Source organism: Pelodiscus sinensis, chromosome 9, assembly GCF_052426305.1.
Source record: "Pelodiscus sinensis isolate ZL-2025 chromosome 9, ASM5242630v1, whole genome shotgun sequence".
Lineage (NCBI taxonomy): Eukaryota > Metazoa > Chordata > Testudines > Trionychidae > Pelodiscus > Pelodiscus sinensis.
Genome location: NC_143060.1, coordinates 67,196,339 through 67,423,257, shown reverse-complemented (window position 1 = coordinate 67,423,257; position 226,919 = coordinate 67,196,339). Strand labels below are relative to the sequence as shown.

Genomic DNA, 226,919 nt, shown 5'->3' with positions numbered 1-226,919 from the left:
CAGCTGGCGTGACAGACGCCCTTTCTGCTGTAGGGTCTCAAAGGAGCCCTACAGCCCAGGAAGGGTCGATAACACTCTGCCCGACATGGCCTGGAAACAGCTCCTGTACCAGAAAGCAGTAGCAGTGATTTTGTGGAGTGGGGGGGGGGGGGGGGGGGAAGAACTGCAGGCACCAGGCCAACTTTTCCTGAGTCTCCAACTGTGCACAGGCACAAGTCTACCAGTGTGAATACAAGCTGGGTAATTGTGCATGCAGACAGCTAATTGCATATGCAAACGTACGTTGCGAGAGCAGATTTTTAAGCACAGACACACCCATGAAGACCCTTTTGAGAGGCTTGTGCACAGGCAGGCCAAAGTGCCAAACCCACTGGCTTGTGCAGCTACTCTGAAATCGGTCCCTCCAGAGACTCGGGAGCAGCCTCGCAACGCCCCTTGGGTTCTCTCCCAACCAGAGTTCGCTAGAAACACCGAGGGGCGCTCTTCACACTCTGTCAGCCGGCACGAAGGGGAGACCAAGGGCGTGTCCACAAAGCAAAAAACCCGGCGGCAGCACGCCTCAGGGCCCCAGGGAAGAGCCAGGTCTGGGCTGCAGAGATAACCCAGCAGGGTAGAACTAGTCCGGCTCCGAGCCCCACCACACGCCCCAGTTGTTTTCAGTGCAGTCCCCCGTGGGTCTTCTTCTCGCCCCACTCGGCCAACTCTGAGCCCTTTGGCCTGGCCGTGACTCCCTGCCGCAGGCCTTTGCTTGTGGTGCCGACATCCCCTTGTTGACGTGTTCGTCTTCCCAGCAGTGTCAGCAGGGCAAATGTCCAGAGCAGTTCATGTGCCCCCCAGGGATACACGTACCTCTGGCTGACTTAGAGGGGCCACGATCGGAGAGGATGTGATCTCTCTACGTGGTAGAGTAACCGGATCCTGAGCGGTAACGGAAGAGCCACGTTAGAACTTGGCCCAGGAACTCAGGGAGGCATCCGGACCGGAGTAGGGATGTGGCCAGGGTCCAGCAGCTGATCAGGGTAGGGAGCCCACAGGACTCCAGCAATGAATCACTCCTCTGCTGACAGGGTCCTGGCAGGATCCGCCGCCCCGCACAACTCCTTCTGGGGGAGAATGGCTCCCAAAGCCCCTGGAGGAGGCAGGAAGTTGGCCAGGACGAGAGAGGAGCTGGCAGGGTTCTGCTCCGGGCAGCCAGGCTGCTGAGGCCCACGGCAGCGGAGGACGCAGGCTGTGAGATCTGCAGCAGCATTCACTTCCTGGGACAGGCACAAGCCAGCAGCTGCCAAGCACAAATCTGGATCTGCCCTCTCCCGAGGCCAGGCCATGTGCCCTCTGCTCCAGGAAGCCCTGGGAGCAGTGGCCAGGTGACCCCTAGGGGCCAGTGCTCTGGGGGGCCCCTGGGGAGTTTAATAAAAGGCCTAACATGCTAGTGTTCCCATGTGCCAGTCGAGGAAACTGCAGGCTTGGCGCCCTCCAGTGGTCACATGAAGCTACTTCATGTAGTGAGGGCTCACACCACCCCTGGAATTTCTCAATGAAAAACGACACATCGTTCCAGCCCGAGATCCCGCTGCGCGGTGGGCACGACCTGGCCCGGTGCCACACAAACATCAGCCACGACCCTCGCTGCCGAAGAGCATCTGAACGCCCACCCTGCGTCCATCCAGCCCGGGCCGGTCTTCTGACAGCGGCCAATGCCAGCGCCCCAAGCCGAACCCACACCACAGCTGAGGCTTGGGAATTCCCTCACCATGACGACCGACGCAGAGTTCATCGAGTTTCTCCGCAGGGCCCTTCTCACCCTCGATGGCACCTTCAGCATCTCGATCGTCCAGCGGCCCCACTGGCTGTTCAGCAAACTTCCTGCTTCTGGTGCACTTCAAAAAGTCTGCTGCTACTTTAAGTTTCTGGCTCGCTGATCTTCTCTCTCAGCCTTCCCAAGGACCCGATTTTACCCTTCGCCTGCCAGCGCTTATGCTCCTTTCTGATTTCCTCACTCAGGCGGCTCTCCTCCTCGCAGAGGAACGTCACACGTGACTGGACTTGAGGCCTTCCTGGGGCTCAGAGCCGGAAGCAGCCTGCCCCGTCAGATCTGACGTGCAGAGGGCAGAGTCAGGCCACACGTGCAGGAGACACGAAGGAGCTGTCTCTGCAGGATGCGGAACGGGGGGCACCGCTCCCAACACTGCCTCAGGGCCCGGGACACCCTGTGCCAATGGGTCTGGCTGCCTTGCAGGGCTGACTGCTTTCAGCCCTGGCTGTCCTCTTGGTTTGAAGGGGGCAGTGAATGCGGAGGGGAAATATTTAAATACCAACATATTAGCTCACTGAGATTCCATCCTGCCACGGCGCACACTTGCCCCGGCTCGGTGGGACGGCCTGGCCTGCCTCACCCGTACAACAGGCTCCTTCAGAAGCATCCGTGTCAAAACTCCTGCTGGCACGTAATGCCGTTTCCAGAGTCCTGCCGCCCTCCTCCCTAGGGGAGCCACGGCGCGGAAGAGAAATAGAACGTGTCTTTTCACTCTAAAAGGTTAGTGGTAGCTAAGACTCTGCCCACGCTGCCTTTTAAACCCCCGGCAGCGAGGCCATGGGGACAAAGACAGCCGCGAAGCTGTCCGATCTCAGACAGGCGGGTGAGTTTCAGAATCCACGCCCGAAGGTCTGTGTTCAGCGCCGCAGTGCGAGCTCAACTCTGCACAACCGAACTCGGGAGTTTTGCCGCAAGTTTTAAAGTGTAGCTGGACATAACCAAGCGCGCAGGGGTATCCAGCTAGGATTTAGGCTTGCCCGAAACACCCAACTGGCCGGCCGAGCACACGCGAAGACGTCACAGCAGCACGGTTATCCAAGCACTCGTCAGCGCCGTTTCTAGGAAGCAGGTGCAGCTCCACGTTCGGCAGGCAGATGGCGCCTTGGCAACGGCCAAGTGTGAGTTAACGGTTCAGAACAGAGAAAAAACCAGCAGCGCCACAAGAGCTCAGGTTCAGGTTTATTAAGTCAAGTTAACTGAACTGTCTGTGTCTGGGAGGGCTCCTTTCGGCCGCCCCGGAGGGCAGCCGTGTTGCAGAGTCACAGCCAGACTGCGATAACCCAAATACAACTTTGGCTCATCTCACTGTGGACACACATGGACCGGCGTGGGGAGGGGGAGACGCTGCGTCTGTTGAGGCAGGGACGCACACAGAGCAGCGCAAGTTGCAAATGGGCGTTTACAACTCTTCTAAACAAAGCAGGGCATTCGGCAAACGCACTGCCCCGAGAAGACAAGAAAAGAAATGATACAGGTTTCCCAATACATAGTAAATTCGGGAGATGCAAAAAAGCCTCCCCAAAACAAGCCTCAAACACAAAAATGTCAAGGGGGAAGTAATTTCAGACAGTTCCATTCTAATTAAAACCCGGTTGTAATTTAACTTTCAATTCCCTTCCAAATGGGAAACGTCCAGTCACGTCATTTAACAGGAACCAGGCTCCCGCGTCTAAAAACACTGATGCACAAAGGTTCAGCATTCAAAGCAGATGTCCCTGGGCATGGATGGACTTGATTCTGGGAGCCCGAGCAAAGCAATTCGTTACACGAGGGGCGCACTGAAGGTCCCTGTTGTTAAAAAAGCCCCTCGGCGTCCAGAAGCAAATCGAAGGCAGCACACAAAATTCTGGTTACTATGAAAAACGCCACAAGGCAGATCTCCCCGGGACTGACGGGAATAAAAAAGCCAGTTCCAGTAACAGGGCTCCAAGTTGCTTAGTGTTAGTGTAACATTGTGCACAGCTCTCCAGTTCTTAGCTTGCTCCTTTCTCAGCCTGAGTTGTTTCTGCGTTGGGCTGGAGCACAAGCACACTAGCTGTGCCAAATTACCCCAAAAACACCAGGGACAGGACCAAGGAAATTAGCTGAACCTGTAGCTGGCTTTCAAACCCTCTATTTCCAAATAGCTGACGTACAGACCAGAACTTTATCTACAAAAGAAATAACAAAAAGGAAATAAAATGGCACCGTCCACAAAATAATAATAATAATAATAAAAAAAAATCTTACAGCACAGCCTTGTAAAAATGGTTAGCAACGAGAGCTCAGTCACAAAAACAAAGGATTCTAGCTCTTCAAAGGTCAGAGGAGCAAACAGAAAGCTAAAAATTACTATTCCACATTCTCTTAATAAGTTAAACTTCCCTTCCCTCCCACCTGTCTACAAAAAGGCAGAGTAATCTACAAGCAAGACGGGGAAAACAGGCTCCCAAAAAGAAAAGGCAGATTAGAGGAGAGCGCGCACACGCAGGGGAGAGAGCGCAGTCTGTGGTCAGCAGGGCTCAGATAGGGCTGAGTTCCTTCTAGGGGTTTAAAGGATGCAAAACGGTTCCTTAAGGTTTCCCAATCTTCAGCAGCGAGCTCAACACCGTCGCCATGAGAACTCAAGTATGCCTCGGAGGAGAGGTTCTTCAGGCAGACCCATGGCCATTGGGAGGGCTGCTCCGTCGGTTTTAATCCTCAATGATTATGGGTTCGTCGTTCATGGGCTGCCGTAACTGGACTGCCTGGACCGGCCGGAGGAGAATGGGCTTGTAAGGGCGCCTGGCGGCTCGCTTCGCTTCGCAAGAAGAAAGCAGCTTGCGAATTTTCCTGCAAAGAGAGAAAACGAAAAGGGGTTTGTCACAAGGGCAGACCAGCCTGGCATTCGGTTCCTAGGCTGCAGCATGACCTCGCGAGACGATGCATGTGAATGGGCTGGGCTGGGCCTGGCTCCACACAAATCCTGTTTCTCCTTTTATTACCCACCCAAAGAGCCGTGGCTAGAACCTCTCTCCGCCGAGCCCCACGCTCTCTGCTCAGAGGCCACGTGCACAGGGAAGCGTTCGCAGCATCAGAGCAGATGTCAGGAACGTCTGCAGCAGTTCCAGCAACCCAACAGTTCCATTACAAACTTACGTGTGCCCCCTGCGCCCGGCTACAACATCCACGGACCAATTTCAGAGCCACCTTACAAGTGATCGACCACCGGCCTAGGACGCCACCTCCCTCAGACTTATTCTAACGTTTCAAAACTTGGGAACAGGTTCAGCCAGCTGCCAGTTGACAACAATGCCAGAGCGAGTCTCTTTTCCCTTCCAGCCTGGAACTTCTCTGCCAAAGTTACACCCAAGGCCCAACTCAGTCCTGTGTTTGCAACGGCTTCCCTCGGCATAAAAACGTCACAGAGAGGGGAAAGCCTGGTCCATTCCAACAGGAGATTTGCCTCTGACCGCAGCAGAGCCAAGAACCGTATCCCAGTGGAAAAGGGACAGTCCCACATGGTTCTGCGCAGGAGCGTTTTGTGACGTTGGTCACAAACACTCATTTTCTTCCTAAAAATAGTTTCTAAATGAAAGACGTTTCCATTCAAAGGTCACCGAGGGAAAAGGATTTGGACTGACGCCTTCGCGCAAACCAGGAACTCGGATTGCGGATACCAAGCCGGTGTTGCTGAAGTGCCAGCGTTTGTTTTGCCCCGTGTGCTGGCTGGCAGCAGGCGCGTCACAAGGAGCGATGCCCCTGCAGTGCACCCGCACCTCCTTGGGAGGGCAGCCGAGGCAGCGGATGGGATGCCAAACCTGACAGAACCAGCCAAGGATATTTTCATCTCCTCCTCTGGGAACCCCCCATGTTTCCAGGGAGCTGGGACTGTGATGACCTGGGACCTCTGGGTCCTGATGAGTATCAAGAGCCAGCCATCGATTCAGCTCCAACCCCGCCAGACCCTTCCTCCTCCTCTCCGGGACCCTTCTCGCAAGCAAGACACCAGAGAGGTGCAGGAGGTGCCCAGAGAGCTCAGCAGCTCAGATGCAGCCATTGCTTCCAGTGGAGAGTGGCTCCCCCACGTCTGCTTTGTGGCTTTCTACAAGCGTCCATCTGAGCAGCCCACAAGAGGCACCTCAAATTCCTGGTGGGAACCGGTCACGACCAGCACAGGCTCCTGCCCTTTGCTCTTTCCGCAGTACCCAGGAGCTTCCCCAAAAGCTAGGCCAGCGTGGCATTTCCTGCAAGGGGGCAGAGAACCCAGCTCTACCCTGGCCTCAGCCACCGGCCGACTCAGGGACGATCGCCTCAGCAGGTGACCGGCTTGACCCAAGTAGCCGTAACGTCAGAGAGAAGGCCCCACGCGCTCCGGCAGCATTCCCAGTGCCAGGGAGAAGGGTTCCGGCCGCCAGAGCAGCGAGCCTCTGGAGAAGCTTCCCAACAGGAGATGGAGAAGGCTGCCCAGCCAGCTATGAGATCGCGTGATGCATTTCTGACGGGGATTAGACAAGGAGTTTCTGCAACAGCAAGGGGCCGGACTCGATGACAGAGGAGGTCTCTTCCAGTCCTATGGCCCTGTGAATCCGCTTTCCATCAGGTGCCACAGTGGTGCACAGCTGGGTAGGGACCCGATCTACTCAAACCTGGCAGCTGCGTGCAGCAGCTGGCCCGGTGATGACCTTTCCTAGCCGTCAGACAAGTGCTATTTGCATGCTGGGTGACCCGTGGAAAGCAGAAACTAAAGGGAGTTACACACAGGCGGCCTTCCCAGTGCCAAGGCAATGGGCTGCCATATGTCCCCTACCTGGTTTCCTCAGTGGCCATGTAGAACACGTCGTCCGGAGCATCAATCCAATTCATCCTCCTCCTTTTCACTGGAGGCATGGATCCACCACGAATTAACCGGACTTTTGTTGGGTATGATTTCCCATTGAGCAGCAAGTTTCGGCTTGGTCCCTAACAATACATAAAGAAATCAAATTACGGACTGCAGCCAATCCACGGCAGCATGTGACAAGCGCGTGCGCGCGCGCGCACACACACACACACACACACACACGCACGCACACACACGGAGAGAAGGACTGAAAGCTGCCAAATCAGATGTTAAAGTTCCTTGCGAGTTCTCCCCCTCCTGCCCATGACTGGATGTAAATTTCATGAAAAAGCAACTGGCCACTAGAACTAGAGGCTGAAAACAACAACAGGGCAGGACTGTACTCAAAACGGAACACACCTTGCATGGCCAGGAAACCTACATTTGTACCCGGAAGGGTGACATGAAGTTTAGAACCCCGAGTGCAGAATGCAGCTCCCCCTCGCACTACTGGAAAGGGAAATCTAGATTTACACCTACTAAAGTCTGGCTCCAAGACAATACCGAGCTCTCGCATTCAGCCGCACCCCTTTTGCCTTGAGGATGTTCGGTTTTGTATCTAGCTAAAGATGCTTTTGGAAAACCTTACGGCGATCATCACAGTCTCAGTGTGGCATTTGTCTCCATCAGATGCCACCAAGTATCCTGAACGTGCTTTATGAACTTCGCCCCTGCGACCCCATGGAAAGTTACAGTTCTTTTGAAAGATGCAGGTGTGGGCATGCAAGGAATTCAACCACTGAAGTACAGTTGTCCTGAATCACTTGGGGCTATGCCCCGCCACCAGTACTCTCAATAAATACTATGTAGAGTAATCCCACTGAAATTAACAGCGCTCATCGCCAGTGTGCCCTCTAAGGTGCCCGGCAGCACAGCTTCCCAGGTGATTAGTCAGCTCTGTGCACAGAGCCCTGAGCCGCTGACTAGGCAGGGTGGATCAGTCACCTGTGAAGTTGTGCTGCCGCTCAGCGAGGGGACACGTCGTCACAGATGGAAGTTGCAGAATCAGGCACTGAAAGTCTGAGACGAGCCAATGTGAGCTGCTCAGAAATGCCCTATAGCGGTAGAGACATTTTTAATGAAAGTGAAAATACCTTTGTGAAAACTAAGCTGTCCACGGAAAATTGGGGGGAAATTGTAATCCTGAAAAATTCTAGCCAAAACCCAAAAATTTGGATTAGGAAATTCAACCCGAGTGCTTCGTGGGGGACAACATCTGCCACGAGGCACAACGATCGCCCCTCTTGGAGAAGGGAAGTGGTTGGCCATGGACCAGTGCACCATGGGAGATGTAGGGTGATTGGGGAGCCCACCCTATACAGGAGAAGTGAACACCCCAACTACAACTGGCAAGAGTGTCGCCAGCATACTCAAGTTGAAATACCGGGGAAGCGATTTTTGGTGTTTTTTTTAAAAAAGACAATTAACATTTTCTGCAGGAAGCAGACACGTTGTGAAAATCTGATTTAGTCACAAACCCAATTTTTTCCTCAAAAATGGTATGCCAGAACATTTCCTAGCAGCCTTGGGGTAAATATCACTGGCGGCTTTGCATTTGTCTAGTCTTCTCTCACAGCCAACAAGCCTACAAAAGAGCTAGACACTTTTCTTTCTTAACTCCTTGGAAATTGGAGGCAGTTCCCATAGTTACGTTTGGTACATGGCAGAGACTAATTTAGTTTTTCACTCGACATCCTTCTGCCTCCTTTGTGTTTCAGACGTTTCAGCCCCCAAACACGCTATCAAGGTTCTTTCAGAAATTCAGCTTTTACTTCTGTGCGTGGAGACAGTGCTGCTAGATTTGTGAGGGTCCTTTTCAATGCGGCGTGAAGACTATTCTCCATCGTGTGATGTGTCAGGTAAAGGGCTGCAGTGAACGTTCTCGGAAAAGAGTGGGAAAGGCGCTTGGAGTCTCTCCCCAAGCAGAGCCAGCATGTCAACTGTTACATCCTGAAACGTGGACCTTTCAGTTTCAGCAGAACATTTTATCCAGCAAACAGGGCAATGAGATTTCAGGTTTTTAGGCCTGCAGGCGATAGGGGTTTGGCTATTTCTTAGATTTCGCCCACTACACTGAGTTTTGTTACATAGCAAACACAAACAAGTAGCCAGTCTCCTCTTCAGGAAAAAATGAAACCGAATTTAATTTAAAACACAATTACGACTTCTTATCTGCTGCTAACGTGCCAAAGTAACCGGCTTCATTGCTACAACTAAACCAGCAAGACGACAAAGTTATATCCTGGTCATCAGACCTGACACTACCCAGCACAGAAGCATGAGGGTTTGAGAATACTTGCTCATTATTCAACAGCTGTCATTCAGACCTGCGGAGCGCTTCCATTCACACTAGTATATGGTGGCATGACCCCAAACGTGGCTCACTCCTCTACAGCAGTATCACGAGAGGTCGCTTTGTGGCAGGGTGCAAAACACTTCCTCTGAAGAGGCCTAGAACAAGAGCGCTGCGCCTTTCCGGCCCATTGTGATGGCGTAAAGCGGCGCTGCACCTTGTGCCGGCCTCCCGAAGAGGGACTTGCACCCTGCGTGCACTCCATGAAAAGCACTGGGCCAGAATCCCATTGGCCAGACTGGCTATTTGCTTCTGTTGCCTGATCAAGCTCTCAGCATAGTGGGGGAAAGGCTACGAGGGTTTTTTACTTTTAAAAAACACACGGACACTCTCAGCAGACAACTTGCACACCAACTGTCTAAAAAATAAACCATTTGCCAAACACAACCCCTTTCATCGGGTCATCCCTTCCTCCTTCAATGAAACAACATTTCCTCTAGCACATACTTCAGAGCTTTGCTGTAAACAGCCTCCCTCCTGATTTCTGTATGAGTGGACACACAATGTTCCATTCAAAACAGAATGTCACCGATACCGATTGCACTGTGTCTTTGCCATTTAAACACCTAGATCTGTTTTCATATTCAAAACCATCATGGCTAATCAACAAAAGATAAAGCATTAATAGCTAAGAACCACAAGAGGAGAAAGAAACTCGGTTGCCCCTTTAAACCCTATCTAGGGAGAGTTATGGTTTGGGTTTTTCTTTCCCCTCCCCCCATTTTTGGTTTAAATGAACATTCTCTTACCATTTGTCTGGTTTGTCCGTGGTTAGGCAGACCTAACAAACAGGAAAGAGAATAGAGCTCGTAAGACAGCAGTGATTTCCAAGACAGAAAAAATACAGAATCAAACAAACACAGCTATGTTTGCATGTGGGTTGATGTTCTGTGTAGCACGTTTCTACCACCCTAATCTCTCCCCTCCTTGAGGGATAACTAACAGCTTCCCTAACAACAGGATCTAAAAACAAGACCAAAAAGTGTACATACGCTACCTTCTTTATTCTCCATTCACTCATGCCTTACTGGACAATACCTGGGAAATCACCACCAAAATCAAATCCCCTCTTTTAGATCTAGAAATTACTTCTCATTTGCTTGGAAACATCCCCAAGTTTTCAGATGGACTTAAAGGAAAGGAGGGTATTGAACTATCAAGAGAGCAAAGAGTAATAATGTTACAGTACTAACACCCGGGAAAATCCAAGGAACTACTTTATGTCCTGGATGTACAATCAGTTGGCATTTACTCAACTGGTCAGTCCATAAGAACCTGCCCCAAGTGAAGACAGCTGCTATCTTAGCTCTGACAGTCACAGAGCTCAGCAAACCTCTCCACCACACAAGGCGGTACTCCAGTAGCACAGATATTATAGGCACAATGAGCTGATACAGTCCATGGTAGCCTCGTGGCATCATTCGATAGCCCATGGCATTGAGAAAGGTCCATGTTTTAGGTGCAGAGCAAGTGTGTAAACGGAACCAGGGCTCTAAATACACAGGAGTATCGCAGGACATGGACGAGTATGGAAGAAAATCAAGTCCCGCTACAGCGCTGCGGCAGAGATAGGCAGGGGATGGCCTCGGTGACCCAATACAACTTTGCCATCGCCAGCGTTGACTGTTTTATGGTCCGTTCCAATGATTTTTTAATGTTTCCTAGGTCAGTTCATTTGTACCAGCAGGCACATTCCCAGAACTTGCCCCACATGTCATCAAGTACAATGCACAGGAGCACCACTGGACCATGTGTTGGCCCAAAATGAAATCGTTCCTAACAGAAAGTGAGTGTGTGTTACAACAAGCATCTTCCAGTGCCTGCCTGTTGTGGCCAGGTGGTTTCCACTGTAACCTTGCTTTCACACTTGTACCAGCTTTCCTAAATGTGATCCTTTTGGTCTGATCGTTTCCGTGTTTCACCTTTGACCAAAGATGAACTTTTATTTAAAAATGTGTTTGAGCAAAGCTCCTGCTCATATTTGAGAATTCAGCAACAAGTCTCTCTCAAACACACACACACACACACACACACACACACACACACACGGTTCCTATTTGAAAAGATTCTAACCACCTAGCTATGCCTGACAATTCCCGAGTACACGTAAAAACTAACCTACTTAGCAAGTACACCGGTAAAACATGTCCGATGGAGGTCAAGTTAGCATTTCAAGGAAAAAGATAGAAAGGTTGGACTTTCCGATTTCTGAGTGCTTGCATGGTCTCAACTGTAAAACTGCAGTAAAACCCTAATCTACGGTAACAGTGCACCTCTTTGTGGAGGTGCTAGAACACCTCGCACAGCGGGGATGCTGAGAGCCACTGAACCAAGTGCTAAACCTGTACAGACTGGAAACCACGTGACACCAGGGGTGTGGAAGTACCGATCAATCCTAGTTCCCGTACCTACTCTCCCATGATTCCATTCTCCAGTACTTCCAGTGCGCAAACACCCATCTCCACAGTCAGACAGCACCTAAAACGCCAATTGTGTTCTGACAGAAAATGTCATCAGAAGTAACGACCGGCCCTTTAGAATATACCGTTTCTGAAGAGTTATCACTTCCCAGCAGCAGAGACCGTGCCACAGCTAGACCAGATTCCAGATGTACTTTGAGCTGCGCCAAGCCCTCACAACAGTGAGGGGGAAAAACCACACACAACACTTAGAGCCAAGTATGTATTAGGGACCAAAAGGGCTTTGGCACCCCTTTCTATAGCCCTCTATATAAAAGGAGACTCTTCTTACAGGAAAGGGGGCCTGGGAAAACCCAGCTGGCTGATGGGACAGACTTCCATTCCAGAACACACGGGCTGCTGGTCCCCAAGGCAGAGAAGCCTGGGAAAACACAGTATTTATTTCAAGTTCCTCTGGCAGCCCTGCAGGCCACATGCTAAGTGTCAGATTCAACACTAAGGAGGAAGGCTCCTCGTGGCCACAGGTTTTTCCTGACTAACCGGCGATTCCCTCCTCTGGTGGGTGAAAGCTACAAGGCAGATGGCCACGGAAACGCGGATGCCTTCAGAAATCTCAAAGATTAGGATTGATTTCCACAGAACAGGAAGAAAAAGCCACACTGCCCTGAGGCGTGCTCGGCTGCCTTTCAGTTTGCCAAAGGCCTCACAGGGAGAGGAGCATGACCCCCACAGGAACGTCAAGTGGTCAGTCGAGAACTTGCCTGCACGTCCAGGTACCCAGGGATCCTTAGCCATCAGTGTCTCTGGGAGGTTACTGAAACGTCTATCCAACAAGCAGCCATATGCATGGCGCCCTCCCGGTACATCTCAGCTCTTGACTAGTGGACAAGGCCTCAACCCTTTGCTCTCAGGCTCAAGACCTACTCTGCAGGGCAGCTTGCTTCACAGGGAGGAGTTGCAGTCGGTTATAATGATCTCACGACTGGCCTTTCTTGGAGCGTCAATGCTGCAAGGAGATCCATTTCCTCTCTAGCGGATCCAGAAGCCAGGAAATTTCTACGTCACTGCAGCTAAATTCCATTTCTGTTCCTCCAATTAGAGAAAGGCCAGTTTAAAGCCTCCACACAAAACCGCTGGCCCCCACCCTTCCCGCTTTTCCAAAACGAGCCCACGAGGGGGTGCACGACTCCTCGGAGCACTCAAGTCTGACTCTCCTGCTATGCTGCCCCCCGGGGCCAAGCAGCAGCCGGCGTGTCCCCTGCACCCATCTGAGTGCACGGCATCGGAGGGGCACGTCTGGCTCCTGTCACGCCAGAGGAAGCCTGCTTGCATGGTGGTTTTCCTGAGGAAACCTGCCAGAGCACACGTGTGCCTCTTTCCTTGGACGGAGTCCAGCGAGCCTGCCCTGTGCCACAGTGCCAGCATCACAACTCCCCACACTGCAGCCTCCTTTCAGGGCGAAGGCAGGACAGAACGTGAGCACTGCTCCTGCTAGTTACCTTTACATGCCACTAGAAAGCTCCCCAAGCCCCTTTGTTCCTCTCTTCTTAGCCTCATTTTAGATCCACTTTGCCTCAGCACCACAAAACCCTCAGCCCGACTCCCTCTGCGCCATCTGCAGATAGCACATGCCACCTCAGAAGCACTGACCTGGTCTCCAGCAAAACCAGTCCAACACTGAGCCTGTTAGGGAATGCCTGGGGATGGCCTGGTTTGTAGCACAGAACTTTTCCTCCCTCCCCTACCTTGCAGGGTGGCCAGCCATACAGTGCGCTGAAGTTTACTCCCCCAAAACGCACAGCTACTTTGCATAGGCCCAAGTCCTCTTTTTGTCAATCAGCACAGCAAGAAGTTAATCTTCATACTTCTCTCTCTTGGCTGAAGAGCGCTATCATGCAATGCATGCAGCGTTATAGGTCATTCAGAAACGCAGCTGTGATAAACTGCAATGCACATAGAACATTAAAAGGTCTGTTGTCAAGGCCAGTTTACAATCTAAGCTGCCTTTTAAAATATCTAGATTTGTTTTCAACGTCCAAGTAATATTTTTATGCACATTCCACCCCCTTCCTAAATGACCTTTCACACCCCCAAAAACAGAACCTAAAAAAAAAAAAAAAACACAAATGCCTTTTCCAGAATCCAAAAAACCCCAAAACAAACCAACAAAAAACCACCCCCACAGCAAACCAGCAGCCCTGCCTTCATAAGCAAACCATAATCAAACTCCTGCGTGCACACAAGAGAGTAAGTATTTTCTGATAAGTAGAGAGACTTCAGTTTCAGATGCCACATGACTTTCTAGCTTAGCCTGAAATAACGAAAGGGAGTGAGAGCGTATACAAGCGAGAGATGGAAATACTGCCTCCTCCTCCAACTGCTTGGGACACAGTGCCAGGCTGGTACGTCCTTGGGGCTGTGTGCAGGTGGCCAGATGTCCATGCCCTTATAAGTGCATGGGGTGGACTTGCAGGAGTGCAAGCATGGAAGTGCAACCAGCAGAACACAATGCAGATGACAGTGAACAGCGCCCAGCTAGACGAGTCGTTTCTTATAAAAGTCGGTCGTGCACACAACAACATTAACAGTTCAAACCACTTACCTAAATACGTTCCTACCAAGTTTGGCAAAGGAGAAGAGAAAAAAGAGTGAAAGTTAAGAAAGGGAAGACTATGAACCCAATGCAGAAAAGCAGTCATTGTCTGGATTGTACCAAGAGCACGAGCGACGGGCTCCCTGGCAAATGTGATATTACACTACATGATGCAAGATCAAGCCAATTCATTTTCTCCAAATAAGAAAGAAAGCAAAGGCCAGGCTGGATTCTCTACAGAAGAGCTGTTCTTTGCCCGCTTCCCTCCACTCTGCTTGCATGTTCTGTATTTATTGGCCTCGGACTGCAGATGCTGGAACGCTCAGCTCGGCAGTGCTTATACTGCAGCCACCGGCTACCACCAGACCGCCTAGTCATGCTCCCACGTGCTCTCCTCCTGGGCAGCTCCCTGCCCCTCCGCTCTTGCCACGGTCTCTGACGGGACTCCTATTCCATTGGTGATTAATGGGCCAGAGCAGCCAGCTCCATCCCTGAGTCGGGATTCCCACTCGGTCCTGGAGGGAGAGAGGGTCACTTGGAAATCGTGTTGCTTTAGGAGCAGTCAAAGCGGGATGACAACCTGAAAGCAGTTGGGTTACTCATGCAGGTTTGAGATCCTCTGTAGCTCTTCACAGTCTGCTTTGGACTTCACTGCCGCGAGCAGCTGGGCACCATCTGCAAGTCCTGCCACCGCACCGCAGCTCTCCCATTAGCACATATGTGGTTGTTGTGGCCGGACCCTTACTTTGTCCCAGGCCCCTGCATGGCTATAGAAGGGCACAGGCTAAGCTAGAGCCGGGGGGGATGGGAGAGAGAGAAGGAGTTTTCCACCTCTCATGGGAGTTCTGCCTTGGGCTTAATAGTTTTTAGGGCTCATTCAAAAACCAGATCCAGAATGAATACATGAGATCTCCCCACATCCTTAAGAGCGGTCGCCCCTCTATTGCTCTCACAAATGCTGGGTAACTGGAGGATTTTAAATGGCTGGCTCAGTCTAGTTACCATAGCCACAGACACGTCAGTGTGGCTACCCCTTGGTAATGCTGCCGTCACACTTGGAAAGAGTTCCTACGGCTCACAAGCGCTTTTCAGGAAGAGAATGCCAGTGGAACACCTGCACCCCGCTGGGACCGACACCCCAAGACTTGCCCAAGGCTGGGGAAATCCACCCCGAACAATGTTCTGCTCTCGTCAGTAGCTACTTTCTCTCTGCTTGGGGAAACAGAACGAGCGCTTCCGGAGGACAAACGCCTCCTGCTACATCCCTTGCACAGACTCAGCCCTGCTGTGCAAACGCAGCTCACTAATCTCCTCTGAGCAGAACATGATGTGGGGGAGGGGAACCCAGCATGCGGACTGCCTTGATGGCTTCAATCTGCATGACCATCATTTCAAGCTGTGCTCTGTGCAGCTGAACAGTTTTTACCAAGCCTGGCGCGGTATCCAGTATTCTCTGCCATCCAAATCATCCCTTCCCCCCACTGCGTTCCCATCCTCATTAAACAAACCTTGCCTTTCAATCTCCCTCCCGCATGCATCTTCGCAGGGTCTCCAAGATCGTCAATTTATCTACACAATCAGAGAGCTGCGTAATCACTGCCCAAGGCTGCTCATCACTAGCTCTCAGCAAGCCCCGTGCAGACCGACCCCCACTCCCCTCCACACGTCAGGCCAAGCACCTCCGTCTCAAAGAGACCTGGGGCTCTCCCCCGTTGTCTCTTCATGGCCCCCCGCGCAAAGGGGATTCCCCCCATTTCTCCGCCCGGTGCCTGGATGCCTTTCCCCACTTTCTGCGGATTCCCTCCCAGCTGCGGCAGTCTCATGAGCCACAGACCTCCTTTGTCAGGGAAAGACCTCTTCATTCAGTCGCCCACCTACGCTTTCCATTCCCTGACGTGGCTTGCTGCCAGTCGCATTCACCGCTACGCACACTGCAGAGATTGCAGGGTCCGTGGCCGGAGGCCATGCTGCAGGGATTTTTGAATCCAGATTTTGACCAGAGTCCGATCTTTTTCATAATGAATTCTTGACAGATAGCTACACCTTCAAGACTGGCCACTCCTTCCTTTTGTGCAGGGCCTGAATCTTTTCTATTTCTCTGTGTGGCCTGGCATCCCTGACGGCTCCAACGAAGGGTTCTCTTGTGTAGGCATCCCGCTGCGTACCACAAACTCGGTTATGGTCAGCAGGGCCGACGTGCACTAAGGTATCTGCTAGCTCCGGAGGGTCCCTGCAGGAAGGCTAAAGTGGACGACAGACAGACTCTGGCTAGTTCATCTTGAATGACTATCGCTGGCAGTCTGGTGGTGGCTGACTGCCCTTCCAAACTTCCCTCTGACCCAGATAACTACATGGACACAGACATACTTTCGGTAAGATATGTGGCACACATGCCAACTCAAAGGCAATACATGGAGTTCAGATTTTTTTAGGGCCACAAAGGACCATTAAGATCATCTAGACTGACCTGCATAAGAGGAGCGCAGTCTGGTGGTTTAAGTAATTCCTACTTCAAATCCCACAGCTGAGGCTGCACTATGGTAAATCCATTAGAAAAACATCCAATCTTGACAGACTTCCTGTGATAGAGAATCCCCATAACGCATGGTAAATTGCTCCAATAATTCAAATTACTATCGCTGTGAAAAGCTTATTTCGAGCCTAGATTTGTTTAGCTCCATCTTCCAGCTGTTGGATCTAGTTAGACTTTTGCTTGACAGATCAAACACCCCTCTAGGATCAGATTTCTGTTCCCCATGTAGGTATTTCTAGACTGAGCAAGTCCTCCTCCCCTTAGCCATCTCTTTAGCTTAACAGATTACGTTTCTTGGGCCTTTCACTTCCAGACAGGGTTTGGGATTTTTAAATAGTTATCAACTTTCTTCTGAATTCTCTCTGATTTTTCAACATTCTTCTTGAATTGTGGACACCAGAAATGGACACGGTATTCCAATACGAGTCACACCTGTTCCAAATACAGAGGCAATATTGCTTCTCTGGCACTGGGTACTTCCATTTCTCTCTCTCGGATTACATTAGCCCTTTTGGCCATAGTGCTGCACTGGGAGCTCAGCTTCAGCTGCTTATCCTTGGAAGAAGTAACTCAACAAAAAAAATTGTCAGAGATCATGGGAAGAATGTGTCCCCATGCAGGGAACTGTCACTATTTGGCCGTTACTAGAAATCTGCAAAGCAAGCATCTGCAAGGTAGAGTACCCAAGTCAGCTTTTTTTCATGTAAGGGAGGTAGGATTCCTCCCCCCCAAAATACTCAAGTCTCAGAGATCCAGGCTGGACATAAAGCCTCCATCATGTTGGGCATCTGTACTTCTTTCCCACGCACGTCTGGATTGGGCGACTGACAGGAAAAGCTGAGCTCCCTGGGGTTCTTCCCTGGTACTGCCTGTCGCAAATGCATTATAAAGAAGGGCAATTGAAAGGAATTTCTTTAGCGTGAATTCTGTGTAGAGTCACTGGATAATGATCAAGCCATTCATCTAAGGTACCTAAACAGCCTGTGACTAAGAGGCCCTCGTCTCTCTCAGTGGGGAGTTTCACTTGCAGGAGACATTGGCAGGCTATTCAGCCCAGCACATGACAACAAGCTACTAAGAGCAAAAGGCAGGTGACAGGTTTGTAAATACCGGAGTGACCTGTAGGGTTGCCAGATGGTTTCAACAAAAATACCGGACACGCTTGACATGACACGACAATCGACATCGCATCTGATTTAGAAAATACCGGACACCTCCACTGTCTCATTTCTAGTGTCTCCATTTGTTTCCCGAACAGAAAGCTCCAATACTGGACTGTCCGGTTCAAAACCGGACACCTGGCAGCCCTAGTGACCTGGGGCATCTCAGGCTCAGAGCACTTTAAAATGCTGGCAACAGCGGAATCTGCAGAGCGATTCCAAGCCCTACACTGCTGAACAGGGAGTCTCCCATGCTCAGATGTTGCCTCCAGAAGGACAGTGGGAGAACAGGCTTCCTAGCTACCGCCCCTGGAATCAGAGCTACTGAGGTTTTCCAGCAGCTGAGCGTACTGAAGGCGGCCATGGAACAGGTTGACCAAGGCCCGTGGGTGAGGAGTAGAGTATAAGGGCGTGTGTTGGGGAGAGAACTGCATTAGAGCGCTTCTAGGTTTGCTAGCACTTGAGTGACAACTAGTTTTGACGCTAAAGCAGATGGACTCACATTGCCAATTTTACAAAGTCTGGCAGGAGCTAAGACAGATGCTCTCTGGATTGCCAGACTGCAGCAGTGGAGAGAAAAGTGCCATTTCCCCCCCTCCTTTAAAGACTTAGATGAAGTTTCAGTATCTTAAGGTTGAATCTCTAATTCTTAAATGTCTGGAGTTAAATTTTCCCATCAGGTCTGAGGGGCAGAGCTGAGACAAGTGAAAACATCAGTTGAATTCAATTGCAAGTAAACCCAGTGTTGGAGCTGCTGAGAGGAAATAATATTTCTGCCATCAACTCTATTATTAAATGTAGCCCTCAACTATCAATAAATGTATTGAAAGGGTTCTGGTCCTGAAAAATCCCAAGTGCGATTCACCACCTCTTGCTAGAAGGGATTTAGTACTTAAGGCTAATGTAGATTTACACAGACACACAAACGAGCTACTTCATGTTGCTTTTTCCATATGTCTGGAATTATTTTGGTTCAGCTATTTTATTGCTACAAGTTACAACGAGACAGTAGCACTTTTGTATACAATCACAATATACAAATATCACAGGAGAGAGAAGTGAGCACATCGACTATACATTTTAGAGAGTGTATCCTGTTTCATTAAGAACTCCTAACTGGTAAGAGCTAGGTAGACCAAATTCAGCATGCAGCATCCTCTTCTCATAACTTAAAAAATGTCAAGGTTTGGTTGTGCCAGGAAAATGGGCTATGCCTGGAATGGGATTGCTTCTCATAAAGCCAAACAGAAAAGAAATACAAACAAAGCAAGAACAGTCCTCATGGCGTCTCAATAAAATTTACAGGAAAGAGATAAAAAAAATGGAGAAATCTAGAGTAGTGCTCTCTTTTGGCACAGCTAAATCAATGCTACAGGTTTGAAAACTAGAGGAAAATGTTATTGGAAACCAAACTGACTACAGCCGTTTTTTGTTAAAATGCAGCAAATGAGAAGAGTTTATAGGGATGAAGAAAAACACTTGATGGAATTCCCATTTTAAAAATTTACTAAAAAATGTAAAAGGAAAAGTTTACACAATCCCTTTAAGAAATCTGAAATAAAAATTAGCTTGATAAAAATAATACTATTTTTGATAAATATATTTAAATAAAGCATGCATCGTGTCCTTTTATTTCCCTCCCCCTCCAATGGAGTTAAGGATCTGAGCAACACCGGGTAAATCAGCTAGTCATTTACAATTATAAAGACCTAAAATCCACACCACCCGGAACAGACCTCTATTTTTCCTAGAGAGATGTTACCTGGTGTGGAAGCATCAGACTACATCCAGGATTTTCCATTTCCGCATTACAAATTACAGTCCTGCCAGGAAGTCCTATATTTCTGACCACCCACATTAAAGGCTGGAAATCTAAGGCCATCATCTTTTAATCAGAGTGTCTAATGTAAAGCATTTAAATCTGTATTTTACTCTTCAAAATATGTGGCCTGATTTCCAGAGGTGCTGACAGCCTCAATTCCAAATGAAACACCAGGGACCGAAAGGCGTTAGAACCTCTGAGAAGCAGGTCACCGATGGACGTGCCTTAAAATCATTCTAAAGGGCCCAACTTGGTTTGAAAACCCAGGCCTCTATCCCAACAAGATGCCCCCTCTCTCATCCTCACTGGATTAAAGGCTCTCTGTGGCACTGTGTCCTGGCCACGTCGGTGCAGCTGAGGGAACTACCCCCGCCCCCGAAGCTGGAAGCAGAGATCCGCTACCAAAGAGCCTTCGCAGAGAATCTCAACACAGGCCGTCCAAGGTGAGAGTCATAGATGGCAAGGCAAGAAGGATCATTGTGATCCACGATAGTCTGACCTCCTCCTCAGAGCAGAGCTTCCAGGAAAACATTCCGTCTTCATTCAGAAGTGGGCAGTGATGGGGAACTCACTGCGCCCCTCTGGAACTGGTCCCAGTGATTGATGTCTCACTGTTACGCCATGTTTCCAGTCTTCCAGCCACTGGCGTTACACTTTTCTCTGTCAAATACTTGTTCCCCTCCTACGGGCTAATCAAGTGGCCCCAAACCTCCTCTCTGTTAAACAACAAATCAGCTCCAGGGCTGAATCCAAAAGTGGCACGGAATCCATAGCTGGCGTGACCTCTGGGACAACGTTAGGCTTAGGCATGTGGCACCAAGTCAAGGCCTTACAGAAATCTAAGTACATCCCCTCTATCCCCTTGCCTTTAACCACCAACCTGTCATCTCATAACCTCAAGTGAGCTTGGCAGGGTCAAGTCTCCCTAGGCCAACGCTGATTGGCATTTGTTGGAGCCTCTGGAAAGGAGGGGGATACAAGCAGCTGTGCCTGCCAACTAGTGATTGGAAATGTCTCACAAATGGTCCCTTAATAAAGAATTAGCTAGATGGAGAAAAAGGGGGGGGATTTCACCAGAGTCAACCTGGGTGTCTATGAACGTCTCTCATTGAAAAGCACTAACCCAGAGACAAGCATACCATAAGCATTAGTTATTTTAGCCTCAGGACTCCTGTAGGACTGCTGAAATGGCCTCTGAAAAGATCATCTATTTCCTTCCGTGCTGCTTTCATGTTTGTTGCTCTTCTCTGGACTTTTGCCAATTTACCCACATCATTCCTGAAAAGTTGCACCCAGAACTGGACGCAATGCTCCGGTTAAGGCCTAATCAGCGCAGAGTAGAGCAGAAGAATGACTTCATATGTCCTTCTTACAACACTCCTGCTATTACAGCCCAGACGGAGGGGTGTTTTTAAACAAAAAAACAAACAACAAACTAGTGTCACACTGTTGACACATATTTAGCTTGTAGTCCACCATGACCCCTAGATTCCTTTCTGCCGTGCTCCTTCCGAGACAGCCGCTTCCCATTCTGCGTGCGCCCAAAGGATTATTCCTCCCTAAGCGGAGCACTTTGCATTTGTCCTTATTAAACTTCATCCTATTTACCTCAGACCATTTCTCCAGTCTGTCCAGACCATTCTGAATTATGACTCTATCCTCCAAAGCATTTGCAACCCCTCCCAGCTTGGGATCATCATCAAACATTATAAATGTATTCTCTATGCCAATATCTAAATAAGTAACAAAGATACTGAACAAAACCAGTCCCAAAATATATCCCTGCCGAACCCCATCTGTTATGCCCTTCCAGCATGACTGTGAACCATTAACTATTCCTCTCTGGAAACGGTTACCCAGACAGTTATGCACCCACTGGTATAGTAGCTCCATCTTGGTTGTAATTCTCTAATTAATTAATGAGAAGATCACATGAGACTGTATCAAATGTTTTACTGAAGTTTAGATATATCACATCTACCACTTTCCCCCTTATCCGCAAGGCTTGTGATCCTATAAGATTGGTTTGACATGATTTGTTCTTGACAAATCCATGCTGACTTATGTTATTATCTTCTAGATGTCTACAAATGGATTCCTGAATTATTTGCTCCATTATCTTTCCTGGCACAGAAGTTAAGCTGACTGGTCTGTCATACCCTGGTCTGTCCTTATTCTCCTTTTCATAATTGGGCACTATATTTGCACTTTTCCAGTCTTCTGGAACCTCTCCCATCTCCCATGACTTTTCAAAGATAATAGCGAAGGATGTAGCAATTTAGCAGTCATATATACCCCCGAAGGGTATCTGGGGATCGGACGGAGGTAGTTTCATAACGGTTTACAGCTATCTGATGCCTCATAGTTGGCACACAGAAATGTGACTTCTGTATCCTTTGCCTTATGAGGAGGATCATAAAGTCATTGGTGATGACACTGTCAAGTTGCCAGCCTAGGTTTGTAAGTCTGCTTGTGATATTGCTTTTCAGGGCAGGTGTATATATCATCAAGGAGCGAGGGTGACCCTGGAGCCCTTTAAAGTATAGAAGGAATCATCAGTCTTTCCAGTGAAAAGGTGAGCCGCATTAAAGGGCAAGTCCTCCACAGTGGCTTGGACCTCCTTGGGAAACCCCAAAGCAAGCAGCCAGCACTCTCACCACATCAGAGTGATTGTTCCAGCCGTCTAGAAGATGCACCTGTTGCATCAACTGCTGGCTAAAGCGCAGTTCTGCAGAGTTCTGCCAATTTGCGGATAGCCACAGACCCCTTTTTTGGACTGGATGCGGATACACATTCCACATCTCTGCCGTGAGCTACAGTTCCGGCTCCCAGCTTACCCTGTTCAATCAGAACCTGGAATCAAGTGGCCTTGTTGAGGAAGCTGGTCTATGAAGTCTACGAGTAGCTAGCTCACTGGACCGGTGGCTTGTAAGATATCCAGGTATGTGCGGAGAATCCTGGCTCATCTAGGGAGCTCTGTAGTTTCTCAGTCGCAGTGCGCAATAGATGTTGAAATTATTTATGGCCATCCAGAAGGCATGGAGATGCCGGGGTGACCGCTTCCTCAGGAAGGCAAGCATATTGGTGATGGCAAAACTGATTCCTTGCCCTCCTTTGAGGGACAAGGAGGAAGCTCTCGCGGTCTCCTTGGGAGGCAATGGTGAAGCGACTCCCTGGCAGAACGCACGGGCTCTCTGTATCTGGCAAACAGGTCCCATGCTCCCCAGCATGGGCAATATGCGGAGTCAGGAGGAGGTTGTGGAGGTCCCCGAGGCACTGGGTACCAACACACCCAAGGTAAACACTGAGATGGAGGTTGGAACCAGGACGCTCTCAGTCTCCTGCCTGTCCCAGTGCATGGAGCACATGAATATTTACAGCAGAAAATGCACAGGACCAGCACTGGAAGAAGAATTCTTAAAGCACTTTGAGATCTATGAATTCAAAGCGCTGTGCATGAGCCAAGTATGATAATTGCCGGTGCTTACCTGTGAGGGAGATACGCACAGCAGCCCTGGCTTTTCTGATCTCCATGCATTTGGTATTTAAATTCATATTGAACATTTGAAGCCCACATGTCTTAGAGAGTGAAACCAAAAACACACTCAAGTTGTCTTCACATTCCAAACTTCCAACATCTTCTACAAGCTGCTAGAAAAAGGCCTGATAATTCTACTGAAACCCCCAAACGAAGTGAATATTCCCATTTCATTACCACTTCCATGCAGCAACTCTGGTAGTAGGATTCCTAGCCCCACACGTGAAAAAGGCTGGAGAGTAGCAGTGCACAGACCATGGATACAGAGGCGATGCACAGAACATTTAGACACCAACACAGAATTCACACAAAGGATTAGTAGCCACAAAGCACAGACAAGCAAACTAGAGAAGCCAACAGATGACACTAAAAAAACCACACTCTCCTAGCGTAAGCTGAGCGCAGCTTTGAGGTCTTACCCCTGCTAGGCATCAACAGGCGCTTCTTCACGTTGCCTGACAGAGCACAAGTGAAGAGAAAAGAGAAAAAAGACGGTATCAGCAATCTGAGCAGTAGCATGGCTTACAGGCTAACTACTGGACACACAGTACCACGCCCTTGCCCTGCGATAGAGGTACGAATTCTCCCCAAGAAGCAGCGCGGGGAAGTGGCGTGGCTGTGCTGAATGGCAATGCAGCTTTCCCAGAGGACAGCGAGTGCGGAGAGGGCCCAGGACTGAGGGCCACCTGCTCTCGCTCAGGAAGGAGGTCTTGCAAGGTACGGCAGCTTTGCTCACTTCCGGGAACGACTCCCTTTTTCTCCTCAGCCTCCCTCAATCGTGGCCAAGTCCCATGCTGTCAATGCCCCTCCTACACGAGCCATCCCCACCTTCCTATCCTGGGGAAGGCCGTCTGAACAGGCCCTCTCGACCGAGGAGCTGGGGCATGATCCTGCTTTGCCGGTCTCGGCTGATGACTAGGTCAGCACAGAGCCCTGGACTCTGTACCGGGGACCACACCTCCATCATACCACACTGACCGGGCGCATGGGCTGACGGAGGGGGCGAGACCCCAACAGTGAGAAAAGGCTCTCAGGGACTAGGCCAACCAGGGAAGAAGGGCTGGCTCCAGGCAGGCAGCACAGGGCTCCTCACTGAACTCTGCCCCAGTTCGGCTAACTACCGGCTTGCTTTCCTCCCTGCTACACAGCCCTGAAGGCTTTCTTCAGACCCTGTCAATCCCCCGGGTGACAACCACCTAAGAACTGGCCAACTTCCTAAGGTTTAAGAGCAGTAAATGCTTAACGAAGGCGGAGAAACCACTGGGGGACCGGTCTGTAGCAATTCCCATGGTGGTCGTGTTAGCTGGAGCAGTAATAAATAAATGAGGTTTGCTGTTGTCTTCTCCATGTGCGCCAGGCTGAGATCATGAAGACATGGTCACATAGGCAGAGCTCCTCTAGCCAGCTCTGCGTACGTGCACTGCTCAGCCCGGACAGAGCCATGCCTGCACGAGCAAAACCAAATCCAATTAGCTTTTGCAAAAAGGGGGGGGGGGAAGAGTAACACTTTCAAAACGAGTAAGGCCACTGGCTTTTTTAAAGCACACTTTTGTAGAATAAGGGTCAAAGGTGTCCACCAGGCAATTCTCCTGACCACAGACTGACATGGGGATTGTGAACAAGAGCACTTTGCTAGAAGACACAAGAAACACTCGACAGACGATTTACAGGTACAGGTGGCCCCTGACTTGTGACGCGATCGGCTCCTGGGGAAGCGTCACAAGTGAGGGGGAGGTGACCTTAACTCGAACCCGCATTTATGATAGGCGCCGTCCGCCTTCGTAAACGCGGGCCAAGGATGTAAGTCGGGGGGGTTCGGCCCCTTCCGCACTTACAACCATTTTTGTAAGTGCAGGGAGGGTCGCAACTCGGACCGTCATAACGCGGGGGTTTCCTGTACTAGAGACATTTACCATCCATCCCGTTGTGTTGCTCATAGCTTCTTTTTCCCAGGATTGTTGGGGATCCATTGTTTATGACAGGTGTGAACTTGGCAGGAGTCAGACTGTTAAGAGAACTGGACAAACTCTTCACAGGGTCTGGTTTCGGTGGACATGGATGAGACTCTGTTGGGAAACAGCAGTGTGTTATTTCATTAGTAGATACATGGAGAGTGTCAACCAACATACAAAGGGCAAATTCAGAGGTAGCGTAAGGTGCCCCCTCTCACAACAGAAACCCTTACAGTCAAGCTGCCTTAAACTGACTTAAGCCTACTCTACTGACGTGCGAAGGAGTCTAAATGAGCAAAAAGAGGTCTGAACACAGATTGCCACCAATATCACTTCTGAATTTGGCCCCGAGTCTAACAGGAGACTGCTACTTACATCACGCATTGTAAATACACTGCTGAATGCAGCACCCTTACAGATGTTTAGCATGTGCCATAATGTTCACCGTAATGCTGCTTTGTATCCTTTTCCAAAGCTGTTTCCACTTGTTCTGGATAATTTCTAGGCTGCTCTATATTAAAAGCCATTGGCAAGAAGTCCTGCAGCACTCCCAGGCTACCCTGAAGTTACAACTTTACCAATTCCACCAGTGGGATCTAAAAGCAATTCCTAAACTGGCCAAGCCACTAAGGCCCTATCACAACTCTCAAGAACATGCACACAATTTAAATCTGCCCTTCTGGCGGAGGCAGAGCTCAGGAATGGCACGCCAAAGGAAGAGACGTTACAAGCACCCGAAAGCAGGGGTTTAAACACAAGCTGCCCTCTCACAGCCCTAACTATGGATTCAGAGCCTTGATTCCGTAGTAGCAAGTAGCCAAAGGAGGATAGTTCCAGCCAAAGGAGAAAAAGACAAGTCACCAGGGCCACCCCGAAACCTGGCACATCACGGTTCCATCTGCTTTCAGATGAGACATGAGAAATCAAGTTCCTACTTGGCATGCGCATTACACAGCCCGAGATGCTCTTCAGAGACGCGGGGGGAGGAGGGGGCGCCTCGGGTTCCACAACACAATACCCCTACCAGCCATGGCCGTACTTTGGCTGCACTGAAGTGCACGCAGCTTGGGGACCTGTACGGGGCAGATATCACAGAAGGGTTGAATTGTGAAATACAGCATCGAGAGCCAGGGCAGACGAGCCGCACGTAATGAACACACATCCCCAAGCTTATTTCCCTTTACAAATAAAAACGCTCAAGGAAAAAAACGGATGTCTCAGTTTCCTATCAAAGCTAAGAGATAATCAGCTGAATTACTGGAATTGGAGCTGAAAGAAACTCCCAAATCAACTCTGGGATTCCAAAGCAGCTGGACAGCCCTCTTGATACCCAAGCCAATCTCTACAGGGAAAATGCCACCCCTCCCCCCCAACCACCACTCAGCAAGAACGGCGTGAGCTTCTGACACTGTTCTGGCTACTTGGTTCCAGGCTCCCAAATTCAGAATTTAAACTACTTAGGCCAGTCTGTGGGAAGCAATGTGGTGTCGGCTGGAGGAGGAGGAGACCAGGAAGAAACGAGTGTTTTACAACTGCCCCAATCCACCTGCATAACCAGACGTGGCCTCTACTCTTCTTAAACTCGATGGCTATATAATTAAAACATTGGGCATCTTAAATTTTGACCATCAGAAAGTGAGTTGCCAGAGGCTGTCTGGCTACAGACTGTAGCGGAGAGCTACAGGCTAGGTCATGGGACACTAACGGGTAGAGGTGCCAAGGAGTTCAGGTTACCTACAAAAGCAAATGTTAAGTAATAAGAGAACAGGAGGAGATTAACACAACTGATTTCAAACTATCGACATACAAGATATTCCAAGAGGGGCTTCTGCTGCCTTGTCCCTTTGCATCACACACAATGGCAGGGCTCACTGCGGCGCTCGTAAGACGGCCTCTCAGGCCACGCACGGTTTGCATGCGATTATGTAACTAGTGCATGGCACTATGGTCACAGGGAGCAGCAAGAGATCACATGAAGCACCATTTCACATCCATTCGCCAGGCGGTAATGAAACATCAGCTGTTTGTTTCAAGGATCCCAAAGCGCTATTCCCATTGCCAACTATACCGACACGAAGCCATGCCATCCGCTCTTAGGAAGAGGGGCAGATGTCTAATAGCATACAGCCATGCCAACCAACGCAGGGCACGAGACGAACAATGCTGCAGCCAAACAACACTGCAGAGGGAATTTTTGGACAGGACAAGAATTAATTCCTACTTTGTAAGAAGGAAGCAGTCTGGGGTGTTGTCTGGCTGCTTCAAAGGGGTCACTACGTCGCTGAGACCTGCCTGTTGTGAGCAATCTGAGAGACTCTCCAGCAGCCCAATTCGTACTAACTTGACCCTGGGAGCACGAGTCCAATCCACGCAGCAGGCAGAGGGCTGCCTACCGAACCACCTCTGGGACCTACACGCTTGGCTGAGCTCTTGCATCCAAGTCCTGATCTAACAACATCGGATTATTCTGAGGCCGTTCTCTGGCCCGTGTTCTGCCTGATGACGACAACGTTGCCCGCCGGCCTTGAAATCTCTCACTGACCATCATTTCTTCCACAACAGACACGTTCCCCTCAAGCGGGTAGAACCCTGTGCAGCCCTGGGAGCCCCTTTCAGACGTTTGCCTTCCCTGCAGCGATGGAGAGGCCCACAGCAGCGTTTCTACAAATCCTGCACAGCGCTTACTACAGCACTTCCGGAACAAGCCTCTACGCCTGGAGATGGGGCTGCACAGCTGACCCCACTGTCAGAGTGACATTAAGACTGCGCCAGAGTGCGACTGTGGACCAGCCAACTGCATGGGTTGTAAGCAGAAGGCCTCTCCTCCACACACCCCGGGCTGCCTCGGGACTGCTAACGAGGACTCTCATATGGGGTGCAGGGTGGGCAGTAGGAGGCTGCTGGCCAGCAGGCCTATACGCAGCGTGAAGAGGAGACAGGCTACAGGGGTGACAGTGAACTTTGTCTCGTTCAAGACGGAAACAAGAGTCTATACGCTGAACGCGGCACCTTACCGAAGGTTACTGACTTATTTCTAGAGACGGACAGAACTTTGCGGGAAGAGGATGTTATTTTCCAGATCCATTTACACAGGCTTGGTTTCTAGACTCAGAATAATGAACATATTTACACAGTTAGGAGAATTAGCGGTAGCATATTTACCTAAATACCGGAGTACTGCTTCTAAAGGCTTTCGAACAACTTGCTTTAGCAACAAAGGATTTTCTGATGCTTCCGGTAAGCGCACTGTGCCTGTGAAGACAATATCGGAGTGGGGAAAACATTGATTTTCGTATTAAAAGCTAACAGGAGCCTCGGACATTAAAACGACTCTTTGGAGAGCTCTCTCCTAGGAAAGGGTGTTTCCAAAGTAGCTGCATGTCTTGGCCAGAGCACACAAGCAAAGGAACGTGCTGCATGCTGGCAAACAAGTGACACTTAAACCAGAGCAATTCAAATGTGTGGTGTGACAACAGTGATGCATTAGGCCATTTCTGAACATGAAACAAATAGCAGCAGGTCATCTGTGCTTGGCCACAGTGCCCTGGCGGGATCCTTCCCAAAGGAAAGACGCGCGATTTTATAGGTAGAGGAGGGCTGGCTGGGTACATGCTCACATTCTGCTTTGATCGCTGCACTGTTGATGGGCAGGTAGGGATGTCTTGCTGCATGCCAAGGACGCAAGATCTCTCGACACAAGCGTCTGGCAATCCTGGTCAGCTTTGTTGTATGAAGATAGAACGCTTGGCGCGTCTTCATGGCGAACTTGGGGCTCCCGCTGTTTCGGACTGGCACGCCATGAGGACTCTGGGGAAAAAGCATTAGCACTTCCATTATTCAGAACGCCAGCATGAGTAAACACCAGTCCCCACGTCACTCCCACCCAGTCCCGTCTCTCCTAAATATTTTGAAGGGTGGGAGGAGGGAGAGCGATACTTGCTCTCCGTAAATATTGGCTTCTACTCAGTTTCTGAAAGGTGCCCAGGGACTGAGACGCTTGATGCTGATGCAGGCTGAGGGACGGAAGGTGAGGAGAAGAGCAGGAGCAGAGACTCAAGAAGCTAAGAACACAACTCAACCCTCCATCACCCTTAGAATCACAGAACCCTAGGCCTGGAGGAGGAGATCTCAGAAATCATTGAGTCCAGCCCTCTGCCCAAGGCCGGACCAACCCCAACAGAATCCTCCCAGCCAGGGCTTTGTCAAGCAGGGAGATACCACTCGTAACCCATCCCAGAGCTTCACCACCCTCCTAGGGAAACAGTTTTTCCAACCTAGACCTCCACCACTGTATCTGGAGACCACTGCTCCTTGTTCTGCCATCTGTCACTACTGAGAGAACAGCCTCTCGCCATCCTCTTTGGAACCTCCCTTCAGGGAGTTGCAGGCTGCTCTCAAATCCCCCCTCACTCTTCTCTTCTGCAGACTGAACAAACCCAAATCCCTCAGTCTCTCCTCATAGGTCATGTGCTCCAGCCCCCTCATCATTTTGGTCGCCCTCCACTGGACCCTCTCCAGTGCGTCCACATCCTTTCTGTAGTGGGGGGCCCAGAACTGGATGCAATACTCCACATGTGGCCTCGCCAGTGCTGAATAAAGGGGAATAATCACTTCTCCCATCTGCAAAGCTACTGTTCTTTCCTGGCCACCATTCCTTCTGGAAAACTTTGGTTCACATGAAAGTACAGGGCCAATTTAAACTTTCAACATCTCGGGCGTCTGTCCGATATGTGGAAAAAGAGGACGTGCCAATTATTGCATGGGCCAGACCCTTATATCCCAAAAAGCCAAGATCTGACTAATAATTCTGTTGGTTTAGGCATTACAAAGTTGTAGAGTAGAACTTTGTAACTCCCAACACCTCAAAAATGGAGGTTGTAACTCTGAACAAAACATTATGGTTGTTTCCAAAAGTTTGCATCTGACTATACAACTCTGAAGCTCTACATAAAAGCAGAACATAAAACCCTGCTTTTAACCATCTGAATTTCAATGAAACAAGCACAGAAAGTTTCCTTGCCTTGTCTTTTCTTTTAAAAACAAGGACATTTCTGTGTAACAGCACTGCACTGCACTCGCTTTTTTGGGGTCTCAGCTGCAGTCTGATTGGGAATTTCTGGTTTCAAACGAGGCCTGTGGCTGACCAGTCCGTTTGTGACTCTGAGGTTCTACTGTATAGTTGATATGGTTGTGTGTGGTAGGAATAAGGGATTTCCCCCGCATTATTGTTAACTGGACTGAACCTTTGGCTCTCCAGCCAGCAGGACTGAGCTGCCTGCAAACAGATGTACATACTGCACAATTTTACACTGGACGCACGTACCATATTATTGCGGTTTGGTCCCGGTCTCTCTCCATCTAATCGTGTTGGCATTTTCAAGCCACCATATTTCTTCCAGTATGTCCAACAGGATGCACAGAGGCGACACTGCATGTTAGGGGGACCCCAAGAATACCACTGGTAAGACTGTGTGGCTAGGGATAATAAAGGTGGAAATATACATATTCTTAAACAGAATTGATTTTCGACATTTATAGCCTTTACAACCATCTTTACCATCTCAAAAGAAGGAAGCCCTTTCAGCTTCGCAAGGTAATAAAATAGATTGTAAGACCATTGCACTGGAAAGGAGGCGAATTCCATCGTCTGTCAATATCTTCTAATGAAGTTATGCAGCGTGCTAGCAGCCAGCGTGGTCCCAGGATATTAGAAAGACACGGTAGCGAGGCAATTTCATTGATTGGACCAAATTCTGCTGGTGAGAGAGCAGTTGAGCTTATGCAGAAGAAGAGCTCTTTACAAATTCAGGATTTTGTCTCTCACCGATGGAAGTTGGTCCAATAGAAGATATTACGTCACCCACTTGGTGTCTCTTTCAATGACGACATTAGCTCAAATAGTTACTCTTCAGTAGATCATTCCAAACAACAGAATAAGAGTCATTAGACTGGGGAAACTTCCTGGCAATGCCTTTGAGAGATCTTCTGTTGCAACTCCAAAACCAAACCAACACTTTGCATAGGCCAGGGGAGGGGGCACTAGCTTTTCTTCTCTATTTTCGAAATCCCCTCCCCAACTTCCCACTAGGGAAGAGAAAGAGTCAGTCATTTTGACCCTCCATACAACCCTACGGTTTAGTACATGTAAAAGGCCCTCCATAAAGAGGAGGGTTGCCAATGACAAGTTAGCCAATGAGAACACAGCGGCTATACCCATGTTCTTTCAACTTCACTGCTTTTAGAATAGTCGTGGGAACTCACCACCCAGGCCTCTGCACCGAACTGAAACCTTGCCTTTCACTCAGATGCTCACTCTTCTTCTGCAGGAAACATCAGCTCTCACAGGTATTTACAAAAGACTCACCCACTCGAAAAGCTTAAATACTTGTGAGAAGAAAAACCTGCCTATTCCACTCCCCTCCCCCGCAAGTAGCTTTGCTTTAGTCCTAGTGCTAGAGAACTTCGGCTGTGCTCGCACAATGGCTACATTTGCAAATCACTTACTATAGCAGCTTTCGCAGGCCCGTCCTGCTCCCGTGTTCTGCGCCTGTCCTCCCGTCCCATTTACCACTCCCGGCTTGACATTATTTACATTGATCTGGTTGGGGTTTGGCTTGTTACTTAAAACACAAAACAAAAAAGGGGAGAAAATTAATTGACACATTTAACTTTGCAGTATGTGACTTAACATGAGACGGCCCAGAAGACTAAAACCAACGATTTGGGTTTCCTTACATGTCTACGAATTTGAAAACAAGAACGATTACTTACCGTAAACAGAGTTCTCTGAACACATTTCCCCTCAGGATCATACCGTGGAAGTCACATGCCATTCCTCACGCGTCCCAGAGCTACTTAAAAGCAGTTAACCATTCAGGTCACGAGTACACCTTGCTTACTGATCCAAAACCGATCTAAGCTAGGCAACCAAGGGGCGATGTTGATAGACATGCCTCTGCTCTTCTCTGAATGAATAACATGCTGCTTAAGCCTCTAAAGAAACGAGGAAGGAAGGAAGGAAGGAAAGAGAAGATGGATTTGCACAGGCAATATACTTCGAGAATTCCGGGAAAAGTAGCTTCCTTCCTCCTTCAGAAAATAGTCTCTTCAAAGCTCACGTCTCTGGCGGAGACTGGCTAGACTGCTCAGGTACGAGCTGAGAAGTTATTCAGAGTTTGCCCTCCGGAAACAAGTACAAAGCACTGCAGAGTAAAGAGGAGTAAAATGGGACCACCTTGTACAGAAATAGCCTTCCCCATCTGACCTCAGAAGAGTTTCCTGTGCAGTTTCCTAAGAGATGTGAAAGGAACCATCTGAACAGATCAAGAGCTCCATGCCATCCCTGTATGTAGCAGAGAGTGTGGCACGAGGTGGCATCTGGCGGTCTGTGTCGCACTGAACATGTCTCGCTTGGAGGTGTGTAATGCACAAGGAACGTAGGGTAGCCCCCGAGCCCTGCAACATGTGCAGTCGTCTGTGTCCAAGGAAAGCTTTGAACCATCAAAAGGAGGCCTTCTTGTATGCGCTAAGCCTCTCTAAAACCTCCGCATGTAGGAGTCATCTTACCCTGCGCAGACCTACCCCAGGCAGCACTGTCTGCAGCACCTGGAGATGCCTGGGAGCCGTTCTGGCCCACAGACTGGAACTGCTCCCTGCAGTTGTGGAGCAGCTGGTCAGTAAAGGCCCCGGGCTTTCCTAATTAGTCACAGTTGTGCATTTGCCCTGCTCGGCATGGCATCGTGCGATCCGGAGCCTGTGCAACGCGCCCACTAAGACTTTTGTTCAGAGAGATCCACACACATTTGGTCCTTGTCCTAAGGGCGAGGTCTTGAAAAACACTCCCTCCCCTGTTTTCACCACATCCCCGCTAGGAAGCTAGGTGGGGACAGCCTAATAAAAAAAAACAACCAACCACCCAGAATCCTTAAAGGGCACCTAGTACTTCTCAAGTCTTCTGCACCCTGGTGGAGCAGCGGCAGGCATTCAACGGAGCACCTTAGGCAAATACAGAAGAGCCTCGTGACTAGGTAGCCTCACTCTGGAGGATGGGGAAGACTGCAAAGTGTCTAGCAGCTCATGGTGCAGACGGGAGGTTTCCTCCTGTCTGCTTCCATTCAAAGGAGGCCCTGAAACCACATGAAGCTGTCAACCACAGACTGGGGCAGCCGCACAACTTCCTCGAAGAACATGCAAAAGGCCACGCAGGGTCAAACCAGATGAAATGAACAGAACAGGTAAACATCAAGTGATTCATCATGGTCACCCATTCCCAGCTTTCCGCAGACACCATCCCTGCTCATCCTGGCTAATAACCACTGACCGGCCTATCCTCCATCAACTTACCTAGTTCTTTTTTTAACCTTGTTATAGTCTTGGCCTTCCCAGCATCTTCTGGCAAGGAGTTCCATGGGTTATCTGTATGTTGCGTGGAAAAAAATACTTCCTTTTGGTTGTTTTAAACGTGTTGCCTATTAAATGCACTGGGTGCCCCCCTGGTTCTTGTGTTATGAGGTGCAAACAACACTTCCTATCCATGAGTTCCACAAGTCATGATTTTATAGATTGTCCTCATATCCCCTGTAGTCATTTATTTTCCAAGCTGCTCCATGCATCCCTTGGCTCTTAGCAGCCAGCCTACACAACTCAGACACTGAAAAGGCCAGAGATCTCATTTAAATGGGATTCACTCCCCTGGCCAGTAGGCTGGAAAAATAGCTGCAGGTGGTCATCTTCTGGTCAGTCTATTTTACAAGGTCTTTTCTTGGACGCAGACAGCAGAGTTATTGGATACAGGCTCCACATGAATATACATCCAAGTTAGACCAATAGCTAATTTATTCTTCTAAACCAGAGCTCCTCCTTACGCACTTATTTAATAATCCAGATTGTTAATTCTTCTGGCCTGGGCGTTTTATGGCTGCTTTCTCAGTATTACAAATAAAATTGGTGCATCATACTGACGGAGAAAGAGAAAGCTACTACATAACCCATCCCTCCTGCAACGGGAAGTTCATCAGCAAGAGACGATACTTACTAGTTGGGTATGTACACTTGTTTTAGTTTGCTTTCTGCTTCTGCTGCTTTCAATCGTTTCTTTAAAAAAAACACGAGAGAGAGAGAGAGAGAGAGAGAGAGAGAGAGAAAGTGAAAAACAAAAACCCAGAAGACGAATGTTCGTACCATGGTAGCTGGGATTCTGGCAATTCAACCCCTGGCACCTACACATCGATTAATGAACAGGAATAAAGTTCACTTCTTGGCATTATTAGCAGTCATGTGTTGCCTTTCTGACACAGGGATACCACTGGAAACCCACTGTAGTTTTACACAGTATTCTCCGCTCCCCCAGAAATTCCTGGCTAATGCCCTGCTCAAGTTACCGCTGACAGCAATGCTCACGTTTTACTTTTGCTCCCTTCCTGCACTTCTGAGACAAACTGCAAAGCAGTCACCTGAGAGCTCCTCCAACGCGGACAGGAAAGGAAGGGGTCGATGTGAAAAGGTCGTACGCAGAAGGCCCACATTTTACATGATGGAAGCTAGGTGGGGAAGAGCTCTGTGGCAAGGGGGTTGTTTCTAGGGCTCTGGAGCACTGAAATCCACCTGCTGGACTGATTGTGGACGATCACAGACAGCAGCAATACCCGCCCCCCGAAAGGCAACGGAGGCAGAGGCTCTCAAAACCCAACAGGCTGAGCCGATTCTCCTCTCACCTGCTGCACGTATCGATCTGTAGTTTTCCACATGTAGTAGTATTCTATGATGCTGGTTAAGGACTTCCAGGGAAGCTAGGGACACACAAAAAAAAGTGCATCACCACAAGCAGCTGGCACCTCACTGAAATTCACAAGACTCTTTGGAATGCAGGCGTTCAGCAAAGGCTTTAGAGAGGGCAACTGCTCCTGACAGGGCCTGCTGGGGCCCCAGCCATTCGTGGTGGCCATAGATAATCAGTGCCTGTCAAGTCCAGGGCTTGCACTTCCCAAGCCAGGCAGAGGGTCAGTGAAATCGTGCTGTCCTGGCTCCGGCTGAGATTCTGTGCGTGAGACCAGCCCCAGCGCAGAGCCGCAACGGAACTGCTCTGCCTCCTCATATACTTACAAAGTCCTGCTGAATGTCAGTGAAGTCCTTGCCGTATTTTTCCAGGGCTTCCTCAAAGAGATTAGCCTCAGAAGCAGACCACTCCTCCATCTCGTCCCGACATAGCACTGGCCCGCCCTGCGGCACTAGGGCGGAGATCGCCTTGGAGATGTCGTAGACATTTCGGTGCAAAGTGTCCATGGCATGGAACTAAACAGAAACATTAAAAAAAAATCAAATGAACAGAAGCTGGGCCTATCGAAAGTAAAATGCTTAGACATGAAGCCAGCAACAGATGCGTTACACTGGGGGGAGGGGGGAGGAGGCTCAAACTCGGGGTTGCACCAAGGTTGCTGGGGCTTAGGGCCATCACCAAGTCTGAAGCCCAAGCCCCAGTGCTCAGGGCTAAAGTTACAAGCCTGCTGCCCACGACAGAAACCCTCAGGCCTCATCCTCCCTCTACCCCCACGCATGGGGCAGCAGAGCTCAGGCAGGCTCAACCTTTGGTCCCCTTCCCTGGGGTCATGGTATAATGAAGTTTGAGAACCGCTGTGCTCTACGCATCCCGCGTGCTGTAATGAAAGGGGAAATATGCTCCCACCATGCATTAGTAACAGCTTCCCCTGGCGCAGACTGAGCATTTACTACTAGTGACTGGGTACAATCCTCCTCTAGCAAATGGCTTTGGGGTTTCCACTCACTGATTCAGTCACAAGATGCAAAAACCTAAATGAAATGGGATAACTGCAGAAAATGCAAACGACCCCCCCCCCCCGCTCAGATTGCATCCATGCATGCGTGAGCAGGGGCGAGGGGCCTTTGAGTGCAAGCCACACTCAGTTTCTTGTGCATTTACTCAGATCGACAGCAACACGTAATATTAAAAACAGGTCGCTGCTCCAGACTAACCGCAACACTCCTAACAACCAAAAATCCATCAAAACCAGAGGAAGTTCCAAAGGCGCAAACCCCACCCCACTCAAAACCACAGCAGCAAGGACAGAGCTCAGCTTTTCCGGGGTAAGAGACAGATGATTGGTGTGCGAGAGGGGCCACCCATGGCCATTCCACGTGAGATGCGTGTGGCTCGCCACATGCGCCACTGCCAGAAGTGCATGCATCGGCAGGGGGAGCACTTGTTTTACCCCATTTCCAGTCTGGGTGGCTTTGAGTGACCGGTCAGTTGCCCTGACGAATCCGGACTGTTCTGACAAGCATGAACACCTCCAACAGCGTTCAGCTGCAATGCAGAGTATCACACCCCCTGCCCTCCCCCATGCTCCAGCTGCCATAGCAGAGATGTGAATTGTCTATTTTTCTCAAAATCCTCTTAAAGATCTTACCAGTGTGATATCCCTGGAGGCTGCAGCAGCGCTCATGTGCAAGCTTGGCTGTCTGACAGAACTACTGCAGTCTAGGGCCCGGGCAAACGTGCCAACGGAGCTGGAAAGGGTTAAGAGAACATTAGCCTTGCATGCAAAGCGAGCACAGCAAAATGCACACAGTCTTCCTGGGATGGACTGACCCTGTGGTGACTGACCTACCGGGTTTGAATGCCACTCACTTTCCTAGCCACCTTCGGACTCCACCAGAATGAGAGGAGCAGTGGGAGCCGACCTAGTGCCGCGTGGGTCCCGTGGCAAGTAAATCGAAGCGACGCGCATTTGAGTTGCGCTACTAATGTAACTCCAATTGCAAAGCTTAGAGTCGCCTGTCCCCATGGCGTAGGGGAACACAAGGAGACACGCACACACACACACGGACCCCACTGGGATGTATCTTTGCCATCCCACCCCTCAAGAGATGCTGCAGAATCAGCCTTGAAGTGGAAACCTGATTAGGACCCAGCTGCAAGTGCATCAAAACCCTTTCCAGAAAGAGGAGAACATTTTAATGAACTGACGGCACAAAGGAGGAGAGAACTGACAAGGTAGCAGGTGGAAGTAGGAACAGCAGTCACCCCATTATCTTTCCTCTAGGACAGTTTATTCACAGCTGAACAGTTGTGCATTCTGCAGCGTACACCCCACATTCACACTTGGAGTGGGAGGGAGGGGATAGTGATCCAAGTCACCAAGCCTGGCTCTCTGACGCACCTTACAGATTTTACCCAAAAGTTGCATCTACATAATCTAGCAAATGCTATTTGAAAACCCTCACCACACTCCTGTCAAAATGTTAAAGCGGGTATTACAGTAAACTCTCAGGATATGGTTCTCCATCATTCCTTCATTTTAGCTGCATTTTCTGTCTCAGACGAACAACGATCCTGCCTCACATCTTACACTTCAAGTCTCAACCCATTTAGGCAAGCGAAACACACATTTTTAAAAGGAGCAAGTGAACCAGCAATCAAAAAAGTTCATGCCCGGAAAAAGAGAGAACATGAACTTTGTGATTGGGACAGGAGAAGGCAAAACAAAAAAAATCACTGCTAAAATTAAAAAGAAAGTTAAAGTTATTTAGTTTTTCCTAAGCAAAGACCAAATTTTCTTACCGTGCTACCACCAAGAACTGGTCTATCTGTTTGTCTATTAGTGGATTAAATGCTTCCCAAACTTTTGTTTCAAGTTTTGATTGATCTCTTCCATCTTCTTCACCTGGTTGAAATGCAAATTAAACACGTTTTAGTAGAACAGCTTTCAGAAAAATTAAAAAGTATTTTTCTTCTGCATTTCATCCCCCCAAAATTCACACCTCTAGCCAGAAGAATGGTACAGAGAATTTAATGGAGACCCCTGTACTCTTATGCCTCTGCTCCTTCAGAGCCCGGGAGCATTGGAAAGCAAAACCCTCCAGACCCCTAAGCTGCTGCCCGGCTCCCTTTCCCTGGGCCTGCCGGGAAAGGAACGACTCCTACAGTCCCTCCCCTTCCTTACGTGCATCAGGAGAGGGCAGTAAACCTTCCCCCGCCCCCCCAATTTCCCCTGTCCTGGACTGGTCTATCTACGACAGCAAACCTTATTGCCCCTGCTCTACAGGGAAGAGTTCCAGCACAGCAGCCAAAAGCGACGGGTGATTAGATGGCTGCAGGAGTGGGCATCCAGGAGTAACGGCCAGACAGTATTTAACGGGGGAGGCGGTGGGAGGAACCCAGGTGTGAGAAGAGGGTTGATTCAAAACAAAAGTTCTCACGTGTCTGGTAAAAACGTGGGTTCCGTCACTAGGCGATTCTCAGACACCCTCTTAAAAAAAGAATCGGCTCAAAAGGAACCAATTAATCCAACGCGTTTCAACAGCCTTTATGACCTGGACAACTGCCCACTTGAGCTTGGACTGAAACCCAACTAACTGCCTTCAGCTGATAACACCGCAGTCCCCTCTCACCAGCCAGGACAGTCCCCCCATGTGACCTCGAGGGGAAAGATTCCATATCCCATGAGCCAACAGTCCACTTCAAACAAAACAAAACAGGACCATTTTCTCCATGGCATCTTGACAAGTCTAATAGAATCATGGAAATTACCCTCTTTTAATAAGTCTGTTATATCTGCCTGGTATCTGTTTCCAACACGAATCTCTCCTTTATCAGCCAGGAGAGTCTTTTGCTGTGGATCATACACTAGTGAATAAAAGAAGAAATCCTGAAAAGAAAACAGAGACAAAAGGCAAGCAACGTTATTAACGTTATTGGCAGCCAAGTGACCTGTTGTCAATCACACTTGTGGTTTTTTCTATCGATATTTTTTCATTGGTTGGACAAACGATGAATCAAAACACCAGCCTCAAAAACCAACATGAAATGCTAGGACTTGGACAGCGAAAGGGCCTCATGGCCTTAGGAACACGAATGCAGTTGTTGCAGCCAACATGAGCACAGCTTCCTGCAAACAAGGCTCTGGCACCACCGTGACCAACACCCTGGAACACAAGTGACACGTGCAGAGCAGAGGGACCTAAAGGAAAGCCGAGGGCCGGCTGTGCATTCTCCTCCCCTCACAGGAGGTCCCACCATGCGGCACTGCGGAAGCAATGAAAAAGGCTACTGCGCCTTGCAACATTCCCCAGGCCTCTGGCTGCTCTGTGCTGCGGGTACGGGGTCTCCCCGCTCCAACAGACACTTCCCGCTGCCCATGTGTGGGGCGGCAGAGGGCGGGCAAAAGAAAGCACCGTGGATGAGTGGCGGCACGGTGCCCTCCAGCTCACTTTGAGCCTCCGTGGGGACGATCGGTCGTGAGAGCCCCAGGAATGGAAGCAGCCACAGTGGCACGGTTAGTACTGATGACATCAGGCTCATCAGCTTGTCAGTTACAAAGCAGCAGAGTCAGTGCTGTCTCAAAAAAACAGCAGCGAGTTTGTTGTCCACGTCCCAGCATTACAAGCCTAGGGCCTCATTTGTGCTTCGGTCCTCTTGGGACGCCATGTATCTAGCACATCAGGCAGGTGGGGGCAGACTGCCCAGCAAACACACAGCAAGGTAGGCTGCCGTGCTGTAGGCTCAGAAGGCTAGATAACCCAGTCCACTCCTTAAAGCAGCGAGGTGGAGTGAAGAACAGTGCTTGTGCCGATGAACTCTAGGCTCTCAGCCAGCTTCTCTCCAGACTGCCATAAGAGGGACAGAGGAGACACGTCAGAGTAGGAGCGGAGGCAGAACACGTGTGCAGCACGCTAGAGCAGACTCCCATTCAGATGCAAAGTTTCTTCACTTCAGAATCTCAAAAATTAGAGTCCAAAGGCTCTTAGCTGCATATTGCAATGCCTTGTAAGCACCGCCTCTCGGGACCTTGGGAAGAGCCAGGATTCAGTTGCAAGCACCTAGGGTGTGTCTAGACTACATGCCTCCTTCGACGGAGGCATGTAGATTAGCCAGATCGGAAGAGGGAAATGAAGCCGCGATTAAAATAATCGCGGCTTCATTTAAATTTAAATGGCTGCCCCGATCTGCCGATCAGCTGTTTGTCGGCAGATCGGGGCAGTCTGGACGCGACGCGCCGACAAAGAAGCCTTTCTTCATCGGCACAGGTAAGCCTCGTGAAACCAGGTTTACCTGTGCCGATGAAGAAAGGCTTCTTTGTCGGCGCATCGCGGCCAGACTGCCCCGATCTGCCGACAAACAGCTGATCGGCAGATCGGGGCAGCCATTTAAATTTAAATGAAGCCGCGATTATTTTAATCGCGGCTTCATTTCCCTCTTCCGATCTGGCTAATCTACATGCCTCCGTCGAAGGAGGCATGTAGTCTAGACACACCCCTATTGTTTTAAAGCTTGAGCTTTGGAAAAAATGGTTTGTCATATGGGATTTGCATATTTAGCATTCGACATTTCTGCCCTCTGCCAGTAAGTTGGCTGCTGTATGTCTGGTGACTAGATACATGTTGAAAAAAAAAATCAAATAAATCCTATCTACAAAACAACTGTGTTCCATTTCTGTCTAATGGGAGTCCAGCCCTCTCTGCTGCTCTCATTCTTGTTCCCAAAAGAAGTGCACCAAGTCCTGTTTCTCTTCGGTGTGGTAGCAGAGTCATAGCAACACTCAAAACGGCCTTGACGCACAGTCCTCCTCTCACCCTTTAGAAGGAAGATGACTCCTGGGATCTCTGAGCAAGGTGCAAAGGAAGGCGTTGCCCCGCGTTCTGGTGCACAGCCCCTGCCACCTTCCTGAACCCCACTCCCAGAAGAACACGTGTATGAGCGCATGCTGCTCTGCCACAGGCTTTTCTAAAACCAAGTTTGTAGCAACATCGTCTCGCTCTCGCGGGACTCCAATGCAAAGAGAAGCCGATCCTTCCGCAGGCCAGTTGGGCTCTCCTGCACCACCTGGTGGCAGAAGTCACATCAGAATTTCCAGCAGTCAACATGCTGGAAAAAGTGACATTCAAACCCCCATGTGAAAGGACTGTGCCATTTCTGATAGTCTGTGCTCATTTTCGCTGTAACAACTGTACGCACCTCCCTCCTAGCGCTGCTTGAAAGGAAGGGAAGAGAAAATTAAACACACACAAAATAGCATTATGCTCAACATGTTTAGAAAAAAAAATCAAAATGGATTGCTGAAATGGGAACTGAATGATGAAGTCCTACTTCTCCAGAGGAGATGAGGTGTGGCAGACATGTCCTGAATGCCCCTTTCTAACCCTGACTGTAGCCCAGTTTGTCAGTGAGGTTAGCCAAATACCAAAGCCACAAGGAAACTGCAGAAAGTTAGGGAAAAGGAAAGGGCCAGAAAATATGTGGGTGACGTGGACAGGAAAATTCCTGGTTTTGCAGTGATATTGTGGCTGTGTTGGTCTGCGAATGTTACAGAGAGAAGGTGGGTGAGGCAATCTCTTTAGCTGGACTGACTTCAATTGGTGAAAGACAAGCTTTCACGTTGGCACAGAGCCTGAAGGCATGCCTCTTTCAGTAACCAATGTTGAACCAATAAGAGATATTGCCGCTCCATTTTATCTGAGGAAAATACAGCCCTCAAGAGAGGTTGGTCAGTCGGCAACGTGTACACAATTAACCTACGGTCAGAAATACTGAGCAGCTAACAGCCTTGGAATGCAACCAAATTCGATTTCACCAGCTCAATTAAAAATGCATTTGAAACATAGTGCAGTTTATTTGTCCTTTTCAGGCCCACTCACAGACTAGAGACCAGCCCGGGCAGTCGCCCTGGGGCACTGTTCTCCAGGCTGCTGGATACCTGCTTGCAAGGCAAAGAACATTTGAGGCTATAAAACAATGCCCAGAGTGGAGGAGGAAAGACGAGATTAAGTGCTTCTGCCCCCTTTGTGATTCGTTGTTCCCATCCCTACCCCACTGGAGGTCAAGAACCAGGGTAAATTCAGATTCTCCCATGGCTTCTCCTCCTCCTTATTCCACTCTTCCAAACTCGAGCTAAAGCAGCAGCGCCAATGGTGACAATGCAAGTCAGCCCCCAAGGAGTTTAGTCCATTGGAAGGGCTATCTAAGCAAACCTCCACTATCCTTCTGAAGGAGACTTTTGTTTTGCCCACGACCTCCCCCAGAAGTTTAGCCTGCATGTCTCACTCTCTACCAGGCACGCAGTCCCAGGTCTAACTGCCCCCTCTTCTGGGAGTGGTCACAGCATCAGGGGGCCAGATTCCAGATCTCTAGGACACTGGTTTCGTTTTCAGTGGGAGCCAGGTTTGAAATGGAAAGTGTAGGTTTCAGGTAGTGGGAGAAAAGGTTGAAAGGAGAGGCAGGTGTTACGTCTCCTTCAATGAATTTATGGCAGGGCAATTGTCTCTTTCTCCACATTCTCTTCAGCCTCTCTTGCTACTGCTTCTCTACACTCAGAAGTTTTCTAGAAAACTCTGTTTCTCTAAATTGTCCATGTCTAGTAAAAACAAGCAGCGATGTAGCATCTTGGGGTACGTCTACGCGGCAGTGTTATCTCGGAATAACAAAATGCGCGTCTACACAGCAAACCGTTATTTCGAAATAACATCAAGCTGGTGGACATCTTCTTCCGACTCTGGTAACCCTCATTTCATGAGTGAAGGCAGTCGAAGGGAGAGTGCTCTTCCTTCAACCTCCTGTTGTGTCGCCAGCTCCAAAAGCGGAGTTAAGCTATTTCAATTTCAGCTACACTACTGACGCAGCTGAAGTTGCATAGCTTAATTCGACTTTTGCCTGCTGTGTAGATGTGCCCTTAGAGGCTAACAAAAATATTTTTTGTTTTGTTCATCTCTAAGGTGCCACAGGATTACTCATAGTTTTTAAAGTTACAGACGAACACAGCTTCCCCATGAGACTTTTTAGAAGGCTTACTAGTTTGTTACCACTAAAACAGTTCCCTCCTCTGGTACCACTACCATGAAACCTCTCGCATTGTGCGGAGTTTCTTCCCAAAACGCTTGCTCAGTTGTAAAAATAGCCAACACCACTCAGCCCAGAACTCTGGCAGTTAAAAGGGAAAGTTAGCAGGGTACTAATTCTAGAGCTGCATCTAAATTGACCTTAGGAAAGCTAGTTCTCCCCTGCCTGAGGTAACCCAGCTCTACAATGGGGAGAAGTATACCTCTTTTCTTTGAAAAGCGCCTTAAACTGCAGATGAGCACAAACAACTAAGTACTGTCAAACCGAGAAACTAACTAGGCCAGTGGTCACCAACCAGTAGATCGGGAGCGACTGGTGGATCTTGGAGCCTTTGACGGGTGATTCTGACTGGTTTGGCCGGGAGGCTGTCAAGTGGTGGCACTTCAGCTGCCCCTCCCAGCTCCTGCCTCCCACCCCCTGGGAGCCTCCTTCTTGCTATGCAGGGCTTGGGGAAGGGGGGGGGGGTGCTGATATCTGGGTGCCCTTCTCCCCCTCCCCCATCTCCACAGAGCAGAATGGGGATGGGATGAAGAGAGTTTGCTGGCTGCTTTTGGGAATGGTGCAGGGCCAGGGCAGGGGTGAGCCTGCCTTAGCCCACTGCACCATCACCCAGAAGTCACCTGTGGTAAGTGTGCCCAGCTGGAGCCCGCATTCCGAATCCCAGCACCAGTCCTGAACCCCTCCTGCGCTCCCAATCCCTGTCCTAGCCCTGAGTCCCCTGCACTAACTCTCCCAGAGTCTGCACCCTGAACCCCCTTCCGGAACCTCTACTCCCTGCCCCAGGCTGAGCTCCAAATCCTTTAGCCCAAGCTCAGAGCCTGCACCCCCCTCCCCTCACCCAGCCCTCTGCCCCCAGCCTAACAGAAGAGAATGAGGATGGGGGCAGGAGGAAGGCTGGGGTGAGGGGTGGGAAGGAGGTGGGGCAGGGGTGTTTGGGTTTGAGGTAGATCTTACATCGCACTTAAATTCAAAAAGTGATCTTGTGCTTAAAAAGGCTGGAGACCCCTGAACTAGGCTTTCTAAACTTGTGCTTTCAATTGGCATTTTCTCAGCTGCCTGCTGGTGGTTACCATTTTCTGAATACAGTGGGCCTTGTTTGACACCCTGCCCCCTTGGCAGCCTTATGTGTGAGACTCGCCATGTTTCTAGGTTAACATTCTGAAGAGAAAATTGAATATTCAGCAATTAAATCACTTTAAAAAAAAAACTTGAACACAAATGTCGGATTCAATATATTTTTTGACCACTACAATAGGTTAGAGGCGTGTTTAGAAAGAAAGCCTGATTGTGGAACGGACTACAGATTACAGTTTGCAAGACCCTGTTTTGGTTTTTTAAACAAGTTTACAGCTGTTGCCATCATGTTTTCAATCAACAGATTTGCCCTGTATCTCATACTTCTGTAACATTGGTCTGGTCAAACAACAAACCCCCTTGCAAATGTTTGCAACGCTACTTTCATACTAAAATTCACGTCTATTTCTCCATAGAAATAAGATTGAAGAAAAACTTGCTAATAATCTCTGAAACGAAGCTCCCAGAGTGTCAGGTCAAATTCCAACATGATTGTTGACACCAGCAGGCAGCTCAGATATGTCAATTGTAACTAAAATTAAACACACAAACGTGTTAATACAAGATTAAAGCAGCACAGTTTAAATCTACAAAAAGACCAGAAAGCAAGGTCCAAGGCCTACATTTTAAACAGATGCTAGTGGTTTGGGATGCCCCAATTTTTAGGTGCTCAGCTGAAGGCACCTTTAATGGGCCAGATATCCAGAGAATGGCGACTTAGCATTTCCTGCAAATCAATCTGGACAACCAAAAATTGAGTCACTATCAAAAATGTAGGCTTAGGGTTCCAATATAATGCTAATTCAGGCAATTTAAATAGTTTCTAACACACATACACACTATATATATATATATATAAAATAATTCAACAACAGTAAGCTGTGCGTTTAGCCAGAAAAATCAGAATATCAAATGTTCTATGTGCACAGTATGATACAGTAATTCCTCATTTAACACGTGCCCACTTAACACATTTTTGTGATAAGGTTTTTTTTTTTTTTTTTTTTTTTTAAAGGGAACGTTTTTTGAATTACATGACCATCGTCAGAATAACATGATTTCCCCAGACGGCCCGTTGCCGGCGGCTGCACGGGGCTACCCCTGCCTCACTGAAAAGCAGTGGAGGGTTCGCCGCTCGCCGCGCCTTTCCCCACTGACTCCCCCTCGCCGGATGCCCCCTTCTCCTCCACCCCTGCTTGCAGGCCGGCAGCTGGGTTTCCCCAGCCAGCCTGTCGCCGGAGGTTGCGCGGGCCTTCCCCTGCCTCCCTGCAAAGTGGCGGAGGGTTCGCCGTGCCGTTCCCCGGTGACCCCCCTCGCTGGACGCAGTGCGGGTCCCGGCAGACCCGTCACAGGGACATACTCCCAACCCAATTCCCCCCCCGCGCTGTAACCCAGTCCCCTTTCTTCCCCAACCTTGTGTCCCGGTCCCAACAGAAGCCACCGGTTGAAACGCAACCCCCACCTTTTCTATTATTTTCAATGGGAAAATTGACCCCACATAACACATTTTCACTTAACATGATCATTTTCTGAAACATATCTCTAGTGTAAATGAGGAATTACTGTACACTATCTTTGCACCCATCAGGCTAGACAGCGCCAGTCTACGCACTGCCACAGAAGAGAGGCAGCTCCAATGACCTCAGAACTTTATCAGGTGTTCACTGGGTGTGTTCACAAATCATTTTCCAATGCTCTAAAACTTCTGTTTCCCAACATGTGTGCCTCAGTAAGGAGGACAGGGAAAAATTCTGACAGTCTCTCACTACCACTAACAGGCTATTCCCAAACTCGGAGTTGTAAGCTTTCGCGGTTATGCTGTTTCATTGAAAATAGACTGGTTAGAATTTATATTTATGAATGGATACAAAAAAAGAGAGGATTATCCCCCCCCACACACACACTTTCCTATCATTCAAGCATAAGTTTGACTCTTCCAGATAGAATTTAACTATGAAGAGATACCAACCAAAACGTTAGCCTCAGTGGGCAATTTCAGAAAATGACCTTGAAAAATTGGGTGCACTGTTCTGCAATCTCAACTGTAATGGTCGCCAACAGCAACTTCTATTATTTATTTCAAATTTATTCCTGTCAACAGGTGAGTCAATCTTTGAACACTCAGACTGCTGGGCTGACAAAATAAGTGGTGTTTTCTTTATAGGAGGAGGGATGGTTTAGTGTTCTCACAAATATATAATAGGCTTACTTGCTAGAGCAACAAAAATATTTACAGCAGAATGCAAATTGCAGAACAGGAAAATTGTATCAACCTTGAAATTTTCTAGTAGCCCTTTCAGCACCCCGTAAACCTCAGAAATGAGAAAAAAATGAAACCTCAGAATTGGGCTACTTGCAGAAAGCCTCCACTACTAAACTGTGGCAAAATAACCTGGTGAAGCTTTTCAATTTGCAAAATGGATTCATACCTCCCGTTCCAGATATGATTTAAGGGATTCTGTCTCATTTAATAGAGTAACGCTGCATTTGCCTCTAAAAAAGAAAGAAATCACATTTTATGAAAAAAATAAGATAATAACTCTTACGACATACACAATGCTATTATTGTAACATTTGCACAAAATGTAATCTTACACAGGGGGAATACTAGACTAACATTAGGCTGTTTGCTAGAAGAATTAAGTCATTACCTTATGTGCGTGGCAGGTAACGATTCCAGCTGCCGCGAGAGAAAGAGTTCTCGATGCCTTAGCTGATGTTTCTGTTTCTCTGGTAGGTCAACCATTTCTGGGTTCTCCATCTCTTCTTCCATTTCCCCTAGTTACACAAGGAGGAAAAAGCTTAATGTCACAAACAGTAACTCTTGACCAATCAGAATGCATTGCCAGAAGATCATGATTAAACCGTAAGTAACCACTGCACATGGGACCTAAGCCATCTTCCTCTGTCTCCAACTGCTGCAGCCCTTTGAAGTAGGCAGCTCACACCAGCCGCAGCATTAAGCGGAATCACAGAACAAGTGTGGTGATGCCAACTAAATGCCTACCAGCCTAGCCAGCTACTCTAAGGACATGGCAAATGTCCCACAGCACTGCGACCCCATTTCATTTCCTCTGACCCATACAATATGGTCCTGACCCATTTTACTTTTTGATCCACATTTCTTTGGAACCACAGTATAGCATCCCAATGTCGGAAATGAATCGTCACGCCTACATGCAGCTGAGACAACTGGATCCAGGCACCGTCCCAATGGGAAATGGGTGCAAAAGGGCATGCTTGTTAGGGACAGCTTCTTTCCATTACGTTAGATCCGGCATTTGGAGCCAGATGCCTGTAGGAAAGGGCACAGCATCCAGTCATGGGGGGGGGGGTGCAAAAGGGGGATATTGTCCTTCTACGGAATTCAGACCAGCTCCTGCATTTGCCAGGGACCACGGGGAAGTTATGCCAAACTAAATGACAGCAAATAAAGGGAATCTCTTAATTTTGCAAAATACTAAGTTGTACATATGGTTTTGAAGTGGCCATTCAGCTGAAGAGACTAGCAAAAAATTAACATGCGCTGCTCAGATTTTGCGCTATTTTACCTTGTTTTACCACGCTCCTCCTCACAGTAGTAGCATAATTAGACCAGGTGCGCAATAGTTATTACACCACAGAAGCTGTTAAACATACAGCAGTGTACATTTGCACTGTAGTACTTGCCTAGGACATGGAACACACGGTTTACGTTTGTGTCACAGTTGTATGGTTTCCCAACTTATTCCCTTAAGTAAATTCTGTTTTAGCAGAAAATTAATATCATGGTGGATGACCCCACGCTATCAATGCGCCAGCAGTAATCCACAAACAAGTCAACAAGTCATAGGCCAAGCTGTTTGAAAACTAGTGAATACAAAACACAGAAATGCCCCCCAGCATACTTACCCGTGAGCGCTCGTCTAGAGAACAAGAAGTCTGAGCTATTGAAAACTCTCCAATTCTAATTCTCAGAAGTCATGTACCCTCATACTAAAAAGGCACCTTTTAAAGAGTGAAGACAGAGACGTGCTAGGCTGAGGAGCTCAAAATAATTCTCAATGCCTCTAATATATTTGAAAGCCAAGCATTTTTAACCAAAAAAAGCATATCACCACTATTTGCCAAACACAAAGAGTTGAAAGCACCCACGCTAGGAAAACAAATTCAATCTCAAAAGCTACAATTTTCTTCACCTTAAACCAAGTCGTGTTTTATTTGCTTGGCTCATTTTTGTAATGTAACATGGATGCTAGGAAACGTGTGCTTTGCTTCTCACACGCCCTGCTGTGCCCAGCTTTTCAAAATAAAAAGGCACAGTAGAGTACGCTGGAAAGGAAGCCTTTCCTAAGGTAACAATGAAGAAAAGCCCAATGCAGAATTGCTAACGCTTGTGAGGAGAAAAGTGGGTAGGGACTCCTAAGAACAAAAAAAACCCTGTATGCAAATATCTGTGACCCTTTTAATAGTGAAATGCATGAACCTGATGTTCAACATAGAAGTCAAGAGAATCTGGGTGAATTCAGTGCTAGTACAAGCAAAACTGGCAACACAAAGCCCTCAGCACAAAACTGAAGTTGCGCCGTGCTGGCCACGTGTGCGGTGACCTAAAGGTACCACTGCAAATCCTGCACATGTGGAAAGACTCCGCATCTGCGCCCGGGGCTGACCCTGGCCACACACCGGGAAGCAGGTTTCACCTTCAAAACCCACGTGTGCTTCACCCTCACACAGTTCAATCACTCAGATTTTACATCAACCAAGTGGAATGCCACCCTACAGAATGACCAGTGAGAAACAGGCACTATTAGAGCCTTGGAAAGCATATGCCTTCTCAGACAAATCTGACTGCTTTCATGGCAGTTCTAGAGCGAGTGACTACGGAACACAGCAGATGCAATAGAGTTGGAGTTTAACTAGCATTTGGTACAGATTCACATCACACCTTACATGAAAATGAATTGCTTATCTAGCACTGGCACGCAGTCTGAAAACTAAGAACAAACACTTTCTGCAAACAAGAACATGCAATATATTGAGTTTAGGGAAACACCAGAGGGGTTTGGCAGAGATCTGCGTGAGGCCCACTTTTATTTAACAGCTGTATTAAAGATTTGGGGAAAGGATCACCAGTAGCACAGTAACTGAGTCGGTAGTTAGGTTACCGCACTGGAGAAGACAGAAATGAGCACCGGAGAAGACAGAAATAAGGTGAGAGCCCGGCACAGTGATTTACTTCTTCTGCCCAAGCGCTCACTTTGGGGGAGTGAAAGCTAATACAATTAGGGAAAATTAATTAGAAAATGCAGATATACAACTGGCAGGAGAAAGTCGAGAACCGCCACTATAATTATGAGATCCCTAGAAGTAGCGGGTGGTAAATGAAACATGTAGTGTCACTGTAAGAATCACTCTAAAGCAGAGTGAGTCAAGCTTGCAGTGCTCTATGATCTATGCATGTTGGACTTTATTTAAAAAAAAAAATCGAAGAGGGAGGAAGGGCTAGGCATCTTGATATTCTTGGTGTCACATTCCCAGAAAAATATCAGCAATTGGGAAAAAGCTCAAATACAAAATCAAGCACAAGATGGGCTCAAAAATTAAAAGAGCTAATATGTACCTCTTGACTAAGCAATGAGAAAAAGGGAGACAGGGCATCACACTGACTGAAGAGGAGGAATTTAGCATAATATGTTTAGTTTAAAACAGACTATAGGACGAGAAAATAATGAAATGTAAGAAATTATGTAGGCTGAATATCTGGTAAAAGCTATTTAATCCATGCTACTGACTTACAAAAACAGTCTATGTGGCCGTGGAAGCCCCATCATAGTTACGACTGGACAACAACTGAGAAAAGAAACCTACTGAAGAATGTGGCTTTTGCTGAGATTAACTAGGTAATTTAATAGGCTTTTCCCCCATCTAATAAGCCTATTCTAAAAATCACACCGGTGTGTAAGCAGCTGGCTGTATTGTTTTTCAATCTCTAGGGAGACAATGAACACAGCCACAGAGTTACATAACATAGGGAGGTTTGGGGCTTTGGGGGGTTTTTGTTTGGTTGGTTGGTTTAAAAGAAGGCATAGTCCTACGGGTGGACTTCAACATGCATGTAGGGAACGATGAAGATACCGGAGGGGAGTAATGGAAGGAATGGCTTCCCTGGGCCTGAGAGATGAATTGTTATTGGACTTCTGTGCTAGTTGTGGATCATCTATAACAAATATGATATCTGAACACATGGTTGCCCATAAAAAGTACTTGGTACCAGAGCATCCCAGACCAAAGAATGATGGTAAGTTCATAACAGTCTCGCTAGACCCAAGGCCATACATTCTGGACACTTCAATGAACAGAGGGGCGGAGCTGGTGACCTATCACCAACTGAAGGTAAGCTGGATCCAACACATGGGATACTGGCAGAATAGACATAGGAGGCCCAAGCAATCAGCGCAAGTCTCATGGGAATGCCTGGTGGAGGACCCTGGGAGGAAGGTAAGTCAAAAACATGGAGATCTGGGAGAAGGGTCAGGATCTGGAGGGGAGCATGGGCTATAGGCAGAGATAAAGAAGAAACAAGACAGAAGAGTGGGGCAAAATCAAATCAGTACCTTAACTGCCTGCACGCTAATGTGAGAAGTATGGAGAATAAAGAGCAAGAACTCAAAATGCTAGTAAATAAACAACTGTGAAGTATCTGGTTTTACCTTATAGATACACAAATTGTATACACTTGGACTGAGATTGAGATGGAAATAGGAGACAGACTTGTTGAAAGTCTCTAGGTAAGGATAAAAAAGGATAAAAAACAAGGGTGATGTTATGGTAGGGTCTACCACAGATCACCTAACAGGCAAAAGGCAGAAGAGGAGAAAAATCATCCAAAGCACAGGACTTTGCAATGATGGGGGACATCAACTAGGCATCTGCTGGGAAAATACCACAGCAGGGTACAGATTATTCAACAACAGAAAATAAGGAATTGGCACAGATGCTCAATGCCTTCTTTGGTTTGGTTTTCCCCCAAGAAGGTGGATTGGGCACTTGCAAATGCCAGTGAAAATGGGGTATGTTCCAAAGATAAAATAAGAACAAAAACCAGGTTAAAATTTACATAGACAAGTCAGATGTCTTCAGGTCACCAAGGCCTGATGAAATGCATCCTGGAATATTCAAGGAGTTGACTGAGAAGATATCTGAGCCATTAGCTATTATCTTTGAAAAGTCATGGAACATGGAAGAGATTCTAGAAGACTGGAAAAGAGCAAATATAGTGCCCACCTATTTCCCTTTTTATAAGGACAACCCAGGAAGCTATAGACCAGTCAGCTTAGTTTCTGTGCCAGGAAAGAAAATGGGACAAATAATTAAGGAACTTATTTGCAAACATCTAAACGATAATAAAGGTGGTAAGTAACAGACAGCATGAATTTCTCAAGAACAAGTCACGTCAAACCAACCAGATAGGTTCCTTTGACGACAGAGTAAAAAGCCTTGCGAATGGCGGGGGGGGGGGGGGGGGGGGAAAGAGTGGTAGATGTGATATAACTAGACTTCAGTAAGTTCTTTTATACAGTCTCACATGACCTTCTCATTAGTAAACTAGGGAAATCTCGTCTAGAGGGGGGAGTGCATAATTGGTTGCATAACCATTCCCAAAGAGTAGTTATCAGTGGTTCTCAGTCATGCTGGAAGGGCATAGCTAGAAGGAATCTGCAGCGATCATTTCTGGGATTAGTTCTGTTCAATATCTCCATCAATGATTTAGATAATGGCATAGAGAATATGCTCAAAGTCTGGGGATGGTACCACATGGAGAGGGCTTGCAAGCGCTTTGGAGGACAGGATTATAATTCAAAAGCATCTGGACAGACTGAAGAAATGGCCAGAGGCAAACAGGATGCAAGTCAACAAGGACAACTGCAAAGTACTCTACTTAGGAAGGCACAACCAGTTGCGCACATTCAAAATAGGAAATGACTATGTAGGAAGGAGTGCGACAGAAAGGGACCTAGGAGTGATAGGGGACCACAAGCTACGTATGAGTCAACAGTGTGACACTGTTGCAAAAACAACAAAACATTCTGGGATGCACTAACATGAGTGTTGTAAGCAAGACAGGTCGTAGTACTTTTGCTCTTGCACCTCTTCTTAAGCAGCTGACATTGGCCACTGTCCCAGACTGGACACTGGAGTAGATGGACTACATTTGATATGGTATGGCCACTTCCACGTTAGATTAGTGTTTCTCTCTCTCTCCCTGAACTCACCCAGTATTCTGGGACTCTCCCCAGAGGCCGTTCCGATATTTCCTAGGAATGATGAAATCACAAATCTCATTTTAGACTGTGTCAGATGAATTTTGACTAGATTATCCAGGCAGAGTCAACTAAGACCTCATTCATGAGTCTATACTCAAACTGTATTCACACTCACTGCTGGTATAGAAACTACATAGACTTAGTGACTTCCCAAGGCACCCAACAAATTGGTTTGATAATGACATCTTAAAGAAATTTATTTTTAGAAGCTTTGAAACTTAAGAATGTCACCTTGTAGGCCTGATATCAGAACAGTATCTGCTATAAGCAGATAGCAAAACTGACAATAACTACTCAAATTATTCAACTGGTACTAACAACAACTGTTCATTTATTTTTATGAACCAGGACAAACTAAGAAAAACATTGGTTCTTGACCACTGTTGCCAATTTGCAAAGCAGCGAAGCCAGTTGGGGGAGAGGGTCTTTGATAACTGTTGGAAAATGTTCCACTATACGCTCAGTGCATACATGCCACCTGCCGCTTTATTGCTTGAAGTGTTTTCCTCCTACCGTTTTAGTTGCAGCATACAATCTTTGCTGAGGAGACTAGCAGAGTAAATGACATCAAACAGACGTGTGTTCTGACTTGGAGTGCCAATAGGCTACAGTAGTAGTTCTTTGTTTCCTGTCCCAAAATGTTGTGCAGTTTTGCTATAGACTGGTTAAATAGGAATAGGGTTCTACCCTGGAGGCAGCTGCATTTAAAACAATTCCTTTAAATAATTCAACGTGATTATGGAATCTAAAGAGTGGGAAAAGTGCAAAAGGGTGCAAGCGTCATTGTTCAACCATAACCCCCGACAAGCTTCCTATCAAGTGGTAAAAATCAAAGTCTGCAGTTCAGACATAAGAATCATGTTACATACGTTAGGTACAAACGTCACTGCAGAAAGCACGTCAGCTCCCGCCTTGGAAAATGGCTCCAAAATAAAAAAAAACCTGCATCTTTAAGTTTCTGCAGTCCCAGGTAGCTGACCGAGTATACTGAAAAATTTATTTTAGGCCCATTTACTTTAATCAGTCATTTTTCTCTCCACCTCTTTATTTTAAGTAATAGATAAAAGTACTGCTAAATTGCACATTTGTATACTATTTGTCCATTAGTTTCTTTTTCATTGGTAGGTCTAAAATTATGAAGGTGTCAATAGCAGGTTTACTCTTAGAAATTACAAGACTAATTGAATCCAGAAGGATCCGCAGCCACACGGCTTCATTAATCAGCTGAACAAAGGCAGTTAGAAGATCAGTGATGCAGACACATACATCTACTGCAAATGCATCAAAATGAGGTAGCAGGACACTTTATGAAAAGGGATCATTATGCAATCAACTGAAAGCAGTGACAATGTTGATTCTCTCGGATCAAGTATTTGTAGTTGAATATTGTAGGAAATGAGGCGTAATTTCATTCCAACATGCAGGCTATTTATAGTCTTTTCATAATATTTTGATTCTAAAGTTACATTTGGAAAGTATTAATTGCCAGCCACAAACATATTTTTAATTTTTAAAAAGGAGCAATTGGAGCCCCACAAAAGGGGACTTAAAAAAAAAGTCTATTTGGGGGAATGAATGGTGCCTGTACCAAAACAATACAGAAAAACCTCTAAAAAAGGAAATCTAAAGTTGACATACATTGTCTCTTAGTAATAGAGAGGTTTAATGTTTAATTAAAGTTTCCATTAATATCACTGCTCAATAGCTGGATTTTCCCAACAGTCTTCCAAAAAGCTATGAAAGTGAAGCAATGATCTAGTTTTCCTTCTTATCAAAATTATTCATTTAATATAAAAATATCTGTACTAAGAGCAGGATTTCTCATCTTTATCCTTCAAGTTTCAACAATTCCTTCTCACTTCAGTTACTAGCTTATTAAAGCAAGTTGGCTCATTCACGGGTACCTCAATGACTCTGTGTGCAGGGAGGTTTCTATTAAACTTCAGCACTCCTAAGCAATGGAACAGCTAGGGTACGAAAAAGAATCAGTGAAACTAGGCCTTGTGATCAATTATCACCTAAGCCATGTCCAAATCTCTTAACAGTACCATGTGAATACATGTACTTGTATAGGAGTACAGCACACAGATTTAATTACATTCAAACAGATAAGATGAAAAAAAGCTATTCTGAAGGCAGAGAGCATGCACAAGTCTAATTTTTACTGGGTCCTTCCAATGGCCTGATGCCAGTCTCAGATTTTTAGGTTCACTGTTCTGAGGAAGAAGCTGGATCTGTAAGGGATGTATGTTAATAATTTGGTCAGTAGGCATGTCATCTAACAGGTTATTTTGCCTCTGTTAGAGATAGCGGCAACATATTGCGTCACAGTCCTAAGATGTAAATTGGCCTAAAAAGCACCCATCCATTGTAGAGCTGCTTTGTCGGATTTTTATTATTAGCAAACATTTTTATTTGGTTGATTGAGGATTTCTGAAAATGACAGATTAGCTAGCCATTTCCTATCTATACTTACGCTATCTTAGGGAAACATCAAATGCTTTCCAGTTATATGTTAAAATACTGTCAAATTGTTCCTCTAACATACATAACTATCTCGAATTTGTACACTAGACAGTAGTGTAGATAGTGAGATGTACACTAGATTTTTACTGATCTGATCGTTCATATACACAACTGAAATAAATTTCTCACTAAGATGACATTGAAATCTACATACATTTCAAATGCTAAGTATCTGACAGCATAAAACAATCGGCAGAAATACTGGAAGATTTTTATTTTGGTCATTTTAAGTAAAACCATTGTGAAGCTTCTCCCGATTTCTCAGTAAATGTCAGTGGCAGTTCAACTTCTTATTTTTATTAAAAGAAGTGACTCAAGAAGCATCTCTTTGGAATATGCTTAGTAACAGGATCTTGGAAGAAGCTACACATGTAACTAAGCTCCACTGTTGCCCCGCAAATCTTATTTCCTTTTTAAGTAAAAATCTCCCCCTCCGTAAGTTGGTAGGCCACACATTCTTCCTATGAAAACGTTAAACAGCAGCGCATACAGAACCACAAGAAGATACATGTGTATACAGAAGGTTGAAGGGAAAAACTATGGCATACCACACTGAGGAATAGTTTGTGATCATGAAAGTTAAGATTATATGGCACACGCAATGAAGGCCAAGCGAAGGCTGCATGAACAAAAATCTATGGCACTTTCACATTTCAAATGCTTAATCATGAAACTTTAAAAAAAATAAACACTACTTAGCGTTCAAACTACTAAGCAGCACTAGCTCTTTTCAGACTTCTGTCTGCCTGGAAAATGAACAACTTCCTTACAGAGACCATCAATTCAAGACATCCCATACTAGTTGGCTAGCCCGAGATCACTAGCTTTTAGAAGTTTCTAAACATGACCACAGGCAAATCAGATATTCACATTTTTAAACGGATTTTTTAAATGTGTCAAAGATACAATTCCTGATAGTAAACCAACAGGCCACATTTTAATGTTCTCCAGATTTGAGTTACTGGCAAGTGAAGTGACCAGTTTCTCTTGTTTAAAAGCAAGGAGTATATTTCTCTTTCCCAAGCAACTTAATAATTGGTGTCACTTAAATTTTATATCACATGTACAATATACGCACACCTGTGACAACCAAATGACACATTGGGCAACTGACTTTTCAGCACACCTTTGTTTCTTAAATGAAAAAGTCAACTCACCCAACCAAGGGATGCAACTAATTGTTGGGGATGCTACCTGGTTGCTGAGGATGGGGACCATACATGTAAAATAACTTAGCAGCTCCACGATCCATGCATCTTTAGCATTGCCACTTCATCCATAGGTAAAAATTAAAAGTCAATTTGTTTAAATTAACAAGCTTACTTGCATGTTTGTCAGCCAGTACGATCAGCGTACTTGATATGTCCCTTCTTCTGTAGAAACATACCACCTTAGCTTCCACATTGCCATTGGCCGTCTGTAACAGTGAGTAGAAAAGTTATTCTTGGTCGTCAATAAAAAAAACTGGGCCTCAAACTACTGAGCTAGAAATCCATTACAGTAGTTAGAAGTGTAACCGTAAGCACTCCAGCCAAATGCATGAACCTTGCTAGGACAGAACGCATTCTGGAGGAAAAGCAACACTAGCAAGTGTTTTGCAGACCTACAATAGAGAAAAACAGGAGTTATCATACCAGAGCACTGTTCTAAATACTATTTCTTTTTCTCAATCATGTTCTGTACTGGAGAGTACAGAGGCAGGGAAAACAAAACCTCACAAGGCTTCTGAGAAATTAGACTGGGTGTGCAAAGGATGCCAGCAGGAAACACCTTCTTGACCTCACACTCATTTATCTCGATTGCCTGAGGCAGGAGAGTTAAACCTACCTTACTCGCAAACTAACCAAGGATTTGGCCAAATGGGCTGGATGATCTCATGCAGTAATGAAGAGAATACCTACACAGAACCAGCTTCTGACCTCAGTTCACATGTAGCATACCACTGTGTTCCTCAGTTGTCCCATGTACGCCAAAAGTGACCCAAATGGTATCAGGGACAATTTAGTAGGAGTAAGGAGATCAGAATCCCATCCTGTCTCTGTAATTCTGCCTCTCCTGCAGAATTGTCCCCCACAGGTGTCAGGGCAGCTGTTTCAGCAGGAGAGCTGGCCAGCCTCATACTGGGGACTGCACGCTGCCTGAGAAAATAAAATTTACCACGTCTACAACTTTCCAATCTAGTGCAAGCCAAAAGCTTCCCTAAAAAAGGTTAGCCAAAGTAATCAAGAAGTTAATGCCTAAAAAGATAGTACAATAAAAAAAATTCAGTTGGCAGATATATTTCCAAGTCCAAAAGGTTCCCCCTCCTCTAACCTTCACAGTTTGAAGGGTTAGAAAGAATCAACCAAAAGGTACCATACGTGTAAGATTGGCTCAAACAACCAGTAAGGAGATCAAGGGAAGTTCCAAAAAGAGTAATAATAAAAATGCAACAGGCAGCCAGATTCTTGTCAATGACAGCCAGATGAAAAAGGGAGAGGTTTTTTAAATTTGTTTGTCTCTCTTAAAACAGATCATTTTAAAACTATTTCTGCTCATCACATGCAGTCTTGTTTGCAGAATTTTATCTTTTTGCATGAACACAGCACAGATCTCAATTCTCTTGTAGCCTTCTCCCCACAATGCCTGAGCGATTAACACAAAATGTAAGTCATGCCATCTCACAGCACTGAGGAGTTCTCCAAGAACTAGATTTAAATCTTAAGGTTTAGTAGACTGGAAGCTTGGGGAACAGATGGAAAAGCCCACCCAGAAAAATCCAAGGAAAACAAGGAAATCAAAGGCCAATACAAGGTAGCTATCAAAACCTTAATGGTGGAGGGACAACAATCAAGATAATCAATTTTAGCAAATGATCTTGAATGAGAAACATCAGGCAACACGTGTACAAATGTTTCTAATCGCAGGCACAGTTTTCTGGGGCAGGGCTTGAAGACTCTGAAAACAGGAGGACCCATAATCCAAACCACAAGAGGCCTGATGTCTAGATCTGGGTTGAGAATTTGACCATCTCTGTAAGACTGAGAGAAAGGAGAAAAGTTCCCCAGGAAACTGCCAGTAGATCCAAAAACCACACTTGATGTCTGGGGCCATTAAGATCAAGTATCCTGACTCACTCACTCCTCAGGATTAGAAGCGTTCCTAGGCGTGGAGACAATGCATCTCTTCTGGATTACTACTTGCTATAGACATCTCCCAGAAATGTAGTTTCTTGACCATTCTAGACAAAAGACTTCAGACAAACAAGCCTGCCTTTGATGAAGGAAAGACAGGCTTCCTCCGCAGGAGACCTTGTACCAATCGAGAGCGATTACAAACATGACCTGGACTTCACATCCGCTTCTCCAGATGGCAACTTTACACTTTTGATGAAGGTTCCAACAACAAAGCAGCTTTAAAAAAGGACAAGTCTTCCCACAGCCATAGCATTTCCTTAGGAATTAGCTCCAATAGGAGACTGTAATAGGGAGAGCAGCTGAAGGCTTCATATCATCCTCTGTACCAAAGGGTTTAGATTCCTTTGCCCTGGCCCTCTTAGAACCTCCATCTATTCGACTGGAATGGCAGTTTGTGTCACGCTGCTTTTTCATCTCCAAGCAAGAAGATATTCTGAGGACTAAGATCATTAAAGCAATAGATCAGCCCCAGAGACCATGAGAAGACAGATCTCAGGAGGTTGACTTGAGGATCTGGTCATCGTCTTCCTCATCAGAGAGGCCCCTAGGGTGTACTCAAGCCATAAAGCTCCTTCATCCTTTCTCCAGGCCAATTAATATTTTGTCTTTGGATCAAGCACAGCAACAAGAGTTTAAGGACTGCAGAATAAACCTTGCCTGACCGGCCAAAGCATGAATGCAAGGTCACCACTCGGATAACTTTCAGCTGGTGTTCTCTGACTTTGGCAGGCAGCATGTGACAAGCACCTCTTGAATGAGTGACAGCCTCCAGATACTCCAGGCAATGATCAGGTGTCAGAATATTCTGTAGCTGCAAGCACCTTAAAGATGCTGCAAATGATTTCAAACTGATACCAAGGCAAGTAGAGCAGATGAAGTTCTTTTCAGTTCAAACAACATGTCAGCCAACTGTTTGGGGAAAACATGAGCTCTGCATTACCTTATTGAGTTCTTCTATTCTTCGTATTAAGTAAGGGTTACTTGAAGAATTTTCAAAGTAGACATAATCTGTAAAGACACAGAAGGAAACCAAAGCTGAGTATGTTTTGCTTCAAAGACTAAACACTTGAAATGATATTGCATGAAGACCCCAATACAAAGCAACATGCACGATATCCAGTTCAGCAGCCAGCAAATCACAATTCCAGCAGCCCATCTAAAGCCAGTAACTGAAGAGATCATAATCCAGTCTAACATTTAACACAAGAAACCAAAATTAATGACACTCAAAGGTTGTGAAATCCCATCCTCAAAACTGGGTGAATTTACCCAAGGAGGCTTGCTTGCCACCTGTGCATTGAGAAAGCAATGCTTCGGGCATCTCCCAGTCATCAAGCCTTCTCCCCACCTACGAATCCCTTTACTTGCCTTCTCTCTCGAGTTCCTTCCAGCTCCTCGTCCTTGCCTCCATCCCATCATCCCCCAGACTGTCTCATCCCATCTCCTGTTTGCGCCGTCTATGAGCAATGACCCACTTCTCTTGTTATCTGTATTGGAGACTTATTGTTTGCCCTTATTACTGTGCCTGAATCTGCCTGTGTATCCAGGCACCCTCTTCTTCCCTCTCTCTCGCCAACATCTGTTTCTTCTGTAAGCTCTATAAGTGTAAGCCATGTCAGGTGAAGAGCTGTCATCGATGCATATGACCCAGCTCCTAGAGCGCGGTCCATCAGTAGATCCCCAGGCACTGAATAAAGGAAGTTAGGAAACCGAGGCATGGAAGGAGACTGGGACCTGCGTAAGGTCCCACAGCCGGCCCGTGGCAGAGCTGGAAACACAGCACTGATCTCCTCTCACAGCCCTGTGCTCTGCCCCTACTCACCGTGCGTTCAGAGATCAGGACAGAGACCGGCTCAAAGATCTTGTAATTTTAAGACAACAAAAGAGCGGGAAGAGGGAGGAATGGGAAAGGACCACATGCACTTAACGGGTGTGCGCCCCTACTTTGCGTTTAGCAATTACATCAATATTCTTGAACTGCCTGTAAGCCGGCCAGCTCTCCCCAGCCACACGCCGAAGGACACTCGCCAGCTACAGGACTCTAGCCCCCTTTTTTTCCAGGGTGTCAATTTTATTTCTTCAAAGTGAAGTCACCTAAGCAAGTACTCCTCTCGGCCAGGCTCTTCTCCTGCGGGGACCAGTCCCCAGGCTACGGCCCCGCACTCTGTCTGCGAGGACTCAAGGTGAGCCTCTCTGCTCCCCACAGGAGTTTGTTGCTCAGGCTCTCCCGGAGAGTCTCCTAGAAACAGGGTTCCTTACCCCACCGGGGGCCTCCCGCGGGTGCCAAACTGCCTCCTGCATTTTCCGTAACCACCGAGCTCTAGCGCATTTGTGCGAGGGCAGGGTGATCTCCCGGGCCTCGTGGCCTCTGTGGGAGGCAGTAGTCAATCAGAGGTGGGGTTGGGCCAGAGGTCCGTCAGGGCTGCCATCCTGTGTCACTGGCCTGCTGTCTAGCCATTAAGCATTAGTGGATTTCTTGTCCAACTAGAGTAGCTCTTGGCACTATAGCCTACTAAACCAAAGAACCAACCAACCCCCCGGGTCAACTTTTCCCCAAGTCTTCGCAGCCCTGCCTTTTTGGGGGGGGGGGCAGGAATTTGGGGATGTGAGCGGCTCAGGACAAGGGGTTCCAGTGTACGACAGGCTCAGGTTTGGAGTCTGGGGGGAGCAGAAATGTTATGAGGCAGTGACCAGACGGGGGCTTGGCCCCAGTTTGGGTCTTGTTGGCCAGCTTTCATTTTTAAATAAACTATTATGTCAAACACAAAATGTTTCAGCATTGTCTTTATTTAGGAGGGGGTGGGGAACCTGTTTTGAGTCAAAGGCCACTGACCCACAGAAAAGTCAGCTGGGGCCACACAAGTGAGATGCAAAAAAAAAAAAAAAAAAAAAAAAAAAAAAAACACACCCACAACCCTCCAACCCCCCCCCCCAGCCTCACTAATGTGGCCCCAATTGTGCTGGTGGGGGCAACGGACAGGGTGCTGGAGCAGGGTGCTAGGGCACGGTACTCGTGGGGGGAGGGAGGGGCTTGGCCGGAGGAAGGGACAGAGACAGCTAGGGCCAGTACTTGGGGATCCCAGGTCTTAGGAAGCGCACGGGCTGCTCTTCCCCTCCCCTAAACAGCTGGTGCGCTTCCTGAAATGCCCAGTCTGTCGCTCCGCCAGGGACTTCCTTCACCCCGGCTGCCTGCCTGCGCAGGGTGTGTGGAGGAGTCCCAGGACTGCAGGCCAGCTCCAACTTCTCAGGAAATGCACGCTCTCCCTTTGCTCCCCACGACGGCCATGTGCTTCCTGAGAAGTTGGAGCTGGCATGCAGTCCCAGGATTCCTATTGCCTCCCTCCTCCCCCGGCAGGCAGCAGGGGGAAATCCCCGGCGGTGCGACAGACCCAGCATTTCAGGAACGTGCCAGCTGTTTAGGGGAGGGGAAGAGCAGCCTGCTCCAACCCAGTCCCCCTCCCCTTCCCCAAAGCCAGGCACCCCCCCAACCAAATCCCCCTCTCCTCCCCTTCCCCAAAGCCAGGCACGCCCCCCCACCCCTCCCAACTTAATTCTCAGGTCTCAGAGCCACTGCCACTACAGCAGCGTGTCTCCCTCCAGGCGCTGGGGCACGTGCGCTGAGCGGCCGGCTTTGAGCATGAGCTGACCGGGATGCCATGAGCAACCCAATGCCCCCCCTCCCCTTCCCCAGAGCCAGACACCTCCCCTCCCTGCTGTAACCCAATCCCCCTCCCCCACAACTTTATGCTTGGGTCCCGGAGCCAGAGCTGCTGCACCGCTTCCGGGACGCCATGCGCATCACACCGCTCCCCACTCGATCTCCCTCCCCTTCTCCAGAGCCAGGCATCTCCCCCCGCAACCATATGCCCGGGTCCTGGAGCTGCTGCCAACACCGCTGCCAGTGCTCAGCGGCCAGCTGCTAGCACGTGAAGGCTGGGATGCTGTGTGCGACCTGGCCTGCACGTGCAGGATATGACGCAGTGCACGGGGGCTGTGAGCAGAACGGTGCGAGCCACAAGCACACATGCAGCTCACAGCAGCCCAGCTGTGAGAGCGGCTGACCTGAGCGGTTCCAGGTTCTGTGCCGGTTCCTTCAGGAGCTGCAATTTTTTTCTTTGCACACGGTTCGCGAGCCTCGGGTTGGCCACCCCGATCTAGTCCAGTCGTTCCCAACCTGTGTCCCATGGAAAGTTTAAAAATAAGGATCGGGCCCACCAGGGTGGGCCTGATCCTTAATTTTTTTATCTTTTCTTCCATTTCTTTTATTTCTCCCCCAGCAAGGGGGTGTGAGTGTGTCTGAGATTTTAATAGCTTGAAAAGGGGCTTGCATGCTTGAAAAGACTGCGAGCCGCTGGTCTAGTCTGACGTTTTGCACTAGTCTGACGACCTGCAGGCCACAGAATCTTACCCACCTCAGAAATAAACGGCTACTCTCCGGCTGAGTTACTGAAACCCTCAAATCACGGAGTAAAGGGTTCACATTGCAGAGATACCATTATTTACTCCAGTTTAAACACACAACTGACTGTGCCCCATGCTACAGAGGAAGGCCAAAAACAAAGGGACTCAGTCATTCTAACCTGGTCGGAAATTCCTCCCTGACCCCAAATATGGCCATCAGTTAGACCCTGAGCTGGTGGGCAAGACCGCAGGTAGGTACATGGGACAGAATTCTGTCGTAACCCAGCGCGCCCTCCCCAGCTAGCGCCTCGTCTCCAGCCACTGGGGATTTTTGGTGCTGGCATTCACTGATAAGACTGCCTACCGTGGCACGTGGCCCCTCGAACCATCTCCTCCATAAGCTTAGCAAGGTCAATCTTGAAGCCAGTGAGGTTAGCTGCCCCCACTCTTCCCTTGGGAGGCTGTCCCAGAACTTCACTTCTCTGATGGTTAGAAACCTTCATCTCATTTCAAGCCTACGCTTCCCGATGGCCAGTTGTTAGCCACTGTTCTTTGTCCCCACTGGCGCTTAACTCCTCTCCTTCCGTGGTACTTAGCCCTCTGATATATTCAGAGAGTGCAGTCATACTCCCTCCCCTTTCTTTTGGTCAGGCTAAACAAGCCAATCTCTCCGAGCCGCCTTTCACAAGACAAGTTCTCCACTTCTCAGATCCTCCTGGTAGCCCTTCTCTGCACTGCTCCTGGTTAGAATTCATCGCTCACTCATGCCTTGTAGAAACGCTTTTCTGTCTTTACTGGAAATACCTGTCCTGACGCATCCTAGGACTGCCTTCGCCTTGGTCACCGATGCATCACACTGACTGCTCACGTATCAGAGGGGTTGCTGTGTTAGTCTGGATCTGCAAAAGCAACAGGGAGTCCTGTGGCACCTTAGAGACTAACAATACATGCTCCAATACATCTGTTAGTCCAGAAGGTGCCACAGGATCCTTGTCTCTGACTGCTCACAGTCACCCTATGATCAACAAATACATGCGGGTCTTTCTGCTCTGTCACTCCCACCTGACAAGTCCCCAGCTTATAGCAAAAATTCTTGTTAGCCCCTGAAGTGCACACTGCACTATTTAGTCATGCCAGACCAGAGAGGCTCAACCTGTAATAGCATTCCTCCAGACTGACAGTTCACCTTTCGGACCAACCCAGTTCACCCCTTTAACCAATTCCTTCTCCACCTCTCAGTTCTCATATGACTCTCCATCTCCTCCAGTTGAACTACATTTTCCACGTCGAACTAGATCAAATGGCTCATTGAAATCCAGGCACTTCCTTTGGCCTCCCCCCTCCGCACAATATTCTCAAAGGAGATCAGGTGGTCTGGCACTGCCTACCTTTAGCATTTTATCCCAATTCCTGTGCATCTCCATGTCCTTAACTACTTTCTCTTTCAAAAACTATGCAATGATAGGGTTGCCAGGTGTCCGGTTTTGAACCGGACAGTCCGCTATTTGAGGGTTCTGTCCAGGAAACAAATTCAGAAAATACCGGACATATAAAATGTCCAGTATTTTCTAATTAGGTAAGTTTTATTATTATTAGGAGTATCAGTACCTAGTTGCGTATTGCGTGTCTGGTAGACACTTTCATGCAGTGTGAGCGTGTCTACCAGACAGGCAATACGCAACTACGCAAGGGTGGGGGGCATGGCTGGGGCGGGATGGAATCCCCATGGCCGGACTCGCTCGTGCTTCGCTGGGATCGTGCGCAGGATGGGCGGCACCCCGGGATCTGCTTGCACCCCGGTCAGTCCCGCTCCCCGCCAGCCAGTCTCCCCGCCCCCAATTTCCCCCAGCCAACCCCGCTGCCCCCGACTCTCCTCGCCAGCCCTGCTTCCCGTCAGCTGGCCGGCCCTCCCCCACCTTCTCCCAGCCGGTCTCCCGCCCCCATCTGAGATCATGGAGTTTTTTTTAAGCCACCTGGTAACCTTATTCAATGATCTTGCCTACAACTGAGTCAAACTAACAGGCCTGTAGTTTCCTGGATCATTCCTTCCTTTCTTAAAACAGGAACTATAGTAGTAATTGTCCAGGCATAGGGTATGACGCCTGCATTTACAGATTCCAGTCTATCTGGAGCTATACCTATCTCAGAGCTGGAAGGGACCTCGAGAGGTCACCGAGTCCAGTCCCCTGCCCTCACGGCAGGACCAAGGACCATCGCTGACAGATGTGCCCCAGATCCCAAAATGGCCCCTCGAGGGTTGAACTCACAACCCTGGGTTTAGCAGGCCAGTGCTCAACATCACAGTAACTCCAGGCACATTCAGCAGGTTGAGAGAGGGGAGGATTTGCATTGCAGTAGATTCCACTTTGTTTAGCAGAGGAGACTTATAGAATCATAGGATTGGGAGGGTCCTCCAGGGGTCAAGTCCTATCCCGGCACTTGTTGGGGCTAAGTTCACTACTTCAGGAGGGGGCTTCATGACATCGGGAAGAGATGACTGATTTCTTCCTCTCTCTGCCTTGCCCCCCGCCTCCGCCAACTAACTACCATTCATCCCGGGTCAACAGCAGACTGAGGATTCAAGTATGAGTGAAACCCCCCCCCCAAAAAAACAAACAAAAAAACACCACCACACCCCCCACACCACGTTCACAAACTCTAAGGCTGAAAATCTGAGAACTCAAAATTAAATACGTCAAAGTTTTCCCTTTTAACACACAACCTTAACTCCACCCTGCATAAGTAGGTATTACAAACCTTCAATTACATTCTGCGTATTCACAGCTGTAAAAACATGCACCGAATACAAGATATTACAAAATCTGGCATGGATACATAAACAGTTTTATCATTAAACCCTATAGGCTTATCAAAAACTAGTGAGCAGCAGCCACTATAGTTGCAAATATACAAGCTATAGGACTTCTAGTTTCTTTTTAAAAAACACAAACTATTTACACAATTTACAAGTCCATAATAAGTATCTGTAACCAAACCTCAGCATCACCCACATTAACAGACTACAGATCTGTGTTCCCTTTTTAGTGGCCACAGAAAGATAAGCGGTGGGTAGCCACTAAGAAACAGTAGCAGACTCTGCAGATGGGTGCTCCCGGACTATTCGTAGTTTTCACTAGGGGAAGTATTTAAACCGTTGTACCAGAACATTAGTGATGCCCTAAAGCCTTTGATTGCTAACAGGACTTCTATTTCAACTTTAATACACACATTTCAAACCGGTCTCAGCCACAGTAAGCAGCCCACACGAGTTAAATAGGCAAAGATGATACCAATGATCCAGTTCACATTACTGAAACTAACTGGAAATATGTACACACCATAGTACAATTAATTATAAAACAAACTAACCAGTAGTGTGTGCTACAAATCAGGTAAAAGGAAAATCCAAGGCGCAGCGGCTGGAGCAGCATTCACCTCCTCGCCATAGCTCTTAAGACCGACACGTTTCCAACTGGAGTAGAAATTCTTAGAGACACTACAGCAAACTGTTACGCATAAAAAATTAAAATTCAGCAAGTTCTCTCAAAATGGTGCTGGAGAGGGTAAAGCTCAGTTACTCCTGCTGGTGCATAAGAAAGTATGAAGGTACACATACATATATAACGAGTAGGGTTGCTAGATACCTTCACAAAAAGGTCGCTGTGCCTTTAAATTCCTGGGTTCCTCGCTTCCCCCGCCCTCGCCAACGCGGCAGGTGAAAAATGTCCCCTCCGGCCTTTCATCCGAGGAAAGCAGAAAATACCGGACATTTTACATGTCCAGTATTTTCTGGTTTTTTTTTTTAAGCCAGACGAAAGGTGCAATTAACTAACTGTCCGGGTGAAACTGGACACCTGGCAACCCTAATAATGCGGTTAGTTCCCACAGCCTCTCAGGAATTGAGCGCGATTAGGAAATAAAGCTCCTTGTCCACATTATCCATCAGTTATATGCATCTTCCAGAACACGGAGGGGAAGAGGAAAAGCTGAGAAAGCAAAAGGGAAGTTTGAACACTAAACTGGCCACATCTATAAATCATCTCCCACGACTTTAATGCTACAGGATTCCAATAACTACTTACATGTTTCCTCACTCAATTTCACACACACGGCGCAATATTTCCATATCACCACTCGCCCAACTGCCACCACTTTCACAAGAGTAGCTGTAGATAATGGCTAACACTTCAGAAAAGTGGAGGGGGGAGACGACCCGATTGATGTTTACCTCACAAATGGACAATGGAACACTGGGAACCTAAAGGTTCTAACAGCTGGGAAAATCTCAGCTGGTCTGACAGATTGGGGTGACCCAATGGGGTTACCGGTGTCCCTGCCCCCATGTCTGGCCCTTGCTGCCCAACTGTGGCCATCCTGCGGTAGAATGACCCCTCCCTTTCTGTTTTATGAGAAACATCAAATTCCAGGCACATCCCATCGTCTCAGCACCACCAACCCCTGAGCTTGCTTTCAGCGAGGGCAAGAGGAAGCTGCCTGCCACATGTAGTGATCCTAACTCACTTTGTTTTGGTCAAGTACGCCTGCTTACTCCCCGATGGGCAGACAGATGTACATTTCTAAATCTATAGTCAGGCCATTTTGTATGACCTTACAATCCAATGTAAATGAATAAGCTCAAATGAGTGGTTTATAAAGCTTCAATGCAAACAGAATTCGATCAGATACGCATTTTGACTCAACCCAGTTACTTGTAGCAAGTAGTTAATAATTGCTTGCATGGATCCACACAGTACACATTGCAAAACGCATGCTCCCACGCTCAATGGAAACTGTCTAGAGAGCAGGGCTAGGTAGTGCTGCATGTCACCTGCCCGCGGACCCTCGTCCACCAACATACGATACTGAAAACGACAGACCACCTGCAACTCAGTTCCCTTCCACGCACTGAAGAGTCCACTGTAGGGAAGCAGCGTGAATCCACACAGCCAATCATCCTGAAACAGTCTATGAAGTGAGTAACCGCTTGCTCACCACGTACTACCTGCGTGGATCCCCACGCTAGGCAATTAATGGGCCCTCTCCAAACCCAAGCCAGGTGAGCTTGAGGAGCCAAGAAAATAGCAGTAGTTTTGCTCTCATGTACAGTGCCGGAGCAGACGTCCTCTCAGGAGCAAGGCTGGAAAAGAGATTATGGACAGAACTTCAGGAATCCAACAAAAATCAGCATGTCGTCCGAAGCCATGTTAGACCCAAGGGACTGTACTACTGGCATTTTTGGGTCCTGGAAATCTTCACTAATCCATAGCAAGTGAGTGACAGGTATGTACTGACAATCCCCTAATATTAGAACCTGCTCCCCATGAGAGCTGAACCACCTGGAACAGCCTAGGTCAAACAACAAAGAAGATCCCTTTTAGGATCCAGGTACCACAGTCTGCTCTTCTCTGCGAAGAACAAGGCACTGAAGAACAGCAGAGACAGGCTGATGGACTGACGGGGTGAAAAGTCAGAGGCCATCTTTGACAAGAATTTGGGGGGCTGGATGTCACTCCGCCCTTCCCATCTCTTCATGGATAGGGAGTAATATGGGCCAGCCATTAGTCTATGGATGTCAGCACTGTGGAAAGAACACCAGAAATGAAATCAACAAGACGGTGCAGTGAATGAACTTCTTGGCATTGGCTCAACGGGTCACTTAGTCTGCCATTAAGACCTAAAAAACCCACGCTATCATAAGAATTTTCACACATTTTTCTCTAATGTTAGTCAAGATCCAACTGCCACATTACTAGTTAAACATCTCAGTCATCTTCTAAAACCTCCCCAGTCTCACATTTCTCTGCAGTTATTCCAGATTCCATTAATGAGAATATATTCTATACAAGTAAATAAAAGCATGAAGCTTATTAGAGGCTGGTTTGTATAGCAATTTGTAAGCAGATGACTGAAGTCTAGTTTCCATTTTAATCTACTGTAAAATGTCTCTCTCTGGAAAGCACCTCTCTACCCAATTAACAGGCATACATAATGCAATTAGAGGACTCTCTGCTACATAGTCCATTGACTGTAGAATCTGTGGATAACACAATTTTCAACCAAATAAGCTGACCTTCTACATCCCTCCACCTTTATAGAAGCCCTGAGGTAAAACAATCAGACCACAGCTGGGGATTTCAATGTGATTTTCCTCTTCACTACCCACACTCTGCCCCTGAATCCTAACCAGGAATCTATTGTCAACGAAGAAAGAGCAAGAGAACACACCCTCCTTCCCAAAGAGGAACTTAAGATGCTAATTGTGAGTTGCATTTACAAAACAGAACACAGAAAATGGTTGTTCACTCTGACATCTGGCCCAGGAGCTCAATCAAGGCCTTTATAACCCAAAGGTAACTATGGGAAGGCATTCAAGAATCTCCTTATGGGGATGGAGTAATTGTTCCTGACAGCGGTGCTGTACACAGAATGCTAGCAAGCTTAGCGTCCAGTTATTGACTCACCTAACACACATGCTCACACAACCCAGAACCACTAAGATGCCCCATAACCATGTAGCCTTACTGCTGCAACCCTTGTCTTGCAATAACATGGTTTTTCTGCAGCCATATTGGAAGGCCTAAAGCCTTTCTCTGCAGCCAGAATGAAGAGCAGCAGCCATTAGATCAGGGGTGGACAAACGGGCCTCCACGGACCGGATTTGGCCTGCCAAGGGAGTAGATCCGGCCCGTGGAGACCCTGCCAGGAGCACGCAGCACTTGGAAGCACCAGGAGCTCCTGACGGCTGGAGGAGGCTTCACGTACGCCCCCACCCTCAGGCCAATCAGGGTCTGGGGGTGGGGGAGCGCACGACGTTTCCTACGCCCTGGCCCCACCCGGTGAGGAGCACATGGAAGTGTCGCGTGCTCCTGGCAGGGCGGGAAAAGACTTCACATACTCCCCCAAGGCTCTGATTGGCCTGGGGGCAGGGAGCGTGGGAAGTCTCCTCCCAGCCAGGGGCATGGGCACCTAGGGGGAAGGAGGTGGGCAAAGGCACTCCCCCACCCCACAGACCAATCATGGTCTGGGGGTGGGGAACCCGGAAGTATCCCGGACCCGCCCCTTCCGCTCAAGGCCCCACCCCTTCCAGTGCGGCCCAGGGCCACTTCCGAAATTTTTTTAAGTGGCTCCCGGCAAAAAATTATTGCCCACCCCTGCACTAGTCGTAAAGCTTGAAATCACACTCACATGGCAAAATAGTGTCACTAGGCTGTGAGAAGGAGATCCTGTCCTAATGCCCTCATGGTCACCAGGTAAAGAAACAGATCTCAAGATGGACAGAGAACACTTACTTAACATTTCATCTGGGAAGAAACTGCTTGTCAATAGTTGAGGGTGTGGAATCCTCACGCTACGATTATTGTCCTCACTTCCCTCCTGTTTGTCTGTGTGATCGCTGCCTGGTTTGTAACCGTTTGTCTGCTGGATAATTCATTTTGCTAGGTGGAACTCAGCTAAGGTGGTGGGGTACGATTGGTTAGGTAATTCCGTTACAGTATGTTATGATTGGTTAGTAAAGTTAGACTAAAATAATTGGTTATGGTTTAGCTAAGCAGACTCAAGTTTCACTATATCACCTGGGACCCAAGGCGGAGACCAGCAGGAAAGAGGAGAGGAAGAAAGAAACACCAAGAAGAAGGGAGAGGATCTGGAAGAAGAACTCACCTCCAGGACCCAGCCTAAGACCAGAACTGCCAGGACCCCTCTGCATGACCGTGATGTGCAGCAGCCAGGATCCGGAGAGACTGCCCTTGCCTGGCCAACAGGGGAAGTCTGCCTGCCTGTATCAGGATTGGTGAGCATGGCACTGTGTGCTTGGCATGTGTATTCTGCTTGCTTGGGAATTGTCAATAAACAGAGACTAGGAATATTATTGTGGTAAAAGATCCTGCAGACTCGCAGGAAGTTACACCCTGAGCCCTAGGAATTGGGTAAGGGTGAGTGTCCCTGAAGTGTGGAGGGATAAGGAAATTTGAGCGAGTAACAGTCCCCCTTGACATTTTTAGATTAGAAACACATGCAGAGACCACTAAGTCTTGTGTGAAGTATGTAGCACTGCCTGGGCGGCTATCAAATACTGATACCCAAATGTTACGAATGCATCTATATCCAGAATGCCCAACTAAGGAAAGGTTGGCTTGACCTTCTCCTACAACCCTAACAGTCCTCGTCAGGTTATATTTTTTGCCTACACACTGGAAAACAAAATGCCCTGTGTGATATTGCTAGGTCCCACCCTGCAGGACTCCCCAAAAGAGCAGTGGGATTCTGTTCCTCCCTGATCGGACATGACGTGCCCGGGTACTTCTGTGTCTGCAGCTAGGACCAGAAGTGCTCTGAAGGTCTTAACGAGTATTCAGAGTCACATTTCATTTCCAGACGCTTACTGGTTTCTCTCTCTAAAGGGTGAGGAGGGCTGAAAGAACAAGAGCACAATGCGCCTGAGACAACTGTATTGGACAAATGAAGTGCAGGAAGCATCTCTGCAACCCGGGAAAACTAGACTGAACACGGGTGCACAATTATATCAAGTAAATCCCACATACCTCCATCCCTTAACATGCCCACTACTTCAAAAGTTAAGTTTGCAAAGAGAAACATTCACAAGTCCAGAAGTGTCCTGGGCTACAGAAATACCCTTGTTCTGAGACCCGAAAATACAGTCTGTAGGTCTCACACTCCTGGGGAGAGACCGTGTGCTACACAAGGCAGTGGGTTCCTGTGCACACTTCATATGGCAGGAACGTGGTGAAGCTGTACCTCATTCAGGCTAAATTCTACTGGCAACTGCATTAGCATAAACCCATCTGATGACATTTGATGGGACACACCCCCAGAGGAAAACAACTCAAAGTCAGACCAAAGTGCGGTGTGCGTATGTGCACAAGCACACACGCACGTGAGGCAGCCAGTCTCCAGAAGAGGTGTGTGAAGGGAGATGGAGTAGAAAATTGCAAAGACATGAACATCTTCGAAACATGAGCACGGGAGATTTCAAGTCAGCATATTTGACTGGTTCCTGAAAGAGCAATTTCTTCCCTCAGTGGTTAGGTTTCCCCTCTGCCCTGCAGCACTCAAAGCAGAGTCACATCAGTGACCAGGGAGAGGCTTCTAGCTTCTCCCCTCAGGAGCTCCCCCAGACCTGTAAAATGCTCAAGCAACTAACACTAATCCTCTAGCACCATGCCACTGCCTTTGGAGCAAGGAGATTTTACATCTAGGGAGCAATGGCCTGATTAATCTGGTCACCGAGAGAAGGAAAACAAGGTCAGTGGCATTTAAATCGGTCCTCCGGCGGCCTGGGATTGTCACCGCGGAGGCACTCCCTGACAACGCCTTACTCTCACAAGGAGTACACGGGGGAAGGGAAGGGAAGGGAAGGGAAGGGAAGGGAGAGGGGCAGGGGAGCACACGATATTCTCTCTTACGCGGGTGTTGCTGCACCCTGTGCCTCCCCGGCACTGGCATACAGTCTTTGCTTAATGCTCTCTCCTTGATTCGTGGCTAGACACTGTAGGAACAGAAGTCCAGATAGCCACCTGACAAGTGGCTTCATTGGACACGGCAAGGAGAGAGATTCCCTTGGGCTGATGGCCCACAGCTTTTTGCAGGAGGGTTCCTAGAGTAGAACGCACGCACAGGCTTTCTAACGGAGCAGTACCGGAGGAGCTGGAGAGGGTGCAGGTTGCTTCCTGTGAGTGCCACATAACAGAGCGCAAGCAGATCTGTGCACTTTTGGAAATGCCTGTTCCTGTCCTAGCAGTGCTCTAATGCAGGATCTCAAATCACTGCCCCCCGATCTCCTTCTGGGAACCCAAACCGCTCTGCCAGGCCCAAGGGCATCTGTTCCAGCAGGAGCCCTGTTACCTGAGCCTCGTCACGCAGGGCTGAAGCCTTGAGGCTGCTTCTTTGGCCCTGGGCCCCAGCAAGTCCAAGGCAGCCTTGCTGCACAGTCCACTTCGGGTTCATGACCCAGTTGGAGACCTGCGGCTCTAAATGCCCCTCTTCCGTCTCGTCAAGCACCAGGCAGGGGCAAAAGGAAGCCAGTCCGTCCTCCCCCTGCTAATGACAAACAGCAGGTACAAAGTCCCACTGAGCGGCAGACAGCCACATCCATGGGATGCCACGAGCAAGGCTCTGGCCTGAAATAGCGTGACCGGCACTCGGCGCGCAGGGTAGGAGAGAGACACGGCGCACAAACTGGGCTTTGGACGAGGACTCTGAGGACATTAACAAGAGTGCGCTTCCGGGGCACTACCTGGAGAGTTAAGTACTCTCACTCAAAAACCACTCACGTGGTACCGTCAGGAAATCAACCCGTTAACCCACGCCCAGTGCCCTAGACAGACACTGCTGAAGCACGTCTGTAGAAGGCACTGAACTTCAGGAAACCTAATCTATCAGGTATATTGGCAGACTGGGCTTTATTACGGCCTTTGCTTTATACAAGGCATCTGGCTTGTACCATAGGCTGGTGTGTTTGTCAAATGCAACCGCTTTTCTTGAAAACAAGAGGTATGACGACAGAAGACTGTCCTTTTCAACTGCCGCCCCTCCTGGCCCAGTTACCTTCCCCACGGGGATGGGGCGCATTTCATTCATCTCTTAGGCTTGCAGGGGCTTTTCCATGAATACTTGATCACTGTCTGGGAACAAGACGACCCAAACACTCAGTTCTTTTTTGAAGGCCGACGCAAATCCCTTTAGATTGGATTTAGTGCCCGTCTGCTAAGACTTGCTCTGGAGAGTGTGCTATTTCAGTAGCACGTCTAGGTTTCACTACAGCCGTCTAGACACAGCCTTGCCCAGGTTCCCTCTTCAACTACCTCGGCCTCCAAGGCAAACCAGGCACTTTGCTGGCAGCAAGGAGAGTAGCTGCTTTTCTGTGATCTCTGCTATTCTTCTCAAATTTTCCCTTTCTATGGTGGACCGGCTGTAAAGGACAAAGAAGAGAATTCCTCCCTGAGCACCAGCTTCCTTTCTAAAGAGGCTAAAATGCAGAGCCCTCTGGCTAGCTTAGATGGCCATTAGGAAAGTGGCTTTAAATTGCTCAAGGTTTTTTAAATAAAGACTGCACAAGCCAAGTCCCTGGGGTTATTCAGGACCATATTGAAGCACCCAAAGGGCGTCTTGGTTAGGGAAAAAGGTTTCCCTGAGTGAAGGCGTACATGTCTTTGGTGAAGACAAAGCACAGTGTAGCTTTCCTAGACTGAGCGGTCCCCCACCCACCATGGTGGAGTAACCCCTGCACCTGGGTTGGGATTCAGCAGCCTCACGCAGTGGAAGGGAGGGCTGCCAACTTCTAGCCCGTGCAGGCCCACAGGCTAGGAGGAGGTAGGCTCACGCTGGGCGGAAGTGCTGGAGGGGGAGAGGGATGAGCTGGCAGCCCCTCCGCCCTCACCACTTCCACCCCACAAGGCTGCCAACTCCCAGCCCATGTGGGCGAGGCATCAGCAGCCCTCTCCTAGCAGCAGGCAACAGGCAGAGGGCTGCTCCCAGGTAACGGTTAACCATTCACACCCCTAGTTTTCACACAAGGGGTCAGATAGAGAGAATGGAGAAGGCTCTGCACCTCCGTCTGTTAACTCCCCTGCAAATTACAAACGGCCTTGTCTTGACTAGACTTTTACCTCTGATGATTTCAATTCAGGGTACGAACACACCCTTTTCCCTACCCAGCACAAGGCCAAAGAGTATAGGAGACTGGCCTCTCTGTTCCAGCTTCCCTGCTAAACTGAAGTATCCGACCGCAGCCAGGGACGTGCACACCAAGTAAAGTATTTTGCCACAAGCGACAGCTCAAGCCTCTCTCCAGGTTGTTAGAACTGTATGGCACAGTGCACGGGCATGCCCACACGGCTGGAGGGGGCTGTTGGCAGACGGGGATATGCTAGTTCCAAGTTTCCTGCCAACTCCGGTTGTGACCCTAAAGAGCGAGCTCACCACATCAGCACTGTTAGTGCTGCTAGGTACGCCGGGGCGTTGCTCCTAAGCTGTTTGTGGAGCTCAGATGCTAGCTGCACCAGCAGAGTGCAGCTTGCTGATTCAGCTGACCTCAATGTCACCCATAAAGCCAGACCACAGGCTCAACTCGGTTTCCAAGGTGGTCAGCCAAGTTTCTTACCCAACCCTAGTGCCCTGGCTCAACAGTTCCAGGTACACTAATATACGGTGCCCACAGCAAGGTACCGTCACAGCCACAGAACAGAACCCCATAGGCCAATACAGCTGCCCCTCCTACGACTTCCAAACATCCTCCTCCATTATCCTGTCACCCCCTCCTCATCTTTGTAAGGGGTTGGTGTGTTCTTGTACCACACTCTCCACTCAAACGTGCTTACTTGATTAGCTGCTACCTAGATGATACTAGTCTGAGAAAGCCTACTTCAGTTCACACTCCTAGCCATGCCTAGGGCTCCAGCAAGGCCTACAATGAAAAGTTACATCAGCATAGGTACATCAGCCTGGGTACGAAAATGCCCCACCCCAATTAACACAGCAATGCTGACGCAACTTTTCAGGGTAAATACAGTTATTTTGGCACAAGAAAATTTTCATCAACAGTTATCTTCATTCAGGTTCTTATCCTAAGCGCACAAAAACCTTCCTTTCACAGTCTCCAACTGCACTGTGGGAGGGCATAGCTACAGACATACCCCAAAATTACCCGAGTACAAAATTTGGCTCAATGCCATGAATACACCCCAGACGCTGCAAGAGAACTTTCCGTGCTCTTGTAGGATCTATTTTTTTTTTATCATGTAGTTAGTCTGTTTTATGTACGACTGTTCAGCCTAACAGCCAACAGGCTACTGGGGTTGTGCAAAGTCCCTGGGTTAAGAAAGACTGCCGAAGATGCAAGTCAAAAAGAGGGATATGTGGCCAGATTCAAAAGCTCTGAATAGAGGAATATTTTCAATCACCACCTGGGACTAGGTCTAGTCTGAGAAGTTTTACGAGTGAGTAGAAGTCGCAACTTCCATTTTTGCAACTAGGAAAGCACCTCTACACGCAAGAGAGCGGGGGAGTTTCCTTGAACGTTCTATTTTAAGTTTCTATTTAAAAAGTTTATCTTGAATAATCCTAGAAGGATCTCACGTCTTTCTTTTTCCAGGAAAATTATTACCTGTGGCTTTTGAGAAAGGATGAGCAGTACTTTTTCTTCATATTAAGCTTAGGCTTTACCACAAAATGGAGATGTTACTAAAAGAAGCAGATGAGAAAATGCTTATTAGAAAGGCTTATTATTTGTTCAGATTTTACTATTCAACACCAAGTAATAGCATCTTGCCATTTACCATTAGCTTCTATCACAACTACTGGGCATTTGTGAAAAAGCTTTCTTTCTACTTCCAGCAAGAGAAACGTGCTGTTTACTAATGGAAATCACTTATCTATGCTGGATTTTAAAGTATGAAACTTTAATTAGAGTATCCAAAAATGCTTTCAAAAGGGACTTTAATAGTGAAAAAAACCATTTCAGTAAGAAAAACTTCTCACACAACTTTTCTAATTGTGGGACATTAATAAGAATTAAGGAGGTTCCACTGTAATGATGAACAGTCCAACAGGCCAATTATGAATTTCACAAACTAGTAAGAAACAAAACAGTTTTTAAAAAGCAATGATGTGTCAAAAATGTATCATGGTAGTCAAGTTCTATTGTAGTCAATTTTGTAAAATAAAAGAGTGCTGGTACAACAGGACCTCACCATATTCAAGACTAAAAACTTTGCTAGAAAAAAAGAGAAACAATTGCTGACGTTTTAGGGTTGTTTTAAGTCAAGTTTGTAAGTTGGAGATGAATAAGATAGATACACTGGACTCTTACTAACACCCTCCTCCATTTGACACTGCTGCTAACTAATTTCAACTGTATAACATCATGATCACTTGACTGTCAAAATCTCTCTTGGCAAATAAAGCGGACACTACATGATTTTTCAAAAAAGCTGAAGTCATAGAATCATAGAAAATTAGGGTTGGAAGAGACCTCAGGAGGGCATCTAATTCAACCACCTGCTCAAAAGGACCAACCCCAACTAAATCATCCAGTCAGGAATACTCAGTACTAAATTTCGAGTTTCTACCCTCAACTACTGAAGTGTTTAAAATAGATTTTATATTTCTTTTAATTAATAATGGCAAATGTATTTTACTCTACTTTTGCCATCTAAAAAAAAATAATCCTTTCTGAGATCTTTCACACATAGACACCCCACTGGTAAGAGGACAACCGGAAAATTTCGGTCTGAAAAAAGAACGACAAAGGTACACAACTGAAAAGGACCAATTAGAAGGAAATGCTCAGGCAAAAGGGGAACGTTCAAGTTGATATCTAGTCAATTTAAAAATATAGGAGAGTCTTAGGCTACCTCTAAACCATGGACCTCACAATGGTTCAGCTGTTCCGCTGAGAGGTCTCCCGGGTGCAGCTGCTCTTTGCTGGTAGGAAAAGAGTTCTCCTGCCAGCATAATTAAAAAAAAAAAAAAAAAAAACCATAGCAGCATTAGAGAGGGATGTAGCGCAGTTTACACAAACACTTTTGCCAGTGAAACTCATGCTGGTCACAGGGTATGTTCCCCCCCCCCCCCCCCAAACCACAAAAGTTTTACCAATAAAAATGCTCATGCAGCCAAGACCTTTCATTTTTAATCTGTTTTCTGATACTTTAATAAAAATTGTAAACCAAGTGTAATTGTTTCTCTCACCCTTCTCTCATATGCAAAACAGACTTACAAACTGTGAAATGATGAAGGCTACCAGTGCTAAAAGGAACACTCCAGTAGGACAAAGCCACTACAGAGAACTAAGCAAATTATTTGCATTGGTCTTCATGGCAGAGGATCTGAAGGAGCCTCCCATACCAGAGCCATTCCTTTTAGGTGACACAGCTCAGGAACAGTCCCACATTAAGGTGTCACTTAGTTTTGTTGCAAAAACCAATTAAAGCAACAGTAAAGTCACCCGGACAAGATGCTATTAATCCAAGAGTTCTGAAGGAATTCAAATATGAAGCTGCAGAACGACCAACTGTGGTATAAGTGGTCTGGTAGCACTTTCTAGACTAACGAAACATGTGGATGGGTTCATGAGCTTTCGTGGGCACAGCCCACGTCTTCAGATGACAGGAGTTATGAGTTGGGGATATGAAAACTCGAAATACTGGAGGGCAGCTCACATAACACTGATTTAAAAAAAATAAAAGGATCCAGAGTCAATCTCAGCAGTTACAGTTCAGGAAGCCTAACTTAACTACCTAGAAAACTGGTTGAAACGGACCAGAATCAGACAAATAAACGAGCACAAAATGTGGGAAAGAGTCAACACGGCTTTAGTCCAGGGAAAGGCTACTTCACGCTATTAGAATTCTTGGAGGATGTCAAAACATGTGGAAAAGAGTGATCCTGGGAAACTAGCATACTTGGACTTTTAGACAGCCCTTGACCATGTCCCTCACCAAAGGGTCTTAAGAAATGTCAGCTCTCATGGGATAAGCGGGAAGGTCCTCTCCTGGGTCAATAACTGGTTAAAAGACAGGAAGCAAAGGGCAGGGATAAAATGTCAGTTTTCACTTAGTAAAAAGCAGGCCCCTCCTAAGGATCTGTATTGGAAACAGTGCTGTTCAACATATCCCTAAATGATCTGAAAGAAGAGTAAACAGGAAAATGGCAAAGTTGGCAGACCATACTCAGTTCCTCAAGATAGTTAAGTTCAAAGCTGACTGTGAAGAACTACAAAGTAGGGATGTCACAGTGTAGTTGATTAACCAATAAGCAAAAGCTTACAGGTTAATGCTGTAGACCAGCGTTTCCCAAACTATGGGCTGTGGCCCGGTAGCGGGCCACAGGAAAAAAATACCGGGCCTCAGCATGCCTGGTGACTGCCGGCAGGGCTGGCCTCAGGCCGATTCGGGCCCCGCGCCCCTGAACCCGGAAGTGCCAGCTGGGTCTCTCCCCCGGTTCTGCCTGGCGCGGGCCCCCCCGTGTGTCCTCCCACCCCCAGAGCATCCCCGCCGTGCACGGCTCCCCTCACCGCCTGCTGCTGCCCATGTGCGGCGTTGCACGTGGGAGGGGAGGACGCCCGGGCTTGACGTGACGTCACGGCCCGAGATTTTAAAAGTCTTCGGAGGTACGTGGCGGGGCCACGCTGGCACTGGCGGCCTCCGGCCCCGCAATGTGGAAGGCAGAAGGTAGGGAACGGGCTTGGGCGGAGGCAAGGAGGAGAAGGAGGAGGCGGCGGTGGCGGCGGGCTTGCGCGGAGGGGGAGGAGTGGAAGGAGAAGGGGCTTGGGCGGGGAAGGCACCAAGGGACAAGGTGCAGGAGAGACAGACAAATGCCAGGGGGCCAAGTGCAGACAATGAGGGAAAGGGCAGGAGGGGAGGTGTCAGTGGGAGGGGGGACAGGGTGATGCTGGGAGAGGAGAGGAGAGGGGAAGGGCATTCGGGGCTGGAGGGGGAGGTGCTGGGAGAAGGCTTGAAAGAAGGGGTGGGCATGAGAGAGGTGGGGATGGAGCAAGTGATGTGTGAGGGCACAGAGGGGCAGGAGGGGATGGGGCAGAGACTGGTGAGGGGGTGGGTATCAGGGAAAGAGAGGACAAAGGGGGCGGGGCAGTGCGGGAAGGGGGAGGCACCAGGAGGGTGCAGGGCTAAGGGAAGGTGCAGGTGCTAGGGGATTCTGGGGTGAGGAGGAGGGGAGAGCTGGCCACCGGAAGCAGCACTGGATGGGGGAATCGGGGCAGGCTGGGGAGACTGGGAGGCCGGTGGAAGCAGGGCTGCCAGGGGGTGCGAGGTTGGGGGCAGGGAGCTGGCCGGGGAAGATGGGGGTGGGGAGAAGAAGCGGCCTCTGGAAGGAGGGCTGGATGCAGGCAGCGGGGCTGGCAAAGGGAGATTGGGAGGAGAAGTGGACCTGGCTGCCCGGGAGGGGGTTGAGGGAAGTGGGGCTGGCCAGTGGCACAGCGGGGGGAGCAGGGGGGAGGAATGAATCCCTTGAGGACCAGCTCCCGCCTGGCACCCCTCGCTGCTGCCTCTGTATCAGAGGCAGCAGCGTAGGATTGACAGAGGGCTCCTCCAGAGTGAGGCCGGAGTGCACTGGCTGCTGGCTCCGCCCCGGGGACTAGACAATAGTCAACTAACTGATAAGAATTCACGAGGTTACTCGACTAATCTATTAACCAACATTTAACATCCTTACTACAAAGCAATCTTGCAAAATCAGAGGACTGGTCAAGAAAATGGCAGATGAAATTCAACACTAATAAATGCAAGTTATGACATTGCAAAACATAATTCCAACTATACATACACAATTATGTGGTCTGAATTACCTGTTACCATTCAAAACAAATCTTGGGAGTCATTGTGGATAGTTGTCTGGAAACATCCCCTCAGTGTGTAGCAGCAGTCAAAAAGAGCTAGCAGTGTTATGAACCATTAGGAAAGAGAGAGAAATTAAGATGAAAATATCATAATGCCACTGTATAAATGAATGGCATGTTCACACCTTCTGCTTGGCATTCTGGCTGCCCCATCTAAAGAAACTATTAAAACTGGAAAACAGCGAAGAGCAACAAAAATGATTAGGCATATTGAACTGATTCTATACCAGGAGAAATTAAAAAGACTGGAACTGTTCATCTTAGAAAAGAGATGACTTGGGGGATTTGATGGAGGTCTATAAAATCACGAGTGGTATGGAGAAAGCCAATAGGGAACTATTATTTATCCCTTCACATTAAACATGACCCAGAAGATCTGATGAAATTAACTGGCAGCATGTTTAAAGCAAACCTCCAGAATACGTCTTCAGACAACGTACAGCCAATGTCGGGAAGGCAAAAACTATAACCGTGTTCAAAAAAGGATGCGAGAGATTCATGGAGGATAGGTCCGTCAATGACTATTAGCCAAAATGATCAGAGTCCCTAAACCTGACTGCCAGCAGCTGTAAATGGCAACAGAGTACAGATCACCTGAAACGTTGCCCTGACCTGTCCTTCCCTCTGAGGCATCTGACACTACCTAGATATCCACTGGGGCCTGACCAAATGTGGCCATTTTAATGTAACTGACTGGACTCGAAAATGCTGCCAAGAGTATACAATTCATCCAACAGGTGACAAGAAAAGTCACCTAATCACACTCAGTTGGAATAATCTTGTGTCATACCAACACCAGTAATAGGTCCAACATTTTCAGAGATAAGTGGCCAAGTTGATGGTGACCCCCTTCTCAGGGGGATATAAATGCATAAACTATGTGTTACACCACCACCACCCGAGACGATGAGGAAATTACAATATTTGCAATATCAAACTTGTAGACTTGTCACCCAAGGCATTAAAAACCCCAGCCACCCTACACCTTCCCCTCGCCCCCAACAGACTCAATCAATAGCTGTTGCAACCCTGCTTGAAGGATAGTAACTCAGGCTGTGTAGAACCAAAGACTCAGGCTCTGTAGAACCAAAGAAGAGAAGTCTAGATTTAAAGCGCCCCACTTTGAATGCTCTGCACCCAGCCCCATTCACACAAGTCAGGAGCCATTAGCTAGCTGTTTCCAAGCTGATCTCAACTCTCATGATCGCGTAAAAGAATAGATAGCTACAAAACAATCAAGACCAAACACAAAAATCAAAACAACTGAGTGGTACACAGGAATATATTGGAAGATTGTGGAGTGTACTGACACAAGTGTACTAACATGGCCAACCCCAGAAAAACTCTGCTTAACTAAGACAGCAACATAACCTGCACCAGCACAACCAACCACCTCTCCAGACTGCACTGCTGCACAGCCCTAGAATGCTGTGCAAAGCTCCACGTACAGAGAGACCGTTTCAAGGAGAAAATGAGAAACCCCACACTTGGCTACTGTGGAGCCCTGAGCATCCAGAAGCAGCCATGAATTGGATAAGACCTTGCTAGCGAATGGCAAGCTTAGCCTCCCATTCCAGGAAGCAGTGCTCATTCTCTCCAGCTCTGCAGGTTCACACCTTCAACCCACTGTTTCCTCTGCTCCACCTCAGTTCAGCTTCAGCCAAGACTCAGCTTTAGCAGAAAAAGCAGACAGCACCACTTAGGTCCAATGGAAGCAATGATAGTGCCCAGAGAGCAGTGTTCTCAATAGAACAGTCTCTTCTAGCAGCTTCAGAGACCCGGAAGAGGAGATGAGAGAGTAAGACAGAAGGATGGCCTTCTAGTTAAGGTACTGGAGTACTTCCAAGATCCACATCCATTACTAAGCCCTGGCACAAACTTGCCTAATCTCTGTGCCTCAGCGTCCCCACCTCAAAGAACGGATAATACTCTCGTGAGAGGAAAACTGTGTCAAGAAGATACTTTCACTAATATGGGAAGGTGATCGGACACTAAGGATAGGGGCCATAAGAAGAAAATCCTGGGAAGTTCCACAGATGTTATATCACAAAAGGGAAGGAGGGAAGTCAACCTAGTGATGCATTAACAATATTTTTATTGTAAAGACAGATGGTATCATGTGGTTCTTTTTTCTGACTCCCAAAGCTAGTTCTTCTCTGCTATCTATCTGGGCCTAACACCTGAATCAAAGGGTAACTCTTAAAACTCCAGATAAGGTAATAACCTCTCCAAGATGTTATACACAGGACTACTGTTAGCAGAACTGTCAGCATCAAGAGATGGCTTCTTGAGAATGGACATAACTGTTCTGATAGGTTGCTCTCCTAGCACTCATAAAAGGAAACATAATATTTATCCCCCTCGTGACTTCACTAGCCAGCAAGGACATGGAGTCAAGCTGTAGCTCCCCATGATATCTTTAAGTGTCATGTTTGTCCAACTACATTCCTCGCAACAGGAAATCCAGAAAGATCTGCCATTATACAGGCAACCAGTCCCTGCAAAACGAATGAATCTTCTCAAACATTTAACTGTTTCCAAATAAACACAGACCACATTCACCATGCTATCCACTGCCCGGAAGATTTCAGGCTGTTAGAGCTTTCAATAGACGCTATGGTGGTGAAGAAAAAAAAAAAATCTTCATTTTGATTATATTCAAGGCACACGATTTCTCACCCTTCTTTCTGTGTGATCAGTCAAATTCAGCACTTAATTTCTGCTCCTGATGCTCTGGCCTCTATTTTACATTTCATCTGCTGCAGGTCATCATGGTGACTGCACGGATGGTGCTAAGGAGGAGGATATTTAGAAATTCCTGTGTCAACTATAGGGTAAAAGATAGTTAACGTCTCCTACACACAGAGGCTATGTCTACACTCATGGCTTCTTGCACGAGTAATATGCAAATATCGCTGAGCCATATTTGCATACCTAATGAGCCACCATTTTTTTCAGAAGAGGCTCTTGTGCAAGAAGAAGCGTCTACACTGCCCCTTCTTGCGCAAGAAAAACCCTCTTGTGCAACACCATTACACCTATTACCTTTTAGGAAGAATGGCATTGCGCAAGAGCCTCTTCTGAAAAAAATGGTGGCTCATTAGGTATGCAAATGTGGCTCGGCGATATTCCATGCTTTGCCTCATTTGCATATTACTCACACAAGAAGCCGTGAGTGTAGACACAGCCAGAGTGGCCAACACTAATATGCATTGTAGTCCACATTAGGAAAGACTGCTAGTTTTGAAGCAAGTTTGCAACAACACCATAATAAAGTCATCTTCACAAGAACTGCTGCCAGTCTGGATATCAAAATCAGTTTAGAAAGTATTGCCCCAACGTCCACCAAGACAAGCACACACCAGAGCAGCCAATGGACCTTGAGTCAGGGTCATGCCCAGGTCATCATTCCCTACACTTAGGGGAATCTTGCATCAAAAAATGTAAAATGTTGCACCAATGTTTTACAATTCTGCACATTTTATGTGTCAAAACAACAACATTATCATGCGTGTTTTAATTATTTTGGTAGTTTATTTCACAAGACCTGTCAGCACCTATGTCTGTAACAACACAGACAACAAAAAAGATTCAGGAAATGTTGGACAATTCCTTACCAGGCATATTCATGCACAACCCCATGTAACAATTCATTTACACTGCAATACAAAAACTTATTTACCATGCCCTTCAGAAGCAGTGCCAAGGCTGGGGGAGGCAGGGTTAATGTTAACAGAGGAGCAGAGGCAGAGGGAAGTCAATCCTGGGAAGGAGTCCGGGTGCAAACTTGAGAGGGTTGTTGGATGTGGTGGGAGAAGTATGTAACTGGGACTGTTAAGGAGCTTCCACCTTGCAGTCCCTGGCTGACTCCTAGCCTCTGTGTCAGGCACACTTGCCCCATGTGTCACTGTAGTCCCCATCCCCATGTGTCCTTGCACCCCAGCTCAGCCACTCTCACCCCTCTACATGGCTCTGCACTCCCCTTCCCTCACTTGGTGGGCACAAGACGTAACTAGCACCTTTCCAGCAGAATGCATTCCACATGGCTCATGAATTCTGTATGTGCGCAGAATTCCCCCAGGAGTACAGTACTTCCCATGGGTGCTAAAGTAACTTCAGGCAATCAGTCTGGAATAGGGATGTAAAATCCTGTTTAAGTGGTTAACCAGATAAAAGGTTTGTTAACCGATTAAAGGGGGCACAGGCGGGAGGACCAAGGCCAGACTGGAACACCCTCTGTGGTGGACCCCCCCCCAGGGCTGGAGTAGCCCCCAGTTAATGGTTAACCAAAACTGGTAAGCATCACCATTAAGGGGGATACTTACTGGTTAACCTTACACATTCCTAGCCTGGATGACCAAAACACAAATATTCAATAGGAAATCAGAAATGTAGGATGATGGTCTTTTCAGAACCCAGAATCCCATTTTAATCATATCCTAAATTCTCTTGTGAGGTGGGCACACAGCCAAATAGTGAAATGGACAGTTCACGCCTTTCAAGGTGATGCAACCAACACAACCTCCTTCCTTGGCTCGGACTGGACTAATACCATCTAATAGGCATGTAAAGATTGCTGGATCATCCACAAAGGGCTTGTAACGCATATCAAGTCAAGACCCCAGCCTTATGTAAAGTAATGGCAAGTGGTAACTCTAGCTAACAGCCCATTCCTAAACATATGACCCACAAAGCAAGGTTGCTGGCATTCAGTGCTCCAGAGATGAGATTCCAGCAAGACCTGTGAGAATGACATTAAACACCAAGCAAATGGTCAGTCCCTGTGAAACAATCGAATGAAGAGTCACAACCTCCTACAATTTCTCTCCTGTACAATCTTGCCCTCAACGTGTTCAACCCAAAGCAGCGATGCTCAGAATTCTCGGAAGCCAAAGCGGCAAAGTTTACCTCAGCTGAGTTACATCATGTCCCCTCACCAAGCCAAATACAATCGGAGGAGTGGGCAAGGGAACAAGGTGAGGGGAGACCGATGAGCAAAAGGACAGCAGTTGGAAGCCAGGTCTGGGAATCAGTCCCCTGCTACACTTTGCATATCACTCCTACCATATCAGCCGTTTTCCCTGGAATTAGCAGCCTAACGGCCTTCGGAAGCCAAAGGAAATGGGGCGTTCTGGGATGCAGGGAGTGGATACAGAACCCAAACCCCTTGAACTAGTCCCTCCCCGCCTCACTCCCAGGAATAAGGAAGCTACACCACAGTTTTCATCCAGGCCACACCACCCTTTATACTCCCGAAAATCCAACCCCATACTCCTGTAGCCTCTCCTCCCAGGAGCCAAACATGGGGCAGTGAGACGTGGGACACGGGCCAGGATGCCTAGATAAAGAGTGGGGTAGGGGGAGAGAAGCCAAGCTAGCAGAGCTATTACCACAAACAGCCATGTTCCTGCACTCCACAGCACTGGCTAATGAGAGAGATTCGCCCTGTCCTTGCCTCCACAGCAACGCACACAACTCCTACAACCCCTCAACTCTGCACTCCCTGCACCACCAGCACCCCAACCCTGCTCCAAAACCCCAACGTGCAGCACACAACTCTGCTCCCCATGCGCCGCCATCCTGCCCTACCCCATCCAGACCTACCCTCTCCCACACACCCCATCCGAACCTACCCTCTCCCAACCCCTCGGCCTGCACACCCATCCAGCCCTACCCTCTCCTGACCGCTCATCCCGCACACCCCATCCAGCCCTACCCTCATAACGCGCACCCCATCCAGCCCTACCCTCTCCCGACCCCTCATCCCGCACACTCCATCCAGCCCTGCCCTCTCCCGACCCCTCATCCCGCACACCCCATCCAGCCCTACCCTCTCCCGACCGCTCATCCCGCACACTCCATCCAGCCCTGCCCTCTCCCGACCCCTCATCCCGCACACCCATCCAGCCCTACCCTCTCCCGACCCCTCATCCCGCACACTCCATCCAGCCCTGCCCTCTCCCGACCCCTCATCCCGCACACCCATCCAGCCCTACCCTCTCCCGACCCCTCATCCCGCACACTCCATCCAGCCCTGCCCTCTCCCGACCCCTCATCCCGCACACCCCATCCAGCCCTACCCTCATAACGCGCACCCCATCCAGCCCTACCCTCTCCCGACCCCTCATCCCGCACACTCCATCCAGCCCTGCCCTCTCCCGACCCCTCATCCCGCACACCCATCCAGCCCTACCCTCTCCCGACCGCTCATCCCGCACACTCCATCCAGCCCTGCCCTCTCCCGACCCCTCATCCCGCACACCCCATCCAGCCCTACCCTCATAACGCGCACCCCATCCAGCCCTACCCTCTCCCGACCCCTCATCCCGCACACTCCATCCAGCCCTGCCCTCTCCCGACCCCTCATCCCGCACACCCCATCCAGCCCTACCCTCTCCCGACCCCTCATCCCGCACACTCCATCCAGCCCTACCCTCTCCCGACCCCTCATCCCGCACACCCCATCCAGCCCTACCCTCTCCCGACCCCTCATCCCGCACACTCCATCCAGCCCTGCCCTCTCCCAACCCCTCATCCCGCACACTCCATCCAGCCCTGCCCTCTCCCGACCCCTCATCCCGCACACCCCATCCAGCCCTACCCTCTCCCGACCCCTCATCCCGCACACTCCATCCAGCCCTGCCCTCTCCCGACCCCTCATCCCGCACACCCCATCCAGCCCTGCCCTCTCCCGACCCCTCATCCCGCACACCCCATCCAGCCCTGCCCTCTCCCGACCCCTCATCCCGCACACCCCATCCAGCCCTGCCCTCTCCCGACCGCTCATCCCGCACACCCCATCCAGCCCTGCCCTCTCCCGACCGCTCATCCCGCACACCCCATCCAGCCCTGCCCTCTCCCGACCCCTCATCCCGCACACCCCATCCAGCCCTACCCTCTCCCGACCCCTCATCCCGCACACTCCATCCAGCCCTGCCCTCTCCCGACCGCTCATCCCGCACACTCCATCCAGCCCTGCCCTCTCCCGACCCCTCATCCCGCACACCCCATCCAGCCCCATCCTCTCCCGACCCCTCATCCCGCACACCCCATCCAGCCCTACCCTCATCCCGCGCACCCCATCCAACCCTCCCCTCCCCCAACCCCTCATCCCACACACCCCATCCAACCCTACCCTCATCCCGCGCACCCCATCCAACCCTCCCCTCCCCTCCCCCGACTCCTCATCCCGCACACCCCATCCAACCCTCCCCTCATCCCGCGCACCCCATCCAACCCTCCCCTCCCCCGACCCCTCATCCTGCGCACCCCATCCAATCCTACACTCTCCCAACCCCTCATCCCACACACCCCATGCAGCCCTAACCTCGTCCCGCGCACTCCATCCAGCCCTACCCTCGTCCCGCGCACCCCATCCTGCCCTACCCTCTCCCGACCCCTCATCCTGCACACCCCATCCAGACCTACCCTCGTCTCGCACACCCCATCCAGACCTACCCTCTCCCGACCCCTCATCCCGCACACCCCATCCAGCCCTGCCCTCTCCCGACCCCTCATCCCACACACCCCATCCAGCCCTACCCTCTCCCGACCCCTCATCCCACACACCCCATCCAGCCCTACCCTCTCCCGACCCCTCATCCCGCACACCCCATCCAGCCCTAACCTCGTCCCGCGCACCCCATCCAGCCCTACCCTCTCCCGCACACCCCATCCAGACCTACCCACAACCCCACACACATTAGCTGCTCCCCCCCAGAGCATCCAGCCCACAACCTCAAAACATGTCAGCCCCCACAACTCCAAGCCCCACATTCTACTCCATCCCTACGACCCACTGCCCCAGAGTCCCCCATCCCCTGCCAGCCCCAATTCTGCCCACAACCCAACTCCGCACTCTGCCCCAGCCCTAAGACCCCCAACCCACATGCACCCCAGATTCTACCCCACTCCCATCTCCCGCCAGCCCCCCACGCTGCTCCCAGCCCCCCCGCGTTCTACACCTGCCCCCCACGCTGCTCCCAGCCCCCCCCGTTCTACACCTGCCCCCCACGCTGCTCCAAGCCCCCCCGCGTTCTACACCTGCCCCCCACGCTGCTCCCAGCCCCCTCGCGTTCTACACCTGCCCCCCAGCCCCCCCGTGTTCTACACCTGCCCCCCACGCTGCTCCCAGCCCCCCCGCGTTCTACACCTGCCCCCCACGCTGCTCCCAGCCCCCCCGCGTTCTACACCTGCCCCCCCTGCTGCTCCCAGCCCCCCCGCGTTCTACACCTGCCCCCCCGCTGCCCCTAGCCCCCCCACGTTCTACACCTGCCCCCCCGCTGCCCCTAGCCCCCCCACGTTCTACACCTGCCCCCCCGCTGCCCCTAGCCCCCCCACGTTCTACACCTGCCCCCCACGCTGCTCCCAGCCCCCCCGCGTTCTACACCTGCCCCCCAGCTTCCCCACGTTCTACACCTGCCCCCCCCGCTGCTCCCAGCCCCCCCGCGTTCTACACCTGCCCCCCCGCTGCTCCCAGCCCCCCCCACGTTCTACACCTGCCCCCCAGCCTCCCCGCGTTCTACACCTGCCCCCCACGCTGCTCCCAGCCCCCCCGCGTTCTACACCTGCCCCCCCGCTGCTCCCGGCCCCCCCGCGTTCTACACCTGCCCCCCCGCTGCTCCCAGCCCCCCCGTGTTCTACACCTGCCCCCCCGCTGCTCCCAGCCCCCCCGTGTTCTACACCTGCCCCCCCCCGCTGCTCCCAGCCCCCCCGCGTTCTACACCTGCCCCCCCCGCTGCTCCCGGCCCCCCCGTGTTCTACACCTGCCCCCCCGCTGCTCCCGGCCCCCCCGCGTTCTACACCTGCCCCCCCCCGGCCCTACCTCCCACCCGGTACATGTTGGCGGCCATGCCCGGGCCGGGCCGCTCCCGCGCCGCCTCCAGGTGCCGGATCCGCTGGAAAATGGAGGCTGGAGCGGCCGGGAGGGGGAGGGGAATTAAAGGGGCCGCGCCGGGCGGGGCGGGTCGGAGCCGGGGGAGGGGCCAATGGGGGCAGGTTAGGGCTGAGGGGAATAACGGGGGGGCGGTTGGAGCCGAGGGGGAGGGGTAATGTGTGGGGGGGGGGCAGGTTAGGGCTGAGGGGAATAACGGGGGGGCGGTTGGAGTTGAGGGGGGAGGGGTAATGTGGGGGGGGGCAGGTTAGGGCTGAGGGGAATAACGGGGGGGCGGTTGGAGTTGAGGGGGGAGGGGTAATGTGGGGGGGCAGGTTAGGGCTGAGGGGAATAACGGGGGGGCGGTTGGAGCCGAGGGGGGAGGGGTAATGTGGGGGGGGGGCAGGTTAGGGCTGAGGGGAATAACGGGGGGGCGGTTGGAGTTGAGGGGGGAGGGGTAATGTGGGGGGGGGCAGGTTAGGGCTGAGGGGAATAACGGGGGGGCGGTTGGAGCCGGGGGGGGAGGGGTAATGTGGGGGGGGCAGGTTAGGGCTGAGGGGAATAACGGGGGGGCGGTTGGAGCCGGGGGGAGGGGTAATGTGGGGGGCAGGTTAGGGCTGAGGGAATAACGGGGGGGCGGTTGGAGCCGAGGGGGGAGGGGTAATGTGGGGGGGGGCAGGTTAGGGCTGAGGGGAATAACGGGGGGGCGGTTGGAGCCGGGGGGGAAGGGGTAATGTGGGGGGGGCAGGTTAGGGCTGAGGGGAATAACGGGGGGGCGGTTGGAGCCGGGGGGGGAAGGGGTAATGTGGGGGGGCAGGTTAGGGCTGAGGGGAATAACGGGGGGGCGGTTGGAGCCGGGGGGGGAGGGGTAATGTGGGGGGGCAGGTTAGGGCTGAGGGGAATAACGGGGGGGCGGTTGGAGCCGGGGGGAGGGGTAATGTGGGGGGGCAGGTTAGGGCTGAGGGAATAACGGGGGGGCGGTTGGAGCCGAGGGGGGAGGGGTAATGTGGGGGGGGGCAGGTTAGGGCTGAGGGGAATAACGGGGGGGCGGTTGGAGCCGGGGGGGAAGGGGTAATGTGGGGGGGCAGGTTAGGGCTGAGGGGAATAACGGGGGGGCGGTTGGAGCCGGGGGGGGAGGGGTAATGTGGGGGGGCAGGTTAGGGCTGAGGGGAATAATGGGGGGGCGGTTGGAGCCGGGGGGAGGGGTAATGTGGGGGGCAGGTTAGGGCTGAGGGGAATAATGGGGGGCGGTTGGAGCCGGGGGAGGGGTAATGTGGGGGGCAGGTTAGGGCTGAGGGGAATAACGGGGGGGCGGTTGGAGCCGAGGGGGGAGGGGTAATGTGGGGGGGGGGCAGGTTAGGGCTGAGGGGAATAACGGGGGGGCGGTTGGAGTTGAGGGGGGAGGGGTAATGTGGGGGGGGGCAGGTTAGGGCTGAGGGGAATAACGGGGGGGCGGTTGGAGCCGGGGGGGGGAGGGGTAATGTGGGGGGCAGGTTAGGGCTGAGGGGAATAACGGGGGGGCGGTTGGAGCCGGGGGGAGGGGTAATGTGGGGGGCAGGTTAGGGCTGAGGGAATAACGGGGGGGCGGTTGGAGCCGAGGGGGGAGGGGTAATGTGGGGGGGGGCAGGTTAGGGCTGAGGGGAATAACGGGGGGGCGGTTGGAGCCGGGGGGGGAGGGGTAATGTGGGGGGGCAGGTTAGGGCTGAGGGAATAACGGGGGGGCGGTTGGAGTTGAGGGGGGAGGGGTAATGTGGGGGGGCAGGTTAGGGCTGAGGGGAATAACGGGGGGGCGGTTGGAGCCGGGGGGGGAGGGGTAATGTGGGGGGGCAGGTTAGGGCTGAGGGGAATAACGGGGGGGCGGTTGGAGCCGGGGGGGAAGGGGTAATGTGGGGGGGCAGGTTAGGGCTGAGGGGAATAACGGGGGGGCGGTTGGAGCCGGGGGGGAAGGGGTAATGTGGGGGGGCAGGTTAGGGCTGAGGGGAATAATGGGGGGGCAGTTGGAGCCGGGGGGGAGGGGTAATGTGGGGGGGGCAGGTTAGGGCTGAGGGGAATAACGGGGGGGCGGTTGGAGCCGGGGGGAGGGGTAATGTGGGGGGCAGGTTAGGGCTGAGGGGAATAATGGGGGGGCGGTTGGAGCCGGGGGGAGGGGTAATGTGGGGGCAGGTTAGGGCTGAGGGGAATAATGGGGGGCGGTTGGAGCCGGGGGGAGGGGTAATGTGGGGGGGCAGGTTAGGGCTGAGGGGAATAATGGGGGGCAGGTTGGAGCTGAGGGGGGAGGGGATAATGGGGGGGCAGGTTGGAGCTGAGGGGGGAGGGGATAATGGGGGGGCAGGTTGGAGCCAGGGGGATAATGGGGGGGGGCAGGTTGGAGCCGAGGGGGGAGGGGTAATGTGGGGGGGCAGGTTAGGGCTGAAGGGAATAATGGGGGGGCAGGTTAGGGCTGAGGGGGATAATGGGGGGGCGGTTGGAGCTGAGGGGGGAGGGGATAATGGGGGGCAGGTTGGAGCCGAAGGGGATAATGGGGGGGCAGGTTGGAGCCAGGGGGATAATGGGGGAGGTTGGAGCTGAGGGGGGAGGGGGTAATGGGGGGCAGGTTGGAGCCGAAGGGGATAATGGGGGGCAGGTTGGGGCCGGGGGGGGGAGGCAATGTGGCGAGAGGGCGGGTAGGAGCGAAGTGGGGCAGGGGCAGTACGGGCTGGCTAGTGGGGGGAGAGGGAGCTGAGGGGAAGGGGCAGCAGGGAGGCTGAGAGGGAAGTGGTGGGCAAGGGGAATAGGGCAGTGGGAAGTGGCGCTAGGGGGATGGGCTGGGAAGGAGGCAGGAGAATGGGGCACAGTGGTAGCCTTAGGGATGGATTCATCCATCCCCAGGGCCCCAGCTGCCATCCTCTGCCCTCGGCCAGATCACACCTGCTCCACACCCTGCGGCCGACAGCAAGCGGGGCCCTGCTGTGCTGGGGCAGCCGGCACTGAGGACAGGCACCCAGCAGACTCTGGAAAGGGGCAAGGGTTGCAAGCGGGAATACGAGGCACTACAGCTCTTTGCCTAGGCGCTCGTACTATACAGCATCATTCTTTGCCTCCTGCCTGCCCAGCAGAGACTGACAGAAGCTGATTACACCACTGTCCAGCTGAGATGGAGGCAGAAGGGAAGCATCAATGTATGGAGGGAGGCTGGGACCGCACCACTGCCGGAAGGAGTGACTATATTTCCCTGCGCTGAATACGGGACACCTGGTAAAATTACTCATATTTAAGCAAGTTCAAAGGCAACCCGTCACAACTATGCAGGACTCACATTCAAATTAACGTCAGGGTGACTGCCCCTTCCTGAAAGAAAGGAATAGTGCTCCCTTGGAATCTTTTGAATGACCTGCTATCGTTAAGGCTGTAGGGTTCATACGTGACAAGGTCACACACACACACACACACACACACACACACACACACACACACCGCCATCCACCTCTCGAGATGACTGACTGATCCAACCCTCCATGTCTGGCTGGGGCTCCAGATGGACCCACCGCTCCAGGGAGCTGGCACAGCAAGCCCAGGGCAAGTTGTGGGGAGGAGCATACAGGGTCACATGCTCCCGTCCCCAGATTGCTGCTGGGGTTCACACCAGAAGGTGGCCAGCAGCAGCCTTGCAGCACTGTGCCGGAGGGAAACGATGACCTGGCCATCTTTCCCCCGCCACCTACCCTGTTCCTCTGTGGCTGGAAGCATCTTGTTTCTTCCCGCCCAGTGTTGAAAGGCAGCTAACACCTCCAGGCTGCTGCTGGCCACTGACAAAACCCACCCAGCTCCTGTCCCCCAACTACAGCATGGACAGGAAACGGTTAAGCCCTAAGGCTGCCCTGTGCGCCAGCATCCTCAAACCTGACTGCAGGGGCTTCAGCCGAAGGAAGTTAAATTTAGATTAACTAACTAATTGAATAGTCAATAGGATTTCCATCGACTAGCCGATTAGTCTATAAGAGCGCTCGGCCTTTGAACTGTAGCAAGAGCCAGCTCGGAAACCACACAGGAAGCACGGAGCCAGCAGGGGATTGGCCCATGCTCCCTGCCCTGGCTCAGCCTTTGAAATATACAAGAAGCCCTGTGGGTTGTACATTTCAAAGGCTAGTACATTCCTTGTACATTTCAAAGGCTCAGGTGCCATAGGGAGCCTGGGGCCAGTAGGGGAGTCCCCACTGGCCTGCCCCAGCTCCCCACAGGGCTTCAGTTTTTGAACTGTACAAGAGCCCAGTATAACGACAATTTCAAAAGCAGAATCGCAGCAGAAGCGGTGGGAGTGGAGACTGCATCAGTCCTGCTCTCTCTGTTTCCTACTGTGCCTCTACCCCCCCCCCCCCCCACGGAGACGGTGCTGGGGGGAACCAGCTTTAGCCAGCTCTCCTCCAGCACCGGCTCCTGCACACACAGCCCTTGCTGCCTCTGCCAGAGGCAGTGAACGGGGGGAAGCAACTAGTCTCATCACTAGTCGACTATGCAATAGGCTTATGCTTATCGGACCATCGACTACACGCTCACATCCCTACTTCAGACAATCTGGCCCGAGAGGAGGGTGCCTAGGGGACCAGGTGCCAGGGTAGGGCAGCAGGGGAAGGGCTGCTGTTGCAGAGCCTGCAGGAGCACTGTGCATACCGGGGACTCGCTCCCCTCTCCTGCTCCAGAGCTTAGTTGACCCTCCTCCTGGCCCACACACTGGGTGGGAGGGGCTTGAGCTTTCCCAGGCCCCAGCCCTGCCAGAGCAGAAGGGGAAGGATGGAGCCTGCCCACCAAGCTGTTGGTGAGCTGAGTGCACCGACCCAGGACTGTGGGGGGTGGAGGAACAGTGGGGCTGGTAGGGGAGGGCAAAGGGGCACAGCAAAAGAGGACAGTGAGGGGCAGCATGTAAAGAGCTGATGAGTGGGCAGCAGAGATGACACGTAGCTGCCTGCCTGCAGGCACCGGCCCCCATAGTGCACAGCTATTGCTGGCCACAAATGGGAGGTCGGGAGGACAGGGCTGCTCCCCAAGAGCCGGCATGCAGCAAGAACAGCACTGGTGGATTAGCAGGAGGAGCGGCCAGCCCCACATGCTGCACCCGCTTCCATCATCAGCCACTGAACTCAGCAGCAGGACTGGCCAGTACTGGGGGAGAGGGAGGGAGGAAATCAGAACACACAAGACAATTTGCCCATTTTCAAGAAGTCAGGACACCTGTAAGAGAGTCTAAATACTAGTCTGTCCTTTTAAAGTAGATCTGGTCACCTTATGGAATATGCTTGACCTTTGCCGAAGTGTTTGACTATGTTAGTGGCCTACAGGGTTCACAGTTGACCCTAGCTTATTATTAGATGACAGATATCTATTCCTCCACTCAACTGGGGCCAGGATGCTTGAAATTGGCCCCAAATGGACCAATTAAGTAATATTATACCCATGCAAGTAGAACTTCTTCCTAAACCCAAGGGCTGTGTCTAGACTGGCAAGTTTTTCCGCAAAATCAGATGATTTTGTGGAAAAACATGCCAGCTATCTACAGTGGCCGCTTGAATTTCCGGAAAAGCAGTGACGATCTCATGTAAGATCATCAGTGCTTTTCCAGAAATACTATGCTGCTCACATTTGGGAAAAAGACTTTTCCAAAAGACTTTTGCGCAAAAGGGCCAGTGTAAGCAGCACAGTACTGTTTTCCGCAAAAAAGCCCCGATGGCGAAAATGGCAATCAGGGCTTTTTTGCGGAAAACCACGTCTAGATTGGCCACGGACGCTTTTCCGCAAAAAGTGCTTTTGCAGAAAAGCATCCTGCCAATCTAGACGTGCTTTTCCAAAAATTCTTAACGAAAAACTTTTCTGTTAAAAGCATTTTCAGAAAATCATGCCAGTGTAGACGTAGCCAAGCAGTTAGCATCATGACCCCTCAGGAAAAAGTTATTTTCTTCTAACATGGAACTGTAGTAAGCTAAAGAAAACCAAAATTATTCCTGAAGCTGTTCTCTCTCTGTTTCCGTCTAGTGCATCTGTTCCAATCATTCCCAGCCTTCCATGCTTGGATTTCTGCGACAGCGGTAAGGAAACAGCCTCACATTTCCCTCAACGTGAACAAGGTAACAAACATCTAATAAAAGTTAAAGAATCCCAGCAAGACACCAGCTTCATCTAGAGTTAGGTCTTGTCTTCTGACCTCAAGGAGTTTTGTCCAATTGAAAGTCACTTGAATTTTCAAATATCACAGTGAGAAACTGCTGTCCAGTAGCTTCAGCAAGGTTACCTCCCTTCACTATGGCAGCCACCAGAGTACCTTTGTAGTTAGGGTCACGTCAGTCCTGCTGGGCTTGGAACCAGCTGAAGCTACTTCCTCTTCCTTCTTAATTAGTTTTGACCATACAGAATTTCCATCTGCAATTTGTTTTGCTGGTGCTGTTCAGTACGTTTCCCTGTTTTTTTCAGGCCTGGGTTTCCTACTTTAACTTTGAGTATGCTGACAGTTAAAGAAGAAAACCAAAGCACCTTTCAGATGTGGACCCTCTGAGCTCCACAACTTTTGAACAAGACCACTCAGACCTAAAACGTACCTGTGCGATTAGCACCCAGAGGCATATACAAGTTTAACAAAATCTGCTTTAAAACCGGTTTCAATTAAAACGGGACAACATTGCTCTGTAGATGAGACCTTAAAAAAGACTGTGTGGAACCTTGGAGCCTACATCTCTCCTGTGAAAGATTCTATATGTTAGTCTGGATAAATAGTTATTGCAATTTAAAGGTACCACCTTCTCCAGCTCAGAACATTTGCCCAAGATTTAAATCTCAGGACCCCTGATATAAGATGTTCCCTCTAAAACCAATAAATACAAAAGGTTTTTCAACTGCACAGTCACCACTAGCCACGTATGCTCCTCAGTTATCTTCAGCAGCAGCCCTCTTTGGCCTTGCGTGGCTTCAGTAAATCACAGAGTCCTTATCAATCTTCTAAGTAAACTGGAGAAAACTAACATCTCTCTCCCCTGTGCGTTGCTAAGAGTGGGTTTACTTTGTTATGAGTCCTATTTTGATTCCACTTGCACAGTACCAGAATTAAATCCATCCACCTGAAATTTTGGTCGCACACCTCTGCTGGAGAAGTTTTAACATTTGCTTTTGCAGGTGTGAGGCTTGTTGGACACAAATACTTAATTTGTACAGCTGAGAAAGCCAAGTTATTTTACATGTCGAAAAGTGTTAGATTTTTGTTGCTGTTGTCATGAGAACATGGTACCTTGGAAACAGCTTGGGAACCTTTGTCCTCCATCAGGACTGGTGCCTTGTACAATGTTCTAATTTTGGAGGAATTACTCTTAGAAGGGGTCTAAACATTTCCCCAAGTTTTCAGCACTCCATGAGCACCGTGCAAACTTTAGAAACAGTCTAGGCAAAGTTATTAAACCACGCCCTCCCTCCACACACACACAGCAACCTAGACCATTTCCTTACAAAGAATCTTCAATGCAAACTACCAAGAGCAATTCCATTCAGTTTTTGTTAAGAAAATCCAGGAATTCTCCTCCTTACAATAACACTTGGCTGTATATTTGCTCCCCCCCAGTTCAGTCAAAGCTAGACAGACCTCTGGTTGCATTTCCTATACCTTGTAACTAGCAATTTCCTCCTTCCTCCCACCCAGTGCCAGGAAGCAAACATGACTGAGGTTTCTACAGCAGACATCATTGGCTCTGACAGGAGCACCAGAGAACTGCCTTGATCTCTCGGTGTCTGAATACACCCCTATACTCACGCCCTGACTACAAGGGTAATCGTCTTTGTGCAAGTTAGCTTGTGGAAGGTACCCTCTGAAGACCCAATTGGCTGGCTGGTATTGTTCTAATAAAATGTGTGCAGCAACGTTGTATGTGAAATTAAGATTCCCGGACATCATTAATACACGTTGCAAACACCACCGCCCTCCTCAGGCAGAAGGCAGGTGTGTCAAACAAAGGAAGGAATGTGTGCTTGCTGTAAATTGCATTTAGGTGGTAAACAGAGTCATCAAGAAGGAAGGGAAAACAAAGAAAGCTTTTAACTGGCGAAAAAGCCAGCATGGAACATCCTTCCCCATAGTCAGACTCAGGTGGAAATGTTCCACCAGAAGGGAACTGAAGCTATGAAAGGAGGGTCTCCCAGGGGCCCCCCTCCTGTTTGCCTTGGCATCACATCTAGGGTGACACAGGAAAACAATCATTGGCTGGGGGGAGTGGGGAGGGGGACAGAGGGATCCTCATGACCTGTAAGTTTGAGCAGCAACATTGCCAGAAGCTTGTAGGGAGAATCTTTATTTCAGTCTAATAGCATTTGCTACGCTAGCACTGGAAAGCGTTTCATCTGTTCTTCTCGAACCATTTCTGACTTTTAGGCCTCATTACTCGTGCTCTCTTGCAATCCCTCTTTGTAGTTAACAGCTAGTTTTACTGTTTTCTCTCACCCAGTGAGAGTCTGCTAACGCCATTTAATAGAATAAGCAGATAGATTATCCCCCAAAGGAATAATGGACTTAAACTATTTGTAAGATCATAAGAATGACCTACTGGGTCAGACCAAAGGTCCATCCAGCCCAGTAGCCTGTCTGCTGTCAGTGGCCAATGCCAGGTGGTCCAGAGGAAATGAGCAGTGATATATTTACTCCCTGTCGCTGGCTCCCAGCCCTGGCACACACAGGCTAAGGACACCATCCCCGCCCAGCCTGGCTAACAGCCATTGATGGACCTGTCCTCCATGAATTTATCTAGCTCTTTTTTGAACCCCATTATAGTCCTGGCCTTCACAACGTCCTGTGGCGAGGAGTTCCACAGACTGACTGCATTGTGCAAAGAAATCCTTTGGTTTAAATCGGTTACCTATTAATTTCATTTGCTGACCCTTGGTTCTTGTGTTGAGAAGGAGTAAATAGCACTTCCTTATCCATTTTCCCTACACTAATCATATCTCCCCCTTGCTATTTTCCAAGCTGAAAAGGTCCAGTCTTATTAATCTCTTCTCACACAGAAGCCATTCCTTTCCCCTAATCATTTTTGTTGCCCTTCTCTGAACCATTTCCAATTCAATAAATCTCTTTTTGAGATGGGACGACATCTGCATGCACTATTCCAGATGTGGGCGTCCCATAGATTTATACAGAGGCAGTAAGATATTCTCTGTCTTGTTCTGTCCCTTTCTTAACAACTCTCAATATTCTGTTTGCTTTTTTGACTGCCGCTGCACACTGAGTGGATGTTTTCAGAGAACTCCCCACAAGAACTCTCAGATCTCTCTCGAGTGGTAACAGCTAATTTAGACCCCAGCATTGTATACACAGAGTTGGGATGACGCTGGCTGGGCAGCACTAGACGTAGGTTTCTGGGGGAGATCCAGGTCTGGGGGTGCATTAGGATCACCCTGCAGTGTAACCCAGGCTGGTGAGAACCAGGGAGTGGCTGGCCGGCTGCAGTCACACACAGACACTCAGGGTGTGGCCGGCACGTGGGAAGGCTGTTTGTGAGTGGCTCAGGTCACGTGGATTGGGGAGAGGAAGAGAGTGGGGTCCTGGGCATAGGAAGCTCAGCCGCCCCGCCCCGACTATACAGGTCAGAAATGTTGTTTACTTGCACTACTGGTCACACCCTGCCTTCAACACAACAGTCTCCTCCTCTCTGAGGGGACCAAGTCCTGAGAGAAGGGAAGGGGAAACCCTGGCAGACACAGTTCCTGGTAAGGTGCACGCCTGTGCGCAAAAAGTTCTTCCCTTGCTCACCGACTCGAGAGGCGTGCGGCTGCTCCAACAGGTGGGGCTGGCTGAGATGGCGTGGTGAGGGAGCTGCTAAGGCGAGGGGCCAGGACCTGCTGCCTCCATGTGCCAGGGGAAAAGCCTGCTCCAGTGACCAGGGCTGCCATGTGGCAGGGGTTGTAGGGGCCTGTTCTGGCACCTGGGGCCTGGAATAATCAGGACGTGCTGCATGGCGGGTACAGGGAGAGGGGGGGAGTGGTTCTGCTCCGGCAGCTGGGAACAGGACGGGTTGCATGGTAGGAGGAGGGAGGTATTCTGCTCCAGCGACCGGGGTCGGGACGTGCCATATGGGGGGTTCTGCTCCAGTGACCGGGGTCGGGACGTGCCATATGGGGGGTTCTGCTCCAGCGACCGGGGTCGGGACGTGCCATATGGGGGGGTTCTGCTCCGGCAGCTGGGAACAGGATGTGTTGCATGGCAGGAGGAGGGGGGGTATTCTGCTCCAGCGACCGGGGTCGGGACGTGCCATATGGGGGGTTCTGCTCCAGTGGCCGGGAACACGTGTCAATCAATTGGCACACATCCCAGCCCGCGCACAGGGCCTCAGTAGAGGGAACAGTGCTTGCAGGCACTCCTGGGCATCGAGGAAGCTGGCCTAAAGGGTGCATCCTGCTGTGCCGGGAGGCAGCGGGTGAAGCAGCAACTGTGGAACTGGGCTGTCTAGTCTGGCGCATGGCGAGCAGCAGGCACCGAGCCGGAGGCGCCCGCACCAGGCAGGCGCGATTGCCCCCCACGTGCTCCGGGGCATTTCAGGTGCACGCCGTGTGGCAGGAGCAGCAGGATGAAGCGCTCGGGCAGCTCGCCAGGGCGCAGGTGGCCCCTGCAGCGCCTGTCCCAGGCTCACTCCTGACGCAGACTGGCTGGGACAGTAACTCACTGAACAGGGAGGTTAAGTCAGTCGATACCGAGCAGCTTCCTCGTTCAACGGGCACTGTCCAATAGCCACGCAGCGTCTGCCCCCGCCTCCCGGCCTGGCCTCTGCTCAGGCACCACTCCTGTGCAGGAACTCTGGTTCTTCCAATCAGGCAACAGAAACAATACCATGTGACTTAGGACCAATCACTTATCAGAACTGTGGGGGGCAAATCCCAGCAGACACTGCAGGAGAACTCCATAGGCAAGTATTGGGACGCGAATCCAAACGGTTCTGGGCACATTCGGTGGCTGCCTTTCACACGGAGAAATGGACCAAGCCACAGCGGATCGGTTATTCGCTACACGGCTGAACCAGCTTCTGCCGGAAAACTCACTGCTGGGGCCAGAGCCTTTGCAGGTGCCAATCAGAACAGGCCGTTGCCTTACCCCGAAGCGTGCTGCACCCAGCGGCTGAGAATCAGGCCTGGATTGATTCCATCACCTCTTCTTCTGACCTCCGTCCACCACCTCACAACAGGGGCTGTAGGGCAGCGGTGCTCAGACTGACACTGAGCCCCCTTTCCCACAGCAGCCTGGAGTGGGACCCCCCCGCCTCAAATCAAAAACATTTTCATATTTAGCAGTGACAAATGCTGGAGGCGACCGAGGGCACAACCCCCAGGGGTGAAGCCCTGCTCTATGGCATCTCCAACAACTGCTGAAACAAAGGCTGATGCAGGTAGGTCCGTTGGCTTCTCAGCAGCGTCCTCCTCATCCTGGCTTGCTTGCATTACTGCTGGGGACCTGCTGCTTCACGCCGTCTTGTGCCTCATTTACGTAGGCTTCCTGTTTGGGACGTTTGCTCTGCAGCTTGTCTCTTCGTGCCTCCGCCTCTCTTATAACCGACTCTGCACTCTCCATGGTCAAGGCGAGTTCTGGAGCCAGCCTTTCCAAGATGGGCGCAGCCCGTGTTGGCATGAGCATAGTCCTCACCCTGTTTATATGATCAGTAGCTTGCAGCCTTGGCGACAGCTGAGCTGGCTGCAGCAGCTTCAGGGCCGTGAACATTTAGTAACCCACACCTCTCCCGCCAACACCCTACCTTCCGCACAGCAGAGCTGGAGGCACACTGGTGGCAAGCTTGCAGAATGCGCCCTGGTGCCGGCGGGGGGCGGTTTCAAATGCTCGGAGCTCAGTTAAACTCCGTTTCTGCTGACTAAGGGCAGACCCTCTCCCCTGAGAAGTACCTCCCTGCTCCTCTCCCAAGAAGAAGGTCAGGCCGAGGCAGCCCTGTTTGCTGTGATGTGGTTTGCGTTAGTCAGGTGCAGGAGTACACCACACCCAGGCAGTGTGTGGGTTACACACAGGGATTTGCATTCTTGCTGACTAAGCTTAAAGGAACAGCCATTCTCTAGGCCCTCCCACCTCAAGATTTCCAAGCACCAAATGGCAGCTGCCAGCCGTGGAGCTGGGCCAGTATTATCCCCATTTTACTGATGGGCAAACTAAGTGCTCTGCCAAGATCACCCTGAAAGTCTGCAGAAGAGTCCGGTGGAGAATGCAGGTCTGTTTCAGACAAGCACAGGCCTGCATTCCACAGCTAAGCCAGCCAAGGAACGGCACAGCTAAGAAACAAGCCTATATTCACAGGTCACAAATGCCTGGCGTCCCTCCATGGCTGGCAGAGAACCCCACTTCGGTACAGGAGAAAATTTCGGGAGCGACGGCAATCCTAAGTGAAAAGCAGTTTGAATTTGTGAAGAGTTTTCTGCAAGAGACGTGTATTTAGAACACAGCTTGACTTCTCTCCCCTAACATTCCCCTTGCTAAAGGCATTGTAGCAAGAGCCCCCCAGCCTCTGGTAGCAGGGCAAGGCATCATGCTGCCACGCGGTGTACAGTTTCCTCCTAGCGTCACAGACAGGTATCACATCGGCCCTCTAGCGGACACACCGAGCTAAGGCACACAAGCCGACCCCCTCCCCCAGCAGGGAATTGCACACTTCTTGCTACGACACAGGCTGTCCCGATACACAGATGCGCAGGCTCTGCGCGCCGCATGGCTGGGCCAGGATCTCGCCCTGCGCACGGGCAGGAAGACGCAGTGTGGTTTTCCGTCTGGAGCCTGCGCTCCGGGCTGGCTTTTCTTATTCCGTGGGAGGAAAGAGCCTTTCCTGGGCCAACTAGCTGCAAATGAGAGAAGTTCTGGAGCTACCTGGAGGTCGTCCTCACATCTGGGCATGGGGCCTGCAGAAGAGCTCTGTGGAGCTGTGTCTCCAGTATCCCGGGGCCAGCACAGCTACAGCAACACTGCAAATGGCCAGTCTACCCCGTTCCTTGACCTTGCATTGACCTTAACAGTGTCAGCAGGGGGGGCCAACAGCTTCTGTGGGCCCCCAGGCAAGACTGGGGGGGCTAGTCTGGCTCCATGCTCCCAAAGGTGGGGGCTCAGAGGAAAGGGGCAGGCCGGGGCTGCCAGCTCTCAGGAGTGCACTGGAGTCTGGGGGAGCTGTGCCCCCCCCAGCTGCCTGCAAAGCAGTACTGGGCCGCACAGCACTCCGGCAGCTAGTCACAGGGCCTGGGTCTCCCCTGAGCCCCAGGGCAACTGCCCCCTCCCCCACCCCACTGGCGGGCCTGGGTGTCAGAAGTTCTGCTACAGATCAGACTGGATGTGACGCGTGCAGGACGGCTGGCTGCCGAAAGCCCATGCTCACTGCTCTCCGGGGAGCCCAGCCCCTCTACTCCATCGCATTCCTGGTTCACACAGGGAAAGGCCGGCAACACTCGGGTGGTGTGCGCCTGGGGATACAGTGCAGCTGAAAGGCTGAGTGTGGCCACTGAGATGGGGGGTGACAGCTAACACGAAGCACCCAGGGCGGGGCCGAGGCAGACTGCTCTCCTAAGGCTGGGCTCTCACGGATTGCCCGCCACACTCCATGCGAGGGAAGGGCTCCAGGGGACAGGACTATGCTAAGCAAAAGCTTACAGGCTAATGCTATAGACGATACGCATTTCCTGCCACTGGCCAGCAGCCCGGTTCACGCCGGGTCCGGGACCCAACCCCGCTGCAGCTCTGGATTTAACATGCATGAGGAGCCAGGCAGGCAGCCCAGCTCAGTTCCGGCAGCAGTGTGGCACGACAGGCAGCCAGTCCATGAGAGGAGCTGGTTTTTGAACTGGCTCCCCTCCCGGACCAGCTCCTGCCTAGCACCCCACCTGGCAGAGGCAGCAGGGGGATCCTCAGTGGCAGCTGCTGGTCCCACCCCCAGGGTATGTCTACACTACCCCGCTAGTTCGAACTAGGGTGGTAATGTAGGCATACCGCACTTGCAAATGAAGCCCGGGATTTGAATTTCCCGGGCTTCATTTGCATAAGCCGGGCGGCGCCATTTTTAAATGCCGGCTTGTTCGAACCCCGTGCCGCGCGGCTACACGCGGCACGGGCTAGATAGTTCGAACTAGCAAGCCATTCCGCACTATCTGTACGCCTCGTTCCACTAGGGTGGTAGTGTAGACATACCCCCAGGGACTACAGACTAGTCGAGTAACCAACAATTCATGAGGTTGCCCAACTTCAATTAACTGATACGGAACAACCCTCGACTGTGGCATGGGAAATGGTGCTGAAGAGCATCACATGGACAGGAAAAGAGCTACCGGAGTCAAGAAGCCAGCTCACATGCAGCCTGACCATCAGGAGAAACGCTTCGGTCTGAACACAGCTGGCAGCAGCAATGGCTTCCCGGAGCCAGTGCCGAGAAAGTTTGGTCGCTAGTGCAGGCACTAGGCAGCCCCCAGCTGCATCACAGCACCCCTGAGACTTGGCTCCACCATGTCTCCCTCTCACTCACTGCCCTGGGGCAGAAGAAAATGCCCCATCTCCCCAGCAGATGAGCCATTCCAAAGCACCAGATCAAAGCACTGCCAGCTAGTAACAGGTTTCCTGAGCCAGAGAGTTTCCAAGTGTAGGCAGTTCCCAGGTGTACAGAGCTACACGTTGCAGCCACTTGAGCGTGGGGCAGGTCGCAGGAATGGACGGCTGCTCCCAGCCAAAGGAGACAGACGCCTGGGACGGGGGGTGCTTTCATGTCCAGGTTTATTAGTGGTGCATTAGTACCATAAAATAGTTGATGAGGTTGCGCACATTGCAGTTCATTCCAAAAAAGGCTATTTACATGTCGTTTGTCTTCATATAAAACCTAGAACCCAACAATACAATGACACAGATGGACAACAGATCTACAGTGGTAACGTCCCTGCGCTGGACGTCTGAGCAAGGCTTGCTGCACATGACTATCACACACACTAGTGGCCCTGCCCGTGGCAAGGTGCGGAGTCCAGACGTGCTGCATGCGAGTCAGACACACTGCGTTCTGGGACTCCTTCCAGCAGGCTGCGTGGAGAAGGAAGCCAGCCTAACAGGGATTTTGAGGTTAAACCAAGTGGGCTTCCTTTTAAAGGAATCAGTGTCCTGCTACTTGCAAAACTGACTCCTCCTCCTCTCCAGCATCACACTCTGAAGCCACTGCGGAAGGCCAGGTGAGCTCAGCATCCCCACGCTCCCGCCCAGCGCTTTGCAAGGCGCCTCATGAAGGCCTGGGGGAGACACTGTGCTCAGATGGCCACTTCTCACGCTGGGCGTCCCAGCGGAAGGCCATGCTAGAGGTTAGTGAGTTGCCACAGTTCCAGCGGCTGGCGAGTTTCTCCCCTCAGCATCTGTAAGCAGACAGTATGAAGATGGACAAACCACACAGCTGGCTCTTTCACTTTCAGCTCAGACCCCGCCAGACTGTCAGACACACCCGTCTTTCCAGTCCTTCGCACAAGGACAGAAGAGACTCCATTCTCACCACCATGTTCTGCTTACAGGGTTCGAAGGCACCGGGTACTATTTCTTGAACCCCTAAGTGTAACCAGTCTTCGAATGTTTTCTTGGTACAGAACCACTGGCCAGACAGACCCCAGGTGGCAGCAGCAGCTAGCCACGGACTAACAGGACACACGGCAGTAAGAGTGGTTTGGGACATTAATGGAGCAATGCTGGTCAGTTTGGTTTTTAGCTGAGTCAATGGCCTATAGGTATGGCCATGCCATACAGATCCTTCCCATTCTGCTGCTTTGCCCTCAGCTCTCCTCCCTAGGGGAGGACAAGGCTTGTCATTAACACAGCAAAATGAAGCCAAGGGGAGGTTGCCAAGTGCCCTCAGCCTAATGCCAACGAGAGGACTAGGAAACTTACAGCGCTCAAGGGGCTGTAGCTGGGCTGAGCAGAAAACCGACTGAGAACTGCAGGTGAAATGGGGCGAGTGAACACTGCTGCTCCCGCAGCTGCTTTCTTTCAGGCAAAGAAAAACATGCTAGCCAGCAAGCACTCAGTAGGCAAGGCCACGGCCTGGCGTGCCACGGTGGAGTTCTGCAATGGCGTGGAGAACTGGAGTCCAGGGCACCAGGGATCTCCTTGGATCCCACCTCCAAGGGCGGGCTGGGGCAGAGCACCTCCGGATAGGGCGGTGCTGGAGTCTTGGCTTGGGGCTCCCCGGAGCAATCAGGGGAGCAAAGGGACGAAGGCCAGAGCAGCAGTCCCAGTCAGCGGGGGCGGAGAGATGATGGGTGAGGGGCAGCGTGCAAGCAGCAGAAAGCTAGTCTGCTCTGTCCCTCCCCTCCTGCCTGGGCGCTGCCAGAAACGTGGGGCCGAAGAAAGCAGCTAACGCAGGCTAGGCCCGGTCTGGCCAGCGAGACAGCTTCCTTTGAGTCACATTTGGGGGGAGGCCTCTGGAGGTCTTTCCTATTTTAAACCTGGGGCTGTGGCGGTTACGGCTCATGAGGCTCGGCCTGCTGCACTCAGCACTGCAGAGGCAATCAAGCAGCACCCTGATGGCCCCACACTCCCCGGTGAGCCCTGCCCTGCCCGAGTACAATGGTGTCGTCAAAGGCCAGCTCGACGGGGGGTTCCTCAGCCCTGGATTGGTTGGCTGGGGAGCACCATGTGGGAGACCGAGCAGGGGTGGCTCCTGTCACCGACTCAGCCCAATCATTTCCCGGCACTCGGCTACGGCAGACCTTCGGCTCAGGCTCCTACAATGGTTTCCCAGCAGCCAGGGATGAAGTTGGTCACCGGAAGCAGCTCAGAGAAAGCAACCATGGCATCAAACTGCCACAAAGCACGGCCAGGAGACCAGGGATCCAGCGCCAACCTGGGCCTGGAAGCAGGGCAGCACCACGACCAGCTCCCAGGAACGAAGCTTTCCCCAGGGCCAGCTCCGGCCTGCGGCTCACGGGGTGTTTCCTTGCAAGCCAGGCTACGCCAAGCGAGCAGCGTTGTGTGAGCGCGAGGGGCCCCGGGGCGGGAAGCGCCGCTGGGGAAACGTACGTCAAGTGACGTGCTGACCCGCGGGAAGGAGAAACAGCCACCGCGTATTTGACAGGCAGGAGCTGGCAAGTCCCATGGTGTCTGCAGGGGGTGGGCGTACAGAGGAGCAACGCGCAAACCCTGGCCAAGAGCCAGTCCAAGTCCTTGCAGGGCCAGGCCCGCGGGCAGAGCAGCAGCCAGGGGACAGCGATGATTTCAGCCACTCTACTCGCACAGAGAAGAGGGGTTTGAGGAGGAACTGAACCGATTTCACTGAAAGGCTCCGTGGCGGCACGAAGCAGCTTTCTGCGTGTTCCTGGCCTGCGGCTGCCAGGCAGCACCGCGCAATCACTGAGCCATGGCACCGAAGAGAGATTCCTTCCGCCCTGGCCAAGGGACCTGCCCTTTCCTCAGAGGGGAGCACTGCTGGGGGCCCTGCCAGAGGGCGGCGAGCTGGTTCCTGGCCATGGCTGTAATTGCACTAGAAAGGGTCTGTCTACCGGAGCCCCTCTGGCAGGACGCGCCTTTCCAGAGTGACCCATGTGGGAGGCAGAACCGGCTCCCTGCCCCTTGCATATCTTCCTTCAGTCCCTGTCCCAAAATGCTGGGGCTGAAACTGCCTTGGAGGGGGCGGGGGAAGGAGCCATGTGGGGTGTATGCCCCTGACCACGGGCCCGAGCAGCGCAACCTGCCCATGAGACTGGGACCCCCAGAGGCCTCCCTCACGCAGCTGCACCCTGCCCGCCGCAAGGATGGAGGGATGGCTCCTTTGCAAAGCAACAAAGCCGGGGCTGGCAATCCTGGCTGGAGGCTTCTCCCCGGAGCGGTGTTGCCAGGGGGCCCGGGAGGAGCAGGCTGCGGGGCTCTGCTGTTGGGGGAGGATTCCTGGGAATTCCCTCCAGCGCGTTGTGTGCCGTGTGCCCGCGATGGAAAGCTCCGCCCCGCCCCAGGGAGCGAACCCAGGGGAAAGCTGCGGTGTTCCTGCTGTTCAGCAGAGCAGTGCACGGCTCTGTCCTACAGCAGGGAAGGAAAGTAGCTCTAAGCGGGGGTGTAAAAACGTAGTGGGTCAGTCACGTGCCCGAGAAGCCTAGGCTTAGCAGTAGTCATGTCATTTACTTGCTCCTCCCCCTCCCCCCCGCTGCCTCTGTATCAGAGGTAGCAAGCGGGGGGAGCAGGAACTAGTGCTGGGGGGAGCTGGCTTAAAACTGGTTCCCCCAACACCATCTCCAGAGTGCCACTCCGCCCCCTCCCTGCAGCGTGGGGAGGCTGCTCCAGCAGCAGCCTGTCCACAGGGAGCCCCTGGGGCTGCTGGACCCAGCACGAGCAGGACTGAGCAAGCCCGTCTCAGTTCCAGCTTGCGCTGGGTCCAGGGCCCCCCCGCTGCAGCGCTGCCGTTGAAATGTCGTAGGAGCCAGGCTGCCTGTGCGCCCATTTCAACAGCTCACTCCTTCCCTTCCCGACCAACCGTGTAGCTGATCGAGATTGTATCGACTCTTCGATTACCCAATTACCTGCACCCACCGAGCCCCTCCAGCTCCAGAGGTCCCCTCGCGCTGAGCCAGCCTGGAGAGCTACTGAAAGTCAATCAGAGCAGCCGTTGGTGCTCCAGGCCTGGGCAGCTTCCTGCGCTGCTGAGTGAGTGGGGCGGGCGAGTGCGTTTCAGTCCCTGGCTGGCTGCGCTGTGCACCCGTAGCCCGCCGGAGCAGCTGCCAACCTGGCGGAGATGGCAATAGCGGGCTCTGCGTGAGTCCTGCACCCCCGTTGTGGCAGGGTGGGACTGAAGCCGGCCCGTGGCCCACACAGCCGACGGAGTGCTGTCCTACACAGCTGCGGTCCAGGAGCTCGACTAGCGAGAACTCACAGGGGACAGCCCAGGCATGTGGCAGCCCTGACAAGCCCCTGCTCTCCCAGCGGGCTTTGCTGCACAGCCGCAAGCCAGGGGAAGGGCAGCAGCAGCTCCCGTGGCAGGAGGGGCCCCAGACAAGTGGCTGAAATCCAGTTAGGTCAGTCCCATGGCTTGCTGGAGAGCAGTGCTGGCCGTCCCGCCCCACAGCCTGGGGAGGGCTTGGCCTGGCTCTGCAGCAGCGTGGCGCACACTGCCGAGAGGAGTGGGCACCTTTGGGGTGAGGTATGCAGGCACCGTGTCGGACGTGCGGTCACGTGTGTGCTTCTGCTGGGTGGCTGGGACTGGAGCTGCCCAAGTGAGGCTCAGGGCACAGGAACTAGCCAGTACTCTAATGCTCGACCCACAGACAGCAGCTCGGCCGTCCTGCCGTCTCTTAGCAACCTCAATCTTCTTTAAAAGCATTAAAAGAATCTGCACCTGTAAAAACCCATCCTCTGGAGAGGCCGGGCAAGCAGCAACCCTACCAAGCCAGCGTCCTTCACAGCCGGATTCGGCTGCTGGGGGTGGCTTAGAGCAATGCGGTTCCTCAGACCGACATTTCATACTTGCTATTTGTCTCTGCCCCCACCGAGCCAGGCCCACAGCTGCCCATTTCAGTCCCTGGCCTTAGAACAGCAGCCCTCTGGCGACCCTGCACCTGCGGCGAATCCCTGGCGTCTTCCGCAGCTATTAGCTTGGGTTTTGGCAGACAGCGCAATATTTTCACATTCTTGGACCAGGCTCTGCCTTCTTTGCATGAGGTCAGGGACCGAAAGGGGGAGAGTTAAACTTCTTAAAGCACCTCCCGCTCTCCCACAAAACCCACTCGAGCCCAGCCCAGGACCCTCTCTCCCCCGGAGGGCTGGGGTTAGTAAGCAGTGCAGTTATCCAGCTATCCGCTGCCAAGTCCTCGGGCAGGCCACCCCACGTCTGGAGGGCCTCCTGTTAGTTGCCATGTTATTGGCACATCTATAATTAAGACTGTTCTTTGCTTTGTCAAGGGGCTTCCTTCCCTTGGAGTAAACTTAAGAATTAATAGAAAAAAGTAATTGTGAAGCAATCCAGTCGCATCTGTAAGTCGTGTGCAGGAGCAGGCAGACTCGAGCGGAGTTGGCACTCAGATTCCTGGCTGGCTCCGGGCGGACAGAGCCGCCCCTGGAAAGCAGCTAGAAGTTGGGCTTGGAGTGTCCGAATGTGCAGATGGGAAAGTGCTTGACGTGAGAGGACCACTGTGCTGCCAGCTGGAAGAACTTCACATCATGCCACTCCACGCCGTCGATCAGGACTGCAGGGAAGAACAGAGCAAGGGAGCATGGCGGAGCACCCAGAAAGCCACCCCCAGAGGGTCCCTGGGCCGAATTCAGCGCCACTGCACCAGCCTTCCCCGCGCGGCACAGGAAGCACGCTGCCCTGCCAGCTAGGGAGCAGCAAGGCGAGGGAGAGGGCCAGCCAATTCGTATCGGCTGTAAAGTCCAACTGAAAACAGCTCGGCAGCTGGGTCGGGCAAGATGCCTGCTGTCACCTGCCCTCCCCCCCCAAATGGCGGGAAAAGGGTCAGCTGGTTCGGTGCGTTATGGAGAAACGCGCCTCTTTCTCTCGCACAAGCAGAGCATACAGGATGGACCACTGGTTTGGCCCAGGAACAATGCCTATAGCCCGGAAGAGTTCACAACAGAACTTCCCAACGTTTTCCCATCCGACAACACAAAACTTCGGGGGCTCCGCCACAGAAAGAGGGCTGTCGGCAGCTGGCCTAGGCCTTAGCTAGGCGTTTCCAACAGACAAGTACCTCGTGGCTGTTCTAGTACCCAGGAATCAGTGGAGTGCCAGGGGCTCTGGCCACACCTGCTTTGCACGGGCGAGCTCCCCCGCCCGGAGGGCTGGCTGGCTCACTGCATCGACGGGTTTCCCCAGGATAGAAGACTCTTCCTCCAGCCAGATCTAGCAGGTTGGCACCTGCCCAAGCTGGCTGGCGGACAGGCACCCGAGCGCAGGTTCACGATGCAGCGCTCCCCTGGAGAGCGAATACTCGAGCACTTACCCCGCAGCATATTCTGCTGATGTTTCGCTGTGCAAATCAATCGACTGATTCCTTCAATGCACTGACTCTTCGACTCGACCTCCTTGTCTTTCGTTTTCTTGGGCAAAAACATCACTAGAAGCAAACCAAACAACACTGGTCCATCGCTGCCAGCCACAAGCGCTACTGCAACAATTCCCTACCCATACACGGAGCCTGAACTTTCCTCTAGGCAAGCCAAATGCCTGGCAAACTGTTGCTGCTGCCCATCCGTAACATTGCCAGTTAATCCATCACTCCCAATTCACTCCCTAGTTCACTTCCCAAGCGATTCCCCGGGAACCAACCGGAAGGGCGCGGTCTGATGCTGCAAAATCATCTACAAGGGCACAGGCTGATCGTGAGAGCAACACAAACGAACGAGCCTGCAATAACGAACAGAGCAATTCAATCTTGTGCTCCCAGCCATCGAACAGCACCCAGCAACAGTCACAACTGCACAGCTGGCTAGTGCATGGGGGTCTTCAGCGTGACTGTCCAGTATTAGCCATCCTTGGACCACAGACAGATTCATTAGGGCAGAATCTGTGCACTCATGTCTGGAAACGTTTCCTTGCGGTCTCAAGGGAATGGACGCAACAGTGCCTTGGAGAAACGGCCCTGCAGCAGGAAGGGGGAGATGCTGATTCATGGATGTTTGGGCTCGATAAGGAAAAAGCACAATGAACCCACCTGGGAGATGGCAAGGCTCAGGGGGCGTGACTTGTCCCATGGAACAGCAATGAGCTTTTACTGTGCAGGGGCAAAGCAGATTAGGAGACCAAACCCATGTGATGTGATTTGCTGGTGCCCAACACGGTGAGTCACCCCCGCACACAACAATAAGGTCACACCTCTAGACACGCAAGCCAGCAGGCCTAACGGGTGCCTCAGGGCTGGGGAGCAAGTCCTACCGGTACAAACCTGGGCAGACCTGGCCCAAGAGCCCAGCTCGCGCAGCGTCAGCAAGACCCAATGGAGCAGTGAGCCTCTTACCCTTTTTGTTCTTCTCCTTTGTCACGACGGTCATTGACATGGTTGGAGTGCTGGTGGTCTCCCCACACGTGGGTAACCTGCTGACCTGGAGAGACCGGAAAGTGCATTTGAGTGTATTTTTGGCAGCAGAAGGATCCTTCTTCTCCGGGTCTTTCTTCTTCTCCATGGGCTGAGCTGCAATCCAGTAATCCAGCTGCAGGCCCATCAGCTCAGCACCAAGGCTCTGGCTGAAAGATGGGAGCAAAGCGTCATTGCCACATGCTGACGGACAGGATTCCCATCAAAAAGATGATCAAGGGCCTGATGTTTACCTGCGACTAGTGATCCTGGCTACCCAACCTCCCTTCAGGTGGCCAATGCTCAGCTTCCTTGGCAAGTCAGACCCCTTGGACAGCTCTCAGGATGGGACCTGAGGATGGTCAGCACCTGGGCACAAGCAGCCACTTAGGACAGGCTAGACCAGAGTCAAGGAAGCTGCGTTACATGGCTGAGAGCCAGGGACCACTGCGTGTACTAATTATATTTAACCAGACAACTTCCTTTCCTTTGCTTTCACTGCAACCCTGAGAACTGCTGTCAGACAGTTCCTCAAAGCGCAGCCAGTTTCCTTTCTGGGTGACGGCACCCTGCAGGATGCAATCCCCAATACACTTATGAACTGTCTCTGTTCCTGGCTGTAGAACTGCATCTCAGGGGGGTGAAACACTGGAACGAGTTGCCTGGGGAGGCTGTGGAATCCCCATCCCTGGAGATATTCAAGAGCAGGTTGGACACACACGTCGGAGAGGAGCTAGACGGTGCTTGGCCCTGCCGTGAGGGCAGGGGACTGGACTCTGACTTGAGGTCCCTTCCTGTTCTAGTGTTCTACGATTCTATGATGTGGCAGTATTAAAAACCAAAACATTTTGCGTGAGGGGACAGATCACCGACAATCCCAGTTGTGCCGTATGACTGCCCTGTCCCGCCAATCTGTGTGCCAGCTGCACCTGGATCAGTTGTGATTTTACGTTTATTTGGTATTTCTATCCATGATCTGGAAGACAACCTGGAGATCTGCCAGCCAGTTCTTAATCTCCAGGATGTGCTCTACCCATCTTGCAGTGCTTGTGCTCAGCAGAGAGTCAGGCAGTACTAATGCTGCAGCGACTTACACCAGCCAGCCCTGCAGTCTCTCAGAATGAGATCGGGCGGGTTTGGCAAGGCCCGTTTTCCACACAATCACACGGACTGGCGTTAATTGCATTCCTATCCTCAAATTCTTATCAAGTTCCCCGCAGGACGGACGCCAAGCCAGCCAGCCTACCGGAACCTGCTCAGCCCACCTGCCCATTCTGAGTACTGACACAACATCAGCACACTTCCATCTTCTGGGATTTCTCTGGCATCCCACAGCACGGTGGGTCCAAGGTATACGCAACTCCAGTTTGTGTTGCTCCTCTCTGACCTCCCTGCATCTCTTCCAAGTACGAAGTAGCCAGAACTGACCGATGTCACAGCTGCACGGAGTGGGGCTGAGCGCTGTGTATCCAGCCCAAGTGTACTAGGCAGCCAAAAGCCAGCATCCGACTACACAGCTCATTTAAATCAATCTCCATCAGCAAGCCCCAGGTCCTTCTGCACTTACTGCCTCCCACTGAGCAGTCAGGGTGATTTGCTCAGAATTTTAGTAGCTGCAATTTCTCAAGCCAAATTTCATTTCCCCATATTCCTAATCTCCTGTGGTCCCTCCTATTTCCTGGGCTGGCGTTGGCAGCTCCTCCCCGGTTAAATGTCATCTGCAGCGGTCAGGAACATCTGGACAACTCATGGCTTTGCACTGCTCAGCACCTCAAGGACCCGTCCGAAAGAGGCTCTACTGTGCTGGCTGCTGTACGAATTCCGGGCGCGTTCCCATCCAAGACATTACGAAGACCTACCAGGTTCCCAGCCACGTCCTGTCAGGCTTCGGGAGGGCCCTGGCTCCAGCAGTTACTATCCCGTGGACTAGCCCTGAGCTAGACTGAGAGTAGCAAACGCTTTACTAAAATCCATGGCAGGAGGCCCGGAGAGCACCCTGCTTTCTACACCTTCTCCAAGACGCGAGGGGTGAGGTTTCCAAGCCAACTGGAGACCTCGAAGGCGAGACTACCGTTCCGTTTGAGGAGGACACTAACAGGTAAGCTGGGGTAAAGCTGCAGATGAATGCAGGCTGGCAGGCCCTCTGCCCAATGGCCCAACCATCTCCCAGGCAGACGCGGCAAGCAAAGCCCAGCCTGACCACCAGCCCCAGATCCCTCCCAGTAGCCACTAGTTAATACTCAAGTGAAGCAGGGTTCATCTCCACAGGGTGCAGCTGTTACCCATCCGCAACCTGCCCTCCGGGCGCATGTGTCGTCATAGGAGGCATCCCCCCCCCCCCACTTACTTTCTACAATCAATTGCGCACCTGATACCACAGGCTAACCGAATAAGCATGGGGGAGGTTGTCCTAAACTCTGCTTACACACTGGATATGAAATTGCTTTACTTCTACTTGGGGGAGGCCCCACCAGCACGGCTACGTCGCAGACCAGACGTGAGCCTATGCCACCTGACAAGTGAAGCGGAAAGCAGAGGTGGATTTGGAGTGTAAAACAGGTGTGATTTTCTGCTACCAAGGCAGTCCCGTTCCCACTGGAGTTTGCGCAGAGGCTCAAGAAGGGGGCAGGGTGTGTGCGCAGAGGGCTCGAGGCAGGGGATGGGGATGCTGCAGGCTCTGAGCAGCAGGCCCGGCTGTCTCTCGCCAGAGCGGCACACTGGGGTGCACCCCCTCACTGTCCCCTCTGGCAGAGACGAGGGACGGCGGGCTGCAAGGAGCCTTGCACCGTACTGTGGAGAACAGGGAGAGAAGGAGTTTTACCTGGAGGAAGAGAAGCTGCCTGTAACAGACGGTGAGGAAGGCGGGGTGGGGGAAGCATCCTTCACAGCAGGAGACACAGAAGGCGGGGTAGAGGAAAGGACACTGGAACTAGAGGGAGCCGCATCATCAGAATCACCTTAAAAAGAGCAGACCGACCATTTGCCCATGTAATCGCCTGGGTTCTCTGGCCAGTCGGCCCCGGGCGGGGCAGGGCGGCTACACCTTGCGCCCAGGCCACTGGCTCATCCTGGGTCTGTTTCACAGCACCGCTGGAACCACGCTTCCCTGCCTAGCTCCTTGCGAGTGTTTGCTTTTGTGTCTGACTGTTCCTTTCCTGCCATCCTGTGGGAGCGCGCGACGGCACCCAGCTGAGCTCAGGGATGCACTTTTCTAAGTGCGCGTTTTCATGAACACCCCGCGAGGACACCCCTACTCAGGGTTACCCGGGCATTTACCACCTGAATTGAAGCTGTTCCCAGAGCACCAAACTAAGCCAGAGAAAGGCCCTTTGGTAGCAGGCCAGTGTGTGCACACAGGGAGCTCAGGGCTAGTCACACCTCGCCTTCGGGGGTGGAACTTCCTCCCTGCCAACAAGCCCTAAGGTGCCATGGCCTTGGCCTTGCGCAGTCAGGCACATGTAGCGTAGCGCGGGGTGCGGGCCAGCGAGGCGACATTACCTGATGTTGCTGAGGACTGTTCCACTATCCCCACCTTGACCACCTGGAATGGAACAGACTGTTAGTTTCTAAGCATTGGCCGGCTCCGTCGCTTGGAAACGGAGCCCGAGGCCGTCTCCCGTCGCCCTGGTGGCGCAGCGGGCGAGGAAGACAGCTCAGGTGGGCAGTGGAGTATGGGGCTGGCCAGGTAGCATTTGAGGCTGTTAACTGGGTGTGTTCTGTAACTGAACACAAACTGAGTTCAGGGGACTGGACCAGATGACTTTGAGGCCCCTCCAGTCCTATGATTCTATTTACTTGTTCTAGGTACCAGGCAATTCTGTGTCTCCACAGAGCAAGTGGTACCCAAGTGCGTACGTGAAATGCCAAACTGGCTGCAGAGAGGAGTGAGACTTTTCAATCTGAGGGATTCCTCAGCTCAATTCCAGGAATGGCCTGGCTGGTTTCATTTTTAAAACAGAGGAAACCCTCTTGAGAGTGCAAACCCTTGAGCGCGCAAATGTTTGCCGCGGAGATCGTAGGAGATGGATTCTTCATCTCCTGAAGCCTTCAGATCAGCACTGGCTGCCTTTCTGGAAGATTTGCTCGAGTCAGAGTCCCGGGGCAGCATGTGAAGTTCTACAGCCTGCGTTCTGCCACAGAAAGTCAGACTGGAGGATCTCATCATGCCTTTGAATCACGGATCCAAGTCAGAGTGCTGACAAGCAACCTTGTTTTATGAAATGGACCAAAGCAAATACTCACCCCAACAAAGGGAATGAACTTCTGGGACGATTCTTCATCAGGGCTAGAAGTAATGAGGAGAGAGTCATTAGTAAGGAGTTCTTTCAACCTCAAGGCAAAATTCATGTTCATATTTCAATCAAGCATGCAGCAGGAACTGAAAACGCACAAGCACCAATTCTATTTCTTCTCCACGTCCCCCTGCCAATACTCCGAGAGCCCCCACCAGCTGGGGATATCGTACTCCTCGGGGGGTTCCGCCCTCCTTTTCTTTGGAGAAACTTGCTTTCATGGCCGGGCACTGCTACACTCACACACGTGGCCTCCTATTGCAAGGAAATGGCAACACAGCACCAGCAACACACAGACCTGAGGGTGACGGACTAGCAACCAACATCCTACAAACACAAGCCCAGCCTGAGTCCCACGCCACAGTCCAGTGGCACCCCTTGCGGCTCCCAGAATCACTAACCCAGGCAGCCTGCTGCAGATTAACGAGCAGGGCACCACACATCTCTGAACCCCGCCTCGAGCGCTATGCAGAAGCACAGCAGGCCCCAGCGTGGGCACCGAGTGCTCAAGGGAGACCCTGTCGCTTAGGAAGCTAATGATGCTGTGGCCTCGAGATGAGCGGCAGGTAGTGGAGTGGGACGGAGACGAGATGTCCCTCGTCTGGCCCGGGGGCAGCAATGGCAGGACTCACACTGTGCGAGCCCTGCCCAGCAGTCAGGACCATGGAGAAGGGGAGAGAGTTGGTCTGTGGAGCAGGAGAGGGACACTTGGGAGGCAGGGAGTGGAGCGGGGGAGGCAAATCTGGCAGTTGGGGGGAATGTAGCGACTGGGGACTACGAGAACACAGCAGAGCTGCAGCCCGACCCCGGAGAGGAAAGGGGCCATGCTCCCTCCACTGTCCTATGCCCATGCACAGAAGGAATGTGCTACGTGCACCCATACAGAGACGTGCCACCGCCCCCTCCGTGGCAGAGGTGGGGCCCAGGGCTCGGAACCTGAGAGGGGGCTCCAGGTTGGGGGGGATGAGGGCTCTGTGATGGGGCTGAGGAGTTTGGGGCACAGAGGTGAAATCTGAGGCTGGGAGTGTGGGATCTGGGATGGGGCAGGGGATGAGGGATTTGGGATACAGGCTCCCCAAGAGATGGGGCTCACCTGAGCAGCTCCAGGTCAGGTGTGAGGTGCCTCTGCTGGCTGGGGCAGCTCCAGCAAGGCTGAGCTGGGGGAGAACTTTGGGAGGGCACCTCTCCCCCACTGCAGAGGCTCTATAATCAGCAGCCCAGAGCCCCTGGATGGGGCATGGCCGTGCAGCCGAGAGGGAACCCCAGTAAGGGCCCAGTTGCACCGTGTTTCCCCTTGGAGCACCCCCAAGAGGCAGTGTTGTCCCATGCCCAAAGGGTGGGCATGGCTGAACCCAGCAGAGGGAGCAAGGCTGCCAGCGTGGGCGTTGGCGGAGACGGGGCTGAGCTCCGGGCCCGGGCAGCGCGCCCTGCAGCGAGCGAGGGGAACGTCTCAGACACCCCGCCCTGCTCAGTGCTCACTGGCACTGGAGGTGCTCCGCCGGCGTTAGCTGCCGCCATGCCATGAGGACGCCGCGCTGCCGGCCTCTCTAGCCCCTACTGGCCAGGAGCCAGCTGTCTGTGCCACCGTGGCACTACCCTCCACCACCGTCTCTGACCAGGCTCCGCAACAGCCTGGCCCTGGCCCCCGGCCGGCAGCTCAGCAGCTCGCTAGCAACCAGGAAGGGGAGCTCGCCACAAGCAGCAGGCCTGTACCTGTCACTCACATGATGCGCTGCCCAAGGAGCTGACTTCACAGCGTTTCAATCCCTTCCCTTTCCTCTTTGCCAAGCCTAGGGCCTGGCTGCTCCCACACCCCTAGCTACCCCGGCGTGCCCCAGAGAGCATGGCCCGGGAGTGGGGGAGGGTGCAGGGCCCCGGTGTGCTACCCTAGGCTTGGGACGACAGCTGGGCCGCTCGGCTCGCAATGGGAGAGAGGGAGAGAGTGTTTAGCGACACATCACAAGCTCGCGGTAGCTTGGAAAGGGGCCGTAAGCAGCCGACTCCGCAGTACACGCGAGCAGGGCCAAGCGGCAGCCTGGACTTGTGCTAATGGCACCCCGAAGCCCCAGGAGCAAACCGCAGGGGGCTCGGAATTACCATGGGCAAGACTACCGTTGCCTTCCACGAGGCGTGAACTCGTGCTGAGCTGGCCAGACAGCGCCTGCGAGGGGCTGCCGGCAGGCAGGAGTCCGACGCCGACTGCCGCAGCCTGCGAAAGCCCGGCCGGCTGTACAATAGAGCGGCTCCTCCCACACACCAGGCGCCACAGCAGCACAGCTCTGGGACTGGCCGAGGGGCCTTCTATACTGATGTACGGCCACCCCTGCCTGCGTCGACTTGGGGCACCAACCTCGCTACAGAGTGACATTTCTCACTCGCAGAGCGGTGTAGCTAGCTCCACCCGCCTTTCAGGTGGAGCCCAGGCCTCCTACAGCATCAGGCGAAAAAGGGCTGACTGACTGATCCCATCTAATCACCCTGGCCTGCAGCCGCCTTCAGCTCTCCTATAACTACACTGTTTCTCCTCCTCCCCACCCAGCAGAGAGCATGTCACCCGAAAATCATTTCCCCCAACCCCTTCCCTTGCCCCGTCTCTGCGTGCTGGGAGAGTCAGCGGTCGTGCCAACAAACTGGGGCAAAGCTTTCAGACAACACGCAGCCTGTCACAGGCAGTACATGCTCCCGTCTTGCCAGGGCAAGCAGAACAAGTGGGCGGGGAGAGGATCAGAAGTCGGTGCAGTTGGGAAGGACTGGCAGAAAACAAAGGACCAAGCAGCTCATTACATAAGGCTAGGCTCTGGAGACTGGCGTCTCTCGGCTTGGGGTTTCCTCAAATCACTAGACCACGTTCAACAGGGCACGGGCCAGGATGCTGGGGAGATTTTCAAGTGTTGCTAAAAAGCAGCTTTCTATGAGCTTGCAGATTAGAGCTGCTGCCTGCAACGTGGACCTGCCCAAAGGCCGAGTCGCTCTGAAGAGGCCTGGTGAAGGGAACCCAAACGCCAGACAGGCGGAGCTGGGGCAGAATGCAGCGTCTGCCAGACCACAAACACCAGTGAGGCAGAGAATCTAATGCCTCCAATGTCTCTTGCTACTTTCTCCTTTGCCCTCCCACCTCCTTGCCTTAGAAGGATATGAAAAGCTAGCCTGACTCCATGGCTCTGTGCCCTTCCAGGAGCTAGGTGTCTGTTCTTCCAGACTGTTCCTGGGAAGGGAACAGCTGGCCTGTCATCTTGCATCATCCAGATGCTTCTACTCCAGCCAAAGAGGTTTCAAAACCTGCAGTCGCCGGGTCCCAGGCTTCAGCCTGAGCCCAAACATCTCCCAAGTAATGTTTGGCTCCGCAGCCCGACTCAACTGACCTGGGCTTTTATCCTAGTGTAGCTGTCTACTTAGGGGTATGCTTGGAGCCACTATGGGGAGCCAAGAACAGCCTTTAAAATGGCACTTAAAATCTTAGTTTGGTTTGGATCCTTCCTGTACTACCAGAAATCCCCTAGTAGCTGTGAGGGACGTTTTACCTAGACGATAAAAGGCGCACGATCAACATAAAAGCCACTGATAACACTTATACCTGCACTGATATGTTAAAACCAAAATCCCTGGCAATTCTCATCACTAGGACGTACAAGTTACCTATTAACGCCACGTCCATTTTGACAGCAGACACCAGACTGGCTCGTTTAACTTGCAAAGTCTCATGCCTTCAAGTGTTATTGGCCCAACTTCATTTCTACTTCTACATACATTTCCTGCACCTCCCACATTTTGGTTCCCCAAACAATTGGCTACGTGGTCCTTGGAAGGGTGCATTCTGCCAAAGGCGGGAGGATCAAAATGAACAAACAAAATTTCATCTGAAGCACAAGTGAAGCGTCCCAGGCCTGCAGGAGCTGTTCAACAAGGCAGAAAAGACCAGCCCAGGAAAGGCATACAAGGTACAGGATGGGAAGGGCACCTAAGAATGGATACCTTATGGTAAAATCAAAATGAAAGCTCTTTTTCCTTTTCAGAAAGCAACCAAAAGAAAAAAGTGAAGACATTATTATACTTACGACAGAAAGGAACGCATTCCTCTGGAGTCCTGCGCGCATGTTCCTTTAAGAAGTCATTCCCCCAAGTCACTGCCAGCAGCAGTGAACATCAATTCTTAAGGCAGCCAGGGGTGCGAGATAATGACCCATCACTCCTTGCAATAGATTGCTTCTCTAACCTCCAATTCCCTAGGTGGTACTGGGCTGGAAGCAAGAGTTATTTGTCCAGACCCACGCAGAGTGTCTAGAATCTAATGACCCCATGTTTTAGCCAGGAAGTAAAAACATCAGGGGATGAGGACAAATACAACTCTATTATTTCACCCAAGGTACCCCAGCAGACCACGGCACAGCGCCCCAAGAGGAACTGTAGGGTATGCTGCCAAATGGGAAAAGGGTAACTTTAGTCTGGCTCAAGGGAACAGCCAGACAGCCTGATGGAGTGGGAGGGCGGACAGACACAGGTGCAAACAGAAACCAGCACACTTGAAAGAAACCTCAACAGTGCATCTAAGACAAAGTTAGCCCCTGGTAAGATCATCAAACAGGCTGGTGCCAGGGGAACATCTATCAGGGATGCTTTAGATCAGTGTTTCTGAAACTTTTTAAGACCGAGGAACACCAATTTTTTTAAAATGGGGAACACCAAGGATTTTTTTGTTGGGGGGGGGGAGGGGGAACCCTCACACCACACGTGCCCCCAGGGAAAAGCTGACAAAACAAATCTGCTTTAAGAAACACTGGTCTAGATGGTCTGGCTCCTGCCGTGAGGGCACGGGACTGGATTCGACGACCTCGAGGTCCCTCCCAGTCCTAGTGTTCGATGCTGTCTAGCTAGACAGAATGTTTTCAATGAAGTATCGCTTACAAAATAGATTCTTAGACCAAGCAACCTGCAAATGGCAGAAAGTCATCATGTGGGTGAAGTTGTTAAATGGGCATGCACCTTATAAACAGGAACCAGTAGCAGAACCGGAGGAGTCAAGGGGGACCCAAACAAGAATACAGAAGTTAATGCATGCAGGAAACACAAAGGCAGCAGTAGCATATGAAGTTAATGCTACAGTAAAAGATATTGAATTTTTCCCTGCTTTATGTGGCGAGAATGCAGTTTCATTCATAAATGAGGAGTGAGACAATCAACCATGATGGTTAAGCAACCAAATTGCTAATGTGTTGTCATTAGGTTAATATTACAGAACAAAATTTGTGGAGGAAGTAAGGGGGACATTAAAATATAGCTAATGAGAAAAGCAGGTTAGAGTATGAAATACTCGGCAACCGGCAGGTCTGGTGATACCTAGTTGAGGGGGGTGAGTGTGAACTAAAGACTTCACTGAATCAGTTAGACACGGGAAGAGAGGACGGCAAACAAATACGGTGCCAACTTTCAAAGGAGAGAGAGAAGTTATGGGTAACTACAGCTTGTAAATTTAGCTTCTACTCCTATCAAAACGGAGCGCAGAGGAACAACATGGCGTGTCTCAAAGTCCCAAGTTCTGCACCAGTTTAGGAGGGATCATTAAACTCCGCTGTCCCGTGAGACACAACTGCTGTATGTGCACTGTCTGTCTGAGTACCGCAGGCAGGCAAAGCTACCTTGTGAACTGAAGCAATCAGGAAATACAAGAGCTCAATCGTGCTAATGTCAGATGATGTTACCTGAACAGGTAAGAACACTCCCATGCCACCACACGGTGCTTCGCTGCCGTATTTGGGCACAGGGGCTTCTGCCCCACAGCTCCTCTGGCCTGGCCCCTATCCTGTGCTATCCTCTCAAGCCCTGGGTCTGTGCCAAGGCTCACATGAACCCTGCTGAGCCCCAGCCGGCCTGGCCCCAGCCTCCATAAGGCTGCAGCTACCAAGGAGAGGAGCAGCTCTCCTCCGCCTGTCAGGTGGGAGCTCGGGCAGTATTCTCAACCCACCCAACGGCCATGCTCAAAGCCAGGGCTTGGCACCAATCCTGAGGCGGCAGAGGCCGGAGACATTGGGGGAGGGCTAGGGAGAGCTCCGGGGCCTTCCCCTCACAAAACACTGGCACCATAAGTGAAGCCAGATCTCGGAATCCTTTTGCATCTGAAGACCAAGCCGGTCGATAGGCTCCTCCCAGGAGGGTCTTCTCTGCAGACGCACTCAAGAAAATGGGCAGATTTCTGGTTGTTCTAGCTAGCTGGTGCCAGGCGCTACTGCCTGCAAGGCTTGCTGAGCTGACTGTGCAGGCTGTCTCTCACAGGTTTGGGGTGGTCCCTGTATGTGTGTAACAAGAGAACGGAGAGCTGGTTCCCCCTCGCCGTGTGGAACCCTTTACTGAAATAACGTACCTTTTCTGTTTGTACGTCAACATTGCTTCTGCAATAGGCAACTGGTGTGCACAGTTTGCCCCGGCTATATACTGGGTTATTCTGGAGACAATATCTGGTGTTTCCTGAACTGCAACAGAATGAAAAGAAGAGACAGAAGCAGATAAGGACTATTCTTCACTAACGGAAACTATCAAATGTCACCAGCAATTCAAATCATGCAAGATCAACCAGAGCAGGAAAGAAACAGGGGACAGAGCCAGCCATTTGGGTCAAGAACGGGGCAGTGGAAAGAGGGACTCAAATCTAGAACAGGTTTCCAAACAAGGCGCCAGCCAGAGCGGACAATGAGAATGACGAATGCAATCAGTGCCGTGCGCCCCTCCCCAGGGGTCGGGATGGGGCTGGGGAAAAGGCACCACTCACAGCAATAGGAGTCTCACGCCTGTGCTAAGGAGACGGCCGTGGGAGAGGGAGAACGAGGGTCACCCGCAGTATCGTGCTGGGCTTGGCCCCCACACAGAAGGCAAGTCCAGTATTTGGACTCAGTTATTCACAGAAATAATGCAAATTCAGGCTCCCCCTATGCTAAAACTCACTGACGCTGGGTGCAGTGGCTACCTCGGAAGAAATCTTCGATTCACATTTTGTCATTGTTCATAAACTCCCTAGAGCGGTTCACAAAGAAATGCCCCCTCCTTATGTTCTCAATGGAACCCAAGTGACCTAGCACGCCCTCTTCTGGCCTGGCTACCACCTAGCATTGTTGCCAAGGAGAGCGATGTAACTTGATGGCTTGGCTCCCATTCAGTGGCCAGTTCAGAGTACTTCTTTATCAAGAGAGGGCGCTTGGGGCTTTTGGGGGGGAAAGGCAGCTCTTGAATTTCTCTGAGGATTGTCATTCTTCAGCCTCTAGAGAAAGTGTCAGGTATGGGAAAAAAGCAACAAAACCACCATTCTTCCTGAAAAGCATCTTCAGACTTGACCTATGCTGAGCAAGCACTGAGTGGAAAGCTCTGGAGAAAACGGATTGGTTAAATAAATGACAAGCCTTTGAAAACTCTGTGCTACATGTGAAGCACCATTTGACAGTCCCACTCTCCCCCGTGAAGCGCACAGCCACGGAAGGTCATGCTGCACGTGTGCTTATCCATTACAAGATCACATTTTCTTCTACAACCTGGAACTCTCACGTCTCGGTGCATACCAGATACATGGAGTTCGTTATAAGGAAGAACAGAGTAAGTTCTTACATGGGCATAAACAACATCGTTTTACTGGTATATTTTGCTCACTTAAATTTGTAGCTAAGCCTGTTTCAGAGTTACCTGTTTGCACCCACAAATGCAACTAAGGCTGGATGAAGAGAAAAACCTGTGTGCTTTGGACTAGAATTAGGGCCCGATTAAATTCACGGTCCATTTTAGTCAATCCTGCAACCCCTTTAAAATAACCTTGCAATCCCAGCCTCGCCCCAACTCCCTTTTGGGTCAGAACCCCTGATCTGAGAAGTGCTGGTATCCCTCCCGAAATCTGTGCTGGCCAGGGGAAAAGCACACACAAGGAAAGATTTCCTGGGGGAGACCCGACTTCACAGTCCAGGGTCTAGTTTTCATGGCTGTGCATTTGGAAGGGCCCCACTAGAATGGAAATGATCAGCTTAGTGGAGTTGCAAGGAGAGTTTCTTTCCAAGCTTTATTTTTATCCCATAGCTGCCAACTGAAGAGAAACAAGCTATTGTGACTGTATGTGCTTCCTCAGACAATTTCTCTTTGATGGAAGCTCTAGAACAAGGCCACATAACTAATCAAAACTGACTTTTCCCACGCTCAGAACTTCAGCTTTTTCTCCCTAAAAGTTAACTCCGCAGCCTCTGACCAAGCACTTCTGCAGCGGCCTAAAGGAAAGAATGGGTTTTGATCAAACGATCTGGAACGGGCACGGGCACGGGCACGGAGCGAATGGTTGTCAACAGGCCTGCCATGCAAAGCTTCATGGATGCAGCTTCATTTGCTGAATGCCTCCCACACTAATGCAACTGCATTGACACTGAACGGCTTTACCCATAAGCCAGCTCTGTTCCTCTCCCGCAGGACTTTACGGGGCTAAATAAGGCAAAACGCCTACACTCTTGGCTCCCAGGACCTCACTGAGCTGCTCCAAGCACCGAAGTCTCAGGAGGCCGGGCTCTCTATGAAGTGCAAGTCAGTGTTGTCATTAGCTGAGATTATTAATTGGCAGAGTAATGGAAAAGAGGAGGCTGCTTCCCTGTAACTGAGACTCCCCATCTGCACTGCGCAGGCCCACCACCTGCCGAGTCAGGAGTGCACAGCAGCGTCCAGCGACCCACACGTGCACCACACGTGAGCTCATGGTGCAGGACGACCCCCCGTCGTCCTCCTCTTGCTGACCACAGCAGAGGGAAAGGAGACCAGGGCCTGGAATGCAAATAGTGACGCGCCCCCCCCCCCCATGCTTTATGGGATTGGCTCATGAATATACACATGCCTAACTCGTGGGCACTCTGGACAAAACCTATCCACTGTACTGTTACAATGGACTGGATCGCTAGCGCTTCCTTGGGTGCATGTATCACTCTCGTATGTAAAGCTAGAGATATGAAGTGAGACACTGCTTATGGCTTTAAACGCGCAAGTAAGAGCCTCAGCAGTGCTCCGGGAAGCCTTAGACTGGGTGGTCGACTCAACGACTTGTCAAGAGCCTGGTTTGTCCTCCAAGCCTAGGCAGTGGTTGGTCCTAGTAAGACATGTGACCACGCCAGCTGGTGCCAGGATGCCAGTTTGACTAGGTCATTTTCCAAGGAAGGGGGACGTAGAACAAAAGATTCCAGCCCAGGGAAAGTCTATTTAAACAGTGGGAAGCTAGGAGCCCCGTATCTCTGGCTGGCGTGACACACCCAAAGAAGAGTCTCTAGCCTGGAGATTGTGGCTAGACAAGGACAGCCTTTAGGGTGCGAGCTTGTCTTCAATAAGCTTTAGTGCAGGCGTGGGGAACCCACGGCCCGGGGCACAGGGGTTACGCTGTGGGCCCATCAGCATGGCAAAGTAGTCCAGGAGAAAGGCACTAGTCGCCATGGAAATAAAGCAGACACCAATGAAGCGAATCATCTGCATTAGGCCGAGAATGGATTTCTTCTTCCTGATGCAGGCGCCTGGAGAGGTGGGGAGAGGGCAAGGAGCCTGACTGGTGTGGGAGGACACAAGAAGCCAGTCATCCAGATACGGAACCATGGCCACTGCAGACACTGGACTGGTACCGCCATGGCCACGAACACCTCTGAAGACCTAGGAGGCTGTTGCGACGCTGAAGGGCTAGCGCTTGGCCCCCATGCACAAGCAAAGAAATGTGCAGTCAAGTGGATGGATGTTGCTATTTCATGTTGAGAGCTGCGAACCCGACTCCCCGAAGGAGGGAAGGAAAGATCCAGGCAAGCGTCACCATCTGGAGGTTGGCCTTGCGCTGATGAAGGGGCTGAGGAGGCAGAGACTAAGGATGGCGCAAAGGCCTCTCTCTTTCGTTGGGAGGAAAACGTAGAACCCCCCTCTGATGAAGGGGTTGGAGACCTGTTCTAACATCCTTGGGGCGCACCATGTTGGAGGGGGATGTGATGGGACTCCCCCCATCCCTGTAGGTGGCCAGGCAAGGGGGGGGCAGGTGTAGCAGGAAGGTGAAAAACTTGGGAGTAACCGTCCCACCGAACCTCCAGCACCCAATGGTTTGTGGTGATCTTACCCCAGCTGTGGGCAACAAGGGAAAAAGGGCAATATGGCCCCCAAATGCCAGAGAGGGCTGAGAGTGGGAACGTGAGAGACTTGCAGCTCTCCACATCAACACTGCGCCCGAGGTGGTGGCTGAGGCAAGGAGGAAGAGGGTTGCTAGGATGGATATCACTTGTGTGTGTGTCCTGACAGCAGGGATAGGAGGCCTGGCATGGTGCACAGAAGGGCTGTCGTCGCTGGGGCATATCCCAAGCGTTGCCCTCGAGTCCTTCAGGATGTAAAGGGACTCGGTCCTAGACTTGTCTCTGTCTGAGGGGAGGTCCTGGCCCTCCTGCCCCGACTGCAGCAAGGTAGCGAGAGAGCAGGACAGGTCCACTGCACAGCCTGCAGCTGCAGCGTCACCTTGGCTGTCACACCACCCTGTGCCAGGGCCTGTGCCAGGGCCTGTGCCATTAGTCCAGCGGCAAGTCATCCAGGAACTCAGCCTGTACGGACGGAGCCAAGTCAGTCTAGTCTGCCAGCGGTGCCTGGTAGCTAGCAAGGCCAGACTCTCAGCACGGCGTGTGCCAGACCACGTGCTGCCTCGTAACGACCGCCTCAGGCTGGACCACACACAAGGCCGGAGAGCCTCGGGGGGGGGAGGCGGGGGGGGGGAGGGGCAAATGAGTCCCTAGTCTGTGACAGGAAGGACCTGCAATTCTGAGAGGGCTTCCCCAGGGCAGTGGAGGCCAGGCTGGTCTCGTCACACTGAACATGAGTGAGGGCACACAGCCCAGCTCGTAAGCCCCCAACGTGGGGCCCAGCCCCCGAGACGTGGGAGAAGGACCAGCCCCCACACAGGCGAGGACGAGAGAAGCTGCACTAAAGATAAAGAACGATACAGGATTCCGACTTCGAACACGGGGAAAAGCGGCACTGCTTTGCATGGCCTCGTCAGCCAAGCGCGGGCCGACAGACGCTGCCGCTGCTCGGGTGCAGGGAAGGCATGGGTCTCACGCTTGGGATACACCTGGGAACCATTTCAGCAGCATAATTATTCCGGTGTGGTTGGTCAGAGGGCTTTACCTGGAACTAACCGTACGGCGAACTGCGGGGTGGACTGATGCATTTCTCTGCTGAGAACTCTCAGAACTATTTGACCTACGAACGCCACGTGCACGAATAAAAAATGATGAGCCCCTAGGAGTGAGTGCCAGGCTGTAGAAGAATGCTATGGTATTCTAGGAACAGGATGCGAGTGCATAATTAACAGCGCTCTCCCAATGCACATACGCAAAGGGGCAGAACCCAGGCTACCATGCATGGGCCTACATTCCCTTTGTCTAAGTCACAGCTATGACCTGGGTGAGAATGGCAGAGTATTACACCACGTTTAGAGTCCACTCTGCCAGGGAGGGAAGGAACCTTTAGGCAGACCAAAGTAGTAAAAAGAATCTGCATTCTACACCTGGTCCCAGCTGATCTTGTTGGGAAAGTTCCCTAGTAAAGTGACCTATGCTAATGCCGTCTGCCGATGGAACTGCTGGGGAATGGGATGGGAACGTGTGGCTGGGGCAGTGACCAAGCATGTCTTTCTCTGGCACAGACTTCAGAAAGAGGAGTATTTGGACACGCAAAGGAGACAACTCCTTGGAGACAAGGACCAAAGGAGAGTTCTGTGGGAAAGTTCATCTCTCTCACTGACACCTTGTCTCTCTAAAATAATTTCGATTGGTCAAGACTACAGAGGATTTGAGGAATTCTGCAAAGACCTATGAGCCACTGTTATGGGTGAAGTGATGGGGGAAAAAAACCAAGCACCAACTAAGATCTGGGGAAATACATGAAAACCCTGGAAAGGCAGTGGAAAACCACACTGAATGACATTTAGGGCTGCAAAACAGTCAGCATCTGAAAAAGCAACATGGAATCGGAGCTGGGCGCAGGAGAAGAAATTAACACAGACAGTGAGTCTCTGAACTTAGACTTTCCCGCTGGCGTTTATTTGCAATCTTCTGAAGTTAAACTCATTCAAATTGTTCGCCCCACGTACTCCAAAAATTAAAGCAGGCACTTACCAGTGGGCTGTGCTTCAAGTTTATTAAACAAATCTCTCCAGGTTAAGTCTTGGAAGAAGTTGTTGTACCTGTGATCTACAGAGCCTAGATACTTCGCCACGGGGTGAGAACCTGAGAGGAGAGCAAAAAGCCAGTTGCTCCACATGCCGAATGCACTGACAATTAGGCTGACCAACTATGTCAGCCAGGGGCCAGAAAAATCCACCCCCCCGACGAGGTTAAGTGATCGAAATCCCCATGCCCGTGGAAGCATTCTCCCGTCGACTAGCCACCCACCTTTCAGGCCATGTCCTCACTGAACGGAAGAGCCACTCTTGTGTTTACAGTTAGGGTCCCAAAGAGAAGTGCCCTGATTTTCGGGGGGAGGGGGAGAATAAGCATCTGCAGCACCAGAAGCAGAGCCTGGCAGGTGTCTCCCCAGCTAGGAATTGCCTTTCACTCTAGCTAACGGTGCCTCTTGGGCAGCTCCCACTCCTCCGAGGAGAGCGCCACGCAGCGAGGGTGCCAGCGCCATGGAGAACCGCACCCTGAGCTGTTCTCACGACCCACGTGCTGATGCATGGCTCTGTTCCAGCTGCGCAGCATAACCTGGCTCCGTGGACCGACAGTCTGAGCGCAGCAGCCAAACCGGCTTCCCGCTGAGACCTGCTGCCCTTTGGCTCCCCGAGCAGACCTAACCATCCCAACGCTTCAGCAAAAGCAACCAACCCAAGGAAATAGGCTGAGAAACTGCTGAGGAGAGAAATACTTGGAAAATGCTGAGACGCCTCGACCCGGCTCTTTAGTGTGGCCCAACTCCTGCAAAGGAAATGCTGCAAGTTATTGTGATAGCAGCATGTACATCACAGCCTGCCTTCCTCTCTGCAGGTACCAGGGCTCCAGTGCTCCCAAGGGCTGTGGAGTATCTGTGTGCATGTCTCTGAGATGCTCTCTCCTCCCAATTCAGCTGTGATGTGAATGAGAACTGTTACAAAATAGGGAGGGGGCAGTTTAATTTGACCCAGACAAAGCTCAGGTTTTTTCCTCTAAGGGGGCAGGGAGAGGGAGAGAAGGAATCAAGGAGACATGTGAAATGTCAAGAGAGTCTGCCAAGAAAGGCTTGCAGTTCTTCCATACAAAACGCGTCCTAATCAGCTAGCTCGTTAGGCCTACTGCTCTTCTCAATCCGTACATACACACTTAGCAGCTCCTTTGCTTTTTCAGCTTTACCTCTTTCGGATTTGCATGGCCAGAGAAAGAGTTGACTGACAGCTGGCTGAGGAGGAGAGCAACACATTTAAAAACCGAGTTCTCTTCCATCACATTCCAGCCTCTGCCATTCTCTGCTCAACTGACATTTTTGGTCTCTGGGATTAGTTGTGTTGGGCAAGTAATGGAAAAGTTCCACAGCCTCTGCAAGCCTCTCGATTTTATCCTTGGGTGCTTCCAATTCTCCCAGTAGATCAACCCATATTTCCGCTGGGACTGTGACATTTGTGTCATGAGCCTATAATCTGCCCAAGAATCAGAGAGAGGTAGTCGTGTTAGCCTGAATCTGCATAAACAAGATGCAACTGACGAAGTGGGTCTTTGCCCACTAAAGCTTATGCTCCAATAAATCTGTTTGTCTATAAGGTGCCACCAGACTTCTTGTTGTTTAATCTGCCCAAGTTCCCGAAAATGCACCTCCAATTGTATTGTTGCTCGGTGGTATCCCCCTTTGTGTAAACAGCATACCATGGTTCAAATCAAAATCCTCCTTGTTATCAGGGCAAGTTTCAACACATCTATGTTCGCTGAATGCCAACAGACAAGAACTTCCTGAGCTCCCCAGCATTTCTTTGGAAGCTGGGGCATTGAAGTTTTTCTGGATAATCAAACAGAATTGGAAAATCATTTATTTCTCAGCACATCATGCACAATGATCTTTAGGTCTGTGTTAAGTTATTTCGTTCTCAATGACTTTCAAATAGTTTTGAATACCCACCCACCCCAGGAATAAAAATGCATGCTTTTGAGAAGTTGCCCTTTGTTGTTCTGAGCAAATGGTGAAGATCTTGTCATACTCATCTCTCTGTTCTTGGAGGATATCTTCCATCATATGGACACAACGTGGTCTTTCTGGTCCTAGAATCCATGGCATGATGCACAAATGCAATTTTCTTATGTGGACATTCACAATCACAATTGGAGAATTTCTAATGTACCATCTTGCATTAATATAAATACATTTTTTTTACAACTCTTCTTTTTCCCTTCGTTTCTTTACACGTATTTAGCAATGGGCCTGTGAGCATAAGTCCCTTGGAAGACTATTTTACCACAAAATGATTCAATTTTTTCTTTCAATTGTTCATTCTCCACTAAATCAAAAGCAAGGTTATCAGCATAAAAGAGGTTGCAACTTTATCAGGTTCAAGTCTTTGCCTTTCAGTTGTTTCTGGCATCACCAATGCTTGATCTTTGGCAATTTTGGCTCCTGAATGAAGTCAATGCTGAAAAGCTGTTGGAAATTTAGGAACTCATGCTTAACTGTCGAGTTGGTTGGGAGTTTTTCGATTCAATGGCTTTTATTGGAAAACGCTGCTTTATCAAAACAAGTTGTTCATGGGAAAGGATCAGATGTCCCACATCAAAATTTTGAAGTTCTCAAAACATCTCACTTCGTCATTTTTAAACCTAAAACATTTCAAGACTTTCCACTTTCAAAATGTAAGTTAATTTTTGACGGATATGGTCTTCTTTTTTAATTTTCAGTTTATGAAAATATTTGAATGAAACTTTTTGGCCTATTCAGGATAGGCCATTTTTCAAAATCTCAAATGTTTTTATGGGACCAGAAAACTGTTTCCTACCTGGCTCTACTTCAGTTATCACATAGTTCTGCCTCAGTGATAATGGCATTTACAGTGTCTCTGGCAGGATCAGACGCTTCTGCATTTACACACGGAAGTTTCATTCAATGTCACATTTGATCCCAATGAATGATTTTGCCATCCACTGAGCTCAATAATAACTATTCTATCTTGCTACTTCAACTCTCTGAACTATGGTTAGATTTCACTGGAGAAGTACTGTCTGATTTCATTGCTTCAGTACATTTAATCACCTGATGGCCACCACCTCCTTTGCAATGGTGAGCCAGGTGAATTGATACGTTGAGGTACGGTCCTCACTGATCACTTGTTTGTAGCTGTCACAGTCTCTGTACTTAAAACGGAAAACAATCACTTACTGAAATCTAAACTCCGAGAGCTCAAATCTCAGCCAGCTGTGCTAGGTTATTAGGTACCCTACCCACTTCCCAGAAACTCTTACCCTCCTGCAAACCCAGCTCAGAACTCCACGCTTGCCTGCACATCCAATGACATGAGAGTCAACCCACTGGCCAAGCCTCTCTACAACCAGTCCCCCTCCTCCTCCAGGCTTTTGAACAGTTCTGAGACACGTGTAAATTGTTCCCAACAACCGTCACAAGGACCTTGGATCCTTTCCTCACTACCGGTTTTCAAGTTTTTCATTCACAGTCTGAAAGTTTAGACACTAGAAAATCTCAACTGACTTCAAATGTGTGTTGCGATCATGTCACCCTATGCGCTGAAAGAATGAAGAGAAACCCCCCTGAAAACTGATGCTACACTGAGCTCATTTTTTGCTGCATTCAACTACATCCAGGATGTTGCAGAAGAGCCTGGGTGAGCAGCGAGGATGGGGAGGAAGGAGGGAGATATGAACGGCCAAAACTTCCCCCTCATTTTACCTCTCAGCAGTTTCAGAGCCCATTTGGGTTTTTTATAGTTACCTTCTCTTCCATCTAAAATGTGTAACAATTTAAAAGAGCTTCCTCTTAACAGAGTATTAACAGCTTCTCATTTACTGTCTATGAACAACTGGAGCTACAGTCTCGAGGAGTCCAGAAGTTACTCCTTCAAACACCACTAGTGCTGTGGTATATCTAGCAATCACATACAGGATTGCTAGCAGAACACTGCCAAAATTCGTTACACACGCCAGTTAAAAGGACACAGCAAGAGGATTGAAGTTGTAGCATAGTAGCTCTGTCAACCTGCTGCGTTTAATATGGACTATAAATGGCTGCTTCCCAACAATACTTGGGATTTGGCATCAGGCATGTAATGATGACATTCACCGATGCGACAGGAATGTGATATTTAATCCTACAGCAGAGCAATATTGGTCTCCTTTCATAGCCAGCAAGGACGTGGCCTTTGGAACACACTCTAACCAAGAGTTCCCTGAAGAGCATTCCTGAGCGTGTGCATTTGATTTAAGCCATTCATCTTTCTGTGAAGAAAACAGCAACTTATTTACCTAGTGGGATGATCAAAAATCTCATGTAGCTGAGCCAGTCTGGGGTTTTGTGAGACAGCTGTTCTACAAAGAGCCGCAACACAGCACTGAGGTAATTCTGCGCTCCGGCCACTGCAATTTTAATGGGGTTTGGAGGCTGAGAATTGCAGTTACAGCTAGACAAAAAAAAAGGGAACATATTTATAACTTCTAAAGAACTATTTTCAGATTACGTCGGAAAGATGCTTGAGAGAGCCAACCTAGCTAATGGATGCGGAACAGCAAAGAGCCGTTCTAACGCGTAGGACAATCGTACACAGGGCAGCATCTCACAATGCATTAATAAAACGTGAGAGTTGCTTTAGAAACACGTCCTTTCCACAGTCCTCCTGGCTCTCTCCCTCCCCGCCATTCTTTCCTAGCTGTGAAACCCTGCTCTTGGGTCTCCTGCATAGGAGCCAAGTGCCATTATGTTGGGAACACATGGCAAGGCCCTGGGACCCTACTCTGCAGTATGGTTCCCATCTCCACTGCCGTGTTAGAGCCCCACTCCCGGTCAGCGGGCAGGGGACAGCCACGGGGCTTTTCTCGCAGCGTGGATGCACCTTCGTCCTCGCCCGCTTTTACAAACCACTTAGACATCTTCCCCTCAGTCTCCTTCCTCAGGCCTCTAAGCATTTCCTCCCTGGGGATTAAGCCTCGCACCAGAGGCTAGCGACATGCAATACGTTTCACAGGGAACGGTGTGCAAAGCATGACCCACAAGCATTTGGTCTTATCCCTGTGCTCATGCTGCCCAACGGTAACAACAGCTAGGAATTTCCCCTGTCTTGTCTCTGAGAAGAGGCTCCCAGTGCCGGAGCCAGGGTGCCTCGATGCTGGATAGTCGTGCCTGCGACAGTCATGCCTCTAGAGGGGACTCTCGAGACCGCAGTCACGCGGACTGACCAGTGCCTGCCATGCTGAGGGTCGCTCTGCAGACCACTCGGGAAAGAGACCCTTGTGTGTCCCGCCTCAGAGGTAACGGAGCCCATGGGCTGCAGGAAGACGCTGTTCCTCAGAGAGGACTCTTTCAAACACATGGTGGGACGTGACCCCGATCAGCCTCCCTGGGAAACAGGGTGCCGTTTGCCCGCAGCTCAGCTCCCTACAGGAGAGGCGACTTGCAGCCAGCCAACGAAGGGGCTGCCAGAGGACCGGCGGCCAAGGCTCGGGAGGACGCCAGCCAGCCGAGAGGGAGAGTTCACTTGTTCTGCGGGGGCTGTGCAGGGAGCCATGGACCGGAGCCCTAACCCAGAGCACTCCTGCAGCACTGCACACGGCTTGGCTCGCCGGTCACTGGTCTGAGGGGACATGGGAATCCAGCCTCTCCCCTACAGCAAGGTGTTCCCAGCCCTCCTTGTTAAGGTGCAGCTCGAAAGTAGGGCCATGGGGCCAGAGTCTGCAGGAAGCCAGAAACAGCAACTCTGGGAGACACCAACTGTCCCGCCCATCCCACCGAGGCCCCCTGCTCTGCCCCATCTGCCCCGCCCATCCCACCGAGGCTCCCGGGTCTGCCCCGCCCATCCCACCGAGGGCCCCTGCTCTGCCCCGTCTGCCCCGCTCATCCCACCGAGGCCCCCGGGTCTGCCCCGCCCCGCCCATCCCACCGAGGGCCCCTGCTCTGCCCCGCCCATCCCACCGAGGGCCCCTGCTCTGCCCCGTCTGCCCCGCTCATCCCACCGAGGCCCCCTGCTCTGCCAGGTCTGTCCCGTCCCGCCAATCCCACTGAGGCCCCCTGATCTGCTCCGTCTGCCCCACCCCGCCAATCCCACCCAGGCCCACTGCTCTGCCCCATCTGCCCCGCCCATCCCACCCAGGCCCCCGGGTCTGCCCCGCCCCGCCCATCCCACCGAGGGCCCCTGTTCTGCCCCGTCTGTCCCGTCCCGCCAATCCCACCGAGGCCCCCTGCTCTGCCAGGTCTGTCCCGTCCCGCCAATCCCACTGAGGCCCCCTGATCTGCTCCGTCTGCCCCGCCCCGCCAATCCCACCGAGGCTCCCTGCTGTGCTCCGTCTGCCCCACCCCACCCATCCCACCGAGGCCCCCTGCTCTGCCTGGTCTGCCCTGCCCTGCCCAGCGAGAGCTGCACAGGAGTGAGGAGAAGGCAGATATGCCCAGGCCGAGTACTACAGGAGCCACCACCTTCCGCTCCAGGCCCCCGGCAGCTGCCCCTACCTCCCCGCATGGGCCCCACCGCTCCAAGCAGGCTCGTTCCCATTTGAGAGCCCATGGTCCGTTCGTGAGCGAAGGAGCAGCAGCAGCCGAGGGAGACAGTCTCACTGAAGTGCTCTGGGCCTGACACAGGCCTGGGCTGGAAAGACACTGAACCCACTGTGGGGGTTTGAAGATAAAGCTGGTGCCAACTGTGACCTACCCAAGCCAAACAGTCTGGGTGCCAGCTGCCTGTCCCTGCCCCCCAAAGCACCACAGCCGGGGCAGTAGAGGAGGGGGCTCTGGCAATGCACAGCCCCCGAGGATGCCTAGGCTCTGGGAACTGCTTCCCTCCTTGATCCAAAATAGCTGGGGTCTTTTGACCTTTGTGGCACCCTGCAGAGCCCATCAGCTTGCTAGGCCCTTCGGGGAGGGATGAGGTATTTATTATTAGAGGGAAATCTCATTTCAGCTGGGGGGTCTCTAGCCTGCCCTGTCAACAGAGGGTTATTTTAAGTCTGGAGCTGGGGGCGCACATCTTAGTGTACTTAGACTGAAATCATTTTGCACTAAGCAAAGCGTGAACTCACTATCGCTGAATCCTGGAGACAATCGTGCTGAAAGCCGCCTGCACGTCTGCCGAGGAGCACGTGCAGACCACGGGGAAGGTGTGCTTTTGCAGAACATCCGAGAGAAACTGGAAGACAAAACCTGCTCAGAAACTGTCAAAACTCTTAACCAGAAGCCCACGTCCACCCTTCGCCCAGCTGGGCTATTTTCAGACAAAGGTGTTTCCAGCCCTCTTTGGCATGACTGGCGGGACTTTTCTAGGACACCTCTTCCCGGAGTACTCGCTTCAAGAGGGGCCCTTCAAAGGCAGGCCAGCCCTTCAATCGGGCGCAGGACTGCAGCCCGGGGAGGCATCCCCACGGCAGGTTATCTAGCCAGCGTAGCTCAGGGACAGGTGCAGATGTGTACCCAGGCCAGGACACGGCGCCATCATTACTTCGCTGACTTCTGGCCACGCTCGCTGGATGGACGCTAGCGGGGTTACACCTGCTGGAGCCGCAATCACACCCTTGAACACAGCCCAAGCACACCCTAAGCGTGCAATGTGTGCCTTCCGGCGGGCAGGTCACAGCGCTCCTCCCGTGTCAGCAGGCTGGCACCGCTCGTCTCACTTCAGCATGGCGGGAGACCGGCAGCCAAACACCCCTCTAAATGCCTTCTCGGCGGGCCACAAGCGCCAGGGAGAGAAGAACTCAGCCACGTCCAACGAGCAGGGACTAACCTGGGACAGCGCCACTAAGGGGCAGAGGCTGGGCTTGGGGAAGGCTCATGTTAACTGCCTGGACGAGGAACAATTCCCATTCCCAGGCCCAACTCCCAAATCCTGTTAGACCCACTTTCCAGGGAGATTTGAACCTCGTGTGTAAGCTGCAACCCGCCCTAGACAGAGACCAGGGCTCAATCTTCCGCTCTCCTGCACCTACCTGGCCTTGCCAGTCCGAAGTGTTAACAAGAATAATATTTTCTGGGAGATGATCATCAGAAATCAGGATGTGATTCAACTGATCGTACACGGTTTTCCTTGGGATCTGTGAACACAAAACCACCAAAGCAGAGAATGGAAGAGTGGTTCATCACGGCTGAACCAGCAGCGTTGGTTTCATCAGCCCCTCAGAGAAGCTGTGTATGAAAGATGCAAATAAGACACGGTTGCATTTCCCCACCTCCAACAGCCCTGTGCTTTCCAGGGAGCCAGGGAAACTCCCCAAGCACGTTTCCACCAGCTACTGACGGCCAGCGAGTCCGTGATCATCAAAGGACACACCGCAAGAAAGCCGCTGCGTGGCAGCCAGTACTAACTACAGAAAGGGGAGAGATTTTCCAAATCCTGGGCAGCAATTACTTTTCACGGGGGTCAATATTACCAAGCTGTGAGTCTAAGAATCGTCCCAGAGCACAGAGCAAGGATTTTGCTTTCAACATCCCACTTGGGGTACATCTGCACTGCAAAGCCCCCTGCCCAGTGACTCTCAGAGCCTGGGCCCACTGGCTCTAGCTTGCCGGGCTCAGCGCAGCAGCGAGATGGTGTGTGCTTGGGCTGGAGCCTGGCTCCTTCCAGCCCGCTCGGGGGCGCTGGGTCAGAGGCCAGACTGAGGACTCGCTGTAGCATTGTGTGTTTTCCCTGGCACCACATGGCCATCCCTCGGTTCTCACACTGGAGCCCGCTGCTTCAGGCCAGGCCTTCAGTCTCACCCTGGCTGAAGCCAAGCAAGGAGCTTCCCCAAAGCAGCAGGGGCAGAGAGCCCAGCTCGGCCTGCCATGGCACGGTGCAGCCGGGCCCAAGGGAAGGTTGGTCCCTGGCCTTTGGAGGAGAGGGGCTGCTGGAATTCCTACCCCGGGGACGGGCACATGGCACAGGGCTGTGAAAGGGGGAGCTCATCTGACCTGTAGGTGGTGCCTGGTGTCCGGAGAGCGCTCGTTGTCCAGGCTGTTTGCTCGCTCATTCTGCGGCCGTGCCGGCTGCCTTTCCTTCAGTGACGTGCTTCTCCCCCGGCGGCCGGCTTGCTTCCCCTCCGGCCTGCTGAAGCGCAAGTCACACGGTCAGTGCTCAGCCGGGGCTGTGCTGAGCTGCAGCAACAGGATCTGTGTGGCGCACCCAGATCAGAGACATCCGGCAGCCCAGCTCCCACGAATCCACCCACAGGGGCCTCGAGCAGCAGGCTGACCAGAAACCCGGGAATCCAGGCTGCATGCTGGCGGGGTCACGTCAGCTGTCCTAGCGAGCACTCGGACATAAGCTGTGTGCTGTGGGAGGCTGGTCTCAGGAGCAGCCAACACATCACCGCTGGTGGGGAGAGAGCAGACCCCCGTGGCTTAATGGGGTCTAGGGCTCTTCTCTGACGACACTGGCAAGGGAGCCAATTAGTGCCTAGTTTTAACTGATCAAGGAGACTGTTCAAAGAACTTCAACTAAAGGACCACGTCTCCCCCAGAGCGCGTCCCTTGCAGCGAGTTACACCCGTCCGCTACCAACTGGAGGGTGGCCAGACGGTTTCAACAAAAATCCCGGCCACACTTGCCATTCCATCCCAATCTACATCCCATCGGATTTAGAAAATACCAGGCACTTCTATTCTCTCCATTTGTTTCCTGGACAGAAAGCGCCAATCCCAGACTGTCTGGTTCAAAACCGGACACCCGGCACCCCTTCCGAACTGGAGGGACAGCCAGCACCCGGCTCCCACAGCCCAAAGGCTGCCCCCACTGCAAGCCCTTCGGGGCTGGTATGTGAGCGTGTACCCCAAGAGCAATTCGTAAGGGCCATGGGAGCTTTCAGCCCCGAGGGGCACGTTCTTCAGATGAGACCAGGGACTTGGGCTGCCCAGCTTCTCTTCAAGGGGCCCGGCTCAATATTCCATCTCTCTCCTTCCAGGCCAGGCGCCCCTGCAGGTTGGAGTCGGATGCCCAAGAACTGCATCAGTACCCATCTCGCACCCTCAGCCACCATCCCAGCTGAGGAAGCCTCAGAGGGAGACCAGCTCCAATCCTCAGGTACTTCCTCAGCAGAGGCTACAAGCCCCTCGTCCCGGGGCTGGCCACTGCCCTCTCCCCCTGGAGCGCTGTGGTGCTCAGATCCTCCGTGGTGGGCCAGGCACGGGGCTACCCTGGCTGCACATGGTCCTAGCCCGTTCCTGTGGCGGGGTGACCCCTCCTCGGGTGTTACCTGGTGGATGGAATAATGAGAGACTCCGTCTTGGTGATTTTCCCGCTGGGTGGGAGCTTCTCGATGAACACGTCCAGCGTGGAGAGCTCTGCTTCCTGGGCATCCTGCTGGCTAGGCTCCTACAAACACGGAGCGACGTGAAAAGCCACGGAAATCCGGTGCCTTCCCTGGCCCTAGTAACACCACCCTGCTCCGTCGCCCCCAGCTGCTCCCACCCACAGCTCCCACAGCACGAGCCGACCGCCTGGAACAGACTCCCAGCTGAGGGAGTCGGTGCAAGGCCTGTGAGGCAGGCCAAGCCCCCAGGGTACGACAGACAGCAGCTACTCCAACTGCTGGGCGAGCGTTACAAGGCAGCGCTTAGACGTACGTAGGACACGGTGTCCGAGAGACTGTCCGCTGGGGGTTTGCTTCCAAGGCTCTTGGTCTTTTCAGGCACTTCTACCTGTTTGGGGAGAGGGAGCAGTCAGAGCAAAGCATGCTAGGGCAGCAGGCCTCCCCTGGGGTGCCCACAGGTTTCGGGCCAAATCCCTCAGCTGCCCTGCTTCCTGCCCCACAACGCCGGCCCCGGGTTCTACATGCAGAAAAGCAGCTGTCTGGAGCCTCTGCCCCTCTGGGGTTTTGTGGGGAGGCCTCAGACAGAAAGGCTGAGACGCCCGCACTAGGGCACACAGCACCCCTGTGCCGACTGAGCCAAGCCAGACCTTGCCCCACAGGGCTGAGCAGTAACGGGAGTCACTGCCTTGCCAGTCCCAGGCCAGTGAGCGCAGAAACAGACCCACCCTCAGGCCTTCAAGCTAAGCATGGGCAGGTTCCACTAGAAACCTCCCTCAATTCAGCAGCCCTAGCAAGATGGCTTAGCAAGCTGCCGTCTGCAGAGACCGCCCCCCCGGCCGCCGGCAGTGGGTCTGACAGCCCAGTACTGCCGCCTGGGATTAGCCTCCCCCTGCCCCCAGTGCTCCACGGCTCCAGGCTTCTCCACTGACTCACGAGTCTTGCTCCGAAGCTCAGGTCCTTCTGGACAGGGCCTGGTCCTGCCACTTACAGAGTTGGAGAGGAGGCAAAAACATGCCTGGCCCCCAGGGACGCTGCAGCTTGGGAGACAGAGGGCGGGGGCTGGCAGCGCCAAGCCCTTCCCTGCGGAGCTCTGTGGCCCGAGAGAGCCGAGCCCAACCCGGACTGCTCACATCCAACGCCGGGCGCCATCCGCAGACTAGCACCGTGCCCCACAAACAGGTCCCCTTCATCCCCACGCCCCTCTGCCAGCTAGGGCAGAGACACTGCCACCTCTCTGCTCAGGGACTGACCCCAGCCCTGCCAGACACTGCTCCAGAGAGCACCTCCCAGTCCTGCCTGCCCTTGGGGTGCACTGGGGTCTGCCCTTCCGTTGTGTGGGGTGGGCGTTCTACAGGGACATGGCGTGGGGGCGGCTGCCCTGCAGGCAGTGCTCTGAACAGCTGACACCCCCCTCCCCACACACACACGCACGCAGTACGCAAGCAGTCACAGCTCCTGCTCCGGTTCTCGTGCCAACTGACTGCAGAATCCACAGGGCAAGTGACGGGCAAAACACGCAGCGTAAGCGACAGCCGCAGGAAAGGCAACTTCCGCCTCGCGGCTGCTGAAACCCCGGGCTCTGGTAGCAGCACACTCGGGCGTCGTTCGCCGGCTCCGCACAGGCATGCATCGCAGCACAGCGCAAACCCCGGGGCTGAACGCATTCGACTGCATGGCAGGTTAAATTCCTGCCAGGGGGAATGCCGCCATTTGGCTGGGGAGATGTACTGTGCCGCCGCCAGGCCGCTCCGCTGGTGAACACCCTCTGGAAATGGGACTTACGGGGCTCGAGGGCTCTCTCTGGCTCCGGGCGCTGTGGATGCTACCGATTTCCGTCTGGGAGCTGGAGTGGGACAGGCCTTCAAAATACGGTCTAGACGAGACAGACATGAGGCTGAGACTCCGACAGCTTCTGCTCCCACACTCCCAGCCCGATGCCAGGCAGACGGCCAGAGCCCGCCTGCCCCAACGACGCCCCGAGGAGTGAGAAGCTGCTCTTCACACACAGGGCCTCTAGCGCTTGGGCCAGCCTCCGGCACTCTGGCAGCTGTGCGCGGGAGAATGGAACGGAAAGGAGGGGCCCACGGTGTAAGCACGGGAACGTGAGCCAGGAGACCTAGGCTCTTCCAGCTCGGCTGGTCCCGTACCTCTCCGGGTGCCCCTCTACCGCGGGGCTCTTACGCACCCTCTCACAGGGCTGGCTCTCAGGAGCAATTCAGATTGCAGCTCTACTCTCCTTCCTCCCTGCGATCATCTCGTTCAACCTTCTACACAGGCCAGAGCTCTGCGCTAGGCAACCCGCATCAAGCCACAGAGCAGGAGGCTGAGCTAGACGACACTCCGTTTAGGCAGACGTCCGCTCTGGATTTAACTTTCCACGTACCCACCATGGCTTGGCAGAGTCTCCCCGCCATAATTCAGTCTCCCCATGAGTTAGGTAGGCCCGGTGTATCGCTTGCATTACGATGCTGTTTGACTTTGCCTGGTTTACAGAGTGGCCCCTGTCCCTCTATAAGCATCTTGTCCTAGTAACTTCCCTGCCACCAGTGTGTCAGCACCCACAAACCACCAGCTACAGACCGCACCTTCTCTTTCAGTTCATGGCCAAACCGCGGACTAGCACGCACCAAGAACACGCTCTCGGTCCTTCTAGGGGATTACTGCCCAGTTAGCAACTGCACTTCGCAAACCATCAGCTGGCCAGCATTCAACCCGTTACCCCAGACCATACTGAGTCATGCGTGCTAGCTTTTCATCACCGGAACGTGAAATGCTGAATTCTCGCCTGCCACGATCCTGGGCGGCGTTTCCTGCCTTGCATTCCCCGACAGAACCATTCCTCCCACACCTTTTTCCAAGTGCTCACCTCTCACACGACTTCCTACGTTCCCCACTCACACGACTTCCTACGCTCCCCACAGCAACCCGTCTGCTCTTTCCGAGCCCCTCACCCCAACACACCCCCTGCCCCCTTCCACAGGCTGTCCTCTTGCTCAGCTTGCTCCATTCATGCCTCCATCAAACCACCCCCAAGCAGCTCTCTTGCCTCCACCTGCCTCTGCAGCTACGGCCCCTCTCCCTTCTCTTCCACGTTCACTGTGTGCCCTGACAGCCGCTGCTTCAAGCTCCTCTCCTCCACCTCCCCGTGCTCCCCTCTGGTCTAGTTTCCATTCCGCTGAAGCCATCTCACAGCTGTTCGCACAATTCCCTCTCCTCCTCCACTTCATAGCCTGGCCTCTCTTGACTTACAACTGCAGCTGGTTCTGGTCTGATCACTCCATTGGCACACCCTTCTTGTCCCCTCCCCCCGCAGCGGGCTGCATGCATATCGCCTGTAGTGCCACGTAGCGCCCACGGGCACTTTGCACCTCCCCCCGTCTGACAGTCTCAAATGGCTTAGTCCCCCTCTGTGCAGCCCAGGCAGCTCCCTTTGCAGTGGTGTGAGAAGAGCAGGGCTAACCGGTAAACTCCTGCCATTAACTGACTTGCCAGTGCGTGCAAATCTTTCACCTGGGTCAGATCCGCACTGCGACCCAGTGCCAGGCAAGGAGAAAGGGGCGGAGGAGTGGAAGGCAATCAACGCAGCTGTAATTATTAGTGGGGTAAGGAGGGATTCAGTCTCAATATTGCCCCTCCAAAAAGCAGATGGCCAAACCCTTGGCAGGACAAGGAGACGGCAGAGCTCTTTGATAGCCAAGCATGGCTCCGTCTCGCCCAGTTAACTCCCTCCCGGCTTCTTACTTCAGCTTTGGTTTAGGAGTGCTCAGGACACTGTCGTCATCTTCCATCTCAGGGCCGCTGTCGCTGGGGTTCTCTATATCCAGCGTGTCGTAGAGGAGGTCCAAGTCTTCCTCCACTTCTGGCACGTGCTCCGCTGGGTCCTGCTCTGAATCCAGAACCTAAGCACAAGACACGTGGCTACAGCAGGCAGCATGGAAATCACGGAGACACCGACTCATCTCACAGCATCTGGGCAACAGGCTGGCATTCCTCGTCGCCTCCGGAAGCCAGGCCAGTCTGCACACTGCGCTGCGAGGGCCGTGGAGCACTTGCACACGGAGCTGTGGGGACTAGAGATGGTGCACGAGCACACCAGGAAACGGTGCTCTGAGCAACCCGGCCCCCGGGAGCTATTCATCTTTAACAAGTTATTAAGCTACTAACACACTTACTGATCATTTGACAGCTCTTTAGAAATGGAGCTTCAGAGGGGGGCGAGTTAGAAGCGTTCTACCAAGAGCCCAAAGCCAGACCTAGTCCATCCCGTGTTCTCCCTCGAGCACCCCTAACCTCGAGGACGTGGCTCCGGTGCCTTCGGACGTCTTGTTGAGCAAAGGGGTGGGGGCTATGTCCAGAGGAGGGTTCCCGCCGTAGCAGACCCAGATTAACAAGACTCTAACAACGTCCTTAAACCAGAACGCCCAGCAGCTTCCTGCCTTGTGGGAGAGCAAGGGGGATAAAGCACCTGTCCTCCTGGTGTCAATCCTAGAGCCAGCACTAGAGGGCAGCAGCACAGCTGGCTCCATGGCGACTGCCACACTGCCCCAGCCCAGTTACTTCTCCTCAGTAGCAACAGAAAAGGAAAGCGAGCGGGGGGGGGGGGGGGGGGGGGGGGGGGGGAGGAGAGTAATTCATGACCCCTCTCCTGCCTCCGAACAGTAGTATTTTGCAGGTAGTGCACCCCCCACAAGCAGGTGGCCTCCTCGAGGAGAGGAGCATGGCTGCAGCGAGGGTTTAGGGACAGGGACTCTACCGAGGGAGGAATGACACGAGAACTGGGCATCAAGGAAGCATGGTCACTTTGCGCCATGAGATACGGGTACCCAACAGCTGAGGGACCCACAGGCCAGCACCCCTCCTTTCCCTTCACAGCTCTGTCTGGAGGAACAAGGAACCACTGGGGAGCGAGCCGCTTCCAGGGGAGTCATCTGACTAGTGGCCGGCAGGACCATTATACAAAATGTTCCCACGTGCTTGTCCTTTTCAGCTTTTACCAGATGGTTTACGGTCTTAGGATTTTTGTTCGCTTGTTTCCTGTGAAAACGAAGTGGTTTGCTGAGATTTACAAGCAAGGCTGTAAGAAAACAAGCTGTGAGCTGACCTCATGGGTTGTGTAAGCCAACAAACCGACAGGTTGTCTTTGAAAGGGTCACAGTCTGCAGGCAAGTGGGTGCACAAGTGTCCTGTAAAATCTCTGACCAAACCACACCTGGAAACCTTGGTGGGTTTCTGATGTCAGTTCTCAACCTGCTCTGTTCAACCGGGGTCCAAAGAGCCTCCGACAAAGATAGCGGGAATCAGGACAGATTCGAGAAGGCAAGTGAGAGAAAGGAGGAAAACCGACCTGGCGTGAGCCGGACCTGGCTGAACGTGAAAGTCTGAGGGACAAGGGAGTGTTAACGAACTTACCTCGTCAGACACTTTAAACCGTCTCAGCAAGGCCACCACTTTCTGCTTGAAGTTCTGTTGCTGTAAGACAAAGACACTTGTATGTTGCAAGAGGGAGCGTGCAGGCAGCTAGACCCGGATACGCTGACGGCTCCGACGCAGAGCCACGCATGCGCTTGACTCAGCCCCAGGGGCTGCGCTACCTCCTTTCTGCCTTGGTGCCATGCCCCAGCAGCACGGAATCCCCCGTTCACACAGTTCTACCCATGTTCAGATCAGTTCAGATCTGCAGCAGAATGAAACCAATCTCGGCTTTCCCAGAACGTTTCAGACCTGGGCTGTTGGGCTTAGCAAACAAGTTTTGCAAAGCTCTCGTGAAAACATATATGGGCCACGGCGCCCAAGAACCTGCCCAGCGAGCTGCAAGAGTAGCTGCTACTCCAGCGGGGGAACACAATGCCAACAGACCACTCTTAGTGAAGGCTAGCTCCTCACTGCGCTGGCTACGCTCACACACAGCCCAGCCCAGAGTCACAAAGAGAAGACCGAAGTGGGGCTTCTCATTCTGCATTTGAACACCTGCCTGACTTCAGACACGTGCCTAAACGTGACTTCGGGAGCGGTGTGAAAATCCTTGCTTCTAAGTTCTTAGCACATACCACATACACCACAGTGCGGACGCCAGCAGGGCCAGCTACTATCGTGGGTTTAGGGTGGCCATAACAAAGCCACTAGATAAAAAGTTCCTCTCACACAAATGAATGTGAACCCTGGTTTGTGAGATGCAGGCTGCAATTGATTTCGTGACCATGTGCTGAGTGTGGGGTAATGGCAGAACGGCACAAGCTATGGTACAAGTTGTTCATGCCGTAAATTTGGAGAGGGGCTGTGTCACCCCGCTCTGCTTGCTGCAATTGCCCCTCCTTCCCCCACATCCTGCAAGCCCCACAGAATCTAGACAAAGTCTAAGTTTTTGTTTGTTTTAATTATGTCGCCTCTAAGGCCAAGCTGCTGTATTAACATACAACCCTCTTCCCCGTGAAAAAAGTGATTAATTTAGAAAATGCAGCTTTTATGATTGTATCCAGTTATGGTTCTGCAGGTTTCAGATCCAATGTCTGACTAAATGCCAGGCCTAGAAACTGATTCATATCATGAGAAAGCTGCTTCACTTAGTGGTCAAGATGCATAATTCTGTCCCCAGTTATCAAAATAAACAAACTATCATTGATCCAGGCACAAACAACTAGTACACTGGCATCTAATGATTTCTCATCACCCTCATTTAGGGGAAACTAGACACTTCCTTTAGTGCCAATTACTTTTATTTGAAAAAATGTGGCCTATTTAAAGTATCAGAGAGACTTATGCAGTCGGAAATGGTGCCAGTGGAAGTAAAGGAGCGTGTGGACTGGCCGTCAGGCCCAGGTCCAAAGTAAACCCTACTTATTCCGTGGTTCTGCAAGAAAGGGATTTAGCTCTGCGCCTAAAGGTATCCTCGTTTCATACGTGGCAGATACCATCTACAAAAAACCTGAAGCCATCGTTAAGGTTGCCACACTCAAAGGCAAGTTTAAATTTTAGCATAAAGCCTGACTCCATCCCCTTGTGTGCCATCAGCATGACCGTGTAGAACAGCACGTCGTTTATCGGGTACCCAACAATTTGATACTGCAGGAGGAGTCTGCGGCCTGACCCACTTTATTGTGTCAGACCCGCTCTCCACTATCTCGCTTTGGACCGCTCATCTGGCCTGACCTCACGCAGAGGGCCAGCAAAAGGCCTCTGGTCTACATCAGGCCTTCTGAGACTTACACACACATGAACCTGGTACTAGCCTCGGCACAGGTCAGTTTCACTTGTAAGTGATTCTCTAGGGTTCTCATCTCACAGGCAGCACAAGGGGGGCACACACAGGGAAGGCGGTCAGCACTCGCTGTACTTGGAGCGATACTTCGATCGCTTTTCCACCTCCTGCGATTAGCTCGGATTTCACCGCTGGGATGGTTGTGTGTCTAGCTCTGTAACTCTCTCGAGCTGCATGCACATCCTGGCCAAACCCCGTCAGTGTTAGTAAAACTAATTTCCACCGACCCTGGTTATGGACGTCGTTCTTACTATCGATCTCCGCTGCTTCTTGGGCTTCCCCAGCTCATATTCATCGTCGTCCAAATCCTACGCAGAAAGAAAGTCTGATTTTATACTGCCCACAACCCAAACAAGGGTTCCAGGTATTACTCTGCAACTCAACATGTGCCGGGGACTGATCAGTATTGTATGTGTGCACAGGCCTCGTCTACGCTACAGTGTTAGGTCAGCCCTAAGCCATCTTGGGTAGGCCTCATTACCTCAGCATCTACACTACAGCCTTGCTTCTGCCCATGTAAGTGCCCTATCACGAATACTGCATACAGCTGTGATCGCCTCATCTCAAAAAGATACACTGGCATTGGAAACGGTTCAGAAAAGGGCAATATTTATGCTGAGGGGTTTGGAACGGATCCCATATGAAGAGAGATTAAAAGACTTGGACTTTTCAGCTTAGAAAAGAGGAGACTAAGGGGGACATGATAGAGGTCTATAAAATCATGAGTGGTGTGGAGAAAGTGAATACGGAAAAGTGATCGACATAGTCCCACAATATAAGAACTAGGGGTCACCAAATGAAATGAATAGGCAGCAGGTTTAAAAACAAACAAAAGGAAGTTTTTCTTCACTTAGCACGTAGCCAACCTGTGGAACTCCTCGCCAGAGGAGGTGGTGAAGGCCAGGACTTTAACAGGGTTGAAAAGAGAGCTCGATAGATTCCTGGAGGTTAGGTCCCTCAATGACTATTAGCCAGGATGGGTGGGAGTGGTGCCCCTACCCTCTGTCTGGAGGTGGGTGACAGGGGAGGGATCACGTGAGGATTCCCTGTTGTGTCCCTTCCGTCTGGGGCACCTGGCATTGGCCACTGTCAGCAGACAGGACACTGGGCTGGCTGGACCTTTGCTCTGACCTAGTCTGGCTGCTCTTATGTTCTATCATGCCAGCATCGTGACTTCACATGGACAAGCCCTACACCCCTCGTGGGGCTGGTTAGGTGACAGTTTCCTGCACTGACAAGCTGTTGACTATCATGCTTGTCGATTTTACTGCTCTGCGTGGAACCAGTGAATTGACCAGAAAGCCGACCGGCTCCATGCTGCGACCCACACGCCCGGCTCACAGCTTGTGCTGTCACCCCAGGCCAGGTGGTGGGGCACCAGCTACAGCTCAGTTGCTGTCCAGGTTCCCCACTCTGCCCCGGGCTCCCAGCCCCGTGCTGGGAGCCAGCCTGTAGCCCCTCACACTGCTCCTCCTAAGTCAGCGGGGCTTGTCTTGACGAGAACACTCCCCACTGACAGGAACCGAGGGGGCTGGAAATGCAACTAATATGGGTTGAGCCTCAGTCTCCACCAGCCCTGAGTCAAGACTAGCAGAGACCTGGACTGATCCAGCACAGAAAGGGAGTGATGAAAAGGCAGAGAGACTGAAACCCTAGGAGTGCAGCTGCTGCTTCTCCAGCACACCCAGAGCAGCCCCTCTCCTGCTCTCTGCTCTCTCGGCTTTCGCTGCACATCCGTCTCCAGCTGCAGCATGGAAAGCCAGGCCCCCAAGGGGAGCGGAATTCCCAGAGCCAAGTGAGCCTGCCAGGCCCCCAAGGGGAGCGGAATTCCCAGAGCCAAGTGAGCCTGCCAGGCCCCCAAGGGGAGCGGAATTCCCAGAGCCACGTGAGCCTGCCAGGCCCCCAAGGGGAGCGGAATTCCCAGAGCCAGGTGAGCCTGCCAGGCCCCCAAGGGGAGCGGAATTCCCAGAGCCACGTGAGCCTGCCAGGCCCCCAAGGGGAGCGGAATTCCCAGAGCCAAGTGAGTCTGCCAGCAGCCTAGCCCAGCCGGTTTCAAACGACAGGGTGCAACCAGATGTGGGGTGCTGGGTCTCGTTGCGGGGGGGGGAGGCAGGAGAGATCAGGTGGCCAGGGGGAGCTACGGCAGCTCCTGAAGCGGGGGGCGGGTGGGGGTGTGTGGCTCCATGCACTGCCCCTGCCCTGAGCACTAACTCCCCATGCCCATTGGCTGGGAGCCTGCTGCCGGCCGTTTCTGGGGTGCAGCAGGGTCTGCAGTGCCAGGACAGGCAGGAAGCTGCCTTAGCGTTCCCCCCCTTCCCCCCACAGGAGCTGCTCGGGGTAAGCCCCTCCTGCCCCAGCCCTGACGCCTTCCAAAGCTGGAGCCCCTCCTACAGCCCAAAGCTCTCCTCAGCCCTGACCCCAATGGGGCAGTGGCAGGCTCTGCGCAGTCGCTGGACTGGTTAGCCACACCCCATTTGTTAGAAGCAAGCAGCGCTCGCTTCCTATCCGTGTCCGTCCTTCTGGGGAAGGAGCCCTCGGCACAGTACCTGTCCCTGGACAGCATCATCACTGGCTTCCTGCTCAGAAGAGAAGCTCTCGTACTCCTCTTCGGAATAGTTATCTGAAAGGGAAGGGCACCAAGTCTGAGAGAGCCTCTCCGGAAAGATGGGCCTGGCTTGGTGCCCGGGGTGCCACCGCCACCACCACCACACGGACCATTCCCGGAGCCAAGGGGCCTGAGCATTCCGGAGCAGACTAAGGGCGGATCTTTCAGTGGCACCAGACAGGCAGGCAGAGGGCGGGAGAGCGAGGACACTCAGCTAACGGCTAGGGAATTCGCCCACAAGCAGAGAAGGCTGCATGCAAGCAAGTCTGGTAGAGACACCATCACCTCTTCTCCCGCAGGGGGCCAGTCTGGCTTGCCCACCCCTCAGGAAATAAGCAGGACTAAGTGCCGGCTGTCCCAAGAGGCCGGGGGCATCACTCGGCCTCTTGCCACGGGGACACTCGAGCGACCTGCTGCCCCATGCCGTGCACAACTCGTGTGCGAGACCAAATCCAGCGAGGAAGAAAGGAGGCTGCTCCTTCCTAAAACGACACCACGGAAATGGACTCACTACTGTGGACACTGCCTGGTGTGTGCCCATGCAGTGAGCAGCACAGACCTCCCAGCTAAGACAGAAGTGAGCTGCTGTCCTGCCGCAGGGCACGCATGGAGCAGATGCCACAGAGGGAAGGCTCCAGGCACACAAGCCCACATAAAAGCGACAGGCTTCTGCTCCGAGGATGGAAGTTACCACCGCACTTCAACGGTCCCCGGGAGCGTGTTTCGGAGGAGCAGTGTATGTGGCTGCGTGGCAGCCCCAGGGCTCTCTCTCCGCCAGAGGCAGGTGCACCCCTAGGGACACTGCAACTCATCGGTTATTGAACGACTGTTGTGGGCACCGGGCTGGTGGGCCTCTGCTCTGCCCCAGCCTGGCCGCTCTGAGGCTTTCAGATTTCAGCACCGGTAAGAACTGGGACTGACTGGCCCAGAAGGTAACTCCCTTTGGCTGGATCCTACACTCACCACCAGCCTTCTCAGCGCAGGACGACGGGCCTCCCCTGCCACACACAGCCCACGCCCGGAGGCCGAGGATCGCATGTCCCCGGGGCCGCGGCGGCACCCCGCCTCCAAGCACGGGCCGCCACACCCGGTCTCTGCTGCCATGGCTTTTTTTTATAAGGTTAAAGAGAAGGCAGCCGAACTCCTAGGAGTCTGTGGTGCTCCAGCTCCTGGCAGCTTCCTTGCCTCGTCCAGGTAGTCTCCCTTCCCTGCGGCCCAGCCATGGCCCCCTTGCTCCACGGACCACCACTGCAGAGCTCCATTCCTCTGTGGCATCAGCTGGCCACAGCTCAGCTGGCCTGCCTGGCCTTCCTCCCCAGCTACCCACCAGGCGCAGGGGCAGCCCAGCCCCTGTAACTAGCTGGGCCAGGCTCGCCTGCTGCAGTCCAGGGCAGCGGGCTCAGTGTCCACAGAGCCCAGGGACACACAGTACACAGGTACGGGAAGCGGAAGGTGTGCCTCAGGAGAAGCAGCAGAGCATAGGCTCCCAGCAGCCACGGGGTCGGTCTACAGTCCTGGCAGTTATTCCAGGCTAGCTCCCACATGGACACACTCTTCACTCAGTCACCTCTCCATGGGGTAGCTCGATCTACAGGTTGGCGAGGACTGGACTTCACAAAGCGCGGGCGTGGAGGAGAGCAAAGCCCTCCCACGCTACGTGCAATGCTCGGTTTTGGTTCCTCTTCGCCCCTCACCACCTGCTGGGTCAGGAATTTCCTAGACCACACTGCCGTTAAAACACAGTATTTAGTTCTCCTCTTTGTGAGCCCGGCCCTCCCGCAAGGCACTGGGGTGACCCCAGAATGCAGGGAGGGGCAGACACTTCTGCTCTCTGAAGGCCCCACGCGGGCCGAGCGGGACAGCTGTCTGGCTGAAGCACGTGCCAGCTGGAGCCCAAGGAGGATGGGGAGGGATCTGACACGGGGAAGCGAGCCAAGCATTGGCAGGCACAAGGCGGGTTGTTTAGTCTTCTCCTGTTCTAGTTCCATCACAAAAATGTAGGTGGAGGCAGCTTCTGCTGGGGGGCTTGAGGGAACAGGGGCGAGTTCTGCGGGGGGCACAGCTTTACCTGTGGACTTGATCTTCTGGCTGGGCTGCACGGTGCTGTCATCATGGTCTGTGGGCTGACTGGACAGTGAGAAAATCCAGATCTCTGCTACTTTGGCTGCAGCTTCCTTGATGTTGCTGAACAGGCTCAGCACCTGGCCCCCTTCAGTCGGGTGCTGCATCACCTGCCATTGGGGAAGCAAGAGGCTTACCTTTAAATGTCGTGGGCCCGCGCTCCACCCTCCCACAGCTAAGTTACTTCATGCGTGACTTGGAGCCGCTTGCTCCTGGGTCCAGGAGAACCACCCGCTACAGGCGCTACCTGAAGCTCTTTCAGGAGTCTCTTGGCTTTCAACTTAAGGAATGGCAGGCACAGAAGATCTCTGTGGTGGGTGATCAGACCCCAAGGAGGCATGTTATTGGATTACCCTCCTTATTTGCCAACTTACCTGGGCACTAACTTTAGCAATCGCTACGTAACCCTCCTCTCAGGAACTCTCCAACTAAACAAATGTACATTACAGCCAATTGGAGAAGGCATGTGCAGACCTGGTGTTTACAGAGCCACATGAACCAGCAAGTCTCTGGTCCCCGTAGCTGGCCCTCTAGATGCGACAATGAGAACTGGTCAAAGCTCAGGCAAAGCGACACCTCTGGGGCTCTGTTAGAAATGGAACTTGCTTCTCCATCCTTTGCCACCATTAATAGGATCATGGTCCCACTGTCCTCTTACAGAGTCTCTTCCATGCCTGTTCCTCTAGTGCTCTTCCTACCTAGCCCAAAACACTTGTACCAACATCTCCCCTCCCGGTCTTTATCAGCGTTCCTCAGGAGTCTGCACCTGGCCCCCTCCTCTTCTCCACTTCCCTCTGATGGTCTCATCCACTCCAGGCTGCAAGTGGCCACCTCTGTGCTGCTGAAACCCCAGCCTACCCCTCCCACTCTTAACCTATCTGTTCCGTTTTGCATCGCTTATCAAAGGGGGAGAAGAAACACTCTTGTAAGAATTAAGGAACTGAACATTCCAGGAGGTACTATTTATAGGGCGCTCAATCATGGTTTTTAAGTTAGTGAATTTTTTAAAAAAGCAGTGACTGCTTAACATTTTAAAAGAGATTTGCTGATAAGTTTACCCGGAGGGCTACTCATATTTTTAGGATTTATTTTCCAATTATTAACAATGAACCAAACATGATACAAGACCAATTTAAACAAAAAGATCAAAAGTTAGGATTTAATCAAAATTCAAATGCAGACGTGGAAAAGTATTTAAAGTTCAGTTCACACAAAATAAATCATTTGTAGATTTAGTTATCTAAAATCACAGCCCCTTAGCATGACTGTAGTGTTAAACTACTCCATTTTGCAATAAATTCTCCACTGATGGAACAATGTAGGGAATGAAATTTTCAGGAAGATTTGTTAAATCTTGTGTTAAATCAGAACGCTTGACCAATTAACCATTAAATGGGAATTCACATCCCTAGAGTGAAGTGTTAGGAATTGATCCCAAACCTTACAAGCCAGAAAGGAAGTGAGCCAGCCCTTGGTTGTCCGGCTTACATTCGATAGAAAATACACAGAGTTTCTTACTTTGTATTGTTCCCATGAACACTTTTGCCCTGTAACCCTTGGTACGCCTGAAAGGCAAGACACACGAAAGCCACCCAGGTACCGTATCAGAAAAGAATGGCAACCCTGGATCTGAACTGAGGGAAAAAGGCAAACGCGGACTCCGCCCGAACGCTCCGAGTTGTGCTGATGAGCATTACCTCAGCCATGTTGATGGAGCCCACTGCCAAGGTCTTGTAGCCCAGAATGGTTCGATTTTTGTAGCGTTTCCTCCTTTGCAGCATGACCTGAAGCTTGTTGCCTTCTCTTTTCAAGAAGTGAGGGTACTGAAGGTAGAACACAATTTGAAACAAGTTACACTTCTTGCCACTAGTTCCCAGTGGGGAGAGGCTCTGCCCCTAAGGGGAGATACCTCTCCCAGTCCCAGGGCCTGTCAAGAGGTTTACAGTTCAACTCCTCCTGTGCTCTAGGAGCTCCAGCAGCGGCTGACAGCTCCACACTGGTGTGAAGGAAAGCCGTGCTTTCGGTACGTCAGACTGAAAAAACCTGGCCAGTGTTTCCAGCCAGGACTTCTCTCGTCACCAGCCCGTCCATGCTGCCCTCTCATTACTGAAGAATGGAAAATAACTGCTCAGCTCACGAACACAGCTCTGCTGAAGGGCTCCCAAGGGAGTTCTCACAGAATAGGAGCTCGCTTGGGTGGCTGGTAAGGGAAATCTGTTTGCATAAACCTCTATTCACCTACGTACAGTGGACCGGAAAGGGACTGGCCCGGCCAGCAGGGAAGACTGATCCTCAGTGGAATGTTTGTGTTTCATGTAAATAACTTCCCGAATGGCCAGAGTCTTACGTGCACAACATCCGCCTGGTTATTTCTCCACTAGACAACCTGAATCGCTGCGCTCTGCCAGGCTGACAGCTATCTGCAAGAGTGCTGAGAGCTCTGAAACCATTAAGGCCATTACCTGTTAACTCACAGCAATGAGCTTGAAAAATTCACCACGATTAATTTTTCATCTCAATCAACTGCAGTTTTCACCCAGGCAATAGCAGATCTACTCAATTTTGTGATGCATTTCTACATTTTCAAATATGCAGATTTCAACTACAGCAGAACACAAAGTTGCAAGTATATTTGCACTGTAAAAATGATAAAATGGCGTTTTTCAATTAATCTCAGACAAGTACTGTAGTGCAATTTTTACTGTAACAGTGCAACTTACTATAGATTTCTTTTGTTACATTAGTACATTCATAACCAAAACAAAGTAAAACTTGTAGAGCCTACAAGTCCTCTCAGTCCTACTTCTCATTCTGCCAATAGGTCAAACACTTTTTATTATAAAGTTTTACATTATTTTATTTTTGAATGCAGTTATTTTTTGTACATAATTCTACATTTTCAAGTTCAACTTTCCTGATAGAGACTACAGTACAATACTTGTATTAAACAGAAAAATACAATTTCCTTTGCCTTTTACAGTGCAAATATTTGTAATAAAAAATAGTGAGTGCTGAACACTTTGTAATTCTGCATTGCAACTGAAATCAATATATTTGAAAATGCAGAAAACATCCAAACTTGAAAAATGATACTTTATTATTACTTAACAGCAAGATTATTTTTAATCGCTTGACAGCCTACTACCACCAATGGATCTCTCTCAAATGCAGGCACCAATCCTGCATCTCACAGGTGCTGACAGGCCTGGCAGAGTCTACCGAGCTCTTCAGGCAGACCAAGTTGTGTCCTGTCATCACCAGCAAGGCCAGGCAGTGTGACTGAAGTGCTGTCAGGATTAATACCCTGTGCTTCCAACGTCTGGATTTTGTTTTTAGTAACTACATGGCCGTTCCTGCTGCAAACTTTTGACTTTCAGGGTCAAGTATCAGCAATAGGAATTTCCTCTCAAGTGTCTGACACACAGACCCGGGGGGCACAATACCCTGCAACACTCCCCATGGTTCACGTGACCTGGAGACACTGGGCCCTAGGAATTCAATCAGAACTCTGCAGATCCGGTTTGACTATGAACGAGTAAACCCATCTGAAAAGGGAGTGTGTGCATGTGGGACAGCACCATTCCCACCTAGGAATGTGGTGTACACAAAGGGCTATATTACAAAAATAGCCAGGTTGCAAAGCCAAGCACTTGGCCTGCCTGTGCATTTGCATTATGGCACAGCCTCTACATACATGATCACGTACCATTGGTCTACTGGGGGCATGCAGTGCCCAGGATGGACTTCGCTCATGGAATGAGCGGCCCAACAAGGAAAACCATTGTGTGTCAATGCACGCAGTAAATTAGCCCTAGGCCACACGATTCAAGCCCCACTCTGAATCGAATTAACAACTGCCTGTGGGCTTTTCTACGGTGCTCCTCACTAATGCATGAGAAGCACTGACACGACAAGGAATGGACGGTCACAAGACCCTAGGGCAACGAGGGGTGCTGTCTCTCCAGATTACAGAGGGGGGCCTGAGGCACGAAGCGTGGACAGGAATTGTAGGTGCTCGGTGCCTGGCTAGGACCCACATTCACAGAGTACACAGCACATCACCTCAGATGTTCAAAGCGCATCTCCCACTGATTTTAGCTGCAGCTGAGAGGGATCGGCACTGCTAAAATCAGATCCCAGAGCTCAAGTCAGCACCAGGACAACGAGGAACATAATTAGACATCAGCAGCTTAGAAAAGAGGCGACTAAGGAGGGATACGATAGAGCTCTATAAAATCATGACTGGTGTGGAAAAAGTTAATAAGGAAAAGTCATCTACATAGTCCCACAATACAAGAACTAGGGGTCACCAAATGAAATTAATAGGCAGGTTTAAAACAAACCAAAGAAAGTTTTTCTGCACTCAGCGCACAGTCAACCTGTGGAACTCCTTGTCAGGGGATGTGGTGAAAGCCAGGACTTTAACAGGGTTCAAAAAAGAGCTAGATAAATCCATGGAGCTATTAGCCAGGCTGGGTAGGAATGGTATCCCTAGCCTCTGTTTCTCTGGAGGTGGGTGATGGGAAGGATCATGTGTAAGGTTGCCAGGTGTTCGGTTTTGAACCAGACAGTCCGGTATTTCAGCTCTCTGTCCAGGAAACAAATTGAGAAGATACCGGACATAGAAATGTCTGGTATTTTCTAATTAAGTTTTTATTATCATGAGTATCAGTACGTAGCTGTGTACTGCCTGGCTGGTAGACATGTAGACATGCTCACGCTGCATGAGCGTGTCTACCAGCCAGGCAGTACACAGCTACACACTAGAGAGGAGGGGGGAGCGGGGGCAAGGGGAAGAATCCTTGGGGCCAGACTCGCCCATGAGCCCCGCCGGGACTGTGTGCGGGACGGGCAGCACCCCGGGATCCGTGTGCGCCCAGGGCAGCCCCGTTCCCTGATGGCCGGCCTGTTCCCCTACAACCCCCTCCCCCCCACCCTCTCCAGCCTGCCCCGCTCCCCAGTGGCCAGTCCTGCTCCCTGGCGGCCGGTTCCCCCCGGCCAGCGCTGCTCCTCCCAACCCGCCCTCCTTCCCGCTGGTCGGTTCCCCCCTGGCCAGCTCTGCTCCCTCCGACCCTCTCCCGGCCAGCCCTCCTTCCCACCGGCTGATTCCTCCCCCACCCCCACATGCACACCCCGGCCAGCCCTGCTCCCCCCGACCCTCTCCCGGCCAGCCCCGCTCACCTCCCAGTTGGTCCCCCCCATTTGAGATCAAGTGTGTCCGGTATTTTATTTAAACTGTCTGGTAACCCTAATCACGTGAGGATTCTTTGTGATTCCTCCCTCTGGGGCATCTGGCACTGGCCACTGTGGGAGACCGGACACTGGGCTGGTTGGCCTTTGGTCTGGCCCCAGCTGGCCGCTCTGATGTTCATGTCTTAAGCAGCTTGCCCAGCAGCTGTGTGGCAGGGGAAGGATGGAATCCAACTCTCCATGCCAGCACAACTGCACTAGCCAAGCTCTCCTGCCTCCTTCACACCTCTGCAACAACCGAGAGAGGCCTTGACACTCCAGCCACCACAGCACAGCCGTGGCGCATCCCGAGCGCGCGGTCCGTCCCCTCGCCGCGCGAGGCGGGGGCGGCAGAAACGGCATGTGATCGTGTCTCTGGAGACCGAAACCCACTCACAACTGCGGCTGTGCAGCCCTACGGCAGCCCCTTCCGACATGTTGAGAAGTTGAATTTGCCAGGGGGGTGCCCTGTGAATGCGGTGGGTGCATCATTCCCCAGGTGTTTAGAAAGCAAAGCTGGAGGAAGGAAGAGCCATCGTGTGGCACCCTTCGGGGAGCAGCACAGGTCAGCAGTAGGGCTGGGTCCTCTGGCACCACCACAGACCTCTGCAACCTGCACTAAGGGCGTACCACTGAGCGCTGCCATCCACTGGCAGCAGCTCAGAGGGGACGGGACATTTTGCCAGTGGGTTTCCTGGGCGCCTGCTGACAGCAGAGGAAAGGTGAAACTGAGGGAATCCTGGGTTCCATTCCAGGCTCTGGGGAGTTCCTGGGCAGGAGCAAATCAGCAGAGTGAAGGGCACAGGCATGGAGCAAGGTGCACAGGTCAGGGGACACACGACAGTACGATTTAAGGGGCTCACGGTATCGGGGCCAACAACCCTCAGCCTAGAGCAGTGTTTCCCAAGTGGGGTTCTGCGGAACCCCAGGGTCCTGCCCAGGGGAAGTCAGGGCTCCGCGAGAAAATACGATCTCTGAAATTAACATGCCCCTTCCGGAAAAGGGGCCAGTGTAGACGTAGCCCAAATGAAATTAATGGGTAGCAGGTTTAAAACTAATAAAAGAAAGTTCTTCTTCACACAGCGTGTAGTCAACCTGTGGAACTCCTTGCCAGAGGAGGCTGTGAAGGCTAGGATGATAACAGAGTTTAAAGAGAACCTAGATAATTTCCTGGAGGTTAGGCCCATAAAAGGCTATTAGCCAGGGGATAGAAATGGTGTCCCTGGCCTCTGTTTGTCAGAGGCTGGAGAGGGATGGGACGAGACAAATCGCTTGATCATTGTCTTCGGTCCACCCTCTCTGGGGCACCTGGTGCTGGCCACTGTCGGCAGACAGGCTACTGGGCTAGATGGACCTTTGGTCTGACCCAGTACGGCCGTTCTTATGAGTGCTGGAGGCTTTGGAGATGGAGGAGAGGCCAGGGCAGCCACTCCCATTATGCAGCTCTCTTTGTTCTGTTCATCCTCCACCGACTGCCTGACTCCTAAGCACACGGCCCCCTGCCTGCAGGTCTGCCCTGTCTGCACTAGGGTTAACTGAATAGTCGAGTAACCTCTTGAATTCTTATCGGTTACTCGACTAGTCTATAGTCGCCGGGGGCCGGGCTGGCCGCCAGTGCGCTCCCATCCCACTCCCAAGGAGCCCCCTGCAACTCCACGCTGCTGCCGCTGAATCCAAGGCAGCAGCATTGCGAGCCCGGTAGGAACTGGTCTGTGAAAGAAGCCAGTTTAAAAACCAGCTCCCCTTGCGGACCGGCTGCCTGTCGCCCCACAATGCTGCCTCTGATCCAGCGGTAGCAGTGTGGAGTGGCAACAGAACCTGTCTGGAGGGTCTGAGCTCCTGGACCCAGAGTGAGCTGGGACTGAGCCAGGCTCCTAACACACTTCAAATGCAGAGCCGCAGCAGGGGTAGGTTCTGGACCCATCAAGTCCGGACAGATCTGGGATGCTGGCCAGCCTGCTAAAAAGCAGGAGGAATGCGTGTAGTCTAAAGCATTAACCGAGAAGCTTTTGCTTGTCAGTGAATCGGTTAATCGACGACACATTCCATCCCTAGTCTGCAGCAACTGAAGGGAAAGTTTCTCAGCCCTGCAGCACTACGGGATGCACAGAATCCAAGCTAGGGACCGGACAGCATGCAGGGGAGGAATAACCTCAGACCCCAGCACAGGTTATTCTGCGCACCTGCTGGAGGGAAGGCTGCTGCCGCCGCCGCTCTCGGTGCATGCCCAGGACAATCATCACGGATTTTAGCTACCAGCCTCCAATGCCACACACCAGGGGGGAGCTTGTAACTTGGCCAGAACTGATTTCCACCAGAGCAGCAGAGCACAGCTCCCACTCCAGCGCTCGCCCTGCCAAGCGTCAAGCCGTGCGCCAGAGCATGCAGGTGCTGATGCTTCTCAAAACCAGCGGGATGAATTGCACACCAGCAAAACCACCCGCTTTCCTCTCGGAAGCGGCTGAAATGCCCCAAACCTTCAGCCTGAGGCAGAAACTCCAGCGCATAGGAAGTTTCCACCAGAATGGCTGCAAAGCGTCGCCTAGTGGTGCCATTGCCAGAGCCAGAGCAGCCCATAATTATTTCAGGGGAACATTCACAGGGAGGCCATTTAACACAAAATCATATGAGCACATTCACTTTGGACTTTGTTACTAGGTTACCTGTAGTGAAAAAGTTAGTGCAAGTTCGGTTTCCACGTGTCCGCTTGGTGGCAGCACAATTTCATGCGACCGCAGTATACGCTTCGAGCCCTGCACAAAGAAAACCTGGTCAGGTAATGGTCTGAGCATCAGTGCAGGCTTGTCCCTCTCCCCCTTTGGGAACTGGCCCCTCCAATCTGGCTCCTTGCCGGGATTTGGACCCGGCCCCTAGGGGGCACTCTTACGGTGAGACAGCAGGAGAGGCCCAGTGTTACCGACACCTCGAGAATGGAGGTCCCCCGGGGGGGGGGGGGTCCTTTAAAAAGTTGACATCTGAGCATTGACTTAATTCAGCTTTGAAGCCTTACCGTGCAGAAAAATGCTGCTTTCCCCTTCTGTGTTGCACTTCAACACCGTACCGTATTGGCCGTTTTATCGTGCGCCACTGCTGCTGCTGATTGGCTGCCTCTGGTTCCAAACGAGGGACATGGCTGAGGGGTCAGTATGTAACCCCGAGGTCCTACCCCATGGTGCAGATGGGTGAAAGCTAGCCCTGCCCTGGCCCTGACACCTCCGAGAGCCTGGCCCACAGCCACGCTTCCCTGAGGGGGGCAACAAACGTACGCCCCAGCCGAGCAGGAGCACAAAAGAGCTCTGGGCTGAGCAGCAGACAGGCTGTGAGTGTGAAGTGGGCTTCCTGTTCAGGGCCCGAGGCCAATTCAAACAGCCAGCACAGGTGCCAATCAGGGGGAGAAGAGGCCTCATCCGAAAGCAAGGGAGGTCATTTGCAGCAACGGCCCACGAGCAGCACGCTGGGAGTACCACAGACTAGTACCACTGACTGAGGACATGGGAATGCCTCCTTAGGGATCTATGGGGAAGTGAACAACAGTAGGTATGGAAATCTTAAGACTGGGATAGGACAGAGGTCTATAAAACCATGACTGGTGCGGAGAAGTTATCTACTTTTCCCATAACAAAAGAACTAGTGGTCATTTGAAATTAATGGGTAGCAAGTTTAATACAAATGAAATATTTCTTCATGAAACGTACAGTCAACCTGTGGAACTCCTTGCTAGAGGATATAGTTAGGGCCAGGACTTTAACGGGTTCAAAAAAGAGCTAGATAAAATTCATGGAGGATATGTCCATCAGTGGCTGTTAGCCAGAAAGGATAGGAATGGTGTCTCTGAACGTCATTGGAATGGATCACTTGATTCCCTGTTCTGTTCATTCCCTCTGGGGGACCTGGCATTGGCCACTGTCAGAAGACAGGATACCGGGCTAGATGGATCTTTGGTCTAACCCTGTACAGCTGTTCTTATATAAAACTGTAAGCTGCCCCTTGACATTTCTGGGGGACTTCTTGGTCCTGGTGACATGCTCTGAAGCAGGCTGCCTGGTGTGACTCCTGTGTCTGCCCTCGGCCAGACCTGTAGGGTATTGGTGGACGCACAGGGCCTGGCCTACCAATGGGAGAACTGGAAACCCCACCCCAGGAGCAGCCAAGCTCAGAGGCCTGGCACCTCAGACGACAAAGGGGAGACTGGCTCCCAGCCTCGCAGCCATGACTGTTAACACGGCTGTTCTGCCCCTGCCAGAGCGCCTTCCAGCTGTGACAGCGTGGCTGTCCTCACTGCCCTGCAGAGGCTAAGTAAGAAAGGACTAACGTAGCTGCCTCCTGAATCCATCACTGTTTCCAAAGCAGACAAAAGGGACTCGCGTGTCCGACAGAGCCTCAGGAACTAGCAGAGTCCTAAGGGGCCTCCCCTGCATGGGCACAGGCCTGGGAGGGGTTTGCAGACACAGGCTAGTTAAGGAGGAGCTTGGTCAAGCTCTTCGGAAGGAATCAGGGATGCGTCTGTAATGCCGTATCCTCTCAATTCTCTTTAGAAAAAGGTGGATGAGTCCAGCACATCACTATCCGCTGCTACTGGATCTGAAACGGCCTTTGGATCCGGGCCTTGAGCGCACGTGCTCCACGTGACCCCAGAAGAGTCAGCCCCGCACCGAGCATCAATGGACCAAGCCCACAGCCCTATTGACTGCACGTGGTAAGTCAGTCAGCGGTCCACCTGCAGTTAGCTCAGCACAGGACAGCAAAGGCGGGTGGCGACCAGGTTGGCACTCCCGTACAAGGCAACAGCTGTAGCTGCCACACCCCTTAATGGCTGCCTGGAGATTATGCAAGGCCAGATCCATGATGGAGGAAAGGAAGGATGGTTCAGTGGTTAGTTCTAGCCTGGGGCTTCAGAGCAGAGGGTTCCAACCTTGTTCTGCCACAGACTTCTCGTGGGACCTTGGGCAAGTCACTTAGTTTATCCATGCCCCAGTTCCCATCTGTACAACAGCCCTGCCCTGCCTCACAAGGGGGTTGTGCAATTAAATACGTTACAGGTTCGAGGGTCACCAATGCCATGGTGAGAGAGGCCAGAGAAGTACCCAAACTGTTTCCACTATGTATTCCATCCGCTTCCCCCCTCCCCTCCCAAATACACTTAAAGCTCTCCAGGAAATTGCTGCTTTTTCTGTTTTACTGCCCAGAGCAGAGGATTATTATTTTTTAAATCTGAAGGAAAACGCTTCCTATCATGAGAACAGCTGCCTCTTCAGCCCGGCGTGCTCGTGGTGCTGTGTGCCGCTCACATCTGCTCCGCCTCAGGAAGGGCGCACATAAGTGACAGAACCATCACTTGTGAGACACGAGCCCCCGACGGGCTGAGCACGCATGCCAGCGTGCAGATCTTCTGGGGCTGCTTATGGAGCCTTGGCACCCTCACCTGTGAGAAAGGCTCCGTGAACCCTGCTTGGGACACCCCCATGGGGCAGGCACTGCAGGGCTCCTTCTCTGCCTCCTGCAAGCGTTTCCTCTGGCCAGTGCCTGAAAACCTCAAACCCCCCAGCTGCCAGCTTCCTTCAGCTCCCTACTGGGTCACAGAGGGGAGCTAGGGGGGCTCCCAGAAGCACCCCCATGGGTGCAGGTTCTCACACACCCACACCCACCCACCCCACCATCTTCCTGGCTCCTCCTACCCATAGAATGCGAATGTTGCCGCACAGGAACGGTGAGCTGTGTGATTAGCTTCACAAACCCTGGCTCTGCTTTTCTAGCAGCTGCATGCGGTTTTTCCCTCAGCCCCCTCCTCGTAAGGGGTGCTGAAATGTGTAGCCCGGTATCTGAGCACAGGGGGTCTGGGAAGCAAACTCACCCATTTGGAAGGGCACGAAGCACACGCGCTAAGCAAGCTGGTTAGGGACTGGAGGGGAGGGAGGAAGCCTGTGCGGAGAACGTTTTCTGATATACAGAGGAGGTGACAGAGCTGGTAGCCAAATCCCAGCAGAGCCGCGAGGGCCTGTAGCAGAGGACGACGTGACAGCGTCACGCGCACAGATGAAGCTGTAGCAGTTTCCCGCTGCTTGCAGAGTGGCAGTGGCAGCTGGCTGAATTTGCAGCTCGGTATTTGAGCGTTCTGGTTTGCTTGCAAGCGAACAGCCAGTCTAAACTTCCAAGCGCACGTCGGTTTCGACATAACTAAGTTCTCTGCAGGGTTTCATCAGCCTCAGCTTGAGATTAATGAGGTTTGATGCCTGGGAATCGCCACTGCTCTCAAAGAATGCGTAGGCTGTTCAGTGACAGGGATCCCGGTAGGCTAGGCGGAGCTGAGCTTACAAACAGACCAGGAACAGACCCCACTCTTCCCTGCCGACACACACAGATACATGTACATAGCGTACCGGTCCTGGGGGAATTCTGCAATTTTACTATGGCTCCAAATGCAACATTCCCTCAGGAATAGCGTGTGCAGAAAACCAATGCATTCATTTACACACGTACCGGTCCATGGAGCAGTTACAATGCAAGTTCCTATGCTTTAAAATACACTTTAAAAATCAAGGAATCTCCATTCTCTTGCTTTTTGGTGAAAACAATTTCATATGTCCCCTTACCCCCTTGAAACCTATGCAGTTACTTTGCTGTCAGGGCCTCTGTGGCAGAGCCGTTGGTTAAATGAGTCCGTAATTGTTAGGAAGCAAAAAAGCACAAGGAAAATCCTTTGGAAGTGCAAGAGGGAATGTGTCTAACTCCCATCCTTCTAAAGCTTCGTTTGACTGGCCCTAAGCTACCTAGTAGGGAAAACCCCTCTGCTCCGCCCAGACAAGATGTAACATGTAAAAGAGGACATGAGGCTGCGTTTTGGTAAAGTTGAGAAAAGAGAAAGGCAGTTTCGTAATACAAAGCTACTCTAGACCTTAGGGAGGGAGAGTCTAGCTTACAGCTATGTAAATACTATGACAGAGGAAGAACCCAAGAAAGGGCGAAAAAAAAAAATCAGGATCTTACTCATGTCCCTAAGACTGCACAGCTACCTTGACATACTGTATTTGTGGAACAGTGTGTGATTGTCTCTTTGGACACCTGCATTACAAAATGCACCCTTCATTTTCATGTTTCTTGACGGCTCAGCACTCCACACTCGGCTGCACTCCCCACTTACAGCGAAATATTAATGCAACTTACCTGCATTTTGACGGCAATGACCACAGAAATGAGTTCTTTGTCCAGTTCCTTTAAGACAACCAGTTTCTTTAAAGTCAAGGTGCACAACCTGCGGGCGAGAACACAGGAGAAGCGGCTGTGAGTTACGCCTGGAGAAGGAAAGGATACCAAGCGCAAGCCCCCCCGAAATACAGCCGTGCTCTTATGCAGCGGAGAACAGAGTAGACTCCTGACCCACAAGCCAGGTTAAAAAGCTACAAGATCTTTAGGCCAGACCGCCAATTGAATTTAGTGCTGGCTGCTTCAGTTTGCAACTCCTGGCCTACACAGATCTCCGTCTGTTTGTCAAACCTTGTGGAAAAGACTACGCAGGCCTGGCCACCCCATTTCACTTCTCTCTTGCTTGGCCACTGGGGAAATAAGACGTTGCTACGTGTGGAGCCTGTTGCTGTGCTACTAGCAACACCCAGGAGTAAGGGGCAATCAACAGGTAGTAGAGCCCATCACCTCCTTCCCATGTGTGCCCTACCTGTACTCCTGGGAACAGCAGGTAGCCTGTCTCTGGTGGAGGGTCCAGTGCATTTCCTGCCCCAGCAAGAGAGGGAAGTGAAACTGATCCACACTGTGTTGGTTTCATCCCTGCAGGCACTGCATCAGCCCAAGACCCTAGCGCTGGGAGGTCACTGTGTGGCTGCTGCAGGTGGCCCCATCACAGGGCCTTGGTCACAGACTCAGCAAGCTCTCTCTAACTCCCAGCCTAAGGCCACACATGGCCACGATTCCGTATGTTCTTCGGCCCACATTGTCTGTAGCTGCCATGGCTCCTCTCCCTTCCTGCTGCTCATCCCGGCAGCAGGACCAGCAGCACACACTCCCTGCTGGGAGCAGGACAGCTACGGAAGGCAGCCACGTGCCCCACAGTAGACCAAACCGGGGACTGGCGAGTCAGTGCACGCAGCCCCGAAGACGAAAGCGCCACCCTCGCAAGCCCTCCTGCTGGCAGATCCCGGGGGGGGGGGGGGGCATACGCATGGTCCACCATGAGCCACTCAACACTGACACCCTCTTCCACTCCCCCCACCAAATTGCTGGGCGAAAGCCCAGAAAACAAGCCAACAGTGTGGAGCTCTGCCCAAGGCAGCCCCTCCTCACCTCAGCCGGGGGGGGGGCGGGGAAGAGGGCAAAGGGAGACTGGAGGATCTCTCGCGCATGGGGACCCTCACACGCAGGGCAAGCCCAGAGAGGACAGTGCAGCCCAGCGTGCTCACTGCACATGTCGTTAGTGCTGGCACACGGTAAGAGCCCTGCTCCAGACAGAGAGGGGGAGAGACCTCCGCTGCGCACCCTGTCCTGGCAGAGAAGTCAAGCCTTGAGCACGTGCCTGCAGCAGTCAGGGGCCTGTGATTCGGTTTGTTCTGTGTCATGCCCTGCCTACTGGGAGAACACTCCCCCCAGCTTGCCGAAAGCCAGAGAACTGTGGCTGGTCAGGTGAGGAGAGCAGAGGTACAACAGGGCAGGCATTGTCTCTGCAGGCAGACCCAAACAACAGGCGTTTCTGGACTCTCAGGGGGGAAAGGTACGCAGAGAAACAATTGTGCTCTCAGCACACACAGAAAAACACAAGGGGCGTTCTGTTCTCTGCTGACATTCTTTCCATTTGTCATTTATAAGCTTTGATCCAACCCATGCAGCCCTGCTGCCTGAGAAAGCCTCTTTTACAGCCATCGGGGAAACAAAAGCAGTTAAAAAAAAAGACACGAGATACATCTGCTTTCTTTAGCCATGATCCCCGGACAACTGGTACTAAAAGGCTCTTCACACCAAGAACAATGAAGCATTCAGATCTCGAGCAGAGGAGGCGAGTCAGAGAAATCCGTAGTGTAAAAGTCACATGAGCAGTCAGCATGTTTGTTGTGGCAGGTCTCACTTGGCTAGCTTGTTACTTCACAAACCCACAAATCTAAAATCTTTTAAAAGCAGGAGATGGGAGGAGACAGCTGGCTGCAACCCCCACATGTGCACTGAGTGCAGCCACGGCCCGTTAGCAGCCGTGCGCCAAGCGTGGATTCCGAAAAGGCGGTTACCTGTGTTTTGTAACTGCTGTTCTTTGAGGTGTGTCGCTCATGTGCACAGTCCCTGGGCTGGCCAGGAAGCCCCCAGTGGCTCCTTTATGGAGTGTACATAGGCCCCTGTTGACCCAGCCCCTACCCAATTCTTTCTTCCCAGAACCAGTGGGACCTCGCGCAGAAGGGACGGGACTTTGGGAACCCAGCCCTCAGTGCGGCCCGGACTGCGGCACCTGCCCGCCCCCCACAGCCCTCAGAAGCTCACCCTGGCATCAATTCCAAATGGGCCCCAGGCCCCTTGCATGTGTCCTGAACAGGGATGCGGTGGGGCCAGCCGCTGCCTTGCAGGAGGAGGTGCATGGGAAATGGAAGCTGCCAATGCTGTCCCGGAACTGTGGGCCCAAGGTGTCCAAAAGGGCCATTGCACTGGGCTCTGCCACAGGGGTGCCCAGGGCACCATCGGTACAAAGGTTCCTCCACTCTATGGTGCCAAGTCCAGTGCCGGGCTCTCAAGCAGTACCAGTGGCAGCAGGACTCAGACCCCCTCCCCAAACTTGGGAGCAACACTCTGAGCCGGACCCGGGACCCCAGCGATCGGTACCAAGGCAGCAGGGAATGGTGCTGCATCACGGGGGCCTTGCTCTGGTGCGGTATAGGTGGTGCCAGAAGTGGTGCCTACGACAGAGGCCGGGAACTGAGCCATCATGGCAATCAAGTCCCATGCGGCCGTGCTAGTGTCTAATGTAGAGGGAAGCTTGAGGTCCTTCTCCAACACCTCCCGGACCAGGGAGCGCACACACCCACCCAGGAATGGACATGAGCAATCACCTGAACTGCTCAAACCAGTGCATGTCTGTGGGAGGGGGCGTCCGTCTCCAGATGCACATGTGCGCACACACCAGCACAGAGATGATCTTACAGGAGGCACAAAGGTAACTCCCCTTCATGCTCCTGTCCACGTGCCAGGAATTGTAGTGATGACTACGTCCCATGGATCAGCAACTGTCTGCCATGAACAGCTTTATTAATAAACTAGAAAATGTTGCAGTGAGCATGTTGAATTTCAGGAGCAATACTAGATGGAGAGGAGTCATTAATATCAGGAAGGGCAGAAATACAGAGTGACCTAGAGAACAGAAGTGATTTACAGCTTGGAAAGATGTGCTCGATACACGTGGGGAAATAGCCTAGTACACAGCTGTCCAACAGGAAGGAGGAAAGATGGAATCAATACTGCGCGAGACTCCCAAGGCGAAGACAGAAGTAGGCCGAATGACTCGTAAATATTTCAAACCTGTGAACTGCGCACATGCAGCAGAACGTTTCTGGTGCACTTGTTTCAGTATCCACCTGTAACTCAGTATGCAAACAGAGAGCTAGTTCAGGACACAGGTGGGTAAGAGAGTTAAACACAAAACCTGAGAACTTTCAGTTTTGGATTCCTTGTGTGTCATCTCAAATGTGCACCCAGGCAATTTTTGCAGTTAACAGATCCATCATTTTGACTATCCTTGCTCATTTCATTTACGTCACAGTTGGAATTGGGTGGATTTCCCCCCTAGCTTTTATTGGCAGAGAGAGTTTTGTTTTTTGCTTCTCTCAGGGCAATTAAATATCATTCACTGGGAGCACAGACAGGTGCCATTCAGTTTTCTGAATCTGAAATGGAACCATGGGCCTTCCCTTAATCATAAGCTCGGTTTCCATGAAAGAGTCAGAAACCCTTGCCTAGATTCTGCATCGATTAGAGCTATGAACCACTACAGACTGAGCACACGGCCAATGAAAACAGAAGGCCATCTTTCTACTGTACAGATGCAAGACCCTGATACCAGTTTTCAACAGAAAGCTCGTCTTCACCCAATTCCTTCAGTCCAGTTTTCTAACCCTTATTTTTTTGTTCTCCTCTAGATTCTCCCCAATTTATCAACATCTTTACTGAAGAGCGGGGCCCCCAAACTGGACAAAATACTCCAGTTGAGGCCTTACCAGCAACAAACAGAGCAGGACAGTTACATACAAGACTCCTGTTATTCCACCCCAGAACTACATTCGTCTTTTTTTGCAACCACAGCATATTCAATTTGTGAGCCGCTATAACCCTCAAATCCTTTCCCACAGTGCTACTGCCTCCATCATTCCCCAGCTGTGTGTTTCATTTTTCCTTCTTCAGTGAAGTACTCTGCTCTTCTCTTTCCTGGATTTCATCTTGTTCACTTCAGACAAGTTCTTCCATTTGAATTCTACTCCTGTCCTCCAAAGCTCTTGTAACTGCTGACAGCTTGGTGCCATCTGAAATTTTATAAGCACATGTTCCCTTCTGTTACCCAAGTCATTCATGAAAACATTGACTAGTACCAGACAAGAGACTGGAGACGCCTACGTGACCCCACTGGATACATCCTCCAAGTGTGACACCAAACCACCGAGAACTACTCTGAACATGGTTTTTCAACAAGCCGTGTGAGTCAGTTTATCTAGACCGGTGTTTCTTACCCTATGTCCTGCGGAACACTGGTGTTCTGTGAACAACTCGCAGGTGTGCCGCCACCTCTTCTTTGGTTTTGTCTTTTTTTGTCTGACAATTTTTTTTTTTTTGAAGAAAATTTTCATAAGTGTTCTGCATAAAAAACTATTATTGTTTGGTGTTCCATGGTCTCAGTGTAACAACGCTGGTCTAGCCCACATTTCCATGGTTTGCTCATGAGAATGCCATGGTGGCCTGCCTCAAATGCTCTGAAAACATCCACTCAGTGTGCAGTGGCAGTCAAAAAAGCAAATAGAATGTTAGGAATAATTTAAAAAAGGAATAGCGAATAAGACAAAGAACTTATTACCTCTATAAAACCATGGCACGCCCACATCTTGAGTACTGCGTACAGATGTGGTCACCTCATCTCAAAAAGGATATGTTGGCATTGGAAAAGGTTCAGAAAAGGGAAACAAAAGTGATGGGGTTTTGGAACAGGTCCCATATGAAGAGAGATTAAAAAGACGAACTTTTCAGCTTGGAGGAGACTAAGGGGGGGGGAGATAGGATGTGGAAAAAGTGAATAAGGAAAAGTTATATACTTATTCCCACAATATAGGAACTAGGGGTCACCAAATTAAATAGGCAGAAGACTTAAAACAAACAAAAGGAAGTTTTTCTTCACTCAGTGCACAGTCAACCTGTGGAACTCCTTGCCAGAGGTTGCGGTGAAGGCTAGGACTTTAACAGGGCTCAAAAAAGAGCTAGGTCGATTCCTGGAGGTTATCAATGGCTATTAGCTAGGGTGGGTAGGAATGGAATCCCTAGCCTCTGTCTGGAGGTGGGTGACGGGAGGGATCACGTGAGGAATACCTGTTGTGTTCTCTCCCTCTGCGGCATCTGGTATTGGCCGCTGTGGGCAGACAGGACACTGGGCTAGATGGACCTTTGGTCTGACCCAGTCTGGCTGCTCTTATGTTCTTATTCCTTCTCATGTTTAGGCAATTAAAATGCTCCTTGTTGAGCCATCCTATCATTTTTACTATCTTTCCTTAGTGTCAGAGCAGTTTGTTATTGTGCTTTCAACACCATCTTGAAAACGCTACCACTTCTCTGGAACGCCTCTTTCCACCCTCAGATTTTCTTGCCAGAACCTCTCCACCTAGTCCTGAGTTTGCACACGACTGCTTTTTTGAAGTCCCTTTTCTTCTGTGGTCCCTCTTTCCTGTCCTTGGAATCATGAAGCCTTATTTCATGTTCCCTACTTGCCTTTCACCTTCAGATTCACAACTAATTCCTCCCAGTTAGACTGGATTAAGCATACAGTTCCCTTCTACACCTTCTGGAAGGAGAAAGAAAAATATGCCTCTTTCAATGAAATTGGCTCACAATTAAAAGTCTGTTTCTCCATGGGGAGCACAATAATTGCCCCAAGACTTTCCTCTCACAGATTTTTGACCAACAGGAAGGAAACAATTAAAAATTAAAGACCTGCATTTTAATTAAACCCCATGAAACTTGAATGTGGATGGAAGAACCAGCTGCTAGATCCAGTGAGCCTGGCTCTAGCAGGGTACTCTAATGAATCGGATTCCCCCTGAGCTACAGAAACAGGACGCTGGGTCCAGATACTCAGACCACAGGTTTAAAGGGAATCCTGAAGGCCAATAAGCTCTTGCATCTACAGAGGGAGTCCTCCCTAGAATCTTAGGACAAAAGTTACACGTCTCTGACCCCCTCAACAAGCTGCACATTTCAACCAGTGCACGTGGCTTTCAGGGAGTCTGTTTCAAGGTGGTTATTGTAGAAATGTATTGGAGATGCTCAGATGAGGGGTTAATGTATTGTACTGAGGTTTTACATGGCCACCCAAAACAAGCCCTGTCTGTATACAAAGTATTCCTTGGACACAATGAGAACCTTTGTGCTCTCAGAGATTTGCATAAATCTGTAGCTCCACTTCTGCTTTGGTCACTCAGTTCTATCCTGGGACGTGTAAGGTTACAAAGCAGTTTTCCAGGATAAGCCTAGTTCCACGCGACTTACCGAAGGTTTCACTTTTGGGGCTCACCTATTGCACACTTAGTGAAACTGACAAAAATCATTTGGACCCATTTAAGGGAGAAGAGGAGCAAGGACAACAGTTTTACACTTGTAGCAGAGTTCAAGTCTATGAAGTACGTGTCTAAGGAACGAATTGCTGCACCTACGTATCCGTAGTCAAGTAGCAGTTAGGACTCCTAACTGGGCATGTAAAAGCACAGCCATGCAGTTGGTTAACCTGGGGTGGGGAACCAAAGGACCAGGGGCCGGATGCAGCCCACAGCTTGCCTTGATCCGGCCCGCAAGGCTCAGAGCTGCTCCCCAGCAATAGCTGGAGCTCCACCCCCGCCCCAGGGCCGGCGCACACAAAATCTACTAGCCTGGGCCTCCCAAGGCTCTGGTGTGTCTGTCTCCTCCTCACTCGGGGGCCACCTGAGAGAGGGTTTGGTTTTTCTTTTTCGCTTCTCACATGCGTGCAGCCTCTGACTGATTTTCCTGGGGCTCAGCGGCCCGACCCAAAAAAGGCTCCTCACCCCGGGCTTATCTGTCATCGTTTACTGTTACATGCAAGCGCCTGCCCTGCTCCCAGGGAGCCAGCTACCACCCCCACTGCTGGCTCTGTCAGTCCTGGGCCTCCCTTCCCGCTCGCCTAGCGAAGCTTGGTTCTGCTCAGTGTAGTACAAGTCTGTCTGTTCCAAAATCTGCATGGGTGGACAAAACAAGTGCAGAAGTGCTGAGGGGAAGCGCTAGTTTTGGTGGGATACTCAATTTAAGTTCTTTGGGTCAATGAATTTGCATCCATATTTTTAAAAATGGGATTGTACATGTCCCCAGAGCCTGGGATACACACATTTCTACAGCCTCAATAGTGACAGGTAACCAAGCGATGATCAGCTGTGAAAAGATAAGCTTAGCAGCTTTGGTCCAACACAGTTGGTAGAAATGAAGGGGAACACTTCCTGGGCTCTGGATGCCTCAGTCTGTGATGGTCAGGCTCCAGTAGCTTTAGCCAAGGAAGGTAACACATTCAGGAGGCAGCAAGCCAAGCCATTCCACCTCGCACAATTTACAGCTCCAAGAGAAATGCCAGTGGCGCTTTAATGTTTAATAAGGAAATGCCATGCCCAAAAATAGCATTAGTAATGCGCTATTCGAAGAGAGAAACCCACAGGGGTCAGGAAAGACTGAGCTTTCAACTGTAACCATTAACTCTGTGCACCTTGCAGCTCATGCAAATCAACTGGAATTTTTCACACACTCTTTCATGAAGTCACAGAGCATTCAGCCTTCCAGGTTTTAGAGTTTGGAGACTTGGAATTTCCCACAAAAACAAGTCTAAAGAAAATCAGTTCTGTGTTTCCCTCCATCATATGCACAAGAAGTCGGTTTTGCTGTTACTTGCTATTGGATTTTTCAACCCCCCGACAAACATTAGATTTTATGATGGAAACAAGATACAGAGACGTTAAGAAACATTAACAGTAGTGGATTCTCGGCATGGCAACTCTGGAGCTCCAGAACCCTAGTCAAGGGAGAAACACGATGAGCAAGATGCCTGTGTCCTGTCCACACCAGAATTTGCAATCAGGAGCAGAGGCCAGGGAGCACTGTGAAGTGCAATACCTAGCATTCAAGGAGTGCTTTTCTCTCGCAAAGCGCTGCGCAAAGGCTGTCGCTACTTGGAGCCCCATTTTACAGAGAGGGAACCAGGAAGGTGAAGAGACTTGCTGCAGGTCTGGCTAGATAACTGTTCCCAGAGAGTAGTTATGAATGGTTCACAATCCTGCTGGAAAGGAGTAACAAGTGGGCTTCCGCAGGGGTCTGTTTTGGAACCGGTTCTGTTCAATATCTTAAGCAATCATTTAGATATCAGCATACAGAGTACACTTACGTCTGCAGATGATCCCAAGCTTGGAGGGGTTGCAACTACTTTGGAGGATAGGGTCATAATTCAAAATGATCTGGACAAATTGGAGAAATGGTCTCAGGTAAACAGGGTGAATTTTAATAAGGACAAATGCAAAGTGCTCCACTTGGGAAGGAACAATCAGTTTCAGACATACAGAATGGGAAGCGACAGTCTAGGAAGGAGTACGGCAGAAAGGGATCTAGGGGTGATAGTGGACCACAAGTTAAATACGAGTCAACAGTGTGACACTGTTGCAAATAAAACAAACATGATTCTGGGATGCATTAACTGGAGTGCTGTGAGCAAGACACGAGAAGTCATTCTTCTGCTCTACTCTGTGCTGATTAGGCTTCAGTGGGAGTAGTGTGTCCAGTTCTAGGCGTCACATTTCGAGAGGGATGTGGAGAAATTGGAGAGGCTCCAGAGAAGAGCAACAAGAATGATTAAAGGTCTAGAGAACATGACCTATGAAGGAAGACTGAAAGAATTGGGCTTGTTAAGTTTGGAAAGGAGAAGACTGAGGGGGGACATGATAGCAGTTTTCAGGTATCTAAAAGGGTGTCACAAGGAGGAGGGAGAAAACTTGTTCTTCCTGGCCTCTGAGGATAGAACAAGAAGCAATGGGCTTAAACTGCAGCAAGCGAGGTTGAGGTTGAACATTAGGAAAAACTTCCTAACTGTCAGGGTGATCAAACACTGGAATAAATTGCCCAGGGAGGTTGTGGAATCCCCGTCTCTGGAGATATTTAGGAATAGGTTAGATAAACGTCTATTAGGGATAGTCTAGACCAGTGGTCCCCAACGTGGTGCCCGTGGGCGCCATGGCGCCCACCAGGGCATTTATGTGCACCCGCCGAAACATCTGGGCTGGGCAACAAAAATGCTGAGGGGTTTGGAACGGATCCCATATGAAGAGAGATTAAAAAGACTTGGACTTTTCAGTTTAGAAAAGAGGAGACTCAGGGGGGATATGATAGAGGTCTATAAAATCATGACTGATGTGGAAAAAGTGAATAAGGAAGTTATTTACTTATTTCCACAATATAAGAACTAGGGGTCATCAAATTAAATTAATAGGCAGCAGGTTTAAAACAAACCAAAGGAAGTTTTTCTTCACCCAGCGCACAGTCAACCTGTGAAACCTCTTGCCAGAGGATGCAGTGAAGGCTAGGAATTTAACAGGGTTCAAAAAAGAGCTAGATAGATTCCTGGAGGTTAGGTCCATCAATGGCTATTAGCCAGGGTGGGTAGGAAAGGCATCCCTAGCTTCTTTTCATCTGTAAATGAGTGACAGGGAAGGGATGACGTGAGGATTACCTGTTGTGATCTGTCCCTCTAGGGTATCTGGTATTGGCCGCTGTGGGCAGACAGGACACTGGGCTAGATGGACCTTTGGTCTGACCCAGTGTGGCCGCTCTTATGTTCTAACACCCTAAGTTATAAGCAATCTAGCTGTGCCAAAAATTGAAGGGTGTAATGGCAGGAGAAAATAGCTCTTGAAAGGGTACCCAGCTGGCGTAAGAGCCAACTCCCCTCCCAGATCTCCCTTGCGCTTTCATCACTCAGCCTGCTTCCATGTTGCAGGGCCCTCCACACCCCCAACTGGAGTGTAGCATAGCTAATATCTCAGAGGGATCTCATTTGAAATGTTCTACAAAAATGCATCAAGACACCCCCTGCTATTAGTGATTGAGTCAGCGGGCAAGAAGTGTTCAAGTCCTCCCCAAACCCATCTGATGAATGCAGGGACAGCCTGTGCAATCCACAGAGACCATCAAGCTCTGACAACGCCCGGATCTGCCAGGAGCCAGCTGCAAATGATAGAACAATACCCCTCTGACAATACTACAGAGCCAGAGAAAACAAACAGTGTTCTCGGAACACCCCTGGGATTTCCCAGAGCTAGACTTCTCTTTCAGACCTGTACTTCCAGAAAGAAGGGCTCAAGGAAACCCACCAGATTTGCATTTTTATAATACTGTCTCCTCTTCTGCCACCTTTCCCCCCCTCCCTCCTCCTAGCTTTAGGGAAACAGCACTTTAACAACCAAGCCTTCCCACAGCAGCTGACAACCTCACTCTCTGCTCCCATGCGACAAACGAGACCACGCCTCCACTGGCCTCTTTGTTCCTGGCCCCCTAATCCCTCAGAAATATGCCAGACAGCAGGCCCCCCCCTTTGAGAGCTGAGCCAAGAACGCAGGTCTCTGAGCAGCAGTTGCTGGCCCCCCCCGGCAAACGCCTGCCACAGTTTCTCAAGGCAGAGTCTGAGCCCTCGCCTGCTTGGGCAGTCACACCCAGAAAGGGGACGTGGTGTGGTCAGGCTGCTTTAGTGCTCTCCAGCATGTAAGCAACACAATTGTGCAAAGCACCCACTACTCAACAAGCCCCCGTGCCCACGAAAGCTCATACCACCTACAGGCTGTGTTAGTCTTTAAGGTGCTGCAAGACAATTGGTTAAGGTTTCACAGCAATTCAGCTTGTTATGGCCACTACAGGCGCGTCTAGATTACTTGCAGCATCTGAAAGAAGATATGCAAATTAGGCACTAATTTGCATATCTTCTTCCGATCCCTTTTTTGGAAGAGTTTTTTTTTTTTTTTAAAGCAGCCTAGATGGGCGTTTTCACACAAAAAACCCTTTTTCGAAAGAACCCTGTAAACCTCATTTTTTGAGGAATAAGGGTTCTTTCGAAAAAGAGGTGTGAAAAGCCTCATCTAAACTGCTTTTTTTCTTCTTCAAAAAAACTCTTCCGAAAAACGGATCGGAAGATATGCAAATTCACACCTAATTTGCATATCTTCTTTGGAAGCCGCAGGCAATCTAGATGTAGCCTACATGACGTAGCATGGCAGCCTGAGGTCTGCCCTGGAGGATGGCTGGGCTGTGATCTTGTTGGATCTTTCAGCTAAGCAGGCTTGAATTGGTTCAGTGCTGAGAGATGGTGCAACACCCACCAGGAGTTGGCCTGTGGAGCAACATACTCCAACTAGTAGGGTTGACTCCATGGAGTCCAAAAGCCACGTGAACAGATCCCTGGATCTGAGAAACACCCCAGAGAAGAGCAAGTGACATTCAGGTTGCCAATGTGCCCACAAGCTCCCCGCCAGAAATGTATCTGCAGGAAAGCCAGTGCCTCTGCTGGGCAGCATCCGGGGCCTTCCATCCTCACAAACCGAGAGCCCCAAGCTGCAGAAGGGTGCACGGGCTAGTGACCTGAGCACAAGGGACCCTGTTATACACAGCGCTGTAGCCACGGTACTTCCAGAAACATCAACTCTTATGGGTGAGACAGAGAAGCGCTGAGCTTATGCAGAGCTATTCTGCTGGTACTGACACATTCCCTCTAGGACTGTGGCCAAATTACAGCCTTTCAGCCCTATTGCCACAGAGGGGCAAGTGCAGGTAACACTCCCCGAAGGACAGGGTTGTGAATTTAACAATGCCTGGAGAAAATGGTTTTCCCAGCCTGCCACAAAAATGCTTAGGCTGGCTTTGCAGAAAGTATGCATGACGCAGCAGGTGAAAGCCACTATTGAACCCAGTGACCAGGCAGGGCTTGGGGCACCTCAGTTAGAGACTGCCTTAAGATTATATTGGACATTAAGATCCTGGTCACGCCTTGAAATCTGACTGTTCTGACAAACGGCCATGTAGAGAAAAGCACTGCATTTATTCAAGTTATGGCCCCACTGCCCCCAAGTACTCAGGATGCTAACTGCCAACTTTGACAAATGGGAGCCTTTATTGCTTTTTATTCTAGTTGAGCCATGCAGAGACAACACAGCAGAAATTGCATGAGATGCATTTTATTTCAAATATGCCATGAAGTGAATGGTTGCCAAGTTCAGGTTGGTTATATCTATGCAAAATGAGCAGGGCATAATTTGCACAGGTTGTGCCCAGGGCGTATTGAAGAACAAGAGACCTGTGCAGGGGTAATTTAGGACCGAATATGGCTGCATGTCCTTTACTGCCCTTATAAGAACCCAGCTAGAATCGGAGCGAGGGCAGGGCTACAGAGCTGACCTCTCCCCATTAGCTGTAGTGATGGAGCTACATCCACCCTGACTTAATTAGCCTCCTTAACACTTCATAAGTAATTTCTATGTACACATACACACACCTGCCTCTAATTTCCACTCCCATTCATCTGCTGAAGTGGGTTTTACCCATGAAAGCGGATGCCCTAATAAATCTGTTCCTCTCTAAGGTGCCTCAGGTCCTTTTTACAGATCCGGACTAAGCTGGTTACCCCTCCGAGAGCTGACAAAGTTTGTTACCTTATTAATGAAGCATGTTTCATGGCTACCATTGAAACAACAAACTTCACATGCCCTTTTTAGAAGATCCCAACCCTTTTCTTAATGGAGTGAGGGCTTGAAGCCTGGCTATATCTTGGCATGTTCCACGCTGGGTGGTTATATCTGGTGACCCTCATTTCTTCCTGCAGTTCCAGCTGCCTACTTAATTCTTTACTTCTCAGTGCCCCACATTTCAAATACTTAAGATCATTGCAAGAGGGGGATAAGCTCTCACAAGCGCTCTCACTTCTTCCCACCATATGGAAATGTCAGCACACACAAACATTCCTGAACCCGGGAAAAGAAAACAGTCATAAGCTTGGTGATTACGTGTAGAGATCCATTGTTACCAGCTGACCGACAGTATTGCACCAATTTAAAAACTGCAACTTGAGAGTGAGCAGATTCCACTGCTGGATTAAATAGCCACAAGTATGTGAAGGAGGGTTGTTAAAAAGGCATGTAATCGATTAACCATGTAACCACTGAAAATCAGCGACTACATGGTTGCACACAGGGCAGTGGCCAGTACCCCTGGAGCCAGCTCTCACCTTCCCCCTTGGTCCTGGGGAGCTGGCTGCTGCCTCACCCTGGGCAGCAGCGCAGGGTGGCAGGCAGCTCCCCAGAAGCCAGGCTGAGAGCTGCATGCAGCCATTAGGGCAATCTTACTTATCTGTTACCCAATTAAACGGCTACCCATTTACATCCCTAATGTGAAGGATCAGAAAACCTTACAGCACCACAGAGGCATGCAGAATTATAAAACATTCAGCATCGTCCTTCAGTTTCAGCAATGCACCGTTCTGACCTTCAACACGCAGACATAATGCAAACCTTCTCAAAACGGGCCATCAGAATTCTGACCTGCCAATTCACAGTTTGGCCACAATTCAAGTGATTTCTGCCAAGTCAAACATATTAAAGTAATTTTAAAAGGAAGATTTTATTTCAGTTTGAACAATGCCAGTTTTGATAAGGCAACAGCTAGCTGGCTGAGAAGGCAGACTTCTTCAATTTAAATGTAATTCCATTACAAAGGACTCCAGGTCACAGCAATTCAAGACGCTGAACTCAATTTCAACATTAAAAACACAGGGAAACTCTCACCAACTCTCACTTTGGTTAAGTTACTCACCAAAACCCAAATGTAGCTATTACATGTAGGGAAAACAGCAAGTGCAACACACAGAAGAGGAAGAGAAATCAGAAAGTGATGCTAAGAAACAAAAGATTAGTTTGTTCCCATAACATTGAGTGGCCCTACGTGCCAGTGCTGCACACCCAGGAGCACTGTGCTCTGGCGCAGGGAAGGAAGAAATCTTCCAAACGGCTTTGCTAGAGATTATGGTCTCTTCTGGGCATCTGTTCCCTTCGTTTCTTCTTCACGTGAACATTCGGGGGGAGGGAAGGGGCAGACTCTTGCTTCCAGACTGCCAAGCTGTCTAGGAAAGTGCACAGAAAGGGGCAGACAAGCTGATAACGAGTTTCCAGAAGAGCAAAATAGAATCTGGGACTCTGAAGAGGTTAAGTACTGACTGAAACAGACACACTTGCCTAAGTGACCCTGAATGGGTTGTTAAGATGACAGAAATCTAAATATTTGAGAACTGTTAGCACCAGGGATGGGAAGAAATTATTTAGGTACAAGAGATAAAATTAAAGGTAAATTCAGCTCAAAGATTACCAAGTTTTCTTAAGTGATAGTTTTGGGCTCAGCCCTGTACAGAGCTGACACGCTCCATGCACCAAAGACCTCTAACAAATTCAGCCAATAGTTCACCAATGAGCAATGAAATCTCTGGCAATAATCAAAGCTCAATGAGAGAAAGCATGCGGCAATGCCCGGGCGGTAATTTCAATGCTGACAAGGGGAAGGATGTGACAGCCAGTCTTTTATTCTCTAATGTTTATGAGTCTATGGCAACTAGGCAGGAAAGAATATTCAGCTAGTTAAGCCAGCTAGTCCATTACCCCATAGCTTTTTGGAAGACTGGTCCCTAGATCTTTTTCAATAGGTGCTTCTCAAACTGATCACGTTGTTCTGAGTAGGGATGTGAATGGTCAGCAGCTCCCCGCCCAGTTAACACATTAAAAAGAGGTAGGATCAGAACTAGGGATGTAAAATCCTGTTTAAGTCCATTTCCCTCAGGGAAACTCATTTCCAAAAGCTGGTCTCCACCAGTTCCCCTCCTCCCCACTGATAGGGTTCCCCTTGTTGTAGCTTCTCAGTACATCCATGTGTTCTCTCACGCTCCACTGTAAAGAACACACGTTGTCACTGCAAAACAAGCATTTCTGTTCCAAGAGAGCTCAACGTACAGGTCCCTGTGCAGATAAGGCAAACCATTGCTATACACCACCACACTTCCGTTTCAGATGCATCTTTACTGCATGAGGAAGGTTTGGCCGCCCAACCTTCATTTGGCATCTTCCACTGAAATTTCCTGTAGCCTAAGAGGAAACTTAAATCAAATGATTCAGTCATTACTCAAGACATTCCGCAACAGAGTCACTGTACTACAAACAGCAGCATATCAGACAATGTGGTTTTTAACTTTGTGGAAATATTTGGATGTGTCGTCTAGCATTCAAATCCTCTTCGGCAGCTGTCAAGCAGCTATTCAATATTATTTAGATATTACATTTCTTCAACAAATGTAGTGGAACTTTTCCCAAAGGCAGCCATCAGCTGCATAACAAACTGAAGAAGTTGTTTGCTTTTCGTGGAGAAATTGGACTATTTTAAAATAAAAGTGACTGATCTAAAGGGACTAGCTACTCCAATTCAAATGAATACACAAATGCTGTGCTCCAATTCTATTCTTTATTGCTGAGACTTACAACGCTCCCACCCCCATTAACAGTTTCAATACTGAAGATGCAGGAAGATTAAAAGGTCAAAACACAATGATTCCTTATGGTTAGCTTTGGTATATGAAATTAAAAACTGAATGGCAGAAGCACAGAGGAGACCGAATAAATAAATATTAGATTCATGTTATGAGTAGATATAGTTTTGCTTAAGAATAATGTAGGTAGCATCTAGAAATGGATCTATACTGTGCGTGCAGTACAAGCAGCCAAAACAATGACTAGAGTTTGTTATTAAAAGACAGCACATCACTGGCAAAATGGAGTGAGCCATAGCACCGTGTGTCACTCCAAATGAATATTCATCAAAAGAAGAGATGCGCTGTTTATACTTCTACTCCGGCCAGCCCGTGACCTCACCAGGCTTCCAAAGGCATGGCTACAGGGGCTAATCCAGTGCAAGCTCTGCAAGAGAAGCTTGTGCATATTAAGACAGGTACCTAGCTTTCCACGTGTACATGTGCATACAGTGAGGATCTTCAGCTATGTCCTCTGATAAGTCGTGAACCCACTTAATAATTGGGCTCTGTACACCAATTGATGTTTCACTTAAGGTTGCAATCAAGTGAGCCTCAGGAAAACATCCAGAGGTACATCTGCCCGTAAAACCTTAACTCTGCCCACTGTGCCGTACCATAATTTTGAATAAGATCACAGGCACGTCTTCGGGCAGGATGGACACATTCTGGTGATGTGGCTCACAAACCATTAATAGTTTCAATATTGAAAAGAGGAGAGCACAGGATGCAGAAGAATTAAGAGCAGATGTTCCTATGCAAGGCCACAAAGTTAAACAAATTATCAAGTCAATTTCACCACTTCACATCTGAGTCAGCAGGAACAGAATTCAATGGATGGTTTCCAGTGATTTATATTCAGCAATGTCCTCTGAGTTTGCAAACATTGGTGTCAGTCCAGCCACCGAGCAACTTCTTCACATAACAATGCTTCTTCGGGGCAAGCGCTCTGCAGCACCATGGACCGAGCGCTATTGGACGAAGCCTGCAATCTGGCATTACTTAAGCAATACTTGGAAAACCTGGTGATCACTTTGGAACTGGGTCAGTAGAGAGAGAGGTCTGATTTTAAGAGTGACAGCTACCCATGTGAGGAAAGGAGGGCACATGGGAGAAAGTTGGAGACTTCGGCCTAATCACACTATTCTCACTACCTTGCCTGGTGTACAGAACAACAGTTTACAAACATTTAAGATTGCAGGTCCCAGGGGAGGGGAGTTACTGTTTGCTTGGGCCCTTTGTTTTTCAGATACTCTATCGCCTATGCCATCATCCTAGACTAGGAATACAGAACAGGAGATATTCTATATATGCTGTATTGTTCTGCAGGGCCATATATACAGCCTTGTTCCATTCAAACTGCCATGGAAGAACACTGATGTGGTTTTATAATGAACAAAGCAAGCACAGTTCTAACGGGAAAAGTTGTCCTTTCATGTGGCTGTACAGACTCGATTTCTCATGTAACCTGTAACTTCCCTTTCCTCTAGCTGCCTTGTCTGTTTCTTTTGACTCCCTGTCTGTACCCATGCATTTCCTTTGGTGTCTGGAGAGTGGCCAGCACAATGGGGACCTGGACCACAACTGAGGCTGCTAGGTGCTACCATAGGGTTGCCCATTTTGCTTGGACATATTTCTGGATGTTTCATCACATGGCAATTTTTAATTGAAGAAGATTAATCTTTAATTCCTTGAGACTCCAGGGCAATTCTGGAGGGGTGGCAACCCGGCATTGCCACAGTACAAGCGCTCAGCAAGTAACTCTTGGAGAATGTATCACACACCACAAATCTATTACAACTCCAGCAATTCCTGTGCAGTTACTCTGGAATCACACTGGTTTATCTGAAAGCAGATTTTCATTGGCTCCTCTTTCCCAAGACTCACTCAACAGAGTTGGCCCTCGTTAAATGCCATACACAGTGAGGCATGCTTGAGTTTTCCAGGTCACGGGTGTGTAATAAAACCCTGATGGTTGGTGCCTCCACCCCAAATTCTGTGGATGACTAGCCAGCCAGAAGAGTTAGAACGTGACTGCCCCAGCAAGAAGGGAAACCTCAGGGAGAGAAGAGGTTGGTCTGGCTTAGCCTTTTTTGTTCGCCATTTATGCATAACATGCACACAGCTGCCAACAAGCTGCTTTGTTAAGGCCAGGGCTACATGCAGGGGATTTTGTACCACTGTAACTATCAGCTCAGGGGTGATTTTTTTCAAACAACTCCTAGTGAGGTTGCAGCTTTCTCAGTATAACATGCCTGAGAGCAGGATTCAACCAGCAAGGGTAGATGGGGGCAAAGCAGGGTCCTCTAGACATTAAGAGAGCTGCAAGTTTTGACTAGACAATATTTGACTGGCTGTTTGCTCCAGCCACCCCACTCCACATGCTACAACACCTTCCCTGCTTCCTCACTGCCCTGTCCCATTTAGCTGATCCCTTCCTAAGCACACACACCACAACCCAAAGAGATACGGTGCAACAAACATGTTTGCTGCCGTCAGACTGTTCATACTGTGCACGCTATCCCCTTCGTCCCCATGGCTATCTGACAGTCAGACTCTAAGCTCTTTTGGACAGAGCCTAGCACAACAGGGCTCCATTCTTGACAGCACTAAGCACCACTTTAATATTGACAAGATTAATATGTATAGTTCATTCCCCTTCCTGTACAGGAGCAGCCATCCTGGTACAAGTACACATACTGGTAGAACTGTGTCCTCACTAGGGGATCATGCCACTTGAACTGTGTTGTATGCCAACAAGACCTAGGATCCCCTTAACTAGGGCACAGAGCTTCCTTATGACTCCTCCAGATTCTCCACTGGAGAACTCTTCAGACACTGGGAAGGCAGTTTAAACTGGTCATTTTAAACTTAATTATCTTTTTATTGTACTGCTGTCGTCCGAGTCTTCGTTGTGCAGCGTAATGGAGCAAACAAGGCAAAAATCTAATTGTTGCCACTTCTTTGGGGCATCTCACACTAACGCCAACAATAGCTACCTCTTCACAGAACATTCCAAGCCACATTCAACTTCCCACCTACAAATACACAAGTGTTTTGAGGGAATAAGTGTCACTATTAAGTTCTAGGGTAAGGCTCTGACAAGCGACTTGCTTTAACAAGACAGAGAGAGACCATTGAAAGAACGCTTTAACAATGAAGTCCTTTCAAAATACAAAATATTTGCATCTAGGCATTTGTCTTTGCTGTCATATGATTAAATCAACTATACCTCAGCAAGCCTGGTAGAAAAGGTTGGGTGGAGGGTGGGAAGGGGGAAGAGAAAAGCAGAGAAGAATTTCTATTAAACAAAAGAGTTCCCAGAACTTGATACCAGTTTGCTGGAAATGAAACCCAGCCCACTCAACAGTTTTCATTGTACACAGACATACCAGAATCCCAACAAGGAGCTTTTTTTCCAGCTAAAATATGAACCATCAGCAATTTGACCACCACCAGACTGAAATATGACATCCTAGTGGAAGCAGCAGAGGGATGGGCAGGGCAAGAGAAAAGCAGCGGAGTTAAGTGCAACGCTGCATCTGTCTACCCTGACTCCAGGATTTGTGCAGCAAGCTTATTATGCTCAGGTATCACCCCCACCCCTCGTTCAGGATGTGCTCAACTGGCCCTCTTGGAAAGGACAGGAAGTTGGACTCCCATGCAATGCCATGCTTTACTGTCAGAACTGAACCACTGCTTTCCTGAAGGGAGTCCCAAAAGCAGCAGTATCTTTTAACTGCCCAGAGATAGAGACTTCTTGGAGCTGAAAAATGGAAATCCATCAAGGTGAGACTAATTTCCAGTTTCCACAGCGCTCAGACAGGCACACTATACAAACAGAGACGGTTGTTTTATTCTTCCTTGTAGTTCTTCTACCCTAATCCCTCCCTGATCTAAAGCAGTGGCCACCAGTCAGTCAGTTGGGATCTACTGGTAGATCTTGGAGTCTCTGACAGGTGAGAGCCTCTGACAGGTTTGACCCAGAAGCTAAGCGCGCCCGTGCCCTTCCCCCTACTACTGCTCATCTCCTGCCCTTTGCCTTGTAGCTGCCTCCTCCCATCCCCAGGAGCCTCCTGCTTGCTGTGCAGGGCAGGAGAGGGAGAAGGGAGATGCTGATGTCAAGGTGCCCTCTTCTCCCACCCTACCTCCTATCGCCACAGAGCAGAGAGAATGGGCACAACAGGACTTGGGATGGAGTTTGCTGACTGCTTTTGGGAGTGGTGCAGGGCCAGGGCAGGGGTGAACCTGCCTTAGCCCCATTGCACCACCACTCAGGAGCCACCTGAGGTAAGCAGAGACCAGTTGGAGCCCGCATCCTGAAACTCTACCCCAGTCACAAACCTCCTCCTGCACCCCAAGCCCCTGCCCTATCCCTGAGCACCCCTGCATCCAAACTCCCAGAGCCTTCACCTAAAACCCCCTCTGGCACCCCAATTGCCTGCCCCAAGCTCAGCTCAGACTCCAGATCCCTTAATCCAAGTCCAGAGCCTGTACCCCCTCCCACAGCCCCTGCCTGATGAAAGGGAGGAAGGCTGAGGGAGTGAGCGACGATGGAGTGAGCAGGGGCGGGGCCTCGGAGAAGGGCACAAATTAGGTGGAGCAAGAGTGTTTATATTTATTTGAGGTAGATCTAGGATCGCACTTAAATTCAAAAAGTGATCTCATGCTTAAAAAGGCTGGAGATCACTGATATAACGTAAGCCTAGGAACACAGAGCCACTTTCAAAATAGAAAGCATGTGTAACCTCTCTGCAAGCCAGGGTGAAGAACTGGATCCTTTTCCATTTAAGTATGGGTAATTCCACCTTGTTAATTTTTGGGGGTCTGCTCTTTGCACCCTTATGCACTTACTGCACCCATAGTTCAAAGAAGTCGACAGCTGAAGAGGTTTTCCTAATTACTACCCTGGAACAAGGAAGCACTTGAAGAGGAAATACAAATTAAGCACAATAGCAGATTTGAGAATAAAAGCAGCAGAATCACTGTCATTTACTAGCCCAAAATAAGCTCTCTTTTGGGAAAGCATTTATTAGTTAAATCCACCCCAATGCGATAATTGCCAGCTCCCCGGAAAAATTCCTTCCCACAAATCGAAACCAGCCAGTTGCTGAAACAAACTGGCTGGCTCCATACCACCAACTATGGGAGCTCACCACCTCAAAAGAGCTCCATAAACCAATTTTTAATGGAGAGAGCTGGCTGTAATTTGCCTCAGGGGTGAAGCAACCATCAGCTAAAAGCGTGTCAGGAAGGACACAGTCTCTTAACCTATTTTGGGATCCGAGATACACCAGCTTTAGATTCGTGTGGGACTCAGCAACAGGTTAATGTCTAGTGACACACAAAAGGAGCTAGAAACACTGCAAGATCTTGAAACAGGGGAAAGGGGCAGAAGGAAGGAAGACAGACACAACAACCTAAGGTGATGAAGTGCAATAAGAGAAAGGCAACCCTGACAGGGTTAGAGAAATACAAACCCGCCTAGCCATAGAGGGAGACCCAAGATCTCCACTCCCCATCAAAACAGTATCTGGGCAGCTCAATGGCACAGACATGGTGCACAGAAGAACAGCAGCGAAGACAAGAAGTTCTTCCCATAGCAAGACATGAGTAACCTGAAACCGGACCTTCGGCTTGATCCTCTTTACACAGAAAATTGTCATCACTTTGATCAGATGCAGGTTACTGGGACAGGCATAAGGAACCTGGAGCAGATTCTCTGAGCCACAAAAAAAAAAAAAAAAAAAAAAAAAAAATCAATGCTTGTTTGTGGAAGAGGAATGGAAAAAACAGAACAGGGCAGCAATGCCAGACAGGAATGAGCCTCAAAAAAACCACAAGATTTTTTCTGGAGTTTTCCCCATTTAATCTGATTCTAGATATAAGCACCCAGAAAGGGCCACACTTAATATGTGATTGACTCCCTGCTTTAAAACAGGATTTTTTGCTTTTAACAGAATTGGTTAAATCAGGGCTACTCAACTTTGGATCCCCAGGGGCCACAATGATACAGCACATGCCGAGGGCCACAACTTAAGTGTGGTTGCATATACATGCAAATCGTTTATTTCACAGTGACGGGCATGAACACACATGCCCCATTTAAGTCAGTTCTGCTGATATTAATACAATGTAATATTTACCCCATTTCCACCCATGTGTCAGCACTCTGAATGAGCAATGACAGTCCAGGAATTTAACTACTAAAACACATTTCAGCAGAAGACCATTATATCGACTCCTTTTTTGTTTTGGCTCCCACCCGTGGGGCACACATTGAGCCTCGTGTAAACCCAAACCACACAGCGGACTGTGGGCCGCATGTTGAGTAGCCCCGGGTTAAATTAAAATATGTTCAATCTTACAGCAAGCACTCAAGGGTTACCAATGCCATTTTCTTTCTTCACTCCAACAGAAGTGAAGATCAATGTTCCAAATTGCATTGTACTAGTGTTCTGAGTCACTGGCTAAACAATTTACTGGATATGGTACATTTTCAGAATTAAATTCTAGGCAGGTTTGTAAGATAAAAGTTTAGCAAAGAGGGTTTATATTACAGTTACAGTGTAACATGTTTAGAAAAATCAAGTCCCAAAAAACTCAACTTATGCTTATGAAAACAGCTTCACAAAGTTCTACAGGACTCCAAAAATCTTTAATAAACGTGTCTATGTGTCTGAATTCAGAGACTTGAGTGGCTGCAGAGTAAATATATCAAATCCTGTACTTTTTGCAATATCAAATATCATTTGTCTTACTCAAAGACAGACAAGTATATTAATGAAACAAACACAGCATGACTATAGTAACAAGTTTTCTTTACTATGTAAATAGCCTAACATACACAATATAAAAAGAAACAAGTGCATGTTCTCAGGCAGTGTGTGTCTTGGATTCAACTGAGGCCTGATCACAGGACCAGTCTCCTCCGTTGGATCCTACGCACACAGCACTGCTTCGGATTCCAAGAACTAAGTATTGTTATTATTTCTGTGCCAACGTTACCTAGATACTTCTTGGACTGGGAGCCAGAGAGGAGCCAAGGACAGCGTCTGGAACTCAACAAGCCTCAGGACTGAGTGCAATTCAGATTTGGTGCCCAAGAAACTGGTCATTGCTCAGTTGAGGCTGAATGGCAGGGCTGTGAACCCTTCCAGAACATGAAATGCACCTGCACTTAAATCTCTGAAAGTCACAAATGAGAGTTTAAGGACTTGCCAGCTCGGCCTGCGACTTTCACCCTGCCTGCGGGCGCTGGCAAGCACCACTGTGGATAAACTGTCAGTATGTTTCGGCCAGGGCTGTCCCATAATAAGCAGACATGAGGTATGTGCCCTTGTATGTGGGGGGCTGTGTCTCCTTTGTGTGCCTGCACTCCAACGGCAGTGACCGGTGCAGGGTTTACCACAACTCACACTTCGATACATGGAGAAATGCTCCATCTGCACCCAGCTGGCTCACGGGCCGCTAGTTTCTATGCTGAGTGAGGTCTGCTCTGCACGAGGAGAACAACGTATTCTTGACAACTGCAGAGGTAAGTGCAGGTGACACTCCAGAGGGGATGCTTAGGACAAGGGGTGATAACATCTGGCCACTCCAGGGTGATCTGTGCAGAACAGGGGAGGCAGTGGAGGAGAACAGGCCAGGCACAACTGGTGTTGACTGAGCTCACCCCACACTTTTGCTTTCGTGAGGACCTGGTCTGACAGTTTCTCCTGCTATACCCAAGGGGATGCCCATGCAGTGCTGGTCTCACAAGGAGAGCGTAGGGGTGCCCCTCAGAGCAGGGGGACAGCACTGCAAGAGGGATAAGCTAGGGTTGCACAATGGGCTGCCATACATCTTCACTCCATTTCCTGGCTGTCAGAGCGCGGAGGCACGCAGCAGTCTGGTCAGCTACACAGTGTTGCTATCAACCTTAACCTTGCATTATCAAAGTGTGGAGGGTCTCTCCCTTGTTTTCTGGCCAAGCAGAGGGCCATGAGCACAAGGAGACTTCATGGGAACATCTCAGGGGATGATCTCCCCAAAGGACCCCCAGCTCTCCCTGAAGTACCAAAACTCAAATACTCTTGCCACTCACAGCACTTTGAAAATTAAAGTTCAGCCTAGGCTGCATCTTGGGAATCCCTTGATCCAAAGGACCTCAACTTACACCGCTAACCCTATCGTGGCCCTGGTGTGGCACAGCTATATTATGGTGGGGCAGTGCTGACACTCCAGTGAAGGTTGCAACAGGGTTTCCATTAAAACCAGGGCAGTGGGGGGGGGGGGTCTACACAAGTTCTGTCTTGGGGGTTAAATGCTTACCACAGTCAGTGTACTGCTTGATTTTTATAGCAGTTGGTTGGGGGGGGGGGAGAACCCACTTCAGTCTGCAAGTTTTTTTTTAATGCCTATCTTTGCCTGCGGACCCCTTCTTCCAGGACCTACAGCACTTTGAGATGAGAAACTGACAAGAGTGTGTTTGTGTAGACTGGATACATTATTCTAAAGACGTGCAATTGTTTTCTGTGGGGATTCTTCATGAGACACGAATTCTTGTTTTGGCTGATTACAGCCTTCTGGTACCACATTCGTGGACAGGGATGCTGTGCCAATCTTTACTGTAGGAAGCTTGACTATGCTTGTGTTCCCTGGTGCTCAGCAATCCCTTCTGATATGCTGATTCTAATCCGAGTCACAACTGGCTTCTCCAATCACTCAGTCCCACTGCTCAGGAAATGGGTCAGTAGTCTGCCGCATAATTATATTTCCATAAATCTGCTGTTTACCAGAGTCTTCCACCTCTACTCTAATTAATATGGTTTTCCTAGACAATACTTCTAAAGGAAAATCTCACAGCAAAGCTTCCTGAAGCCGGCTCTGCAGATGCAAGCGGAGAGCTAAATATGCTCCACACACTCAGAAAACTGCTAAGTGCAGGACTCGAACTCACAGTCCTTGGGTGCTGCAGAGGTTAAGTGGTCACCGTCTGTGGCCTTAAGTCACCCATTTACTGACTTTTGGCTGCCTGCAGAACTCTAGTTCCACTGCACGTGCCTAAATGACTCTCATATCAACCTCCGAGTCACATTACTCATCCTACTTTTTAAATACTGGTTCCCCAAAGAGGCAGTGGAGGCTGGACAGCAGTGGATCCTATGCCCAAGTGGGTGATATTGGTTTAAGGAGGATCCATCATGTAGTTTAAGCTCCACATCTGCATAAAGGTAAGAAGCATACGTTGATTTTATTTAATTTTTAAAGAAGACCTGCATCTTGGGAACTCCTTGCTCAAGTGATCTGAAACATGGACTCTGGATCCCCATGCTGCACAGCAATTTTCAAGACAATCCAGGCGAGCATGTGGCTTTAAGCACTTTTAAAAATTGGCTGTAAGCAATAAGCTAGCATCAACATTAACTAACATGGGTTAGCTCATCCATAAACACAAATTCAACTACCATCTTTTGCTGATGACTCAGATCTATCACTCTACTCCAGACCCATCTCCATCTGTCCAAAAGGAAATCCCAGCTGATTTCTCGGCCATCGCTTCCTGGATGCAGCACGGTAAAGAGAAGAGCGTAGATGGCCACACTCCCCAAGACCTTCCATCACCATTCCACTTGTCTCAGGCCCACAACCTGGGCATCCTTTTTGATTAGGACCCATCTCTAGGACCTCACATCCAAGCTCCAGCTAAGCCTTGCTGATTGCCATGTTGTGCAGAAACAGACACACAGCATTACCGGCCCTCTCTCTCCCCCCCCCCCCCCCCCCCCCCCCCGAAAACACTGAGCCAGCCTCCCAAGCAGAGCAACATTCGTTTTTCTGTAGGTGGCCGATACAGCCTTGCTTTGCTTATATCCATTCACAATACTCCTGAAAGGGTAATTTTCCACTTTGACCATGCCCTCCCCCCAAATCCCTTGAATAGCTCTCCCAACACAAGCTACTTGTCCTCATTTGCAAAGGCCTTCATGACCCATCCGCACCCTACCACTCATCTTTCATTCAGCAGCAAAAGACTGACTCCTACCTTGGATCAGCCATATTCCCCACTTGGTAAGTTTTCAAACAAGCATCTTCAGGCTTTCGCCTATGCCTGAGAGGAGCAGCCCACAGCCATCTGCAGAGCTAACTCATCCTCTTCTAAGCCCTTTAGCATGAGACTTAGAAAAACATCGACAATGGCTAGGCTCCTGGTGTGCCGAGACCCAAGCTCCCGAGCTGACTCTATTGTCTCATTGTGTCCTTGTACTTTTCATGTTGGTCTGTATCCAACGGTTGTCTCTTGTCTCATACTTGGACTGTAAGCTCGCTGAGTGTGTTCTTGTTGGGTGTCTGTACAACGGTTCACATCATGGAATCCTGGGCTCAGAATGGGGCTCCTATACACTATGGGAATACAAACAACCACAGCCGTTTACACCCCACTATAACGCATGCTTCCTCCCCCCATTTTTGCACCAAGGAGCTGAAATAAGCCAGCCTTGGTTTGTCCCACAAGAGTAGCACAGACTTTAAATACCTCAAGGAACAGACTGAAGAATGTCTGTCCCCCCTCAGGCCCCTGGAGAAAAGGCTGCACAAGTGGTAAAATCCCCATCGAACACATGGCACCAAGACACAACACGCTCTGGACTTGCTGTTCTGAACCAGACATCTGTCCTCCAAGCAACAAGCATTCAAAGCCCGCAATTCTGACTGACAACGACTCAGTAAGAGAAAGAATGAGCAGCCCAGCTGGTCACTACCTGGCTACCTTGGCGTGGCTCTGATCTAGGTTACACACTCAAAGGAGCTCCCAGGAGTTTGGCACTAACTTTTCCCAAGAAAGGCTGACTGCTCCCAACTGATCAACAGCAGAGGACGTGGCCATGCATACCGACATTCCAAACATCGAGATCCATAAGGCACGTTTGCAGCCCGAAAGACGCCTCTTTTCCCAGAGAGTTATCCGCTTCCGTGCACACGGATGCACTCACCCCAATAGAGGGATCGACGTAACACTGAAAGATGGACCAAGTTCTTTCCAAAGTCTTCCGGCCACTACTCTCCCTTGTTTCTTCCCCATCAGCCTGTTCTCTAGGCCAGTACCCAAAGTTCAAAAAACAAGCTAGCAACTAGTGAAGTTCCATTCTCTGATGGTGCTGGGTCCTGCCGTGAGAGCAAGGGACTGGACTCGATCTCGCAAGGCCCTTTCCAGTGCCAGGATTCTACACTGAAGCTGGCTCACAGGCATGCCCTGTAAGTCTCCCCTAATTACAGTAATTACTGTAATCCAATTAAACTTCACTAGGAGATGAGCATCATGTTACCATTTTCAATTAGATTTAAACCACTTATCCTCTGCATTAAGATCCATTTGGACTACAAACCCCTAGTGCTGCTTGAGAAATGGCATTTATCAGCCAAACAAACAACCACAGCAATGGATGCTATTCCGAAAGTTGGAGAAGACTGTACAGACAACAATTGCAGTAGCTTTTAGGGAGGGAGAAAACAAATGAACTAAGATAACTGCTGTCCAAGCCTGCTTTTCTCCCAATGATCAAATTCTTCTCCAATTCTCCACTTCCTCTAACTTCTGATCCCAGCTTCATGAAAAGATGGAACATTTGCTAGAAGCCTACAAGAATTCCTCAGTGCAGGATTTCCACTAAAGCTGAGAGAAAGATTGAGGAGCATAACGGTGGGCCTGACGATGCAGCACAGTTTGGGAGATGGTCATGAATTCCACGGGAACTGCCCTCCTAAAAAGGTCAGTCTTAAGAGCAGCAGAATTTGGCCCATAGGAATTAGAACTGCCAAAACATGATGCATATAACCAGACTAACAAGCAAACTTCCCATGAAAAGGCACACTGTGATGCGTTTATAAAACACAGATTAGGCTTTACAGAAGAACGTAATGGCACCAGGTTGTCACCTTCTCGGAAAACAAGAGGGACATTAAGTTGTAATATATTATGCAACACATTTAGTAAGCAAATTTCCATATAACCATGAATTTCCATTAAAATAGGTACATTTGGTGCTGGAGAAAAGTGTATTGACAACTCTCGTGAATGAAAGAGACTTTATGAACAGGGCAATAGCTTGACAAGTTCCAATCTCTGCATCAGCACACCTCAAAGCTGGTTGGGGGAGCTGGGAGAGGACATATCCACGAAGACAACGAGGGATGGTTCAATACAGTTCTTGAGCAGAGCCTGCCAAGAAAAGGAGAACCAACCCATCTCACAGGGGCCAAATAGCCATTAAATGGGCACAACTTTCAAACCCTCCTGGACTGAAACCAGTGATCTGCTGCTGAATGATTCTATAAGCCCTGCAGCCCCCAGGCCTCCCAATGTGAGCCAACGTAAGGAGGCGCCCCGCTGATGTAACAGCTACCAAACATAGCTTTGTCAAGAGGAATATTAAGATGGCAACATCAAAATCTAGGAAACCTTAATTTTGGTGTTTTCTGGGCACACATTTCTGACACTCACATACAACCTCTCTTCTCCTCCTCCACACTTCTGGTACAGCTGGAAGAAGGAAGGTGGTAGCAGATGGACTGTGGGGGGCCAGGGAGAGGTGAGCATCATAATCTGAACACCGCTTCTAGGAATTAGCACAGGGCCAGAGATTCTGTACACCAGTCTGCTGCACAGCATGCTCCCAGGCCCAGAGCTGTGTGCCTGCACCTTGCCCCAAGTGTGCTCTTTTCTAGTGCCTAGCACTCGTCCACAGTCTGTGGTCCCTTGGGCCACGTGGCAGGAGTTCAACATGTCACTCCCCACGAGTGATTCTAGTGCCTGCCTCTCTGCTGTTATGACACATGCCTGCGGTGTACCAATTTGCAAGACACTCCCCCCTCGCGATGTGCATTTAGATTGCTGGAAACATCACTTCTCCAGCACACTTTTGTAATGCTGCCTGCATTTGGGGCAAAGCTCCCAGGAGGCGCCTCTCTGCAGCCCTTAGCCAAGGACATCACAGGTGCATACCCAGGGGTGAAAGTAACTTAAGTTTCATGCAGTTACTGTTGTGTCACATCCTCCTGGGGTGGGGAGGGGCACCCAGGGCAGGACATGGGCGGAGGGGCTGTGATACAATACCTGTAAGAAATTGAAGTGTGGGTGGAGTGTAGGGGGCTCAGGGCAGGGAATGGGGAGGTAGGAGAAGTCAGGGCAGGAGCTTGGGGCTGAGGAGGAGCTATGGGCAGGAGAGATGTGTGGAGGGGTGTCAGATTCAGGGCAGGAGGCTGGGGGTGCGAGGGGATGCATGCGGGGAAGGCCAAGGGGGGAATTTCAGGAGGTGGGGAGGCTGCAGCTACACTTAACCAGTCGCTGTTGCTTTTCTTTTTCCTGCTCCCTGTGACTATGCAGCAAGGGGAAAGTGCCCAGCCTGCTGCATACCTGGCTGCCAAGATGTGCAATGGAATTTAACAGCTGACTATTCTGAGGTGCTGGTTAAACACATGCCTCTCCTTAGGACAATTTATGAAGAAAACCGTGACAGCAGATATCACTATCACAGCCACAACAGTCAACTGTAGCCTGAGGAGAAATGCTGAACACACCAGAACATATCGCCATTGCTTTGGACAAGCTGCAAGACGACAGCTACTGTTTTGCTCAGACTCTTGACATTTCAGAAGAGCTTCAAGAAACTGCAGAAAAACACTGATTGCAGTTTAACATTTTTGGGTAAAAGAGCAAACGTTTCAAGCATTTCCTGTGCCTCGTTTTATTGCCAACATCTCCGAGTACCATAGGGGATGCCTCCCAGCCACAGAGGAAGATAGTATTAGATGCTCGTGTCATAGTAATCATGCATTAATGACGACGGTAACATTACAGGGCTGGAGGGGAACCATTCGAGCTAGAGAGGATTGCTTATTGAGTGTGAAAGAAAGTCACTCCACTGAGCTGATGGAAGTCACTGCCCAAGTACCTGCAATCAGAGTTTGTTCAAATGTTAAACCAGCTTTTGAAAGCAGTAGCCACTTCAGGAGGTGAAGAAAGAATAGCTTCTTCATTTGGATTCGTTTAAAAGTCAAAACTGAGAAACCAGCTGGGAATTAGGGATGCAAACGGGTAACCAGTTAACTGGTGCATCAGAACAGCCCATGGCAGGCAGAGGGCTGCTCCAGCCTCCCTGCATGGCTGGAGAAGGGAGCCCCTCAACTGGGATCCCATTCTTAATCAGTTACCTGGTTAAACCTCGCATTTAATCGGTTAACTAATTAACCAGGATTTGACATCCCTAGTGGGAAGTGAAAAAGCGGGGAAGTTTGTTTTCCTCTTTTAGTCTAAGAATAAAAAGTAGGTGGGAGGATCCATGATCAGCTGAAGGTTGGTCTTTGGTTTACAGCACTGAGCTAACTCAGGGCTATTCCCACCCGCACAACCTTGTGCAAGTCACTTCCTCTCTTTGCTCCTCAGATCTTTATCTTTAAAATGGAGATCATATTCCACAACCTCTTCTGTGCAACGGGAAGTTAACAGTGAAGTGCTCGGCCACTGCACGGATGAAGAGAGAAACCCCAGCTTACAACGCTGATTTTTTCTGAGCTCTGTTCAGTTTGCTTCCTTTGTTTCTCCCAGACGCTTGCCCCAATAAGATGTATGTTATGAGACACAAGTCTGAGAGTTTCAAGCATCCTAGAAACAGATCAATAGCCTAATGCAAACCCTGCCACGGATGACAGTATTAATCCAACCATAATTTTTGATTCTGGGGACTACTCAGCAAGCCATTTTTTATTGAGCTGCACCCCCACTTCGCTGACTAACCTTTCATTATCTCAGTGTTAGGGCTATAAAATGGGAAAGTCACATTCACCATAGTAGAGTAGCCAACTTACACAGCCCTTTCTACTTTCAACGCAGTTTTCAAACTGTAACAAATCTCTGTTTTTTTCAGAGAGGGGAAATGGAAGCAGGCAGCACTTGAGTGAGACACCTGTTATCATACAAGTCAGTGACAACCCCAGAATCATAAGTCGGGATTTTACTGTTGCAAATTCAGCCTTCAGACCACTTGACCATAATAACTCTCGGACCAGCACCATAATTCGAGACACACACAACTCTAGTTTATTTGCGCAAAGATCATTTGTAAGAAGCTTTAGGAGAAATGTTCTGCAACATATCCTTCCACTGGGACAGTAGTTCATTGCAGAACAGAGACTAATAGTAAAGAAACAGGTCAACAGCTTCTGTCTTCTGGAACACAGACGCCAGATACCTTAACAACGTAACACTACTGGTGTGATTGCACTGACTGAAACAAGGAACTTGATTTTCAGAGAAGCAGAGTACCCCCAACTTCAGTTTAAGTTGGGTTCTACACAATGGGTTCTACACAAACTCAGTTCCTCAAAGTCAGGCAGAAGAAATCCATTGCATGCATAAAGGAAAGCTGTGCCTGTCACTATCAGATGGGTGTGAAGCCAGAGGGCTAACATCCAAAAGGCTGCATAGTTTTAACATAGCTGCAGCATATGGTTTTGATGGAGTGATATCAACAGCCTGCCCTGCATGACTGAAATATTACGATTGCTAATACCACAGAAGTACTGTTATACATACAGCAACAACTGTCCAGAAAGTACTTAAAAAAACAGCTGACAGCAACAGAAGAAAAAGGATGTCAAATTACAGAAATAAGCTGATCTCTATTTCAGAGAGAAACCACACTCTCTTCCACCTAATGCACAAAGGATCAAGCAAAGGTGACGTAGATTTCACCAAGAAATGTCTCACTGAAGAAAACTATGATTCTCTGCCACTATTTTTCACCAACAAAATGTGGCCTCTGACACCATTTCTCCTGTAAAGCAAGATGCTTATTCCATCAAGTTTTACTAAGTCCATATAGAACGGCTGCAGTTCCGGTAAAGCAAACTAATAGATCTTCCTCTCATCCTTGTGAAGTGTGACATCTCATATATTATCCATCACAAAGTCTTCTCAGCAGCCATCAACTGGGCAAACTGAGGAAAGCATACCAGGCAATCCACTCTCAATCCACCCACAAAACTCAAGGCTTCCTATTAGCTACACGGGGCAATTCACGGAATGAGACCGTTGCCTTTTCTCGCCTTTGCTGGCAAGCTCTTGTTCAGAAGAGCATTCCAAAATATCACATTCCCCAGTGCGTGCGTGTGTGCGTATGTGAAGAAAAAAATAACTGCAGGCACTTTGCCCCAATCACGTATTCCAGTAAGCAATCACTTGCTGCTCCAGCCACTGCTCCCCTGTATCACTGGATACCATCAGGGTAGGAATGTCTCAGAAATGGAAGCAAATGTCTCTAGAGATTCATCATGATACACTAACTTAACTTTGAAAAAGGGAAGGAAATGCTCCCTCCCAGAGCATAATCCTCCTGCATATTCCACCCATCCTCTGACTTTTTGCTGAATTGAAAGCAATGGTATTTGAAGAGTCTTAATAGTCAACAGGAGCACAAAAGAGAAATTGCAACCAATGAAAGTCCCAAGGAAAACAGCTGACCATACACCAAGCTCATTTCCCTCTGACAGGTATGGGGGACACAAACTCCCATATGTTGCATCAACCACCAAAAAAGTCTCAGCTGTCCCCAGTGTTTAAACACCCACTAGGTTTCACAACCCCAGACACACCCACAACCCAGCTTCCCTCAAACCCCAGTTCCACACACAAATGCAACTTTCCTTACACCCAGCTACCTGCAACCAGGCAAGCACCCCCACACACCCATCACCTAGCACCTGCACCCGCAGACTGCTCCTGCACCCAACCTCCCATTCAGATCCACCAACACCAACCCTCTCCTACACCCTACTACCCTTCCAGACCAGACACTCCAAGCTCACTTCCCAGCTTCTCCCTCCCATACACCAATCCCCTCATTTTGGCCCCATCCCAGAGCCTAGGGGATCCACAAAATCTACTAGCCGAGGCCTCCCCAGGCTCTGGTGTGCAAGGGGAACGTGGGGAGTGTCTTTCTGTTTCTCAGTCAGGAGGCCACATCAGTGAGGTGGTGGGGGGTTTTAGCTTCTCACTTCTGTGCAGCCCCTCCGACTGATGTTTCTGTGAGTCAGCAGCTCCTGAGCCAAAAAAGGTTCCCCACCTCTGATAGGAAAGGACAGAGTCAGCAGAGAAAGGAACACCGGAATGGAAAACAGAAGACAGTATTCAACACACACAGCTTCCTATGTTCCCCTACACTTTTGCCACAGAAACTGCCATGGCTTCTGGGTGTAGGAGAGCACCTATCTGGGAATATTTTGAAGACATTTGTTCCCTGGGTAAAAAAAAAGAAAATGTGTCAAGTGTAAGCAGTGCTAGAAGTTGATGCAGGGCCTCCCTGCAAGAATGAAACATCACAAGAAAAACTGCTTATTGGGAGAAAATGACATGGATATGTCTGAAGAACAATGCGGCTCAACTTTGCAATGCATTGTTCTTCAAGACTCTTTCTATGCTGTTTAGTAGAAGTGTGATTTAACCAATAAATCCCCGGGCTGTTTGCTATGTTGGATGTTGCTAGAAGAAAAGTTTAGCTTAGCTAATTTTTATGGCTTGGTTAATAAGTTAACTAGGTTTAGAATCTATCACCCATGTATATAGCACAGAAAGCTTCTGTAAGAGGAATCTAGGGTTGCCAGTTGCCTCTGAGTGTCCTGGTCTTATTTTATATTACATAACACATACCTCTTAGTTTGGAACATCATGGTCCCAGACCATAATGGTGATTCCATAAGTCTATTCCCTCTTTCACTTCAGCATAACTCAGCTTTCCAAAAGGAACCCCATCCCATATGTGTTTTCAATGTTCTGAGTAATGACTTTTAGTGTTCTGAGTAATGACTGTTGGAATTAATAAAATTTGAAAATTAAAACAAAAACAAAAAAAGGGAGTTTAAGGACAGCCATCAGCCGGCAACTCAGGAGATTGCTGCAATCGCAAATGTGAAACATTTATGTAACATGTAATATTTAGCTTAATAAAATATAAGTGCTATTGTGTGTGTGTCTATGATTTAGTTCTTACCATTTCTAACGTACTGCTGCTGTATCTGCAGCTTGATGTAGGTCATGAGAATTATGTACTACTTCCTACGTTAATAATATCAAGTTATCTAAAAAAAAATTACAGAAAGTATACCTTCTTAGATTATGCAAAATGCTGCACTGAGCTGTAAGTTAACATGATTTACAGGCAGTCCCCGACTTACGCGGATCCGACTTATGTCGGATCCGCACTTACGAACGGGGCTCTCTCGCCCCGGAGCTCTCAGGCAGCGGTCAGCCACCTCGACCTCCGGGGCGAGAAAAGCTGCTCCCGGTGCCCCTGGTCTGCTGGGGACCGTCTCCAGCAGACCAGGGGCATCGGGAGCAAACCCGCAGCAGACGTCCCCAAGTCAGCCGTTGCTGAAACTGACCAGCACTGACTACAGGAAGCCCGAGGCACAGTTGCTCTGCCCCGGGCTTCCTGGAATCAGCTGCTGATCAGTTTCAGCAGCAGCTGACTTGGGGTTCTTAAGTTGAATCTGTATGTAAGTCAGAACTGGTGGTAAGTTTCAGCAGCGGCTGAATCTGGACGCCAGTTCCGACTTACATACAGATTCAACTTAAGAACAAACCTACAGTCCCTGTCTTGTACGTAACCTGGGGACTGCCTGTATAGTGATCAGATTTGCACTTCTGTTTGAAAAATGTGAAATATCAGTAGGAACCTTGATTTAAATTAATGACTTTTTGGGTGATTTAAATCAATCCATCCTGGTCCTTTATAATTGTGGGAACTACAATTTCCCTCAGTTCCCTATAATCTCCTTCTGTTCCTGATGGTAAAGTAGCGATTGAAAGGATTGTGTTCTGTGTTTCACTGAAACAGCGATGATCACCCTTATATGCCAACAGTCAGACCAGAAACCTGACAACACACCTTGAATCTCTCAAGCTACTGTAACATCAACAAAGACACAGAGCTTGTTGGGTGCCTTTGCTAAAATGTTAGATTACTGGACACTCATGGCGATTTCACGCCTATATTCTTTTTTTTACTTCTTCCTACCTAAATCAAGCAAAGACAGTAGCCTTTCAGAAACTCTTATCATGGTCCCCTGCCAAACTTCAATCATTTTTGGTGTGATTCTGCTGAGGAAAAAAAAAAAAGGGTGGAGGGCGAATTCTTCCTACACAAACTAGAAGACAAAAAGAGATCTTGCTCATTGAAATATACTCGCCTTCAGGCAGACACCAAGCATGGAACTATCAGCCCAGAATGTTTGGAGAGTTATGAACATGTGAAGAGAGGCTGCTAGAATGAACATGCACTTTCAGCCTGACTACCAGAAGCCTAGACATCTGCCAGAAGACATTCATACAAAACTGCTACGAGATACTGATGTAAAGCTTGAGTATTTCTCAACTACTCGTTTCAGGAAGGAGTATATAATGGGCAGAAGAAAGGGTCAGAATGAACAGGGAAAGACGCTAATACCGCCTCACACAAACCGGAAAACATACTGCCCCTCTTCAAGTAAAGTAGCATCGTTACTGTAAAGCTATCCATGATCACAATTTGCTTCTGAAAGAAACTGGCTGTGAAAGCAAGCAGTTCACATGTATACCCAATCTTCTGCACTCAACCAAAGGAAGCACTAACGGATGCTTCCTGCCCCATGGAGCCTTTGGGTGAGCATGGAGCCAGCAACACTCACGCAAAACAAAACAAAAGAAAGGAAGGATACACAAAAGAGACAAGGTAGAAAAAGAATCTGAACATGGACAGAAAAAAGTAGAGGGAACAGCAACTCCCTGCTAATCCACCTCATGGTGGGCAGCTCCAAAGGCAGTCGGGATACCTGTTTAATCGGCACACAAAGCCAGAGGTCTTTTTATTCACCGAACAGCCACAAAAAAAGAAAGCACGCAACCACACCAGGGACTGGAGGACTACGACACTGAGGAATTTTCCTACGGATCAGAGCTGGGGAGTTCACCCTTCAGATCCTATGTCCCGCTCTCTAGTCCTTGCGTCCTCTCCAGTTTGCCTGTGGAAGCATTCCCAGCAGCACGGACCCCAGAAGGTTGGGGCTGAACACACTCCGACATCTCAGGGCTACTGGGGTAGGAGGCCAGACACTGAGATGAATCTGGGGAGCAGAACTGGGCAATGGGGGCTCCCCATGGACTCTCCCCCACTCCAGTGCTGCTGGCTGGCACCGTTCCCTGAATGCCTAGTTCACAGCACTCCATCTGTCAACCTGCCTACCCACTGTACACATCCAGTGCCTGTCATTTTTATCATAAAAGCCAGGCAGAGGACGTGTGTCTGGAAACAAGAACAGGCTTGATATTAACGCGGGAAGGAAGCTTGCTTTGTGTTTTCTCTTGTTCCCATCATAAAAGCCCGTACCACCGAGGCTCACCCGGCCTGGGGGAGGGAGAGGAGGCGGCAGGGGCTGAAGGATGAACGAGGCAGTCAGGTGCGCAGCTGCCCACTGCACACAGCTTAAGCTGTTCTCACCCCCCCCAAGTGCCTGATGTGGGCAGGTGCCCTCCCCGAGCGAGGAGTTTACAAACCCGTCTGGTGCCCAGACGCAGCCCCAGGAGCCAGGCTGTCACCTCCCAGCCCCCCGCCCGACCCCTCCCGGGCCCCGGCTGCTCCCTACGGGCCCGCAGCTCCCCCCAAGCCCGGCCAGGCCGCCACAGAGCCCCTGCGGCGCCCGCCTGCTCGGGCCGGGAGAGGGGGAAGGGAGAGCGAGCGGCCCCGCCTGTCACGGCCCGAGGGGGAGGGGAGCCCGGCCCGGCCGGGGGGGGAGGAGGGAGAGAGGGGAGCCGAGCCCGGCCCGGGAGGGGGGGGGAGGGATCCCGGCCGGGGGGGGGGGGCGGCGGAGGGGCCCGGCCCCCGGGGGGGGAGGAAGGGAGCCGGGGGGGGGAGCCTGGGGCCGGGGGGGGGAGGAAGGGGGGGGGGGGGGGGGGGGAGCCCGGCCGGGGGGGGGGGCGGAGCCCGGCCGGGACTCACCGGGGCACGCAGCTGGGGCCGGAGCCGTCGATCTCCCAGGTGGCGAAGAGGTTCATGGGCACGGGGCGGCCGAGGGCCCCGGCGCCGCCCGGGAAGCTGAGGCGGCCCCGCTCCGCCGCCATGGCCGCCGCGCGCCCCCCGGCCGGTCACTGCGCCGCGCCTCCCGCGGCCGCCAGGGTCACAAGCAGGGGCGGGGCCTGCGGGCCGAGGGGCGGGGCTTGGGCCGCGGCCCCAGGAGGAAAGGGGCGGGGCTCTTTGTCTGCCCCCTGCAGCCCGGGGGAGGGAAAGGCGGGCACGTCTGGGGAGGGGCGGGCACAGGGGCAGGGCGAGGGGGAGTTCGGGGCAAGGCTGGAGGGGCGGGCACAGGGGCAGGGCGGGGGGGGAGTTCGGGGCAAGGCTGGAGGGGCGGGCACAGGGGCAGGGCGAGGGGGAGTTCGGGGCAAGGCTGGAGGGGCGGGCACAGGGGCAGGGCGGGGGGGGGAGTTCGGGGCAAGGCTGGAGGGGCGGGCACAGGGGCAGGGCGAGGGGGAGTTCGGGGCAAGGCTGGAGGGGCGGGCACAGGGGCAGGGCGAGGGGGGGAGTTCGGGGCAAGGCTGGAGGGGCGGGCACAGGGGCAGGGCGGGGGGGGGAGTTCGGGGCAAGGCTGGAGGGGCGGGCACAGGGGCAGGGCGGGGGGGGGAGTTCGGGGCAAGGCTGGAGGGGCGGGCACAGGGGCAGGGCGAGGGGGGGAGTTCGGGGCAAGGCTGGAGGGGCGGGCACAGGGGCAGGGCGGGGGGGGGGAGTTCGGGGCAAGGCTGGAGGGGCGGGCACAGGGGCAGGGCGAGGGGGGGAGTTCGGGGCAAGGCTGGAGGGGCGGGCACAGGGGCGGGCACAGGGGCAGGGCGGGGGGGGAGTTCGGGGCAAGGCTGGAGGGGCGGGCACAGGGGCAGGGCGGGGGGGGAGTTCGGGGCAAGGCTGGAGGGGCGGGCACAGGGGCAGGGCGGGGGGGAGTTCGGGGCAAGGCTGGAGGGGCGGGCACAGGGGCAGGGCGAGGGGGGGAGTTCGGGGCAAGGCTGGAGGGGCGGGCACAGGGGCAGGGCGAGGGGGGGAGTTCGGGGCAAGGCTGGAGGGGCGGGCACAGGGGCAGGGCGGGGGGGGAGTTCGGGGCAAGGCTGGAGGGGCGGGCACAGGGGCAGGGCGAGGGGGAGTTCGGGGCAAGGCTGGAGGGGCGGGCACAGGGGCAGGGCGGGGGGGGAGTTCGGGGCAAGGCTGGAGGGGCGGGCACAGGGGCAGGGCGGGGGGGGGGAGTTCGGGGCAAGGCTGGAGGGGCGGGCACAGGGGCAGGGCGAGGGGGGGAGTTCGGGGCAAGGCTGGAGGGGCGGGCACAGGGGCAGGGCGAGGGGGGGAGTTCGGGGCAAGGCTGGAGGGGCGGGCACAGGGGCAGGGCGAGGGGGAGTTCGGGGCAAGGCTGGAGGGGCGGGCACAGGGGCAGGGCGAGGGGGGGAGTTCGGGGCAAGGCTGGAGGGGCGGGCACAGGGGCAGGGCGAGGGGGGAGTTCGGGGCAAGGCTGGAGGGGCGGGCACAGGGGCAGGGCGAGGGGGGGAGTTCGGGGCAAGGCTGGAGGGGCGGGCACAGGGGCAGGGCGAGGGGGAGTTCGGGGCAAGGCTGGAGGGGCGGGCACAGGGGCAGGGCGAGGGGGGGAGTTCGGGGCAAGGCTGGAGGGGCGGGCACAGGGGCAGGGCGAGGGGGGGAGTTCGGGGCAAGGCTGGAGGGGCGGGCACAGGGGCAGGGCGAGGGGGGAGACGCGGGGAGCCTCGGGCGATGGGGGGAGTCTGGGGAAAGGCTGGAGAACCGTAGGGGGAAGGTTCCCATACATATGGAAGCGCCTGGGTCGGCATGTGTGAGGGAAGCCAAGGAGGAGAGCCCAGAGGGAGGAGTCTGGGTTGGTGCAATTTAGGAATTAGAGAAGGGACAGAGTCCATAGAGCTCAGGACTTCGCCCGCCCACATTCTAAAAGCCCCTCCCCAGCCTTACGGGTGGGACACTGGACCCAGGTTCAACTAATTTGGGACAAATAATGAATAAAGGATCAAGGAGTGCAGGCTAAAGGTTCACAACTAGGGAGCTGGATGGGGACACCGAGCAGAGAACCCCGGCCAGCGCCCACTGCTCCTCAAAGCTGTCAATGGAGCCAGTGGGCGCCGCCCGGAGGAACTCTGCCCCGATTCGTGACATGAGAAAAGAACGGAGAACAAATATGGAACGCTTCACGAATTTGCGAGTTCAGGGGGAGAAACCTGCCAAGCAAGATGTAGGAGATTGAGACGTATTCCTCTGTGACTGCCTACGCATTGCACCTCAGCGCCTTCCTCTTCTTGGCTGCCCCCACCACACACCCCCTTTGGCCACCTACCTGCCTAGGCTGTGCCTTCTGCACCTTTCTCTTTTCTGCCCCAGCCTGCTTTGCGAGTGCAGTGTGTACTAGCACGTCGCAGCGCTACCCCCGAGCCCCTGTCCCCGCGCAATGGTCCCGGGGCGCGCGTCGCAGCGCTAGCCCCCGAGCCCCTGTCCCCACGCAATGGTCCCGGCGCGCGCGTCGCAGCGCTAGCCCCCGAGCCCCTGTCCCCGCGCAATGGTCCCGGGGCGCGCGTCGCAGCGCTAGCCCCCGAGCCCCTGTCCCCACGCAATGGTCCCGGGGCGCGCGTCGCAGCGCTAGCCCCCGAGCCCCTGTCCCCACGCAATGGTCCCGGCGCGCGCGTCGCAGCGCTAGCCCCCGAGCCCCTGTCCCCGCGCAATGGTCCCGGGGCGCACGTCGCAGCGCTAGCCCCCGAGCCCCTGTCCCCACGCAATGGTCCCGGGGCGCACGTCGCAGCGCTAGCCCCCGAGCCCCTGTCCCCACGCAATGGTCCCGGCGCGCGCGTCGCAGCGCTAGCCCCCGAGCCCCTGTCCCCGCGCAATGGTCCCGGCGTGCACGTCGCAGCGCTAGCCCCCGAGCCCCTGTCCCCGCGCAATGGTCCCGGGGCGCACGTCCCAGCGCTAGCCCCCGAGCCCCTGTCCCCGCGCAATGGTCCCGGGGTGCACGTCACAGCGCTAGCCCCCGAGCCCCTGTCCCCGCGCAACGGTCCCGGGGCGCACGTCGCAGCGCTAGCCCCCGAGCCCCTGTCCCCACGCAACGGTCCCGGCGCGCACGTCGCAGCGCTAGCCCCCGAGCCCCTGTCCCCGCGCAATGGTCCCGGGGTGCACGTCCCAGCGCTAGCCCCCGAGCCCCTGTCCCCGCGCAATGGTCCCGGGGTGCACGTCACAGCGCTAGCCCCCGAGCCCCTGTCCCCACGCAATGGTCCCGGTGCACGTCACAGCGCTAGCCCCCGAGCCCCTGTCCCCGCGCAATGGTCCCGGGGCGCGCGTCGCAGCGCTAGCCCCCGAGCCCCTGTCCCCACGCAATGGTCCCGGTGCACGTCACAGCGCTAGCCCCCGAGCCCCTGTCCCCGCGCAATGGTCCCGGGGCGCGCGTCGCAGCGCTAGCCCCCGAGCCCCTGTCCCCACGCAATGGTCCCGGGGCGCACGTCGCAGCGCTAGCCCCCGAGCCCCTGTCCCCGCGCAATGGTCCCGGGGCGCGCGTCACAGCGCTAGCCCCCGAGCCCCTGTCCCCGCGCAATGGTCCCGGGGTGAACGTCACAGCGCTAGCCCCCGAGCCCCTGTCCCCGCGCAATGGTCCCGGGGTGAACGTCACAGCGCTAGCCCCCGAGCCCCTGTCCCCGCGCAATGGTCCCGGGGTGAACGTCACAGCGCTAGCCCCTGAGCCCCTGTCCCCACGCAATGGTCCCGGGGTGCACGTCGCAGCGCTAGCCCCCGAGCCCCTGTCCCCACGCAATGGTCCCGGGGCGCACGTCCCAGCGCTAGCCCCCGAGCCCCTGTCCCCACGCAATGGTCCCGGGGTGCACGTCACAGCGCTAGCCCCCGAGCCCCTGTCCCCGCGCAATGGTCCCGGCGTGCACGTCACAGCGCTAGCCCCTGAGCCCCTGTCCCCACGCAATGGTCCCGGGGTGCACGTCACAGCGCTAGCCCCCGAGCCCCTGTCCCCACGCAATGGTCCCGGGGTGCACGTCACAGCGCTAGCCCCCGAGCCCCTGTCCCCACGCAATGGTCCCGGGGTGCACGTCACAGCGCTAGCCCCCGAGCCCCTGTCCCCACGCAATGGTCCCGGGGTGCACGTCACAGCGCTAGCCCCCGAGCCCCTGTCCCCACGCAATGGTCCCGGCGTGCACGTCACAGCGCTAGCCCCCGAGCCCCTGTCCCCACGCAATGGTCCCGGGGTGCACGTCACAGCGCTAGCCCCCGAGCCCCTGTCCCCACGCAATGGTCCCGGCGTGCACGTCACAGCGCTAGCCCCCGAGCCCCTGTCCCCACGCAATGGTCCCGGGGCGCACGTCACAGCGCTAGCCCCCGAGCCCCTGTCCCCACGCAATGGTCCCGGGGCGCACGTCGCAGCGCTAGCCCCCGAGCCCCTGTCCCCGCGCAATGGTCCCGGGGCGCACGTCGCAGCGCTACCCCTCGAGCCCCTGTCCCCACGCAATGGTCCCGGGGTGCACGTCACAGCGCTAGCCCCCGAGCCCCTGTCCCCGCGCAATGGTCCCGGGGCGCACGTCGCAGCGCTAGCCCCCGAGCCCCTGTCCCCACGCAATGGTCCCGGGGTGAACGTCACAGCGCTAGCCCCTGAGCCCCTGTCCCCACGCAATGGTCCCGGGGTGCACGTCACAGCGCTAGCCCCCGAGCCCCTGTCCCCGCGCAATGGTCCCGGGGTGCACGTCACAGCGCTAGCCCCTGAGCCCCTGTCCCCGCGCAATGGTCCCGGCGTGCACGTCACAGCGCTAGCCCCTGAGCCCCTGTCCCCACGCAATGGTCCCGGGGTGAACGTCACAGCGCTAGCCCCTGAGCCCCTGTCCCCACGCAATGGTCCCGGGGTGCACGTCACAGCGCTAGCCCCCGAGCCCCTGTCCCCGCGCAATGGTCCCGGGGTGCACGTCACAGCGCTAGCCCCTGAGCCCCTGTCCCCGCGCAATGGTCCCGGCGTGCACGTCACAGCGCTAGCCCCTGAGCCCCTGTCCCCACGCAATGGTCCCGGGGTGCACGTCACAGCGCTAGCCCCCGAGCCCCTGTCCCCACGCAATGGTCCCGGGGCGCACGTCACAGCGCTAGCCCCCGAGCCCCTGTCCCCACGCAATGGTCCCGGCGCACGTCGCAGCGCTAGCCCCCGAGCCCCTGTCCCCACGCAATGGTCCCGGGGTGCACGTCACAGCGCTAGCCCCCGAGCCCCTGTCCCCACGCAATGGTCCCGGGGTGCACGTCACAGCGCTAGCCCCCGAGCCCCTGTCCCCACGCAATGGTCCCGGGGTGCACGTCGCAGCGCTAGCCCCCGAGCCCCTGTCCCCACGCAATGGTCCCGGGGTGCACGTCGCAGCGCTAGCCCCCGAGCCCCTGTCCCCGCGCAATGGTCCCGGGGTGCACGTCGCAGCGCTAGCCCCCGAGCCCCTGTCCCCGCGCAATGGTCCCGGGGTGCACGTCGCAGCGCTAGCCCCCGAGCCCCTGTCCCCACGCAATGGTCCCGGGGTGCACGTCGCAGCGCTAGCCCCCGAGCCCCTGTCCCCACGCAATGGTCCCGGGGTGCACGTCACAGCGCTAGCCCCCGAGCCCCTGTCCCCACGCAATGGTCCCGGGGCGCACGTCACAGCGCTAGCCCCCGAGCCCCTGTCCCCACGCAATGGTCCCGGGGTGCACGTCACAGCGCTAGCCCCCGAGCCCCTGTCCCCACGCAATGGTCCCGGTGCACGTCACAGCGCTGGCCCCCGAGCCCCTGTCCCCACGCAATGGTCCCGGTGCACGTCACAGCGCTAGCCCCCGAGCCCCTGTCCCCACGCAATGGTCCCGGTGCACGTCACAGCGCTAGCCCCCGAGCCCCTGTCCCCGCGCAATGGTCCCGGGGTGCACGTCACAGCGCTAGCCCCCGAGCCCCTGTCCCCACGCAATGGTCCCGGGGTGCACGTCACAGCGCTAGCCCCCGAGCCCCTGTCCCCACGCAATGGTCCCGGGGCGCACGTCACAGCGCTAGCCCCCGAGCCCCTGTCCCCACGCAATGGTCCCGGGGCGCACGTCACAGCGCTAGCCCCCGAGCCCCTGTCCCCACGCAATGGTCCCGGGGCGCACGTCACAGCGCTAGCCCCCGAGCCCCTGTCCCCACGCAATGGTCCCGGGGTGCACGTCACAGCGCTAGCCCCCGAGCCCCTGTCCCCGCGCAATGGTCCCGGGGTGCACGTCACAGCGCTAGCCCCCGAGCCCCTGTCCCCGCGCAATGGTCCCGGGGCGCACGTCACAGCGCTAGCCCCCGAGCCCCTGTCCCCGCGCAATGGTCCCGGGGCGCACGTCGCAGCGCTAGCCCCCGAGCCCCTGTCCCCGCGCAATGGTCCCGGGGCGCACGTCGCAGCGCTAGCCCCCGAGCCCCTGTCCCCGCGCAATGGTCCCGGGGCGCACGTCGCAGCGCTAGCCCCCGAGCCCCTGTCCCCACGCAATGGTCCCGGGGCGCACGTCACAGCGCTAGCCCCCGAGCCCCTGTCCCCGCGCAATGGTCCCGGTGTGCACGTCACAGCGCTAGCCCCCGAGCCCCTGTCCCCACGCAATGGTCCCGGGGTGCACGTCACAGCGCTAGCCCCCGAGCCCCTGTCCCCACGCAATGGTCCCGGGGTGAACGTCACAGCGCTAGCCCCCGAGCCCCTGTCCCCACGCAATGGTCCCGGTGCACGTCACAGCGCTAGCCCCCGAGCCCCTGTCCCCACGCAATGGTCCCGGGGTGCACGTCACAGCGCTAGCCCCCGAGCCCCTGTCCCCACGCAATGGTCCCGGGGTGCACGTCACAGCGCTAGCCCCCGAGCCCCTGTCCCCACGCAATGGTCCCGGGGTGCACGTCACAGCGCTAGCCCCCGAGCCCCTGTCCCCACGCAATGGTCCCGGGGCGCACGTCACAGCGCTAGCCCCCGAGCCCCTGTCCCCACGCAATGGTCCCGGGGTGCACGTCACAGCGCTAGCCCCCGAGCCCCTGTCCCCACGCAATGGTCCCGGGGTGCACGTCGCAGCGCTAGCCCCCGAGCCCCTGTCCCCACGCAATGGTCCCGGGGTGCACGTCACAGCGCTAGCCCCCGAGCCCCTGTCCCCACGCAATGGTCCCGGGGCGCACGTCGCAGCGCTAGCCCCCGAGCCCCTGTCCCCGCGCAATGGTCCCGGGGTGCACGTCACAGCGCTAGCCCCCGAGCCCCTGTCCCCACGCAATGGTCCCGGGGCGCGCGTCGCAGCGCTAGCCCCTGAGCCCCTGTCCCCACGCAATGGTCCCGGGGCGCGCGTCGCAGCGCTAGCCCCCGAGCCCCTGTCCCCGCGCAATGGTCCCGGTGCGCACGTCCCAGCGCTAGCCCCCGAGCCCCCGTCCCCGCGCAATGGTCCCGGGGCGCACGTCCCAGCGCTAGCCCCCGAGCCCCTGTCCCCACGCAATGGTCCCGGGGCGCGCGTCGCAGCGCTAGCCCCCGAGCCCCTGTCCCCGCGCAATGGTCCCGGGGCGCGCGTCCCAGCGCTAGTCTGAGCCCCTGTCCCCACGCAATGGTCCCGGGGCGCACGTCGCAGCGCTAGCCCCCGAGCCCCTGTCCCCACGCAATGGTCCCGGGGCGCGCGTCGCAGCGCTAGCCCCCGAGCCCCTGTCCCCGCGCAATGGTCCCGGGGTGCACGTCACAGCGCTAGCCCCCGAGCCCCTGTCCCCACGCAATGGTCCCGGTGCACGTCACAGCGCTAGCCCCCGAGCCCCTGTCCCCACGCAATGGTCCCGGGGTGCACGTCACAGCGCTAGCCCCCGAGCCCCTGTCCCCGCGCAATGGTCCCGGGGTGCACGTCACAGCGCTAGCCCCCGAGCCCCTGTCCCCGCGCAATGGTCCCGGGGTGCACGTCACAGCGCTAGCCCCCGAGCCCCTGTCCCCACGCAATGGTCCCGGGGTGCACGTCGCAGCGCTAGCCCCCGAGCCCCTGTCCCCACGCAATGGTCCCGGGGTGCACGTCACAGCGCTAGCCCCCGAGCCCCTGTCCCCACGCAATGGTCCCGGGGTGCACGTCGCAGCGCTAGCCCCCGAGCCCCTGTCCCCACGCAATGGTCCCGGCGTGCACGTCACAGCGCTAGCCCCCGAGCCCCTGTCCCCACGCAATGGTCCCGGGGTGCACGTCACAGCGCTAGCCCCCGAGCCCCTGTCCCCACGCAATGGTCCCGGGGTGCACGTCACAGCGCTAGCCCCCGAGCCCCTGTCCCCGCGCAATGGTCCCGGGGCGCACGTCGCAGCGCTAGCCCCCGAGCCCCTGTCCCCACGCAATGGTCCCGGGGCGCACGTCACAGCGCTAGCCCCCGAGCCCCTGTCCCCGCGCAATGGTCCCGGCGTGCACGTCACAGCGCTAGCCCCCGAGCCCCTGTCCCCACGCAATGGTCCCGGGGCGCACGTCACAGCGCTAGCCCCCGAGCCCCTGTCCCCACGCAATGGTCCCGGGGTGCACGTCGCAGCGCTAGCCCCCGAGCCCCTGTCCCCACGCAATGGTCCCGGGGTGAACGTCACAGCGCTAGCCCCCGAGCCCCTGTCCCCACGCAATGGTCCCGGCGTGCACGTCACAGCGCTAGCCCCCGAGCCCCTGTCCCCACGCAATGGTCCCGGTGCACGTCACAGCGCTAGCCCCCGAGCCCCTGTCCCCACGCAATGGTCCCGGTGCACGTCGCAGCGCTAGCCCCCGAGCCCCTGTCCCCACGCAATGGTCCCGGGGCGCACGTCGCAGCGCTAGCCCCCGAGCCCCTGTCCCCGCGCAATGGTCCCGGGGTGCACGTCACAGCGCTAGCCCCCGAGCCCCTGTCCCCACGCAATGGTCCCGGGGCGCGCGTCGCAGCGCTAGCCCCCGAGCCCCTGTCCCCACGCAACGGTCCCGGGGCGCACGTCGCAGCGCTAGCCCCCGAGCCCCTGTCCCCACGCAATGGTCCCGGGGTGCACGTCACAGCGCTAGCCCCCGAGCCCCTGTCCCCGCGCAATGGTCCCGGGGCGCGCGTCCCAGCGCTAGCCCCCGAGCCCCTGTCCCCGCGCAATGGTCCCGGGGTGCACGTCACAGCGCTAGCCCCCGAGCCCCTGTCCCCACGCAATGGTCCCGGGGTGTACGTCGCAGCGCTAGCCCCCGAGCCCCTGTCCCCACGCAATGGTCCCGGGGTGCACGTCACAGCGCTAGCCCCCGAGCCCCTGTCCCCGCGCAATGGTCCCGGGGTGCACGTCGCAGCGCTAGCCCCCGAGCCCCTGTCCCCACGCAATGGTCCCGGGGCGCACGTCACAGCGCTAGCCCCCGAGCCCCTGTCCCCACGCAATGGTCCCGGGGCGCACGTCGCAGCGCTAGCCCCCGAGCCCCTGTCCCCACGCAATGGTCCCGGGGCGCACGTCGCAGCGCTAGCCCCCGAGCCCCTGTCCCCGCGCAATGGTCCCGGGGCGCACGTCGCAGCGCTAGCCCCCGAGCCCCTGTCCCCGCGCAATGGTCCCGGGGCGCACGTCACAGCGCTAGCCCCCGAGCCCCTGTCCCCGCGCAATGGTCCCGGGGCGCACGTCGCAGCGCTAGCCCCCGAGCCCCTGTCCCCACGCAATGGTCCCGGGGCGCACGTCACAGCGCTAGCCCCCGAGCCCCTGTCCCCACGCAATGGTCCCGGTGCACGTCGCAGCGCTAGCCCCCGAGCCCCTGTCCCCACGCAATGGTCCCGGGGCGCACGTCACAGCGCTAGCCCCCGAGCCCCTGTCCCCACGCAATGGTCCCGGGGTGCACGTCGCAGCGCTAGCCCCCGAGCCCCTGTCCCCACGCAATGGTCCCGGGGCGCACGTCACAGCGCTAGCCCCCGAGCCCCTGTCCCCACGCAATGGTCCCGGGGCGCACGTCACAGCGCTAGCCCCCGAGCCCCTGTCCCCACGCAATGGTCCCGGGGCGCACGTCGCAGCGCTAGCCCCCGAGCCCCTGTCCCCACGCAATGGTCCCGGGGCGCACGTCACAGCGCTAGCCCCCGAGCCCCTGTCCCCACGCAATGGTCCCGGGGTGCACGTCACAGCGCTAGCCCCCGAGCCCCTGTCCCCGCGCAATGGTCCCGGGGCGCGCGTCGCAGCGCTAGCCCCCGAGCCCCTGTCCCCACGCAATGGTCCCGGGGCGCGCGTCCCAGCGCTAGCCCCCGAGCCCCTGTCCCCGCGCAATGGTCCCGGGGCGCGCGTCGCAGCGCTAGCCCCCGAGCCCCTGTCCCCACGCAATGGTCCCGGGGCGCGCGTCCCAGCGCTAGCCCCCGAGCCCCTGTCCCCGCGCAATGGTCCCGGGGCGCGCGTCCCAGCGCTAGCCCCCGAGCCCCTGTCCCCACGCAATGGTCCCGGGGCGCGCGTCCCAGCGCTAGCCCCCGAGCCCCTGTCCCCACGCAATGGTCCCGGGGCGCGCGTCGCAGCGCTAGCCCCCGAGCCCCTGTCCCCACGCAATGGTCCCGGGGCGCGCGTCGCAGCGCTAGCCCCCGAGCCCCTGTCCCCGCGCAATGGTCCCGGGGCGCACGTCGCAGCGCTAGCCCCCGAGCCCCTGTCCCCGCGCAATGGTCCCGGGGCGCGCGTCCCAGCGCTAGCCCCCGAGCCCCTGTCCCCGCGCAATGGTCCCGGTGCACGTCGCAGCGCTAGCCCCCGAGCCCCTGTCCCCGCGCAATGGTCCCGGGGCGCGCGTCCCAGCGCTAGCCCCCGAGCCCCTGTCCCCGCGCAATGGTCCCGGGGCGCACGTCGCAGCGCTAGCCCCCGAGCCCCTGTCCCCGCGCAATGGTCCCGGGGCGCGCGTCGCAGCGCTAGCCCCCGAGCCCCTGTCCCCACGCAATGGTCCCGGGGCGCACGTCGCAGCGCTAGCCCCCGAGCCCCTGTCCCCACGCAATGGTCCCGGGGTGCACGTCGCAGCGCTAGCCCCCGAGCCCCTGTCCCCGCGCAATGGTCCCGGGGTGCACGTCCCAGCGCTAGCCCCCGAGCCCCTGTCCCCGCGCAATGGTCCCGGCGCACGTCCCAGCGCTAGCCCCCGAGCCCCTGTCCCCACGCAATGGTCCCGGCGCACGTCCCAGCGCTAGCCCCCGAGCCCCTGTCCCCGCGCAATGGTCCCGGGGTGCACGTCACAGCGCTAGCCCCCGAGCCCCTGTCCCCGCGCAATGGTCCCGGCGTGCACGTCACAGCGCTAGCCCCCGAGCCCCTGTCCCCACGCAATGGTCCCGGGGTGCACGTCACAGCGCTAGCCCCCGAGCCCCTGTCCCCACGCAATGGTCCCGGGGCGCACGTCGCAGCGCTAGCCCCCGAGCCCCTGTCCCCACGCAATGGTCCCGGGGTGCACGTCACAGCGCTAGCCCCCGAGCCCCTGTCCCCACGCAATGGTCCCGGGGCGCACGTCACAGCGCTAGCCCCCGAGCCCCTGTCCCCACGCAATGGTCCCGGGGTGCACGTCCCAGCGCTAGCCCCCGAGCCCCTGTCCCCACGCAATGGTCCCGGCGTGCACGTCACAGCGCTAGCCCCCGAGCCCCTGTCCCCGCGCAATGGTCCCGGGGCGCACGTCACAGCGCTAGCCCCCGAGCCCCTGTCCCCGCGCAATGGTCCCGGGGTGAACGTCCCAGCGCTAGCCCCCGAGCCCCTGTCCCCACGCAATGGTCCCGGCGCGCACGTCACAGCGCTAGCCCCCGAGCCCCTGTCCCCACGCAATGGTCCCGGGGCGCGCGTCGCAGCGCTAGCCCCCGAGCCCCTGTCCCCGCGCAATGGTCCCGGTGCACGTCACAGCGCTAGCCCCCGAGCCCCTGTCCCCGCGCAATGGTCCCGGGGCGCACGTCGCAGCGCTAGCCCCCGAGCCCCTGTCCCCGCGCAATGGTCCCGGTGCACGTCACAGCGCTAGCCCCCGAGCCCCTGTCCCCGCGCAATGGTCCCGGGGTGCACGTCCCAGCGCTAGCCCCCGAGCCCCTGTCCCCACGCAACGGTCCCGGGTCGGGCTGGACTCCAGGGCCCCTCCTCTGAGCCTCCCGCGCCGCCCCGGTGGGATGCCCGCGCCGCCCTGGGGGTCTGCTCGCGGACGCTGCGATCCTGCCACTGGCAGCTCGGCACGAGGGCCCGGCTGCCGGCCGATTGCAGAGCGCCCCTTCGCCCCTGGGCAGCCCTACCCCCCGGGCCGCTCCGGCCGGAAGCGAGCGGCGCCGGCCGGGCTGCGTTTGGCGGGGACCGGAAGTAGCCCGGTACTTCCGGCGAGGGCGCCCGGATGCTGAGTTGGCTGTTTCCGGCCACCTCAGTAGTCGAGGCCAGGCTGAGGGTGGCGGGGCCGGGCGGCGCCCGGGGCGGAGCGGCGCGGACATGGTGCTGCTGACAATGATCGCGCGGGTGGCGGACGGGCTCCCTCTGGCCGCCTCCATGCAGGAGGATGAGCAGGTGAGAGCGGGGCCCTCCCCCCGCGCGGCCCGGAGCCCCCCGCCTGCCCAGGGCCCCCCCCGCCTGCCCAGGGCCCCCCTTCCCGTGGCCCCCCCCGCCTGCCCAGGACCCCCCCGCCTGCCCAGGGCCCCCCTTCCCGTGGCCCCCCCCGCCTGCCCAGGGCCCCCCCCCGCCTGCCCAGGGCCCCCCTTCCCGTGCCCCCCCCGCCTGCCCAGGGCCCCCCTTCCCGGGCCCCCGTCCCCCGCCTGCCCAGGGCCCCCCTTCCCGTGCCCCCCCCTGCCCAGGGCCCCCCCTTCCCGGGCCCCCCCCCCGCCTGCCCAGGGCCCCCCCCGCCTGCCCAGGGCCCCCCCCGCCTGCCCAGGGCCCCCCTTCCCGTGCCCCCCCCGCCTGCCCAGGGCCCCCCCCCGCCTGCCCAGGGCCCCCCCCCGCCTGCCCAGGGCCCCCCTTCCCGTGCCCCCCCCGCCTGCCCAGGGCCCCCCCCGGCTGCCCAGGGCCCCCCTTCCCGGGCCCCCGTCCCACGCCTGCCCAGGGCACCCTCCGCCACCCCCCGCCTCCCTAGGGCCCCCCTGCCACATCCCGCGTCCCCCGGCTGCCCAGGGCCCCGCCTGCCCAGGGACCCCCTTCCCTGGCCCCCCCGCCTGCCCAGGCTCCCCCCGCCGCCCCCCTTCCCGGGCACCACCCCGCCGCCCCCCTTCCCGGGCGCCCCCCCGCCTGCCCAGGGCCCCCCCTGCCATCCCCCACCCGCCCAGGGCCCCCCTGCTACCCCCCGCCTGCCCAGGGACCCCCTTCCTGGGCCCCCTCTGCCACCACCCTGCCTTCCCAGGGCTCCCCTCTTCCTGTGCCTTCTTGGCCGTCCCACGGGCCTTCTCCCTTCCCAGACCCATGTCCCCCATCCCAGGCTCAAGTCTCCTGATGCTCACTGTCTGCTTTCCAGCCCAGAATGCCCCCCTCCAGACCCTCCCTTTCTGACCCAGAGCGCCCCTCAGATTGAAATCAATCCCTCGGGGAACAGAGGCTGTAAAAGGGTGGTTTGGGTATGTGCCTTCTCAGAAGATTGAGGTACTGCTTGAGTTTGCTGGCAGGTGTGAGTTTCAGGCAGCTGATGACCTCTGCCACTGTGCTTCTCACCCTGTGACTCCTTGAAGATGAAACTCACCCACCTCCTGGCACTCAAGAGACATAAAATAACATGTTAAGGGGTGATTAGGGCACTGACCACCGAGTCAAGTACAGCCTTATCATTCTGGAATCTAACGGTACCATTTTAATGGTAGTTGGAGCTTTTTTGCAGTTCAGCAAGGCTACTTGTGTTATGAGCCACTATAATATTCATTAATATTAAATCTACCCACCCATAACCAGATTTGTAATTTTGCCACTTTTTTGACTAGTTACATTATATATTATTTAAATTAATACTTGCACCAATGTTCTTTTCAGACTATTAATATAAACATTTTGATGACACATTTTAAAAATGCTTATTAAAAGCCCTGCTAAAACTAGTTATAACCAAAATGGAGCCACAATATAATTTTGGATCATGTCTTTAGTACTGTCAGGGGGCTGGGGGTTGGTTTTTTTAGCCTTTTTTTTAACACTAACAAGTTTAATTTTCTGTATTTCTCCACACTTAAATACAAATTAGGCCTTGGTTAAAGTTAGCTTAACGTATTTTATAGGCTGCAGTGGTCTCACCCTCCATTGCTGAAAGGGTCTTTTGTGTTGTGTAGAACTGCCATCTCTCCAAACTATGCTATTCTTCCATCAACAGCTCACAGCCTTCCCCCCTTCCCGGAATCATGCCCTCCAATTTCTGGAGGGTCTGCTGACACTCACTGTCCATTTTCCAGCCCAGAAAGTCCCCTCTTCAGACCCTCCTTCCTAGCCCAGAGTCCCCCTCAGACTGAGATCAGGGGGACAGAGGCTGCAGTTGCATCGGCAGTGGGGGTTAGTTTAGTACAACATGGCTGTTAGTGAGGTGAGTGGCTTTTTCACTCCATGCCTGATGCAGCTATTTTGATTGAACTTTAAGTGTATCCCAAGCTCCCTGGGGAGAGGTGGAAACTAGATTTGGCATCAAGATATAGGCATTCCCTTGTCCCACAGTGTTTGGACTTAGAGAGAGAGAGAGATTGTGTCCCCCCTAGTAACAATGAAGTTCCCAAAGACTCTTTTTCCACAGAGATCCCAAAGTAGATCAGAACTATATAAGAAGCCAAGACTCACCCCTCAGTGCCACTGAGATTCTCATCCTTGCATACATACATGCATGCTTTTGAGGAAGCAAGCTAATTCTCCTGGCCAGAGAGAGATTGTCATTCCTGCATTGTAAACCCAGGGTTAGTAGAACTCAAGTTCTACTGACACATGTTCTCTGGGCCAAGACCCTCTGCAAGAAATGCTTAAAAAAATCCCCAAACCCCAAAAGCCACAACTTCATAGGGACTTCCAAAAATGGGGACTGATGTATTCATCAGAGGTAGATTCCTGAGATCTACCAGCATGTACTACTTAGTTTGATTGTGCCCATCAACTTCAGATCCAGTTCTGGTAAAACTCTTTGCAGTTAGCTGTGGACATTGTATTAGTGTCCTTCTGGGAAAAGGGCCTGCCTGTGCCTTAAAAGACTGTTGTATTGTTTGCAGTTCACTGTGCCATGTGGTAGAACCTGGCCTAATAGACTTTTTCTGCTTCTCAGTCAGGTCGGGACCTGCAGCAGTACCAGAGCCAAGCTAAACAGCTTTTCCGGAAATTGAATGAACAGTCACCTACCAGATGCACCCTAGAAGCAGGATCAATGGCTTTCCAGTAAGTATAAAGTGCTGTAGAGGTGGAAAGTGTCAGCATCCCAACTTACGTTTTTAGAAAACCAAAAGGTACTTCCAGAAGACATTAGAGGTTCAGTAGAATTTGGGCCATGAGAGATGAGTAAGAGTCAGTAATGTATCCTACCAGCCCATGGGAAACCTGTGCTCAAAGGAGAGTGTGTTATCTCCTTTTATATATTTTTTTTAATTTCTGTTCTTCTCTAGCATTATTAAACTTCACACGTTCCTGTCAAATTCTTGCATTCCCCCATTATTTGTTCTGTAGACTACATGTTTTCGCTTTCCCTTAAGTTTTCTCTACAGGTTGTATCTGCTATTCATTCTGGCACCTAATGTTCTGTAGATTCTCTGAGGCTAAAGTGAGAAGTTGCACCTATACTCTAGGGGTGTGTCTAGACTACGGGTTTTGTCGACAAAAGTGGATTTTTGTCGACAAAACTAAACCTGCGTCTACACTACCACTGAGTTCTGTCGACATAACGTCGACAGAACTCAGCAGTTTTGTCGACGCTGGTAAACCTCATTTTACGAGGAATAACGCCTTTTGTCGACAGAAGGCATTATTGCATCTAAACTGTCCTTTGCGTCTACACTGCCATGTCGACAAAGCAGCTTGCTTTGTCGACAGAACTGAATGTAGTCTAGATGCTCTTTGTCAACAGTATCTGTCGACAAAAGCCTGTAGTCTAGACGTACCCTAGGTTAGCATTACCACACCTGGTTCAGCCTATATAAGACTCTCTTCGCTCTACTAGAGCATTTCCTTTCATGTACCAGCCCTCTACTGCAAACTCATTGAATTGTTGTCTGTTATTTCCCTGAAACTTTTCAGCATTTCTGCTCTCCAGTAGGGTTGTAAAGTCTGGTTTAATCAGTTAACCGGTTAAACATGTCTGCCCAGCCAGAGCAGTCCCTGTCTACCTCAGGCCAAGACAGGCATGCTGCAGGTAGCTGCACTCCAAAGTGGGTGGGCTGAAGCACACCCTCCCCCGCTCCGCCTGCCCCCATTTAAGTGGTTAACCAGTTAAACATAACCAATTAACTATTCACATCCCTACTCTCCAGCAAGCATCGTCCATATTTTTATATCGTCTAGTATTAATATTCCAAAGTATCTTAGTTGTGTTCAGCTCATCTCTTTTGAGTTTGCTGTCTTACTAAAATCTTCTATAATGTTTGCCCTTTGCTTCCCTCGTAGACCCTTCTAAGATAGGACCAACTGTAAAGCTTACTGATGTCTTAGCAGACTTGCTCAGAATAAGCAGCAAGATAGCAAACTCTGCTGGTGGGATATCACATACATTAGGAAAGACCTGAGAGGACTGATGCAGTTTAGAGAGTCCTGACCAAGCTAAGCAGCACAGTGGCAGATGACATGAAATTGTTGACATGTCCAAAGCTATGTGGATTGAAAGGAATAATTTTAACTCCTGCACCACGCAGGTTGTAAACTAAAGATTCAAAACATTATAAGAGGGGACGTGAAATTGATGCAAAGTATAAAGACATGGCTAGTTACTTTCTCGCCTAACACTAAACCAAGGGGATAATTAAATAAAAGGTGCCAAAGTCAAAATTGCTAAAGGAAATTGTTTTCAATGCGGTTAATTTCCATATGATCTCATTGAGGGCAAGATAGTAGCAAGACTAAATCATAGTACAGCTGAAACTATTGAAAACTACTATATGAATAGCCTAAACGAACACTGAAAACTACTATATGAATAATCTGAAAACGTTTGAAAAAATGTGGCTGTTGCTGAGTCTGAAAACCCAGGTTTGAAGAAATTTCTTCAGTCATTTTAAATGTCGATTACAGTGAGCCTTATGAGCAACTCAGTTTGAGCATGTGAGTATGCATGCTGATACATACACAGGCAATAAGTGCCTTCGTAGCCTGCTGTGAAATTAGTCATGAGCTGACCTTTGGCTGATTAGGGTCTTAAATCTTTATGTGCACAGATTACTAGCTTCCTTGAGAACCAACCCTTGGCCTTTGCCAGATGGTGCCTGTTAAAGAAGTGATTTTTTTCTTCTTTCTTAAAGTAAATATAAGGATTTGAATTCCGAAAGCGTGCACATTGACACTGCATAGATAAACGATCAGAAATCTAGAATTCAAAAGGTTGAAGGTAGCCAGCTGTGTCTTTGACCCTTTACATATACTAATAGCAAAGAGACCTAGTTGCATGATTTCTACTGTGTTAAATGTCATGCCAAAAAGTGTTAATGTGTGTTAAAGATGAAAAAAACAAGTAATTATATAAAAAAATCCTATTCAAGTTAATCTGGGGTTGGCAGTTCTAAATCCATGTGCTGTCTCTGCTGAGATAGAAGACTAGGAATCTAAAACAGCTACTATAAAGGGAGTAAGAACAGCTCTGGGAAGAATGGGGACCAAGGCGGGAGAGCTCAGATCAAAACTACATAATGGTGTATCTGTGCACATGGTCGGGGATCGTGCTAAGAGAAGATACTGTGCTCTTCTTATACTTGCCTTTAACTTGCTGTTATGTGTCTCACGTGAGATTTTTCCCTATCTTAAAAAAGGTTTGTGTTGAAAGAGGTTTTCTTCTTTTACTCTTTGAACCCTGAAATGTTATGGATTGCCCAAGCGCTTGCTAATGATTGGTGGTATGCTGGAAGGGATCCAGTACATGTATTGGATTACTAGTCAGACCAGAACACTGAAGACAGGGATCAGAAATGATGGTTTGCCTCATACTGTTTGGAACATACTGTAGAAACAGAGTCCTGGGCTGTGAGGTATATGGTAGGGAATTCCTTAGGGAAATCAAGAAGCAAATCTGTGAGTATTTTCTGTTCCTTGGTGGACAGTGGTGACTACACTCTTATTCGAGGTGATGTCCATTGTTGTTGGAGGCTTTTTTCAAAAGCTAGTAAGTGCCAGGTGGAGATTGCATCACAAATGGATAATCCTTGCCTTTGTGTCCAATAACTAATTATTGAATATGGCAAATTTGAACAATTTACACGTCTGGGGCTCTAGAGGCTAAGAGGAGAAAAATGAGATCTGTCTGCTTGGAGCTGCCGTGAGGATGTACATGTGGCTACCACTTTTACTAGGCTATTGTATGATTTCAAACTTTGATTCCACACAGTGGCCTAGTGTTTGAAGAAAGAATTGGTCAGTTACGACAGTGTGCACATTAATGGTGTCCTAAATCTCTACACACAGGTGTTGATAGGAAAAGAAGGGTAATTTACAGGTTACATTTACCATTATATTTATGGTAGTGCAGATGCGTGATGGAAGTTTTGAACCCATAGGAAACCGCGATCTAGGAGAGGTTCTTTCAAAAAGAAAAGCTTTTTTGAAACATCCTGTAAACCTAATTTTTTGAGGGGTACAGGATCTTTCGAAAAAGACTTTTCTTTTCTTAAAAAACCGTGTCTAGACCACGGTTTAACTTTTGAAATAGCGTTTTTTGAAAAAAAAACCGCCGTGACGCAATTATGCAAATGAAGCGTGGAAAATTCAAATCCTGACTTCATTTGCAATTTCGATATATCTAATTAGCATCCCTCTTTCGAAAGAAGGATGTAGTCTAGACATAGCTGAAAGAGAAACTAAGGCATTCAGAAGGGTTTGAAATGAAGCCTAATGTTTAGACGTGGAAGTGCAGTCATGAGACTTGCAGTAGCGTAACTGTGTCCTCACATGTGCGCTGAGAACCTGACCCTTACACTCCAGCATCCATCCCAAGCAAACTGTCCCCTTAGCAAGGAATGCTAGATGTAGTCTGTACCCACAAACTGAGGTGAGTTGGACTCGTCACAGAACCAAAGGAAAAAGCTTTACGATGTCCTGGTGAGACGAGCTTGCAGAAAGGAGTCATTCGCCACTCCTCACTGAGGACCCCAATCTGCCAGGCATGGGGCGCTCTCGTCACCTTGCAGGGTTGTGCCCTGGGAGGCTGTTGTACAGCCAGTCATCAAGCAGGTTGTCGCATGTAAAGTCCTCCTAGTTGGGTGGGTAGAATGAGATTATGGGACTTGCACAGGAAGGGAAATGGTTAGTAGAGTGACAACATATCCCAATATTGGAGACGTGTCTGAAACCATCTGTGCTGTGTGATGCCTGATACACTTTTGTATGGGCTGTAGTAATAAACTGAAAGACGGAGGCACTCCGCCACAGAGAAGGGAAGAGGGAAAAGTGGTGTCCTGCGGGGCAAGGTTAACATGTGTCCTGTTTGATCTCTTCTAGCTACGTTATTGAGAAAGGGGTATGTTACCTGGTGTTGTGCGAAGCCAACTTCCCCAAGAAGCTGGCCTTTGCGTACCTGGAGGATTTGTATTCTGAGTTCGACGAACAGCATGGAAAGAAGGTGCCGACGGTCTCCAGGCCCTATTCCTTCATTGAGTTCGGTGAGGTCCTTCCCCTTGAGACTAATTAATAAGCATCCTGTTTGTTTGGCCACATTAGCCTCTCCCAGCTCAGACCTTGGAACTTACCACTGGCAGTGGAGAAATCTGGTGTTCTCTGTGAGCCAGGACTGCCAGGTATGTGAATGGAGCAATGGCAGGGAAAACGGCAAATTTCCTATAATCCAACTTTCTGCTTTTGAGTGTTGGCTTTTTTCTTGTTAGCATTCGTGTGCTCTTGCTCTCTCTTCCTGCAGTGCTCTGCCACTGGGGTGGCCCGCACACCGGTAGTCGTGCTCTGTGGGCAGCCCTATGATTCCTCTAGGCAGCGGTTCTCCCTTGATTGCATTTTAAAGGGGAGAAGCAAAGCAGCAAACTTCCTCTCACTTGAGGTCACTCCAAGCATGGCAGAGCTTCCAAACCAGCTCTCTGCTGTACTGTTACGGCAGCATTGGAGAGATGTGGGATGCGAATGTGAAGCCACTCGGGAAGCATCGGGGAAACCTCTGGGCTAATTGGCTTCGGATGTACATGTCGTCTTCTGGGTGGCTTGTTCTTCTAAGCCCAAAGGGCTCCAGTCCTGTCTGCTGCTTTGTCCCTGGTGAAGGCATGCAGGATGCGACCTGCTCTAAAACGTGTCATCCTTGTGTCCGTCTGGGGAGGACGGGGCTGTCCTGCTCCCCCTGGGATATGCAGTCTGGAGGTTTGGGTGGTTGGGATCTCGTCAGAGTAGGGCAGTGAGTGTTGTGGTGAGAGCAGTTGTGGAGGGAAAGTGGGGAAGGCTGACTCAGGGATGTTCTCTGCATGGCCAGCAGGAAGTGCTGGGAGGAAAAGATTTTCATGTTAACAACCACCTTTTGTTCCAGACACTTACATCCAGAAGACCAAAAAGCTCTACATTGACAGCCGGGCAAGAAGGAACCTGGGCTCCATCAATACAGAGTTACAGGATGTGCAGCGAATCATGGTGGCCAACATTGAAGAAGTCTTACAACGCGGAGAGGCGCTCTCAGGTACAGGGAGTTGAGCCTTTGAAATGCCTTCCCCGCGCTGAGGCTGGTGGGCAGGAGGCGCTGAGGGATGGACTCTGAGGCATCGTGGCAAAGGGGGCTTCCTGAGTGTTGCTTTGTAGCGTATGTGTCCAGCTGAGTGTGCATTTTAATTTCTGATCTACATCATAAACCACCTGGCCATTTCTAATCTTCCCTGGAGGAGCCAGGGCCCCCCCTGGGTGCGGGGCTGTTCTCGCCCCACAGAGATGAATGGTAGCGATGTGACTCCCGGACAGGAGTGAGGTGTTGAGTTGACATGGTGCTGGGGAGCCTCCCGCTGCTGCAGCTACTGTTGTTCCCTTCTGTGTAACGCCCCAGACATAGTCAATGCAGTTAAACCTAGTGAGCTTACCAAAGGAATCCTTTGGAATAGTAGGAGTTTGGAGCTCGGGGGGCGCAGTAAATCAGATACAGCTCCAAGACAGCAGCTGCGGTTATCTACCAACACAACACTGTGGGAGTGTCTTGGTGGTATTAATCATGCAACTAATCTGCTTCCACTTTCTCTTCAACAGCTTTGGACTCCAAGGCCAACAACTTGTCCAGTCTGTCCAAGAAGTACCGTCAGGATGCAAAGTACCTTAACATGCGTTCCACCTATGCCAAACTGGCAGCTGTGGCTGTTTTTTTTATCATGTTAATAGTCTATGTGAGATTCTGGTGGCTGTGAGGTGCTGGCAGTCACCGGAGAGGGAGCACTTGTAGCATGGCAGGGGTATGCGTGTAGCACACTTTGTTCCCAGGGATGTGCATTAGAATCCACCCAGGGCTGTCCCCCGTAAGGGTGTGTCCTGAAAATGACCCTAAGTACCACACCCCTTAGCAAATCTGAATTGTAGGCATAGAGTTTGGGTGGGCACGAGGCTCCTCCTCTAGGCACTGGACTCAGCTCCCACAGTACTAAGCTCATAACGGTGCTGTTGGGTGTCTCCTGGAGCAGTTGATCTGACATTTATCCTAACTAGGGGCTGCTGGCAGCAGTCACCTCTTCCTCCCTTTCAGAGAGTAGCGCTAGTGAGAAATGGAATCTAATGGACATTCCTTGTGTCAGCAATGTTTGCTTTCTCCAATCTGAGTCTGCTTTTGCTTTTTAAAACAAGACTCCCTTGTTTGAAGGCTGATTCTGCCCTGTATATATTGTAATGGCTTTCACCCTTGTCGAACTAGCTGTTGTTGGGTTTACGTTGTCTGACATCTTTGCTTGTTAAATTTTCAGTTGCTTTAGGAATAAATGGATATTAAATTATGCCTTAAAATTACATTATCTTGAGTCTTAGACAGTGAAAGACTACTGTCACGGACTCCTACAAAATTAAACGCCTAGTTTGTAAATCTCACTTTCCTGCCAGTTGTGTGTAAGAGTTTGTTTTAACATGTCTCAGAACAGTCTTTTGGTGTAATTAAAAAGGTATTGGCCCAGGCGTAATGCAAGTAGTTTAATCTGTTTTCCTGACACCAGTCTATTTCCAGAATCGTTGCATTATTTCTTTCCCCTCTGTATTCCTCAAACAAGTGTATCCCTACCACTCGCGTTCCAGCACTTGCTAACTATCCTACAAGAACAGTCCAGCATGTGTGATGGTGCAGAAAATAGAACATTTCTTCAAGAAAACGTTTGTTTCATGTTTCTGTGAAGTTGGTGATAAAGAATAGTATTGAGTTTTAAAAACCAAGCTCTTGTGTCAATGTCGTGTTCTACCTAGTGTCACTGCTCTCCACTTCTTGTGGCAAAGTCAAACTGTAGCTGAAGCGAGATTCATATTGTGGGGCTATAGCATTTAATTTCCAGTTTCTCACTGGCCAATAGAAACAGCTCCATTGTGATGCAACTTTTGCAGTTGAATTTTTGGTCCAAGTGCTAGAAACTTTCTTTCCTGTTCGGGATCAGTTTTGTAAATCAGATCTCTGTAAAGGCGCCCCCTGCACCTCTCCACAGTAAGGTGTCTGTTTCTGTCCTTACCTAGGAAGTGAACTCTCAGAGAACAGACATAACAGAAGGACAGATTCAAATTCCTCTGCATCTCCAGAGAACACTTAGTCTGCTGCGCCTCTGACAGTGTGAGATGTGGTCACAGAGTGTCTCCGGCAGTAAGGTAGGGGGGCTGGAGTGACAAGCAGCCCGAGCGACTCCCCTCTCTTCCTGTGGGCAGGCAAGTAGGCAGCTACAGTTTGTCTGCTGGTCTACTTGAAACCAGCCCCGGGTCACCGTGAAATAAACACTTGCAAATGGTCATGTCCTTTAGTGTGGAGTTTTCTGTCTGCATGCACGTTATTTTCAGAAGAGACCCTCTCCCGCCTTCTCACAGTCCAGTTTGTCCTGGGGTGGAACTGCGCAGAGGCACCTTCACGAATGCTGTTAAGGAAGTAGGCTTGTGGCTGGGATAGAGCATGCCCTTTATCTAGGGCTGGGCCCCATTTTTCACCTGCAGGAAGGATAGAGTTTGCCAAATGCCATTGTCTTTTTTCTAGCCCCTAGCAGGTGTGTTTCTAATGTTACAGGTGGGCCCCCGAGGCTTGCCTGTGTGATCAGAAACCCACGTGGAGTGTAGCACCCTCAGCGGTTCATGTAGCAGTTTTCAGCTTAGCCAGGTCTCAGCCCAGAAATGTTGTCTTAATTAACACAGCAAGCTGAATCAGTGCCCTGCGCTTTCCATGGCTTTGAATGTGCTGGAGAATGCAGCCTTTGCGATGGAACTGAACTAGGAATTTTTTGTTTTAAAAATATTGTTCTTCGCCCTTTGCAAGGTGCAGAAGACCTTAAAAACAGGATGCAACCAGAGTACCCTTGTGGTGTGACAGTGCCTCGGGCCTGTGTCCTGTCTAGGTGTCATCAGTGCCAGATGTTGAGGAGGAAGTTACAGGAAACCCTAAAGTTGACAGTTGTAGAATAATCTGCAGCCACACTGCGGAGGGTTTCACCTTCCCCCAGCAGTTGTCAGTAAGTTTATGTTGTAAAGCCTCAGTAATTTTGTCCTGTCTAACTTTGTGATCCTGGTTAACTGAACTCTGTTCTCATTAAACATTCCCAGTTTTTTTTAATGCTAAGCTTTTGGACCTCACTATCCAGAGCTATACATTTCAAATTCTAATTGTGCATTGCTTTAAATTGGCTGCCTTTGACTTGATTATATGTCTTGTAAAATGGACTCCAGGTCCAACACTGCCCTGCCTGCAGTCGAAAACAGAGGCATTCTGGGAGTTGTAAGCCTCGCATCAAGGACAATGGGAGGATGAACAGTATGGAAGCAGGTCCCTTATCTCAGGGCAGGAGACAGCAAGGCGGTGGCAAAATCTGAGTCTCTAAGGAGGAAACTAGAAGGCCAGGAGCTTTGGCTCGCTCCAGTCAAAGGCTGGGAAGAGGCCTACACAGCAACCAGTCAGAGAGGGTCACTTGGCATCATTACAGAACCTTCAAGTAACCAGAACCTGGTATCAGGTTTTCCTGACATACCCTGAGGAGAGGGTGTAATCAGGGTACAGATCCGGAGATGGATACATCTCAGGCCTGGTTTGCACTTAAAATTTACTTTAATTTAGCTACAGTGCTCAGGAATCTGAAAATGTTGTGCCCGTTGTGATGTTAGGTCAACCTAACTGCCACTATAGATGCAGCTAAGTTGATGGTAGAATTCTCCCATTGATGTACCTACCCACCCACCCCCACCTCTGGTCAAAGTGGGTGGATTTATTACAGCAATAGACAAGAACAAGTTCTGTTGCTTTAGTATCTGTACTACAGCAGCATAGGTATTCTCATGGATGAAAGGAAAGTTATAGCCTGAGCAGAACAAAGCATGGCCAGATCAGATGCCTGTTTCATTAGCTTGGGCCAAAAGTGGAAGCTTGAGAACCCAGGGAGGGGAGAGAACCTGGAGAATGCTGGCAAGCTTAATCCAGCTTAGCAGTGAGGGAAATAGAAACAACAACCATTGTTCCCCAGGTAAGACATTTGTGTTCTGTGTTATGAGGGTGACTAGAAGACCTTCCCTCACTTTTCTATACCTGTATCCTAGCTCCTCCTCTTAGCTTATTCTCTTAGCTATCTAGCTGTGGTCTTTTTCTGGCATGGTCTGTGTCTCCAGGTATGTCTGCTCTGCAGTTAGACACCCACGGCTGGCCTGACTTCCGTTTGCACAGCTTGGACTAAGGGGCTATTTAATTGCACAGTAAACGGATCCACCCAAGGAATTTGCTCCTTTGGAAATACAGAATTGATAAGTTTTGTTTCGGCCGTATTCTGACCCTTTCTCTCTCCTCAGAGCTGGAGGATGTTCTGCTGTTTAGTGTAAGGAGGGAGGCCATCCTGCTTTGTGGATTTGATAAGAGACTCTAGCTCTTGAATTCCATCACCTCCCATGGACTGCAGAGTCAGCCAGAAGAGGAGACTTTAGCATCTCTCAGTGCAGAAAATACCATCGGTAGCAGGTCACACTTCCCTTGGTCAGTCTTAATGTCCGAAGATGATGTGTCAGTTGGCCACCATGTGTCATGGAGATGTTCTGGCCTGCCAGCTTCCTGTGACCCAAGCACAGTTAATTCAGAACATCAACAGCAGTAGGCTTATCCATTTACTAAAGGCCTGACCATGGTGAAGCCAGATAAAACGAATGAGTCCTTAGGGGAACCTATGACCCACTTCCTGGGACACGCAGAACATTTTGACACGTACATTAGTATCTGGCAAGTCACAGTGCCTCTCTTTACATGTGGCAAGTTTCAGATGCAGTCTTCCAGCCCAAACTGCTTCACTCCTGTCTGCACAGCCGAGCCCAGCTTTCTCTGGCAATGGGCGAGCCAGGTTGGAATTTTCTTTTCTAAACAGTGTTGTCTGATTTGGCTAGCTCAAGGATTGCACAAGGCCCTGCTGTAGCAAAGCCAGAGCGTGAGAGGCACATTTCTCAACGTGGAAGCTGCTGTGCAAGCTAAAGAAGGCCAGAATGAGTTCCTCACATCTCATTGAAAATCCTTTGTTCACCTCTTGCCTGAGGACTGTGCTGTTACAGCTTATTTAATGCCTGTTTTGCGCTGTCTGTTTGCATGATGCACAAAGCTGGGGGGTGGGAGAAATGTCCTGGCTGGATTCCAAGGCCGGAAGGGACCCTTGTGATCATCTCTTGTGTAACACAGGACACAAGACCTCCCCTAAACCTAGAGCGGATCTTTTGGAAAGCATCCAGTCTTGATTTTAAATTTGCCACTGATGGAGAATCCACTGAGACTCTTGGTAGGGATGTTAGCGAGTAGTCGACTACCGGATAAGCATAAGCTCATCAGGTAGCTGACAGGAGTATGGACTCTGCTCCCCTACGCCCCGCTGCCTCTGAGAGACAGCAAGCCAGGGGACAGGAGCTGGTGCTGGCGGGAGCCAGCTTAAAAGCTGGTTCCCCCCAGCACCATCTCCTTGGTGCTTCCCTGCCACCTCTGCTGCCTCTGTCCGAGGCAAGAGGGGGAGGGATTGGGGAGGCTGCTGTGAAACAGCCCCTGTTTGCGGTGGCCCGGGCTGTCCACTACAAACAGGAGCTCCTGGACTCGCCTGGCTAACACTCATCCAGGATGCTGCGCCTCTGCATCTTACAGGTAGTAAGAGCAGTCTTTATTGACTGATCGTGTTCAAATTGTATCGACTACACGAGTAGCCAGATAACCGCAATTTAACATCCTTAACTCTTGGCAAATGTTGAGTTATCCTCACTTGTGAAAAAGGTCTGCTGCATTTCCAGTAGAGGGCAGTGTTGTCACAGCACAGGACACGGACTGCTTTCACTTCACAGAATGGGAAGTCTTCTCCCATTCCTCTCTCTTGAGAAGAAAGTTACTCCTGGCCCGCTGTGTAGGTTGGAGGGGGCACAGTGAAGTAGCTGGTCATGCTTAATAAGGAACTCCTCTACTAGCTGAGAGGCGTCCATCCTTCATTCCATTTGGAAGTTTCATTTACCAGCATCCCGAGCTGTAGTTTCTTCTCCCCGTGTGGGTACTTAGACCATGATCAAATGGCCTCTTGTCTTTGATCTGCTTCTAAGAGGTGGCCGCAGATCTGAGTCTAGAGAGCCTAATGGTCTCACCACTGCCGGATGCAGAAGTGATATTGTGATGTTGCCCTGTTTGTACATCCCAGGATTTATATAACCCTTCTTGCCACAGCATTACCCTGAGGCCCCGATGACCTGTGTGCCCATTGTAACCCCTATATTCTTTTCCAAGTTGCTGCTTTCCAGGATGCAGTCCCTCGCCTCGGATGTGGCTGCTGTGCTCTTTGTTCGTGTGGGTTGGGAGGAGCTTACATGTGGGTGTTAAGATGCTGGTTATTTGACTGTGCCCAGTGTACCAGGTGATCAGCTACTTTCCCCCCTTATTTAGCACTCTACCAGTCTGTCAACACACAGGCTTTATCCACAGGACTCGGTTTTCTTCCAGATCATTGAAAAAAATTAAATATTGGACTAAACTAATTCTGACAGGTCCTCACTAGACGACATCCATATGTTTTCAGATCCGTTGATACGGAGCCTATATTCTTAGGGTCCCCCCCCCCCCAACACCTTGCAGTTACAGGAAACCCCTAAAATAGAGCTTGGCAGAAAAATAGTCCCTTTAGTGAGTCTCTTCCTGTGTTATCTCAGCATCACCTTTCCTGTCATGTGTTTTTCAGTCTGGTGCTTTTCTAATAGCAATACTGTAGCTATGCAGTGTGTTTGACGTGCATGAGCCTCATTTGCGGCTCCTTTCTCATTCATCAGCAAAAGGTGTTGCTCCCCAGCCATTTTACCAGTCTGGAGAGGGTGGTGTTCCCACTGGATTCTTCCTTGTCCGTTACTGAGATTCTGAACACCGTCTGAGCAGCATCAGTTTTTCTTTGTGCCAAGCCCAGTCAAGCCCCTCTGCCAGTGCCATTCTGTAGATGTGCCAGGCCATCTTGGCTGTGTTGACATTCCAGGAGTCCTGTATGACAGCATGCTCCACGACAGCGGCAGCAGCATTCTCCTGTGAATCCGTTCGCCCTCCTCTGCTGCTCCTAGTGTCCCCAGCCATGGCAGAAGCACCCTATCAGTGATAGCCCCTGCCCATCGCTTCCACTACCACCTCAAGAATCATAGAACCCTAGGGCTGGAAGAGACCTCAGGAGTCATCCAGTCCTGCCTAAAGCAGGACCAACCCTGACTCAATCATCCCAGCCAGGGCTTTGTCAAGCCAGGACTGAAAAACGTCTGGGGATGGAGACTCCACCAACTCCCTAGGGAGCCCATCCCAGCACTTCCCCACCCTCTCAGGGAAATAGTTTTTCCTAATATCCAACCTAGACCTTCCCCACTGCGACATGAGCCCATTGCTCCTTGTTCTGCATCCGTCTCCACTGAGACCGGCCTCTCGCCAGCCTCTTTGGAACCCTCCTTCAGGGAGTTGAAGGCTGCTCTCAAATCCCCCCTCGCTCTGCTCTTCTGCAGACTGAATAAGCCCCCATAAGTTCTGGGACTCCTTAGTCCAGGCCTCCGTTCTTCTCTCAGCCTTTGCCAGCATCCACGTTTTCCTTTCCACTTCCCCACTTGTAAGTTTGGGTCACACTAGCTCCCGCCACAGGCCTTCCATCAAGTTGCCCTCTTGGCTTGAAGCAGAGCCTGGCCTGCACCTTGTCTGCAGCGCTTGACGGGCTGAGCTTTCATTCAGACAGCTGCTCACACTGAAACAGGAAGGAACTGAACCGAAAGCAAGGATGAGGAAGCAGAAGCTCGTGCCAACCGCAGAAGTCACTGCATGCCCTCGCAGCTCTGGGTTGTGTCCCTTTTAGAAGGGGTGATGACAAGCCGTGGTTTAACACCCCAGCCCTCCCGGAGCCGTGTCCTGCAGTTGTAGAGGCCGTGCC

General features: G+C 51.8%; 3 protein-coding genes and 1 long non-coding RNA gene across 15 annotated transcripts; 2 read left to right on the top strand and 2 right to left on the bottom strand.

The window, feature by feature from the left end:
- Positions 1-2,980: 2,980 nt before the first annotated feature.
- Positions 2,981-88,685, bottom strand: MTA1 (metastasis associated 1). Of its 6 annotated transcripts, none has more exons than XM_075937074.2 (20): positions 88,554-88,685; positions 58,895-58,962; positions 56,102-56,195; positions 46,598-46,724; positions 46,376-46,439; positions 38,571-38,688; positions 37,602-37,704; positions 36,448-36,547; positions 35,126-35,314; positions 34,738-34,812; positions 34,059-34,117; positions 31,529-31,644; positions 30,348-30,499; positions 28,642-28,831; positions 28,187-28,276; positions 24,986-25,138; positions 23,492-23,527; positions 9,756-9,787; positions 6,582-6,733; positions 2,981-4,624 (listed from the first exon to the last, which is right to left on the bottom strand). In XM_075937074.2, the coding sequence occupies exons 1-20, from the start codon at positions 88,579-88,581 to the stop codon at positions 4,486-4,488; spliced, it is 2,085 nt and encodes a 694-aa protein (XP_075793189.1). In that variant the 5' UTR covers positions 88,582-88,685; the 3' UTR covers positions 2,981-4,485. The 6 variants fall into 6 exon arrangements, with proteins under 6 accessions (XP_075793189.1, XP_075793191.1, XP_089636773.1 ...); XM_075937076.2 differs by lacking the exon at positions 88,554-88,685 and adding an exon at positions 62,017-62,128; XM_089780647.1 differs by lacking the exon at positions 23,492-23,527.
- Positions 88,513-96,484, top strand: LOC112543735 (uncharacterized). 2 transcript variants are annotated; one of them, XR_012906074.1, is made up of 4 exons: positions 88,513-88,614; positions 91,697-91,835; positions 94,605-94,696; positions 96,253-96,484. It is a non-coding gene; the product is annotated as an uncharacterized LOC112543735 (long non-coding RNA). The 2 variants fall into 2 exon arrangements; XR_012906075.1 differs by having other exon boundaries at positions 88,543-88,614; positions 91,694-91,835.
- A 6,834-nt stretch (positions 96,485-103,318) lies between these two features.
- On the bottom strand, positions 103,319-198,487 carry PACS2 (phosphofurin acidic cluster sorting protein 2). 6 transcript variants are annotated; one of them, XM_075937072.2, is made up of 24 exons: positions 198,317-198,487; positions 161,651-161,738; positions 157,153-157,242; positions 150,958-151,083; positions 149,208-149,370; positions 147,081-147,154; positions 144,786-144,842; positions 142,689-142,748; positions 141,021-141,178; positions 139,062-139,152; positions 137,593-137,667; positions 137,223-137,341; positions 135,944-136,076; positions 134,983-135,087; positions 134,080-134,186; positions 131,320-131,474; positions 127,009-127,119; positions 121,233-121,341; positions 114,828-114,870; positions 114,084-114,126; positions 113,407-113,542; positions 110,529-110,755; positions 109,515-109,628; positions 103,319-108,758 (listed from the first exon to the last, which is right to left on the bottom strand). In XM_075937072.2, the coding sequence occupies exons 1-24, from the start codon at positions 198,436-198,438 to the stop codon at positions 108,640-108,642; spliced, it is 2,625 nt and encodes an 874-aa protein (XP_075793187.1). In that variant the 5' UTR covers positions 198,439-198,487; the 3' UTR covers positions 103,319-108,639. The 6 variants fall into 6 exon arrangements, with proteins under 6 accessions (XP_075793187.1, XP_075793183.1, XP_075793184.1 ...); XM_075937068.2 differs by having other exon boundaries at positions 144,762-144,842; positions 198,317-198,486; XM_075937069.2 differs by having other exon boundaries at positions 135,944-136,079; positions 198,317-198,486.
- Positions 198,488-210,617: 12,130 nt separating this feature from the next.
- SEC22B (SEC22 homolog B, vesicle trafficking protein) lies at positions 210,618-221,298 on the top strand. Its single transcript, XM_075916315.2, has 5 exons — positions 210,618-210,789; positions 213,491-213,600; positions 217,852-218,012; positions 218,876-219,022; positions 219,577-221,298. Exons 1-5 carry the CDS (start codon positions 210,715-210,717, stop codon positions 219,729-219,731), a joined length of 648 nt encoding a protein of 215 aa, XP_075772430.1. The 5' UTR covers positions 210,618-210,714; the 3' UTR covers positions 219,732-221,298.
- Positions 221,299-226,919: the final 5,621 nt, after the last annotated feature.

Excerpts from the sequence above, each read along its gene's own strand:
- MTA1 (XM_075937074.2), bottom strand. The coding sequence starts at position 88,581 with ATGGCCGCCAACATGTACCGGGTGGGAG. Across the intron at positions 38,689-46,375 it reads AATCATATCTGGAACGGGAG|GATTTCTTCTTTTATTCACT; the intron begins GTATGAATCCAT and ends TTTTCTTTTCAG. Across the intron at positions 34,813-35,125 it reads CTGACATTCAGCAGGACTTT|CTTCCCTGGAAGTCCTTAAC; the intron begins GTAAGTATATGA and ends GTGTGTCCCTAG.
- PACS2 (XM_075937067.2), bottom strand. The coding sequence starts at position 198,438 with ATGGCGGCGGAGCGGGGCCGCCTCAGCTTCCCGGGCGGCGCCGGGGCC. Across the intron at positions 134,187-134,982 it reads CTTCGGACTGGCAAGGCCAG|TTTCTCTCGGATGTTCTGCA; the intron begins GTAGGTGCAGGA and ends TTTGTCTTCCAG. Across the intron at positions 127,120-131,319 it reads ATTTTTGATCATCCCACTAG|GTTCTCACCCCGTGGCGAAG; the intron begins GTAAATAAGTTG and ends CTCTCCTCTCAG.
- SEC22B (XM_075916315.2), top strand. The coding sequence starts at position 210,715 with ATGGTGCTGCTGACAATGATCGCGCGGGTGGCGGACGGGCTCCCTCTG. Across the intron at positions 218,013-218,875 it reads CTATTCCTTCATTGAGTTCG|ACACTTACATCCAGAAGACC; the intron begins GTGAGGTCCTTC and ends CTTTTGTTCCAG. Across the intron at positions 219,023-219,576 it reads ACGCGGAGAGGCGCTCTCAG|CTTTGGACTCCAAGGCCAAC; the intron begins GTACAGGGAGTT and ends TCTCTTCAACAG.